Below are 277,149 nucleotides of genomic sequence, written 5' to 3' on the forward strand. Positions count from 1 at the left end.
AACCACAGATCTCGAAAATTTAAAAAGTCTTTAGAGCACTGAACAAATTAACCAAAAAAGTATTACTTTTCTTATAAGTTCGTAAATGTTTACTTGGTGCTTTTTTCGAACATCAAAAACAAATTGCTTAAACAAATAAGATAAATTAAAGAGTTCCCGTGCATTGAAAACTTCTTTTCACCAAATGATAGCTGTTTAAATTTTAAATAATTGTCAGGTATAAACTAAGTTGTGTTTTACACCAATTCTCGATTGATACTGAAACGTTTTTTGCTATAAACATTGAGCAAGATCAGAAAAAGAGAAGAGAATATTTATTGAGTTAGCTACGATCATATATATACGATTATATACTTGTGCACAGTGGGTTTGTAAAACAAGTCCCATGTTTACTTAGATGGGGATTGTTCTCTCAACAGTAGCTCCCCTGCTGAATAGTTCCGTGGAGAACCGGGTTCTTAAATAGCTGTTAGTTAGTTGAATGAATAAAAATAGTGCTTAGTCGAAGACTTGGCATTGCCGGGAAAAACCAGTGATCACTCAATGGCGTTGCTCCGCAATCTGGCGAGAGATCAGCTGTTCCATGGAGCGGGAGTGCATCGATATTCGCTTGTGGAATCCGATTTCGATCCCAGTTCTCGTTCAGTTCCATTCAGCATTGGTTGTTACAGGCGCAATGACAATCTTGTGGCTGACCTTGCTGGGCCTTTGTCTCAATCTGAAACTCGGGTCGGCGTTGCAGGTGCCGCAGCATAATTGTGAGAGGTATTTCTCCTACTACAAGGAGGCCAGTGGAGACTACATTGGCGTCTTCACGGCGCCACGTGCTGGTGTGAACAGCCTATCATGGGAGGTGGTCTTCACTGCTCACGGAACTGAACAGGTAAAACCCCAACAAATTTATAATATATTTCAACTATTACATTCTGATATCCCCCCATGCAGGCAAAAACTGTGGGCTCCCTCCTTCCGTATCCCAATAAGGAAAGGGCATTTGAAAAGATACACAGCGGAGAACGTGGCGAGGTGTTTGTGCGCTTCACGGATTTTGGAAACGAGCTGCCCAAACTTGTCCGGGCGGAATTCAACGACGAGGTTCTGTGTCAAAATGAGGAGTGTGAGTAATAATAAAACTAGATACAATATCTTTAATTGAATTACTTTGAAATAAGTATTTTTATCTCATATATTTTTTTTTACTTTGTGCAGATGGAGCCCCTTCGAGCACAATGACCCGACGCCAGTCCATGTCCACCGGAGCGACAATTAGTCAAAAGTCAGCACCAAGAGAAATAGTGAACCAGTGGCGGCGTCCGCCGCCGAGAACACCGAGCAGTGACCCTAATCCTTTCCTACCTCCAATCATGCCCAAAATAGATTCGGACTTTGAGGAATGCGGCGTGGAGGGCTTTTCGCCTCTTCAAATCGGAGGGGACCTGGTGACCCGGGGTCAGTATCCCTGGCTCGCGGCCCTTTACGAAGGTGCTGCCACAGCTACATACAAATGCGTGGTGTCGGTTATCTCCAAGCGGACTGTGATCACGGCAGCTCACTGCATTTATGGAAAGAGCGCCAGCCAGCTGTGGGTCTATTTGGGCAGGCATGATCGCAACGAGAATCCTGAGAATGGAGCCTCCCTGGTTAGCGTGACCAGCGTTCTGACTCCGTCCGCCTACGAGGGCAATCCAATTCCTGATGTCGACGTGGGCCTGCTGGTGCTGACCTATCCGATGGTGTACACCAAGTACATTCGACCCCTCTGCCTATGGGGCTCCAATATGGGCTTGCCAGCGAATGAGGGCGATACTGGAGCAGTGGCCGGTTGGGGCTACGACAGGAGTGCCCAGAAGACGCGGTTTCCCAAGACAGTGAGTGTTCGATTGGTGCCCCGGGATCAGTGTCTCAAGGAGATGAAGCGGGCGGAGGACTTCATTACGCGGCGCACCGTCTGTGCCGGCAATTCAGAATCACATGGTCCCTGCTTCGGGGACTCGGGATCTGCTCTGATCGTCCTGCGTAACAATCGATGGTACGTTCGGGGTGTGGTCTCCTTATCGCCTCGCCAGGGAGAGATTTGCGACCTTAGCAAGTATGTTATCTATTGCGATGTTGCAAGGCACATTGACTGGGTACGTCAAAATATGGTCATGTGAGGCGGTGAAATGATTATAATGTGACAAAACAGGAAAACGCGGAAATTGATGTACAAAATTCTCAATAAATCTTTAAGTTATATAATAGATTACCTTTTCCAAGCCCGTGGATTTCCCAAGCATGCTTTGGTGTCATCAATCTATTATGTATATACTTAGCGTTAAAATAAAAACCCTTGCCTTAAACCTATGACTTAAAGTGCAGATGCTTGCAATCATTGATTACAAATTTTCTAAAGAGAGGAATAGATTATTAGTGCTTTTGGAATTCCATTTAATCAAGTGAGAGCTCATCAGAGAGTAATAATAACAACAACTATGAACAAATAACGTTTTATGTCAGATCTCTTGTTAATAATACTTTTGACTCAAGAGCAAGAAAAACTGTTGAGAGCAACATCAGGCTTTTAACTCACTAGCTGAAATGTCTCCTTATCAGTAAAGATAAATATCATATTCTATTTCTTTAGTCTTATTATCACATTATCGATTTGCACTTTCGGTTGGTGTTAGCCCATCAATGTTGAGAATAGTAATTCGATCTATGATCATTGGCTTTAAATTAAATTGATGATAAATTGTAATCTCTTTGAACTGAAGCTTTTGTTTTGTTTATACGAATTAGCCAAAGTTTGCTATGCGAGGGGATTTCTGCTCAAAACACAGACGGCAGATGGCTTCTAGGCATTTGATGACGAGGTACCAAGGGTATATCCATTTAAACAATGATTTTATGCGGTATTATAGACAATTGCTTGTAGAGGCTGCTAAAACCTATAAAAACATAAAACATTTACTCAACTAAATCTATCCGATTAAACTACACTGGTTACTTTGGCCATGGTAAAACTATGATTTTGTTAAGAACAAAGTATCAAAGAGTCGGCAGATTAGTTCTTAAATGTTTTGATGGAAGCTGCGCCTTATTGGCTCAGCACGATGCGGAATTTCCAGTTTTGCTCAACACCGATACTCAGAGTGACTCAACAACCCGTCGAGATTTGTAAGCGATACTCGATGCTCGGCAATCAGTTTTATTTGCCCACCGTAGGTTGTCGCGTGCAGAACCGAGAGCTTCTTTTCTAATCCAAGATTCCGGAAAGGTATGGGTCTGGAATTGATCGTAGTTGTGTCGCTAATCGCCTTGGCCGGCGCCCAGCTTGTTTCGGAGAACCCGTGTCCGGACTACTTCCGCTATGTCAACGATGCCTTCCAGGGTGTGCAGGGCGAGATTACGCTGCCCAGCTTGATGCGGGGTCGTAATCGCATAGATATACGTTTCTCGCAACGGGGTGAACAAGATGTATGAGCTGGCCAGCAATCATCGCGCTGGATTGACAACCCATCTGACCACTTTGTCCCCTCGCATTTTGTAGGCCTCTGCCGTGGGTGCCCTGATCCCGTATCCGGATGAGAATGCGGTACGACAGCTTACAGGATCGGCCAAATTTCGGATAGCCGTCAGACCAAATTCAAGCAACGGATTGCCAAAAGTAACGCGTCTCTCCTACAACGAACAGATCTTGTGCTCGGCCAGCGAATGTGAGTAGCTTGTGTCAGGTTCTAGGAATAGGTATTGTCTTATAGAATTCTGAAGTCCCTCATAGTTAATGTGCATATTTCTTGCTGAATTCTTTTGAGCCCTGTTCCAGACAGACCGCCCAACAGCTTCTTTAATCGCTTCTACGAGCTCGAGATCAGTGGTTCGCTGGCTTCGTTTCCTTCCTCCGTATTCAATCCCTTCACCCGAGATGGCTTCGATGTGAATGTTCAGACAGTATTCTATCCTACCTCATCCCGTGGCAATACACAGCCCTGGACGACTGTGTCCAACAGAAGCCCAGCAGTGGTAACTCCAGCACCCACTCCAACTGAGATTTTCTGGGATCAACCAATACCAAGTGTTCCAATCGCTTTTCCGCCACCTGTACCAACTATTACGAGCACTCCCGCACCACCACCACCACCACCACTTCCAACTCGATCACCAGTTGTAACCGTTCCTCCAGCTACTCCACCACCTCAACGCTTTGATCCGCGATCCCAAATATCATCAGTAGTTTGCGGTCGAGAGGGCAGCACAACTCCGTTTATTGTACGTGGAAACGAATTCCCTCGAGGACAGTATCCCTGGCTATCGGCCGTCTATCACAAGGAGGTTCGAGCTCTTGCCTTTAAGTGCGGAGGATCCCTGATCTCGTCCAGTATTGTAATTAGTGCCGCTCACTGTGTGTATCGGATGACGGAGGACCGCGTGGTCGTCGGACTCGGGCGCTATGATCTGGATGACTACGGAGAGGATGGAGCCGAGATGCGCAATGTAATGCGATTGCTTTGGCATCCGGAGTACAATACTCGGTCGTATTCGGATGCGGATATTGCTTTGATCACCATTGAGCGGCCTGTGACGTGAGTATTTAAATAATTATTAGTAATTTAATTTTTCACAAAAAGATACAAAAGGTATAATATATATCTTTTTACAATGGGCATTCCCGTTCAAATATTATATTTGCTATGTGATAGCACAATATGTGCATCTTACAGAAGGTGATAATTTATTACTCATAACCTGCGATCCAATACGAAATCTCTTTTATAAAGTTCATATTTTAAGGACTATCATGTTTTCTTTCAGGTTTAACGACATTATTGCACCCATTTGCATGTGGTCGGTGGAGGCTAGCAGAACGGTGTCCACCACTGGCTTTATAGCGGGTTGGGGGAGAGATGAGAAGGACAGTTCCAGGACGCAGTATCCACGCGTGGTGGAGGCGGAGATCGCCAGTCCGACGGTCTGCGCCAGCACCTGGAGGGGCACCATGGTGACGGAGCGGAGTCTGTGCGCGGGAAACCGCGATGGATCTGGACCCTGTGTCGGGGATTCCGGCGGTGGACTAATGGTCAAGCAGGGCGATCGATGGCTGCTCCGGGGTATTGTGTCTACAGGGGAACGCGGACCTGCCGGCACCTGCCAGCTTAATCAGTATGTACTGTACTGCGATCTTTCCAAGCACATCAACTGGATAAGCGAAAACATTCGCTGAGCATCCGGATTTGCTTTGTGGACAATCAAATTAAAAACTTTAATGCCAAAACATATTTAGATGTTTCACTGTCTGGTGATTTTCGGCAAAACGAGTTTGCGCCTCCCATCTTTCAATTATTTTATTGGCAATGATGGATGAGGCAAAAAAGTATAGATTTTTAGGTTGCTACGGGCTGGCAAAAAAATGTTTGTAAAAAAAATTAAAATGTTATTGGTGGGATGTACTTCATAGTTCATCTAGTTTAGGATTTGACAGAAGCCACTAGTATAGTATTAATTGTTCTGGTTCAACGACTCAACTGACTTTTTCGCTAACTTTCTTAAGCTAATATCTTACAAATAAATGGCCATTTGTATTGCATGTATACAGCAATATGACATAAAAGTAAACATATATGCCCACGTGTTGACTGCTAAATGATTGGCATCGGCTGAGCAAATGTTTGGGAAGCGTGCTGCACATTTAAGTACCCAATGAATTGGCTATAAAAGGCCAGTAAAGACCTTAGGGGGCTGGTAAAAAGATGAAGTGCACCGGCTTTCTAATCCTCCTGGTGGTACAGTTTGCCTGGAATGACCGCGTTCTGGCAATAGAAACTGCCTTTGATATCTGGAGTAAATTTGGAGATGGTGGAGCTCTGCCCAATGATCCAGAAAGGCTAAACGAAAAAGGTATTTCGGTTCTGAATCCAACTAACGACCTGCAAAACAAGAATGAAGGAACGATAATGCAATTGAGAAATCTTCTTGACAATTATGTGACGAAATTATTATCCGATTTACCCAATACTCGGAAAAAGAAAAGGAGACAAGGCCTGCAGGAATCAATGCAAGCTCTAACTGGTTTAAGTTTGAGCATATCGCCATTGCTAAAGATCCTGACGAACATCAAGAACCAGGAGGAGCAACTTGTCTCGAAACTTAATGTCCAGGAGGAATGGAAGTTCTGGGCTGCCGCAAAGGTTTCGAGAGTTCAGGAGTCGACTAAAGGTCTTAGAACCGCTGAGGCTGTTTCCATCACTGAAAACATAAACAGTCGTTACGGCCTTCGATTGCGTAGTTGTGTTGGTCTGTTTATCTGGAATCAGATTCGGTTTAACTTGGACTTGGAAAGTTCCCTAAATGGCCTGCAAAATCCAACGGGGCAGTTGATCGATGTCACTGAGGGCTGTTCCAGAGTCAAGCCAAGAACATGCCGCCGGGACGTCAGAAGAGCTATCAATGGCATCCAGAATGCTCCACAGAATCTGCAGAACTTGCGGACTAAAGGCAATCTGTTGGAGGAAATCCAAAGGCAAAGTAATCAGTGTGTCGATAAAACTGTTAAGGAATACACTGAGGAGCGCGTCGAAGTAGAACGACAGCTGGAGGATATAATTGAGGATTATCGTGAGAGTGAAACATTAACCAAATAGGTCAGGAAATATACATTTTAAATCAAATATTATTTCATTAATCACTGGCGAACATATTCTATGTGCTATATGTGCTATATAGCAGGAACCCTTCGCACCAATTATTATAAAAACAATTAAATAAATATTAAATCCATTAAATATCTTTCTTTGCTTACAAAGTTTTTATTAACGATAAGCTAAAATAAAAAGATGACTATGCATCGTAATATTAATGCATTTTTTGGCTTAATAAAGCTTAGCATGTGGAAGCGCAATTTAGACTCGAGAATATAGCTCCAAAAACTGAATACTAAATTACCCACAAAGTGGGGAGAGCCACTGACTATCGAGAGACTTAGATCGGGTAAATCATTACTCATTGAGTGAGTCTTTTGAGGTTTAGTGCGAGTAATTAAGTTCTCTATAAAATAGACTGGAAAAGCTCAGCTCATACGCAGTTGCAATGAGTACGCATCAGCTGGTGACCGTTCTCCTCCTGGTTTCCCTGATTAACTTGGTTCTTGGCCAGTTGCCCCGGAATGGCTGCTCTGGGCGATTCCAGTACCAGGGCTACCAGGGGCAGTACATTGGCTTGGTGGAAGTTCCTCATCCAGTGGCCAATAACCAGACACTCATCCTTCAATTCTCCCAGCAGGGATACCACGATTTCGAAGTAAGATTCAGCATTATTAACTTGAAAATTCTCAACTCAAAATAAGTTGCTTCTGTTATCACTTTGCTTGTTTGCGGTTGTGCTATTTCCCGTGCGGCAATGACAATTGACTTTGCAAAAATATATAAACAAGCCTAATAGAATGGTAGAATGATATATTATTATCTATTAATTTTTGATATTTCATTTTTTAAGGACTACGTGGGCAGTATCTCTCTGGTGGATAATGATGAAGTGACCCAGGAAAATCTGCGTCAGGGCTTGCCGATTAGATACCGTGTTGATTTTCCTATTCCAACAATACCGCCCAAGATCATTAGCATGCAATTGAATGGCGTACAACTTTGCAGTGGCGGTGTATGTAAGTTATAATTGTTCCATATAGTTTAGATGCAATTTATGGAAGTTTCTGCAATCTATGGAATTTCTAGATCCTAAGCCAAGAACCGGCATTACGCTGCGAATCACTTGGACGCCCTCCTACATATCGGTTTTCGGTGTTAATCCCCAACCTGTGCCAACCAGACCTCGACCCGCTTGGCAAGATGAAAGTCCACAGATTGACTACAGGGAAACCAGACCCAGTCAACCCAGACTCGAGGAAAACGGAGAGTTGTTTGGAAGCACTAATGAGTCACTGCCAGCCTTCCAAAATCCCGGATGGGGTACCGCCCCTCAGCAGGCAAATACGAATAGAGGTATTACCTTTCAGCCGGAGATACCAAGTCCCGTCCCACAGCGACCGACACCAAACCCTAGTCGATCTAATGCCCCTCAGCAGGCGGCTAGAAGCCCTGCGGATCTTGTTCCCCAACAGAACCCTTCATCCAATTGGATTCCCTGCGGTCGGGAGAGAGCTAGTACCACCCCATTGATCTTCCAAGGAAAAAGTCTTCAGCGAGGTCAGCTCCCATGGTTGGTTGCGATTTTCGAACGAAGGGAGAGCAACGGACCCGCCTTCATCTGCGGAGGAACCCTGATCTCCACATCCTCGGTACTGTCGGCTGCCCACTGTTTTCGTGCTCCTGGAAGGGATTTGCCCGCCTCTCGACTGGCCGTCTCCTTGGGACGGAACACTCTGGCCATTCACTCCGATGGAGAATTTCGCGGCGTATCCCAGCTGATTATCCACGAAAACTTCCAATTCAAACAGTTCACGGAGGCCGATTTGGCGCTGGTCCGTTTGGACGAACCTGTGAGGTGAGTCTATAAATTAAATATAATAAATATACAAAACTACTGCTTATGATAAGGTATACGGACTACATAGTACCTATTTGCCTCTGGAGCGCCAGCAATCGCATGGAATTGGCCCAGGGGCTCAAGAGCTATGTTGCCGGCTGGGGACCTGATGAGACCGGCACCGGCAACACTGAAGTATCCAAGGTTACTGACCTAAATATAGTCAGCGAAGCGAACTGCGCCCTGGAGCTGCCACATGTTCTGGTCCAGCCGAGCTCCCTGTGTGCCAAGAAAACGGGAGCGGGTCCTTGCGCCAGCGATGGCGGTGGACCATTGATGCTGAGGGAACAGGACGTTTGGGTGCTGCGGGGAGTTATCTCCGGAGGTGTGATCAACGAAAAGGAAAACACCTGTGAGCTATCCAAGCCATCAGTGTTCACTGATGTGGCCAAACATATTGAATGGGTTCGCCGAAACATGTGGAATTGAACACAAAATGAAGATTGCCAACATGAAAAGCATGTCTCCTTCTTGAAGAGATTCCCATTAATGAATGTACTTCAAATCACGTAATCGGAAGATCCATGTATTACTGCCTACTATTGCGTTATGGGTAATTCTAAGTGGATCCATTAATCATTGAAAAATAAAACAAAGCGGCGCATCTTGAATACACTGAAAGTTATTTTGTATCTTTTGTTTCCATTAACTTTTTTTTTTGGTCCCTTTGGTGTATAAAATCCCAATTCATGCCCTTAAAAATGTCCTAAAAAAATAATTCTAAGTCAAATCTAGTATTGGTATCCCAAAACCTTTTTTGAAGAGTATAACCACGTCACTAACTCTGATCAGGTTGGGAGAGCCAAGCAGCTTTGTTTTGAATCGGACTATTCAGCTAGATCGGAAACTAATGCGAATCGGCTGAGCTTATACCAATCATTCATCGCTCGACTCTCAATGAGTGCGGTTTAACCTCTGATTCTCGATTGGATTAAATTCGCGCTTTGCGCTTGCATTCGCATTTGTTTTTCATAAATATTTACTGTTCCGGAAAGGGTTTGTGTTCGCCATGCGCCAACTGCAGCTGCTTGGTTTCCTGATCGCCATACTGCAAATCAGCTATATAAGTGCCCAAAACCTGCCATATATCCGGTGTCCGATGATATTTCGGTACCTGGAGTACGAGAATCAGTTCATTGGACACTTGCAGCTAATCCTGGATAGTACAAATACGGACAACGTGGTGCGCGTTGAACTTTCCCAGCCCGGCAGAACCACCCCGGTAAGTTTTCCCAATTGTCAACTCTTTTATAAAGTATAGTCTTTGGTTACTATAGTGTTATCAAGCATTGACCTCGCTCTCAGATTGGATGTCCGATTTTCCGCAATCGATCTGGGCGAGCTCAGTGGTCAAGTTGATTTTCAGGGGAATTGCATGGCTGATAAGACAAGTCGCGTCTGGGAAAACCCCCCTACCACAAAGCTCACCAGCTCGATTCTCTACCGCTTTCCTTAAAGTTGCGGAACAGGTTTGCCATTTGCCGAGAGATTAGCCGCCTCAGCTCAGCTACTCATATTGTTATTGTTCTGCCAAAGCATCGGTTTTGCCAGTTCAGCTAGGTTTACATAGGTAAAGAAATCCCCCCTCCCAAGTGACGAATGAATTGGAGTTTATAATTATCCTATAGTGACGCGGACTGATTTGCACTCTCTATTCTCGTTCCAGTCGACTCCGGGCACTCTTAACTTCTTGGAGGATGAGGATTCGCTGAGGCATCGCTTGACTAACAATGAGCCCATCAACTACAGAATTGACTTTCCCACGCCGGGCGTGGTGCCCAAACTCACAAAGGTTACGGTGAATGGAAAAGTTGCATGCGAGGCTGCGCCCTGTAAGTAAAATGAAAACCAATTTTAAATGATATATCCAAGACTCAAACGAGTCATACCAGCGTGCAAAAAATTAGATTGCAAGCAAAATTTAATAGCAGAAAAGATGCCAAGTTGTTTTATGAATGCATGAAATTTGAATAATTTACTCAACTGATTTTTTCTTTTATTAACATAACTCTTGCAGTTAGAGCTCCTAGCACAAGGCTAACTTTGTCGCGAACTCTGCGAACTTCTGTGCCTTTGGCAGCTATACCGCCGTCTCAGCGGACTGATCACCAATGGCCCCAGGCTCCTCAGACAAACTACACTGTGTATGAGGAGGAGGAGGAGGAGCCTGTTCAAAGACGCCGCCCACAACAGAGTCCTCCGAGGCCACGTCCACAACAGCCGCAGTCAAGACCACGCCCGCAACCCGTACCTCAATTGCCACAAGAACCAGAGTTCCAGACCTCAGCCAGCCCTTCAGTTCTTCCGTCGAATCCGCCCGCGCAAGTATCCAAGTCCTATCCCCAGACAATTGGTCAGCTGAGCGGAATCTGTGGGCGTGAAAAGGTCATCCAGACACCCTTTATCCACAACGGAATTGAAGTGGAGAGGGGTCAGCTGCCCTGGATGGCCGCTCTTTTCGAGCACGTGGGCAGGGACTATAACTTTTTGTGCGGCGGAACGCTGATCTCGGCCAGAACAGTGATCTCGGCTGCCCACTGCTTTCGCTTTGGCAGCCGAAATTTGCCGGGCGAGCGGACTATTGTTTCGCTGGGGCGGAACTCATTGGATCTTTTCTCGTCGGGAGCTACAGTAGGTGTAGCGCGACTATTAATCCACGAACAGTACAATCCCAATGTATACACCGATGCGGATTTAGCACTGCTCCAGTTGGCTAATCACGTTGAGTAAGTATTTATTTATTGATTAATTAGTTTTGTCAAATTGATTAACTTTAAATCGTAACTACACCTAGTATTGGCGATTACATCAAGCCCATCTGTTTGTGGAACGAGAACTTTTTGCTCGAACTGCCCTCGGGTCACAAGTCCTATGTGGCTGGTTGGGGTGAGGATGAAAAAGGGAACCGAAACACGCGACTGGCCAAGATGACAGACACGGACATCATCACCCAGTGGGAATGTCGTGGAAATCTGTCCGAGGAGAACGCCAAGTTCATCACCTCGCACACGATTTGCGCCAGCAATGCCCAGGCATCCGGCCCCTGCAGCGGAGATTCCGGCGGTGGACTGATGCTCCAAGAGCAAGACATCTGGATGCTGCGCGGAGTCGTCTCAGCCGGACAGCGAATGACCAACAGATGCAATCTGACATTGCCTGTCATCTATACGGATGTGGCAAAGCACATCGAGTGGCTTGTCAGTAGCATGTGGTTTTGAGAGGTTATACAAGAGATTAGTTGAATTGAGTGCCAAAATAAATGATAATATAGTTTTAAAAAAAAGTGACAGCATTACCTCTAACACATAAATAAAGAGGTGTAAGAGTAAGAAGTCGGTCCCGAAGTCGGTCCCGAAGTCGGTCCCGTACCAAGTCCCGTACTCGGTCCCGTACCAAGTCCCGTACTCGGTCCCGTACCAGGTCCCGTACTCGGTCCCGTACCAAGTCCCGTACTCGGTCCCGTACTCGGTCCCGTACTCGCTCCCGTACTCGGTCCCGTACTCGGTCCCGTACAGTTGATTTAAATGGTATTTATATGGAGCTGTGGAGGTTTTTATCACTAAAGTAAGGAATTACCCAGACCAACATTTTGAATGCCTATATTTGATCAATTTCGGAATTAGCCATATAGAAAATATCAGTATATCGGATGTACAAAAAAATAAAGAAACCTGTGTTCCCCACTTTATGTAAGGGTATCTCAATTGAAAGATTGCATCGGCCAGCAGATCTGCCAGCGGCGATTTGTCAAAGCCAGCAATTGCATTCCATTTGCATGCAGTTGAGGCATTCACTCAGCCCAAATGACATCGCAACGTTGTTCCCTGTCTCGTAATGAGAACAAATGGAGGTGGCGGCCAAAGTCGCGTCGGAGTCGCTAGTGAAACGCTGGGAAAACGCGTCGGTGGAACAACAGGTGCTTTCCCTCATTTCAGATAACTCTTATGCTCTTTCGCTCCAAGTCTCTCTCTCTGCGCAGCGCACATATTCCGCCTTGTGAGCGGCATATCCTGTTGAATGGACTTCGCGGCTCCGGCGGAACTCGAAAGTTGTTGCATACTCTACGGCATTGGTCGTTCTCCGCCGTACTGATACCGTTAGTCGTGCGTATCCGGACAGTCGACGTTCAGCCTTCAGTTCGCACGGTTCGGCAAGCGGTGTCAAGCTGGAAAGATAGCGCCAGATAACACCAACCAACCAATATAATCGGACATAATCCCGAGTGCCGATCGAGAATTCTTGACGGGCGTACGTGTGTGTGTGTGTGTGTGCGAGTGTGTGTGTCAGTCAAGTGTGTGCTTACCACAAGCATATATGTATATATATATGGCATATGTATCAATCATTTAAGCAGTGACTTTAATGCTGTAATTTCGCCTGATTGATGGCTGGACATGACTCTGGGTCGCGTTTTCCGCGATGCCTGAATCTGAAATCCAGCGAGTTCCTCAGTCCGTATGAACATGCTTAAATTGCCGCATTTAATATCGAAGAAGTGTATTAGCAGAATGCTGCATTGCCGTAGTCGGGCAATTTATTGCCGTACCAGCAACTAAGAATCTTTCGCTGAAAAGAGGAAGCAACCATCCACCAACCATTCATTCACCTACACACCACACCCATTTGGTTTCCTAATCATCCTCGTTCCAATGACAAATGCAATGCGGGCGATTGCTGCAATCGCAGCAGGAGTGGGTTCAGTGGCCGCCACGGTCGCAACCAGCACCACCAGTTCCATCAGCAGTAGCGCCACCATCATCAACACCAGTAGCGCCACCACCATCGGCGGGAATCACACCAGTGGGAGCACCGGATTCTCCACAAATTCCACGCTGCTGGACGCCGATCATCTGCCGCTGCAGCTCACGACCGCCAAGGTGGACCTGGACATTGAAATCGACATCCAACTGCTGACAAATGGCTACGATGGCACAACGGTGAGTTGCGGAGGAGGACCGAAGTGGCAGGGACTCCGGGCGGAAACGAGGCCCGGAGTGGGTCGATTGTATTTATGTGGCTGCCAACGAGGCATTCATTGGACTTTGGCTTTGGATGCGGCCTTAGCTTTGGCTTTATGTCCAATGTTCAGCTCGTAAAATGCGCAGAACACGGGAAAAAATTATTAGTTTAGCAACAGATTTATTAGAATTGTGCTTGGTTATTAAAAACCTGCAATCCATAATGTTATGTCCTATACAAAAAAATATATTGCAATAACCATAAAATTACAGGTCAAGGGATCATATATTTGTGGAATAATAGGAATAAATAATAGGTGTTAAAAAATAGGTGTTACAGCGACTGTATAAATAGGAGCATCCCGAAATTATTTTCAGTGTAGTTTCAGGTATCCGTCGCCACTATAATTTACAATGTCTTTGTCTCCGATCGGGTGATGTAGGATATTGGCCTTCATGAGCTTTTCAGTTTTATTACGTGCTGGCATATTTCCCGAACATTGTAGTAGAGTTTTCTGGGTGGTTCGGTGGTTTATGGGGCGTATACGCAATCCGCGCGCAAATTGCTTAATAATTTGTCAAGACAAAAGGGGTGCAAGAAGTTATCAAATGAGGGAAGGATGGGTGATTATCACCCGATTATCACACACATCCCACACGCGTTCATAATATTTAATACAAAGTTTAAATTATAACAAAAGGTTGGCAGTTAGCAAAAGTTTGTTCCGTTCGCATTCCTTTTAATTTATATCACTTCTAGCCAACCAGCTGGTAAATGAAAATGAATGTGAGCCTCATTAGCAGCCAGCACATGGAGAAACTTTTGCTAGGATGCGAGTACACACCTCCATCGATGCATAATACGGTTTTCAAAGGAACTCCGCCAAGGATGTATACCAAAACCAAAGTTTATCCCTTTTTTCACTCGTGTGTATTTTATTTTTCCTCCTCCTCTTTTTTTTTTTGTTTTCTTGCTTTTTTTTGGGAGAACGAGCAATTTACGTGCTTGGTGTGGCAGCAGTAAAGGATATGAGGCAACGCACGCAGACGAGGATGACATAGATATAGATCTAAATACTTGTTGTGTGGAACGGCAAAGTTGTGCTCATCTGTTCGCACGTTTAACTTTCAATCGAATGTAAATAATGAGTATCACGTAAGTTGGGTGTAGCAAGGACATTTATCGCCGCATCACGTTGTCATCATGTTCATGTGCCGCACATTTTCCACGTAAATAGATTTTGAACTAATTTACAAACTGTTGAGGGCGTATTTACTACCCTGATTTACCGAACGCTAACTGGGTCAATTTAAGCTAATTGCCTGATGAAAAGTTCACATTTTTCCATTTACATTATGCATTTATAGCGAGTGCACTTGGTTTTTTATATACCAGACAACTTGAGACCAGTCTCAATTGATGTGAGCTAACCACAGGTTGACACTGACATTTGTGCCCATCATCTGTCAGCAGAAAATTGTCTTTTGGGGCGTAGTTTTTCCGCCCGCTTTTCTTTTCTCTGGCATTTGCATAATGCATCACGCATACGCCGCGTTGTGCATTCTAATTGAATTATTAATTTGCACTCGACGAATCTTGCCTGCATGCATAAAAAGCGGGCTTATGCTCGTACTTTTCATGAAAAGTCCCCAATCCCCATCCGCCGCATCACCTCCTTTAATCCATTGTGATTTCGCGTTCTTGGATGGGATTCCGCATTTTCTAGTCGCAAGTAAAAAACTTTGGCTTGCCATTGTTCGCAGGCTTTCCAGAGCAATAATACTAAAATATTAATAGACTTATTTGTTATTGCCGCTGCCATGTGGATTGCGCTTTCCATTCAGCAAATCGCCTCCTTTGTTATCCAAACGCAAATATATTCTTATATATATATATCCGAATCGAACCAGAGGCTCTGGAATTTGCGCAAATTTCCGCCGGCAATTTATCCAAATCAGTGGGCAGCAAGTGGGAGGGGGCGTGGCCGGATTGCTATCGATAGGCTGGCCAATTGAAATCAAGCTTATTTGGTATAGCTGTAATTGTTTGCTTTTGGCAACTCAACAATTTATTGGAGTGAAATTGTACGCTGTTTTTCAGTTGCCTAAAGCCTAATTGCAACATTTTCTTTTGTGGTTAATTTGAGTAGTATTAGACCGAATTCGACACCAAAATAATCTTATTAAGCCAAAAATAATGAATATAGTTTTCGCAATAAAAAGTAACCGTTCCAACAATTTTGCTTGATTTATAATTATATATTAATTGTAATTTTTAAAGCATAAACCGTTTTATAAATAACATTTTTATATGGCTTTGCATAGGCATTATGGAAGTCGTATACATTTAAAGTTTTCTTAGAAACTTTGTTGCCAAAGTATTAAAGTTTGAAACTACAGTTGTCTGTTTACTGTCTTCGATTTAATTAAGATGATTTCCTTCTAACATAGATGTTTGAGGCATTCGGAACATGGATCTCTAACAAATATTCCATTATTCTGGTAACTTTATTTTAAGCGTGCATCTTAATTTGATGCTTTCTCGCGCGGTCATTTTCAATTAGATCATGGCCACATAAAACAAGGAGTCTGAGAAGTGGTGGTGTATAAATTTCACCAATTTCGCCTAATTAAATGTGTGTGACAGCTGGCTGCCATAATCACGGGGCTAGCCGCAATATAAATGAGCTGAATGCTGGCATTTCCCCCAGAATAGGGTCACGGCATATATGTGTATAGGGTACATACCTATATGAAAACCGCATGGGACACACACAGTACCCCACCGAATGTAGGTGCATCCCGATCCCGATTCGGAAGTCACCATCACGACCATTCCACATTAATCTTTGCCACAAGAGCCACAATGTGTTTGTCTAGGTGTTCCCATTTAATTGCACCCCCCACTCTTTGCCACAGTGACTTACATTTTTTGCCCTGTTCGCTGGCGGGTTTGGGAAAAGAAAAAGCAAACGAAAATAGCGAGTTATTCGTGATTTTTATGTTGTCTGCATTTCGTTTACCTCTTTCATTTTAGGGCCAGGTGAATGGGGCTAAGGATTCACGATGAGCAGTCAGTGGGATTCAGAATTCAGTAAGCCCAAAAAGGTTCGCTGCTGATTGACCATAAACCCAGTTTATATATGCTGCTGCTAGTCCATGTGTGTGTGTTTGGGTCCCTTTTATTTGTATGTTGCCCTTATGCAGCCATTTTTATGGAGCTCTCCTCCTCGAGTTGAGCCCCTGGTATCAGTGGTTCGCCAATGACACAAAAGTGCAGAACGATTACTCGTGACAAGTCAATTTAATGGGGACACGACCATATAAAATTCCTAGGGTCATGTCAATCATCCGCGCCGGGTGTTCAAGTTTGCCAGCCATTGCCAAAACACAATCAAGATAATCGACTACATTTTTATTGCTGAGAAATCTGAGTTTTCTAACTGGGAGAATATTCTTAAGCACTGAGAATAACTATTGGTAACTTATAGATAACTACAAGTAAGAAATTACAAAAGTATTATCATATATGTTCAATATATAAGGGCAATATACTCATTTATTTTTTGCTTAAGATATAAATAAGGAAAGTTGTTTATTCTGCAACTCGATAGTTTAAAATAGTAGTTTAATGTTTTTTTTTGCCTGTTTTTGCTTTAGAAAAGAACGAGTAATTGAATTTTTTCGATAGCGATGGATAAAATGAGACCATCTGCCATTGAGACCACTGTGCAAGTGTGTGGGAACTTGACACTTGGCTAAGAGAAATCCGTGAGATATGGTACTCTCTCAGCCATTCTAGTCGCCATTTTTTCTCCGTTCAATTGAAACAAGTGCAGTTGCATTGATGTATCTGTATTCACACTCCAGTGACGTGTGAGTGTGTGTGTGCAGTGGTGTTTGTGTGCAGACGACACTTGTGCGAGTTAACGGGATGTTTGAGTTAAGCACACAACTGAACGCCACTGACTGACATCGTTCACTTGCCAAGTTTTTCACTTGGCTTCGATGGGAGATCGCAAAAGGAAAAAGATATGGAAAAAGTATAAAATCGATGCTCTTACAGAAATAGGAGATGCGGATGGAAATGGCATGCCGAAGATTAAGTTGGATAGGTTGAGCGATGGTAGCTGCAGATACTGCACATACAATCAGCTTAAGAGCATCCTACATTTTCCCCTTTCAACCACCCGGCGGCGTCATCTCCTGTTGCAGCTAATTATCCCGAAGTTGACAATACGCCCCGGGCAAATCAACATGGCAATCTGCTGAATAGCTGCCAAAACAAACAATCGCCGGTCCTCCGAAAATTGGCAGGCAATAGAGCAGCGATAAGGCAAACAATGCTGCAGCATTTGATTTACCTTCCAAGTGCCCAGGAACACACAATGTCCAATCGGAGCACAACAATCGGGTTTTGGTAATTATCATTGCTGTCGAGTGTATTTGGTGGGGGGACTAAATTTCTTAGTCTATTAAAGAGCGCACTTGAGTCTCGCAAACAAAACTTAAACTTTATTGGAAAATTAATGGAAAGATTAAAAATTTTGATTGCAAATCCGTAAGAGGTTTTCTGCTAGAAGCAATTTAATTGATGTTTGAAAGTTTCGAGCCGTAAAAGTTTATTTAAATTAGTAAAATTGAAACTAAAATTTATATATGAAATTCCAAGCTCTGGTCAGCTCATCGTCCTGCGGTAATTAACGGGAATACGATCTCGAAAAAGCAATCAACTAAGAGTATTTTCCCAGGATGTTTCGCATGCCCCAAATAAAATGAATTTTTAATAACAACTTGCCACAGCCGGGGGCAGAATGGGATGTGGTGTACCAGCTTCATGTCCATCTTGGGGTTATTTTAATTATTTATCCGTCGGCAAGTTCGACAGGAGCGTGTCGGTGTCTGCCTTGTGGTTAAAGGTTGTGTCTTTAGCACGTCCGAAAAATGCTAGCCAAACACTTGGTACAAGTGTGAAAACGCCGCTCGAGGGAGAATAAACTTGTTATCCATCATCGACAGACGGGGGAATCTAATTAGTTCATTTATAATTGAGGACGCTGCTCATCTTGGCAGGCGCTCAACCGGAGGAGGAAAATCCCTACTTAATGTCACACACTTTTCCGCGCCATCAGGCGCTCATTTGCATTTAATGGCCATGCATACATAGATAGATGCTGAGGGCCTCAATTACGACAGTTTTGACAGCCAGACACATGTGTCTGCGAGAGTTTCCCCCCTTTCTTTACTTTCTGCTTCGTTTAATTAAGCCGAAATTTCAACAAAGAACCCGAAGACTTACGCACATCAGCATTCCTGTTGACAGCTGTCTGCAGTAGCAACTTCCCCAACTTCTTTGCTGCACGGAGGTCCTTGAAATCGTCGACGGGCATTGACAGTCCAGACAATGGCTAACAGATGAGAGATATCCGAGTCTCGCAATTGTCACTGCAGTTAGCATTTGCTCGAGTGTTCCTTGGCCACATCACCATCACCTCCACCATTTTCACATTGCATAGCGAGGCAGCAAGTGTGTTTAGCTGAAGCAAAACTTAAAGTTCTCGAAGAAAGATTGCGAAAGCAAAGAACAAATATTTGTTGGGCGCATAAATCAGCTGTCTAGGCTCTAGAATTATCGTTTCTACGTGAGATTCCCATCCTTTTGTGTAAGGATTTCTTCCTACGACCTGCCGAGAGACGCCCACAGCATTTCTTGTTTATTGTAAGAATTTAAATATATGCTAAACAGCACGAAGCAGCGAATTTACTGGCTTTTGGCAACCCAACCAAATGGGGTTCAATGCGCCGCAAAAACCGTGGGCTTGCTAAGTTCAAAGTGCCGGGAAATTGAAAATTTATCATGGCACTAAACGAAAAAGGGAGGGAATCAACAAATATTTCCCTATAAGTATTAACCACTCATCAAAATATACTACATTTTCACTTTCTTCAACAATTTTTTTCAATGTAAATTGCAAATTTTCTATATATTCGACAGGAAAATCTCATTATACGTACAGAAATGCTCGTCGAACTGAATAGGAAACTGAGGCATAGCAGCTATGTTTTCCCCAGGTCCTTCAACATTGTTAAGGAGTTTTCGGTCTAGTAATTGTACAGAGCACTTAATTAACAACTATGCTGTGCCCTGGGTCATGTGGCACTGGCTCTGATGTTTGTTATCCTTGCAACTCTTGTTGCCGTAGGCGGAAGTGCTCAAATGACACTGTAAAGTGTGGAATACTCGGCGAGTCCTTTGGTACCATTCGCTTATTATTCAGCCTGTCGGCTCGTCCTTTTCCACTTGTAAATCACACTACTTCCGCCTACCTAGACGGCCAGACAAAGAACAGACAGTCGGATGGTTGGCAAAAATGCCACCTTTCCCTTGTTGTCCTGCCAACAGGTTTTGTGCCTTATTATTGTATGTCCTCCAGGTGTTCTCCGTGAGTGTGCGTGTGTGTGTGTGTGTGTGTGGGTCTGTGTATGTGTGTTGACGTTTAATCAACGCATTGTGCCATTTAACTCTGCAAACAAAGCCAAAGCACCCAAGTGCGACTCTAGCTGGTCTGGTATTTCTCACGTCCCACCACTTTTATTGCCAATTAAATGCAGTAACTGGTGTCACAGTTGTTCCTTCTGTTTTCCTATCCTTTCCCATTCCCCAACTGTTTAAATTTCTTTTTGCCCACACTTGGCAGATGCTGTGTTTATGCTTTCACTTTGCCCGCTGCTCGGTGAAAGCATCTAAATTAAAGCTTATAGCTCTTAGAATGAAACAATGGGACTTAAATGGAAGGTGCTTTAAGTAACTTTTCTAAATTGTGTAAACAGTCTTCAAAATCCATTAAAAGTCGGAATGTTACATGGAACAATAGGCTTTTCCTAATTAAAATACTCTCAATATGAAAATCTCATTCCCAAAATGCATGCTAAATATACAAGAATAAAATTACTGCAATAAAATGTAGCATGAATTTTTCGGGTTCATAGGTTTTTTGTTTATATACATTAGATCTGTTTTTTATACAATTTCATTTCAATCATTGGGCCACTTTCAATTTTTAAATGAAAGATGTTGGCAAACTCTACCTTAAATTAAGTGGAAACCGGCATTTTTTTATGGTCCTGGCCATCTCCGATGGTGGATATCGCAGAGTCACGCTTCCACTTCCGGACTGTTAACTGCTTTTTAATGATGCCTCTGCCGCCAAAGAATCAGCGACATGAACATAAACATCAACATCAGTGTAATGTTCGTCCGCATTACTGAATCTGGGCAGCAGCTGATGGTGAGTTTAATGAAAATTCACTTGACATGAGATGGCATTTCGTGTAAGTTTTATAATCTTAAGTGTTTTTTATTGTCCGGAGCAATTCGCTCGTGATGTTAAGCATCAATTAATTTTGTTTACTGTTTACTTATGGTGCATTTCACGTGACAATCCCTTTGGTAACCCCATCCTTGTGTACTTAAGCGAATCAATATAGTTTATGAATAAGTAATCGCATTTCAGTGCATTTATATTGCCGCTTGGAGTGCTTGTTGTATTCGTCCAGTTAAATATTTACGCAATTTGAGTTATGTACGAAGTGCCTATGGTAACCTTAATCTAAGCATGAATAAATTAACTTTTGTATAATGGATATACACGATATTGCGCATACGTCCCGTTGCTTAGCCCGTAAGTATGCTATATTTGTGGCATTATACGACCACATTTGAGCCGATTAAACTAAAGTTTCCATTTCAAACAATTAACAATTTTAAAGTTATTAAGCAGCTTACGCACAACACACACACGTAAGGCAAGAACAAATTTAATTAAACAAAAAGTTCCAGGTCCAAGCTGCAAAAGTCTGAATACCAACGGGGAAAATATTTATATGGCGTCGGCAGTTTTATGTTTGAATTAATTAATTGCATTTGTCAGCGGTTTCGGGTCTGCTTTTGAGCATTTTATTATGGCCTTCATTATGGTTATTTATTCCCGTGGCAATAACGCGCAAAGGATACCAAGCTGCAGGCACTTCGTATCCTTTGAATTCTGCGAATCCTTTCCTTCTGCCAGAGTAATTGCACTGGGGTCGCCGTGATGTACCTTTTCGTATTAATTAACAAATTAATTTACAGAACTCAATTGTTCAATCGTGTAAATAGTTGGAGCCAACCAAAGGCAAAGGCAACCGCCGGAATTCCAACATGTCTGGTTGCCCAAAAGCAAAAGAAACCACAAGACAAATTCCAACTCAAAGTTGCCACAAACAGACGGATACATAGACGCACACATGCATGAGTATATATTTTTTGGGCAAAATATGGTGAGCTGGGAAGGCGCTTAGTGAAACAAATTAATTTCATTACAGCCCTGGCAATTTTCTCGAAATTTTGTCAATTTTAATTATGAATAATGCCATGCCGCTTGGTGGGCTTCTTGAAGAGGATTGCCGCTTGCGGTCCTGCCACAGATGCCACAAATGATTGATAGTTTTTTGTATGGCCAAGACGTGCGTGCCACAAACAGCCAGGATGACAAAGGCGAAGGAAAATGAATGGGGCAAAGTTCAGGGAAAACTAAAGCAGATGCCAGCTAATTAAACTCGAAAAATATTTCACAAATTTAATTAGTTTGCGAGAGGAGAACAAAGACATGTGGGAAAGCAGCAATTCAGCTAGTTAATCAGTGATTGTTATAAATAGTTTTTTAGTTAATTATGGAATATTAAAGAAAGTTCTTCTTAAAAATTCAATTGTAACCCGCACTTTACGATCTTAAGCTCGAGCAACATATTTTCTACCATTTAACAACCCATTCGAATTGCAGTTGACATCGTTCTACAATGAGAGCAGCTGGACAAATGCGTCTGAAATGGATACAATAGTTGGTGAGGAACCGGAGCCGCTGTCACTTGTGTCAATTGTAGTTGTTGGTAAAGTAAATGTCGTTGAATGTACAGCAAGAGCCACCCACCATCTCCACCACCCAACCAACACTCGACCACTTTCACCGCTCTCACGGACACGGACACGACAATTATCTGTAAAATTGCATGTTGCATGTGACACAAACACAAATATTACGCACACGCACACCCCCTCACGCACACCCATCCCTCGATGTTCACCCGCCCACATAAGTATGCCATATCATATAGTTCGCCTGAGCAACGATTATGGGTGTGATATTTGACTTGGACTCACCGCAGGCATCTTCCTATCGGTGCTGATATTCCTTTCGGTGGCCGGAAACATCCTGGTGTGCCTGGCCATCTACACGGAGCGCAGCCTGCGCCGGATCGGCAATCTGTTCCTGGCCTCGTTAGCGATTGCGGATCTCTTCGTGGCCTCGCTGGTGATGACCTTCGCCGGTGTCAACGATTTGCTGGGTGAGTAGCGTATCCCTAATGCCATGCGGTAGCTTCTCAGTCAGCGTAATGGAATATTGCAATTGAAATTCGCGTTAGCCCAGCAATGAAATTTATGGAAAATGCTGCAGGCGGTTCCATGGAAATGGAAATATGCGAATATGGGTATATGGGCACCGACGAGGGTGTTGCTCCACTCAACCATCCGCGCACCACTCGAGCCCATTTGACATGCCTGGCAGCGCTTAAAGCCGGATTTTATGTGGCTTTGTCAATGCCTTTTAAAGTGTCAGCTGCACAAGTCGACGCACGAGTTCCCCCGACTTTTCCGAGTTTTCCGAGTTTTCCGACCGAGCGTCCATTGTGATTGCACAAGATTTCCTCCTTTGCTCCTATGCCATATACTAAAAACGAGGGCTGCCTTTGCATTTTTAAGCAAATAAACACTTGGCTTATGTCGGACTCCAAGCTCCAATAAGCCATGCTTCATTTGAAATCCTTTGAAATATCTGAGACAGAGACGTTCAAAAGTACAGCTTAAGTGTTTCAATTAAAGTACTCATATTGGAGTAACCTTTTATGTTAAAAAAAACTTGATAACCGAAGTAAATATTTTAATTTTGAGTGGTGACCAGTTTTCAAGGCCTTTAAAATGTTGCTTTAAGTCAGTTGATTTTCGTTAGTGTTACTATTACAATTTCTATAAATCTATTTATTCAAACTCTACTACTGACCCTCGACACCTCATCGTTGGACGAATGGTTGGAGTCAGCCAAACAGGAATTTCATTTTAAACCAGTTGTACATCTGGTGCCATGGCTAACATGCAGATGCCGAGTGCAACCACACATTCTGATTATTTTCCATTAGCCATTCCCGACTGCAGCCATGGCAGTCATTCCTTGAGTTATTCTGCCGGGGGATACTTCTCCATTCCGATACATTTCCCGCCATTGAGGCTGACAAAGTTTCGCCTAGTTGCAAGTCTGGAATATGAAATGCCCCTGTATATGTACATATGTGCCCCAGTTTCTTACCCAAACCAATTTGAGTGCCGTTTATGGGTGCATTTTATTAATTCGAGCGACAACGGAGATGCGAAACTCGAGATGGGAACTTGTCGGGCCAACATTGGCTAAGTAAATAAGAGGAAAATTAGGCGAGAGCCGTGCAAAACTTTTCAGCTGGCACATGGGTAATTGGGGGTTCGAGGAGCCGGGCTAACAACGTGTTCCGGTTCAGGAAACATGCAGCTGACATCAATGTGTAAGGACTCGCTGGCACACGCGGCAAAAAAGTGGAAAATCATAAACAGCAAACAAAAGAAGAAAACTGCGAGCTTGTCATATGAGTCTGAAAATGTGAGAGGAATCCAGAGCGATGCGGTGAAGTGAAGTTGGGAAAAAATGGGGGATGAGTTGAGGTGACATGTGTCAGAATTGCCAAGGTGTGTTTGATAAAAGGGGTCTTTAGGCTGCAGGATATTCAAAATATGGGCAAATTGCATATAAGTCTAACTAGAATTTTTAAATGGCGATGACGAAACTTTTAAATATTGGAAATATTAGTTTAAAAAAGATATTTAGCAGTTTCAAACATTTTTTTTAAATTAAGTGCCCCAAAAATTCTTCCAGTTCTTAAGCCCCCTCGAGAAACTCCCCCCATGAGCCACTGCAACCACCCACTTACCCTCGCGGGTGTGTGAAAATAATAAACGACTTTGGCACTCTGAGGAGACGAGTGCCGCGTAAGCGAGAGTGTGAAAAAATAAATAAAAACGCTCAGCTGCTCAAGACAAACAGATGCCTGGGGTCCTGCGACACCCACACTTATGCAAACACACACCCACACACACAAGGTGGCACACATGGAGGCAAATTATTTTCGCCAAGGCAACATTTAGCACGCTCGAAGACAGGCAAATCAGCAAATAAACATGGTACGCAATTGGACAAATTCAAACAACAGACCGGGCGAAATCCAACAGATGCTGCCAGCCCGAGGAATCGGAAAAACATATAGCATACGGAATACTTTTTGGCCAAGAGCCATTCATATGCGTATGTATGTGTATGTATATTGAAAGCGGCATAAATTATTTGCTAGCTTGAGTACAAGCTTCTACTCTTCTTCGTACTGCCAGTATTTTCCCACCTAATATAGGTTTTTTTTTCGATGCCATGGGCATTTTGGAAATGCTGAAGCTTGCTTAATTTGACGACAAGGGAAGTTGGAATATGAATCACTCCAAGGCTCAGGAGTCTGGAGTGCAAATGTGGTATTTTCAAAGTGTAATCAAATCCTGGAACAAAGCTCTTAAAAGAATAAGATTTTAAAGAGATCAACGGTTTCAAATGATGCTTACCAAAATGGTATATGGCTTATAGTGGCATTATGACATTTTTTTCAAAGGATACTTGGTACATTGCAGTAGACTTTCCCATAATTACCCCAATTGAAATCACTCAATTTAAAGTCATTTCTGCTGACTGGCTTGACCAACTTTGATATTCTGATAGCCTTGTCTTTTGATATCCCGATGATTGAAGGCTGAGCTGGGTCGCTTTGCTTTGACCAGTTGCGTCGGCACTTCCTGTGGCATTTAAGAGCCATATCCTGCCGCACGCTTGATTAACTGGCATGAAAGCTGTAACGAGCATGATATGCATATTCTTATCGACCCAAATCATGAGTTGAATGCCACAGCACGAATAAATACCCTTTTTATGCGGCAAATCTGTTATTGAATTTATGTGTACAGCGGTGATGTTTTTCACCATACCGCCTACCACTTTCCCAGGACTCAAAGGACATCCGTTTCTGGTCACGCACGGAACATCAATCGAGTAGGACGTAATTGCAACGCACTTATGAAATTGGCAAGCGCCCGAAAAAATAAATTATTTGTTTTCACTTTTGGCCGGGGCGAAATGAATTTTAAATACCGAACGGCCCAAAAAGGAGACTCTCGTGAGTGTGTGTGAGTGCTTGTGTTTGTGTATGTGTGCGGAAAAGGGAAGCACAGGAAACGGAAATGAATTTATGAAATCATTTAAACTCAATTTACGTCGTGAATAAATAAAACAAGAACATGGCGACACTGGTTGCCTTTGCACTCTCTGTTGCTTTTCCGCTTTTCCCGCCTGCATTTGTTTCTACCGCCGTGCAAATGAAACAACTTTTTTGTCCCCGTCCGGCCGCAACATGGCAATTTCCGCCACGTCCAGACAGAAAGTACTTATTAAGCATTTTAAACAAGCAATCAAACACTCGTTCAACACGCTTCTCCACTTTTTTCCTTGCAGGATATTGGATCTTTGGAGCGCAATTTTGTGATACTTGGGTGGCCTTTGATGTCATGTGCTCGACGGCGTCAATTCTGAACCTGTGCGCCATCTCGATGGACCGCTACATTCACATCAAGGATCCGCTCAGGTGAGTGATTGTCATGATTGTGTCAAAAAAATAAAATATCCAATCCATAACTAATTGTCCGGGCTGTCGGAGTTTGACGATGATGTGACTGCGGAGCTTCGTCCTCGAATCGATTCATTAATGTCAGGCCATTGCAGGTGCTTTGTATGCACGTTACTCATACGCCGCGTTGTCATGCCAGTCACGTTTTTGCTCTACTGCTGCGAGTCCTTCTCATTACGAGGACTCGAGTTCTTTACGGCGAAAGGGGCTCATTAAACGACGCTCATAATTGTTTCATTAGTAACAGATTTATGGCGCATTACGAGAGTTTTTGCACTTCTCCGAAGACTTCATCTTCAAGTTCTTGGTTAAGCACTTTTGAATCAGCGTTTCAGCTGTGGTTTTGTGGTAGCCAACAAAGTTCAGCCAAGTCATGCTCTTTGGGTCTCTGGGTCAGACCAACGAAGAGTAACAAAGGAAGTGTCATTACCAACTGGTGAAAGTGGTGAAGTGGCATTTTGGGTGGCTCTATTCAGATTGTGGGGGTTGCGCACCAATAATGTTGTTGTATAAAGTAGTAAGAACTATTGGACTGAAATAGAATATGAATTCTAGGAGCAGACCAAACTGAAATTATGAAATTAATATATTAATATATTGTTGCGCGCTTTTAGTTTTTAATACAGTTCAAGATAACAATATGATATACTTACTAGTATTTTAACCTTTGACCAGCTGTCTTAGATATCGCTTTATCACACCCTCTGCAGATGACTTCATCTGTCAGCGCGCCGAAGGCTGTCCAAATGCTCCATTATCGCAGTTCAATCTACCTTGTATATCCGGCACGTTGCTCCAGCTGCGCTATCCCGGCAGGAAGCTCCAGAGACAATCAAATTCTGCTGCCTCAGGTGCTGTGTGTCCTTGTGTACGCTCTATGTGGGTCTGTGTGTGTACTGGGTGTCCGGTGGGGGGTGGATGTGGGTATCTGTACGCTCCCTCGACTGCGACAATGACAATGAGCTTGTCCTGCTGTCGTCGTGGCCTAAAACGGTGCCAGTCAGCCATGTTAGTCTGCTTTGTAGTCAGCAGTTGAAATTGATTTCTAGTGGCGAGCAATTCTCACAAAAGCAGTCAGTCGAAAGTCAGCTCGGTAAACTTGAAACTAGTTTATCAAGCCATCCACCAACCCCAGAACACCCACTCCCCCACCTTTTTCCGGCTGGACCACAACAATTGTGTGTTAATTAAATTTTCAACAATGCCTCGGTCCCCAGAAGTGCAATCCTACAAATGTTTTTTGGCTTACGAATATTACATTTGTGGCCAAGAACAAACGCACAAATTTATTATGTGACAGTAGCCACAACTGAATTCCTTCATATTTGGCTTTTTGAGTGTGCAAACCATTGTCTGCACGTTATTCTATTTTATTTTTTCACGTGTTCACTGCGAAAAAATGACTAGACTATTTTTTCACGTGGTCACTGCGAAAAAATGACTAGAGTTTAAGTTTCATCGAAATATTGAAATGCGAATAGCAATCGCAATTTCAGAGCCTTAAAATTAGCTTTTTTTATAAGGTAATATAAAAATAAATGATATTATATATTATATTTGAAATAACATTTCTTTTGTCAATGCATACGAGTTGTGTTAAAAATGACGTTGGTCAAGTCGCTGACCGTCGCAAAACGGGGAGTTGGCTTAGAGCTGGAGTCCCGACGAAATAATTGCAGAATGGATCCCTATTGGGGAAAAGGGTATTGTTGGGCAGGGAAAAACGGACAACAGGGGGCAACTATGGCAAATCGAGACAGTTGCCAGCCCTAACCCATAGCGCCATGTCATGAAAGAACCATAATAAATCCTTTGATGCTATTTTCAGCCAAAAGCCAAAAGTAGAAAAATATATTTTCCACACCGCCCCGTTGGCTGTAGCTCTTCCTCTAGCTGTTGCTCTTGCTGTTCTGCTTGCCACCTGGGGTAAGCTTATTCGCTTATGGAAAACGACACGACATTTGTGTGGGTGGGTGTGGGGCAGCCGCTGGCCCCACCTGCTGAATTTTCCACCCAGCTTTCCCATCTATCTGTGCATCTTTTGTGTAGCCGAGTTCACGTAACGAGTTGGCGAGCATATAACGCTTCATTGATGTGGCAAGTTGATGTCGTGGCGACCTGAAAATTCAGATTGCAAATTTTGTATGGCACGGCAAAAGGATTTAAATGAGCACGGGCACGGGGGAGCCGAGTGGGATGGATTTTGGTGGGGTTAGTCTAGCAAATGACAGTTTTCATGGAATATTTTTCCTGATTCTGAATTCCGTTTGTCCTTTGGGGGAGCGGGTAAGGAAATGCAGATAGATAGATGGAATTGAAAGTGAAATTAAGCACGGCGAGCAGATAGATTTTTCACAGGAGGAGAAAACTTCATGCTCGACATCGGATGGTTGATGAAGGGTGAACAACACAGAACGCTCGATTGATCTTGATGTATTGGGATTTGCTTACATTGCAAAATCAAGCAGCTGCAAATAGTCAAGCAAAAAGTCTTAATTCTCTTAATTTTATGCAAATATTTATTGAATTAAATCATGATATTAAGAATAGCTTATCTGTAAATCAAAAAGTTCTCAACTAATTGTCGCCATCATCCGTTTTCCTCAAGTAATTTAATGAATGAATTTCACTGATACATTTTAAAGCCCAACCAAATTCAATTACCATATACCCAGACTCACTGATAAATGTGTTCTGCAATCTAAATGGTGCCCTTCAATCGCTGACTTACGCCGCCTAATGCTGTCCGATATTAATTCAAGCCCTTGGGTTAATGACATTTGCATAGCCCCTCAGACCTTGTGCCCTCTGGCCATTGCCTGGAAATTGACTTTAGCCACCTGGACTCGTTTCCATTCGCACCTGAGGCAAATGGGCGGGATCAGCAGTTTGCACCGCCACCTAAACTATTCAGGTGCCTGAGACATTTTACACTTCAAATGTCAAGACATCGCTCATACCCAGCAGTCTCTTTGTGAACCTGAGTCTGAATCTGAATCTCAAGGAGCTGAAGTGAGGGCAGGGAAAATTGCACGGAAAACTCAGCGCAGCGCACAGTTGCCAGCTTTTGTGTCTTGTGAGAAATGGTAACTGGGTTCCTTGCGATGTGCCTAGCCCATACATATATATATATGGCTATGCCGGGTCCAACTCCAATTCTAGAGCTCCCTCTTTATGTAAATCTGATTTATTTGCATGTCAAAGTGGAGGCAGCAGCGCATTTCTTTTTGCACCGCTCAACAAGGGGCAAAGTTCACGCGTAGGCGTCTCATTAGGAGTCGAGAGCCACCAGCCCCATGGCAAGCAAGCAGCTCCATCATCCAACACCCAAGAAAGGACCATTCATCTAGGACCTGTCGCTCGACGGAAGAAGACAGAAGAAATCGCTGATTCAGCGTGTTTTCTTAGCGTTTTAGAATAATTGCAGGCGTTTAATTTAATTGCGCGCGACTAGATTTTCCGAGCCGGGAAATTGGCAAAAACAATTTGGATAAAAAGCGCGTGCAAATTTAATTAGTAGAGAACAGACAAAGTGAAGATGAAGCGGCAACCCAAATATAACGTAAATGAGAAATTTTCTTATTTTATGTGACAAGTTGATGCCGTTTCGCCTCTTTTCGTATTTTGGCCGGCTTTTTGTTGGCACTGCCGTTGACTTTGGCGCCTGTCATCATCGTAACTGTCAGGCGCATATGTGAAATTCATTTTAAACTGCAATAAAAACTGAAAGAACAATGAAACCTTGCCGCAGGCAAGGAGGAGCTTTCAAGGGAGGCATTCGGTTTGGTAGGATGAGTTTTGAATGCTATAAGGGTTCTTTTTTTGCCCAACAACCGAAGGTACAACACTTAAAAGCACACTGAAAAACCTGTTCCAGCAACAATGACGCATCTGGGAACTTTTTGTAATTGTGTTTTTTCACTTGTTCTGGTCGTGGTTGAGGAAATGTAATACCGAACTATGGGGTTGGAACCAACATAAAAAGAATTGAGAAATCATTGGGGACTCCTAGGGCGCTTTTATTGTAGAAGATTGAAAATTGATGGTGGGGGTTGATAAATCAATGATGTACAACAAGCAGAGGTTCATTTTATTCTGTAAGGGAAGCCCTTCGAATTTCCTTAAACTCAATGAGAAGATGTGTTACAAGTTTTTTCTTAGAAATGTGACAATGTGGTTAAAGTGTTGGCAAACTAATAATTGGCCTAATTTGGTTCTGATTTATGATAGTAACTTAGGTAGAATAGTTTATACTTATATTGTTTAAAATTACTCTCTGGCCATTTAATTATTTTTAAATCTTCGCTTTCATTTTGAACGTCTTAAGTATATTTATTTTGTATACCCGAAGTTACAAAAAATCTAGCCACTTTCTCAACTTTTTGACCCACAGTGCGATGAGCACGTGCTAGCAATGACAGTTACAAAAACGCTCATAAAGAGCCATCAAATTTCCCATGCCGAAACAAAAGCGGCCAAGCTGGCATGGCAGGAGGTCAAAAACGAAGAGTGGGAGCGACTCAAACTATGCAAATGACGGCACAAAAAGCGGAGGGTGGAGAGGATCCTTGCGGAAGGATCGTCGTGCGTGCCTTGCGGTAATTTCTTGAGTGCATGTGGGACAAACACAAAAGCCACCGCATGCCACGCAGCCAGTCAAGCCGGCAGCTTCGATGAGAGCGTTAAATGCAAATGTCCTTCGCCTGGAGCGACCTGCTCCTGGCACCCACCCACATCCTCATCCTCATCCACACCCGCTGCCATACCCACACATACAAATATTCAGCCTGGAACACTCTCACACACGATTTCAATTAGCCTGGCCCATCGATGGCTGATTGGCTCCTCCACTTACCAACACAAGGCCAGAGCAAATCGTGTGTCACCTAATGGCTGCAGGTCTTTGTGCATACATCAAAGCGTATACCTCAGCCACTCAAAGACACTGAATTAGTGCAGGTAAAAGGAAGAACGCCAGGCTGGGGAAAAGAGGGTAAGCTGGTGGAATAAGTCCACGAATCTATAAATATTTTTTAAGATAAAATCCATATGAGAAATATTTATGTAACGTTTAAGATTCAATTATAAGTGGGGTAGTTTTTAAATGATATTTAACCCAAATGAAAATTTTAGTTTTGTATATATAAGTAGCTGGATCATTCAGCAGGATTATTATTTACATTTATAATTTACCTTTGTTAGGTAAATAATAGTTGTACCTATTATTTTCACCACGACTGTTCACAGGTGAGTGGATCTGCGGTGCGGGAACTCAAGCTGCGGGCTTTCGTCACATGGAAATCAATTTTCGTGCCGAAAACGAAATTGAATTTGTATGTGAATACAATTACATAAACTTCCGTTTCCGCTCCGTCATCATCCTTGAGCATGAGTGTGTGTGTGTGTGTGTGTAAGTGCGTCCTTGTATTGAAATCGAATTATTCTGTTTGATTTCCTGCACAAGCCAAAACGATGCGGCATATGGCAACAGAAGCGGGGATCCGAAACCCACACCACTCCTTTGCCTTGTAAATTTTTGGCTGGGGGATTGGGTTTTCGGGTTTTGGTTTTTGCGTTCACTGCAGACTGCTCATTTCCTGCTGTAAAAGCAAAATCGAAGTCAGGAATCGAGGATGATTTGCATATGCCACTCTCCGCAATGCGTGTGCGGCTTGTCTTTGGGTTTTCGGCCGATTTGTCGCCCCGACCAGGGCGAGTAATTAATGACATGCGGACTGACCCTGAGCACCTGATCCGGTATCCTTGATCCCTGAATCCCAGTTCAAGCCTGGGAATCCCACTTTCTGGTGGGCCGGCCCAACACTTGTCGCGCACACCCGAAAATGATGTTGCCTAATGGCTGCTGGGCACTGAGGGATTGCCAGGGACATGCAAAGCCACAATCAGGACATCGCTACGTGGTCCATGCTCTTGTTGTCCGCTCCCCTAATTCCGCATATCCAACGTGTTGCTCCAGCTTATGTACACTTAACCAATTTTAGAGAGGGCGTAGAGCTGAAATATGAAAACATTAAATGGGTTGTTTAGATGCTAACTATAAAATTATTAGAGTTCCTTGCTATAATTTATATAGTAATTAACAATTTCATAAATATATTAAATGTATAAACAAGTTCTTGAACTAAAATTCTAGAATTACATAAAACCTTTTTAGGTAATGTTTTATACCAACTCTTATCTTTTAATACATTTTTTAAATTTGAATAACAGCGGCTTCGTTAGAAAAACATTTACTCCGTAATAGAGTTACTTTTACGCAGCGGCTTTCAATTTGCAAACAGTATTGTATGAAATGGGGCTTAGTAGAGAAACTTTTCGAATAATTAAGCACGAGCTTTAAATCGTCGAACTTTAAGCAAAACTTTTCCCGAGTGTGTCTGGTGGCGGTGTATGTTTACCCTTTGCCGCTGTTACCACAAGGGCAAAAGGACAAAAAGGGATACGCCAGGAGCAGTTTGGGAACATATCAGCGAGCAGGAAGTTGGGATGGGAATAAGGCTGGAAGAGGCGGAGGAACAGCAGGCATGGCGCGTGTATTTCCGCTTCCTTTGCCGCAAATTGATGCAACCCTTTGCTCCTCTCTTGCAGATACGGCCGCTGGGTGACACGACGCGTGGCTGTCATCACCATCGCCGCCATTTGGCTGCTGGCCGCGTTCGTCTCCTTTGTGCCCATCTCGTTGGGCATCCATAGGCCCGACCAGCCGCTGATTTTCGAGGACAATGGCAAAAAGTATCCAACATGCGCCCTGGACCTCACGCCCACCTACGCCGTCGTGTCCAGCTGTATCAGTTTCTACTTCCCCTGCGTGGTCATGATTGGCATCTACTGTCGGTAAGTCAAAAAGGCACAATAACCCCCTGAAATGGCCGGTTCCGCTGGCCAGATTGCGGCAAAAGTTGTCCGTTTCGTTGTGCGTGCATAAAACATGAAATGCATAAAGTAAGATATTTCCAGACGCCTTCAGCTGCAATTATGTAGATACAAATAGCCCTGGGCTTTCGCAGAACAACACAGAAACTTCCGCAGGCACACAAAAGTTTTGCCAAAATCTCTCTCCAAATGAAAACAAAGCGAGAACTCAAATATTTTTATGAGCAAAAATAAAAGTTGCGACATGAATGCATGCCTTCTTATTCCAAGCCAAGTTTATATACTCTTTTGAAAGGACACATGATAAAACAATAGCCTTGTTTACCCATTTAAGCATGAACAATTTCTATAAACAACTTTATTTAAGTTTTCTGAGATCAATTCGTTAGCGTAAAAAATATTATTAGTGAATATTATTGTTATTTTGGTAGTAGAATTCTTATATAAACATAGACAACTATTTGTTTTAGAACCTGATATATATATTACGTTGAATACCCTCCGCGCGGGCAAATAAAATTGGCCAGCAGAGCAAAAAGGAAGTCGTGGCAGAAGTAGTAAAAAGTAAATAATAAAATGTTGTAAAAACTGACGAAGTTGGCTGCTATCGCACTGCTGAATATATCAGAAAAATGCCGCAAGGACCTGCGCCCCTGATGGCCTCCAGGCACGAGAGCGAACTGCGGAGGCGGAAACTGATTGTGGGCAAGGGGTTTTGGGTTGAACAAATAAGCGCACGCATTAGTGTCCGTCTAAGTAATCCCCAGGAGCTGGCAAAAGACTGGGGCGTGTGCGAAAGGACTATGCAAGGACACACTCACACAACATCAACGGTATAGCGATAGCTGCTCATCAACGTTTCGGCCAGCGGCACGTTGCCATTTTAGCTTAACGAGATTTGCAGCCATTGGCCAGGACCTTGTCTCCCGCATCCCAAATCCCTGTATCCTCTCATCAAATGGATCCCCTGTTGGTTGGCATTGGAATTTTCTATCAAATTTCGGTTAAATTGCAGAATAAATATACTTTTATCGTCATAATTTGTGCCCCTGACATAGCCTGCTCTTGTCCTGTTATCCTTTTTATGCGACCAACGAGTAAACACTCACAGGAACAGGCACATATGCTTGTTTATTTGTGTATGCGGCATATGAGGAGAAAGTGGAGTGGGCGCGATACAGCTTAGAGAGCGACTCAAGTGGAAGATTGGATATGATAGTCAGACATTGCGTATACGCAATGTGTTTCCTTTGGTTATTGATGTGGACAGAGCCATTGTTGTCGGCATCCATTTAATTGACATGCCAAGCGGCCCAAGTGAATAATTATCATATCAATTACCAGCAGTAACCAGTAACTACATAGTCCGTAACCAGTGGCAAAATAAGCAGAAATCGTGTCGTGGCAACAATCGAGAGCAGTCATTCATTAGGTGATAAATAATTGATAATATCATGCTTTCGCAAGAAACATCAATAAACACTAAAGTGTAATGTTATGCTGTCATTATGAAACTTTTCGATGACACTGATTTTACATTTACCTTTGTACAAAATGACTTGGCATCTTTCATTGTTTCTTAGCCAAATGATTTAATTTAATTGTATATTGACATGAATATATCAGCAATTATTTTGTATAACTCTTTAATCCTTCCTTTATTTGCATGCTTCCCAGGCTATACTGCTATGCCCAGAAGCACGTGAAGTCCATCAAGGCGGTAACTCGACCAGGTGAGGTGGCCGAGAAGCAGCGGTACAAGAGCATCCGGCGCCCGAAGAACCAGCCCAAAAAGTTCAAGGTGCGCAACCTGCACACCCACAGTTCACCGTATCACGTATCCGACCACAAGGCGGCCGTCACGGTGGGCGTGATCATGGGCGTGTTCCTCATCTGCTGGGTGCCCTTCTTCTGCGTCAACATCACGGCCGCCTTCTGCAAGACCTGCATCGGCGGACAGACCTTCAAGATCCTCACCTGGCTGGGCTACTCGAACTCGGCCTTCAATCCGATCATCTACTCGATCTTCAACAAGGAGTTCCGCGACGCCTTCAAACGCATCCTGACCATGCGCAATCCGTGGTGCTGTGCCCAGGATGTGGGCAACATTCATCCGCGGAACAGCGATCGCTTCATCACGGACTATGCCGCCAAGAATGTGGTGGTGATGAACTCGGGCCGCTCGAGCGCCGAACTGGAGCAGGTGTCTGCGATTTGACCAAAAGGCTGTCTGAATCTCACTGGCGGCGGAGCCACCTGGCTGCCCTGCGGATGCGGCGGTCTGCGCGTAGACGACGATGACGATGGAGCGCTGACCACGCGGTATGTTCCATGAGATTCGGTCACGGCGGCCACCGCCACCATTGTGGAGACCGTGGAGGCCGCGCAGATGGAGACGGAGCTGCTCTAGGCCGGCAAATGGGTTCCTAAAACCAACTCCATGTCTCACAGTTTAAATCGTAAGCAATCCCAGCCCTCTACCCTACTGATCCAGTGGATATGGAAACCTGTAAGTATTATCAGCGCGTCCCCGAGACTAAGCAATCAACTATGCGTATACTTAATCGCACTAGTATCTAGCTGTAAGTCCCACTAGCAAAAAGAATAAGAATCGGAAAAACAAAATCGAAACCCAACCCGAAACGTGATTAGGTCTAAGATCTTCAACCCGGCACCTAAGAGAGCTTCTAGTTAAGTTTCTGTTTGGATATTCATGGCGGTTTGTCTCCATGCAAATGCGATTATTATGGAGTGACACATGTCACTTGCCACATTTCTCACTCACTCACCCATCCAAACAAACAAGCAAACACACACGCACACAACAACAAACCACTCAGATACATGGGAAAAAAGAAAGAAAACGCTGCATACATCGCGGCGCCCTCATATTCGAACAGCTCTACATTTGATTTATTGATGAGAATTTATGGCCATTGAACGAATAGGGCTGCCAGCTGCACTCGTAAATCATGCAAAATGATTATTGTTGTTATTATTATTACGGGCAGAGAGCAAAAGCTTTAAAATCCCCAGCCCTTCGACCCAATGTACTATAAATGTTATGTTTAGTTCGAGTGCCACGATGATAGCGCGACTTTTTACGACCAAACTTTGCAGACTGATTTGAATTTATGCGTTGAAATCTGTTCCACAATGTTAATTAAGCCAACTGTGATTGACACCGGCAAACAAAAACATTCGAGACGTTAACCCGAGAAGCCTTTTTGGCTACCGCAACCTGATCCTCCGATTACCGGATGATTTAATGAGCGGCACCTGCGAAAACACAGCTATCAGTCGGCGGAATAATGAACATGTTGCCCCTGGCCCAATTTCGGTTCCCCCAGCCGACAAGTATCTTGTCTTCTGGCCCAGATTCGGGAAAACAAATGTAAACAGTTTGCTCTTCATGCCACGATTAAAAATTATGCCAGCACGGGGAAAAATTATGCTATTTATAACGTTTGGCCAAGGAAATAAATCAATCGATTACCAAGAAATGAACTTACTTCTTTATGAGCGAAGGGTAATTAAAAAGTATTTTAAAGAAATTTTTAATATTGATTTTTGTAATTAATTTCTTAAAATGCTTGACCTTTATTTATTCGTCTTAGTATTGTTAAAATATTAATACTATTTTTTAACAGAATAGATAGACAAAATAGAAGGGAGGGTTAAGAAATTTAAAACTTTAGTGTTTTAAATAAAAATTTAAAAGTAATTTATTTATATTTTAAAACGTGTTGCCAGTACGAAATTTAGGTTTCTTTCGGTGTAATTCTGTTTCTTAGTTACTCTTACCCCTTTGCCACTCGAGTTTCAATTCTGGTTATTTGCGGATGCCGCAACTCTTGCCAGTGCCATTCCCATCCGCTTTTGTTATTAATACAAAGTACTTATGCTGTCTGCCCCACCGGCTTTCCCCCTCGGATTCAAGGCAATCCGCTTACAACTTTTCCAGTCTTTGTTTATTCGATTCCCTTTCGCGCTTTCCTTTTCGTGTTTATTTTGGCAGTTTATTAAAACTTTGGTGCTGCTTTCGTCATTTTAATTACAATACACCGAACAAAAGCGAAGCGGCATTTGATATCGAAAGCCACGCCCCTCTTGGACCGCCCACTGGCTCGAAAAGTCGTCATTGCCACAACTGGCACGCAATCAATTCAACTTCAACTCCATCAACGATTTCGCACGTGTCGCAGGCTCGCAGTTGAGTAACGGCTTGAAATTCGGTCTCTGAGTGCTTTATGGCACACACGAAATGGCTCCATGCCCCGAAGCCCCTTCATCATCACCCACGCAGCTTACCGAAAGGGGGGCCTGACCCACTTCCCACATTCCATTTGGGTTTATTTGGGGCGCAACCATTGACTTTGACTTTGGAATTTGTCGTGGCCTAAAACCCTCAAAAAAAATGGCATGATAAATGTGCGTGGCGCGGCCAAAAGCCTTAACCCATTACGTTTCAAATTTGCCTATATTCCATATTGATTGAATACATTTTCAATGCCTGTGCAGAAGAACGAAAAGTCTTAAAGGGATTCGATGAAAGAGATATTGCACTTGGTCTGAAACAAGCCAAAATTCAAGGTAGTTAATCTTTAAAAACACTTACTTTTGTCAGCTTAAGTTCATTAGCCACTTTAGGCATACGCCCATGGGTTAAGACTTTGGCCATAACTCTTTCGATACGGCTTTGCATAATTAAGATAATGCCCGGAAGCTTTGCTTCTCGTTGTATAACTTCCCGCTTGTGCCACTTTGTTGCTTCACTTACTTTATTCCACTTTCCTTCGCATTCTTTCACTCTTTCTCTCATCTTTGATTCGCTGGAAGCAATTTAGTGATTGTGACTACTGCTGCGCTTGAATCCTTTTGTCCCCTGTCATTGAAATCCTGTTTCAAAGGATATGACTTTTTTAGGGTCTCGGTTTTCGCGAGCTTTAATTGAAACATTTGACATCCTGAAGCTCGGCTTTCCCCCTAGTTTTTCCTCCGTTTTTCCAGCCTCTGGCTGTCTGCTTCTAATTGTATTAGCCAGATTCATGTTAGGAGCCTACGTGACCAGCATGGAGAAGTGGCGTCGTGATTCTTGGAAAAGAAGATCCCTGCCAGCCAAGCTGAACATGTCCTTTCATTAGCATAATCGCTATAAAAAAAAACTCTGCACTAGTTGCAGAAAACCCTATTTGCTTGAAAGTCTCGACTGCGTTTGTTGTCCATTTGCTGCTTAAACAAATAGATTTCTCGTAATTGCTTTCGCAATTCAACAAAAACGGGAAAAACCGCACATACCGAGAAAGTACAAATTTCTGTCAATAACAGCAACAAACAATTAAATTTTTTACGCAAACAATCGCAATGAAAACCTTACTGTAACGATGGCGTTGAATTTAAAAATAATATAATATACATGATGAAAATATATGGCCACAATCGAATGTTTAAGTAAAGCATTGCAATTATAATGGGGAAAATTCTTTGACTTTAAGCCAGATTACCAAATTAAATGGCCACAAATATCAGTTTACTTTGTTTTCCCCCCTCCTGCAAGATTCCCAACCCTCTTCAATATTTTAAGTCGACTGTCTGCCCTTGGAAAATCATTGCTGGCTCCAATCCTTCGGGCTAATCCAATGTATACATAATGTATGTCATATATATTCAATTGGCAATCCTTTAAGCCCCGCTTTAAAATCTGTTTGTAAATCTGTTTGGGATTCCCCGAGTGTTTAACTTGATTCTGAAGCCGAAAAAGTCAAACGATGAATGTCAACATTTCGCATAAATTGCATGTCGATTGCCAAAGGGAGCCCGAAATGGTCGCTTGCCATTAAGGAAAAGGCCATTGATGTTGACTGGTTTAGGCCCGCTCACTCCCTGATTGATTGATTGATGGATGGATGGATGGATGGCTGAATAGCTGGATAGACGGCTAAAACGAATTTTGCCGCATCGCTTCTCATCTTTTTTTTTGTTTGGTTTTTACATTGCCACGCCCTCTAAGCACTGCCAACTATCAACAGTTGGCCGCCAAAAGTTTTCGCAGCTACCTTGTCCTTCTCGCTCGGCTTAACTTTGGCTATATTTTGGCATTTTTATAACTTTTACGCCTGCCAGTGTTTATTTTGCTTTACGACTTTCCACAAATTCCCACAGTCTCAGCTTACACACTGTCTTCCTTCTGTCTTCCTTCTGTATTTCTTCACTTTTCCTTCTGCCCACCCAACTATTCCAATCTAAATCTTTTCCTGGCGCGTGTCATTTTGTAGCCTACTTTCTGGCTGAGCTCGCATTCCTACGCCGCATTGTGTATACGCAACGTATGCCCGCGAAAACGTTTTATGGCCGACATAGCCTGGCGTGCTAATTTATACGTTAGAACCGGATGGGCCCTCATTTGATACCACCAGCGGCCCCAGTCACGCCCCAATGGATCATAAAAACACAGTTTTAATCACATTTTTTTTTTGGCGCTTACTCCCTGGGATTTTCGTCTAGGCAAATTAGCAAAGACATTTCGATAAATGCAAGGAAGTGCGTGCATAAAAATTTCAGTGTTATTATTCGCACTCAGAATATTTTGGGAAACGTGCTTTAATGTACATTTAAATATAGACAAATAAATATAGAGTCTAACTATTGCATATAACAAAATTGTTCTCAAGCTATCTAATACGATTAATAACATTTTCCTTCATTTGTGGCTGAACTTGACATTTAACGAATATTGTACAGCTGACAACGTTGCGTATACGCAATCTTTGACATTTGGCAACTTAAAGTGCTTTAAGCTGCCACTAAGTCGTTGGCCAGCAACTTTCATTTGATTTTCAGCTTCTTGCCGCAGCCCGTAGAAAGTTTTTCCCCCTTCGAGCGTCTTTTTGTCGTTGTGGGTGGAAAAAAACGGGTGGGCGGTAAACTTTGGGGCACGGGAAAAGTTTGCCAAGCACTGCAACAATAACAAATGCAGGCAAAGTTTAGATAGATTTCCAACCCTTCGCGACTGCACCTGCCTCTCACAGCATGCAATTAAAATTATGTGCCCCAAATGCAAAAGAGTTGGCTGCCACAGCCTCGAAATCATTTCGTAATGCACTAGGATCCAGGCTTAATGCCAGTTGGTAATTTAATCGGAAGGCGAATTCAATTTAAAGCAAAAGTTTCTGAATAAATGAAATGATGGCTGTCGGGGAGTATCGAGTGAACTGGGACCATTTTCCAATCGCCACTTACAATGACAGTTATTTAATCCTCTCCGGGACGTGGCTGACGCTGCTTATCCTTATCCCTTTTTGCCTGATTCCTGCCGACAAGTATCAAGCGATTTAAGCTGCACTCAATCGATTTTATAACCCGGCCCTCACATGCTATGCATTTTAATTAAGAAGGAAGCCCCAGAGTCCTCCGGAGGCGGACCGTTACATCCTCCAGCCTACACCTTTTTATCAAGGTCCTGTCGCCTTGACATGCCACGCCTCGATGTCCTTCAGCCTCTTTCTCAGCCTCCTCAGCCTCGCAGCTCCTTCTGCAGCTTGCAATTTTAAACCCAAATTGAATTACTTCTCCATAGCCGGCATCGTTGGCGGTCTGTTGGGTGGGCCGTCTCCTTGATGTTCCCCGGGGGAAAGGACTGCCTGACAACCCGCATATTTGATGAGGCTTTAAGAATGTCGCCTTTTCAGCCGGCAAGGAACAGGTAAAATAGAAGGCAGGAATGTCGAGCCGACGGTGTTAATTGGTCTGGGAAACTCTAGGCATTTCAGCCACGTCTAAATTGTGCTAGGTTGTCAAAGTAAATAGTAGTGGTACTTAGACAAATTCCTAAAAATCCTGCCTTCTTTAAATTTACTTTTTAATAGAGAAAACAACTAACCATTGAATTAGAAACAAATACTCATTAAATAGTTATAGCCTCTAAAGTATTTGTTAGCTCTAAAGCAACGTTAAATATAAATAAATTAATATCAGTTTATATTATTAATAGATAATATAATTGTCATAAATTAATGGTTGTGCCATAAATTTTATTTAATTATTTAATGTGTCAAATAAACAAAATCATATACATTGGCATTTAGGTTATTTATGATTTTGATTTATGAAAAATTTTATATTATTCCCAATCTGCATTCAACTGAGAAAAGTTCAAGAGGCATAACTTTTTAATTCGTGCATTTTATTCCGCAAAGAGCAATTAGGCTAGCATTCCGGATAATTCATTTTATTCAGCCATAGAAATACAGCCGACCACAAATGAGAAAATCTAATAAAATGTTATGAGTGGAAAAATTTAATATAAATGTGAATTCTATTTAATTACGTCAAAACGAGGTGTTCAAGTGACGCTGAATTTCACAAATAATTCATTGGGCTTTTGAAACCTTACCCACAGCACCCAACCATCGTTTTTTTTGGCTTTTAATTAATTGACAAATATTTGGACAAAGGCAGCAACTGGCTGGACCAAGGCTGGCCGCAAATTGAACAATAACACAACGAGCACTTCAAACGAAATTTATTTGATAAAATATTATTTCTTCTCCCACCACGGCAGCTTGATTTTCCAATTAAAGCACCAGTTCGGAATGGGCTGAAACTAAAAAATCGGGCCAAAATCAAACCAAGCCAAAAGCAAACCAGACCAAAAGCAAACGAGACCATGCCTTACCGAAACGAACGCAAGCTCTGTCCATCGGTTAACCGTGTTCTGTGCTCCTGACAGCTGCCGCCCGAGGGGCCAGGATCAGGGAAAGTGTCCTGGTGGAGCTGCGAGGCAACAATGCAGGCGTGAACATAAATTTCAAGCTCCAGTGAGCCACCCAGAGCCCTTCAGTTCAGAATTCCACCCCTCTTTGGTCAGGGCTAAAAGTGCCAAAGTTTATTATTAAATTATGTTGGCAAATAAAACTGTTGAACGTAAAATCAATTTCGGAACTTCTCTCTGCTCCTGACAATGCCCACTGAGAAGTGTCCTTTGTTTCTGGGCCAAGTCCTCTCTCTTCATTCTCTTATTTTTCTTTTTGGCATTCTGTGACCGACTGAACCCAACTAATCAAATTAGGCTTAATTTAAAAAAAAAAAGAAATCAACTCGCCCAAAAAACAATTCTTCATCCCGGGGGAACCCTTTTCGATGCTGGTAATCGAATATGCCCCGCTCATCAATATCGCTAACGGCTCTTCAACTCGCTGGTCGAGACCGCAAATAGCCATTGGATGCCCGAAAATCGATTCTCGATATATGGCGTGTTATATATAGAGAGACCTCTCCACATGCGAATGGATTTTTCGAGGACCTGAAATAGCGCAAGTTCCGTTTAGCAGCTGAAAACTGAAATACTCATATTGAATAGGCAAATTCCCAGGTCAGGGCGGCCAGCAAGGAGACAAGGAGCAAAAGAGATGGGCAATGGAGAGCGAAAGAGAGAGGCTGACAGCTTTCTTTATAGAATTACTTCTGGCGCAATAACTTTTCCAACTGAACGAACCGTTGATGGAGCACACTCGCTCTCTGCGACCGCTTTTCCACCCGGCTCTTCCTCCCGCTTTTCATCCTCTTTCCATGCCATTCTATTCATTGATTTGCCTTTTGCCATGGCCAACTACTGCAGGACACGGACATGCGACGTGGCCCAGAGAGAGGAGCAGACATGGGCCATTTCCTCTTGGCTCAATCCTCTTAACACTCCAGCGGCCGAGCGTCCACAAATGAGCCCGGTATAAAAATAGTTTGCGGTGAACTCCATTCTGTGCCTGGTTGGCCCCCGTCCGTAAACACTTAATATTATTTATTAAACTGTGTGTTCCTCCCAATTTGCCTAAATCTCAATTTTTAATTTCCTACCACATTTCCCTTAACCCTCCGGCAGTCCAGTGTCCGTAAATAATAGGCTGACAATATGGGTTTGTGGGAAAATTAACTTTTAGCCTGGTCAGCTTTATTAAATTGAAGACAACAGCCAATAATATAAAGTATGTGTGTGAGTTTGCTTTAAAGAACGGCAATAGTTTCAATAGTTTTTTGCTTGTTAAGCTCGATAAATAAAATCCAATCGCAAAAAGCCGTTTAGTTTCGGTTTATTTTACCTTTAATCCGATATTTGCCAAACAAATTAGTTCACCAATCCTCGATGCTCTGTTTTAATTAGTTGGCTTTATGCAATAGTTCTATGCAAATAAAAATTAACTCTGCATCCGTTAAAATTTCAGTATTTTCGATTGCATACAAAAGCGTTTGCACAAACGATGTAAAACTGTTTGCTAACGGTTCGTTAAAAGGTAAACTGTGCATGTTACCTATTCAAACATGTATATATTATTTAAAACATATAAATGCATTTACATAAACATTTATGGACATTCAAATATTTGTTTGAAACTATGCGCAACATCTATGAAATCACAATCTACAGGAAGTTGAGCAATGCTGCCCCAAAAATGAGCATTCATAATATCAATTATAGTAATAATTAATATTTTACTTAGAATTTCAATTAGACATTGCAAATAAATTCCAAAGTAAATTGATAGTGATGGTTTATTATTTCGAGTTATTTTAATATATTTCGTTATTCTAAGAAGCCGAAGAATTTTCCCCTAAACCTAATTCTCGATTTCAGTAATGACAATTCCGTTCCCACGAATTTCGTTTTATAATATTGGTGCCATTTTCAAAGAGCTCTTCTGTAAGAATACCAAGGTGTTAAAAGTAAGTCACCTGATCTGGACAATAATTCCTGTTGCTGTTGTCCTTGCTGCTTCCTTTGCTGTTCTATGCGGGTGTTTCAGCTGCTCCTTTTCCCATTGTTGCTAAGTGGCCATGCGGCTAACCAATCACTCGAGTGTCCTGTTCCCGGAACTCTTTGCTCCTGGTTCCTTTGGGGAAGTGAGTGAGGATAAGACAACGGCCAAACAAATGGCGGCAGGTCCGCATCTGGCTGCTGGCCTCCTCCTCAATTGGCCCAGATCCTTGCACGATGATGTCGATGCCGGCGGGCCACTCAGCAATGATTAATTACACTTAATTGTAATTTATGCGCCACTCGAGCAGCAGCTCTCATTCTTCTCCATTAGTCGTAGGAGGACTCAGTGTCGGGAAATCTACTTTATTGAAATCTAGGCCTCTGGGCTCCCGCTCCTATCCTGTCTACTGTCCCCATCTGTCTCCAGCTGCCGGAAAATGTCCCTTTTGTTTCGCTAATTGGCCATTAAGCTGCCAAGATTTTTAAAGCGTTTAACGTTGACTCTCGTTTTCGTTTTCATTAGCTCGGGTTTAGGAGCAAAGTCCGTTTGACTTTTGTGCCGCTCCTGCTGCTGGTCAGCAAAGTGGCCATCAGTCCACAGCTCCATCCAACAATTCTCCAATAAATCAAGCCGTTTCCTTGACTTTTCTTGTGGCTGTTTGCCACCGAAAGCATCGCTCATTAATCAGGACGACCTCGGTCAATGGGTAATGTTCATTTGATGGCAGCTTGTTGCAGCTCAAATATATCGGAGTTCATTTCTTTTTCGTGATGATGCAGACAAAACAATTTGTTTTTCTCTAGCCAAGGTGAACTGGTGAAGGTACATTTTGTGGGCGAACTTGGAATGTAATTCATATTAAATAAGTCAGATGTTGCAACTTTTGACAAGAGCTGAAAAAAAATAATACCTTTATTTTTCAATTAAATACATAAATAATACATTTAAAATCAATTCAATTCTTGGATCCTTTGACCAGCAAATAAATTAAACTCTTCTTTTCATGATATTAAATTATTTACCGCCAAGCAAAAACTAAAATGAAACTTTATGAACTCGACCCCACAATGTCTGTCCCCGAATCAATAATCATTATCGAAAAGTTTTCTTTGCCAGCTTTCATCGAACCGTGTCCTTTTCAATTCTGTAGCCTAATTAGATCACTTTGATGCAACTGTGAAGTGGCCGAAACTGCCAACGAAGTTCTCTGGAGTTTTTCGTGGAAATTCAACACTCGACTGTAATTTGAGCAGTTTTCCCGGGCATAAAAATTACGGGGCCCTGTGCTTTTTACGAGCTGCGTCAGCGGCGAACTGCTGACATAGATTCCGTTCAAATATTTCGCACTACTTTTCATTTTACGATGGCACGCAATGAAAAGTGAAAAGCTGAAAGCCTTTTCTTCCCGCCCTCTTTAGCGCTCGTCTTTTGTTTGCTTAATATTTGCGCCGCCCTGTTTTGCTGGCACTTTTTTTGTGATTTCCTCCTGATTCTGTTGTTGCAGCGAAAATAAAAGCGGAGCAGTGCAAACAATGCTCCAGAGTGATTGCCGTGAAACATGCTGCGATTTTCCCCGGCCGACACGCCCACCAGTTGCCAACCCGCCCATCCATCAGGCCATCCAACCATCCATCCATCCGTGTGTAGTTGCAGGCATTTTCAACACTTTTGTTTGCATGCTTAAATAAATTCTGGAAAAGTGGTAAAAAATTCGCATGAATAAACTGCGAAAATCAAAGAAGAAAACGAATGTATTTGGTATTTAAGCAACCGCAGATGGACGCCATCGAAAGTTGTTTCGCAACAGCTTTTGTGAATTTAAATCAAATGTTTCGAGTGCTCACTTCACTGTAGTTCGTCGAGGCAATCGAAAATTGCAATAAGGATAAGTGTCCCGGCCTGGAGTGGCATCAACAAATTATCTAATCGACCTTTTTTGCCACACGTTGAACCCTTCACCTCCCACTTTGTCCTTTTCATCCCGGTCAGCAAAGTGAATTGCAGTCACTTGGTCCTCCGATTCCATTGCAACTGACAGCTGGCTTTGCAGCATTAAGTGCTGAAACTACTGAGTCTTGGGGAATTTGCCACTTCCGAGGAATCCAGCATTGACGGCTTACAACATCTCTATTTTCGGTGGGAATATAACTTTGCCCCTGGCACGACAGAGATAACACTGCCAAATGTCTAAAAATGCCTCGACATGTTCGAATATTAAATCTGAGCAGTGGAGATTAAGGGCAGCTTCAATTTAAAGGCTACGTAATACACCGGTAGAAGCAATACATAAGTCTAAATTTATGTTAATTGAAAATTATGTTAATTTATTTGTAATAATGGTACTAATTTATACACATTTTTATTCTATTGTGCTAAATATCATATTATCCTAAACACGACGCACTTGTATCCCATGATAATAAAGGGTTTTCATAGGGGACTGACCTAGAAACTAACTAATTGGGCTAGAGTTTTCTTAAATAAAACTGTGTTTATCATCGCAGAGTTATAGCGATTGCTATTTTTTTAGTGCCCAGAAGAGTGGCAGTGCTGATGCTGCGTCATAGTTTAATGGCCCCACAATTGGCACAGAAGTTGACACATTCTCTCAACTGAGCTGCACTGAGCCGCCCTGAGCTGCGTCGAGTTGGGTGGTTGCTTGGTTGGTCGGTTGGGGTAGGTCGGTCGGAAATAACGGGGCATTAGTGGCTATATCCCGTCCCTCAGGGAACGTCGGCTGAGCTGCATTTTCGCATCAAATGTCGGGCAAAACTGCAGTTTTATGACAAGTTGTGCCGTGTGGAAATCGTGGGAGGATAGGCCAACTACCCGCAGTTGAACCACCCACGTTCTGTGGTGGTTTCAACCACAGTTTAGAGTCTCTCTCGAACATATCAGAAAAGTTCTGAATTATTAATTACTAAATGTCGAGGGCTATTTGCCCCGAACATCAACTACATATCACGAACACACACACACAAAACACACACACACATACTCAGCCATGGGAATTCTGTACCTTTACTTTACTCTTTTGTACCTTAAGGTGATTGCGTTGTGTAAACTGTACCCTAGGAAAGGAAAAGTTAGTGACTAAGGACGAGTAATCTCGAATTGAAATTATGTAAATAAACAGCAAATATATCTATACTGTACTACTACCTAAGCGACATGAAGTTTAAGCGGAAACGGAAACAGAAACTACCAAGTTTTCAGACGTAAGCCAAATGGCAAAGTCATTAATCGACGTCACACTCTATGTAAGGCTCTTTTGTACCTCTTGCTCTCCCACTTTCGAATTTACTAAGGAACCCTTGAAAGCGCTAAGTGAAACTTAAACGTTTGTCTAGCTCTAAGTAAATTAAATTTAATTAAATATAATAAAGCTAAAATAAAAATAAAGGCGCAATGCATGGATAGCGAAACGAAGTGGTCAATGGATCATTAGCCACAATTCAACAATTATGCTGAAAGCATTTAATAGTCTAAACATGAGCAACCTAATCCGCATAGAGGCAAATTAACGTGTAAATTATTGAATCTCAAACAGCATACATAAGTCAAGCAAATCCGTAGTGGAAAAATATAGTTCATTGTTGCTGTCTATTACGCCTAGAGAATGGATAAATAAACTATGAAACTATGCATTAACACAATATCAGTACTAGTTAAATGTGTGTGCGTTTGTCATTGCATATGTAGCCGAGAGTCGCCCTATTAAAGGTTTAGCTGTAATTGTATTTTTGTGTATATCTGTATATGTCTCTGTATATGCTTAGATCAATAATTCCACATCACCTCTGGCCTTAAGTTCATATCCCACTTTCCCTGTTCTCCCAGCATAGTTTCCCTATTATGTATAAATTGAAAATCTCTCAACTAAGTTTACTCAAAAAGAAAACTACTAAAGCAAAGTGAGAAATACTTAAATAAATACTGAAGCATATTGATAAGCAGAAGCTTGTGTTTTTGGCTTTCAGTTAATTGCATTTTCAGCAGAATTCAGCCCAGATTGCTTTCGATAGCAAAAAAGGCTTTTATCATTGACAGACTACAGAAACGTATTACGTTGAATTTGATTCAATTATTGCAGTGCCAGTGGCTTTAAAAAGGTAAGTGTTAGTTTTTTTTTTTTTTTGTGAAATGTATTTTCCCACAAATATATATCGGCACGTCACTGCCGATTGTTTCACTTTTTTGAGGCTGTGAGTGGGTGGTTTTGGGTGGTGTACTGTGAGAAAATGGCAGTGGCCTTGCTGGCTTCGCATGTGCCTGGAATTTCGAGTTCATTAAAAATTGTGCAGGAATTCAAATCAATGTTGAGCACCGCAAACGAGTGTTTGTCTGGTGTTTTGTTCGCTGGCCTGAAATGCACTAAATGGAAAATAGAATAGAGGAATCATATCTATACAGGAAATTAGGGTGGCCTTTTCGGTAGCGAGGGCTTCTATGTCTACTAAATAACATAACACAACAATAACTAACCTACAACAGATATCTGAATGGTAAACTTTTTATGGACATTTGGTGCAAAAAAAAACATTTGCTCTCTTAAAATTCTACCGACACACTAGTCGTATGAGTAATATTTTCTTATTAAATTAAAGCAAAACCAACGGATAAGTTTTACTTGATAGATAGCCTTTTTAAATAAACAGAGATTTCATATGGTTTTCCATTTTCAAAGAGGTCCACCTAAAAAACATCCAAGACTCACACACTTGCTCCTTTTTTGAGTGAAGTTTTAATTTCCGGTTTGAGGTTGCCAGCTGAAAGTCCGAAGCCCACGCCAAGAATTGCTCTCCTCGGATTCGCGGCTTGCTGATGTTATTATCGCACAATGTAGGTGTAATGTGCAATATTATGTCAGACAGTGGATGAAATTTAAAAAAAAACGTAAAAAGGTGTCTCCCAACAATGGATTTTTGCTGAAAAGCGAAGCTAAGCAGCAAAATGAAGTTCAGAAATCGAATAAATATTCAATTATTTACTTGACTGGGAGTTTCTTTGAGCTTCGGACTTCTTTACAATGGAAAGGGACACAAACACGCGAGGAAGTCAATATTGAAATTTTCCTTGAGCATAATGCGGGTTATAGCCATTTACATGAACGTATATATATATATATATAAATGATATTGAAGCATCTGGCTGAAGGCAAATAAAAAATAGATGAACTCACTTTCCCTTATGCGCACACATGTGTGCCCCGAATTGTGGAACGAAGGAGAAGGTCCTGACAAACAACTCAAGGCAGCCAGGACATTAAAATGAGCAAAATGTGTAATAAAAATCCAACCTGATCCCGTTCCCAAATATTTGCTTAAATGCAAAAGCCAGAAAAATACCCTAAATTGAAGTCACTTCTAATCAAGCAGATATTTGACAGCCAAAAGAAACGAATTCTATATGGCATGTTCTGGTGCCAAAAGGATACTTTAAAGCTATTTGGCCAGCAAATACGGATTGATTGAAGGTAATTGAGAGGTGAATCTAAAATAAAACATTGAACATTGTGATTTAGGGTAATTTGAGCTAGGTCATATATAAATTGTACATATTCCTTGGCAGAACCAATTAGGCTTTCAATTTTGTATATAAACGATACCTTCTTTGTAAGAGATGAAAGGGTATTATCTGGTAAGTGTGGTATTAAATGAAACTTGTACTAGATGCATGGTTATGAACCTTAAATTAATCTATTTTCGACTAGAACTCGATTGAATACTGTAGTCCTTCTGTTTTCTCGCCTCGATTTCCAGAGCATCTCGACAGGGATCGCAGCAGCTGGTATTGGCCTGCGATTTGCCGACCACAAATACTATGTCCTTTGGGCTAAGGTTCCTGTCCAAATTGGGGCAAGTTTCGCCCTCCCTGAAAAAAATCAAGTGGTCTTAATTACTAAGCACTCTGTACGGTAATCCCAGCTCACCTGGCATAATCGCCACATCTGATAAATAGCTTGCAAAGGAACTCTAATGCGCCAACTGGTTTCCCCTCCATTTCCAGGGGACAAGTGCTCGTGTAGGAGAATGCCTTCATGTCCAGCTTTATCCTTGAGCTTAATCTTTTGGGCAGGCTCAGATTACCCAAGCCAACAACTTGCTCATCGTACACCACCTCAAAGACTATGCCATTTTCTTCGACATTCTGGGCAAGATTCGGTGGCTCCGCCTGAAAGGTGTGACTGGCATTCGGCTTGAACTCGCTCACATTGGTCCTACTAGCCGTAAGACTTAGATTGTTGCCCCCAAATTTGACCTTCACCCGCAGTTTTCTGGCGTCGGCCAGGACCACACCCTTTACCTCCAGTCGGGTGATAACAAGATCGAAGGAGAAGACGGGCAAATTTCTATCGAACACTGGTTCAGGCGGTGCTGTGGGCACTATGGTAGACTTGGCTCTGAAAACACTTTTCTTCCCTTTCTTCCCCTTGTCTTTTCCTTTCTTCGGCATTTTTCAGAATGGACGAGGTCCAATGGGACTGCAGTACTCTGGAAACGGGCTTTGGTTGCAGGTTCTAGTCAAACATTATTCCGGCTACATAATTTTTAGCATATATATTGGGAAACTCAAATACACTCCTACTAGGATGCTATCATTTCAGAACAAACAAGCTCTCAAAGGTCTCTCCAATTAAGGTAAAGGGTTTTCTCCTCAAATTCTAACTGGCCGAAGATCTTCTTCAATAAGTAAATTCCTACTGTAAACTTATTCAATGCATTAAATAACCCAAAGAGCTTCGAATTAAATACGATTTAACACTTTGGACCCCGGAGAACAAGCTGCGTTCCGGGTGCAGAATTCGCAGATTTATTGGCATGAATAGCTCCACACTGCCACTTCCCATTCCTTGGATGCTCCTGCTCCTGCTCCGGTTGTGAACGATTCGCCAGCATATTTCAGAAGCGTTTAATGGTGGCGCTCATTTGTCTGCCAGCAGGAACAGTGCTCCAAGCCGCATCAGCAATGCTCCAGCCAAGTGTCAGTGTGGCAGTGTGAAAGTGGGTTGGATGCAGCAGCCGCAACCGCCAACGAGCTGGGTATTAGGTGCCTGGCATTAGGTACTTGTGGCGTATACGTAACGTGCCAAAACCAAGAGTGTTCGCTCGAGCAAAACAAGAGGCAAAAACCAAAAACACTCGCTTCAACCAATTACTTGTGGGAGTATGTGGATGGATGCCAGCAGAGAATGGGAATTAGTTTTGCCATCTGCTGGCGAGGAATATCTTTTGTTTTATGGTTTATCCAAAAGGATTTATTATACTCTATGTATGTGCCATTTCACCCAGTCAGTCAGACGTTCAGGGCTATGGTCAAGCATATTCACATTCGGACATTCTAATTGGTGGCTTTTTCTAGCTAAGGCAGAGTGCTTTGCATTTAAAGGAGAGACATTAATTTGGCAAGCAATTAAAATGCAAGAGAACAAATATGCAAATAAATGTGGCCAAAATGGTTCGGCTTTAGCTATTTGAGTCGTCGTCCATCAAAACCGATTCAGCACATAAATTATGCAATCGAAGGAATTCGTGCATTTCGACACAACTCAACCAATGACAATTGCTGGTGAAATTGTTTTCCAATTGCTTTACTCGACAAAATGGCCAACTAATTAACAAGTTATTAATGCCAGGTTTCGGCCAGAGAAGCCAATTTGGCCACACGAAATTGTTGTCCAGCATTCACTCCTCGATTTTCACACGTTCTGTGGCCGGAAATATTTGTGCAAACTCGGCCCAAATTGCGGAGCCATCAATTGAAAAGTTATTAGACATAAACTAAATACTCTTATAAAAGTGGGTTAGGAGACGTCAATTTCCATTAGGTTGTCTGATGGGTTTGTAAGCATAACGAAAAGGAAATATGTTCTTCAATAAGTTCCTAGGAAGATTGAAATGTATTTCAGATTTCATATATTTGCTGCATTTATTATTAAACTATTTCCCAAGAAAGCTGCTTGCATTTCTCTTGCCAGAATTATATAAAATGGAATTGAAACTGTTTTAAAATTTCAGTATTTATTTTAGCAATTTATCTAGAATTTATGTTTTAAGCACCCTTTTACATATGAGGGATGCACTAGGTTAGTTTAAAAGAAAATTCCTCGGCTATGGACTTTTTCCTAGAGTAAATCGGAATGTACACGTGCGTTGTATAATTTATGCATGGCCAGCAGCATCGCGTCCAGGAAGGTCAGAAAATAGCACCGAATTTAGTCGCACCCGGGGACCCAATTTGTTATTGTTTGGCTATTGGCGTGGATGGCAGCCTGACCCTAGGGTTTGTCCCACCTTCCCACCCACGAAACCCAGTGAACATTTGGCTGCACCAATTTGTATCCAATTAAATCGGCTGGGTTAGTCAGGCGGTCTTCTCGATAAAACGTTTCCATTTTGCGGCTCAGCATTTTTCGACAATTTCCCCAATGTTCGTCGCAAATGCGCTTAAAAACTAGTTTTTGGGTGTGGACTGGAGCGCCTGAAACAGCAAGGATAACCGATTTTCGCGTCAACGTAATGCGCAAAATTTAATTAAAATTGAACTTAATTTAGATAAGCATGTGAGCTGATTTGATAAATGGAGCAGCCCGCCTCGGGGGGCGTGTGAGATTTCCCAGGAATCGCGTGTTAAGCGGCTTACGGAAAGTGTAGCGATAAATGGGAGCGGGATTTTCCACGAGGGGCAGGGATTTTCCCCGACCATTGCACCACGTGCAGCAACAGGCGAATTTGTGACTGGGGAGCGGCCGGGGTAATTAGAAATCCATTTGGCTCCTTTTCACTGGCCCAGTCAGGTTCGAAATCCCGCAGGAACCTTTGGTCAGACAGGAGGTCACTAGAGTTCACAGTAGGAAAACACTTGTGGACAGCTGCTCCCAAGAGTTTTTTGAAACTAATGACTTGGTTGATTTTAATTAATTTCCAGGCAAAGTTGTATATATAATTGAGGCATTTAATAAAATCAAGACATTATTTAAAGCTTTAGTCGGTAATATATTTTAATGTAAAAAATATTCTAAAAATCATATTTTTCAGAGTACTGCTTTGACTTTAAGGTCTATACGTTCAATGTGCACTTATCACTTAAACAATTCACACACACACTTTTCAATTTTACACACATTTTGTTAGATTTTATACGACTGTAAGCCACGTTAAAGAATATTGCGAGCTTAAAATGGATAGTGGCCAACAGGATGACGAAACTGATTTCCTGTTCGATATTGTGGTCACTAGCTTGGACTTGGAAAAGCCAGTCAAGGAAACCGAACTATTGGAAGCGCAAGTTAAATTCGGTGGTGTCAATATTAAAATCACAAACAGTCGAATAAATGTCCAGGATTTCGTAAACAACAGAGTGACCCAGTTCACCACTAGTCCATCTGCATTGCGACAGTCCCTGGAAGATCAAGGAATGCAGATATCCGCCCGTTACGCAGGCTCATCCTTGGGAAGTAATGTGCTGCTCTTTCCGGACACCTTTATCGATAAAATAAGCTCCCAAATGAATGACCTTTTCTTCGAGGCCACAATAAATCTAATGCGCCGAGCTGACTGCATTGGCACCATTACCATTCGCTTAGTATTGATCATTAAGTGCATAGATACTGACATCATTAAGGAACCGCGAAGATCCAGTTCCCCTCGAATGTCCCGAAAATCCATTGCTGAGGATATACTTCCCAAAAAAGGGCTGAAAAAAGAAAGTTGCCAAGGATTGGGACCGACATTAAACCCCCAGGACGTGATGTTTGTCATTGGTGATCCCGATCCTCTGCTAAAGATTCCATCAGAGCCGTGCTCGGAACTTCTGTTTGAGGATGGGGATGTGCGATTGGATCTGGACTTACGGCGCTATAGGAGCTTGGAAAATCGTCGCTTAGTTTTACCAGATGACGATCCCTGTCTCAAGGAGAAACCCTCAATTAGTCAACTAAGGCAACTGACACATCATTACTCAAGGATCATTGGAATGGTATCAGATAAAATTAAGCAAATGCATCTGCCTTCTAGCTCGGCGGATCCCCTATCAGAAAAGACTGCTCCTATTTCAAGCACACCCCAGGAACCAATGGAAGATCGCATAATACCAGTTCCTATAAAAGATGATACTGACAACGATATAAATCCCATTCGGTTTTGCCCTTTTTGCTTGTATTCCATGTCCTGGCTACCGAAGTATGCCAAATGCCCCAGATGCAATGCTATAGCTCTTCCTGAGCTCGAAGAACACCACAGTCGTCAAATAACAGCGGATGAAATTGTAGAAGAGCAGCTGGTAAAACCAAAATATGAAGAACCCAAAGAGGATCCATGCCAAGGCCCTATTAAACATACCAAGCCATTAAAGAAAAAGAATAAACCTGTTTTGGGTGAACCACTTCAAATTTCTTCTGAAACTGAGTCTGAAGAGGAGTGTCCTCCATGTCGCTGTACTTGTTCCGCCGATAGGACTTGCGCCCATTGCCGTATTCGCAGGATGTGCGAGGACGTCTTTAGCAGCGAGAAAGGAAAACCGCAAGAGCAGGAGCATGTAAAGGTTCCAAGCCCCCGCGAAGGAGAGGATTTCTGTGTGGTAACACACCCCAGTAACGATCGCACTTACCTCTCCAGAGTTTTAAACGAGCTTAAGTATCTGTATCACAAGCACGATACCAAGAAGCTCTTAGAAATGCAGAAGCGATGCGAATCCCAAACTCTACTGCCAATTGGAAGTAGATCTTCCATAACGCTTATGCGCCCCCCCAGTGCCTTCGATCCTCACGTTCCCGGTACTTTTAAACGACAGACGGCGGGTCACAGAACCTGCTTGCCGGACCTACACCTTGTTCCTCGTCACCACGGTTGGAACTGGCCAAGATCATGGCTGGCCAAAAAGTACGGCTGGAGGCCTGGGGCCATCCTACGAGCAGCTAGTCAAGTGATGCGCTTCTTCCTAATGGGCAAAAAGGATCGTAGCATCTGCAAAAAGATATCCGACGAACAAGATGAGCGAGAACGGAGAAGCCTGCCAATACTTAATATTTGCAAAAAGGACGGAGTGATATTTGTTACCCTTCGCGCCCTGCCCACTTTGGATATGAAACAGAGACCCATAACCTTCCGGATTGTGAAGAGCGAACTGGCGGTGGCACTGCGTCAAATCAAGCGCGCTTTAAAGGATCAGGGTTTTAGGAAGTGCACGTGCCACAAGTCCCTTATGCTGTGCACCTGTCGCGATGCCTTGGAGAAGTTCGAGCTCAACAAAGCCCTCAAAGAGGAATGCCAGCGACGAATCATGGAACCCTGTCCCGAGCACTTGGTGCTCACCGATACAAGCATCAGTGACCTTGAGTTTAACCTGGATGTCACACCGCCAGCGGGAACACGTTGGCCGAAGGCTAAAGCCCTCCAGAACATGGTGAACCATGGAACACAGACTCAGAAGAAAGGCATACAATCTATAGAGCCCAAGTACCCTGTTTCCGACAGTCCCTATTGGAGGGCCTTCGATTGCGCAGCGGGAGATCGCTATATGGGCACCGCCTTCGGGGACAATGTGGAGACGGTGTTCGAGGATGGCATATTTGGGTATAGAGGAGGAGGTCAGCATGGAAAGGCTCCCTGTCCGCGAGATCCAAGGATTTGGGGAATGCGTACAGGTGCACCAATGCCAATTGGCACTGGTCAAGATGCCATCGATCCATATAGGTTCACCAGGACCGTTTGGAAGACACTTCCAAAAAATATTATTCGCCAAATGCACACAAATCGCCAATTGTAGGACTCTACTGTTCATAATAAATGTTAGTGTGTGTCCTAAATATCTTTTGTAATCTGCATTTGACAATTGCCTACGGACTAATCTTATGCGATCCCAGAACAACTTTTCTGCTTTGAATTTAGCTTTGAGTTTATTGTTAAACATTCAGTACACTTTATTCCAACTCCTGTAAACCTAATACACACACAACTTCCGTTTCCAGTTCATATTTCTTTTTTAATCACCGATTTTAATAGATGATACCGCAGAAGGACTGACATAGGGAATACAAATTCTAAAATACACCAAATAAGCAACCACGAAATGACGGAATCGGCTAACTTTCTATTCGACTTGGTCATCACCAATCTGAATCTTTTTGGCGTGACGATTGACGAACCCGCCAAACTCCTGGTGGAAACCAAGGTTGCCGGAAAATCAGTGAAGGTAACGTCCAGCCGAATCAATGTAGACCAGTTTGTGTCCGGCAGAGAGATGGAGCTCCCTATGGAAGCATCGACATTGCGTCAAAGTCTGGAGGAGAAGGGCTTGACTTTGGCGGGCATTTACCAGGGATCAACTGTTGGCAAGGCCACTGCGAACTTCCCTGTGGATTTTCTTGACAAGATCAGCCCCATGATGAACGATCTGGTGCACGAAGATACACTCGATTTGGTTCGTCGAGTTGACGTAGTTGGAAGGGTGAGCGTTCTAATACGCTTGACCGTAAAGTGCGAGGAGCACCCAGAGCAGAAGCCTTTAAGGCAAAGTCTTTCCCGCACCAGCAAATTATCGGTGATACTACCGAAGAAGGAGAAAAGCGGACGAGTCAGCTGTGCTAGCCAGGGCCCGACCTTCAATCCTCAGGATGTGATGTTTCTCATTGGCGATCCTGATCCTTTACTCAAAATTCCCTCGGAGCCGTGTTCTGAACTTCTATCCGAAATAGGGGATGAGCGCCTGAATCTGGACTTGCAGCGCTACAAAAGCTTGGAAAATCGTCGAGCAATCTTTCCTGATGATGACCGCTGTCCCAAGCAGAAACCCTCATTTATTCAGCTTAAAAAGCTCACCGAGGAGTACTCTAATATCATCGACTCTGTGGCCAAGAAGGTCAAAGAAATGGAACCGCCCTCGAGCTCGATGGTTCCTACAGAGCCACCTTCCGATGCGAATGTCATAACTCCATTTTACACACCGAGGTCTCTCAGTCTTGCTCGCGTGAAATCTAGCATCCCTGTTCCCCTTAGATCCGACTTAGTACATGGCGTGAAACCTATACGGTTCTGTCCTGTCTGCTTGTGCTCGATGTCCTGGTTGCCAAAATATGCACCATGCCCTCAATGCAATACTAAAGCAGTTCCCATACTCCAAGGACATCCGATCAAGAATATTACGGCCGAAGAAATTGTGGCAGAACAACTGGTAAAACCAAAAGCTCCGCCCGGGGTCGAGGACTTTTGTGAGCCACCCTGCGAGAAGGTGCGCCGGAAGATCTGGAACGACAACGAGTGCCCACCATGCCGTTGTACATGCTCTAAGGGTAGAACGTGCGCCCACTGCCGAATCCGCAAGATGTGCGATGACATTTTTACCGCTCAGAGTCCACCAAAACCTCCTCGTCGAACTCCAAAGCCCCGTTCAAGCGAGGATTTCTGTGTGGTCATGGAATCTGAGGGGGAAGATGATCTTCCCTACCTGGCGAAGGTATTTTCCGAGCTAAAGAATCTGTACCATATCCACGACACCAAGAAGCTTTCGGCTATTAAGGAACGCTGCGCATCTCAGTCCTTATTCACTATCCGCAGCAGGCGATCCATCAAGGAGCTGACGGAATCGCTATACCCAGGAGACAAAATACTTGACGGGAGAAGCCATCATCCAAAGGCTGGCCACAAAAACTGCCTATCATCCTCAAGCATTGTGTCCCGTCGCCATGGTTGGAACTGGACAAAAAGCTGCGAGGCACGGAAGAATGGCTGGCGGCCAGGAGCCATCCTACGATCCTCCGGCCATGTGATGCGTCACTTCCTGATGCGAAGTAGAGATCCGAATATGTGCGGCAAGGTAACAGCTGACTACGAGGAACAGAAGCGGTTTGGTCCTCCAGTGCTCAACATTTCCAAGCGAAATGGTGATATATTCGTGACCCTTCGTCCACTGCCCACTTTGGATATGAAACAGAGACCCATAACCTTCCGGATCGTGAAGAGCGATATGGCGGTGGCACTGCGCCAGATCAAGCGCGCTCTAAAAGATCAGGGCTTCGAGAAGTGCACATGCCACCAGTCCCTGATGATGTGCACCTGTCGCGATGTCTTGGATAAGTTTCACCTGAATAAGGCCCTCAAGAAAGAGTGCCAGAAGCGTTTTATAGAGCCGTGTCCCGACCACTTAGTTCTTACCGACACGAGTGTGAGCGACTTGGAGTTTGATCTGGATGTGACTCCGCCGGCGGGAACTCGTAGACCGAAGCGGAAGGCCCTAAGAAACGTGGTGAATCATAGCACCCAGACTGGAAGAAAGGAGCCACCCGTTATACCGCCTCCATATCCAGTATCCCACAATCCCTTCTATAGGGCCTACGATTGCGCAGCAGGAGATCGGTATATGGGCACAGCTTTCGGCGACAATATAGAGACCGTTTTCGAGGATGGAGTCTTTGGATACCGAGGTGGTGGCCAGCATGGAAAACCCGTAGTCTGGAGACACCCGAAGGTGTGGGGCAAGAAGGCCCAGGCACCAGTCCCGATTGGAACCGCTAGGAACGCCATGGATCCTTACCGGTACACGAAAACTGTTTGGAAAGAACTGCCGCGAAAAATTATACAAAAAATGAGAGCAAAATCAAGGAAATAATTGTATTATTTTATTAAAAGTCAAAATGGTATAAGCGTGTTTTATTTCTCTTAAGCGACAATGGCAGTCGTTTTGAATTGTAGGTATTAGTATATTAGTATTATGTACAATTTTATGTATTTTGTAATAACAAGGTATCAAATTTTTGTGAGTGTTAATGTGACGCAATTCAACTTGTTTTCAAAATATTGCTGAAATTCTATTAATACGAGCGTACGAATTTGATTAAATATGCTAATTATATAGCACAATTAAAATATTAATTATAAACTGGTCCAAATCAACTGCAAACGGTAGTATAAAAGCACCATGCCAACTGTTAGACTGCATTCATTAAAGTTACGAAAATGAAGGTGAAGATCTGCGCACTGTTCTTCTTTTTGCTCTCCATCCTGGCTGCCATCCAGGCCAACAGTTCTCCGGAGACCAGTGCAATCACTGACGAGAACCTTAAGAAGGCTGCAGGATAATTTATAATTTGATGAAAGCTAATTGAATACTGGAATAAATCGATGTTGAATAAATATTCTATTTAGCAGCACAACTTATTGTATTTATTTGTCTGCCATTGCAGAGGGTATAATGATTTCAGGCAGAGGTTTGCAGTTATTAATTTATATAATGTTATAAATTTACCTAGATTCCTTTTGATCATTAATCGTTGTACACCAGTTTTCTGACCAAATATAATTTCGGATTTAATTTCATTAAAACCGGTCTTTATCATATAGCTTTCATGGAATCCGACGAAACATTATTGTCTTTAGGCACAAAAATATCTCTGTTTTTTAATTATATACATTATCATATATCATATATTATATCCATTTTCTAATTTTATTATCCTAAGACAGTATTGGAAAATATTCTATTTCTAAAGAAATGAAATTAAAGTTATGGTTATGATAGTTACTAAACATGATAGAATGATTTATCGTTTTTAAGAAATAGATTCCATTTAACGTTGACTCTTCTGTCATACTGTACTAAAATTTACGATTAAGGTAATTAAATTAAGCATTAACAGTTACTTGAAAGTTCTGTTCCCCGGGACAATACAGTATGCTGGATATTGTGCAAGAACCAGTACAACAGTATGGAAATCGGAGCCACCAGGCAGAGTGTATTCCCCTGGGAAGATATCCAGCTTACGGATCGGAAATCGAACGGGATGATCCGGACAAGGGCCTGGGATTCTGCAGCGCCAGCATCCGGCGGGGATTCATCCGCAAGGTGTACCTAATCCTGTTGGCGCAACTGATCACTTCCCTGGTGGTTATAGTTTCGCTTACTGCTGATAACCGGGTGCGTCTGATGGTGGCAGACAGCACCTGGATATTTTTGGTGGCCATCCTAATAGTGGTCTTCTCACTGGTGGCTCTGGGCTGCAATGAGGATCTGCGTCGTCAGACCCCAGCCAACTTCATCTTTCTATCTGCCTTCACGATAGCCGAGTCCTTTTTACTGGGCGTGGCAGCCTGCCGATATGCCCCAATGGAGATTTTCATGGCCGTGCTAATCACGGCGTCAGTTTGCCTTGGACTCACCCTGTTTGCCCTGCAGACGCGTTACGACTTTACCGTCATGGGTGGCCTCCTGGTTAGCTGCCTGATAATACTGCTCTTCTTTGGAATCGTGACCATCTTCGTGGGCGGACATATGGTCACCACCATATATGCCTCATTGAGCGCTCTGCTCTTCTCCGTTTATTTGGTTTACGATACACAATTGATGATGGGAGGCAAGCATAGGTACTCCATTAGTCCCGAGGAGTACATATTCGCCGCCCTAAATATTTACATGGATGTGATGAACATATTCCTGGACGTTTTGCAATTAATCGGAGGATCAGATTAGTTGCATGAAATTCCACAAATACACAGATTATTTTACACCACCAATTCGACGACGAGCATTAATAAAACAAATTCTGCAGCAAACCTATTTTACATTTACTTAAAAGCCTAAATATAGGCTTCAAAACTTGGATATTTTTTATACAAAGAACAGTTGCCATAAATAATATGATTAAGCTTGTTTGCACAAACAAATGCAGAAATAACAAGAGTGACCGGTATTCAATGATCGCACCTGTTCATAATCGCTAATTAACGGGCAACCTATATCTTGAAATACATTTCGTATAATTTAGTGTTCCGTGACCCAAAAAATAATGAAAAAAAATATATATACGATATTAGGTATATAAGATCTTCCAGCAGCTCAAAGTGTATCAAATTTTGAAACGATGAAGTTCTTTGCTCTGTGTGCCTTCCTCCTCATTGCCCTGGCTACCGTCCTGGCAACTCCCGGTGAGCTTGGCCATCTTCCTGTAGTACACGGACCTGTGGGACACGCTGGACCTGTAGGACACGGTGGACCTGTAGGACACGGTGGACATGTAGGACACGGTCCAGTTGTAGGACATGGTCCAGTTGTAGGACATGGTGTTCATGGTCATTCTGGCTAAAAACTTATCTGAATCCTTCAAGGAGCCCAATGCAGACCTTGATGGAAAGAAACGAAGTGTTTGTTCAACACCTTCAGTGCAGCATATCCTAATAAAATATTCGATTTATCGAAAACCTATTGTGATTTTAAGATTTGGGGAAACAAAGAAAGCAAATAAGCAAATGGAATCGAATAACTGGAAGTACTAATTATGAATTTCAAACGAAAACGAAACATGCCTTGATCTCTGTCATAAGTGTTTGGTAGTCATTTTGCATTTGAAACTGGTCAGAGTTGGGCTTGTTTTTATATTCAGAACACTGTGTCGACTGTCCACCTCAGTTTTATTGTAAAGTTTAGTGTAGTAAGTCGTAAAATACTATTTCAAAAATCTAAAGTAAAAAAATTCATTATAATTGGAACTTTAATGACTCAGACTTGTTCCTCCATAAAAGAAAGCCCAGACAGACAGTAGAAATTTAACATATCGAAATGGGACCCAAAAAGAAGTCCGTAGCTGTAGCTATTGCAGACCCTAAACCAGAAGATCAAGCACCTGAAAAGAAGGAGAAGCCAAAGAAAGAGCCCCTCCCCGTCTTCGTATTCGATGTTATAGTCAACCATTTGGAGGCCGCAAATACCGAGTTCACCAATCCATCGAAGCTAGAAGTCACAGCAAACTTCTTCAAAACTCCACTTATTCTCACCAATAGTCAGATAAATGTTAGCGATTTCAAGGCTAACGCCGGTCTCTCCCTTCAAAAGGACCCAAAGGAAATTCGTAAGATGGTTAACGATTGTGGGATATCCTTCAGCGTGGTGTACAGCAAGAAGATGATTGGCTCTGGACAGGCATCGTTCCCCCCCAGCGTAGTGGACTCCATCGAAAAGGACATGACCGATATCCTTCACTCGGACGTCATTGACTTGGCTGCCGGCGGCGAGGTGACCGGCAAACTGGAGTTCTCTTGCCGGTTGGTCGTCATGTGCATTGCTGAGTAAGTAATTCAAAATATTCACTTGCATACATGTTTTTTGCTAAGTATTCCACTTAATTTTATATTTGCTTACCCTTTCAGTGAGCCTGAGCTCGAGTGCGCCCGTAACATGGACAGGAGCATCAATGCACAGGATATTATGTTCGTAATGGGCGAATCGCAGGTGTGTCCTAGTGCCTGTGAACCATGTCAAAATGATTTGGAGGCGGAGGAAGGCGACGAGCGGCTCAGACTGGACCTGGATCGATATCGCAGCCAGGGTGGTGGTATAAAGCCATACAATATGATGACGGACAACGCATCTGGGATACCAGCGTGTTGCGAACTTAAGGTAACTAAAAATATATATTTTTTTATTTTCTACATTCAATTCGAATGATTTGTTTACAGAAAATGGCAATCGAGTACGAGCGGATGATCGATTCCATTACCAAACAGACCGGCATGCCGCCTCCCAAGCCTCCGTGTCGTAGTCCCGGCGAGGCGAACAACTTTGGCATGAACCCCTGTTGGTGCCAACCTGAACTTCCTCAATTTCTTGAGCTGCCCGAGAAACCGGACAAGCCATGCTTCGTTTACCTGCCCGCCACCCAAGATCACGAGCCGGACTTCTGCGAGAAGAACCTAATGCCGGTTCCCATTGCCGACTGCGATGGACAGAAGCCGGACATCAAGCCCATCCGCTTTTGTCCGGTCTGCCTGACCAATATGTCGTGGCTGCCTAAGTTTGCAGCGTGCCCGAAGTGTGGAATCAAACCCATGCCCGTGGTGGAGGATAGGCACAAGGAGAAGAAGGTGTCGGCCGACCAGATCCTGCTCGAGTACTTGGGCAAGGGACCATCCACCGTGGATGACTACTGCACGGATCCTTGTGAAAAGGCCAAAAAAGATAGAGCCGACGATGATGAGTGTCCACCATGCCGTTGCAGCTGCAAGTTCGGCAAAATGTGTGCCCACTGTCGCATTCGAAAGATGTGCGCCGATATATTTAAGAGCGATCAGGTGGCTCCCAAGTGTCCAAAAGTGGAGCCGAAGGAATCGGAGGACTACTGTGTGGTAAACAAGAGCTCCGAGGACTGTCGACCCTATTTGGCCAAAGTTTTCTCCGAGTTGCGCGATCTCTACGATATCAAGGACACCAAGAAGTTATCCGAACTGGACGAGAACTGCGATCGAGCGGTGCCCAAAACGGAGAAGCCTGAGAAACAAGAATCCAAAAAGGAGAACCAAGCGCCCAAGAAACCACCTTATATTCCACCTAACAACAAGGGTCATATTTCCGGCAGACACAAGCGATGTGTCCTTCAATCGGGATTTGTGTCGCGACGACATGGTTGGGCCTGGAGCAAAAGCTGGGAGGCCAAAAAGCTGGGCTGGCGTCCGGGTGCCATTCGTAAGCCCATCAAGAAGCTGATGAAGTTCTTCCTGGAGCAACCTGCCAGAGAGAATGCGTTCGCCAAATGCAAGGATACGGAGACTTTGGAGCGGGAAAAGGAGCTTGCCTCACCGGTGTTGAATATCTGCAAGAAGAACGGCGAGATCTTCATCACCCTGCGTCCTCTTGCTCCCTTGGGTATGCGGCAGAAACCCATCACTTTCCGGATTGTGAAGAGCGAAATGGCAGTAGCCCTGCGTGAGATCAAGAGAAAATTGAAGGACAAGGGATTCCGCAAGTGCACCTGTCACCAAACATTGATGATGTGCCGTTGCAGGGATCCCACCGAAAAGGTTCATCTGCAAAGGGCTTTGAACAGGGAGTGCCGACGCCATTGCATTCCACCAGCTGGCGACCATCTGGTGCTCACGGATACCAGCGAAAGCGACATGGAGTTTGACTTTGATGTCACTCCGCCAGCAGGAACGGAGCAACCATGCCAGCCGCCTTTGCCGGATACCGTTAACCATGGCACCCAGACATCCAAGAAAGACCAGATGCCACTACCTCCAAAGTATCCCATCCGAATTCCTCCCTATTACAGAGGCTTCGACTGCGCCGTGGGCGATCGCTACATGGGTACGGCATTCGGATGGCCGGGAGAAATGGTCTTCGAGGATGGCGTCTTTGGGATGATGGGTGGCGGACCACATGGCCCCAATCCAATGCCCTGCGGCAGACCTCGGGTGCCAGGAGCTTGGGGTGTTGGCGCAGGAGGGGATGGTGGAGGAATCGGAGGAGGCGGGGGCGCTCGAGGTGTCTTAGGTGGCGGAAGGTCAGCCAGAGGCGGAGGAGCTGGCGGCGGCCCGGGTGGCCTTGGAGGCCCCGGCGGACCTGGCGGTGGTGCCTGGAAGGGCTTTCCTAGCGCAGCCGTCGGAAAAGCCCAAGGACAAGGCAAAGGAAAAGGAGAAAAATCCGAGCCTATACCAGTACGCTATCCGAAGAGATTCCTCAAGCCAGCCGAGGAGGCAGCCAAGGCCGCCAAGCAGGCGGAGAAGGACGCTGTGGATGCGAAGAAGAAGGGCATTAATATGATCAAGTATCTGCAGAAGAAGGGTACACTGGTCCGTCCCTGGAATCCGCAGGAGGGCAAGGACAAAAGACCTAGACCACCCAAAGGTGGCTTTGTCGGAGACGATGGTCTAAAGGAGAGCGAAAGGAAGCGCAAAATGCTCCTGGCCGTACCACCAATACCAATCACTGAGATGCCCCGGCGAGGAAAAGCACCCAATCCCTGTGATCCCTATCGCATGGATATAATCTACTGAATGGTCTTCATTGTCTGCATTCATTCCAATATCGCTAAAAATTTAAATGTGATATGTCTCGCAAATTTTTTATAGTACGACTAACCAGTTTTTATTTGAACGTTTTTCTTTTGCGCTGGGTAATGGCACTTCAATTTTAAGCCATTCAAATACAAATAATGCATGCTTTTCGAGTGTTTTTCCAGAACGATGCTAAGATCATCTTTGTCTGCATGATTTTTTCCGTAAATAATGTGCCATTTAATATCGAAATGCAGGAGACGACGACACTCGCCTGCTAATGCTGTGAAAATCCGAATGGCATTATCAAATTTTATGTTATGGCATAAGATGCCATAAAGCCGAGCTCTCGTATATTATACATGAAATATGGCAATTTCAATTAGTTTTTAGTGCCGCCGACATACAGACACAGACTGGGGATTACATTTTGTGAGCCCAACAGCTTGTTTGCGTTATTATAACAGCATTTCGGACTGCCATTCCCACTCGAAATGACATCGCAATCGGGTTGCGTTTGTGGAGTCGAGTGGAGCAGAGATTGAAAATGTTGTCTGTGCAGTTAATTAAATGGCAGGCACGCACAGGGGGGTTATGGGCCAATTTTAGGGGAGGGCGATACTACTCCATTGCGATTCCAGATTTGAGCCAAAGCCCACCACACATACACACACGCACACGAAATAGTAAATTAATGGGAAATGCTAATATATGCTAAATACGTAAGCTGATTAGCAGGAAACTCAGCATATCCATACATCGGATGGAACAGACAAGCTTACATATTGAGCCAATAAGTAGCCATGTCAACCTATCTTAAATGCCAAATGGATTTTAGAAATTATTTCATATTTTACTCTCTTATTTCTTTCAGTGCTATTACTGAAACCATTACTATATTTTCCCTCTGGGATACCGAATCTCTTGGCTGAAATATTCACCCGCCGAGCCAAGGGATTCAAATTGAGCCAATTTATTAGGCCTTTCGCAAAGGTTTCAAATTTACACAAGAAGTACACGAAAATTTATAATTATACATACAAATTAGGCCAATTAAGTGGGGAAAGCAAAAATGCGAAAAGTTCATTTTCAGCCTGAAATATTTTAGCACGTAAATTAGGCAAAGAAAAAGATATCTTACCTTGGCAAAAGGGAACAAATAATTGTAAGAGAAAGTGTAAGAAAGGGTTTTAATTGCATTAGCCTCAACTGGGGAATACTTGTGTATTAATGCACAATAAAACCAGGTTTAAACTAAAACAAAAAAACTACGTAACAAAGAAAGCTTCACTATAAGTCAAAAATCTCTTGAGCGAAGGAAGCGCTTTATAATTTTCAGCTAAAATTCTAAAAATTCAAGAAATTTAAGGTAGCCAGTTTAATTGCAACAATGTTTCTTGGTAAACATAAAACCACATAAAAATCCTAATAAATCTCGCCACAAAATTCTGATTTGTCCCGGTTTTTAGCCATGGAAATATTTCATAGGCCACTTAGCAGGTGGCGGGACCGCATTTATTTTTGCCACTGCAGATAGGCAGGAAAATATTCCGAAATTGTGACACTTCGGCAGCGAAATATGTGGGCGATGGGAGGATGGTTAGATGATTATAATATTCGCAATTATGTTTTGAGAGGGGCAGAGAGTCCTGCATAATTCAGTGGACCAGAAGGGTCGATATTTTCGGGGCAAAACCCTTGTTGAATATTTCATATAATGGGATTTTTAATTCGACGCTTTAAAGTCAACATGGAGATGGAGCGCAAAGGTAAACGCATTTTGGCACTCCATAAATCAAAAAATTCAAGTGCCGCTCGGCTGGCGAACAGTTGATACCCTGGCTGCGGGCCAAAATGCGCACAAATATTTATTCAGCCCGTTGCTGGCCAGGTTGTTGTAGTACTGCCACTCCTCGGCGGATTCCAGGACATCCAGGACCACCCACCCTGGTTGTAACGTCATGTCGGTGGCCATTCAGTGTGGCAGTTTACATCCGTTTCCGTCAGCACAAATAAAGCTTTTATCAGACGTGGAAAACTGCGTCCAAGGAATTCCCTCGGACTCGGCCAGCCACGTTAAGAAAATATTGTGCCATAAAAGGGACCAAAGTACTGCCAAGTTGAAGACCGAAGGCCTCTTTTTTTGGAGGCGCTGTCCGAGACACTTTATCATCATTTGTCAATTAGTTGCACTACCTTTGTCAGGGGAAAAGGAAGTCTGCGGATGTCTGGCCGCTGGGCAAGTCCATTAACAGAGCCAAGTTATTTGCTGCATAATTCATAATAATTATGCCGGCAGATTTGTGATGCCCCCAAAAACTTTTCAGCTGTTCAAATTAAGCAGCGTCTTTTTGTGAATACTCGTAACATTTTTGCCGCTTAAGTTTCTCGCATTTTGCGAAACTTCCACTTTGCTCCTGGCGCTTTTTGCAATTTTTCGACCATCTGTGCGAATTTTAGATTCGTTTCCAGCAAAAGGCTGCTGTCAAAGGAAGTTGGTACAGAGGCGAGGACGGTGATGGTGGCCCACCGGCTGCTCCTTCAGTTGACCTGCCATAAGCTGCCATAATGCCAAAATACCAGATGTGCGCCTCCACTGCAAATTGGGTTTTAATGAATATTCGAATGCAGCCATTTAATTGCCACATGGAGAAGTCAAGTCGCGCGACTCGACACGCTTGCATGCAACCAGGCACGCGATTCCACATTTGCCACTCGCTGTTCGTTCCGCTGCCGCGCAACCGTTGCTCTAATTAATGCAGAAATCCGCCCTGCGACAACGCTGCGTATGAGCAACAAACAGCCAAACGGCGACTTGACGGCGTAATCGGAGTACTCCGTGCGTTTCCAGTGTGGGTGTTGCTTGGTGTGGGCTGGGTGTTCATCCGACTGCACCACAGCAAGAAAAATTAATTCAAGTTTTGAAATGAAAATTTTGTTTAATCTAAACACTTTATTTAGTTCTACCAAACGCTTCAGCTCGCTTTTTGCCACAAAACTTTCGCTCTACATATTAATTAAAGCTTAAATATTTAATTAATAATAACAACTATGTTTTTAAAATATTATTTTATATAGCTGTAATTGCTACAACTTTTACATGATTAATTATGTAATTTCTGAGTAACACTCGCACTCGCACTAGCAATGATTTTCTGCAGTGTGGCCTAAATTGGGTGAACTTGCTGCCAGACTGCCAAAACAAAAAAAAACAAAAAGAAAAAAACTGAAACAAACATTTTGTTACCAGCAGCTTTACGATTCCATTAAAGGCTAAAAGGAAATGTCAGCCAGAAAAGGGCATCAACTTCTAAAGTTCTGGGATATTTTGGTCAGCACTCCCGCATTTGGGATTTTTGTGTGGCTTAGTTTGCCACAAAACTTCGTGCAACAAACGGCAAATTCATAAGCAAAAAGAGAGGAATTTTATTAAAGCAGGAAAAGTATTCTTTGTTCAATGAAATTCTCCTTCGCTGTCTACATTTCGGTTTGAATATCAACGGTTACTTTGGTTTAGAGTATACTACAATCCAGTTTGTCAACAGCTTGTGTGTCCCGATAATAATCCTAAAAACAAAACTTTCTTGTTATGAGCTTTCCCCGACGCAATCCAAAAAGTACGAGGATCCAACGACCCCCAAGTGCAATAAAATATTTATTCATGCATGCATGTGAACCTATGCGAGGAAATTTCACTTGTTTTTATGCAGCTCAAAAACACAAATAAAGTAAAAATAAAAATAAATCCCAAAAGCAATTGCTTTGCACTGCTGTATTCGGAATTTTGCGCAAGTTTGACAGAATTCCCTAAGAAGGTGATGGCAAATAACATAGAATTCACTACAAAGTATTCACGCCAACTAAAATAATAATTTATGGTACATATGTACATATATATTCAATATATTTGGAAAGCTAGTAAAGTTAAACACTTAAGCGTTTAGTAATCGATTGGTTTTTTTCTCTGCCTGCCATATAATCCCCTTTGGAAGAATGAAAACCAATTTATTTAAAGTAATAAACTAAATAATCCCTGAAAGCTTTTTTCGCACAAAACAATAAACAACAAATAATTTCGCATCAGTGTGAAGTGGAGTGTGCAATGTGTTGTTGATTGATTTACAATTTGCCCCATCTATTTCCGTTTCCTTTATACGGCCCCAAGGGATCAGCATTTGTCATCAGTTTGTAGCAATAAAGGATTAAGTGAATAGTAAAATGAACCACCAAAAAACACAAAAAGCAAAACCAGCGAGCAACGCAATGCCATTTGGTCGGATTTTTGTGGGCATTTATAGCTGTAATCGTTATGCCACAGAGCAATTAAAAAAATAGGAGATATATTCAACAGAGAACGCCAGAAGGCAGCTGCAAAATGAATTTCAATTAAACGGAAACATGCCCTGGCCAAAAAATAGCCAAAGAAAGCTAAAATTCAATTAAACGATAGTTTGGCTCAAACATAAATTCCCAAATTCCTTTCACTTATGTGAGGCTTAGAGAGTGTGGCTAACTTGGCCCAAACTGCATAAGGACAACCGAACAGATAAGGAGCAGCTGTTCGTCCTGTCACTGACTGATTGTCCTTCGTCTCCGGGAGTCGGGATATTGCTGATGAGCCATTGGCCATGAAACTTATGGACATTTTGCGGTTAAACTTCGCCACTTTCACCTACGTCCCGGCTTTTGGACCCCCCTCCTCTGTGTGCTTGTGTTTATTGGCAAATATTTTTGCTAGCTGGTGTCGGGCGCTCCAGTTCGAGCAGCAGTCTAGCTGAAAATTGTGAACTGCAAGCAGCCGCCGGCGAGCAGAATGTGCAGCATATTAAGCACTTTAACCACACGCACACATACACACATCCAAACAGCCACACACACACTTTGCCAGTTGATTCTGGATGGAGTCATTGAACCGAAGAGGGCATTAAGCTGCCCATTTGCATCACACAAGTCCCGACGACCGAGGAGCCATGAGAATGCAATATGCAAATGGGTGGCAGCCACACAAAAATATCCTGTATCAGCTTGCTTGAAAGGTGTCGGGCTGCTTAAAATGTACAAAGGATTCACTGGCTCCAAAATGGAGTTTGCAAATAGCAAAGTACAGTTCTCGAAAACCAACAGCAAGCTGGTTGAAGCTTAAAACAGAAATATTACAAAAAAATTCTTCAGTAAGAAAGCAGTCTTGTTAAAATGTAATAAATGGAATAGGTTTTATAAAAACATTAAATGCAAATAATATTTTAATAATTCCCACGTTTAGAAGTGCAGTAATCCTTTCCTGCTATATTAACATACTTAGCTGTTTCCAAGATAATTAAGTTTCCAAAGTCAAGCTGCTGTTTGAAAACCCGCCCAGACTTTTAAGAACAACTTTCGAGTAACTTCCAGCACTTAACGAACCCGACAGCAACTCAACCACGAATGTTTTCCAAAATATAAATTAATTGTAGCCCCAAGAAGAACGCCAGCTGACTGCATCTGAAATAAGGCCAACGAATTCTCCGGTGCAGTGAAGTTTCTTGCCCTTGGCGAATTGTAAATTTTAATGACCCCGTTAAAGGGTTGAGTGGGTTAAGGAGGCACAGTGGGCAGGCACAGTGGGTGGAGGTGTAGGTGGCTACCCCGCAGCCAAGCACAAAAATAACTCAACAATGACAAACAAGGAGAAAATAAAAATGGCATAAAAATAAAAAATTCCGTAATAATGCATAAAATAAAGGAAATGGGGCTCTGCTCGAGAAGAATTGAGTTCTCTGGGCACGAAATTTCACACGAAGCGTTGGGTATTGTACCATATAAAAATAGATGTGCTGGTGTTGGTGTGAATCTGTGTGTCAGGACACACTCACACACATAGACATACAGAGACTCAGTGGGAGCACTTCTTGTCCTGTTTTCGTTGAGGGTTTTTTTTTTGTCAGCCGTCCCAACCTCATCATCAAACGGACTGGCTGCAACACACTTTTATCAACTTTAAATCCGCAAAATGAGATTTCTTGTGGATTTGCATAGATTAAACTGCAATGTCCCTCCTCTAAATAAGTAAATTCCGTATATATGGCATAATATTTTGTTGCTGGTCAGTGCTTTTTCGCAGCTCGTTGTTGGTTTTTCATGGGTTGTTTGGCATTTGTTGAGCCAGAATCACTGGCTCGTGGTCCATTTCATTTTGCTTCTTTTTCTGGGCTATTCCCGTACTTTCGTTTATCGTTTAGCTCTTGGTCTTTTATCATCGATTTTGCGGTTCAAATACGCTTTTTGTTCAGTCTGTGTCCACGCAGAAGAAAATCAGTGTGTTATTCGCAAATGTAGGATCCCAAATAGCTTTTTAAATAAATGTTACATATTTTTGAACTAAATAACTAAAGAGTGATTATACTTTAAAGCATGAAAAATCCATGAAAAAACCAGAACAATAGATAATATTTTTTCAAGAGAAACAGCAGACAAAAAACAAAAGTTGTCACGCCTTTTTTTCCTGTAAATTGCCTCCTTTAGTTAGCTTTTCTATATTTTTTTCTGAGTGGTTTTTCGTGCCCCACCAGGAAAAGTTTGTGTCGCTCGAAAACTCATTTAAAGTTTTAAAAGTGTTGATAGATGTCTGCCAGCCACGCCCAGTCTTGAAAGTGGCTACCGCCCTTTTTTGCCCTTTGTTCTGGTTGCTATTTCGGCAGTGGCTGTTTTCATTAGCCAGGCTAGTTCAAGGAAAAATCTGGCGACACGTGAAGCACTTCAGCTTTTGGGCTTAACTTCCCCAGCCACCTGCAAAGAAGTGAAAATATAAAAAAAAGCAACAAACAAACAAAACAAGCAAACTTGTTGATAGTTGCTCGACACAAGCTTAGGGCTTCAAAAAAAGGAGGAAGAGCGGTGCTCAACTTTAAAACGCAACACGTGTCGTGCTCACGGCGAAATCCAAGTCGCATAGACTGGCCCACAGGATCTGTTGGCATGGCCAGGACTAAATGGCATTTTGATTGATGTGTGCCACAAAACTGCTCCGTATTTGGGGCCAATTGACAGAGCCCACATACGTGTGCACAGGTGTACTCTCATATAGCCCCACTTTGGCCGAATGTCAAGTTAATTTCTGCCAAGGATTTGCCTAATTTGGTCCCCCTTAAATATTCAACGAAACCGGCAAGTTGGCTGTATAAAAGGCTTTTTATGTTCATCATTTCGAATCGAGCTGGGTACGATAGCCGAGAAAAAAACCCGGCTTTAATTGCCACAGAGCACTACGAACTACGTCAAAATGGCGGGGCAAGGTAATCAGAAAATGCCAAGTGCAGTCCCCACTCGGTTTTCATTTCGGCCACTCCAGCTCACAAAGGAGCCGAAAGTACTGAGCGCAACTTTTCGCTTTCATCCAATCTGGGATGGGGGCAGGAAAAAAACTCAACCCACGAAAGGCTCTCCAATTTTGCTGAATTCTCATCGCATTCAGGGCGCAGAAGCGAGAGAGGGATGGGTGAGGAGTAAGAGAGAGCGAGAGGGGCAACATTTGGGGGCGATGAGGCACCACCTGTTGTTGTAGTTGTTGCCGCCTAATCCACAGACCAGGCAAGATCAAGCTATAAACTGTTGACCCACCCAAAGGCAAGTGGTTTAAAGTCCGCAGTCAGTGGTTATAGTTGCTTGAAGTTTAGTTCGTATATATATATATTGGCATTTTCTTAAGCACTCATATTGCTATCGTTTTAGCCAATTGTATTAGTATTTGGGAGATAGATTAGGCACATGAAGACCCACAGATAGACGGACTTTCATGGGATTATTCACTTCACTTATTCAACGTCGAGAATTGATAAATCAAATTGTGCAGCATCGATTGAGCCGATTATTTGTGTTTCAGTTCATAAATTACGAACATTGCGACACAACAGGTGCCGAGCACACACACACACCACCCACCAACTCCACCGACTGCGAATTGTCAATTAAGTTATTAGTTGGAGCAATAAAACTGTCAGGGCCGTAACAACATTAACATAAAGCTCACACAAATTAGATGCTGTCGTGGCAAACTTTTGCAATAAATGTATCTGCAGAATTGTGTGCACAACTGACAGAAGTTCCGGTCCCAAAAGTCAGACGATATACATATATATATATATATGTGTGTGTATAGATATATTTATTATATATATGCGGGTCAAACAAATCAAGTGAACTCGGAGCAGCTGCCTTTTGCCAGTGGTATACATTTAATTAACAATTGACAGTCGCTTGACAGTTGGCCGGGCACACAAAACCAGCAGGAGGAACACAATTCTCACCGCAGACACGGCTGCAGGACTCAGATCCTGATAAGGATAACATTAGTGCTGTGCGGTTCCTGCATTCAAGCTGACTCATTCGGAACGACCGAAGACTCGATTGACCGAAAGTAAATGCTTAATTGGAGCTGAGATTCAATCGGTTAAGTGTATGTGTAAAGTAGCCCTATTAAAGCGGCAAACAAATGATACTAAAATAATAGAATAACTGAGAATTATTAGAATTATTATTATTAGATAGTTACACCAAACGATTTAAATTAAAGCAAGGGGCATTCAGATTTAAATTAGCTTGTGATAACACTTAAACTAATATTACCCCTTTATTGACCATTTTCTAAGTAGAATATACAAACATTTTATAATTTATTAGCTTGTTCAAGCTGTAGTCCACTTTCCTGGCTCGAGAACCACTTGAGCAACTAGTTCGACAAAGGGACAACTCTGTAAAGGTCATGGTACGCTCCAAGAGATTTGACCCCCAAACTTTGCGGTCGGCCATCAATAAAAGTTGGCATTCACATCCACATGAGAATCCCTATCCGAATGCGAAGCCGAATCGAATCCAAGGGTCCTTATCTTATCTTAAGTTCGGGCGACCGTGACCATGATCCTTGGCTAGAGAAAAGAGAAAAGTTTACTTTGGCAGCGTTTTATTCGCATGGCTTTGCATTTGTTTTTCGTGTTGCAGCTGTATTTGTGCTTGTGTTGCTGTTGTGTGGACAGTTTTGTTTCCTGTCAATGCTTTTGTCACTTCGCACAGGACACTCGCACACATTCATAGAGGAGCAGAAGGGCACCCGCAGCTTTGTCGTCACGTCTGTGGTTTATGTACATACATACACATACACGGACACATTTCCCGCTCTCCGGCATGAAAAGTGGAAAAGCATCCCAAAAACTAACTGTGATTCATGTAAAACATGTGGCTCCTGCAAATACAGTCGCTCATGTGTAATGCCAAAATGGGGAGTCATGAGGATTTTCCGCCCCACCCACCAACGTGCCCCATTCTCTGAGGCAACTTGCATAAAGGCAACACTCGCCGAAAAGTTAACGCTTATGAGCAACGTACACAGGGTTTTATTTCCACTTTTGATTCACTTTTTATACCTCGTAAAAGGCCAGGGTATATGGTATCGTCAAAATGTTCGAAACAGCCACTATAAAAAAAATGTCCCATACTCGTACATTTCATGTTTGAAATCATAGTCAACAAAAATACATAGTTTGAACTCAGCTCTGACTTTACCTATTTAAATAAATATAATAATATTTAATTTAATACTTATTTAAGGGTATCCAACTTATTGGTAGTATCACCCTGCCATATTTTTTAAAGCTCTCGCCAACTTTTGTACATATGCTAAGCCAAAGAGACGTGAGGGAAAATGGAGAAACTATTATGAGTATTAAATTTAGGAAATGTTGCAAGTGCGTTAATGAGTTTTTTGTTCTCGTTTCGTTTGTCAGACGGTCGGAATGTAATTAGACGCCCATAGAAAAGGCACCCCCATTTCGTTGCCATTAATCACATAACTTACCATCGGACAGACAGGCGGTCAGAAGGACAAAACGACCACAGGACCAACGGACAGTTGGACAAAATGACAGCAAAACAGGCTACGTCCAACTTGACAGAGATTAACATGGAAAGGATTAACAATATACAGCTGTTTCGTCTAACTGGTATGTTTAATTCCAATTAAAGCTGATGAGGGATATTTAGGATTATAATTTTACACGAGTTAAGTAAAGTTCAGTTGGCTATTGTTATGGTCATGTTAGTGATTAAATTACCTAACTTTTGGCAGAAACACTAGCACTATCACTACCAATTAGATGCACGAATCAAATGAAATGCAACTATCTGCCAGCCAGTTAAACCATTTGGATGCAAATATCACTCATCCGTAGTGTGTGTAGGAGTACAACTTTGAAAAGTGAAATAATCCTGGCATAAGATGAAATTCAGTTCCCTGCTCCCTCTGCATTCTCTTTGAAATTTGACAGAATTTCCTTTTACTGCCGGCTGCTGATGTCCGAAATCAATTCAAACGGGGACTCAATCAAACATTTCCCATTCGCATTCCGGTTCGGTGCTCTGCACTCTCTTCCTTGAGCATTTCGCCTGTGTGTCCTGGGCCCTGCCAAAAATGCCAATGCCAATGCCATTTTCCATTCGCCAATCACCAAGCCTTTTTCTTTTTTGACCATTTCTGTCCGCTTTTCTAGTTGGCTGCTGTGTGCAGTTTATTTTGCAATCAAATTGTTTTTATCACATCCGCACAACTAAACTGTAAACATTTGCAAGCAACACTTTTGCCAGTTCCGGCTACCAAAAAAAAAGTGCTCTACCCTCTAAATCTGGAAAAATGAGAAAATATGGGGGAATGCAAATCGTATGTGATGATGGAAATCAGGGACGGATTAGGTTTATTAAAAGGATTATGATTTGGACCCTTATTAAACAACAAACTTCTATCAATATACAAGTACATGCAAAAATATTTATTTAAATTACCAGTGCTTTAACAAATTTAAGCACCTTATGAGTTATAAATTAATAAGATTTATTGAAACTATAATTGTATATTCATTAAAATTTAATAAAGAATTGTTTTGCAGCTTGTATTTTCATTCAAAACTCCCAAATTTCCACCAAATCCCCCTCTGAACATGCAAAGCAGAGAAGCAAGGAAAAATGGAAAAGTATGCTATCGAAAAAAAAGAATAAACAAGCGAAACTGCAGCGGAAAATTAGAAAAAAGTCGAAATTCGAGGCTCCAGCTGTTTGTGGATTTTGTGGGGGAATAGAGCTGAAAAATGTTTCGGAGAAGGAAAAAGAAATTTGCAATCAAAGTTGAGAGATTTTGCTTCGATTTTGTGTTTGGCCTTATTGACCGTTGTTTGGCTGCTGCTGCTGTTGCTGGTTTTTAGCCACATTTAACTTGGGCTTAGGGGAAACTCGTCGGAAAATTGAAAATCAAACTGACGGCGAAAATCAATTAATGTCCAGCTGAAAAGCACACGACAACAAACTGTTCCTCAGTACGGCTAATTGTTGGCTAAAAGTTTTTTGTAAAGGAAAGAAAATCGCATTTATTGTACGATACTTTTCATTACTCCAATGTACGGAAATTCATGAAAATTTCAATCCCCCTCCATTTGGCGGTAAGCTGCTTAAATGCGCCTTTGATCAAATGGGAACCAACGACTGGGAGCCCAAATCTCGAAACCCTGACCCCAACCCATCGGGGTCCCCATTCCAATTCGCGCTGGCTTTGTGGCTCAACTGTAGGCAATTTTTGGACGGCCACGTGATGAGCATCGAAAGCATATTCAAATCCAGTGACAAACTGGCCGAGAATCTCCGTGGAGCGGGATTTTCGAGGCAGTCATGCAGACTGGTCTCTGGCTGTGGTGGAGTTGGTGAAGCATGGACAATTTAACAAACCTATTTATTTATGAAAGCCAAAGTGCATTTCGATTGTCAGACATGGGCAAGATGTGACCGAAATTCAATTGAAATTCTCAAATAAGCCATTTGCTGGAGCAGTCACGTGAATTCCAGGCCTCGACCTGAGTCAACAACAATGGCATTAAGTCAAACAAATTGCCAAACTGTCGAGAAAATTACTAGGCAGTGCGGGGAAAATAAGAGACAACCACTTTTAATGCCAGACATTGCTTTATTTCGGAGCAAAAATGCTCTCAGTTTACGACTAATTTTTGTTAAATATTTGGATAGCAACAGTATTCATTTGAGCACTAGTATCTCTGTGTTATTTGAGCATTAAGGTGAAAATGTAGTTTTCAGAATGTAATGGCATTAGATATGTGTACCTAGATAGAATAATAAAAAAATATTTTAGTTTGGTGCTTAATGAAGCTTTAGAAAAGATGAAGAACAAGAAACTCGAATCATTTTTTTATGTAAACTGGATTCTGCTTTATACTTCGAGAATTACAAACTATTATTTCTTTCATTTAAAATGCATGTGGTTTCTCAACCGAATTTCCCGTAAATTTACGAAGACTTAAGGGTTCAGCAATTTTTCAATTAGTTCCAGCCCGCCCAAATCCAGTTGTGATTTTTAGCTTTGATTCGCAAACTGTGTCAGCCACGCCCCCAAGGAGGATGCCACGCCCAGGCGGCAAAAATATGAATGCAACATGGGTGAAAAGGAAAAGTATATAGCAGGTAACAGGTAACAGGCAGGTAGGTTAATAACCGGCATGCCACGAAAAATTAATGGCAAACCATTTAGCCAAGTTTTTTTTTGTTTGTATGCCGCCACGCGACCGCCAAAGGGGAAGTTCCGGCCCAAAGAAGCTTGGGGTGCAAATTATGCAACAGACAGGAGACAGCAGTGGAAAAGGGGGCATGGAGCACGGGGCAGGGACAGGGGAAACTCTGTAAATGCGAGTGAAAAACTTTAACTTAATTTGCGGCCGGGAAAAAGGTGGAAAAGTATCCACAGGCAATGGGGGGAGGGGGCAGTGGCAAAATACCGGAGACTGGCAATTTAATTAACGGAGCCAGTTAAACATTCAAACACTGACACTAAGCCCGCCTCTCACTGTCTCCTCACCCACCCACGTTCAAGGTCCTTGGCCCCGGCACACACCGAATGCGACCCACGAGGACCTCTGGCAACCCTTGTTCGAATAAAAGTGCTCCGCTCAAGTGGCGCACGCAAAATAACTTAAAAGCCGCAAAGTGGCTGGCAAAAACTATTTAAGTTTATGCGATAACAACAATAAAGGGACAGACCCCATTCCACCCAGCAGTTCTGCACGATTCAGTGCTGTCTGTTTGGATAGGAAACCTTAGCTACTTGTTTATAAAAAATATTAAATGAAGATATAAACGCATAATAGGATTCCTATATTGAAATTTACATTCTTAGTTTTAAGCACTGTTTTATATTGTTTATTGAATTATTTTAAGAATAGGAGCTGTAAAAAATATTAGCTCTTTCTAGTCAGCACTAGATTCCCCCGCTGGTTACTCCTTAATGTCCTAGGTGAATGTGCGGCATACTTTCAGGCGCGGGCCATATTTGTATGTGTGCGTAGGTGCGTGCGTGTGAGCCGCTCGCAGTGTGGCTGTAGTTATGTAATTATGGTAATTAAAAACGCGCTGCAAACGCCGTTTGTCTTGTCATCGTATTTCATAGTAAAGCACCTTTTGGCTTTTGGTATCTGCACAAAGCCAAAGACAGAACTGGCTCATTTACATGAATAATAATGCCAACACACTCGCAGGCATCCTTGATTCCCCCACCGAATTATGATTATTTCGTTATAAACTGTATTTCGCCCTTCCAAAACCGAAAACCCCCCTCCAACTCTTATCAATTAACAATGCTAATGAGGCCCGAATGGGGCTTGAAATTGTGCGAAAAAGCGAACAATCCAATGGCAAAAGGTGTTGAATGTGAAATATCCGCTTAAATCTGGCCACTGGGATTACCAGGCAGCGCTTTAACGCAAATCAAAATAATTCACAAGAAAAAAACAGACGCTATATGAAAAAAGCCATATGGATTATTTATTTTCAGCGGAATATTTAACGTAACACGGGGTTTAATGGCTGGCAGTGAATAATGTTGAGGCGATTAATATTCAAGATGCAGTTTATTGAGATTTAATGAGGACAAGCCGCAAAACAAAATTGTACTCTCGTTAGAGTAAAAAAAAATCATAGTTAGATCAAAAAGCCTTAAATTTTTTTAAATAGTGCGTTGAAATGCGGCAATAAATTGGATTTATGTATTTAAAACCATACAGCTTGCTCCACATTTTTGTAACTTCTTTTGTTACATTTTATTTTCATCGGCAATGTGATATAATCGCCACCACTAACAACAATATATTGCATAATAGATTGGCGAAAAAAAATCAAATGAGGGGAGATGGGAAATATAGCAAAAATATTGAATAATTCCATAACCTTTGCTGCTTCCCTATTCGCAGCTTTGAATTATATAATACGTTGCAAAAATATGCAATTAAATAAAAATAATAAAAAGACCAAATGTACGAGTAACAATAAACAATCATAGAACAAAATCGTATTAAAATATTAGCAAAAACAGGCCAGATTCAGCCGTATTGTGTGGATTTTATTCAATCAACTTTTTGCCAACTTTTAAATAAAACGAAGAACATTTTCAATGGTCTATTCATTCGCTTTATTCCCATTTGTATGCAGTGTGGCGAATTAAATTGCTTTCATTGTTTGTAGTTACAGATTAACCTTTGTAAATACTAACTAGGGAGCAGCCATATGATACCTGTTACTCCCACAACGCCCATGGCTTTTGGCCAGACCCATAAACCACAATTTGTGGCTAACGCCGCAAAAAACATCTATGCCGACACCTTCGAAATCGAAAAGCTTTCCCTTTTTTTATTCACCAGCTTGCGCAAACAGTAGCGCGATGATAAAAAAAAAAAAAACAAAAAACACCCAATAGATTGAGCTGCCCAACATAAGTACGTACATAAGTATATATTTCACCTTTCACACGACTCCAGCTGAGCATGCGAATGGGCTCATTAAAGGCAGACGGCAGACGCTTCTTGGCCAACGAGAATCGGGCCGAAAGCGAAAACAAGTCCGAAACGAAAGCCCCCCAAAATCGAATATGCAAAGTGCGGAAAAGGGGGCTAGAGATGCGATGCAATTAATCAGTCACGTTTCTCGATTAGAGTTCCAGCGAAATCGGACGACAACTGTTTTGATTTACCAAACAATACATATGCTATAAAGCATGTAATTATTTGCGCTTCACTTGGCGCTTATTTGTTTTCTTTCCGTTACCATTTTTTTTTGGCCATAATTTCACATTTAAAGCGATTAAATTTCGCTTTTGGCCTTGTGCTGCGCTAGCCCTCGACTCAATTACGTCTGCTTATTTATTTAACTCTATTTCTGCATCGGACTGTAATTGATTTTCAAGCGCGGGTCCACGGTGCGTATGATTGATATGCCAGCAATCAATGCTGAAGAACCCTCGACAAACATGTATTTAACTAGAAATTTCTATTATTATTGTTAGCCTCAACTGCAAATAGACAGAAGATAAACACTCGGCAAATCATCCCGCAAGTGTGCAAAACTCTTTACTAAACTCAAGCCAGCGCAAATATTTATTCGCTAATTAAGCATTTCTACGTGTCTAAATTTATTTCTGCCGTTTGGGTGATTTTTTCCATTTACCTTCCCATTCCAGCGACTGGCATAATAATAAATTTGACATCACAACTGGCGGCAAGCATAAAATTACCACCAGATAAACACAAATGTAAGCAGCTGGAAATTAGTCTTGAGCTCATCATCAAGCACAGGTGATTGATCCGCGATCGCATGCTGATAACATTGACCCTCTTGACACTCCGATCTAGTGATCAATTAATAGCACAAATAATGAATGATCCGCCCACGGACCTTCTTCATCTATTAACCCATTGATGATCTATGGGCGGGAAACTAAATGAGTATGTGATCATCTAAAGAGACTATGTGCCATGAAGGATTGGAACTGATAATAGTTTCTACAAACAATAAATATTATTTTAAATATATAAATATGAAGCTAATGATATAATTTTAGTTCTAATTAAAATGTATTAAATATTATAAGAATATTTAAAACTATTTTCTTTTTTGCAGAATCCAACTAGGACTAGGACTAAAAAGGCCTTACTACGTTATGAAAAATACTACTAATATTATGTTAAAATGTTTTTCTATATTCTTTCCTTTTAGCTCCCATTAAAATGACATAATAAATGTGATTTTAATCTTTTAATGCTTCTTGATTTAGTAGATGTTCTTGCTGCAGTTAATGAGTGTTAAGCCAGACATCTGTTTTTATTTGCCCACCGTTTGCAATTTGTTGACAGCTGGAAGCTGCGCGGCTTCTGCTGCTTTTTCTTCATCCAGCTCGGGCCTTCTTTTTTTTTATTTTGTATATTTTTTATATTTTTTTACTGCGCTTCAGCTTCTGCCGGCGGCTCCGTCGGGCGGTAAATGAAGTTAACTTGGCCTTGTCGCACGCCAGTCTGCTTCTGACATTCGCGCGCCGCGCTCGATCGCCGCTTTTAACGTCTGTGATACTCCGTTGCTGTTGGCCAAAAAGGGCCAAAGTGCCGACAAGCGAAGCAAAGCGGCTTAGGTTCAAAAATAAATATATATTTACTTAAATATATATACCTATATATATTTCTTCGATTTTCGTGGAGCGAACTTGAACTGGGATTTTAGCAAACGCAATGAAAACGGTAATTCAAACACAAGAACCGACTCAAAAGTATAAAGTCACTTTGGCAGCTTTTGAACAAATATTAAATGGTGTTTTGACTGAACCCAATTCTGGTTGGTCACAATGCTCAATTAATTTTCCGATTTTTGTAGACCGATTAAGTATGCAAATAGCCATGATAAAACAAATCTGTCAATGCAATAAATCATTTACAGTCGTAGCGAAAAGTGGTTGTGTTAAATTAAATGGTGAACAAGATTTTCAGATTATCAGATAAATTTTGTGATTTTCCCAATTATCATATCTTGGATTGGTCTTCTAATTAATCAAATCAAAATCAATGTGATAAATCAGAAGCATAAAATGCAGGGAATCTTAAACTGTTTGTTAGCATATATGTACATATATTTAAAATATTAGCAAGATATATGGCTACTTAATTAATAAATTGCTTCTCCTTGCAGCTGGTCGAGCTATGATTTATTTGATATATTAATTGAGCTTTCCTTAAAATGTTCAAAAATAAAGCCATAAATTCTTCGCAGGAAAAGCACCGCAAAGACCCATAAATTTAAACTAATTGCCAAGAACGTGTTTATTATTTAATAAAGGCCAATATATATAAAACTCATTTAAGCCTCGTTGCCATACATTTAAAAAGAACCGATTCAATTTAAAAATATTTTATAATTAATAACTCATTTAAAAATAATCAAATTTACTCCTATTCAGATAAACCACACAATCGGCTTCCTACTGCTGGCAGCTTGCCTTCCCTGCATGTCCTGGGCAGCTCCTGCCCTGCACTTCCGTGACCCAGAGCCCGATGAACTGGAGGCCTATCCCACGTCGCCCAGCCAGGTGTTGCCCATACAACCCGTGTTGATTTACCCCAAGCCACGTGAGAATCTCTACCAGGCGCGAACTTTAGCAGGACGAAATGACGACCAGGACATCATCTTCGTGAAGCTGCTGCAGGATAAATCGCATGGCTATCGGCCCAAGCAGCAACGTCTCGTCATGGAGGAGACGAAGTCCTCGCAGCGCAAGAATCTCGGCCTAAAGGACATATTCTATGTGAAGGCGCTCACCAATGGACGATTTAGCCATGAGCGACTGAAGGTTTACCGGGTGCCCGAGTTCTACGCCATCAGTGTTTTTAGCAACGGTGATAAATGAGCAGAGACACCGGTTGTTGGCGATAAAAAAGGAGTAAAATAAGTTATTTTTAAGATGCTATAAATAAATACCTCAGGAGTGCCCAAAGTGGAGTGTTTCATTCCGCTTTTTTTGTTGCTCTGAACTGAACTCTCTTATCGCGGCGCCAGTTCGCGTTCGCGGATTTACACGCAATTTCAATTACTCATAAGCCGGGCTCAGGCGGGCTGACTGATGGGTGTCAGCAATGTCTTGGCCATCAGCCCCAACATTGGTATCAGCATTGGCAGCGACACGAGTTCGTTTGGGCCGATGCTGCTCGTTCCGTCGGAGCCACGTCAAGTGGCAATTAATAACTGTCAGTCGATTGGCGGCTGTGGCTACAGCTCCACCACCTTCTCCACCGCACACAATCCACATCCGACAACAAAGAACTAATCCCTTTTGTCACTGGGCGTCACAGACCGCGGGCCAAAGCATTACGTCAAAATCAAAGAAGGCAACAAAAGCTTGCCAAAAAAATAAATGCGAATGGAAAGGCTTTCTATGTTAAAAGCCGAATTTAGGATACGCTTAGGGCGAAGGTATTTAGCTGGATAATGGACTTTGTTAGGGGATTACCAAAGAAAAATTGGAGCAAATAAAGAGTCAGTACCCAGAACGCAGATTATTTGATGTCCTAAAACGAATAGGGATTGCCAACTAAGTGAATACTCATTACACGAAAATTTAATCACAAATAATACCAAAACCTTGCAATGTCCTATATACCCTCTCAAGAAATGTTTGTGAGCAAAATAACTTATTACAAATAAGCAAATAAATCACATTCCACTAACAGCTCTTGAACCCGTGCAGACTTTCGCCCAAATACGCTTGTGGCACGTTCGCGTCTTTAAAAATGCTCGGCAGGTATTCGCTCCAGTTCCGGGAATAATAGAAAATGCCACACAAAGCACCTAATTGAGTTGTCACAATTATGGTAATTTAATAATTAACTGCTAGCATTTAGCTTAGGGCTATTATGTGGTCTGGACGCGGATTACGGTCTGATTAGGTGACCATCAGGCGCGGCGCAATGTTCATTGACATCAGCTCCTGGAAGAGAAGCTTGGCCGCATATGGGAGTCGCACCTGGGAAATCTGCGTCTTGTTCTTGCAGCCCTTGCACTCGAAAGTATTATTGCGCAGATTGGCGATGGCAATCAGGCCACAAAAGTTGCAGATGTGCACGCGGTACGGATCGGAGACCTCAAATAGACGTTCTCGCAGAAACTGAGCGGCGCCGTGGGAGATCTGGCAATCACGCTCCATCTCACCGAAACGCAAGCCACCATCACGAGCACGACCCTCCATAGGCTGACGCACAAGGATCTGGACGGGGCCACGAGCTCGAGAGTGAATCTTATCGTCCACCATGTGCTTAAGACGCTGATAGTAGGTGGGCCCCAGGAAAACCTATAGTAAAGGGACTTATTAGTTTAAGATTATTGCAAGTTGAAAGTGAAGCAATTTACCTGAGCATTAATCTTTCGTCCGGTGTGGCCATTGTACATGACCTCATTGCCTCGAAGATGATAGCCGTACTCCTGAAGGAAGGTGGAGATCTTTTGCACGTTGACGGCATCGTTGAAGGGTGTAGCATCACCGATCTCTCCCTTGTTGGATCCCAGTTTGCCCTGCAGGCACTCGATCAAGTGACCAATTGTCATACGAGATGGGATAGCGTGGGGGTTGATGATGATATCGGGTGCCAAGCCCTCGCAGGTGAAGGCCATATCTTCTTGACGATACTGAATTCCGCACGTTCCCTTTTGTCCGTGACGAGAAGCGAACTTGTCGCCGATCTGGGGAATACGCACAGAGCGCACTCGAATCTTGCAGAACTTGTAGCCCTCGCTGTTAAGCGTGAGCATCACCTGGTCCACAATACCCGTCTCAGAGTTTCGCAGGAATGTGGAGGCATCTCGTTTGGAGAAACGCTTTGTGTTGCTGTCCAGTTCGTCGTCGTTTTCAGGAAGAGTAATGGTCTTGCCAATAACCACATCATCGCCGGACACACGAATTCCCGGTGCGATAATTCCATCATCGTCTAACTTGTCGTAGTGAGCGTTTCTCATTCCCTGGCAGGTGCCGCGATGAGGCTTCTCGAAGTTCTCTTCCTGATCACCGACACGCTTGTTCTCCGAATCCTTGTATGATCGGTAGAACACAGAGCGGAAGAATCCACGCTCCACAGCGGAAGCATTCAGGATGACAGAATCCTCCTGGTTGTAGCCAGTGTAGCAGAGAATGGCCACGATTGAATTGATGCCAGCTGGTAGTTCTCGGAAACGCAGGTACTCCATGGAACGTGTGGTCACAAGTGGCTTCATAGGATAGTAAAGTACGTGGGCTAGGGTGTCCATGCGCACATGGAAATTGGTAATATACACGCCCATAGCTTGCTTACCTATTAAAGATGACAAGAAAGTTTTAAATACATAAGTATTTCAAGTAAAACAGTAATGAATACTCATAAACTTACCCATAGCGCTTTGATAGGTGTTACGCGGACTCTGATTGTGATCGGGGAAGGGAATAATGGACGCGCACACGCCCAGGATCATGGCTGGATGGATCTCGCAATGTGTGTATGTGGTACAATACGCATAATCCTTGTCTTGCTTTAGATCGTAGGGAGACATAGCGATCATGACCGTTTCCTCCTCAAGGGTATCAATGTACTCCACCACTCCAGAGGCCACCAGGACTTGCCAACTGTAGTTATTGTAGTCTCTCTCCTTTAACATCTCAACGTGAGTCTTTTTAAGCAGCAGCGATCCGTTTTCCACAATGAGAAGTGGCCGACAAATGCGACCAGCATCTGTATAGATTCGGATCTCACGATCTCGAATGTCTCGAATCATAGACACCTCCGACACGATGATGTCCATCTGGCGACGCAGCTTACGAAGCGTTGCCATCAGCTGCTCAGGATCACGATGTATGCCCACCCAGCAGCCGTTCACAAAGATCTTTGTGGCATCAGCGATGGCAGAGGGAGCAATTTCCTCCAGGTTTTCCATAGACCACTCCTCCAAGAACTCCAGAATGGGAGAAGGTTGGGATCCGACAGAAATGTAGGCCATGAGCGCCAGGTTCTTCACCAGACCGACAGCTGCTCCCTCAGGAGTTTCAGCGGGACACAGCATACCCCAAAGAGTATTGTGCAACTGACGAGGTTTGGCCAGTTTACCATCTCTGCCAATTGGCGAATTGACACGCCGCAAATGGGAAAGAGTAGAGGCGAAGGTCAAGCGATTCAACACCTGGGAGACACCGGCTCTCGCCTGATGCGCCTTCTTCTGGTCGCCCCAATTGCCAGTGGCCAAGGAATACCTTAGGCCATCAGTAATGATGTTAGTCTTGATGGCGAGTTCAAGGTTAAAGTCCTTTCCGCGATCGATGAACTTCTGTGTGTACATGCGCACCTCTTTCATCAGGTTTTTGAACAGCCCACGGAAGAGGAAGGCTAGGAGGGGTCCAGCGAGATCAAGTCGCTTGTTTCCATAGTGATCTCGATCATCGAGTTCTCTCCTGCCCAAAGAGGCTAAGAGCAGGCGGTGAACCATGTAGCCCAAGAAGTATGCCTTCTTAGTCTCGCAGAAATCGGATACTCCAACGTGGGGCAGCATTTCCTTTTGCAGAATTTCCTTAGCGTACTTTATACGCTTGTCTTTTGTGACTCCGGGACGTGCTCCTCTAGCTCCAATAAAGTTCAAGGCAACGTTTTGCTCTTGGACCACGAAAGCCTCGTCCAGAGAAGGTTTAACCATTTCCATCATCTCGGGATCGTCAAAGTCGTAGATAATATGCTCCAGAATATCGCGATCGGCCACGAAACCCAAAGCTCGAAACACAATCATAATGGGTATCTCCTGTTTGATGTACGGTAAGATGGCAATAATCCTCTGACCAATGGCTGACTTTTTGATGTTTTGCGATCCCCTTGCCATCATGTTTACCCACAGAGTAGACGTGGGTCGGGAACTGTGCTCCAAACACGACCGAATCTCAGTCTTAAAGGCATACTTGCCATCCTTCATGCTGAACACGTACACTGTGTTGGTGGCCATTTTCTCTTGGGCAATTAGCACCTTCTCAGAGCCGTTGATGATGAAGTAGCCGCCGGGATCCAACGGGCACTCGTTCAGCTCCGTAAGATCACGATCAGTAAGCTGTGATAGCAAACAATACGTTGATCTCAACATGATGGGAATCTTGCCTATGAAAGTCTTTTGATGTTGTGTTTCCACGGGATCCAGGCCCTCGACATTCTTGGTTTTCGTAATATCCACGTAGAGAGGAGCGGAGTAAGTAAGATTTCGCAGGCGGGCCTCGTTCGGCATCATAGGACTGGGCGAACCATCCTTTTCCCAATGTGTTGGCTTGGAAAGATAGATTTGCTCGAATTTTAGAGAGAATCTGGGCGGAGTTTCCACCTCTCCGGATGTGTGCTGTGCCTCCGCCTGCAGCTCAATGGCGGGGGAATCCTCCACAATGCGCTGCACCGACATCTGGATGAACTCATCGAAACTGTCCAGCTGCTGCCGCACCAAACCCTTCTCGTCGAAGTAGGCGTTTATCACGATCCAGCAGGCCTCCTGCCACAGCTCGTGGGAGATCTCCTCGGCATTCTCCTCCTCGTATAGCTCTGCAAGATATTATTTGGCCATTGAATTTCATTGCTAATAATGCGGAGGAGCCCTAGCGCTCCAGCCGCCATGTTAATTTTGGTACACGCCAACGTGCATGCACACATTTCGCAATTCATTTTACTCACCTTCCTCGTTGTCGTACATCATGATTTCAGTTTTCCAAAGTGCAGAAGCACTTTATGCGATCAAGTAAATAACAATAAATTGGATTTGTTATGAATTAAATTGTAAAAACGTAGAAAATTTCACAACAAATGTTTGCTGACAACGCGTTTGGCGGCGTTGTGTTGTGTTGGTAAACGTCAAAAGCTAAACGTAAGGTGCAGTACATAAAGTACATAAGTACATAAATGCCATAAAATTGTTTTTGGCAACAAAATAAATTTAAAAGTGTAAAGGATAAAAAAACTGTATGAAAACCTAAATGTGTATGTAACTTAAGTTATAATAAGAATAAAATTTTATTATTAACAAACGCATTGCAATTGGAAACAACTAAAACGAGAGTTAGGCAACACCAATGACATGCACACTTTCCAGCACTAACAGACCGGCAAACAGCTGAGTTTGTTGTTCTAGTTTTACTTTGTTATTTAACACGCTTAAAAAATGAATTTTATGTGGAAAGGACGCCGGTTTCTGATCGCAGGCATCCTGCCAACTTTCCAAGGCGCCGCAGATGAAATAGTCGATAAGGAAAATAAAACCTACAAGGCATTTCTGGACAGTAAACTACCAGAAGAAACGGGACTGGAGCGCCTCAAACAAATGTTTTCAATCGAGTAAGAAACTAATAATTGCATTTATACTAAGATCTACTGATGAACCAAAACATTTAAATAGCGAGTTTGGCAGCATATCCTCCGAGCTTAACTCTGTTTATCAGGCCGGCTTCCTGGGATTCCTCATTGGAGCAATTTACGGCGGAGTTACACAATCGCGCGTGGCCTACATGAATTTCATGGAGAACAACCAGGCCACAGCCTTCAAATCGCACTTTGATGCCAAGGTAGGTATCTACTTATTACCATTTAAATATGTTATAATCAAATTCCTTACTATAATTACAGAAAAAGCTGCAAGATCAATTCACAGTCAACTTCGCCAAAGGCGGCTTCAAATGGGGCTGGCGAGTGGGACTTTTTACCACATCCTACTTGTAAGTTCAGCAATACGAAGTCAAATCTGTATCTGTGTGATACTAAAATGTGTTCCTTACAGCGGCATCATCACCTGCATGTCGGTGTACCGTGGAAAATCCTCAATATACGAATACTTGGCCGCTGGCTCCGTCACCGGCTCGCTGTACAAAGTGAATCTGGGTCTGCGGGGCATGGCGGCAGGTGGAATCATTGGAGGTTTCTTGGGCGGCGTGGCTGGTGTGACGTCGCTGCTGCTGATGAAGGCATCCGGGACCTCGATGGAGGAGGTTCGCTACTGGCAGTACAAATGGCGACTCGATCGCGACGAAAACATTCAACAGGCGTTCAAAAAACTGACAGAGGACCAAAACCCAGAGCTTTTCAAGGCCCACGACGAGAAAACATCCGAACAGGTATCGCTGGACACGATCAAGTGAGTCGCGAAGGCTTAAAGAAGACGCCAGTGTAAACTTAGTTGTTTTTATGTTAAATAAATTGCATATATGTCCATCTAAAGTTACATAGACAAGAATACATTTAAGGAAGCCCACTTTGGCAGCTGCTATGCGATGTTTCAGTTGATGCCTAGTGCTTCTAAAGATATCGACTGGCGTACGGACAAATATAGACACGGGAAGACAGATAGACACAACACAAAAGAAATGAACGTTTGGATACAATAAATTAAATGCTCTGCTAGGAAACAGTACGTAGAAGGGGGATAAATAGAATTGACTCGGTGGGATCGGGATTCAGACTTAGTCCTCGGCGGTGGGACGCGTGAGGCGCTTGGCGCCTCGGTTTGGTGGCCCCTTGGGCTTGGCAAAAGCCGGTCGGTGTAGAATCTTCTTTGGGTGCAGCTCGTCCTGCAGGAAGGCTTCGGTCAGCTCGCTGCCGCTGTCGATTTCAAGCTGAAATGTAAAACGTTGTTAGCAAACATGAATCAGATTTAGTATGATTTTAAATTACTTATCATTTATGATTTGCACAATGTAATGATTTACTTTTCAAGTAAAAAGTGAGACATATGACCTAATTATGATTCAAAATATTTCTAGAGATCGTGAATCAAAAGTATAATGAATTTGGAGATTTGAAAGCAATAAATAAATCACATACAATATACACACTGTGTTTGCTTTTTATAGCCCTAATCTTTAGAGCAGCTACACCCACTGGCATTCATATCAACGCACCTTCTTAACAACCTCCACGCCAAGGGCCGCCAGCTCGTCGAGGAAAGGAGCCTTACAGCTTGAGTACATCATGCGCTCGCGCACGGAGCAGGAATATCCAGGCATGGAGTAGACGAACACGTACGACTCGAAGTAGTCACCCTCGTGCGTGTGCCGAAACAGAAAGAGGTGGTATCGTGCATGATCCTCGGGCACTTGCTTGGGCAGATCGGCGAGCTCCACGTTGGCCGCACGCGAAACGTGGATCTGTTCCTCCTCCAGATCGATGCGGAACTGAAGGTAGTCGTGCTTGCCGCGCACCATTTCCTGAACGGCAGCCACGGTCGCCTCGCTTAGCGGGCAATTGATACCACCCAGAGTTTGGTGCCGCGTGTTCGTATTGATCTCGGTGTGAACCTCTGTCTTTCGCAGCTCCTTCAGCTCCTCCTCCCTGCTGGTCAATGGAGCTGGGGCTGCGAAATCCTGCTTGTGCCGGCGGTAGCCCTCCAGCGTGCACTCATCCAGAGTGGTGGCATGCAGCTCCTCTGTGATGTATGCTGATCCGAACTCCGTCTTCAACGTGGCCTTCGTGGAGGCATATACCATCTTCTGTCGGATGCTGGCCGTGTCCGGCGTCCAGCTGATCAGCAGCCAACTGTAGCCCAGCGGGATCTTGGCGTCCAGTCGGTAGAGAATATAGCAGGGCACATCCTTCTCCAGCAGGGGACCTATCAGTTTGTCGTAGTCGCGCTCCCAGTCCTTTTTCGTCTCCGCCGTAGCTCCGCAACTGAGCTGCTCTGTAATTTAGGGAGGGGTGAAAGCGGATGCGGGTTCGTTATCAAATCGTATGCCTAGTATATATCGTGTGTATATACGTTTCTGGAGCAAATCCACTCACCATTCTCGATCGAAACTTTTATCACGCGAAATTTTCCATTCTTCGCTTTGCCAAACACCTTGGCCAGCTGCTCGTTGGCTGAAAAGACAAAGGGTGTTCTAGTTATGCGGATTAGGTGGTTCCCAAAGATAACAAACCTCGGATACCCGTTTGGTGAGACATTTGGACAACAGCTAAAATTAATATTGCCGAAAAAATATATTACTCACAACCAGTGTGACCGCAATGCGCGAGTAGGGAAATACTGAACAATCATATGTACCGATTCTGATTGGCAATCACTTAAAAGCTGCTATAAATGAATTATTAATTGAAAAGAAACTGTAATAAAGTAATGCTATTTATAATAATTAAATTTTTGAAAACTTGAAACTCTGTTTTTGTGGAACATAAATTTCGAAAATAATACCAAATGTGTCTGCACTGATACAGTGTTGAGAAATCCTTCAAGCGCCAGTACTTTGCAGCACCGACCAGAGTTCTTTCTTTTTTCACGGAAAATGTAATGAAAAACTGCATTTAACTGCATTTAAAACGTAGCAACCAGCCCGGAAAAGCATCTGTTGTGCAATCGCATAGTCAATAAAGTGAGTGCACGCGAGATTCGTCCGATTAAACCGCTCCAGCGATCAACTGGAGCAGCTGGGCGTCGACGTCGGCAGAGGCCAGCCCACGCCCCAAATGTTTACGGGCGTGAAAAGTGCGGAAAAGCGGGGAATTTAATTGGGTTTTCGTTTTCCGTTCGCCTGCAGCATCCACACCCATGTTGACCGAAACCCCCATGGCCAGCGAGAACATCATGGACGAACTAGCCTCTCTGATACGCACCGAGATCCCCGATGGCCGCCAGAGTCTGCGGGACAGCTACACGAACCTGGAGCGGGTGGCCGACTACTGCGAGGACACCTACTACCGCGCGGACAACAAGAAGGCGGCCCTGGAGGCCACCAAGAACTATACCACCCAGTCGCTGGCCAGCGTGGCCTACCAGATCAACACGCTCGCCTACAGCTATATGCAGCTCCTCGAGCTCCAGGCCCAGCAGCTCGGCGAGATGGAGTCCCAGATGAACCACATCGCCCAGACGGTGCACATCCACAAGGAGAAGGTGGCCAGGAGGTAAGAACAACCAATTGCTTAATTGAAACAGCAGTAAACCAGAATAGGAAAAGGGGATGTGCATATTATACAGAATGAAAATTTATGTCTGTAAGTACGAATCATCGGTGATAAAAGCTTCATAAAGAAAATACATACATGCATCAGACGTGCTGATAAGACTGAATGTCTCTTTCTTCATTCTTATCGTATATAACTATTTAGTTTTTTCGATTCACTTTATTTGTATTAATTATTTTTGATTGTCTTAATTTTCATCGCTCAGAGAGATTGGCGTGCTTACGGCTAACAAGGTGAGCTCGCGCCAGTTTAAGATCGTGGCGCCCATCAATCCGGAGAAGCCCATCAAGTATGTGCGCAAGCCCATCGACTACTCGATGTTGGACGAGATTGGCCACGGCATTAACTCGGCCCAGCACTCGCAGGTGCGACAGAAACATCGAGGCTCCAGCCATGGGTCCGTGCAATCCCTATTGCCACCGTCGGTGGGACCTCCGCCAACCACAAAGCCCCCAACTCCGCCGCAGATGTCGCGGGCTGGGAACACTGGCACCCTGGGCAAGTCGGTCAGCAATACCGGGACACTAGGCAAAAGCTCGCGGGAGTACCGCACTCCGCCTGTGGTCAATCCACCACAGGTGCCATCGCATTACGCTCCAAACTATCCTATTGGACATCCAAAGCGAATGTCGACGGCTTCTTCAACGATGACGACCACCACCACAGGCGGCGGAGCGGCGGGCAATGAGCGAGCTGCTGGCTACAGTGCACTCCCGATGCCACCAAGCCAGCAGATAGCCACCCATGTTAACCTGCCCTCCGCGGGCATGATGCAATCGCTGCCACCGCCGCCGCCCACTACATACGACGATCGGAGCAGCATGCCACGTGAGTTAAATTGATTATTCTGAAATAGCTCAATACTAATAATGCGGTTTGCAATTCGTAGCAGCTCCTCCTTCGCCACTAACGGTGTCGCAGCACGAGATGACCGAGCAGAGTCACATTGGCATGCACACTTTGGGACGCAATATCAACAGGTAAGTTTCCGACAAAATGCATTCCCTTCTTTGTGTAAATATAACCTATTTATTGTTCTCTGTGCAAATCCAGGAATCCAAATAGGTAAATTGCATGTTTCTCTGTTAATTGAGGGTTATACTCAGCTAAACTAAGTTATACTAGGTTTTCGTGATTGTACTGCGTATAACCACATGATACACATGTTATCTTGTATATTAACCGAATATTTTTCCAAAGGAATCACTTCAGCTTGAATTTCGCTCGTCCCGGCTCACAGTCGCCTCCCTTGCCACCTCCGCCACCGCCGGAGGATGAGCATCAGGACTTCGGACGACCACGCACATCGACGGGACCGCAGCTGGCGCCCATAGTGCCCGAGGATCAGAACCTACCCGGTTGGGTGCCCAAGAACTTCATTGAGAAGGGTAGGCCAACTCGAGCAACTAACAATATAACTTACTAATTCTTACAAACATTCCAGTGGTAGCAATCTACGACTATTATGCCGACAAGGACGACGAGCTGAGCTTCCAAGAAAGCTCAGTGCTGTACGTGCTCAAGAAAAACGACGACGGCTGGTGGGAGGGCGTCATGGATGGAGTTACCGGTCTGTTTCCGGGCAACTACGTAGAACCGTGTGTCTAAGCCTCGCATCGATATTCTAAACATGCCAACCATTACAATAATCTGCATTATCTGGTCTGTTCCAGTCCTCTGTTGCTTCTCAAGAGCTTCCAAGATTTTTGAGGACAACTGAGGACCGCAACAGACTCAGCTGACAATGACGATAAGATTTTGAGCATATTGATAAGGACAATTATACAATTACACACATACACAAGCACAGCAGGCCAGAGAAAGCGAATTCCATTAGCATCAGTCAAACGCATTTAGCCTAATATAAACGAGCACACACACACAGGATCCAGGGGCTAGGGATACCGCTTGCTGCCCAACTAAAACTATTTACACTTTAGTGAATAATTTATGCGATATTCCAAAACTGTTCCACAACCGTAGACGAATTCAGTCCTGCTCCTGCCGCCAATCCAAATACTTTAAATATTTGCTCACAGTTTTATCAAGCGATTTCTGTTTGCCTTGCGCTTTGATATGCCCGGCTATTAACACCAATACTACCCGAACCCAAGACCCCAGCAATACTGTAGGTTATATAAATTTCAGTTAGCATTTAATACATAAGTATTGGCCAGTTGGATCTTTTGTTTATACTTTTACGAACCGCAACGATGTCTTTTTTTGCGAACGTTTAGTTAAAATGGAATTGCCAGCAAAGGAATCAAATTAAATTAAACAATACAAGTACACATACGCTCTATACGGTAAAAATAATAGCTAATAAAAATTTCAATTACTAAACCGCAAGCCCTTGTTCTATGACCGTGTAATTTGCGCTGACCTTCTCGTGAGCCCGAGCCCCGGATGTTAGTAAAAATCCGTAATTGGGGCTAATCTTAAATGCAAATTTCCAGTCGTGTGATGGAAGGCTTGAAATATTTGCAAATGCCAACACTCATTGGGGTCATTCAGTCAGTCAATCAATCCATTAAAATCGACACTTTGCTCCACAAGCCGATTTCAATTCAATGTCTCGTCCCGGAAAACTTTTCCATAACTCGGCTCTGGGTAAATTAATGCTTTCGTGGTGATATGTGGAAGGTTTTTTACCCATTTGCTACATTTATTATCAGACTTCAAGGAGTTGACGTGGCGGAAATGCAAAAAAAAAGTGCTGGAGTGCTGGCATGATTTGCATAAAATGTGCTAAATCGTTGCCCACTTTTTGGGGTCCTCAACTATACATACATAAATATGGAAATACCTTTATTTGTGAACAATTATTGGAGTGGACCTGAACAGCTTGGAGACGGACTCTTTGGCCGACTACTTAACCCACAACTGGCCAGCGGCAGGTGGAACTCGCCAGGAATGTATGCAAAATGGCGCATTAGCATTTGAACAATGCCGTAGTAAAAACGTGGCAACAACAAAAGTTGTTTGATTGTGCCGTGCCAGGAGTCGGAACACCGCCCACCCAGCAGGCACCCAACCTGGAACCCATTCCACCCCCTGGACATGCCTATAATTTCGTTATTTTCTGACCAGGCCGAGTCGGACGCTTCAGTTGAGTTTGGTACGTCGACGCGAATGGTTCCACAAGCCGCTTTCATTTCGGATACTCCACGACGTTCTTGGCGACCCAGTGTTTCCGGTGTGTTTTTGACTTTAAGCCTTTTTTTCGGCGAGTGGCGTGTCCGGAATAGTTTTCCGAGCGGATAAAGTGCAATACAAAACTATTTGTAAGTGAACCGCGCTGCAGAGGTGCTTTAAAAGTTTTTATCAATTGTGTGTTTTATATAATCGAAATGTAAGCCGAGATTGGGGTGGCTCCTCTCTGCGGGCACCGCATTTAATTGACCTACTTGGTGCCGGATTTACTTGCTGGCCAAGTGTAAAATATTACATTATTCCATGTCAGGATTGGGGCCACTGGCCACTTTGTTTACGGCGAAAAGAATTCGCTTGCCTCGTCAATGCGGACAAGTTGGCCCACTTAATGTCGAAATTCTCAAAGTTTCGTGACACGCACAACTTTCTCGTAACTCGAAACGCGCTAATTTGGAAAACCCCGTGAAGGTTAAAAGTTTTGCACTTGCATTCAAAGTCCACTTCAAAAATGACGTCACCTTGGATGCATGTTGGGGGCTGGTCACTCAGCTTGATGGGCCACTAAAAATAAACCCGGCAAGTGTGTGCCAAGGGAAATGGCTTTGGGTAATTAAGTCGTCCCCAGGTCACAAGAGCCATCAATCACCACCACTGCGTATACGCAATGCTCCTGGTGGGTAATTACAGTCTGGCATTATGGTGTTTGCCTTTCTAGGGCTTGTTAGCTTTGCAGGATTTAATGGGGAAATACTCATAATTTTTGCTTATCTAATGGGACTCTTTCTTATTTGTTTTAGAATTCAGAATTCCATTTAATATGAACTTAAGCCTGTTATCCTACGAGTTTTTATTGAGACTTCAAAAAATATTGCTAATACAAAATAGCATTGCTCTGCAATGGATTTTTCCAATTATAAAGATTATAAATACCATAGCCATATTGAATTATAATACATCAAGCACTTGAATAACAACTTTAATAAGCAGTGGTACTATTTAATGACCTCGTTTGCATATCGAACGTATACAAAATAACTAAAACCATTTGTCAAAGCTTACGGGTCTTTTGTTTTATTCAGATCCCCATCGATGGGTATGTTTATTTGGATTCCTTTTGGTCGATGGCCATTGCCATGAGTGTGAGTTATGAGTTAAAAGGTATGTGTTCTTTCTCACTCACTAGACTATCCTGGATCGAAAAGCAAACTCATTAGCCATAAAGAGTCTGTCACACGTGTTATTACTTAGCCGTGCTTGGAGTTATAGGACTTTTCCAGCTACCCTTTCCCACCGAAACGGGACACTTTCCCTCGAAAAACGCCTTTCAAAGCTCCAATTCATATGCACCACTCCATTACTCCCGACCCAAATGCTCCAATTCTCCCCCTGAGCACCACTAATGAGCTCTAAGCAGACCACCATGCGTTGGCCACACAATGCCACACCGCCGCGTGGCCCCAACTCCCCCATGGGGTTCACTAGCCGGCAAATCAAAACATGGAACACCAAAGCATTAAAAACATTAACAGTCGACGTGCGACAACAACCGAAGACAAAGTCACTGAGCCACCGAACCACTGCACCACACAACCACCCAGTTGAATGGCCCACACCCAACCATTCGGAATACCACCCACATGCCGCCCCACATCCAGTTGATTCAGAAGTCCTGTCCACTTGCCTTCGTGTCGTGTCTGCCGGCAATTTACACAAATTCAATAAACGACCAAAGCCCGTCGTAGTGGAATTCAAAACAAGAACTGGTGGTGGTTTAAATCGGACTCAAGTGGGTGGTGCATTAATGGGCGCTCATTAAAGTGCTCAAATCGATTTTCGGCATTATCAAATTAACTGCCTTCAAAATAGGCAACGAATTATCATAACTTATAAATTATATATTTCATTCGGAATTAAGTTTATCTATAATACATTAAGACTATAATCAGTTTATATAGAAAATAGAAATATATGTAAGTAGTATGATGATGTCAATGGCGCCAAAGGAAAATTAATATAATATATGTAAGTGCATGTTTTCGCAAGGAGTTCCTTTAACATCTTACAACATATATATATTTTTCAAGCGATCGCTATTATAATTTTTCCCAGTGTATCGAATGACACCCCATCACTCAATTCGAACGCCCATCTTTGTTGACATTCAAGGCCTGTAATTTGTGTACATATTTGAGGAGCAAGTGCCGCGGAAGCTTGGTCTTTTTGTTATGGGCTGTTCCATCACAAATGCATGGCACCTGAATGGGAACATGGAATTAAAATGAATAATCAAACCCGTTGGCACTCAATAAGTCCCACGTTTTATAATTGAGCACCTCTTAGGCAAATGAAATTAATTATGGCTTTGGGGAAGCGACAGTTGGCTGCGGGGCTATGGAAGTTTTCCTTTATACGAGTGACAGGTGTTGGGTGTTTGGGGTCAGAAGTCACAACATGTTAGGCACACGGACACTGATTATGGATTAGCGTGAATGGATTGACACTTCTATTTCCGGCAACACTTTCATTTAATTTGAATTTTATGCACTTCTATTTAATCATACGAATAAGGAAAAATTGGTAGTTCCTGAATTCAAGAATCCATATATGATTTGAAATATATGATTAGAAATATTGAAGCTGTTGTAATATGGATATCATTGTGTAAAATATTATTTTACAACATTATTTTTTTCGAGATCCATCAACTTTTTATTGGAATTTTGATCCATAACTTGAACCTTTGAAGGTTAATAGACTCTTAAGGATTTCGGGGTTCCCAGTTGAGGTACAGTTCCCTCTTGATGACCATCGAACTGCTCCATTTGATTTGCATGCGGAGACACGCAGGCACTTTTTGGGTGTTCAAGTTCACGGCTTGATTTATGGCCCACGCCAGCTCCTTTAGCTCCTTGAGTTCTTTGGGCCACAGGTAAACAAGAGCCATGGGACTCCAAGGACCCTCCTCCACAGAGAAATTCCCTGTAAAGAGGCGAGACCTTGGCGCGCAAATTCACAAGTCCATTAGGAGTTCGTTGGGTGTTTCCCGCGCTGATGGCAGTTTTACGATTGTTGACAACAAGTTGACACGATTTGTAATGGTCCTGTCCAGGTCAGGTCATCAACCAGACCAGGCGGCACGTGGCTGCACAAGGACTACCCACCCACATATCCATTGCTATTTGCCATTTATCTGAAGGATCGCAGTGATGGCGGCCAGTGCTGGAGCGAGCAGCTGGTCGGGCAGCAGTGGGGGCAGCAACTCCTCCCAAGGACGATCCATTGCTACAGCTCAACCGGCGCAGGAGGAGAGATTAGTGGTGAGTATATATTCTATGGAGACGATACTATTTCAAAAACAATTACTTAAATTTAGAATTTGTTATTACAATTGAAGAGATAATGTGATAAGAAGTTCTTTCCGTCTAATCAATTGTTTTAGTACGTGATAATAACTACCCAATCTTCTCCAGGTGGCAGTTCGGGTTCGACCCAGTATGGAGGCCACGGAACGCTGCATCGAAGTCGTCTCCGGCGGATCACTTCTGTACGATGATGGCGGAAAGAGTCGTCCACGGCAGTATTCGTACGATCATGTATTCCGCGAGAACGATAGCCAGGAGCAGGTTTACAAAACGACTACGGCTCCCTTGGTCAGGGATGTCCTGAACGGTCTGAATGCGGCCGTTTTCGCCTATGGAGCCACGGGATCCGGAAAGACGCACACCATGCTGGGACCTGTGCCGCGCAAGAAACCGCAGACCAGCGATCGCGCCCCACCCACCGCATCCTGTGATTCCACAGACGTAAGCAGCCAGGACATCGGGCTAATGGTGCGCGCCATAGAAGATATATTCAGTCACATCGAGTCAGCGGAGGCGGATTCGTGTCGCGTTTCCATATCCTACCTGGAGATATACAACGAGCTTATAAGGGACCTCCTTAATCCTGGAGGACCCTTGGAGCTGCGAGAGGATCATCGTGGCCAGCGTATCACCGTGGCTGGTCTCTCGGAGATTACCACTTCCAGCAGAAAGGAGGTTGTGAGTCTGTTGCTCAAGGGAAACAAGGCCAGGACCATGGAGCCGACGGCCGCGAATCAAACCTCCTCACGCAGTCACGCCCTTCTGAGTATTATGGTTCAGGCAAGGACGCCTCTGGGCACCAAGCAAGGACGACTCTTTCTCACCGATCTGGCTGGATCGGAGCGGGCTAAGAAAACAAAGAATAGGGGTAAACGACTGCAGGAAGGTGCCCACATAAACCGAAGCTTGCTGGCGCTGGGCAACGTTATCAATGGACTATCCGGCGGAGCTAGGTATGTCAACTACCGCGACTCCAAGCTAACCAGGCTGCTCAAGGAGGCGCTGAGTGGTCGCTGCAAGACCGTAATGATTGCCCATGTTGCACCGGAAAGTAAGCACCGCGATGAGACCAAGAACACTCTGGTTTACGCCGATCGAGCTAATAGCATCACCACCAAGCTCCAGAACTCCGTGTACATCGATGAGTTCAAGGACTTTCCCACCAAACACTACCAAAGTCTCGTTTCGGAGCTGCGCGAAGAAGTATCACGTCTGCGAACCAAGATGCTAACCGAAAGGCCTCGGAGTGGAGCAGCTGCAGCAGCGGCAGCCGCAGCAGCTTCTGGCTCTGCTGGAGCCGCCGGATCTGGAGCTGGATCGGAAGCTGTACAGGAACAGGACGAACAGCGCAAGACGGAACTCCGTTACCTGCGCGAACAGATCGTTCTCACCTTTAAGCAGCAGATGAAACTGCGCAGGAAACTCCTCGAGGCCGAGAGCCATCTACTGGGCTTGGAACTGGACGCTGAGCGGCAGCATTTGATTATCTCCCACTGGCAAGGACGCATTGGGAAACTATATGACGCAATAGGCGATGACGGTGGGTGCTCCCACATATTACTGATCACGAAATACTCATATTTGGTTTGTTTTTCGGCAGACATTGAATCAGAGGGATCGGTGGCTTTGAAAAATGCCTGGGGAGAACTGGCGGCCATAGAGAAGGAAACTCGCCGCTACAAGGAAATCCGCGAGAGGACGGAGCACGAACTGGAGCAATGCCGCCAGAAGGGAGTCAAACTGGAGGATGTGAGTCTTAGTGGGGTGCATTTATTCATTTGTGGGCAATATTATCTTCCTTTCCGAACAGGAACTTCCGGAGCGCATTAGCAGTGATGAGGAACGCGAACTGCTAGCCCTGCTCTGCCGCGTCCACGAGTTGGAGGCGGACAAGGTATCCCTGCAGGCGGAGCGGCTGGCTCGCCAAGCGGAGCTGCGCAGGCGTGACCTTCAACTGCTTAGGGCAGAAAGACAGCGACGCCTCTGCGAGGACATCATAAGCTCCCAGAGGAGGCTCATCGAAGAGGGCAACGTGGATCTGCCGGATGAGTTGCGGGAGCTTTATGGGCTGTACCAGCAGGAGATACATGCTGGCGTGGTCACACCCAGCACCAGCAACAACGAACGGAAACTACCTCCCATCTATACTGCGGGGTAAGGATTCATATATATTTATCCGAAAAGAAGTTATTAAATGGTCACATTTGCCCAAAGATCTGACTCACCCGGCTCCAGTTCCAGTTCAGAGTGGTCGCCGGCCTCGCCCCTGCCTCAAATCGACAACCAGATGGATCCTGTCGACCGAGTCATGGGCCCACCCGTCAATCCGCGTCTGCCCCGGCTTTCCGCAGCCACAAGTGCGAATATTCTAGCCGGAGGACCACGGCGCCCTTCGTTAAGGGTGGCCAGGAATCCACATCCACATCCGTAGGATTAACGGTCACTAGTGGAAAGGAAGGTGCTCAGGAATAGTTGTAACTAAGGCGTAGGATTCTTAGTAAGGGGACTCGAATGTCTGCTCAAATTTACTTATTGTGTTATATCTTTCCATCCCAGGCACTTAAATATGTTATGCATGTATCCAATAAAAATGTAAGCTTTAAGGATTTAACAAATTTTTAAAATATAAATATTGATTCAGCTTGGAATTAGCTGAAAAACTACAACATTTATGTTCTGAAGAATGAGAGTATAGTTATTTAATGGTTAAATGCATTATTACCATTGAATTTCGAGATTGGCCAACACTGGGTTAACCTCAAACTTTTGAAATCGAACGCGATGTGCGAATCGAAATTGTGCGAAACGAATGGCAGCTCTGGTAATAATCGATATCGAAACTTATTGCCTTTGCAACTTGACGGAACTGTACAATTCGGCGGAATTAAAAAGAAATCGCTATGTCGAACATAATTTTAAACCACGGTGTTACACTCGATCGGAAATGCAACTGCAGGGGAACAGGAAACGACTTACAACTGCTGAATACGGATAAGGTGACCAATTACGGATTGATGAGGACAGGCAAATGCAAGGGAAAAGCCAATCCGCTAACTCTAAAGCTAAAAACCTTTATCAACCACGGAACTTTGGTGCTCCACAAATGCCATTGCAACGCGCAACTCCTTCATATCATCGATTTGATCAACTACGGAACCGTGATCAACTGCATGACCACCTGCAAGTTGAGCAAAGAAAATGAACTGAAGGAACACGTGGGTACGTTTTATACAATACCAATGAAAGACATGATTTACCACTTGTGCTGAATTTAGAATCCAAGGAATCGAATGCGCCTGACCAGGAATCACTAGAAACACCATTGGACCTGAGTGCTTCAAGTAGCTCAGTTTTATGCCCTGAGGAAATTACGAAATTCGCAGACTTGCCAAAGAAGTGCAACGAATCACGTGATGTTTCATCAAAGGGATGTACAGTTTCACCAAACAAAACACTGAAACGTTCTGTGGAATCCGGAGAACCCACCGGCAACCCACCAAAACAGCTCGCGTTGAACACAGTATTAAAATCGATCTACAAATCTTCGCAACAGAATATGGGATCATCTAAGGAGTGTGCCATTCCTGTGCAGTACCCAAATGTATTACAGATGTGTCCTAGTTGTATCATATCTTTTCAAAATGAGATAAATCATCCGAAAAACGTTTCATTCATACCAAAAATTAGGAAATATAAGTGCCCTTACTGCCTAAACAGTAAGGCCAACCAGATCGAGTACAAGGCTCACACGGCCATCTGTCAGCAGGAACCGAAGCCTTACAAGTGCCCGGGATGCCCCTACAAGTCCACAAAATCATCAAGTGTTAATGGACACTCTGCCACTTGTTTCTTTCTGCTTGTCCTCAGAAAGCATCATTACAAATGCGTTTCTTTAAAACATTGCAGCAACTAAGGAACACCAGTTTTTCTCTATTTTAAATTAATTACTTTTTTTTGATATCATGAGCATTTTTTAAGCTACGGCGTATTTAAGTTCGTAGTTTACTTTGTTTTCTACTTTACGGAATCGTAAGTCAACAACGTTTAAAACAAGTTACATATAAACTTTTTAAGCCTAAAGTATGTAAGTCATACCACATACTGTTAACAAATAAAGGCAAGCAGAAAACAAAGAAAAGGTCAATTCTTTTAGTGAGATTTAAGGAAAGTGAAGAGTCTATAAGCCAGCTGCATTATCTGTAAGTCAAAACTTGTACCATTAGATATATTTATTCCGTTCTAATTTGACTTACTTCGGTGAAGTGCACCATATTGACTTGGATTAGCCCAAAGGCGCCCAGTTTCTGTGTTCGCTGGCAATATTGTGTCCAGAGCAAATAGAACTTCCTGTACCGCCTGCTTCCCAAATACCATTCCTGGCTTCGCAACGACGATTCCAGCCCCTCCGACTGTAAATTAGTAATGTTGCATAATTTGTGATTTTACTGTGGACTTATCCAAAAGAACTCACCGCCGCCTCCAGTTGGGTTCCCCGTAGACAAATCTCAAATGTGAAGCCCACCAGGACCAAAGTGGGTAATATGTACTGGGCAATGATAAGGACATCTGATGTCTCCGAGAGCATAAAGAGGTAGAAGCAGAGGGAACCGGCGCCTACAAAGTTGCTCACCAGGAAGGCCACTTTAAATATGTCGTTGTATCTTCGATATTGGTAAATATAATATAATTACAATAAGTTCAATGAATAATTTTCATTATTTACTTTCTGCACAAACCATTAAGAAGCTGCTGCCTCTGAACTAATAACCTAAGATCCGCAAAGAATCGCTTCTCATCGGTCAAACTCTGGCGAGGATCGATGGACGAAAACTGGCGAGCAAGATGGCCCAAATGCATGACCAAATGTCCCTGCATCACATTGAACAGGTTGTCGAAGGTGATGAAAAAGGAGACGCCGCAAGTGGTGCACATCAGGTCGATGAACCAGACTAAAAGGTAGAAATTTGGGTCTTTTCGCACACCGAATGGCAGCCATCCTCCAAGGAGCTGTTCGTGCTGAGCGACAGGAGTATCTTTACCCTCGTGGGTCAGGAGGAATAGGGCTAATGGCACTACGCAGAACATCGGACCACCCACATGGGAGTAGATACGGATAAAACGATAGCGCTGCCAAAAGTTTCGGTACGTCTCATCCATTTGCATGCCCAACTGGCTGACCAAGTCACGCGGGCACTCCCGATCCAAGTCGTTCACAAACTCAACGATTTCCTTTCGTTTCAGGAATAGCATCAATCCCCTGATCGAGAAGTAAATGGTGATGCTAAGCACCGGCGGATTCTGGTTGGCAGGACGTCCCAGGCAAAGATGTCCTATGATGTCCCAACCATTGCAGCCGAAAAACAGGACATTGAGTAACGCCGACAAGCAGAAGGGCACCATGGATGCGTTCACCATGCTATTGTCCACCGGGTTCCTCCGCCACTGGAAATGAACCATCTGAGCCACCTCCTGGAACATCTGCGGACGCAGAAACTCCTCCATTCGATAGGGTTTTTGGATTTCCGTTGGCTTCATGGTATGCTCAACTCACTAAACTTTTCTGTATGGTTTCTAGTATCTGTACACATTCTTATATATATTCCAATAATTACCAATATTCCTTAATAATTACGAGTCTAATTGTTAAGGTCCTGCAAGATTGGATTCTAAATTGCACGTTTCATGATCGCAGTAAATTAGCTACAGGCAATTAACTAGTTAGAAGAAAGTAAGCTAGAGATGTCTAGATGCTAGATGTCTTTAAGAAATTCTTATTTAAGAACTCTTTTTTGCATAATGCATTTCATTCTTTTTAAATATGTTTGCTTAATATTTATTTTATAAAAATATGTACCTTGTAGTTTATTAGGTCTGACAACACTTAAATACTTATTTAAATTTCACTGTCGCGATCTATTATTATTTTATAATTGCTTCATTTTCTCACCATCTTGTCGGAATTATAGGTTTGCTGTTGCTAATACTAATTGCTACTTAGGTTAATTGCTCAGCTAGTGTTGATTTAATTGCAGATTTTTAACAGTCGACAAGTTTAGTTGAACTCATTTCAGCATAAATTAGATAATGAAAAGAAAAAATGTTTCTTTAAAACTCTAAAAAATATAATTAAATGTATTAAAAACGTAATATTTTAGTTAAAAGGGGAAGCATAAGATGAATGTAGCATAAATAATATATATGTTGGTATGGTTTTAGTTCACGTTGGCGAGGCTTGACTGTACATGAAATTGTGCAATTAGTGGTGCGTAGTGGGTGCCCCTGGTGCATTTCGTAATATTGTCCGAGGCATGCACTGCTCAAAACGGGGGTAAGTTTACGCTAACACTTAACGCTCACCGCTCTCTAGCTATCTTATTGTCCGAATGCAAGCACCCTCCCCTCTTTACACTCACACCAAAATCAAGGCCGCCCCTTATCTACCGTTTTTTTTTGCTTCTTTCTTTATGTGGGTCACACAAACGGCGGCAAACATAAACAAATCGAGAGAGATAGGGCTCTCCCGAGAGAAAAAAAATCGAGAGAGAGAGCATGCGTGTTAAATACGCAGAAGTATCTGCGTGTGAAAAGTATCTGGAAATTTATCTGCGGCCCTTGACGAGCGGTTTTCGTCATTAAATACAGATACACAGCTGTGAGAAGTTTGTTTTCCGTTCGCATTTGGATTTTGTAACCCGACCAACGGCGGCAGCAGGTTGCTGTCGAATTGGAAAAGAAAATCGCTGAAATGAATTGAAAATTTGTTTATATTATTCACAATTACCGAGAGTGTTAGTGGGCAGCTGAGGCCAAAGGAAATTCAATCGTGCAATCGCACAAATACTCAAATCAAGGCAATAAAACGCAGTTCTGCAACGCATACAACATTTAATAGGAATAGGAAAACAACGGGATAAATTGTAGCAAACAGTGATGAAATGTGTTTACAGACAATAAATACTAAACCGCTTAAAGTTTGAAATAATTACACAATATGTAATTCGAGCCAGAATAATAGCGCAATCACGTATAGACAGCACAAATTATGTTGAAACAAGTTCCCAATACATATGTAAGCAATTAATAACATTTTTGACAATCCATGGCAAGGTTGTAACCAAAACTCTGAAAGAAAATACTCAACAAAATTCAGTGACTTCATCGAACAGAAGGTTGAGATTGAATTGAGTTGCTGCATGGGGAATAATCTGATAACGAGTGGAAAACCGAGTCAGCGCCGTGAAAAGAGGCTTTTCGAGAGGCTGAGCTGCAGCTACGCTCAGGTGAGTTGTTTGTGTACACATTTCGGAAAATTCTGAAAGGGGGTGGCTGAGAGAAGAAGGTGGAAAAACGCACTTAACCTTGGCAACCAAACTCAGCCGGTCCCAGAACAGGTGGTCAGGTGCATCGAACCTTTACGAGGGAGGATCGCTTGAGAAAACTTATCCGTTATTACCATGGTTAAGTGAAAATTCCAATTATTTTTCGATTTAAAGCCAGATCTAGGAGTATTGCCAAATAAAAATATTTATTCATACGCGTTAAAACTTAAAATATTCCTTCTAACTCCGTTTAATATAATTTAAATATTATTTGACGAAATCCCATTTTCCTTAATAGGCCCCCAACAGAATGGAGTTGAACTTGAATCCTCTGCTGGCGATCGCCCGTTCCATTGCGGCGCCACCGACACCGCCCCCAACCCCGGAAAAGTTGGACTCGGATAAGGATAAGGAGTGTTCCTCCAAAGCTGCCATCGAACTGCTGCCCAACGAGATGTGGCTGGAGGTCATGTCCTACCTTTCGTACAACGACCTGCAGCAATTGCGCATGGTGTCCTGGCGGTGCCGTGATCTGGTTCATCGTCGCCGATTCATGGAGAAGGGCAAGGTGATAGTGACGCAACACAACCTGGAGGCGATCCACAAGCATGCGAAGGGCGGAAACTGCTATTTGAGCTTCGAGCGGATTGAACTAAGGAATCTACGTCAGTGCCGCCAGTTGGAGAACTTTCTGCGTCTCGTGGGCCACGAAGTGAAGCATCTGCAAGTGCGCCATGCTCCAGTTTTTCGGAATCTGGATGGCAAGTTACCAAACCTTAAGGTTCTGACCATTGCCACGACCAGTTCCATGGATGACCAGCATCTAAAGGAGATGGATGACCTGGACATGAAGCAGTTTTCCCACCTTGTGGGATTCGAATGCGATGGCGTGAGTTTGGACTCGGTGCTTAAAATGCGCTGGTTGTTGCAGCTGCGACGAAGGGAGAACAAGGTGCAACTGCGACACCTGCAATTCGAATTCCGGCGGAACAACGAAAACGCTCTACTTGATGTCCTACAGGATCATGCGGACACCTTGGTGTGCGTGGACTTATTCTTCAGCTGCTCGCCGGGCATCGATACAGTTCAATGGTGCCACGCGTTCGAAAACATGCACAATCTGCGCACTCTCAAGCTTTCGGGAAATTGTCATCTGGTCCTGTTGGAAGCTGTCCTAAGAGCCGTTCCGGAGTCAGCACCAATCCGTCAACTGGACTTGACCGGAATGTTATCGCTCACCAACGAATTACTGCTCTATATAGCTGGCAAGTGGCAGAGCACTCTGAAGGTGCTGGACCTAATGTTTTGTGTCCAACTCAACGCCAATTGCATTGATGCACTGCGCCAGCTGAGTGGTCGGCTGGAGGCACTGACCATGGCTTATTGCAGAGAGCTGACTGGAATGGGTTTGCTTCAAGGGCTGGCCGGCGAAATTAACTACAGCCTGCAGGAGCTGCATCTGGAGGAAACCATATTCTTGGACGAGAGCTCCATGTGCCAGCTGCTGGAGCGACTGCCCAATCTTCGACGCCTCAGTTTGGATAACTGCCGCCAAGCGGTGACGGATCGCACAATGGCCACCATTTGCCAGTGAGTATTCTAAGTTTTAAAATAATCTTGTTCTGAGGGAGACAAATACTATTTACACCCATTTATTATCATTTGCAGATACCAGACAAGACTGCGAAATCTTAACATCGATTACTGTATGAAGATTACGGATCAAGGCCTGATGGGATATGGAGACACTCCCTATCCTATAAGTCGACTACGCGGGTTGAAGGAACTTAACCTTAGGGGCTGTCGCAATGTCACGGATAGTTCTCTAAAGGTTGGACTGAAGTTACCAGAGCTGCGAGCCCTATCCCTGGGCTACTGCAACCGTCTCACTTCAGAGGGATTCGAGGCATTGACCCAAAACTGTCCATCCCTGGAGGCACTTTGTGTGTCCAGTTGCATGGCAGTGGATGATGAGACTGTACTGAATATTGTAAGCAATCTAAAGCGTTTGCGAATTCTCAACCTGAGCAACTGCGTCAAGTTGAGCCTGCAATCGATCCACCACATCCTGGCCCATGGACACAATCTAGTCGAGCTGATCGCCTGCTCCATAGACGGCATGGATCATGAGCAGGCCCAGCGCATTCTGGAGGCGCAGCGACCACAAATGAAGCAGGTGCTTCTATAGCAGGAGAGGTACATCCACTGACGGAGCCGAAACACTCCCCAACACAACGATTGGGGGAGCCACGAGGATGATGAGTTCGACGACGATGAGACCGAGATAATCGAGATCGTAGTTTAGTCGCTCGTAAGACGATTAGATTAAGAGGCAGCTGAGCGTGAAACGTACATTGATTTATCCGTTAGGAAATTATTCTAGACCCTAAACACTTTGGGAAAAAAAACTTTAGAGGTGATACTTAGATTTTTTAAAGCCCCATCCGATTACTATTTTAAGATCAGCCACAACAGAAGCCAAATAAGAAAGTACAAGTATTCATCCCACCCAAAAACCAACTTAAACATTTCAGATTTATTTTTAAACAATCTTGAAACTCCACGCAATTTCCATCAATAGCGATATAACGATTTATCAGCAGAGTTTTTAATTTCAAAGAATCGAGCAATACCAACCAAGTAAAGACTTTATCCTAAACTTTACTTATACGTAATCTAAGGCCATATTGAAAGCCCAAGGAGCTTGCATTTCTATACACCTATTAATCGGGTTAATCAACGAAACAATACATCTACAAATAATACTTTGAGTGTTGTTCAAGTCAATATATTAATCAGAGTGTGTCTACAATTTTTATATCTTACGTAGCATAACTATACGGTTGATAAACATTTTCAAGGAACGAGTTGCGAAAAGAGGCTGTTAGAATAAGTGGATGTTCAAATCTATCCAACCCATATATGATATATTTTAATTCATAGATGTAAGAAGTTTTCAGAAAAGTTTTTAAAGAAATCGTTGGATTTAGGTATATGGGAAGCAAGACTCTCCCGATAAGAAAGAACGGAACTTTTGGAATATATATTATTTTGAAGAAATTTACTTAACTTAATCAACTTAAAACATTTATTAAATGTTTGCGTGTGTTATAAGCTAATCGAAACGAAGGTAGAGGACTTAACATAAGATGTGTGCTACGTTTAAAAGATATTCAGCTTCTTTTGAAGAAAATTAATAAATACTAAATAAATGGAAAACATTTTCAATTGTTTTTCTGTAGATTTTTTTTTTTTTTTGATTAAATATAGTGCCCTACCTAACTTTGCAGTTCACAACTTCCGTGGCGGTGCAGCACATAAGCTTTCATCCTTCACCCGAAATCACCCTCCGACGTTGACTGATGGGCTTTTCATTGCTGTTCACCCGCTTTTCATTTCCCCCAGTTCGGCAAACAGTGGGTGGAAAGCTTTGCAGCTCCCCGCTGCACATGAAAAGCTTTCCGAGCGGGGAAAACCATTCGACTCGTGCCAAATTCCAGAGGCATTGCACGCACTTTGACACCCATCAAGAGGCGTGTGCCGGGTTTTGGCCGATAACTGGGCAGGAGGGCGGCTATATCTGGCCATATCCAGGTGGGGGGGTCGGCACACTTAGCGTTTGCCGAGACGAGACGAAACAAATGAATGAAAATATTATGTGGCCATAGAAAATGTCACTCGTCGACGGCGTGAAGCAGCTAAAAAGCCCGAACTGTCTTGAGAATCGCGAGGCGCATTCGGCCAAGTTAGTGGTTCTACCATGGCCTGTTGTGTTGTTGTTGGCGCACAGTGGCTAATGTCCCGAGCCAACGTTGCTGCTCCATAGACACTATGAAATATTGTTGCCAAAATACACACACGAATGCGGCCCGAGACGGACCCGTAAATAAGACTGGAAGGTGCGCGAAATTCCAGATGGTGGTGTCACTAAGTTGGGCTAAGTAGACACCACATCACATGCTTACACAAAATATATTTTAATTAATATAAACTTCATTAAAAGTATATATATTATTTTTTGTTTAAGATAGAATTTACTTTCCCAATAAACAAAGAACAATATTCTTACTTATAAGCTACCAAGTAAGCTTGCTGAACATTACTCATACGCACGGTTGCCTTCGGTCAGCTGGTATTTTATTGCATCGTCTAATATTATTGCATCTTATTTTGTCTTTTAATTCCAAGATGTGTTGTTTACATTATCGAGGTTTATTTAGGATTATGTGCATCACAAAGTCAAAATTCCCAACTAAGTGTTTTATAAATGGGCCAAAGCAAACATTATTACAAGTTTTTGTTAATTAGCCTTTTTAATTACCCAAAAATTGCGTTGTATTCGGAGCCATTCTGTTTAGTCTCTAACATAGGCTAGTCCCATCAAGATTTCGACGCTTTTCAAGATTTAATTGAGCCGGCACGTTCGCTGGACGCTCGGTCATTACAGCCATGTCGTTCACCTTCCGCGTTCATGTGAGGGAAAAACAGCGACGCTTCGTCGCTGGCTTTCAGATACAGATACAAATCTGAATGAAATGTCGCCGCGGCTTATCAGATAAGTTTGGAGTGCGCTGGAGTGCGGTTGCAGCTGCTCTCGGGAATCAGAATTCGAATCGGAATCAAATTAACTCGATAAGTTATTGAAGAGAAGTCGGGCCCCCTAGAACAACGGCCGGGAATACGGAATACTGAATACGGTATACGGATCTCGACCTCGTCGGTAATTTGGTGCGTTTGCGTGCCAGTCGAGTATCTGAATCTTAGAATCGAGTATCTAGCATTGCGAAGCGCGAGTCCAGACCTGTCCCTCCTCCGCCCGGTCGCCTCCAATAAATTATTATAATTAGCATAGTTGAGGGGACATCGAGTCGCAGCCGGAGCCGCAGCAGTTAAACGGCTGTGGAATTTAGCGCTGTTAGTGGAAATTTTGTGAAAACAAAAGGGGAAAAATTCCAGGCCGCCGGCGCCATGTCCGTTGGCAATATGAGCCATGATCTTGGACCGCCTCGCGATCCGCTGGCCATCGTGATACCCGTAACGGTGGTCTACTCCCTGATTTTCATCACCGGTGTGGTTGGCAACATAAGTACCTGCATTGTGATTAAGAAGAACCGTTCGATGCACACGGCCACGAATTACTACCTCTTCTCGCTGGCCATCTCGGATTTCCTGCTCCTGCTGTCGGGCGTTCCGCAGGAGGTGTCCTACATCTGGTCCAAGTACCCGTACGTGTTTGGGGAGTACATCTGCATCGGACGCGGTCTGTTGGCGGAGACATCGGCGAATGCCACGGTGCTAACGATTACGGCCTTCACGGTGGAGCGGTATATTGCCATTTGCCATCCGTTTCTGGGCCAGGCCATGAGTAAACTCAGCCGCGCCATTCGCATCATTGTCCTGGTGTGGATTATGGCCATAGTTACGGCCATTCCGCAGGCTGCTCAATTTGGAATCGAGCACTATTCGGGAGTGGAGCAATGCGGCATAGTGCGGGTCATAGTGAAGCACTCATTCCAGCTGTCCACGTTCATATTCTTCCTGGCTCCGATGTCCATTATTCTAGTGTTGTACATGCTCATCGGTGTGCACCTGTATAGATCCACTTTGGTGGAGGGTCCTGCCTCGGTGGCCAGACGGCAGCAGCTGAAGAATGTGCCCAGTGATACGATCCTTTACCGCTATGGTGGATCCGGTACCGCTATGAGTTTCAACGGAGGGGGAAGTACAGCAGGGACAGCGGGATTGATGGGCGGCTCGGGGGCTCAACTCAGCTCGGTGAGAGGTCGGCTCAATCACTATGGCACCCGGCGAGTACTCAGGATGCTAGGTAATTATAGCACGATACACAAGTAGATAGAGTACACTGCGGAAAAACACCATCAATAATGCGGGAGTCACAAATTAAATGACAGATCTTAAAACCGCTAAGTAGTATATAAACATGTATAAAAACAAGTAGTATGCCATATATATAGTATATAAACAAACTTAATAGTAATCAGGTGACTAAATTAGTAAGAAATTTTGACAAAAACAAAAGTAGAACCCTCCGGATTTAATAGGGCTTCGTCTTCTTACAAAAGTAAAGTCTTGCAAATTAAAAATTCTGTTAAATGATTTCGGAATTACATATTTTTATTTATTTATTATACTCGTAATGAAGAAGAGTTTTAAAAGCTGTACTTTGATTTTTGCTCAGTGTATGCCAACTGTTTAACCATATGCCCTAAGCTGGGCTAATCAACCCGTCTGCAGCCAATTTACTGCGTTTGTCATTTTGGCACTCTCCATTTATGATGACAATTGCGATTACCAAAAAATATAATCGTTGACTCTTTATCTGTGCCTCTCACTGTGTCTTCCCCATTACCATTGCCATTCCATTTTCATCCCCACGTCACTGACTTTTCCCGCCCCTCCCCCTTTAGTGGCCGTTGTGGTGTGCTTCTTCCTCTGCTGGGCCCCCTTCCACGCCCAGCGACTGATTGCCATCTACGCCCCTGCACGGGGGGCCAAACTGCGGGATCAGCACGAGTTTGTCTACACGGTGATGACCTACGTCTCCGGAGTCCTCTACTACTTGTCCACCTGCATCAACCCGCTGTTATATAACATCATGAGCCACAAGTTCCGAGAGGCCTTCAAGGTGAGTAAAACGGAAGTGGGGGTTGTTATACACAATAGTATATTTCAAATTTATGTGTATTATAAATATAATGTTATTTTCCAGAGATAGCGCTTAAGTCAAACCTCGACTATAAGATACTCATTGGAGATGAAGATATATTATTTAATAATTCGAATTTCTTAATTTTTCTATTTAACTAATTACCTTACGGATTTCCCGCTCTTTCAGGCCGTGCTGTTTGGCAAGAAGGTATCGAAGGGTTCGCTGAACTCGCGAAACAACATCGAATCGCGCCGCCTGCGCAGGGCACTAACCAATTCCAGTCAAACGCAGCGCTTCTCCATTGAGTCGGCGGAGCAGCCGAAACCGTCGATAATGCAGGCAAGTGCCCCCTATAATCAGTGGATAGTCCGATAATAACTGGCTCTCTCGCTCTATGTGTACTCCACATCCAGAATCCGACGAACAAACCGCCAGTCGCCGCTCAGTACGCCATGATCGGTGCCCAAGTCAACTAACTGATAAACTCGAACTCACTCTCTCGTGCGGCTTCCTGATGCTAATTTATTTGAATACTGTTTAAGCGAGTTATTTGTCGTCTATTGCTATTGCTGCTGCTACCAAAGCGTTTTGTTTAAACTGCTTTTGCATTGATTTGCATTTGGCAATTAAAAGTTAATCACAGTCGAGGGCACTCTCTCCCTGAAGCATTAAGTTTTTCATTCATTCAGCTGCGGACATCGGCTGGAAAAACTCCTAAACTAGTCTTTCAAGTATTCAGAATTATTCAGTCTAAGAATATTCGATCTTTTGACTCATAAAATTCAGCATACTGGCGCTCTTAAAATTAAACTTTGGCCAGAGCTCGGGTATTTACTCTTAAACAAGCCTGAGGCGGATATAACTTAATAACAATATCGATAATGATAAGCATAAATCAATCACTAGTGAACGCCCACCACTTAAATATAGGAATGTAATTTAAAAACTGCTCTTTAAATTGCGCAGATTTACTTTTTAGTTAACCAAATGTTTCACATGCATACCAAAGTGTAACACAGATGTGCTTTTAAAGTGTTTAGTTAAGAAAATGTAAAAAAAAAAAATATTGCGATCTTAAACTTAGTAGATTCTGTATATTGTATCGAATCGCCTTTAAAATAAGATTTCAAAAATGTAGCATTCAACTCAATGGAAATGACGGACAAAGTTCGCTTACTAACCAGAAACTTAGTATATATCCTAGAGATACCTTAAAGGATGAATTTGCTGTATTAAGATTATTCCCATGGCTGCAAATAAAGCTTAGCATATTCCGCGCCCGCTTATTTTCCGCATCTTTCTATGGATTCACTCTGGTAAAAATGTAATTTGGCCATAAAATACATTTGGGTTTTTATCGATTGTGGCCCTGTCGTCTGCGCCTTGCTGACTACAAATGAAATTCTAATGAGGTGGCGACTGGTTCAAGGTCATGCAAATGCAGGGACGACGTGGCGCATTAGTAATCCTCCAAATTGTTATGAAAATGCAATCAGCCAAATGGAAACCCCAGCCAAATTCACAGAAAGTGCAAGTACTAGTAAGGATTGGCTGCAATGAGGAACCAGACCCGCATTAAAGCGACGCAAATGCGTCAAAGTCCAAAGCGCAGCGGGCCATAAAGGAGCAAACAAGTCAGATGGCTAAAACAAAAACGATTTGTTCTGCCAACGTCACGTAAGGCCAAAAAAGAATTGGCTCAATACAACCGGCAAGAGGAGCAAAAGCCACGTACACACCCATACGCACACATGCCCGCAAAGTGACGTAGAAATTATGAAGTTTGTGATTTACGAGCAAATCGGGCGAGAAATAGCAGCAGGAAGGTGAAGCGGAAAAAATGGCAAATGGGTGAGCTAAATTACTATCCAAACTTGGGATACCTTGTGATAAAGTAAGTTTTAAATCACTAAATTCAATAAAAAGAAAATATACCTATACATATTTCTTATAAAGTGCTACACATTCGTAGAAATTATTTATAACAATTTTACCTTATTATATTTATGTTATTTCAATATAATTTAATTTTAAGTTTTTATCATGTCACTTAAAAATAAGTTAAAAATGTTGAAGTATTTAAATAAGCGACATTTTGACACACAATATTTAAACTTTTCCCAATCATTTCATTTGCGATGTTTTTAAAATATTCATTATTTTATAAACATTTAATGCTTTTAAAAAACATTTTTAATTACTAACCATCTATATCAGGAGTTCAGGCGCATCAGCCTGCTTCTATTACAGGGTATATTAAAACAATACACTGGATAGGTAAAGCCACACAAAACAGCGTTTAATGTGCCAAAAGTTTAGACAAACACCCACCCACGCACACCAATAGACAAGCACGTACGCACAAGGAAGGAAGCCACACATACAGAGGGAACGAATCAGAGAGAGAAAGGGAGAAAATGGGAGACGGAAGCCCCCTCCCACACTTTTTAGTGAGTCAAGCTGCCAACAGGTGGCGTTGACTGCAGTGTGGGAAACTAATCAGAGCAGCACGAAAGAAGCAAAGCAAAACGACGCTAGAGTGGACCATGTTTTTCGCACCCTTTCGAACTTTTTATAAACTCTGATGCTGCAGTGACTTTGATTGTGCGGTTTTCGTTTTGTTCTTAATTAGCGGAATTTCAATTGACGGTCACGACTCGTGATTCACGTGCTGAGGTTAATTTAAGCCGGCTAGACGAGAAAAATAAGCATACGCAGTGCTGTCGTCAACCTGTGAAGATATATGCGTTTGCTTGGCAAACATTTGTTATATTCACGAAAGACTGCTGTTTTCATTTAATTAGAACATTTAATTATTGCTCATAAATATTCATGTTTTTTATTATGTAAATAATAGGATTTATAATAATTTTTTGTATTAAAAAAATAGATTACATTATTTGAATTATTTTTAAATTATCAATATAAACTTCACAATTTATTTAGAGGTTACGATAATGTTTAATGAAACATTTTTATGACCCACAAGTGAGATCTTAGTTGGCTGATGAATAAACAAATTCTAGGTCATATCACTATAGCCTTGACTTTTGCTTTTCGTCGTATTAGGTTTGACTCGACCTGATATTCGTCAGTCTACAGCTAGGAAGTATAGGAACAACATCGTTCTTCCAAAATTAAAAAAAAATATTTATAATATTTATAAAAAGTGAAAAACATAGTAAACAAGGTAACAAAAAGTGAAAGCATAAAGTGAATAGTCTCAATACTGTTTGTATGTTACATTTTCTCTGCTTCCTTAAGGAACGATGTCCAACGTTATTAAGAAGGTGATTCCCATGCTGGACCGCATTCTAATCCAGCGTTTCGAGGTGAAGACCACCACCGCGGGCGGCATCCTGCTTCCCGAGGAGTCGGTGCCCAAGGAGATGCAGGGCGTTGTGGTTGCCGTCGGACCCGGAGCCCGCAATCCTGCTGGAGCTGGACACTTGTCCGTTGGCGTCAAGGAGGGCGATCGCGTGCTGCTGCCCAAATACGGTGGCACCAAGGTCGATATGGACGACAAGCGCGAGTATGTCCTGTTCCGCGAGAGCGACATCCTTGCTAAACTGGAATAGATCTGCATGAACTTCTCAAACACCAAAACCGATATACATATAATGCTGAAACCACTACTCATCCTCCTAATTGCGTTCGAAACTAAATGATTATAATGAAATGTTATATTTGGTAGATGGCCAAACTACACACTCCACACACTTCATCCGACTATGAAACATGTCGCGCCTGCTCTTATAGCTACCACTCACACTCCCAAATCGTGTAAGGACAGGCCAAATAAACCACTGTAAAGGTGCCTTTTGTGTTTTATCAAAATATCAAAATTATTTTTCTGTCTGCTATGAAATGAGACCATAAATGATGGGCACCCAAGGGAGGACATGTTTTGTACCTTGACCTTCGCTCTGATTCAGAGGCGTAGTAAAGGAGATATTTTACGATGAAGGCACTTTTCAATATTGCTCCAAAAAGTGTGCTATGGTATAAACTTTAAGATGGAGCTATTCTATGGGATTCCCCTTACTATGCAACTGTTACTCCCACACTACTGCCCACCCACTGTGCCCTAGTCCACTCTGAACCACCAAACACCACCCACTCGGCAGCCTGTTGCGTGGGCTCCTCCGTCTAACAGCTCATTGGCAGATGGATGGCTTCGGTTCCGTTCGGATTTCTTCGTGCTGGAGGCTCTGCAGTCGGCAGTACCGTTCGTATTGGCTGACCCGTTATCTCTGCGGCGGACTAACGGTGAATGTGCGGTGCGTACCGTTCTTCTAAGCTATAAAAGCCGTTGGCCGACCGCACTTTGTTGGCAATTCGAAGAGCGTTGGCACCTGACTCTGATCAACAAGTGGCAAGTGGAAAGTAGAAAGTCCTAGTACGCGGTGAAGTGTTCGGTTTCTGAAAAGTTCACTAAAAGTTACCAAAAGAAAATTTCGAAAGAAAATTATAACTGACGTCGGACAATTTGCGTGCAGCTTGCGAAATAATATTTATTGAAAAATGTGGTACAGCAAGTGCAGTTGGACATTGGTAGTGTTGGTGGCGCTCTTTGCTCTCGTCACAGGTAAAATAATAATTTTAAAAATGTTTAAATGCTTTGTTATCTGAAACCTGTTTTTACACTTAAGCTCTAATCGAAAGTAACTCAGGATTATATTTAGATCGTGTTGAAGTAGAGCGTTATTTTAATGTCTGATATACATATGTACAATCATATATTTTTAATCTTTGAGATTCACTTTGAGATTACTTTCTTACTTGTTTAAAAAATGATTTTCTCAATTAAAACAGAAAATTGTTGTTCACACGTGAAATTGATTTAAAAAGGATTCCAATCATTATTTGTGGTTTTCTTATAAAAACATGCCAATTCTTGACATAATATGATAATCAGGATAAATAGGATTATACAGGAAAACTGGTGAAATTTGAGTTCTCATTGTCTATCATTTTTAATGTTTTTAAAAAAATTGAAAAATGGTGAGAAATAATTATCACAATAATTTAAACATAATTTTGTCTTAATCTAAAACATATATTTCAACAAAATTCCAGTAACACAAATTACCCCACCGAGTTGAATACTTTTGGGCGGAGGTGTTGATGAAATTAAATGTTTTGCTTAGTCACCTAGTTCGAAGAATTCAGGTGACTATCTAGACCATAAAAATACCAAACTACTAGCTGATTAACTAACTGGTAATACGTGTTATGAATATCATGGTCATCCGGGTAAACTCCAGCTCCCATTTTCCGATCACACCCCCCCTCCCTTTTCCATTTACGCCTCTAATCCGCTTTATCAGTTGGAGTTTTATGCACATTTTCCTGTTGATACGCCTTTGTTTGCTTGCCTGCCCGGCGGCTTCCCTTTTTGGGGTTTTTCTACGTACTTTCCTTACTCACTGCGAATGCAGACTACCAGGCGGAAACCCGGGGATCGGGGAAATCGGGCTTTCCACTGCTGGCTGGAGAGATCAGGGGCTCGATTTCACCATCGGAACGGACACATTCCCCTGCCAACACGCTTTTAACGCTTTCAATTGCCATCGTAAATTAATCCGAACTGCGTGGCAAACATCATCACACGGATAAAAAATATTTAGCAAGATCTTAATGGTTAAAGAATAAAGGATTTAAACACATTCCCTACTTTAAGTAAAAGGTTTTTATATATAAAAAAGTAGATCATATTTGTATGATCTGATATAACTTAATAAGTTCTTAAATTTTTTTTGAAATACATAAAAGAACACTCAAGGTAAAAATATATAAATAATGTTTTTAGCTGAAATAGAAACGAATGATTCCATCACATATTTTTCTCTGTGCATCCGTGACACTTTGGTAATGGAAATTCACGTAGTTTGGAAACCCACGGAGTTGCGTAAAGAGCGTCAGCAAGAATGGAAAAATAAAAGCCCAAGCCCATCCCGAACGTGTGAACGCGTCAAGCTGTGCCGCCTGCAGGCGTTGCAATTGTGGGTTTCGCCTCCGGTTAGATAGATACATATATACTGCCCCTCACTCCGCGATTCCCATGCAGATTGGCCATGGCCGAAAGAACTGCCTTCCTGCCGCGGAAAAATGCGAATTGGGTTAGGTTCAGGTCGAATGGCAATGGGCGAATTTGCCAAATTATTTTGTGAGTGTAGACGACAAGTTTATCTTGACAAATGACTATTTGGGTTTTCATGGTTTCAATTCATAACATCTGATCTGCCCTTCAATCAGTGAGCGAAATGCTGATAAGGCAAATAATTAATGCGTTCGTATAGAAATCGTGGATATATTAAATTTATATCAATAAATGCCTTTTCTCTCTAGCATAAATTTTGTTGATATCTCAGAATGTCATGACAAAATTATAATTAACAGCTCACTATTAAGCATTTAAAAAAAATTAAATCGGGGATTCCCCGAAAAAAATTAGACGACTCTTAGATAGCCGCAGTGCGTTATTAAGCCACTGCTGCTAAAATTCCCCATTAAATGGGGTTTTCTGTTAAATTGCGTCGCACTTTCAGGTCATAAAAATAGACATTATTCAGAAGTGGAGACGCCAACGCTGGCCAAGATCAAGGATATGGCTATTAAAATGCGCTGGTCAAGTTAATTAGGTATCTCTGCTGCTGACTGGGAAGGTCCATGGCATGGGTGTGGAATTCCATTGAAGAGGGCCATTAAAATGGGGGCTGGGAACTCGTTTAATGACAGCCCTTCGATGCGTCGACCCCAAAAAGGATTCGATGTCGGCAATCGCTATCTCTGATGGCCGCCATGGCTGTCAACAAGTGTGGGTTCCATATGCACGGCTACGCAGGGGCTGCCCGGCAACAATTAATCCACGGTTTAAGTAATTGACAAATGATTACGGGTTTGATATATGGCCAGGGTAGCAACAGCCGCACCAGGCATGATGGAAATCGTCTGGCCAGGCGGGCGTGTATACTATATGTATATTTATCTCGGCTTATGCAAACGCCAATTCCTCCGCCCCTCCTCCTGACCTTTTTGGGCCATCTGCGTCATGGAACTTGTTGCTATTTGGCGTAACTCCTGCTCTTTGTTGCAGATCCGCCTTCCAGGCGACTGACAGTTGCGCAAAGCGTATTCACATGCCTCACCAAGTGTCCTATGTCAACAGCTGAGTCCTCCTCCTTATTTCATGCTGATGCGTTGCCGTCCATTTGTATGATTAGTTCTGTGCCGCCACCTCTTCCACGTTCTTTTTTTGGCACACAATGCACGAGTGGCATCAAGGACATTGTGTAAGCCAGGACGTTATGAACAGCCACAGGTTGGACCTGCACGAGGATGAGCAGGTCAACTGGGTTGCTGGGAAATCTGAACTTGGGGGCAGAAGATTAGGCAGCGAGCAAGCGTTTGTAATATTTTTGGCAACAGTTATGCAATAATAAAATGTGGGGGTTACTTTAAATAAAAAAATTTTGATAAAGGCTTGTCATGCTTAATAAGAACATTTTTTATTTGTTAAAGTTCCTAAGAGATAATCAGATAGGAATTATATTATTGTATTTTGTGGTGTATCTTCCCACAGTGTTGTTGAATTTTTAAACTGCTGGGATGCAGGACTGCTACACCTTGAAGTGCCCAAGCCGAGTGCATTACTCAACCCACTCCGACTTGGCATATGAGTTCCATAATGGTCGCATTTATCATGGGTCGCGACATTAGCAGCCAAGCGCACACAATAAACTTGTGCTTTTTACACGGCAAGTAGCAGCCGAAGTAGCAGCAGCATCAATGGGATGCTGGTGAAAGTAGCTTTTACTATAGAACCGTAAAAAAAGTGAAAGTTTTAAAGCCCAGGCTTAGGCTCGCTGTGTGGTCGAAGCTACGCTGCTGTGCTGTGTAGGTTTTCAAACACCTGGCTGCGTTTCTAGCAAATTTACTCGCGCACAAAGTCTTAGAGCTGCGGCAACTGATGATGATTTATACTAAATTGGAAAAAATGTTGCATACTTTCAGGTTCCTGCCTGGAATACGGACATTCCTGTTGGGGAGGTAAGTGGTTCGCCGGCTAAGCTCTGACGCGAGCAGTTCATCACAACTGGTCCAGGAGTCGTGACTCATGTTTATGTATTCCACAGCTCATGGCAAGCGGTCCGGCGGGAAGGCGGTCATAGATGCCAAACAGGTAAGAGGGGAAAGGACATGAGAACGACCTTTGAGTATAGAAGGAATTAATTAGCTGAGAACTTACTCCTGCCTTCATTTTAATATAAACTTTGTTTTACCTTTTAACAGCATCCCTTGCCAAATTCATATGGCTTGGATAGCGTGGTGAAGCAACTGTACAACAACCAGAACAACCAGGACGAGGACAACAACGATGAGGACAGCAACAGCAACGCGAATGCGAATAGTGCCAACAACATACCACTGGCAGCTCCAGCCATTATAAGTCGTCGAGAGTCGGAGGATCGGCGAATCGGTGGCCTAAAGTGGGCGCAGCTGATGCGACAGTACCGCTACCAATTGCGCCAGTTGCAGGATCAGCAGCAGCAGGGGCGTGGCAGGGGCGGGCAGTACGATGCGGCAGCCGAGAGTTGGAGGAAACTGCAGCAGGCTCTGCAGGCTCAAATCGATGCCGACAATGAGAACAACTCGGGCTACGAGCTCACGAAGTGAACATTCCGAGGCCAGTTGCCAAATTGAAATTATGCAGATAACACGCTAGCTAAGCCAGAAGAACAAAGGGAAAAGCGAAATGAAAAGATATTTATCACACGCGAGATCATTGCATGCCGGGCATCAATTAACAAAAAAATCAATTTAAATCAATTAACGCAGTCGGAAGAAGAGATCGGAGCAGGCGCACTTAACACGTAAAATTCGTTGTGGTTTTTTATTATTAGACTTACTGAGCCGATCAGTGGAATCCTTTGGCCATATTGCGTCACTGGCTGGATGCCGCAATAATGGCCTGCTTCGTTTTCGTTCACTTAACCGTACTTAATCCCTAACTAAGCATATGCAGATACGCAGATACGATCTTAAGAATTACCACTAATAAAAGCTAACATTGAGTGCACTCGTCTGTATTTGTATTTTAAGCCTTGATTTTGGCGGGTATCTGGAAGCAGGCCGCATCCCCATGCTTATCGCCCAATCCCCAGTGGATCTCCAAGCTGACGGTTGGGTAGACGGGCAGGATCTTGAAGCTGTTCTTGTAGGTGTACACCTGGCCGGCCTTCAGGGGGCAGCCCACCTTCTTCTCGCCAGCCTCGTCGTAGATGTGCGGACAGGCGCTGGTGCCGTAGTATCCTGGAAACGGCAGCGGTACGTCCAGGATAATGCCCTGGATGTCGGAGGTCAGCTCCTGGAAGTCGCGCTCCGGCCGAATCTTCATCTGAATGCTGGCCTCCGTGTTGCGCTTCAGGATGCACTTGCTCTTGGGGCAATTGGAAATGGAGACGTCACCGGCAGCAAGGGCCTTGGATTTGGCTGGGCAGAAGAAGATTTATAGGTTTTATACAAAATAAATCAACAATAAAGAACACAAAAATCTGGAGTTGTTTCGACTAAAAACAACACTGCGTATGAGTTATCTTTAAAATTAAACCAAAACGTCTTAACAGTGGAATTTGTACTTTTGTTTTGTTAATATGTATATTTTGAGTTTTATAAAGCCTCTAAATCAAATTAACATAAAGTTATAAATGATACCTAGTTAAGTGTTAATTGGATTCCCAAGAAATATAATAAAAATTGATTATTCCCTTAATTAAGCCAGTATTCACTTTTAAAGCTTCAAGTTAAGGCAAAAGTGTGGCCTATTTTATTATAGTTCATCGACTTGTTAATTGTGCTGTTGGCTTTTAATTTTAAATTTATCTAGTTTTTACTTACATTTGGGGCACTGACTAACATCTGTGGACGACGTGAAGCCGATCAAAGCGGCAAAGATCAGAAATAATCCTGAGCTCAGCTTCATTCTGATGATGATGTTGTTGTGGCTAATTGTAAGAAAAGTAAGACGTAAATTAAAAGTAAATTGCTGGTCAACTAAATTGGACCCGGGCCGGCCGAGTTCGAGAGCTTTGGCCTGTTTGATAACACACTCGAGTGGTAATGGCCAAAAACCGGTTGCAGTTGGGCCAGTTGGAGCAAAAAATAAAATACGAAAGATCGACCTTGACTGCAAATCATCTCACGAAAATCACAAAAAAAAAAAAAAGTCGGCAATTACAACTTCGACAGCACAAGGCGACTTTTGTACGAGATACAAATCTTACAGTTCGATGGCAACTAGCTGGCACATACAAGTATAATAGATTTAAAATTTATAGATGCACTTAATTTGGTTTTGACTGCGAGAAGTTCTGTTTGCTCCCCTATTAGAGTCAATCATAGTGGAAAAGCCCTAGATGTATGCCAATTTACCACTTTTCCTGGCAATTGCTGTCAATTTCAGGTGGTTAGCTTGCAGGCTTTCAACGCGGAGCTCTCGGGAGCTAGTACTTTAAGCTACGAACGACGATCAGCAACTGAGCCACCGATCTCATCGCATGCTCATTTTATATATATAAAATCAACGCCGACTGCTGATTCACGGGCCTAATTGAGTACTGCCCATTTTCTTCGCCTGTCCGGCGTGCTAAGCGCTTAATTACATTAAGAAATGAAGACTATTAACGTTTATAGGCCATATCCATTTACTGTTTACATGTCAATGTTTTTGTTTATTAAGCCTAAACCTTAGAAGATAAGTAAAACCTGCTATATACTCTCTGTAATGAGAGGTCTATTAAAAGAACCTGAATTGAAAGAAAAACTTGATTTTTATGAATCTAACCAAATCATTTGATCATTACAATATTTTCTAAGAAAAATACTAGACACTTAGTCTCAGCAGTATAATCACTCATTTCTCACACAATTTCGACCTTAGATTTGACCATTTTTAGCCAGAGGCCAACAAAGGTGCGAATTGACTGCCTGCTTTAGGCCAAATGATCAAGTAACCGCGAAGTCTGGAGCCCATAAAAAGTTTAGCAAATCATTTTTGTGTGGCCCAAACAAACAAGAGTGCTTAAAATGCAAATTGCATTCAAATGAACACACATATAGACAACCAGATGCCATATAACATACGTATACAGTCTGAGATCGACTTGTGATATGATATCGTAGTCTTTAAGCCCTGTCAAGAGATCGCCAAACCGAAAATGTTGTCTCATTTGATATGCAAGGCAGCTCACTTACGTCTTCTGAGCAAACGCTTCAGTTTAGTTAAACTGTTTAAGAATTATCAACGCGATACCCTTTGTTCATGCTATCCAGGAAGTTGATGACTTGTTGAGTGTGACGCGCCCACTTTTAAGTTCATTCCAATTAGCATTTAGAAAGTCGAGCTTCCAACGAAACCGAGAACACAACAAAACGAATTGAAACCGAAATCGAAATCCAGTACTTTACGGAAATGAGACTACACACTCTCATATAAATAAGTATTGAGAGTTTAGAACACACAAACAAATAAATGTTAATAGTTGCCCTTTGCTGAATGCATATGATATAAAGGTGCTCTTTTACAAAAAAAAAACAGATTTGATATGCAAAAAGTTACGTCTTTTTGAGATTTTTAGTATATTCATACACTGTATGAAAATTAGAAATGCCACGCACGAATTACAGATTATATTTTAACCCGTTCTTACTTTAAAACTTTTTTGTTTTATTTTGAATAGGTGTGTTAACGCGCAACTGCAACGTTTGGAGCTTGAAATGCAACTGACAGATATTGAAACCGAAAGCTACGCCCAAATAGATAAAAATCCCACTGAACTGGCCGGTTTGTCTGGCCTGAAAAACTTTACACAATGCTGCAGAATTGAAAGTTTCCGGCCTTTTGTGGAGTAGGTATAGAGCTGTAGTGTTTCGAGCGGTCAACGTTCAATCAGTTGCTGCTCTCAGCTGAAATCGAGAGGAAAGTGAAGGAAACTCGTACTATTAGTTAGGAAATACTAACTGCGCTTTGCGTCTTTGTTGACACTTCGCATACGGAACGAGCTGGAAGTGGCAAATATTGGGGAAGTGTCAATGAATCGTCAGACTCGAAAGTCAAAACTATAACGATTATTTCCTATTGAAAAGTTACAATTATTTTGGTTTTAATGGTTCGAAACATACAAACTCATAAACAAATGTTAAAAAACGAATTTTCTTTCATTTCTTGTATATAGAGTTATTTTTCAGTGCATTCAAAGATGTTGCATGTATTCACCGCTAGGTGGCGCCAATTTTCATTTACATGCTACATTCTTTATACATCTTACACCACGTATACGCCGCTAGGTGTCGCCCCGCAAAATTTGACGTGTAAAAATATTGTGTAAGAACTTAAGCTTGTAAGGAAACAAATATAAATAAATATATATATATATAAAGTCTTTAAAATATTAGTTATTAAATATAAAGGTAAACTTACCTAAAAATAAACTTAGTGCGGAGCAAAAGAAAATTCATCTTTGATAATGATAATCACTGCGCTCGATATTAATCAAGCATCACAATCGATACGGACACAGCAATTTCGATATGATGACGAGGCTGTGGATTCGATTGGATTTGAGTACTTTGCGGTTGTGACTCATTTTCAATATCCGTGGGCTCAATGGTGGATCATAATCATTATCATTCCACATCCATGGGTTCTACAACAAGTTCGGCTTCGTAAAGGAGGAGGAGATCGCTTGAGTCGCTGCTTACTTGGTAGTAAGCTTTTGAGCTTGGTTCGCAGAGTTGATTTAACCTTCATATTGAAGGAAAATAATGAGTGAGTGTGAGCTAAATGCGCCTATTTAAGCGTCCTGCAGCAGAAAATGCACTTGGGAATTATAATCATTTCCAATTGGTACACTCAAAGTAAGTGAGCGAGATGCACTTGCTATCTCGCTCTCGCATTCTTCGTTCTTCCCATCCACATTCTTCTGCACACGCGCCACATCCGGTTTAACTAAGGAACTTTACGCGCGGGGGTCTTCCTTTGTTGTGGATCAACTGGCTAAACCGCGGCTTTATTAGAAAGCTTAACGGGCCAGAGGATGTGAGCTCGAATCCTACAAAGGACGAGCGTTTTTTTTTTCTTCTTTCAACAGCCCGTTCAAGCCCTGATTCAAAGATTAAGTTCTTCATTCTTATATTGAATCATCAGTTTATTCATCTTCACTCCGTTTTTGCATTTTAAATAGTATGAACTACATTTGAATTGTACAATCTAGTTAATAATTAACATTTAGCCCATAATAGTACACAATGATGCGCATGTATTTGCTTATTACTTTATTCTTTTCTTCTGCTGGGTTTTTGAGTTTTGTGGGTATTCTGTTATAATTTTGTATTTCTCTTTTGCCTATCAACATTTACATTTACTAATATATGAAATTAATTGTATTACACTCAAATCTTTGTTATAAGTCTACGATCTACATATGGATGTTGGAATATTTATGTAACAAAGGGTTTTATTTTCAAAGCCGAGCTGATCTGATGTGTGCTAACTAATCGGAGAATTTATTACGTATATCATTGCGAATCTTAAGCATAATTTTTACACAAGTTGTATTCTTCTTTAAGGGTTTTCTTTGCTCTTTATAGAAAAAAATATACAATTACAATTAGACCTTCAATTAAATACATTAATTAAGCATTAATTATTACATAGTTGTGCTAATTTCTTTTGTTTTTATTTTATATTTTTTGTTGCCGATTTCTTGTTTCTATTTTCCTCGATGACTGCTGGCTTGCAAATATTTTTCCATTTAGTTATCGAACATTTAGTTTACGTTTTACGCTGTTTCTTGTTGCTTATTATCAGTAGAAGTATTATTATTTGTGGGTTTCATTACGTCAAGGTTATTAAAATTAATATGTACAAAGTTGAACCTAATAACTAAACCGTGTTTTCAATTCAATTCAAATTTCCCTTCATTGGTGGCCAAAGATGTTTTCTCAACTTTCTGCCACTCAGAGAACTTCACAAATTGTAGCATCTAATTATTGGTGATTAATTGGTATTATTTGTATGCTTCGTTTCTATGTGTAATGCATAACTATATATTTGTAGTTATATATCTATGTATATGTATTGTATGTATGTTAGATTAGAAGCGACCAGATTTATCCTGAAACGAGACAAGAAATAGCTAAAGTTTAGTAAGTCACTTTATAATGCGAAATCTGGCAGTTAGCATTCCCATCTTGGGTAAATCAGCCCCAGATCAACACTTCATGAAAGGACAATCAGCTTGTTCCGAAATTGACCAAGACAGCCTCCCTCCCTAGTGGCTAATTTATGCAGGGATTTTTTTCGGGGCTCTAATAGCTTTTGACACTTGACAGAAATATTCATAAGCTGGCTGATGAGGGGGAGATAGAGCACTCGACACTTGCCCCTTCTGCGAATCTGGCAATTTTTATGCAAATTTCCACAAAGGACAAACTACAAACGGCCAGAATTATGCCATAAAAACGACGGCGCTAAACATTTAAAATAAGATCTTAGCCTCCTCAGCCCTCCGCAATAAATTCTCTCTTTTGCTGGCAAATTGTTGGCGCTCGAAGGACACATAAAAATCAAAGCTTCTCGCTTATCGCTGACAATTTTATTAGTTACAGCTTTAAATTATATTGTGTATGTAGATCACGCGCAGTTTTTATGGCCTGCAATTGAATTTTATGCGACACCCCGAGGACCAGAAATGGCGCGAAGGGAGTGTGAAGCCTACTTATGAGTGCTTTATGGCCGCCACTCCTTGGAGGCATTAAATTTTTTTTTTTTGTGTGTGACTGTGGCTGAGTGTGTGATTGACTGACTGTATGCCAAGGCGCTGATTAGATGTGCCACCGCGCCTCATCCCGCGGCATATTTACAGTGCCTTTCACGGACGGATTGGCAGGACGGACGGGAAGCCACCAGGTGTCCTTGTCGCCTCTGCCCTTTTCCGATTACTCCGACCATTTCTTCCGGCTGTCTTGCAGTTTATTACAAAACGCGCTGCCTGTTTGCTTTATAACTTACACAGAAAGAATAATGTGAGATACAATTTTTCATAGAATATCATTGTGTATTAATTTTGTAATTTTAATTGTGTGTTGGTAAGTCAAATTGGGTTGTAAAACAAATTTTGAAACTAATATCAAAAACAATTATAGTTAACATTTGTTTGCCAAATATGTCTCTCTGTGCAACGTAAGGTAACTGAGTTTGTGGTTGCTGCTGAAGGAGTGCTAGCTCCTGTCACGTCATTATCCTTTGTCCATGCAACAAGTGTTTAAATCGCTCGCAGAGCTTTATTTGTTTGAGCGTGCGTGCCAGTGTGTGTTTGTGTGTGTGTGGGTCCTTAAGGACCTTAAGCAGCTTGTACACAAGCCCTTTTCTCGCTTCCTGGCAATTGTTTTCCCTTCTCTGGGTCGGGGTGAAAAGCCATGGAAAGCGACCTCCGCATCGTGTTGAGTTAAGTGAGTGTAAATGCGGTTTGTTGCCACAAGGACCTTTCCGAACAGGTCCTTGCGTGCGTGTGTGTGTGTGCGAGAGAGTCGGAAAGTGTGTGTCTGGCCTCGCTTATCATTGTGGCCGCTGTTGGCAGCTTAAATGTTATTAAATTGCTGACAATTTGTATTATGAAGTGCCGCGTACATTTCCCCATGCTGACAAATTGATTTCCCGCTGCCGCCAGGATAATGAAATTTTCATTTGAATGCCGATGCAAGGGCGAAATTTAACTTCTGCCTTTTTCCGGCACTTGGACAATTAGTTCTGACACTTCTGCGGGAGCCGTCCAAACCTGTCCAAAGTTTGCCAAACAATCTGCGGGGATTAGCTCCCGCCGGACAAATCCTGTCGCTAATTCAATTTATTCAAACCTCCCTTCTTCGCGGCCACCCGCAGGGAATTTATTAATGATGCACTGGCATTAAAATTTAATCAAATGTGAGACGGAAAAAAGTTTTCGCTCTCTGAATAATTCAGCGAGTTGCGGACAAGTTTCAACACCTAAGCGAAAGTTCTGGTCCTCTTGAAGGTCCTGTGGCTGTCGGCTCTCGAATCCTGTTGCCACGGCATTTGACATAGGCCGCGGCAACGAAGCCGCACATTTTTCCCCATTTTTCTGCTCCTTTGGTTTTTTTTTCGTGTTTCCTTCTTTTTGTCAACTAATAAATTGCCTGAAAATGCCTTTGTGTTTCACGCGCGGTTTCACCAGGGCAACCAACCTGCACCCCCGTTAAATATGCACTGGAAGAAATCTAAATTGAGATTTCTCTTCAAATTCAAATACAAAATATAGTATTATTAAAAAAAAATTAATAATTAGAAACAATAATGAAAGGATTGAAAGATTTTGAAAACTGATATACCTAAAATATGTTTTAATATTACCAAACAATTTGTTCTTAGTTCTGATTTTGCAATTTGTAAGAGTGCATACCAAGAATAGAAGGTGGGGGGCATGCCCCACGGTGGCACAACCATCTGCAGCCATAATTTGAGTGTGACTTTATTATGTGTCAAGTCAGTCAATCTGCGGACGATGATGTGATTTCCCCCCGTCTCTCAAATTCCCCATCTCATTTTACAACATTTCAGCGTTTTATAGGCGAACTCCTGGGCAGATGTTGCGGCAAGTTATTGAGTGGCATGTGTCGTTGCTGGCTAATAAGACCGGAGAGCGCAGAAGCAGCCGCCGCTTAAAGTTATATTATTATTATATTTGAAGAATATATAATTCATTTAATGAAATATGAAATCAGCCTACGAACGCACACCGCTTGCAGGCAACTTTAAGATATTAGCATAATCAGAAAAGAACTTCTAGCGGCTGTCAGTTGGGTGAATTATGAAAAGTGAAAGAAATGGAAATCCGCTGCTGATGCTGATGCAATTCAAATTATTCACTCAAATGAAGCGGAGGCGGCGAAGAAAAAACCCCCGGCAAACACAAAAGTTTGCACTTGGCATAAATTTCTAAATCATTTCTTCCTCCTTTTTTTTTCTCTTCGAACCCCAATCCAAGTTGGCAATTTTATTTTATTAGCACGTCATGCGATTGGCGCCAAAACTTGACAAAGTTACAACTTGGTCCTTTAGCAAGTTGGTCCTTCCTTCGTTTGGCATTTCTTTTTCTGGTCGCTTTGCTGTTTTCTAATTGTTGGCTTACAGCACAACTTAGTGTGGAATTCAATTTGTGTGTGGCTAGGACAAAGGTTTTTTCCAAGGACCTTTTCTTTTTTTTTGCTCGATAAACTTCGGCACAAAGCAAAAATGCGCGGTGACAGTCGCCAGTTGTGACATTGAAATAGAATGGAACAAAAAAAGGAGAGAAACTCAAAGAATGTTAAGTAGTATCACAAATTACTGGATCAGATATGAGAGTAATTGAGATACCAGATAAAGTCCTTTGAGGATGTGGGGACTCAAAAGTGTAGACAAATCACATCAAATATTTAAGCTAAATATCTAACATTGAGAACGTTTTGTATGAAAATATATACTACCAATTAATATTATAAAAAATGTTTAATAAGAAATTCAATTGTTCAAGAAGGGATGTTCTTTAGCATTATTTAAAATTAATTCAAATGAGTGCGAACATATTCAAAGCCATGTATTCATTATTTGTAACTTCAAAAGCACATTTTTGGCATCGAACCCTGTCGAATCTCAGTTTTAAATCCCCGTCATTAAACAAACCCACCTCACCCATCTCAAAGTACCAGCTGTCAAGTCATCGTAATTTTTCAATATTAGCAGCGTTTAACACGCTTGATTTGAGCCGCACCCACACTGCCCACCTGGCCACTTGGCTCCCAGGTGGGTTGAGTGGGGAAATCGAGGGACTCGGGAGTTGGGTCAGATATCAGTGGCATGCATAAGTCAGCCTAAGGACGTAATTAATTTTTCAGCATTTGCTTTCGGACGCTAGTCCTGGCCCCTGGTCCCAAAAAGGACATCGCAGCAAATCGGGGGAGTTGCCTTGACGAATTTGCGCCGCGGTTTGCATGTGCTGAGATGCCTTCAGGCCATTTTCCCTTGGCTTCGCCATGCTTGGCCAGTCAAATTAGCGCGGAAACGGGGAAAAGGACACTTGGAGGCACGTATTCTTCGTCCTGGCCTGCCAAGGTAGCAGAGTGGCTCTTACATATTTTATGGCTTAGGTAAATTGACTTAATTTGCCATAATTTGAGTGAGCTCCGCGCGCGCCAACCTCTCACTTTAAAAGCACCCAAATTGAAAAGGACTTAAAGCAATTCCTCTTCACTCGATTTTACATTTTGTTTGTTGCTCTCCTGACAATGTATTATGATAATTGAACGAGTGTAATTGCCCTCAAGTAGCGAGCGAAATAAAAATCGAGCGGACACATAATAAGTACAAATTCCACGGCAGCGGAAAAGCAATACACCAAGTGAATGAAGTGAGTGTCCATAAAAGATTCATGGATGGAAGTGAAGTCAAGTGAAGACGATTTGTATATAAACAGGACACGAAATCGCTGCTTAAAAAGAAAAAGACCAGAAAGAAAAGCAACTGAAAATGGGGGAGTGGTTCCGGTCTGAGCCACTTTTTCACATTTTACATATTCATAAAATGTACGCCGTGAAATGACATTATTAACATAATTTATGCTGTCACATTGAATGCCTTTTAAGGACGATGAAGTTAATTGAAACCGAACGGTGCGGTGAACAGGATAACTTAAGTTTCTAAGCTTTAAGTTAAACTGATATTAAACTAATAATTAAAACCACTATCGTTTTAAGAAATCCTAGTATCCTTTATCCCTCATATGATGCATATTGTATTTAATATATTATTGCTTATATGCTGCAAACTTACTTTGTAAACTTTTTAGTGGCGGTCCAGCTGCGGCTCCTGCTTTCTGCTCACTGATCCTGCAGCTGCTGCATACCCGATAAAGACACCGACTCCGTATCCTCATCCTCGTTTCCAGTTTCCCAACCATCTGCGGTTGCTTACAACTCTTTACACTACGGTTCTTAGAATTAGCGTTTAAAGCGTTCCAATGGCGACACAAACAACACACACGCACGCACACAACAACGACGACTACCACCGGCTAACGATCGTCCTTGGGATTGGGATTACGATCGACCACCCGGTGCATCTAGTGCACCCAGGATGGTGGCGAGGTCACCACGCTGGGCTGCGAGTACTGCACCCGGGCATTCAGATTTGTGCTAACCGTTTGTGTTGCCAATTCCAGGCTGCTGCTGCCGTTGTTGTTATTATTTAGCAGCAACTGTTGCTGGTGCTGCTGATGCTGCTGTTGTTGCTGCTGCGCCTGCTGCTGTTGCTGTTGCTGCGCCTGCTGCTGCTGCTGTTGCAGCTGAGCCTGCAGCTGATTCAGACTGAGACTGCTGCCGGAATTGCTGCTTATGTTGCTGAGGTTGCTAATGTTGCTGATGCTCAGGGGCCCACTGCTGCTGTTGACCACGTTCGTGTTGACCGTGGCCAGCGGTATATTGATGTCCAGCAGGCCGCCGTAGCTCATCTCCTGCTGCAGCAGCTGTGGCAATGATTTATACACATTAGAGTATTTGAATGGATGATTTGGGTTCTCTAACCACTTACCTCCTCGACATTGCACTCGAGATTGCCCACGGGAAAGTTCTCCAGATTAAATTCGTCTATCGGCTGCGCCTCGTTGTTGAGCACCTCCAGGCATTGTCCTATCAAAGTAGAGGCGCAGTTATTATCTAGCATATCGCATCGATACAGGTGGAGTTTCATACACGGCAGACGGTTAGAGGGAAGATAAGCAGGATAGTGGCACAGATAAGAAGTGTGAAAATATAGCTGGGGCAGTCATAATTACCTTCCAAGCTGGTGGACATTTGTTGCTGCTGTTGCTGCTGCTGCTGCTGCACCATCAGAGCGGCAGTGTCCGCCGGACCATCGAGCACCACGTTGCTGTACGTGTTCAGGGAGTCCGAGGAGGGCTCGCTGTTTGGATAGGCGGGCGACATTGTTGTGGTTACTGAGTTCGGCGAGAGACCCTGAGAAATAGAGTATAATATTCGTTTAAACTGTTCAAAATGTATCTTTAAGATGTCGTTTTCTTTGAAGTGGAAATTTGGAGTAACCTTCTATTTCCGATCCTTTAAGGACCTAGTTTCTAGCTACTACTCACATCTCTTGCATTGTGCATGCAGCTGCAGTTGAGGGACCGGTGCAGCAGGCACTGCGATTGCGGCTGCAGCGTATTGTAGCCGGGGGCGGGGCCGTTGAGGGCGTAGGGCGACTGCTGCTGCTGCTGCCCCTGCTGATGCTGCGGCGGCTGATAGGGCGGGTGCGGGGGCTGCGAGGGGAGTCCCGAGGCGGCACTGAACCTGCTCCAACCGTACGATCGTTGGGTGGCAAGAACGAGAAGAGAAGGTGACTTTATAGATCGGTTTTATATTACGCGAAAAATATCTGAGGTCAGTCAACGTGCAAAGCTCGAGCTAGTTTGATTTTCTATACGGCATGCAATAAATTATATGAAACAACAAAAGGTTTGGTGGGACCGGGACATATTGTGTGACATATATGGGCACTTAAACAAACTGAGGTAAACAGCCATCGAGAACTGACCCTTGCTGCTGCTGGGTGCACAGCGTCAGCTCATCCGCCATGGTGCCCGTCAGCTCCTCGAGCGCCTGGGCGTGGGCCTGCGTCATCGTTGTGTTCTGGTAGTCGACGGGGAAACCCCAGTCGGGCTCGAGATCCAGCGCCCTAATGGGGCTCAGGCGTCCGCAGGAACTGGCATTGGATGAGGCGCGTTGCCGGAAATCGGGCGACAACTGGAAGCCACCGCCACTTTGTCATCGCAGGTAAAAATAAAAAAGAAAAAACAAGAGGAAAACAAATAAATAAAAATGTAATAAAAACGCATGTAAATTAAATTAAATAATCGTAGAACAAACTTATAGACAAGACTATAGAGTCGGCACAAGTGAAATGGGATCAAGAAGACTGTGAAACTTAAGCATATAATATCTATAATATCTATAAAAAAAGTATCTGGAGATCATGCTCTACAAGCGCTAGTTAGGCAACTAAACTAGATAATTATTATTAAATTAATTTTAAAAATCTTAAGCTCCTATCACCTCTAAAAACTAAAAATAAAACATGCTAGAGTTTTTAACAAAGAAAGTTAATTAAAGGACTTTCAAAAAGCTTTCTATATTTATAAGGTAATGCCTAAGATCCAGATTTTATATTTCGTTCTTGTTTTATGAAAAAATAATTAAGAAATATCTAAGAAGATATAATAGCAAGGAGTATCTATACAAGTTAGATTATGTGTAAATAACGCACTAAGAATCAAGAAATGCTAAGCAATTAACTAGTTCTATGATTTAATATACTCTACTATTTACTCATCGCATTTGATAGTTACCTGTGAAGCGGACTCTCGGGGAAGTGGTCCAGCCCCTCGCTGACGCTGCTGCTGGGCGAGGGCGTGGCATCGTTGAGGCCCACCACGCCCGCCTGACGCAGTGCCTCCACCCGCTTCTTGGCCCTGCCGCGCCGCTTCTCGTACCGGGACGTCTCCATGGAAGCGGCACGACGGCGCACAGACTTGCCGGGCTTGGCCTCCGGATTCAGCATCCACCAGGAGGACTTGCCGGTGCCCTCGTTTTGGACCCTCATAAAGCGGTTGTGCAGCGACAGATTGTGACGTATGGAGTTCTGTAACGAGATAAGAGAGAAACATATATATATTTTGCAAAAACCAAAAAAAAAAAATGAAAATATTGAATGTAAAAGAATTGCAAAATTTGCAAATCCTTGGGACTCATTGCGCTGATGTAACGATTTGTAAGCAATTGCTTCTTGGGTGGAAGGACAAGGCACTGCGCTTCCTTTTCGCCGCGCTTGTGTGCCATTCAATTGTCTGTCGACATTTTTATGGCTCGCAGTAGCAGAACGAACGTATATCCTCCACTCTCTAATTGGAAGATGTCTTCACCAGACCTCGTCGCCTGTCGCCGTCGTCGCTGTCAATTCATATTTTCCAACAATTGTCATAAATAACCGCGTGTAAGCAGCGTAATGACAGCGAATCGACATCGTCTACACAACCCAATCCCCCCTATCCGTCTCCTCAAATAACTCCCAATCCCGTCTAGGTGGAAAAAAGGACAATTACATGTCATGGCAGTGCTTAAAAAAAAGGAGAAGAAACAAATAGAATCAAACACGTTTAGTGTGGATTTGTCATCAGCTGTACTTTCCTTCTTTTTTTTTGTGCGGGAGCACACATACATAGGTATCGGGATGTCAAAAATTAGGATGGGACCACTGGCAGCCAGGCTAAATGGAGCATTACAAACTAAACTAACTGGTAAAGGCAACTTGCCGCAGATTCCACTTAACCATAAGTTCGCAGGGCACACACAGCGAAAATGTTTGAAATAAATCGTACAAAATTCATATCTTGTGGTATATTCAAACTATATTAAACATAAATCAAAATTGTAACTAATTAATACTTGTACCCACATTTTCCTGTAACCACTTTTAAAGGGAAGTATAATACTTTAATAATTTTTCTGGGTGGATCCAGCCCGCTTATCCCTTCAAAAAGACACCGAAAAAGCGATTGCGACGCGTCGCGACTCCAGGCGGCACATTGGCGCCATTTATCACCGTTGCCAGGACATGTGAGTGGGCGGTGGAGAATTAGAGGGCGGATGGGGGAGTGTGGGGTTTGGGGTTTCTGTCAGACGCCCGCCTGACGACGAAACCTGTTCGCAGACAGGAGCAACAGCCCCCAACTCCATGGACTTTCTAATACTTTGCGGGATTTGCTTTACCATTTTCACAGATTTTTTCCCTTTATTTGCGAAAACTTTTACTTGGCGTCAGTGGATGCTGCTTCTCTGTTGCGTCCGTCGTCCTGTAAGTCCTGTAATGACATTTTTGGTTTCGCTTTTGGCCCCCACATCTAATTTTACCCCCTTCGCATAAAGTTATCATTTTTATTTAAATGTTTAAGTGCGCCGCCAGCGGAGGCGTCTTTGCCATTTCCCATTTCATATTTCCCTCGCTCACAGTTGGCGTGTTCAAACATTTTCTTTTTCTTGGCAAACGTTCTGATTATGCTAATGGCCAGATTGCGGAATTATCCAACCAACTTCCGCCCAGGAACAGGATGTCCTCGGTTTGTGTGGGTGGGTGGTGAGTAATGAGAAATTATTTCTGGTATGGAAAGCGTGGAGGTATTTATTTGGATTTGAGTGGAAGGTGGAACATGGTCATCTAATCAAACTTTTATTTATCCGATTCTAAAATTGAAACTTTCTTTTTAAACTATTGCTTGAGGAATTTTCAAAAGTAATCACTTAGTTGTTACAGAAATGACAAACCTTAAAGACAAGTTCAAAGAGGGTTGTGCTTTAGGCATTCCAACTCAAGGCCATTAAATCAAGGCGAAATGCAAACAAATGGCATTCATAATTTATGGAACACACTTCATTGAATATTCATAAACTTAAATCTCGGCCAGAGAAAAAAGCCTAAAGAACGAGAGAGCATTCAGAACATTCACAACACATCTAACTAATTGGGCCTATTAAATCGAGAGAGAGATATATACGCAGCTCGGCGACAGCGACCACATGCCGACCAGATATACAGACTATATAGTAGTGGCAGTGATTACCAAGGAGCTGCATCATGTGCTGGAAAAATACACTCAGAAAAATAGGGGTCTCAAAAGGTTCAGTGCTTCAAACCTTGCTTAGAAAGTGCAGTTTAAAGCTTAAAGATTTTCCAGATTAACAGATTTATATAACTTTTGAACTATATTTAATTGGTCTCCCCGTTTTTGTCAGTGCATTTACACACATGTATGTAGGTCACCACATCGCCCCACTCTACAACATTCGCATCCATGGCAAACGCAGGAAAAGCAATCGGGGCAAAACTGGGCTTCCATTGAATTCACTTGGAGCGCCAAATGAGCAAAAACCCAGAAATGGAAATTTCATACATTTCTGGGGGAGAGTGGCTATATCGTAGTCAAGGATATGCGGATCCTTATTGTGTACAATTAATGTGCATCGAGCGTGAATCACAAGGAACTAAACCAAATTGAGTTGCCAGAGGAATTCACTAGTGACCCAAAATCGATGGGTGGAAATCGTAGTTAAAGTTTCCCGTTTGACCAATTACAATTATTACAGCAAAACTTTTATTTATGGGCGTGGAATCCAGCTCCCTGATTCATTTCTTTATAATTTATATGAGTAATTGGAGTGTGGAAGGGCGGGTCGCATCAGCAGCGGGGGGTAGCACTAAAATATATTAAATCTGCCAGCTCGTTTCATTTCAGTTTTTCCTATATACGTCGAGCAATCCCATTTTTTTTTCTCCTCCGGGGTGACTTGAGACTTTATCAGTCTCTGCTCTTGCCTTCCCCTTCCCCGCCATGAAGGCAACCCCTCACCATTGCTGCCCATGATACGCTGTCATCTCGTATCAAATATGCATATTTCATTGGGCCATTTGAGCGGCTTATTGGGGAAACGGAATCGCGACATGTGGCGCTAACTGGGTCGCCTCCAATGATCCATGTCTTCGAACAAGTGGCTTTCGAGGAGGTTTGAGTACCTTGTAGGCAAAGACCTTTAACCTAAGATCAAAATGTCACCGCTATGTCTTAATTCTTCTAATTAAACTTAAAAGAGCTTATAATATACTGTTTTCATGTACTTATAGCATATATTCAACGGTTTAAACTCTATTTGTGTGCTTAACTCATCATTTAATCCAAGTTTTTTGTTTGTTCCATTGCAGCGCGAATGTTCTGTGACCAAAAATATCAAACAAAACGCGAAAAAAAGCCAGATCTATATCAGTTTAGGGTAAACGGTTAACCTCTGAAAAGCGGGGAGAAGGTTTGGGGGGTTTGGGGCGGAGTTCCAGCGCCCCAATGCCAAACAGCTGCAGCTTTTCTCACACACAAATCAAATGAACCCACAGCACTCAATGGCAACACACACACACACATAGAGGCATAGAAAAAAAAAAAGATTATTCGCATTTAGATGTGAAATTGAGATATCAATTTTTGAAACGACACTCTTTCTAGCTGAATGTTCAGTGCCCTGCAAACAGGTTACTACTTCGCCAACCCCCCGATTCATTCGGCTAATTGCTGCCGACCAGGTTGAGCAGTTAAAATTTAATACCAAAAAAAAAAAAGATAAAAAACCAGTGAGAACAATAAATGGTTTGTAGTGACAACGTAAAGATACCCTCAGTAAAATAATCAATTTATTAAATTCTTTGATTAATTTACCCGTTCCGAGAAATCCAAAAATCGATTGTTATCCAATAAAAATTCTAAATTCAAAATACTTCGAAACCATTTAGATTTTATTGGTTTTTGAAGGTGTTGATCTGCAGCAATCACTTTTAATGCAGTAAATCGGATGATTAAGTTTAAAATTACATCCGTGAAGCAACAAATCATTCAAAATTATTAACCCATAATTTAGCTAATCCACATTTGCATTAAAAGTTTACCCTTGAACTCTCGAATAACCGCTTTAAAAAAAAAAAAACAGACCAGTAAGTTTGGTTTCCGATTTTTTTGCTGCCTCAATTGTTTGAACAAAACATTTTGTTCGACTGGCCAATTTGTAAACACTTGATCCCCGAGTGAACCAAAGACTAAAGACTAAACAAATCGGCCAGATACAATTTATGATGATGGCGATCTGGTTGAGGCTCTTGTCTCCCGGCTCTCAGGAGTATCTGCAGTCTGTTTACCCAAGACTAATTAATTGTTTAAACAATTTCAGCATTAGCAAGATGGCAGCAGACGATATTCGAGCAATTGTTTACCCCGAAAGATCATTGACAGTTGCCATTAAATGGCAAGCGATTTAGAAATCCATTTGGAATCGTATCACGATCGACGTACCCATTGGATACCGAGTGATTTCTGGCGCGTGTGCAACGAATTTAATGTGCCCAGATGCGAAGCCAATCAACACAATCGATAGAGCCTAATGCCCAATGGCACCTGTAATTGATTAGATAATGACCCAGTAATGACCTAGACCAAGTGAACACACAAAGTTCTGAATCGCGACCAATCGATCGGATATAGAAAGTAGCGCACTGTTTCGTCCATCGATCAAGTTAAGCCCTAAGCTGAAACAAAATGGCACTTTTAGCCCTACGTAAAGCTGGGCTAATTTAAAAGGGAAAATGGCTGAGAACTAGAAAAAACAGAAGTGTAAAAGTTGCTTCCTTTAAAGCCAGACCAAAATCAATATTTGAACAATTTCTATATCAAAAACACATTTGCAAGGCAACAAACAAAGCAAACAAATGCGAAATTCAAACTCTGGCAAACTAAATAAAAGAGCAATAGACATAGGACAAACACTGGGCCCTAGCAACTGATATAGACCAGCACGCTCCCTTCTTCTCCATATACTATATTGTAAAGATATGTGAGCACATAAAACACGCAGCATTATCATCGCAATGATGATGTGATGATATGATATGGAATGGCAAAAGTTTTCTCTTTCTACGGCTCAGTTTTGTCTGTTTCGATTTGGGGAGTTTACTTTCTCGCTTTTCTTTTTTTTTTTTTGGCAAACTTTTATGAATGCCAGTGGCATTGGTATAGAAAAGGATTCTGCAACAAAGCCGCCAAAGACGATTAATCGCAGGACACGTTGGCGCCTGCGTGCCAAACGGAAACGGAAATCAAATGACAAAAAATATACACACGGCCTTCCTGTCGCGATTCGATTGAATTTCACCTGGGCAACTTAAAGCAGGAAGACCCTTGCGGAAAAGGACTCACTCCAAAGGACTCAAAGCCAAAGTGAGTGGTGTCTGTCTGCCATTGAAGAGCGTTTTATAAGCAGTCCATAAGTGTCGCGTTTTATGAGCGACTACAAAGAATAGCAACGAAATGAATTCAGGAAAAGAAATGTTAAAAGAAACTGACTAACATATACACTTCTATTAGAAAAATAAGTTACAAGTAAGGTTTTGTATTGAAAGTATTATAAATCTAAAACATATCAGATGCATTGCTTTCTAAAATTCCAGCAAATACATTCGAAATGATAAAATTTTTAAATATATTTTGCAATAAAATAGAAACTCCCCTTCTTGCACAGAATACTTTCAAGTAGTGGCAATTGAGCTCTAAGCGAAGCTGAAAACCAACAAAAGGCCAACTCGAACTTTGGCAATTGCACTCCGCCAACGAAATCGGGCCAAATGATGTGCAATTTCTATATGACTATATATGTGCAAATATGGCAGTGAGTTTGGTTACTTAGTGCGGGCGAGGACATTGCCCCAAAAATTGCATGCAACAAAAATTGAAGCCAAGTTCATAAATGTGTTTGTGTCTGCTGCTTGGACATTTTGCGTCAAACTTTATGAAGCTCACTGGCACTCATTAGTTTTGGGGGGAAGGGAAAAAAAGGAGTGCGACATGGAAAGCCCTTGTGGCTGGTTGATAATACTCGGTATCCTGATTGATTATGTGTGCGGATTTTGGGGCAGGCGAGGCTTAAAGAGTCGCGCAACAAATTAAGTAACGATTGCCACTACGCTCCGCTTTAAGCGAGTTCTTTCTCCTTGCCACAAGGGGCGGCAGGCAAACAATTTGCACCAAACTTTATTTACGATCCAGTGTGGCCGCCCCATTAGTTTGCTTCCTTCCTTCCGATGCTACTCCCCGCCCACATTTTGGCCATTAACTGGACATGAATGACCTGCCTCATCCCCCAATCGAGTGATAAATGTGGGCGGAACTTGAGCAAGTGGTCTTTGAGCGACAATCAATGGGATTTGGAGTTGTCATCGTGGGTTTCTTGGTCGTGGCCACGCCCACCAGCCTGACGCCTTCGTGGGCAGGAAGTTTTAAAGTAGGAAAATAGATTATGATTTTATTAGCTGGCTGGTTATATATGAAGTTTCCTTGAATGTTCTACACAGTAAAAAGCGGAATCTCTATCTATCTTGGAATGCCTCCGTTCGTTCATTAAAAATACAACAATTAGTTATAGTAATGCAAAACTACTTATTTTTTAATGCAAATTATGTTTGCTTCCTTATTGTTTAGCTATTATTTTCATTTAATTTCCAGGGCATTACTCATTCGATCAAGTTGCAGTAGCCAGCACATTCTTAGATCTACTTTTTTAGCCTTTTGTTTCACTTTTATCGCTTTTGGTCATTACAAGAGATGAGAAGTTTGGTTGGCTTTATCGCTTATTTCTTATGATTATTGCATATTTATTGAGGTACAGCGACTTGACTTCGGCTTCTGCGTTGACAAAGTAAGACAAGCTTTTTTTTATGGCACCCAGCCCCCATATGAGATAATTTCTCAATAAATAATTTGCAATTTGGTTTTTTTTTCTAATTTTTTGCAAGCAAACCAGTTTGATTTGCGCTGCCTTGATTGGCAGCAGTTTTGATTTTAAATATATATATATTTATTAGAAAGCGGGCAAACAAAGAAGTTGATTAGAATGCCGAGAACGTTCATAACATATCAATAAGGCTTTTGTATATGAACAGCCTGGTTCTCGAAAGTCATAATTTGCAGGCAGAGGCTACAAAAAAAAAGAAGATGATGCATTTTCAGCTTCTGGAACGGGGTAAGTGGGGCGTTTTATGGTCCCCCGAGGATCGGGATCGGAATTGGGATTGGGGTGCACCACACAGATCCCAGGGCCAGACACCTTGCAATGCCATACTTTGTCTACGGCCATGCTCGACTGCCACTTGCATTCCGACTGGTTCGTGCTCAACTCGTAAAATTCTAAGCAAAAAGCATAAAATTCGCCCGTAGAGATATACATACGAACTATTTGCATGTGGCTTTGTGGCTATGCGAGTTTCACAAAATTTACAACCCGGAGGCGAATTTCGCTGCGACTGTGCTGGTGTTAATTAGTAGAACAGCGCAGTAAAAATGCACACTAACCTCACACAACTAAAAACCGAGTGTGCATTGCAAAGTGCAACATAATTAATAGCACCACAATTACGATCTAGACGGGCTAGACATCCATACATACACGTGATTGACTGATGATTTGCGACCATGCGTTTTTTTTATGACGTGGTCGTGGTGTTTTATGGCCTCATATCTCAGGAACTTTATTGGCAACATCGGAAATATTTGGTATGCCCTGAGATAAATCACTAAAGGTGCCAAAGAGATCATGACAAACATCAGGAATATGCCAGATAAATCGTTATAGATGATATAGCGAATTCTTAGAACTTATATGGGCTCTTTATAAACAACGAATGTACTAAAATATTAAGTGGGCGCAATGAAATATTTCGTATTATTATTACGCAGTAAGTCAGCCAGTTATTCAAGTATACAAATTCTCGACTTCAGCGATATCGCCCTGATCCATTAAGATGTTATATAAAAATCGTTAAATCGACTAATATATTGGGTGATAAATTGAATGAATCCACTTCAAAATGCTGACTACTGGGTATCGCAGCTAGAAGGGTTTACGCGTTCGAGCCCCCTTTGCACAAAATAATTGTTTACTAACATTTAGTAAAAAAGAATAAAAAAAAAAAAGGAACAGAATCGAGGGCGCGGCTGCTTCCGTGTCGCCTCTGTCTCTGCTATCAGTGGGCTAAAAAAAAAAAAAATACATCAAAAATGGGGGGGAAACAACGAAACGGAAAACACTGAAAAAAGGGGGCGTGTGTTGGCCGGCAAGGCAAAAGTGAATAATACTACGCAGTTGTACGCCGGTACACAGTAAGTGGGGCCACACCGACTGAGAGTTGCATGCAAATATAATAGAATATAAATAATAGAATCAAATACGCCAAATAGCTCGGCATGGTCTGGTGCGAGCAAGGTTAATGCTTATTTATAAAACGAACGAATATTATGTGTGTGTGGCCGGCAATCTTAGAGTGCTGATCTCGTTCTTGTTCTCGTATTTGTTCGCATTCTCGATTGGCAAAGCCATTTCGTTTCTTTTTTCTCTATTTCTTAAGTTTTTTTTTACTGAATTTGATTATTTCCAGTATTTGCACGTTTCATTTCAACGCCCATGCCAAATCAAACTCAAAATAATCATTATCGAGACCATAATGAGAAAACACTTGAATTTTGAAATGCACTTTACACCACATAGAATGCGCAAATCAGCGAACAAACCAAATAAAACACAAGGCGGACAACAGTGCGTATACTTAATGCGCAGCTAAACAAGCGTGAAGATCTAGAGGGAAAAAAATATGGCAGAAATACGAATAGTAAGTAATAGTAAATGGATCTCAGATCTGAGAGAAAAGTGCACTGTCAAGTGTCAAATTGATTACGCAAGATACATTGCCTATATGCCTATAGTCGTATCGTTAATGAATGCCTTTATTTCCCCCAGTTTATTGCATATTTATATTAGTGCAGCCTATTTGAAGAGCTGCACTGGTCAATTGACTGACTGCACTGAGTAATGCGCATTTCACCGACCGACTTTTGAGTTCCTCTAGCTTCTGGTGCATTACTGGCAAGGCCATTGCCTTGATAAGGCCCATATTGATAAGGCCAAAGTTAACAAAGATTACCACGCAGAGTGCTGGGCAAACTGCATTCTTTTACTCTTTAAGCCTTGTTGCATTCATTGTTCACGTATTATTCAATGTGCTTGTGTTATCTCTGCGATTACAAACCATCGAGCTAGATCGGGAACTTTCTATCTTAGAGTGTCGCAACAATTTCAGCTAGGTCTAGATAAAGATTCAGATCTATCTATTTCCAAATTTCAATTGAATTCTCTGATCTTTTATCCCGTGTAGTGCTATTCTGAGCAGAAAATGGTTCCGCTCACCTTCTACCATGATAAAATCAGAGATCGTAAATAGTGGCATGCCACCTAAGAAGGCGTCATAAATTACAGAAATTTCCAAACATAATTGCCAAAGCGCGACGAGTTCAGGGCGAATAAAACCACGAAAATGTTGGGCCAAAAAAATATTTATAACACGCTGCGGTTCGCTGCCAATTAAAAGAAGCAAATATAACACACATACGAAAAAAAAAAAGAAAACCAACTGAGTAAAAAAATGAAAATAAAAATAACATTTCGTGCACACGAAAATAAATTGATAAAAAGAGCAACAGAAGAAAATACTTGGCACCGGTTCAATGGCCAAATCGCCCGACTGCGAGGATGAGTTCTCGATGATGAAGACACGAGCCACCGAGCCAGCAAACCACCGATCCGCCAAACCACCGAACCACCGAACCACCACCAACACCAACCGGCGGAGGAAGAAGCCTTTGCAATGCAGCCGTCGAGTGGCAAATTTAAAATTCCACAAATGTCATTTGAGTGTTTCGCTCGTTTCGTTCTTTATTATTATGACGACTATTCGAGGAGGAAGCTATGGCGAAAAAAAAATGAGATAATATATACGCGAGGACTGGGATAAAAGGAAGCAAGTGTCAGGTGGAACGCGGCAACGTGTTGCATAAATTAGCAAATGTCATAAAATTTTATAAAGGAATGTGCGGCACAGGAACTCTTGCTTTCAATGCGGCAAAGAAAAAAATCTAAAAATATGTTAAGTCCACATTTGCGTGGGAGTTTATCACTTTGATAAAAAAAAAGCGAAAGTAGCCTCTTTATTCCTTAGAATATTAATGCTATAAACATATAAACTCTGTCCACATTGAGTATGCAGTTTGATAAAATAAATAATATATTAAATTCCTAAAAAAGTTGAAACAATGCAAAATAGTTCGATTATCCATAGACAAACTATAGAGCAATAAATATTGTTTACCGTTTTGCGGCAAAAAGAAAATAACAAACCCTTTGTCACCTTTAATCCCCTTAAAAACTGCTTTGATTGCACTTTTGTTTACGCTCTCTAAATTTCGAAGGAACATTATCTAGACTGAAACAACGTTTTCTACGACGCGCGAATAAATTTCTTTATCACACTGACTGTAATTTCCACTCGTAATCGCAAAAAAACCCAAAGCAGTGGCAAAAATTAAAGGCGACAAGCCGACTACTTCCGTGAAGCCAGCTAAGAAAAAAACAACAGCAATTATAAACAACACCATTAATATAAATAATACCAATATTAGTTCACAGCCCTAGGAAATGTGTACTCGAAACAAAAACAAACTGAAATTCGCTGGAAGCGCGCTGTCTGCGAAATAATAAAGTTTCGGGTATCAAGTGGAAGAGTCGTCTTCGATTTCTTCGTAGCCAGCGCAGCGAATTCTTCAACAGCCGTTGGACTTTTATCACAGCCAGAGGTGCTAGAAAACCAACAAAAATCCACGCAGAGAGTGCTGAAGTATCAGCGAAAATGATAAAGAAAACAATCACGTGAATGACGCACTGCATTGTCCAAGAAATATGAGTAGATCGAATGATTTATGGGGCGGATCACGCATACGCAGGCGATCACGAAAGGAGCAAGTTCTATGAAGTGCAATCAGCGAAATTCCATCCCATATGACTTACAACATAACATATGGTACTTCTAGTAAATATGACTAAAAACCAAATCACAAGTGCCTATTTCCTTCGCCACCCCAAAAAGTGAATACGCATTTGAGGTTAATGTCAATGAACTCTGGCGATTATTGATAGCTTGCAAAAAAAGATCGTATAGTATAAGTACACGAATAAGTGAATATGTTATCAGTGCATAAATAACGAAAACAAGGGGAAAACATGAAAATAAGCAAAAGTAAAACCAATCTATAAGTTCCATAATCTTCGTTAGCCCACTCAATTAAGGTAATTAAAAGGTGGGTTAGCAAGCATCGGTTGAAAAGGGGCAACCGGTATCTGAATGTGAATGAAAATGATTCATGATTTACGCATGTGCACATGCATGTGAATGTGCACGCGTCTTTTTATTTACGTATGCTGCGATGTAAACAAAACGAAAAACGATCCGAAGATAAAAAGCGCATTAATTGCAAAACTCTGCGCAAAGAAAAAAGAGAAATATGGAAATCCAGCAAAGTCGGGGGGAGAAATGTGATGCCAGGCACTATGACAAACATTTCACACACTCACCACCAAATAAGCTGAAAACAAAAACCACTGCAAATGGCAATAAAAACAAAAACAAAAAAAAAAAAAAAATACCACTGATTGCATAATAGTAGCGAAAAGCGACCACAAAATATGAAAGCCAAACAACACAAGCTCCACTTTATCTTCACTCTCACTCCATTTGACTGACTTGGCCATGAACTTGACCGTTTGCTCTGCGAATTGTGAATGAAATGGCTATTTTTCGAGACCAGCGAGAAGCATGGTGCAAAAAAAGGTCGAAATAAACATTAACAATAAGAAAACATAGTGCATTTTTGGGGCTTTCATTATGAAGATTAAGTTTAAGCTTAGTAATTATAAAAAGTTAAAGTAACGAGCTGGGAAATATGAATAACCCATTTAAACTGAATGAATCAATGAATAACTCACCTTCCATCCAGCACTGCTATTCGAATCGCCCTTGTCCTTGAAATATGGCACATTCTGGACCATCCACTCGTAAATCTGGCTAAGAGTCAGTCGTTTGTCGGCGGCCGATCCAATGGCATGCGTGATGAGATCCGCATAGGATAGATTTCCCCATGCATTGCGACGCGATGAGTTCTTCTTGGCTGCATTCGCATTCTGTATAGCCTGCTGTGAGTCTATTCGATAAGATATTTAAATATGATATTAATTATATGAATATAAATCTATATAATATTCTGTAAGTACCAACCTCCTGGGGCCAACTGCTGATTGCTGGCCTTTGTACTGTCCAACTCGTCGGTGGGCTCCACAAAGTTCTCGGGACGCGGACATGGCCATGTGTTGGATCTGGCCCGGGTCTGTGGCTCGAAGCCCACGTCCAGGGGCAGATCCCCGCCCAGCTGGTCCATGGCCAGGCCGTTGTCTGTGTGGGTCAGCCGGGGCCATTCCTGCGCGTAGCCGTCCATCATGGGGTAGAAAAGGTCGTTGTGCAGTTGCAGCTTTGCGGCTCTTCAAGCAATCCTCGCCAGCCCAAAAGATATCGAAGCGAATGAAGGAGCTTCGTGATCAATCTTTTATCTAAAAGAAAGCCAAATGAAATATATCTTATATTAGTAATTTAAATACAAATCTCAGCAAGCTACTAAAGAATAATTTATAATTACTTTGATCATTTAAATATGTACATGACTGTATATCTCATTTATATATGCCTAATTTGAACCTTGAATTGAAATTACTATAGCATTTTTGTGTAATTGTGCCAAGTCATCTCGTCTCTCTATCAAACGTCTCGCTCAAAATTATATTTTGATTGTTTTCGTGCTTCGAAATGTGGAAAAGAATTTCCGAATGATCTTGGTTCGTTCAACAAATTGACAAATCGATTTTTCAGTAGATGATTAAATGAATCATTACCTTGATTTTTGGAGAGAGCTTACACACTTAACTATTACGTTTCCTGATGAAAATTATATTTTGCTCAAGGTTAACAATTTCTTATACATCTTTTATGATCTACTTATTTATTTAAATAGATTGTGCTTGATTTATAGTACCCCTATACCATTGATTATGTGAACTTAATGCGAAAAACTTCGCTTATAGCGGAAGCAATTTAAATTATAATCGTAGAAAATTTAGTTTGATTATTTTTTTCAATGGAAATCGAAGAAATCGAAAAAAATTCTTATTTTTAGTAAGTGTTGAAAAAAATTGCTCTTAAATGAAAGTAAGAGAGCGTTATCAGCAGACCCAATACAAATAAGAGAGGAAACTAAGACAATCACAATAGCGGTACGATAATGTAGGTTATGATCTTGTTTAAATGCCTCGCACATTTTCTTTTGCCTTTCAGTGCTCTACAGTTTTATTCTTTTATTTTTTTCGCCTGAGAATGAAAATCAATTAGTTTGAATAAAATCTATAAATGCCTTTATGACTAAATTTAGCTCACAGCTGGAATACGAGCTGTAGTATATAATATAATATATATATGATTTCAATTAGCACGGCGGCGACCGAAGTTATACATATATTTTTAAATAATTGGTGATACTACAAGTTTTGATAATCAAAAGTTTGACAAGTCTCTCTCTGTGGGTTCCTATATATATGTACCTATGTGGGTTAATCTACTCCAATATATAGGTCTATTGACTCTGTCTGGAATGAGAGGACTGATAAGTCATTGAAGCTCAACGAGCATCGCACTTTGATAAAAATTGTATGGTGCAATTTTAACCCAAACACTGGATTTTTAAGTATGGGAAACCTTATCGATGAACTTCTTGGAACTTAAGTCATTTATCTGAGGTATTATCAAGTATAAATTGGTCTGCGAATGTCAAGAGTCACTTTATATTTAAGGAATACATTTCATAGAATTATTGCCACCTGATAATGACAAAAGTCTGATGAAATTTAAATTTATTTGAATTCATAAGGTAGCCAAATGTTATCATCAAGCTAATATATTGAAATGCACTTCAGGTACTCAAATATAAAATAAATAGACAAAATTAATTATAATAAAAGATTCATTAATCATAAAACAAGAAACCCAATGAGTAGAAGTGATTCCAAACTATTAATCACTTGTAAACGATGACTACAAAAAATAACTTTCTTAGATATTACTAAAAGTTCTCATTAAAAATTCATAAAATTATATATATTTGAACAAATTTGCTTCTACAACTTGTCAAAAAAATGTCGAAATGTTTGTCAGCTTATAATGCCCACTTAAGAGCGCAAAAAGCTTTTCTTCTCTTCAACTTGAAATTGTAAACAAATAGAAAACTCACGCACACACAGCAACGACCGCGAGTATCTGTGTGCGGATCGTTCGAGGCACACTTTTATTCGGCGTTTTATAATAATTTATCTTGGCCAAAAAGACAGACTGCGAGAGAGCGGAAAAGCAGGGGAAATGAAGAGAATCCCGCATCGACGGCGAAGAATTACCTTGAGAACGCGGAAGTTCATTCATTGGCTACCTAAACATTTGTCTACCTGAGAGCAATCCAAACGTCACCTCATTATTTCCTTCTCGGAATTTTTTCGAAAACTGCTCATAACTTTCGTGCTGCGTTTTTATTTGTTGTGTGTTTAAATAACGAAATAATTTAGATAGGGTCGCGCGTCGTCGCTTGTCATTGCATAATATCTGCCGGGCGAAGGGTTTACGGCCGCAAATAATCGCAATGCGAATGCCAATGAGTCGCACTCAAGTGCCCCCCGTCAAAGGAGAAAAGAAATAGAAGAAAAACCCAGTACAGACGCAAAACAAAAACTTACCGAAACATTCCAACCTGACCTAAGCCACTAGCAACAACAAAATTCACAAAAAAATCAAAGCAAATACACTGGGGGCTGTCAAAAAAGAAACCCAGAAATACACTCGCACTAAACTACCAGTAACTCTAAGCTCGCCAATGATCGACTCAGATATTCCCTGTGTATCTGCATCTGGAATTTTCGGGGCACTCATTTACCGAAAGTTCATTGATTTGCTTTTGGGGTCAAAACTCATCGCTTTCTCTTTGCTCCAACTCCTCTTCTCAGTTTCAACGTTTTTATTTTAAACTGATTTTAATACATATTTTTTCTGCTCCATGAACATGGAAACGATACAAAAGAAATGTTTATAGTAAGTGTGGTTGGCTTATCATAATTTATTCTTTTGAATATATTTTTAGAAAAAGTATCTTTAAAATGTATGATTATATCTGCAGGCCTTAAAATATACTCAACATTTTTAGAAAGCCTCAAATTAGTTTAACCATTATATAAATTATGGTTGTTTTAGAGAAAACAGCATAATATTTTTAGGCACTGAGTATCAGTATAGTCTATACCGCAATGCCCATTAAAATAGTGTAAAATTCTAATTGCCAACGGGCAACTATTTTGAGTAAATGAGCACTTGCTATTTGCATTTCGCACTTAAATTTAATCTATTTTTTTTTTTGTACTTTCACGAAGAGAAATTGCGTCGCGAGTCGTGAGTTAAACATTAAATAATATGCAATAACATTTGATAATATTAAGAACGTCATTATTTGAAAATAACCAGGGGCAAAAAGCAAAACAAAAATACAAAAAAATTGGAAAGCATAGGTAGAAAAAATGTAAACAATAACAAGACAGATGAAAAAGTATTGGAATGGGAATGGGATTAACTCAATATATATAGTCCGATGCGAAATACTTTTGATCTACTGCGTCACAGCTTACTTCAAAGTCGTTTGATTGGTGAGGTTTTTAAGACAGGTTCTTGACAAACATATTTTTCTTACATTAGATTATCCAGTGACGCATATAAGACGTAGGTGTTTCGCTTTGATCGCTCGATATTAAAGGGGAGATCAATGGATCGACTGAAACCTGCTAGATTATGTTAATACGATACTAGCGATAATATCAGATAATGTTCTAATGCAAATGCAAACAGCGCAAAAGTCTGAGTATCACAGCGAAATTCATAGCGTGATTCAGAATCGCGTTGGTTTTGGCTCTTTCCTCAAACTGGGCAGATAAAGCATAAATCAGCTTTAAAGAGCACGTCGGCGTGGGATGTGGAAATGGGCTACGAAAATAATCGGTGTATTTTCAAAACTTACACAATGATTTCAGGAAATTTGGGGGATGGTACCCAAAAAAGAAATTAGCACTGCATTCCACGTACTACGTATGTATTTCAATGTCACGAACAAGCAAAGTCAAAATTTCCGCTCGGTACAAATCTTCAGGTGGTCCAATTTTTCAAGCGTTGTGACGACGCGCAACAAGTTGAGAAATACTATAACTAGATATACGCCGATAAACGTGGGGGTTCTCAAAAATATATTTATACATATAGATTAAAAGATAGAGCCAAAAGCCGAACGAAAGCAAGTGCAAAAAAAAAAACAAAAAGCCCAAGCAAAAACAGATCTTAAATAATAATAAAAAAAGAAACAAAACAAAGGTAGGGAAAACTAAGCAAAGATGGCAATAAAAAGATTTTATAAAAATTAAAACAGAATCAGTGGGAAGAAATGGGAAGAACGAGGAGCAAAACGAAATAAAGAAAGATCAACTGAGCGAACAAAACAAAAATAAACCCACACTTCTTACGTAACGCCTTTCAATAGTGCGCTCTCCGACTTTTCTCATGAGTTCCGCCGTATAATTCTACTCGTACATATAGGCGTATGAGTATTATTCCCCAATTCAGCGAGCGCACAGAAAATAGTTGGGCTATCAGCTAGTTAGTGCCACTCGTTGGCGCCCTACTGAAAATCCTAGCTAGTCCGCCATTGAGCAGCTGTTCCGGATTGACTTGTCCTCGCCAATCAGATGATAAGCCAAGATAGTCGACGATTCAGGGGCGTCGACTTTACATGGTTCAGGGGGAATCAGAAAGTCGACGTTTAGGTAAAGTGGATTATAACTAAATTCAAAATAGTTATAAAACCAAAAGGATTCATTGCTGATATATTACAAAACTCACTCTTCTAAACTTCAAAACTCTTCTATTAATTATTTTTACAGTTCCAAACTTTTCATAGAGAGTCCTACTTTTGCCCACGTCCCTGCTAATTCAGTGCTTATGAGACGAAGCTTCGCTCCCAAGATCACTTGGCCAACGAGAAAGGTGTCCGCCAGATGCTCCGTGATTGCAAGAACCCTCGACTTCGGCGAACAAACCATGTGATTTCTTGTGCCTTGAGACTGGACCATCTCGTGGTGCCCCTGAATCTCAGGTATGGCCCTTCCTCGCCTCCCCTGCTGCTGCTCACCGCTGTACCTGCCCCCCTCATCACACATGACCGGGTTCAGCAATGTGGAAGTAAAAGAGATCTACACCCCAGCAGCACAACCCGTCAAACAGGATTATAAAGCAAAGTAAGTCAATGCAAGAAAAGCCCGCTGCTCGGCCAAAAAAAAAAAGAAAAAATCGAAAAACGAAAAGAAAAAAACCCAAAACAGAGAAAATAAAAAGCAAGACTGACAGCTGGTCGTCGGTGAGGAGGTATTCGAGGAGCACAGCAACTGGTATGGTCTGAACCAATCTGGTCCGGTCTACCCTGCCTAATGAGCCGACTTCGAGATGAAGACGACGACGACAACGGCGACGGTATCAATCCCAAAGCCCAGGTTCGGTTCCAGGCCCATGATCTCAAGTACCTCGCGACCCCATCATGATCATAATAATGACGATGGCGCGGTGACGATGACGAGGCCACATCGAACTCACTTGTCGGCTACTCCGGTGTGCCGGGGGTCTCAAAATGTGTGTGCTGTGCTGTGTCACCCTCCATAAAACCGAACGACCTTTGCTTCGAAAGTGCATTATGCCCAGCAATATCAACTCGTCATGGACTAACCTGCTGATAAAGCAATACAGCGCGAGAGCGGCGAGTTCGGCTTGTTAAGGGACTCGTTATAAGTTCAGATTAAAACGGTACATGGGCTAACTTCCGGTTAAGCGAAAGTGTTAGTAAATATTAAATATATAATATTAAAAATCTACATAAAATTATATTGGTCCAGTAATAGGAAACTATTATTATTAAACTTTAAACCCCTTGTTTTTGGATTAAGTTATGGTACCTTTTTTATTAAATACAAAATACAATTGGTTCACTTGTCTAATTTCACTTTAAAGGTTTTCAGATTCGCATTGCCAATCAAGCAGTGAACTCCCTGTAATACCCAATAATTCCCCGTCGACACTCTGTGCTGTCGCTTTTTTCCGAGTGCGTTCTTATCACGCAACCCCAAAGATAAAGGAGCGATAAAGAGCTGAAGCGAAAGCAATGCACATCATATTTATGCACTCCCCGCCAGCCAGCAACTGTTGCCATGTGGAGCAGCCCCACTCGCCGGCACTCGTCTCTATCTGTTTGTCTCCCTCTCCCTCTGTGGCGACCAGCTTATCGCAGTGGGCACCCTCCAAGCCTCTGACCCCAAGCAACGCCACAATAACCCCTTCGCAATGCCAAACATAAACCTTGGACAACAAATCTTTTTTGTGGCACTTTCAATCTGCGCTCTTTTCCACATTATTTGTACTGCGCTTTACTTGTTGTTTTTTTTTACCACTGCACTTTTGCTTGCTAATAAAGTTAGTTTTGGAAAATTAATAACAATAATTGAAGCCCGATAATGAATAATAATAAAGTGAGTAAGACTCAGGAATCTGATCATGCAGTGATTGAGAATGATATATTAAGACATTTTTGTAAGCTTAACCGGGCCCCAATGCACTTTCCAGCTATTTTGCATGATTTTCCTATTAACTTGGCATTAGAAAATCCACAAGGAGATGCCATGTCAGTCATTGCATTCTGGTTTTTTCTACGCTGTTAATATTTAATAATTTATTAAGTCAATTATCGCGGAAGCTTATTTAAATAAAAGCTTATTGAAAATGCAGTTATCTGGCGGCACGTGGATCTGCGAGAGAATCACGCGCTTCTAGAGCAACTCAGAGAAATAGGGAAATACATATATATAAATGAATACATATGTAGAATTCTATATATTTATATATGTATATATACATCGCTATATAGAGAAGGAGAGGCCCGACCAGGCAATGTGCAATGGTTCAGAATGCAGCGAGTGCGAATGCAAATGCAAATGAACGGCAAAGGCCCGTGCAATGTTTATTGAATTCATTACAATAATTAAAGAGCAAACGAACGATTCGATTCCACTCGACCGATGGCGAAGTCACCCAGGAACGTAGAGCCCCCAAACGGCGATCTTCGATTGACAGCTGGGACAACTGACGCATGGAAATCTTGGATGCGATCATCTGACTTCGCAAACGCAATCGATTTGCATTACTAACGTTTTTGGGTCAGCGCGAAAATCTAAGTAAATTAAGCAAAAAGAAGCGTTCGAAAAAAAGTTCTAAACATCTAAGTAGAATTTAAAAAAATCACAAAATACTACTAAGAAATAACTTCTGGTATTCAGACTATATCTTTCTAAACAAAACAATTATTAGTTAGCTCTTAGCTCTTATTTAATGATCATTAAATTTCCATTACTAACGTTTTTGGTTTATCGAAAAAATTGACATTATCGATATAACTTGAATTGAAACCACCTATCGTTGCAAGACCAGGTTTTAACCATATCATTCTCGAACGAACTGATTAGTATGAACTTTACTAATTCATGAAGAATACTATATACTGTACTTACTGTACTTATATACAGTCTTTCCGTTTAATGTTGACTCTCAAAATTAATTACCTTCCCGGTTTTCCTGCTTCAATTACAGCTTTTTCGACAAACTTTCGCACACTTTCTTGTTATCAACTGGCACGTTCCACCAATGTGGCTAGCAAACACTCAAGATATGATAAAAGTCACAATCACAAACACATAGGACTATACAGATGTGTGTGTTTAGGCTTATGTGTACACTTTTTGGGCCCTCAGCTGCTGCTGTACCTTGGCACATTGCGAATAGATAAAAGCCTTATCTGTGAATGGGGAATAAAAAAGTCTCTTTCGACAGCTAACCGAGTGGCGAATCAACCCATTTATGAAAATTAAACCTAATCACATTTCAATGTCAATACAGATGTCAAAGAAATATTCAAAATCATTTGAAAACGGTGCGTATACGAAATCGCTAGCAATATGGCAACAAAATCGACCTTAGTGGATCCCATACGAAAATCGGGGGAGCAAACACAGAAAGAAAGAATGGAGCTCCGAGCAAACGACACACGCTTTAAGCTCTGCTATCAGTGTGGCGCTGGGTTCTCTATTTTTAGAGCCATTATCAGCGGTGCTCTAATTAAGATCTCCCCTGCCCACTCCTCCCATGACAAGTAACACACCAAAACGGACTAATCAAAACCCACACGAACTGAAAGATCATCTATTGGAGCGGCATTGCAGCGCCGAACGTGACCGACTTTATGGTTCTAGTCGTTTTGATCTTGAAAGTGAAACTAGGAATTACTTGAACTAGGTTATAAATCACATTTCCTATCGGTTGTATTAAAATTTGGTTCGTAAATTCAATGGATGGGACTATTTTAACACAACAAAAAGTCCAGCTTTCCTATCTAAAATATAAACAACAATAAAAATATAAGATCCTAACTCTATTAAACCTCTTAACTTTTATCAAAGCTTTTTTTTATAAATATAGCAATAGCACATTATATTTTAAACATTTCACGGAAGAATGAATATTTAATTGTAGCGACTAAAAATATTGTTGTAACCAACATAAACTACCTTTTAATTTAATTGATGTGTAGCAAAGCATCGCTTCAATTACTTTTTTAATCGCGTGACGAAAAAATATTTTACTTTAAGAATATTTCAATGAATTGCCGATTAGATTAGAATCGAATTTAGGAACTTAAAAACATGACATTTTTCATTTAATCAAGTACACCTATTCGTAATTGTTATTAATATTTACCAGTTCGCAATGGGAAATCGCTGGCTAATTTGTTGCTCCTTGTTGACTGCGATTTAGAAAATTGTTGATTTTGCCGGTGGGATTTGTTGATCGCCGTTTGCTGTTGTTAACTGGCACTGTTTTACTTTATTTTCCTGGTTGCTTTGCACTTTTTTATGGGTTTGTTTGTTTTATGGGTAGTATATATGATTGTGTTGTTGTTTTGAGCGAAACTTGTGCGGATTTCTTGATTTTTAGTGGTTATTTAAATATATACATATATTTTTTTTAGAATTCTGTTGGCATAATTTTCTGCTCACACACACACACTCATTAATTGGTTTTCTTGTTGTTGCTGGGCGGCGGTTTTGCTTAAGCTAAAGACGATTGTAAAAACGGTAAATTACAATATATATAACAACAATCAAAATAAACAAATAAAAATAGCGTGAAGAGAGCGGCGCGATTAAAGAGCGCAGTGTGTATGTGTGTGTGTCGAAGAAAGAGAGGGAGAGAGCGAAGAGAGCGATCACGTCACGTCATCAATTCATGCCAATTGGACGCACACACAACACTTAATTGGAATTCGTATGAGAATTCAATGAAAACCGAGCGGCGCAGTCGAAAAGTTGTTTAAAGTTCAAATGGGTAAAAAATTTTAATATAAACACGTTTCGGAGCTTACTCCAATTCGCTTTTTATTCGCCACTAGTGTGCGTAACGTATTTTATGTGCCATATAGTAGGTACATATGTATTTGTATGTACAACGTGACTGCTACAAAGATCATCCAAGCATCGCTATTTAATACGTTTTGGAGCTTTTCTCTTATTTTATTCGATTGTCGTATGTAAAAAACGAACGCGTTCCTTCTACGTTTCAGTTTTGAGTTCGGCACATTCACATGTTTTGATAGCGCAACTTTTTTATTTTCCACTTTCTTGATTTGTTTCTACATTTGCGTTTTAGAATCAACTTTGATCGGCCTCAACGATTTTGGGCCTCAAAAGATCACTAAGTTTCTTGTATTGGTTTATATTTGCTTTGCTTGAAGCTGAAAAGGAAAACGATGAACGACCTCGTGGCTTTTAACCGCAAGCGAAAAAACACAGACTACTCGTTAACTGCTTTCTAGTTGGATGCGAACTGACAACTGAAACTGATTCGCCGTCGCCTTCGTAAAAGTGTTCGTTTCGGAGGCGCAAAAAGGCGGTCTGTGCGTGTGTGTGTGCGAGCTATGTCCGCGTGTGTGAGAGCTTGCTCTTAGCATCCACTCACGTTCCACAACCGCTCACTTCACCGCTTTTTTATGTTTGCGCCGCACTTCGTCTCACACACTCTCACACACTTGGGGCCAAAAAATTAGTGGGTATGCCAAATCAATATGTTTTATTTGAGTTTTTTTATATGTGAAAAAAGAAAAGTTATAGCTACCTATGAAATGCAAAAGACATTTTAAATGTTGGTAATCTGCAGTGAAACATTTAAGAAGTCATTGTATATTTATAACTTTTTGAAAATTATTCATTATAAAAAACATGTGATTCCCTATTGAGGTGGCCGCCTTTGTGTCCCCTCAATATTAATAAATAAAAGCCATAGTTTACCTATTTTATACATTTGGAATTTAAATTGTTTCTTTTCACTTCGGTCACGCTGCTCTGAACTCGAAATTCTCGATGATGGAAGAAGGGGACGGCGGCGGTGGGTGGTGGTTGGGCGTTTTGGGTGGGGTGATGGGGCGGTCGGCATTGCTGATAAGGCAGCCGTTATCTCGCGATTGTCGCTCGCTCGTTCACTCACGCTCTCTCTCTCTCCCTCTCTCTTCGAGGCTCCATCTCTCTCTTACGTTCATTGTCTCGTGATGCGATGGAAAATTTCCCGAAATTGCATTCTACTGATAATGCCAGCAATGCACATTTGTGCATATGAATATGGGACTCAGAAGTGTGCCCCGCATCTCTTGCAGTGTGCGAGCTTTTTGGGAGCTTGTATTTTATGGTCAAAGTCCCCCGCATCCCCAAACCCAAAAATAAGCCCCTCCCGGTGCCAGTTTATTTTTTTTTTTTTCATTTTTCGCCTAGGCCCGATATCTCTATACTTGTACACACGTTCGCGTCCATGAGAGTGTGTATCGGTGTTATTTTAATGTGCCTGCCACATAAATTCCGCAACATTACACGGCTAATGAAGTCTAGACGCTGAGGCCGGGAACGAACAGTTTATGGATCATCCAAACTTTAAGACCGATCCGATGCGATCTTCTCGAGGAGGTTGGGGGGATTAGAAACGAGCCGAGGAGTTGAGTTTAGGATATAAAGGTGCATCTGGGCAAGTCTCGGATCTTAAAGATATAAAATTTGCAGGCTTCATTGGGTCATTCTTTGTTAAAGGTTTTATTTGTTTATCAGAATATTTTACCTACTACTTTATAGGGTATAGCTCTATTAAATAGGCTTCAAAGTCTGCAATGTCCCGAGTTATGACAATAAAAGTTTGTGTGTACATAGAGATTTTGGAATGCGAGAACAACAAGAAGATAAGTTACGGCACAAGATATATTTTAGAATGCTATTAAGTTGGCTTAAGCACGATAAGTAACACGTTGGTATAGGTAAGTTCCATCTGGAAGTGGGCTTATAAATCACTCCCATTTAAATGAGCATGTAAATAGCGTGTTAACTGGAGTATCAAATGAATTGAAGTTCTCCAGACTAATTTATGCGTTTGAGTGATCAGATAAAAGTCGAGCAGTGTATCTATAAGCCGCCCACTTCCCACGAATTCCATTGGAATTACACAAACGTTTCAGCTATCGCCAGCCAATACTTGATCATAATTGTCAGCGGCAAAAAAAAATAAAAATAAAAAATATACAAAAATGTGTATAGAGCGTTCCATTTGCGTTGGCGCGTGGCGAATGGCTAACTGTCGTCGCCGTCTCGGTCTCCGTCTCGTAATCACATCCAAATTTGACAAACTGGACACGCAAGGCACTAACTCAGGTTTCAAAATGCGCGCCAAATCGCGACAGGAGCTTTTCTGGGCGCCAGAGTGCCGAAAACGAAAGGGGTTCTTTCTACAACCGACCATTCTGGTCTTTCGACTCTCAAGTTTCAAAGGTCTCGAGCTGGCAAAACGCTTAGCAAACTCTCTAGAACTGGAAAATGTAGACTTTTTAAAGACCATTTAACTATAACTTACAAAAAAGAACATTGATCAAAGAACTTTATAATTTCATTGCTACAAATGATAATCAGATAAATGCTCTGTAAATTACGTATACGCCCAGTTGTACAAGAAGCAATCGTGGTTATTAATATTTAATAAGTAATGCAGTATATCAGATCTAAAGAGCACTTAGTAAGTAGTGTACCAGCCTCTAGCAGGGCATTAGCATCAGATGCTCGAGCTAATTCAATCCAAACTAAAGCCAGGCGATCCAAATCAAGTGGAGCCGATACGGAGTGGCTCTACTCACGCTCGGCCTTCAAAAAATTATAATTTCTGTTTTAATGTCTCGACTGTGTTGGCATCTGGTCGATAGATCGAAGGGGTTAATGGCAGGGGTGGTGGTATATTGCTATATTGGCATATTATAGCGGTCTCAAACTTGGACTCCAGTTGACTCGCCCGACGTTTGTTTACCAGCCCAGGCTGAGGCAGTGTGTGTCTGTTTCATATGGAAATTTGAGCACTGTTACTAACAATTTGTTAACTCAACCATTTATAGGCATCCCTGCAAGTGTGAGATGGAGCGAGGGAGTACGAAACACGATTGTTTTCCTAACTCGTTGGCAGCGATAGTAGAAATTGGGATTCCTAATTGATTTGGAAGTGGTTTATGCGCCCAAGAATACTAGATAATATTTACTCAAATTCGCATTTGGCTAACAACATTCTTTATCACCACGACGTATAACTCGCTATTAAAGCATTTCGCAATGGTGACCTAATACCGAACACCTCCCAATAATCGCTTGATCAACTGTGGCCGAAACGGTATTTGCTGTGCTACTGCCACTTTGGCTAAAACGAGATTTTGTGACGTTGGTGTCGCTGTCGAAGTCGCATGCTGATGTTGATGGGCGCTATCAAGACTCTAAAAGACTCTCCACCACCACCAGCTACTCTCGCTGGCAGGCGGAATTATGCTTATATGCTTATGTGCGCATGTGTTTGTCAAAAGCGAGCCCCCCTAATGTGGCCACATGGAATTCTGCGAGCAGTGGCGTACTCAGAAAGGGGCTTATTGGAAGTATACTAAAAAGTTTGTTTCAGAGTAATAGTTGATTCAATTATTAGTACTTTAATATTAATACTTATAAAAATACTTTAAGCAACAACCCCCCATTTCGCCGCCCCTGCAACAGGCGATGTGAAGGCTTTCGGGATGTCGCAGTACTGGACCCATTTCCAATAACTGTACCGGTTCGACTTCTCCAGCCTCACCTCCCCCCCTCCCCCCACGGTAGCGTGTGGCATTTAAAATGCAAAAATATCGCTTAAGCGTTATCTCTAATTTATTGAGATTAAGGAATACTGATTAATTTAACGACGTAATTGATGCAGCCGCGAAAGCGCACGACTTTCGATCGGCAAGCCGACACAACACAGATACAGATACAAATACCCATACAAATGCGCAACGTACCTGCCCACAGCCCTCTTTTCAGATCTTTTCAGTGATTTCCACAGAGCATTCCTGTTGGAAGCTGAAGTGCGACTTAGATTGACGGAAACTGAAGCGAGTGCACGCAAAGAAAATTAGTAAAATATAAGCTTTAATACGACTATTAGATCTTACTAAAGATGTGAAATGGAATATAATATTAAAGTTTAAGTCCTAATTTAAACGTACCCTTAGTCTTTTGTAGCAAAAGTATAAAATTTCTTTCTAATATCAACTTAAAATGTTAAAAAAATCATTAGGTATAGTCACAGATATTTTCAAAATTATTGTATCTATGTACATAGTTCGCAAAGAAACGTAACTCAACTTGATGATCATATCATGCCTTAAGAATCTGTTAATGCCAGGGGGCGGAATCGGTGGCGCAAAGAAAGGGGCGTGTGTAAAATTGCAAATATGTTGGAGAGCGAGAGAGAGTTTGAGAGGGAGAGGGAGAGAGGGAGAACGGCGCACATGTAAATGCGATGGAGCACTTCCTGAAGCCAGATACCACATACAAGATATCTGTAAGATACGAGAATGCGATCCACACTCGCTTGGCGTCCACATCAGCACACCACGTGGTCCCTCAAGTTCAGAAGAACGGAACGAAACGGAACGTAGCGAATCTCATAGAATAGGCATAGAGGATAATAAATAGGCAAAAAAGTACAAACCAAACGCCAAAGAAACAAATAGAGAGCTCGGCGCACAAATAAACCAGGGACGACCGCAAAAAGAGATACTGCACTTGGCGAAATTGACAGATCACATATTATCTTTCAATGGCTTGGATGCAATACTCATAAGATTGAATAATAATTGAATAATTCATATGAATGTACATACATAAAAGAGGTAGCAACAAATTGTAGTACGAATTAAATGGGATTACTATAATTTAAGACTGTTTGCATCCCCCACACTTTTCCTAGGGAAAACGTTTACCAGTGTAGCCATGAAAAGAATTGAGGAAAACCACATGGTGCGCGAAAATAGTTAGAAAGAGGCGGGAAAAAAAAAGCTCGTGGTTTATGTAAACAAAACCGATTGAAGATTTTGGGGGCGGAGATGGGTGGGTTGTGGAGAGCGCGAAAAGCAAAGGCGAAAACTGGAGTAAAATGGGATGTTGGAGAATCCCCAAAGAATAACGATCCAGTGGAGCACAAACAGAAAATCGGCAGAATTCACAGAAAGGCAAAACCAGAAAAAATGTTGTGGCAGAAGTAGAAAAACGAAAACAGAATTAAAAACCTAACCTTACCTAATGTGGGCTATAAGCCGCCACCAATACACACGTACGCGGAATGCCCCCGCCCCCAAAAACACACACACTCGCACACGTTCTCATCTACACAAATCGCCCCATTCACACACACAAAAACGCACACAATCAGCGAAAAACGTGGTGCGCTATTGCGTCGTTCACAAATTCTTATAATAAAAATAAAAGAAGCAAGAAAAAAACAGCTACTACAATAAACTATAAAAGAAACAAAATAAAAGAGAGCACAGAACAAACTCAAAAGCAAGACGAACGTGAAACCGCGTGTTTGAAAGTAGAAAATCATACAGCTATTTGAGCTGTTTTCAGTTTTGAAAAGTTAAGAGTACTACTAAAGAGTAGACTCACCTGACTAAAAAAAAGAGACGAGTGGGGGCGAACGCAAAAAGAGAAAAATTTTTAGTAGCTTTTGTTTGAAATCTATAACTCAGTAAATAAAACCCCAATGGGAAATTCCACATTAAAAGCGCTTTCAGTTTTTCAGTAGTAATATATTAAAATGTTAATTAGTTGATAATATTTAAAAGAAGTGTTGAATAATAAATAATATAAATAAGTTTCTACTTAAATGACCTCCAACGTTTTGTTCTGATCTTACATGCATTCCACTTGTTTGCCATTTGAAACCACTCAATCCAAAGTTCGTATATCCTTACTCACATCCTTGTTGGCCACTTGTTGAATTTGCACTACAGCGGAAATTGCGTTCCACATTGCGCTCTCCTGCTCTCCTTCACACTCACACTATTGCAATTCCTCTCTTCACTTCGTGAACAAACTTTCTCTCGCTACCAGTCCTTCGTCTTACGTTAGGCGACAAACGTTTCAAACTTCGGCATTTCTTGACTTTTCTTTTGGGTTTGCTGACTCAACCCCCAATTCAAACACTTGCTGTCCCGCTTGCACTCGCTGGGAAAGAAAGGGACAGCACTGGTGGAAGGACACGCTTCGGGCAGGTAACGGCAAAGCGCTTTTCCTTTGACACACTTTTCCGCTGGAGAGGATGTGGAATTCCTCGTTGCAACGTTAACGCTTCTGGTTAATGTGGAACTCCTCCCCGCCCACCCAACTATCCAAGTGGGTGTGGCCGTTGGATAGCAGCACTTGCGGATTCTGCGCAGGATGTGCTCAGCTCCAATAGGTCGTCAGTCGCTTGGGTTAGTTGGCCGCTTAATTGCCGACTGGTTGGGGAGCTCGAGACGAGCCTCCTGGTTGGATGGTCGCCTAGTTGGGAACCCATCCTTGGCATCCCCCCTTTCCCCCAATCGTGGTGGTCCTCGTCCTCCGTCGGCTTTTCCGGCTGCTCCCTAGATTTATTTACCGTCGGGCTTTTTGTTCGGTGGTTGTTAGGATCCGCGTCCTTGGCGGTACATATCGAAATACCCAAATGGAGGCGGTGGGCGGGCGTAAGTGGGTGACAAACGGTAATGGCCCATTGCCATATTGTACGCATACATTACACGTGTACATAATAAAAAAGGTAGTTATGAGAATACGTAGTATGTATGTATGTTGAAACCCACGCACAATAGCCTCTTATTTGTAGGCCCATTGTAATCGGGGTCACCATTTAAGCCTGAGCTCATCTGACACTTCCTTTGGCGTTCTTTCTTCACTGCATGGTTATGGTCGTTAATTACAGCATACGTATTTACTGATGGCACATACAGGTAAAAGTAGTAGGGTGGCTCGATCGAAGTTCATCGAGGAAGAAGTAAACGTCTTAAGTGGGTTCTGATTTAATAATACTCATATGATAATTATAGCAAATGTACACATAATTACTTCATGAGTCCAGTGAATAGCGGGCAAATGTACCCGTATTATGTAACCCGCATTGATAACTATCAGTATGTCAACAAGTTGACGGACCCCTCGAAACCACAACATTATTAAACATATCCTTAGCATCATCATCATTGTGTCCGTTTCCATTAAGTAAATTACGCTCATAATTGTGCGAAAAGTTGACCCACTTAGGTCATTATAAAACCTGTTAATTAAACACTTTGTTCTGTGGTCTGCGTCTTTCCGCAAAAACCATTTTGCCCTACAACTAAGGCAAATTACGGGGTGCTGACATTATATTTGCTCATGCCTCAGCTGTTTGCATTGTGTAATTGCTATAACAAAGGAGGCAGACATGTCAAAGAACTGTCGGCATGAAGAAAGGACCTTCCAATGGGGGTATTATTTCGAAAAGTTGCGATATGCACCATACTTGGCTATCTATCACGTTGCCTCAAAAGCATAAATATATTTATATAAATTAAATAAAACACTGTAAAAGTGGTTTATTATAGTATCTTTAATATCTAGAGTTCTGCTCTGAAACTCCCCAATGAAGTTAAAGGGACTTCCCCCTCCATAAGCAAATTCAAGTAATGAGGGGCAGACAATCGACGTCATCAGAAACTGTGACATGGCCCAGAAGTCAAGAGGGTGGCAAGAGAGTCCAGGCTTTTATTTCCGAAAGCACAAGCCACACACACACACACACACGCACACACACGAGTACAAATGAGCAATATGATAAGATTTGCTCCTGCTACCTTATCGTCGCTATCAACTTATTGGCCAGACAGTGGAAACTGCCTAAGTTGGGTGATAACACAGCTAATACTTTCGAGTTATTTTTAATGTCGTTAAATTGATAATGAACGAAAGCTTGTGCAGATTAATGGTCTTGTAGGCAGATTAAAAAAAAAAGAAAACTTTTTGACATAAAAAAGTAATATTAGTTATTCAAAGAATTATAATTTTAGCATTTTTGCTTGTAATTAATATATAAGCAGCTTTCTAATACTTAAATTTGATTACCAGATCTTCGATCTACAATTATTAGTACCCACTGTACAAACAGTTGTTTGCACTTTTGATGGCTTCATTGAACCATCTCTCTTTGAATCGGCTGCCTTGGAAAATTCCTTGTTTCACTTCGCATTTGCATTATCATCACTTGGCCACAGATAGAAAAGTCCGTATATAGGAGGGGAAAAATAGAAGGTGGAGCACGAAAGTGGCGGATGGAGATGTGGGTGAGAAGTTTGTGATGATGATGCGACCTTGCTGATTGCGTACCTATATTTGTGGACACGATTATGTGGGGCTGTGCGGTGTTTGTGTAGGTTTTCCGCCCATTTGCTTGTTGCCGGGCAATATGGAATTGCATTGCAATTGCAACCGCAATTGCAACTTGGCGGTGCACGGGCATGCGGAAATGTGAATTGTTTCTTGGGTTTGATCAGCTCTCGAGTTCTCAACCCAGCTCGGCTCAGCTCAGCTCTGCTCAGCTCCTTTGTTCCAATTATAGATGCGAGTTCTGGGCATATCGCCTATATATATATGACCATATATATGTTACATTCGTATACATATACGTATGTGCCGGTTTGTGTCTGGCGCTCTACTGATATCGCAGCCAGACGGTTGGAATGAATGATCACTCGCTGGCTGAGGTAAGTCCAGTACTAACTAAGTACATATGCATAAGTGCGAGTTACGAGTCTGGGGCACTTCTTGATTGGATTGAAAGTGCATAAATCATGTCATGAATGAAGTTGAATGCACTGCAACAACATTCTGCGATATCCACAGGCGGGCATTCTTGAATCTTGAATTGCCTTCGTATCTGAAGTAGAGCCAAAGCGATATGTGAATGACTTTGAGTGAGGCAAACGAAAGGAATTTCTGCGAGATTACTTCTCATTACTTGCTCTAGATATGACTTAGTAATAATATTTTAACCACAAGCTCTAGGTTTAGGAATTTCCTTCTATCAAGATTATTTATTTTGTGAATTTATAGATAAGCTGGGTGGCTAATTTTCTGCCCAAGTTTTCTCACGTAAATGTAAGCGTAGCATATTTTATAAATAACTATGATTAGGTCATAGTTTCAAAGATTTGTGCTCACAGAACCCCAGTAAGATGGTAATCTTCTTAGTTGCGAAACGTAGATGTAAGATATTCAGGAAGACATTAATATTGATTAGTTGAACCATAAATTGAAAGTAGTCATTCCATAAACATAATTTATGGGCACATCCCGGAACCTATACCCGTATAATCAAGCGATTAAAATGTAAAGCATTTACATATGAAACGATGACCCAAAGAAACATCGTAAAAGTGATGAATGAATGGGAGGAAGAGACATCCAACTATTTAAATTCGATTGCCCTTTGCCAAGATTTTGCCAACACAGCTGTCGATGGATATTCCCCTCAGCCATTTTCCCACCTCCACCCCCTCATCTCTTTTGGGGTACTGGCTCCAACGACCCAAAGCCCTAGGACAATTGCCAAGGCAACCAATAGCCACTAAAAGGCTTAGATAATCCATTAGTGCCAAAGGCCAGGCCAAAAGGTATAAAACGTACCGAGGAACACAGACATCGTCGTTGACTGACGACGATTAAATACCCTTTCCTCATAGTCATAGATTTACAAAAAAAAATGAAAAGAATATAGTTTGCATGTTCTGAGTAATGAGCTTAGGGATAAAAGTTTTGAGCAACTAAGATAAATTACTTGTAAATTAATTTGAATGAAATGCAAAATGAATAACTCAACGGATTATCAAATTTTAAGCATTCTTTAAAATATGGTTACATTGAAGTAAATGTCTAATACACTGAATAATATTAATAAAAAATTGTGAAAAAAAATGAAAAATGAATAAATTAAATGAATTTAAATTCATTTTATAATTTATAATCATAATATAACTCATAATATAGTTTTAGTAAAGTTCTTGAAGTATGAATTGTACCCAAAGGGTAAAAGGGTACTTTTAAAAAAGGGGACATTGCCAGGACAACGAGAAGAACGAGGATATCACCCCAATATCCTGTGCGTGCGGGTGCGTCGGTGAGAATGTGTGTGTGTGTATGTGTGCTTATATATGAATGTATGTATATGTGCCGGTCGACACAGCAATTTGTACAAGTCAATCCCGTTGGCGCCAAAAGTCTACGGTGCTGCCAATGGCAAAAGGAATAACCCGAGAGCAAAAGATGAAAATCAGCTTAAAAAAAAGCGCCCAGCAGTATGCCAAAGGTGCTCCATGGTGTCCCCTTTTCCCTAGAAACTCCAGCTCGCCCCCCAGTTCACCGTATTCCTCCCTCGAGAGGATAATTTATAACCCGACAAACTTTGCGTACAAAAGTTTTCGCTCTTTGCCGAGTTCTTTTTATATATTTTTTTTCGATTTTTTCGTAGTGCTGCGTTGCGATGAAAAGTTTTGTACGTTGCGCGGCGTTGGCGATTTTTAATTCCTTCGCTAAATTGTTTAAAAATGTTCGAGAAGAATTCTGCAGAGCATGGAACTTTGCCACCCGCGCGATTGGCAAAGGGATAAGTAACAAAAAAGTTTGTGGCATGTTGACCACTTTGTCGTCGGCCTTTGGCTAGTTTTAATACCGTGGGTTGGGTATGGCATTTTAGGGTATTATGTTTTCCTGGACAGCAGCTGCTAACTCATCTATCCTTCACCTGTCTAGATCTCAGGATCTGCAACACCTATAGATATGAATTTTGGGATGTAGGTTTTATGTAGTGCCTTTATTTGTTGTAGATCATTAAATTGATTTGCACTTTGTGGTTTACCTTATAAAATATTGTTTATTCCATATACAAAAGAGAAACCATCGTATTAGGAAATTAAAAGTATTTAAGGCATGTTCTTAAGAAATTCGGAAGTATGGAAATTGTTCAAATAGACTAGGTATCTCCCAGTACATACAGTCTATTTGAACTACCCCTTCTTTTTTTCGCTTTTCTGTGCAATTTCCGCTTCAGTGTCGATGCAATTTGTATTAGGAAAGTTTTGCGAATTCAAAAGAGGCGGGTGGCGCGAAAGAATTTCAGAGTGCGCAAAGTATCTGAAGGCAATAAATTCCGAGTAACGAACATTTTCAGCATCTCTGATTTATGCTCAATTAGCAACTGGCAGTGCCCCCTGTTCTTCCAGATCCAGATACGTAATCCATAAACCTGACAACGGCTTCACACGACATCCATCAAAAATCTTTTTGGCGCTTCTGCTGACTTTTATGGCAGAGAGCCCCCTGTTCAGTCCTTTTTTTGGGGTCGTAAAACCATTTAAGTCGCTGCCGCCGACGCCTTTCGAAGATTTTATGCTCAGTTAACCCGATAGTGGGGAGTGGGGCGAGAACGACCCCCCTGGCAATGATCGTAAAACTATACACGCGCCTCCCTCCGTCATAAATGCGTCAAAGTCAATTTGGTTTATCCTTTTCCTTGGTCCTGGTCCCATGTATCTGCACGCTCCTCGCACTCATCACGCAATATTTTTTATGACTTAATACGAATTTACCAAGTTGCTGGTTGGTTGGGGAGAGAAAGGTGCTGGGGATGGCGGACTTTTCGAGTTTACCGCTCGTAAAAATTAATTTAAATTGATTCCACTGATGAGTTGAAGCTGTGGTTGCCTTTTGGCAGCGGTTCAAGAAACCTTTTAAAGGAAGAGCTTTGGCCTTAGGTGATTGGAAAGAGTTATATGGCCTTTTAAATACTTGTAAGCTAACTACAAATTCAGCTAATGAATAAATGTTTAAATATTTTTGAAAGATTAACGATAATATTCTATAAGGCTGTATTATCTTATCTTGGCTCCTAAAACAATTTGAAAAATATATAATAAATTGTCAGAATTATGAATAAAATTTGCTAAATGCCTTTCTTGCTGAATCTTCAGCGACCTTTGTTGGCACCTAATTTATTCATTATCTAACCATAAATTAAATAAGGCCTAAGCAAACGCAGCTGGAGTGAAGCATTCACTCAAGTTTCGAGCTGAAACCAGTTATCATCTGAGCGAAATCTACGACTCAGACGCAGATACCAAATTAGATAAGAAAATGTCCGCTTATAACTTTTATTCGCGCTAACATCTTTAGATACTCTCATAGATAGGTAAAGGTAAAGCGAAGAAAGTGGTAGTACGGAGTGTACAAAATGGTCTTCGATTTCGCGGAGAAGAAAGTGACGAGGTGGCCGAGAGGTTAAGGCGTTGGACTGCTAATCCAATGTGCTCTGCACGCGTGGGTTCGAATCCCATCCTCGTCGAATGGAATTTTTTTTGTCTCCATCAAGCAATTTGTTTTTCGATTAGAATATTAATGACAAGCAATGTGTGAATTACTTTATGGAATATTTTAACTTGAATTTAACTTTCATTTTATATATCTATTTAAACTGGTTGGCGTTCATTTAAGATGGGAACTAATTAGGTTTCTTGATGAAGAAACTGCTTTTAAATAAAACATTTTATCACTGTGATAATTATAACAATTTTAATTTAATTATACAACCATTTACAGATAGAATATGCATTATATAAAAATGGTATTGATGTACCATAGAAAGATGTATTTCAGTTCTAACCCATTTTGTTGACCCTACAAGGCAACCATTGCATTTTTGGCAGCATTCATCTCTAAGCCCTTTTTTTAGTTTTCGTACCTTTTGGTTTCCTGGCTGTAGTCATACATCAATATATTTTGGCTGCCTGATGTGCGGCTAGGCATATATATTTTCCTCGGACCAATTTCCTAACCCAATTGGCCATAAAGCCAACGGCCAGAAACGCCGAGGCAACTTCACTTGGTCCTGATGAAAGTGGCGCGGCTGGGGGAATGGAAACCAAATGCTTGCACAATTGCTAACCCTCCGCACTTGTGGCCAAAAATCAAAATCTTAAAAAAAGCAAGCCGCCTGCGAGATGGAAAGCCGAGCGAAATGAATTGGATTGAATTGGAATGGTAGGCGATAAAAATAAATCTTTGCGAGTGCGCAGCGCGGCGCCATCAAACAGCTGACGTGCTGCAAGGATATGGGCAGCGAGGGAGGTTGGGGGCATAGGATGTGGGTTGGCAGGGCAGACTGGTAATGATGAAATTGAATTGTCCTGGCTGCACTCGAAGGGATGCGGGTAACTGCCGCCAGCGCCATAAGTCATACATGGAGCGTTATCCTTGAGGATTTTGCATTCTCCACCATTGGAATATTGCGAGTGCTACACTGGGCGAAATAATCCATGCCTTATGCGTAGGATAAAGGATTCTCAAAACACTATTTTCTTAAAAAATCTCTTCAGATAAAAAAAAAAAATCTCATCAGCAAGGGTGCCATTCTTGTACTCTTTAAGATCATAGATCAAATAAATATATTTCTAAATATTTATATAATATTGACCCAGATTTCTAACAGTGCCTAGTTGAGGTTAAGGGTTGTGGGGTATGTTAAGTCACTATCTCTTTGCCCCTTCCCCGTCTTCAATGTATCTTCGACATCGAGCGATTTGAGTCGCCTTGCGCGAACTCAGTTCAAGTCACTTCAATATGCAAATGCTGCTCAATTGAGCTTGTCTTTCATTTTTATGTCCCGAGCAGCTCTAACCCTTTCTCTTTTCGCCTTTAAAGCCCTCTTGGCCGGTCTGAAACATTTTCGCCGAATTTTCCATCTTCGCATCAACTTTCCCATAGACGCCATCAAATTTGATGCCTTTTCTATCGCTGGCCATTTTGCAGCGGGTTCATAAAAAGGCAACACACAAACTTAACGATATGAGCGAGAATGTTTATTGAAGAAGCTGCCATAAATGGATCAGTTCGGTTAGATGGGCAGCTTCTGGTGTCCACCAAAGTGTGGCATTCGGCCATTTGGAAGGGGTAACCCCGCAGACATCCTTTTTCCTTTGCCATGAAGGAGTCGTAGTGGAGAATAATGAGTTTTTGATTATGTTTAGTGTCGATTGTTTATGGTCAAATGGGAATTTGCTTAAGAGCACACAACAGCTAAGGCGTTGAAAAATGGGAAAAAAATCATATGACTTGTGTTTGATGTCACAGGACTATTTGCTGATTTCAAGTGCCAAATATATTAAACTTGCGACCAAATCGATCATTTCAGAAAATAAAGACATCGGTTATAATAAAATCCTTTGCACATAATATTACTTTTTAGTAGGAGCCTCGCCAGTTTTATTAAAATCATTAGTTCCTTATTTACAAATCAATATATAAACTAGTTCCAGAAATGAGGTATTAAATGTTAAGTACCTATACATAAATATTTTACTTATCATCTCTCACATTTCAAGCCCCAAAAACAAGTTATGTAATCTCTTTTGTAGGGCTACAAATTCACCTGTGCGTCACTTTCAAGGTCGCAACCCATAAAAAACCTACCAATTCACAAGGCCCGGGGCAAAATCCAAGACCAGACACGAGTTACACGACTTTCACCCACGGCAGAGCTAACAAAAGGCATCCAAAAATCGGGGGAAAGGAGTAGGTATCGCATCCACTTGGTCATCTTGGTGGATTGGGTCAAACGGACGACTCACTGCGATGGTCGATGGTGAGCTGATTGAATAATCGCACCGCCATGTGGAGGACAGTGGAACAAATCGGGTCTAATAGACTGATTAATATACAAGATTTCCAGTTTGGCCCAAGTCAACTCCACCACCCACTCCCCCCCGAAATTCCCAGCAAATCGCGCAGCCCCTGCCCCGCCCCTTTTTTTTAGCATGTAACACGATTCGTGTGGATTAACTGCGCACAAGTTGATTGATTGTTTAAATGATGTATAGACATTTGATGGTTTTTTTTTCGTCTGCTCGTGTTCGCCTTCTTGCCTTTGGCTTCTCTAAGTACACTCAGCGAAATATATACTATTTTTGATTTATGTATTATATGTGGGCTTAATTTCCAGTTTAAAATCTATTTTTTATATAAATTTGTAGAAGAAAATACGTAAAAAATTTAAATTAACTTTTATCCTTTACCTTTACAGAAAACTCAAAATTCTATACATATATTTTTTTTCAGTGTATTCACAGCTCACACCTCTCTTGTATTTTCAGCAAAAGTCTGGCTACCGCTCTTCTAATTAGTAACATTCAGGCGAGAAATTAACTTTTGAAGAATTCTGGCTTTTTTTCGCTTTTGATTTTGGCAAACATTTTTCGGAATGGTGAGCACATCAAATTGATTGAGTGGAGCAAAGGAACAAGTTTCTTCTTTTTTCTCCCAAAAGGAAGTGGCATAATAATGAAAGAACCCTTTGGTAAGTTTTGAAGAAGGAAATAAAGAATAATTTGTATGGAAATTATAAATAATGTTATATACTAGGCGGATGTCCGGATGTGTTCATTGATTTACACACTGTGCAAATACCTCGCAATCATTCGTATACAAAGTATGCCCAACTGAAGTGAAAGTAAAAATATTTAAGATAATGTCAATATGCTAATAAGGGATAATCATGTTTCTATAATATATTTAAAACTTAGCAAGGACATGTGCATATATAGTATAGCTTATAAGATTAAACAATAGGTATCAATAGTGCATCAAAGCGTTTTCTTCACCTAAAGTTATGCTGTTCCGCTGTAAAGTATGCAGTGCCATTTACCCTTTATTATCCTGGCCACCCAACGAAAGGATATATGCATATATGTACGCTTAGTGCCCTCTCACTCTGCCCCGCTCTAACCCCATCTCGCTCCCACTTGGTACACCTTAAGTGCGCGGTGGCTGAAAGCGGATGCGGATGCGTAGTTTTGGTTATAAAAAAGAAATATTACGCATTATGCCAAATTGGCGGAGACTGTCGGGCGGCAATAATAACGTTTAGGGTTAAATGCATGACACAATGGCAGACAGTTTTAGTGTTCGCCGGTTATAAAGTCAACGAAAATACGCACTCCCCTCGAAAGTAAGGGTTATGTTATAACCCTATTGATAAGAAGAGAGCCTCGAATGTTTATGCACTTTTCGGTCTGCAAAAGTTACTCACTCTTATCGCAACTTTTCCACTGACTTTTTGCATACTTGCATTCTGATGCTTTTCGCTGGGTTTTTTTCTTTTTTGCCAGAAGGTGAGATTAGGATGTGGATGGAAAAGTGCATAAAATAACAAAGTAACGTATTGAATGGGAAGAACTTTAACTTCAAAGTTACGTTGCACTTAAAAATCATATTCAAAATAATATTTATTGAAGACAACGAGTGTCCTAATGTAATATACATATAATATATATAAATATAGAAATAATATATATATATAATAATATATATATATATATATATATATATATATATAATATATAGAAATATTTATAATTACACATTTTCCTAACCTGTAAAACAAGATCTCAACAGTATTATCTGAGATATCCTGAGATAATTTACTTTTTCGATATAAATTTATTAGTAACGAATTCCTCTTAGTTTCCTTACCATTTCCGATTCTATTTGTCCCAGTCCTTAGGCCATTAATCTTCTAGGCGGTCAATTGTCTACCTCTAGGTTAAGTACCTTTCAGCGAATCCGTGTAGGTAACTTATGTAAATGTTAACAGGCACTAAAAATGAAACAATGCCGGCAAACTAACCTACTGCCAAATACAAATTTATTGAGGCAACACCAAGAACCCAAAACCAAACCAAAAAAAAAAAAACAGAAAAAAAACCCGCCAGTTCATAGGTATGTTGCAAAGGATGTTCGGAGTCGTTTCGCCTAACGACACTAATAAAATATTGAACAGGCCATCGATAACCGAAAGGAGTTACTGTCAACGAACCCTTGAGACGGTGGGAGTTGGAAAATGCTTGTGGGTGGGGCTGGGAAAGCGCTTACGTCGATGGCAAAGATGACGATTAAAACAAATTTCCACGACAACCTGGCGCCGTTTAGCCAGCGGAAGGAAGCGAAATTGTTAAACGCAAAAGTTGCAAAATGTCAGGGATACATTATGGCCCAGGGGGGGAGGGGGGCGGTGGAAAAGTGGGCGTAAGATGGGACTTTACGACAGACAAACTCGAGGGTTTGCACCTTCTTTCTGCGGAGCCGCAGGGGCATGGAGCAACTTGGCAACTTGCAGACAAGTTTTAAATGAATGAGCAGCGGCTTCCGTTCGATGCGTTCCAAACTGGCCAATGCCCAGAACTAGAAAGTACACTCGAAGAAAGGGAAAGATTTTACAAAAGATGCAGATACTTTGTACAAAGAATTGGGTTACCAACGCAGTCAATTCTGCTTATAAAAGCACTACCAATAAAAATGCTTTCATTTCTTTATTCCAAACATTTTTAATAGTAGAAATAGTAAAACATTGATTTTTTAGCATATTTATCTGAAGTAAACGTAATTGTTTTAAGTGTAACGTTTGTGCGTGTGTGCCGCTGAATCGCTGGCTGTGTGTCCATCCTGTGAAGCATGACAATGGCCAAAAGGATGCTTCTTCGAGTGGCGACCACTTGCCAATTGCGATTATGGTTTATGTACACCCCGATAAAGGTCGTCAATAGGTCGCCTTCGCCACACAAGCTCAGCTACCTCAAGGATAGCCCCAAACCCAATCCCAATCCCCATCCCAATCCCCGCCAGCTGAAAGTATCCTTGCAAGGAGCAACTTTTCGTACTTCGCTATCTGTTACAGTTGGAACTTTTGCTGACCATTGGAGCGCCTTCAATGGCTCAATTATTTGCCCCAATCCTCGTTTTTTCTCCAGTTGAGTTGGTTTGATTTCGGTTTTGGTCTTGTTCTTGGTTGCTACAAGGATAATTCCTCGTGGCGTCAGTCAAGCGCTCACCCATAGACATAAATATTTAAGGAAACACACTGGATTTGAGCCGCGCTTTCGAGTGTTATTAGCGTAATTGAGTTTGCTAGCCAATTATGCATGCAATGAGCCAGAAACGCCAACGTTCGCCGCCTTCAAAAACTGAACCAAAAATTTAAAGACCGTCCTTGAATCGCCCATTTGAATGGAATATTCGTGGCTGGGTTGCAGGAGCCGGACGCGTCGTCTGTGCAACAGTTCTTGAAAATTGCATTTTCTTAATTTATTTGCTATGCTAATTTATTTATTGACTGGCCACGAATGCCACAGCCCAATGTCATTTGGCACAGACGACACGGCCTATGGCATCCTGAAAATCACGCAGACAAGTGCATATTAAACAGCAGGGGTCACACTTTTGGGTTCCAAAATGTATTGAAACAAAGGAAACTTAAATAAATATAAATGCGCAAAAATTGTATATGTATATTTATCATTATTAATTACTCTTTTAATATAATTTGTCTATAATACAATTTTATTTTTCAGAAAAGTTTATAATTCTTTAGCAATACTCATTGCTAGTATTGTGAACTCGACTGTATGTGCAGCCAATTGCATTCTGCATTCAGTTCGTGAAGGGAATGCCCCAAAATGAAGCAGGAAGTGTGCTTTCATTCAGCCAGCAGAAATGCTGATTTTTGGTGGAGGTGTGGCAAATTGAACACATGTTCATTGCCAAATTCTTGAATTAAATTGGCTATGGGCATCAGCAATATCATGCAGGTTTCACAATTGATAATCACAAAATTTACATTCAGGTGTTAGTAATTAAAATATGGAAACCAAGAGAGCAGAAAGTTTTAAATATAACAGAAAAGATGCAAATAAATTAAAGTTTGTACTCCTTAAAGTATCTACACATATCTACATTCCTTTAAACATATATCATCATTTCTTGCGCCTTAAATTATTACACAATCCTGATAACTCATTTATGGCGTGTCGTCTGTGCTATCTTTGTATCTATTTCGCACACTTAAAAAGTTGGCATAAAAAGAACAGAAACCACAACCGCACCAAAAAAAGAGACAATAAAACCGAGTGTAAAACGCAAAAAGTAACCACCAGAAGGGAAACAACAAAATCGACAAAATGTTTGCCCTTCGCGAAGACAATGCAAGTTAAATTACGTCATGCAGGCGAATTTAACCCCGAAAAAGTGGCAAAAAAGATACTGTGTGAATTTTTGGGTGCCAGCACCAACACACACGCATGCACACACACACACACACACACACTCACAGGAGCAGGATGCCCCTGTGGATATGCAACGCTCAATTTGCCATTGCCAACCACAATGGCAACCGAAATTGGCAACTTAATTTATGTGCTGCGCTAATTAGCACCATAATTTAATTTCCAACTGGCAAACGGAAAACGGAAAAAATGGGGGAAGCGAGTGTTGAAAAACGGGGAAAATGGAAAATGGCGGAAGCTTGGGTGGCGAAAACGAGAACTGGGCTAACAATGCATTGCCTGTTGCTGCCAATCACATATGCTTCGTTTAAGCTGAGATTTCGCGGGAAAAGAAAATGCATTTTGCCCTTTTGAGTACTCTTCATTAAATGGAAATTAGTTGATATATGAAATATTATTTTTGATTTGTTTTTAATTATTATTAGTCATACAATCTGGTGTGACTGAGTTACTTTAGATATGAAAGTTCCCACAATTCACATTTCTTATTTATTTTCCGATCACTTGCGCGCCGCATGCGAAATTCCGAGGAAAAACCCGGAGCTGCCGAAATAAAATCGAATTAAATGCAGTGCACATATGTCGCCACCCCGTGGATCCCCTTTTCTTTCTCTTTTTGCGACCATCCTTTCGACCCCATCGAACCCCCCCTGTGCGCACACGCCCCCTAACAAATGATGTTGACCGCCCATGGTCATGGATGCTAATTAATCTTGATTTTCAGACCGGGCAAAGCACGCAAGCAGGAGGAACTGTGAGTGTCCTTACGTCAAAGTGACAATTAAATTAATCATGATGGCAAACGATTATGTCAACAGGACACAGTGACACACACATGGACTAGAGGAGCGCCGGCGGGGGAGCTGGACTAAAAAAGGATGTCCCACATGTCCATGGGAGCAGCGAAGTATTCATGTCTCTGCTGCTTCAAAATCTAATTATAGCCGGGCATCAAACTTATAATTAACATTTCGACCGCAGCACAAAAATTGGAATGTGCGAAAGAAGCGAGCAAAGCGCCAAAAGCAGTTACTTACGTTGCATGTGCTAGACATTTTTAATTAGTTTTGCGGTTGACACATAAACTCTAGCATTGACTTTAAATTTAAAGATGTTCCGTTGCCAAATGTTTTATTTAAAACTGGTGTGGAAAACTTTTCACTGTTCTCCCTTTCCTCTTTTTGTCAAAATCAACTCCGTTTAGTTTTTTGTTTAACAATATGACACTATTTCTCAGCGTTCTGATGATTTTACTGTTTCTCTGGTTGGAAGTGTACAATTGTTGAAGTACAATTTTCAAACTACGCGCCTTTGAAACAGGGCTGTCGTGTTCGATCAAAAGCAGCCAGGTGGCAACGCTGCCACTCAGCATAAATGCAATCAATTTACGAAAGCACTAAGAACATAAAGAAAAAAGGCAACTTCCAAATTCGAAATCACATAAGAAACTTCAAAAACTTATAAAATTAAAAACCAAACACTCATAGTTTAATAGTTAAATTCTGTCGATTGTGTTATCGCTAGTAGTCCATCTCTAATCGCACGAGGTGAAGAAATCGCAAAAAAAATTCGGAACGTTTATTGAATTAAACATACAAAACAATTGAAAATGACGGAAGCAGCGGAAATCAACGGCAGAGAAGAAGTGGAGGATGACGAGCAGGATCAAAAGCAAAAGAAATCCGACGTGAAACGACATGACGACGGCGCCGCAGGTAAATATTCCACATGCGCCCCCCTTCCCCAACAATCAACCCATCGTTCCACTAAAAAATTACACAAAAAAAAAAAAAAAATGGCATCTATGAAATATCATGTATTGAAGTGCACACAAAATTTTGGCGCTTAAAAGTGGGAATGAGTAACACCAATCCTAAATAAATTAGGAGCATTTATACTGAAACTTCCATCTTGCTTTTAGATCTGGAACGTGTGACGGATTACGCCGAGGAAAAGGAGATCTCTGCGGACAATATATCCAGCGTAAGTATATTTATAAACAATATAATACTCGTATTAATAATATACTCTTTGTATTATTTACAGGCCGTGGAACAGTTTGGCAACCAGCGTAACAAGGAGAACGAACTGCGAGTAGCCAAAGAAAAGGAGCTCCAGAAGGTCCAAGTCAAGAAGGAGGACATTGAACTGATTGTACGTATGCGAAACTACTAGGAAATACTTTAATTGTAGAGATAGTTCCTTGTAAATCCCTAAGATTTACGAGTATCATGTGTTCCTCCTTTAGTTTCCCATAGATAACTTCCCGCTGATCTCCCTTAGTAATGGGTTTCCTCTGCCATTTCAGATGAACGAGCTGCTGGTTAGCAAGGCGCATGCCGAGAAAGTGCTCCGCGAGCAGAGCGGCGACGTGGTGGCCGCCTTGGAGGCCATCATCAGCAACTGAAGTGCTCGGGTTATCCGGAGTAATCGCCGTCTTTTATGTAGCGTAACACTGCTTTATTTGTACATTTATAAACTCTAGCGAAGAAAACAATACAAAACAAGATTTTTAAGCCCACAAGTTAGAGAAAGAGTGGCTAAACGAATTCATTTTGGATTTATAATAACTTGCAATTTTATTCAGAGTATCGCCACTGCCCATGCGTTCGTGTCCTTAAGAAAAAACCGTTGACAATTTGACTATCAATATGTGATGATGCGTATCCGTGTATAATTTATGTTTATAGTTATCCGATTGCTAAATGAAAAAACAAGAGTCCTTCGTCTCAGCCGCCCACTTATACTCGTAAATATGACTTTTTGGCAGTTGCGTTTGCTCGCTTTCACATATTGCCGATTGCTTTCTATGGAAATGAAAATGCCGATCGATGGATCGTGCTACCAAACGTTATTAGGGAAAATCTGATGTCTCATAGCAGCTCTATGCGTATCCGTTTCCGTTTCGTTTTGGGTGGGGGAGAGAGGGTAGGTATTTAAATAGACATATAAATTATGAAACAAAATAGACAATGAAATTCATTTATAACAACTAAAGCAAAGTATGTAGTAACTACAACCCAGTTAAGGTTTAAAATGGTGGATTTGAGAATTAGCTTTTCGTGTGATAGCATTAACTAATTTATGTGATTAAATACTTTTGCAGATTATCGCACGACGGCGTGTTGATGTTCTGCGCCTTTCTGTACAGGTCCCGATCGCCAAAGGTACGCGCCTTGGCCAGCATTGAGTCGCCTGTAGACCGTTTATGTTAATATCAGTTTAGTATAGTTGCTCTGCCTAACTTACGATAATTCCGCTCTCGACTGCAGGAGTGTTTTAGATGATTCACAAAGTCCTCTTCCACGGATTCCTCTAATCGGGCTACGGATCCCTGGTATTCTGAGTAGAAGTTGTCCTTTACGTAGTATGGTACCTTCAGGGAGTTTGTCTGACGCGTCACCGAATATTTACTGCGAGTTAAGAAAGAAGCCAGATTAGTGCTTAGCCAAGGAAGGACTTTTTTAAGGATTTGCTTACTGAGAGGGCGTCAAGCTGTACATTGGGTCCGAGATGAAGAAGGACGACATCATGGAGAGTCCAATGAGCAGCAAGATGGGCAGCAAGTTGACCAAGGCCGAAGAGTTGTTACCCTTGATAAGGAAAAAAATGGTAATCGTTTAAGGTGCACAAATGGTTTCGACTCGGAACACTTACTTCTCGATCCTCGCGAGCCTGCTGACGACGTCGCTGCTGCCGCATGTAGACATTCTGCTGTGGGAATCCGCCGTTGAAGAACATATTGAACAGCTCCTCGGCACTGATGTCAGCCTGGAATCCGCGCGAATATCCATACTCGTTGTTGTAGTACTGACCGTGTCCATGGTGTCCGCCACCATTGTTTCCGTGACCATTGTGCGACTCATTGATGCCATACAGGTCGTAGTTCTTGCGCTTTTCGGCATCCGTAAGTACGCCAGCAGCATTGCCGAGAGCTTTGAAAGCCTCCACCGACCCAGGAGCCTTATTCTTGTCGGGATGCAATTGCAGAGCCAGCTTCTTGTAGGCCTTTTTGATCTCCGAGTCAGTGGCCGTCTTGCTCACGCCCAGCACTTCGTAGTAGTCCTTACAGCTAATGAATACCAAATGCAATTAGTAATGTGAAAGGTTATATAGAGTGGTACCTACGTTTTGATCTTTCGCACAGCCTCCAACTGATCATTGGTGTAATCTGGGGCACTGGAGCGGGAATCAGAGTTCACACGTTTCCTCGGCCCGCTGTCCTTCTCATCGCTGGCAGCCGCTGTACGGGATTTGCCATTGCTTCCGTTGCTCGAAGTGCTCTTCACCTGGGCAAGCAGCCCTAAAAGATGGGGAAGAAACACGTCAGCGGGTTAAAGGTCTTTATAATAAAGATTTCGCAGGTGCTGCAAAGATGTTCTTTTAAAAATAGTGAATGTAGTGTATATCCTGTATTGTGTAATGACTATTGCTTCACTGCTTTCCATCTTTAAAATATCGTTGAACTGTTTGTCAATAGCTAATTCGATAAAGATCGTACCACTCTACTTGGCTAACCCACGACAGGTGCGACATAACAAACATAACTTTGTTGTTTCTACTGATAAGAACAAACCCGTAGATAACCGCGTTTAAAAGGCAAGGAAAGCATGCTTGCCAAGTGAAATCGGATCGATTGATATGGGAATGTGGACGTAGTGGATCAGTGGATCTAGTTATTTTGTTATCCTTACTTTTGGCATTCTCCGTGGGAAAGAGCCTCTCCGCCTTGAGGAGGAACTTCTCGGCCTTTTCGATTTTGCCCGCGGTGAGCGCTTGGACCGCGAGGTCGATGCACCGCTGGGCCTCGTCCTTGTTTCCGTCCATGGCGCCTTAGTGCGTAATCACTAGTATTAGCTAGTTAACTACGTGGTGATCAAAGTAAATAGTGAGGCTCCGCTCTCTTTATTTGTGTGCGTGAGCGTGTGACGTCTATGGGCTACGCACCAACACACACACGTACGCCTGCTGGGTTCTGGGCTCGAAAAGCCTTGTAAAGCACGGCTTTTTTAGCCTGACACCTTGATCCTTTTTCACTGTGAATTTGCTTTCCACGACACTTTCAATTTAATTGATTTATTTCGGTCAAATTTTTCGTCAGCCGAGAAAAACAAGGGAGTTGCCACACAGTCTAGAAAAAAACACCAACAGGGATGCTTTTCTATGCAGGCGGTGCCATTATATAGCTAGGTTTTTTTTTGCTATAAGCCAGTCACTTAATATAATAAGATATAATAATGTGTAAGGATTCCAATATTTATTTTAAAACAAATTTTCAACATATTTGAAACAATTGTTAAAAACTTTAAATTTCTAGAAATAATTTTATTATTTTATTATTATTAAACTAGAGCACAATTTACATAGTTACCCAATATGTTCAAAAAAAACGATTTAAGCAACTAGCTAAAAAATAGTTGGCTGGTAAACAGCCAAAATTAGCCAAGTGGCCAGGCAGAGTTGCATTGCCGCAGCGTTGCCGGACCGCCGGCGACAAACATATGTATGCGTTCGTGTGGGTGGTAGCGTGTGAGTGTGTGCCGCAGCATGGGAAGCGAGTGATTCGCTGATTCGCCAAATTCGTCGTATTTACTTGGAAATTTGCAAACTAATAGCCAAGGGTCGCCGCCGAACGAGTGCAATCGAATTGGATGCAAAATCCGTTAATTAGGTGCATTGCGGCCGAAAACGTCATCGCCGCGAGTGCGACAGTGTGCGTGTCCCCAGTGCGTGCGCGCCCGTGAGTGTGTGTGTGTGCGTGTGTGTGGCGCAGTTCACACAACTTGGCCTGGAAAAAGTGAAAGAGTATTTTTTCGACCATATTGTGTTGTCATAGCTGGAAAAAGTGCATTTCCCGGCCATATGGAGATTCAGATCATAGGCGAAAAAGTATTCGCTAAGCGAAAGTTTACTCAGAATCCCCCCAATGTCGAGTAAATAGGGCGACTTATGTAAAGCGGAGAACGAGAAACTATTTACATTTACAAAGGTGCGTACGCGCGTGTGTCTGTGTGTGTGCGTGTGACTGTGTGAGGGAGAAGTGCATCCAATTGAAATGTTTGTTCATATTTTCATTACAAATTGCACGTTTATTATAAGGTTTACATGGTTTAATTGCAAGACTTAGAAACTACTTTTTGAGAGACATACGAACGGGAACACCTGATTTGGGCATCAGCGGTACTCCGTGCACGCCGAACTCAATCTCACACTTTTCCTTCCGGATCTCCAGATCGAAGTTCGACAAAACCTTGGCAATCGCTATCTTCACATTCACCTTTCCCATGCGGGCGCCTGGAAAATAGAGGGAAATTTCTTAGTTTCCATGGGAAATTGGAAAGAGATCAGAGGGGTATAGTGGAGTTCAGTAGTACTATCTGCAGTATTCAAACTCCCATTTCACGCTGTTTGAGTAGAACCTGTCTTACCGATACACATCCTGGGTCCCTCGCCGAATGGCAAATAGGCCGCCTGGGTGTAGTCTTTGCCATTCTCCAGATACCGTTCCGGTTTGTAGGCCAGCGGATCGGGGAAGTACTCCTCATCCCGGTGCATTCCGATAAGGGAGATTATGATGGGAGTGCCCTTCTTGATCACAAGTTTGCTATCGGGCACAGGATAGTCCTTGGTGCAGATTCTATTCAGCAGTGGCAGAGCGGGATATTTGCGGGCAGTCTCTGTAAGAAAGTATACAATATTATACCATTTATAAAACAATGTGTAAAGTAGATATGAAACACTGTATAAAACTGCGATTTATAAGACTAAAAAGGCCATATTCCTATCAAAACCTACCGAGTACACAGGCCTCCAGATACTTCATGTCCGAGATGGCGTCGTATGTCAGCTTTCCGCCGTGCTTTTCAATGGCACTGCGAACATCCTGCTTAGCCTTTTCCATCACTTCGGGATTTTGGGTTAGCTCGTATAGGGTAAAGGATGCTGTAGAGGCTGTCGTCTCATAGCCGGCAACGTAGAAGAGGAATAGCTGGCCGGCAATCAAGTCCTTAGACATGGACTTAACTCCATTCTTAGTGCTTTCCGCCGACCATATATTATCGTCAGTGTTGACCTTTCCCTGATTCCGCAGCTGCAGAAGAAGTTGCAGCAGATCCTTGCGAACTATATTGTTCTGCTCTCGAAGATCGACGGTTCGGTTGGACAACTCGCGCATCCTTTCATTGGCCTCCTGTTTCCAGCCGATTTGCACAAAGAATTTCTCCAGCCTGAAAAGGTTGAAAGATATAGGTTTTATGTTTAATAATGAATTCCACCTTCAACTTACCCGGGATACAGGAAACTAGATGCTCCACGAACAATATCTTCAAAGTTCTTACGGTTCACTTTTCTGCTAATAACCTGGAATTCGTTGTTGGGGTCCGCAAAGCTATCTACATCTAGTCCAAAAATAGTCGTGGCAATAATGTCGATGGCGTATCTAACAAAAGAAATAAATAGTGTACTTCATTAGCATTAGGTTATCAGATAAGGGGTATCTGTTTAAATACATTTAGCAACGGCCATAAATTTCGAATGCGTTACGTTATGTTACTTAGTAAGTTCATGTTTCATAGGAGAACAAAACTATTGCAAGTTCTCAGTTCGCGTGAAATAAGATGATTTATAATCCCATCGCAGTCTGAAACTGTGAATAGGTTGTACAAATAATAAGTGTAATTTAGTATTTGTAAAAGTCAAATAATAAGCTACATCTTTGTAACGCAATTGACATTTGCTAATCTAATCGCCACAACTTACGTAGCCATTAGCTTCTTGAGTTCCAGCTCTTTGGCGCCGGTCTCAGGCAGTTGCTTCCTAATGCTGTCCACCAACTTGTCTCCAACGGAATCTGAGGTCTCGAACATGGCCTTCAGTTTTCCGGACGTGAAAGAGGGCGTCAGCTTGGTGCGCAAGGCCCTCCAGCTGGCTCCTTCCATTTGGAACAAACTCGCGGACATGGGATCGTTCTTCTCATCCACATACACGCCACGATCGTGGAAACTGGCAAAGTCCTTGACCAACACATCGTGGGCCAGTTGGGCATCTCGGACCAGAAGAGCCGGTCTCAATGTGAGATACAAACCGATCACCGGTTCCTTTGTCGACTTGTACATGTCGTAGATGGCCATTCCGAAGGATCGCTTTCCCTTCGTCACGGATTCCAGCGCACCGAACGGTATGCTCGCTCCCGTCGATGGGAATCCCTTGCGATCCCAGTAGCTAAATGTCCACTTGAGATAGACATATAGCAGCGTGACTGCAGCGATTAGCAAATATATACCAATCATATTGAATCTATTCTGTTTACTATGTCCGCACTTCTAGCGGTCTACAACGCAACTGACCGGTTGTAGTCGTTAGGCTGGCAAACAATTTCGCCATATGGCTGGGGTGATTACCTTATCTTTGGGTTCGGACGTAAACAAATCCACTCGAGGCGAGCGATTCCCTTAGAGGTAGGTGGCTCAGTCTGCCTGTTTGCTCTTGCCTGGAGGATCGGATCCCTCGCAATGAGTACATCGTATAGTGCTTTCTCAGTGTGACACGACAACTTTGAAATTCTCAGCGGGCGGCAAAAAAGTGCCGACGAATCGTTATTATATTGGTAGGTAGCATTTTTTTTGACCCACCTAGCCAACCCTGCACTGGTGATACGGGAAATCGTTCCGAGATAATGATGGAGCACTTGTCTTTATATATTCTTGAGGGCGTATCGGAATTGAGGAGCTTGGTTTATATGCATTGATCAACACTGATCGCATCTTGGGAATTTATAATGGCACTTGTGCCAATCACTTATATACGCCTGTGATTGATCGTACACATAACTTTTATACATCTCAACAACTGTTATACAACTATATGAAGGCACGAGAAGCTGGCTAATGATGTATATAGTATAGTATATACGATAGAATTTATAACACTTAGTCATAGTAAAGGTGTTATTTTTATCTGGGTTTTGTTTTAATTTGTTGATTTTACACATATGTAAAGGAACATTCTATTCATATCCGCGTTAGTAATTATGTATAACTAGTTTGTTGTATACACATAATCATTACAAATATACACCACTAACAATTAGGAAGCTATTTATAAACCGAGAAAACAGTTTAATAACTTATGTATGGAATAACTTATAACATACCTTTATAGTAAAAGTTTAAAATTTATCTGGGACCACCAAACTGATTTTGTTGTACTATTGCTAGTTAATTAAAAGAGATATACATAGATATTATATTATTATCTTATCATTTAAATTTGATTAAACTTTTGCAATTGCTATCTTCACATTTACTTTTCCTTAGCTAGAAAATACGCAGTATTTTATCTTTCAGATAATTTTAGATCTGTATCTTGTAATGGTTTCTTAACGATGCATTTTCTAGCAGTTAGATTGTTATTTTTGCCATATTTCAGGTAGTGCTTTGGCTGATAGCTTATAGGATTGTAGAAATTCTCGGAATTAAGGTGGCTACCTAAAAGATAGATTACAATGGTAATTTTATTTTTTCAGCATAATTTTGCTTAGTACAGATTCGGCTTAGGATTGCAAGAACTGGGAAATTGCAGATCCTGAAAGATTTATATGAGTAGTTAAACTCGTAGGTAGATTGAGAACTGCACTTTTTAACAAACTGCACAAGGTACAGTTCTTCAGGAACTTCATGTTATTCGTGTCTTTTGATTGTTTTATAATTCATATCAAAATTCGTTCCTACTTATATATGTTGCTTAAACCAGTCTAATCACAGTCAAGTACTTGAAAGATGTGCTTAATTTAAATGAAGCAGATAACTGGTTACCATATCAAAGTGATATAGTTTGCGGGTTGCGCCGAATCGGATTGACCTAGGCCCAGGGGCTATCCCCAATGCTCTGAAGAACCTGTGACTTGCACATATGTATCCCTACAAGCAGACCAACTCTCTCCGCCGCACAAAACTTTCCGCTTGCCTGGTACCGCCTGTTTTGACCCGCTTTGTTGACTTTGACGTTTATGGTAGCGCTCTTCGATGTTCAGGTTGTTCACTTGAGAACTTTGTGCTGTCAAAGTAATTTGTTGTTGCTCTCCGCCACGTTGTTGCCGTTGTTGTTTTTGTGCAGCGAGTGGCAACGACTTTGGTTAAGTATGTAAGCAGTACCCGCACAATGGAAACAACAATAAAAACAACAATGATATAAAGACAACAACAACAGCATGCGGCATACGAAGTCGAAGACGTTGAACCGATTCGAGTATTTCGATTCTTATATATGGGGTTTTTGTCTGAAGTTCGTTGAGTGTATGCAAATAATTTTAAAAATACAATTACAGCCGCGCTAAAAAATGAATGTTTTCGGTCTAATTTTGTCATTTTTGGTAGGAAAATGGGGTTCTAAAATGACTAGCCTACAAAATTATTCAGTTTATTTTAATACAAATTGAATGTTTACGTTTTTTGTTGTATGTATGTATGTGAATCAAAATGTTGTTCTTATAAAACCATTTGATTCTATTGTCTTGCTCTCAGCTGTTACCAACCAAACAAAACCAGATTGAAACAAGTTCGTTTTATTTGTTGCACGAAATTTATTAACATCATTAAATTAATTAGTATATAATTGTCAACAGTAATGCATTCCTCGCCTTTTCCAGACATCTTGACTCGCTTGGCTTCGGCTTGTAAATTACAGGAAGGAACAGCAGTAATAACTTAAACAAGGTGAGTTTCTTTACAAGATCTCTGCAATTAAATCGGGATTACTGGTGCGGTCAGTGGTTAGCAATGTTTTCAATTGAACACTGCCATCGGCAATTATTAAGTCATTAATTCCGGGGGATTAGCTTTCTCTCTCTCTATCGCTCTTATCTTTTAAGCTGCCGACTTGCTCACCCTTAAATAGCCTTGTTCTGCAGAGAGTTGTTGACTTGGGCTTTTACTAGCTAAATCCTAGCACTTGTATGATTTTAGTTCAAAAAGTTTATAAACAACAAAGTTTTTAAACAACAAATTTTACTGTAATGAAAATCAAAACAAACAGTATAAATTTTCTAATTGGATTTAATTGTTACTGCAATCCAATTTGAAATCTGTTATCTTGCTGCCCAAATGTATGCAACTTTTGACATTTTGTATCTTAAAACAAGTGAAATCCTATTAGATATCCTTTTCTTAGACGCCTAAAAGAGCGCAATATAATTGTTACTAGATCTAATAGGTTAATTTATAATAAATATCGAAACTAAAAACCAATTAAGTAAGAATGAGCCCCAGGAACATTTTTGTTTGTAATTGAGGTAGGTAGAGTGGTTTGCATAAAACTTCTACTATATTTGTATCTTATCTTTTTCTACCAAATTCCTTTATCAGATGTAGCTACTTCTTGAGAACTTCTCATTTGTAGTTCGAACTGTGGTTCTTCGCTCTCAAAAAATGCTGGATTCCAAAGCTCCGTTTCGTGCTCTCCGAAGCTTTTCGGCAAAAGCAAAACAAACACACAATGGAAGCAAAACAAAAAAATATATATTAAGAAAAAAGCTCTTCAGTCGTCAGCTGCTGCGCGTAGCGAGTAGTAGTTTGTGTGTGCTTTCCTCGGAAAAATAATTCACATCTGTGTTGCTAACCGATTTTCCGCTTTAACACCCACAATTCGCAACGGTAAATGGTCAGGCGTAAGCAAGAGAGTGTCGAGAATTTTTAAGTTGACGAAAAACGGCAGTTTTCTCGAGTATCGTGCAGCTTAAACGAGTGACCTTAATCCAAAAGCCGTAAACCTTAAAATGTATTAACATTTTTCGGAGTTCAAAAACACGCGCAATTAAACACACAAAGTGAATGACAAACGAGCTTTGGCAAACTCAACAAGATAACAACGACAGGCCTTAACAACTTCCTCAATCTAACGCCCTTCGAAATGTTTTAGGCTATGTATATACACAGCTATATGGAAATAGACCCAGCCTCAAGCTCGAAACTCGAGAATAAAGCGAGCAAAGAAGCTGAAAAGCAAGGCAACTTTTTCTATATAATTGAGTAGAGTCGGCTTTTTAACACCCGGCACGGGCTATTGCTTTCTCGTTCTTGTTCTACCACACCCCCTTCTCTTTCACACCACCCCTAAGTAGCCCACTCTCTCTTTCTTTTGATTGTGACGCAAATCACATGTTTATAATGCCGAAATCGAATTTGATTAAATTTTTATTAACAGGTATATGTTTAAAAAACAAAGCTTTCCGAGCGGCAGCGTTGCCAGATGGGTAGGAAAAGTCGAAACAAAAAAATATTACCGAAATAGCATTGATATTTTCAAAGCAGCGAGAAAGAGAGGCCTAGGGTGTACTACACATGTTTGAACGTGCATAAGCTTTTCCGTTCGTGCAGTTCAATTAAAAACATGTGCTGCCCCCTGTCCAATATTTTTGTTTATTGTTTATAAATGAGAGAACTTTGTTCGCCCTCTCCCCTTCCCTCTCGCTCTTCTCTAGCAGCCATCTCGCTTGCTCTTGCGGTAAATAAGCAGCTGAGGTCAGCGAGCAAACGCCGGCGCAGCTTTTTTGTGACTTTGCAAACACAAAATGGTAGCTTTTTCACTTGCGCAGGTTGTGAGCTTTTTGGTTTTTTTTTCTTTTTTTTTTCTATATGGTTTTTTGTATGTATAAAAGTGGAATCGAGCGATATAGGAAGAACCTTGTATGCTCATGACTAAGGAATGGAATTTAGTGTGTGGTTTTTGTTTTATTTAATTTAGTTTCTCCATCCATCATGCTTGCTCTCATACCGCCGTCTTTCTCGCTGTAGTTTTTGGAGAGCGCCCCTTCTTACAGCAGAAGAAGAATCTTCTGCCGAGGGTCTCTTCTTCTACCAGCGACTTGGGGCGTCAGTGGTGACCTCCAAAGCTGCTTTTGCACTGATTTATTTTGCCGGCCAGCTGCGGAAGCGTTGCTCTTCTTCTTTTCGTAGTTCTTCGTAGTTTTGTATTTTTTCGTATTTATTGATTTCATTACTATTTGGCCGAGGCTGAGCGTTTTTTAATGCCGGCAAGCCATGTGCAAATGCCACGAAAGAGACAAACGCATAGCGGGAGAAAGAGGCAGAGCTATCTCCATACAATAGTCTTTGTTTAATTTAGCTTATCGCACGAAATTCTGCTGATAAGTTGAATCAGTTTTTTTTTATTTTGATGTTGTTTCAGTATCTTTTGTTGCTGGCTTTATTTTTATTTTGATTTGGCATTGAACATGGTACGCTGGTTTTTTCACCCTTCTCTTTCGGTGAGTCGGTGCGAGTGAGAGGGATGCGATTATATTTGTGAGCTGTTTGACTTTTTTGATAATTTCGCGTGCAAATATCACGTATACGACGGGTTGTACCGATCTTGGTCATTATATGGTCGCACACGTTCGCCTCGCAATTGAATGTGATAAAATTGATGTGCCATTTCTTGGTATTCTTTGTTGTCAGAGATGTTCGATAAAAAACAGAGCATATTTCAAGGCGTGCTGTCGTTGTTATTGAAACTCCAAACTCAAAGTGTTATACTTTCTATTTAAGGTTTAATTACAATTTATTTTTTACCTTTAAATTACCCAGATTAAAAGCAAGATGACGTTGATGTGCTAACAATTACTAAAAGATCTTTGAAAAGTGCCAAAAACAAGAATTACCTATAATTTAGTAAATCAATAAAACAAAATCATCGTCAACTTGGAAAACTCAAAGAAAACGTTTTGATTTTCCATTTGAGTTCCGTGTGGGAAGTTGTAGAAGAAAAACCTTCAAAGTGGATACCCTGGCGCTGCCTCTCGGAGGGCTATCTCATGTTAGAATGGCTCTAGCCAGGTAACAACTACCATTCGATAACTGCACTTAGATTATATTTTATTGAAATCATGTTAGGGGTATTCATTAAATTCATTTAAACCGTAAATCTCTAAAACCTTACAGCAGTTTTATGGATAAAGAACTCCGTAACTCTCGAAGATATTATTTTGATATATTTTAATGTGGGATTCTATAGATACATATATAAACAAACACAGTTGCGTAGTCATAGAATTGCCCAGGAAATGTCAAAACATCCATAGGATTCGATGATCTTTACGGACCAATTAGTGATGCCCACGCTAGTAACGAAAATTCAATGTCGTCGCAAATGGTGATTACCGTTAAGCTATGAAAAACACATCCACAATAACAAAATGCAAGGCGAGTGCGCGAAATCGAGGAAACAATCAAACGAAATGTGCAACATTTGATGCGCTCGTGTGTGTGCATTGCATTAAAATTCAGGGGCAATGCCGTGCCTAGATGTAATTACCGTTATAGTCAAGTGCAAACCATATGGCAGATAAATATCGCCTGACCCCTCGCTTTTCAAAAGTGTAATGAAATACGAGGAAAATAATGGAAATGCATTCAGAGTATGAACAAATTTTACATACAGACGCACAGAAAGTAAAAAATATTGGAAAGGGATATAACTGTTCAATAAAGTTAAAAAGGGCTAATACCTTTATCTTCTGTGTAGAAGCTGGCGTAATTGTAATGTGTAACCCTTTTATCAGAGAGAGAGAGAGAGAGTACGAGGTAGATATATTACTGTTAAAGGGCTGTGGGAGGTAAATTGAGTGAGAGGCAAAATTGGCCCTTGTGCGCTTTACTTTCACGGATTCGAATTTCCGAATGTTTATAGCATTGAATTCCCTATTTTCACTATTTATAGAGAGAAAGTGAGCAATGGATTTGAGTGATCTTTTGCTCTGAGAAAGAGAGGGGGAGCGGAAAAATGGGCGTGAGAGCGAGTGAGCATGTAAGCCTCCTGCTAATTCATTCTAATTCATTTGACCGAAGGTGAATTTGCTGCGGGTGGGAGCGAGAGCGCGAGAGGAAGAAGAAGCAGGGCGCACATGTGCACTATAGTAATCCCTCTCTCACTTTGTTTATGTTTTGTTTTTGTAACGGGTTATTTCAATTGTTGTAGCTGAAGCTATTTTTTTCTAATTGTCTATGAGGAAGTGTGTGCAAGCTCTTTCTAGTTGTTTTGTACTTAGGTTTTTTTTCTCTATTTTTCTATTTTGTGCGAAGGTGTTTCCATTTGTAATTACAATTACATGCCTCTGCCTTCGAGTGTGTTTGTATGTGTGCCCGTTTGTTTGATGTAATCATGGGTTACAAAAGCGTTTTGCTATTGCTATTGCTGTTTCAATTTGTGCGATAAGGTCGTTTTGCTCTATGATTTTGCGTAATTACATTTGATAATGTTTCAATGTGAAAACCTTTGCGGGACCAGGCATATGAGGGCAATTTAAGTTGACTCTGTAGTTACTGTAGTAATGTATCTATATTCATAATCAAGTGGAAGTTCTTTGCAGTTGCTAGCACAGTAAACAAATTATACCTTATTAGTATGCATAATGCAATTAAAATTTTTAATTCTTATGCCATTGATTAGCTTATGATTTCCTAATGATATGTTTATATATTTTAAATACGAAAGAGTTCTGATTATAATACGCATATACTCTTTGAATTTCAACAACATCCTTGATAGTCTAACCAATTTCTATATCTTAACTTCAAGTTACCCAACAATTGGCTTAGCTCAGGAATTTCACCGACAAAAAGATGATATTTTCCAAATATTGCCTAATATCTTTTCCTGACACATTCAATATGCCGTTCGGCATTCAAGGTTCTTTGAGTTTGTCGCATTTGTGACACTGAGATTGACAGACAGACAGACTGTGTGAGTTGATGGCGAACCTGTTGAAGAGCTTTTAAGGTCCCAGGGTTTTATCAGATCGACTGGGGAGGGGGGAAATCAATGTGGTCACTGAGAGTGAAGGTTTTCCCCTAATGGGCCAATCCATAATTTTCATTCGGGCCGAGACCCTCAAGCTCTGTCGTTTCCGATTGATAAAGGGTAGAGAGCGTGGTGAAAAGAGACCGAAACATTCGCGTTCTATATTTATATCGATGACATGATTTCATTTCAATGTTCATGCCACAAAACTCACGATTCCGCGCCCGATAACAATGACACAATTCAAGTGTAACTGTGTGGGTGTTGTCGCCTCTGAGCGCGTGTGTGTGTGCGTGTATGCGTGTAAATAAGGTTGTTGTGGCTGTTGTTGTCAGCCACCCGCAACGAAGCTACAATCATTGACCCTCATGCCTTCACAACTGGCTAACACTCACATGGACTCGAAGCGGAGAGGTGTGTGTGTGCTTTTGTGGGTGGAAGGGAAGCTAACTAACTTATTGATTCAAAATTTGTTGGCCATATACATATGAACATACTTTGTAGGCCTATCAACTGGCAGCCTAATTGGTTAACCGTACCAAGGGTATTATGATGTGATATGGGTCGAGGCGAAATTAATGGATTCTCATGCAGAAGCAGATACAGATACATTTACAGCTCTCAACCCAATTTTGTCAAGAACATCAAAACAGAGCTATCATAACATTACATTAGAGTACATTTCAATTAGAGTTTTGCATTGGGGCTTATGTTGCCTTTAATCAGAAATCGACAATGAAATACACAATTTTATAGCTGGCTGTTGTTTGAATCTTTGGTAGAACCAAATTTAAATGACCCTGATATTTATTGGCATTTGAAGGCTGACAAAATGAGATATAGTGATGCTTTCGTTTCAAAGTTGAATGGACTTTTGAAAGAATGTGTATTTTAACTTTCTTATAGCTTTCTAGTATTCAAGCTAGAAAGCAATGGATGAAAATAAATGAAATGAAAATGATAAAGATATTTTATTTGTATAAAACCATTTGTAGTAGGTCGATTATTAGTCGCCTTCATTTAGCCTTTAATTTGGATTTGCCTAAGCGCCCCAATCGCCACCAATCTCAATTACAGCACTTCATTCTCGCCCGCAATTCGCAATCCGCAATCGCATTCAAACATTCGAATGCGAAACAACAAACAGAAATGTTTACAACAAAACGCGACGAAACAATGCACACAGTCGAAAGGAGGTGGAGGCTAAAAGCAAAAAAGCAAAACAACGCATCCGAGCAGAGCGTCGGCAGAGCTGCAGCAGAGCCACGGCAGCGCTGCTCAGCGACAAAAATGCAGCTAAAAAAAAAAAGAAAAAAGCTAAAAAGCGTTGGCGGCGTGCTCGATACCAAAGCGTTGCAGTCGCTGTCGACGTCGCTGCCCGGCCTCTGCTACGATTTAGCCTCGTTACAAGCACAAGCGGTCGGTCGGTTGCTTTGGAGGTGTCAGCTGAGGTGCCAATCTTTTCGTTACAAAATAATGACTGAATCAGGCCTATAAAATGTAATGGAATAGAAATGCCCAAGAATAATACAAAAATGTAGTTCGAACAAAATACATACAATAACAAACAATAAAAAAAAATAATATAAATAAATAAAAATAATAAATAAATCAGGTTTTATAAACAGCTTTATTGTAGATATTAAAAACCTTATTATGTATAGCTCAAAGAAGCTGGGTTCGGAAAAATCGAATTTTTGAAATTTAAAAGCTGGAATCGTTTGCCCATTTTTTGCCCATGTTTGCCCACCAATTAGTTTTTTTTGCCCACGTGCAGTTTTTGAGATATGAATTTTCGAAAAAGTTCGAAAATTTTCGAAGATCAAAAATTTCACTTTTTTCAAATTTTTTTTTTTTTATCGCAATAACATCGTTTGTATGTCTCCATAGCTTACCTTAATTCAAATATTACCGTTTGATTCTCTTTCTTTTAATCTGTAAAAGATCTCTAGGTATTTTAGTTGGGCATCCTTTTTTTCTGCAGTGCACCTTGGCCGCGCCCTCGCAACGCTGGCTGCGCAGTCGCCCTCGCATGTGGCCACAGAAATCGAAATCTTAGCCCCGAATTCGTCACCAACTTTGGATTTGGACACTACTTACATGCCGCCGACGCGGACAGCGACGCCGACGTCGCTGCCAGCAGCGTGTACTACTTTTGTTTTCATTGAAAACGTTTGCTGTAATGTTTGTGGTATGCTACGCTCTCGCTCTCTCCCTTGCTCTCCTGCTGCTGGTTCTCTCTCGCTCTCGCTCCCTCTTTCTCTCTCTCTGCTTCTCTGCTGCACCAGGCTCTGCCGACGTCGCTGCCTGGCGTTGCCTCGCTCATTTGTTTTGGGTCGTATTGACCTTCTTAAAAAGTAGGTAACCTCATTTCTCATTTATCGTGTACAACTTACATGCTGTTGCTCTGCCGACGCCTCTGTCACTCTGCTCCCACCTCTGCCGGCGTCGCTGCCGAGGGTGGGGGGCTTGTCTCCTCTGCGGCCAAAATATATATGTACATAAACAACAACAAAAATCAAAAACTCGCGCGCCAAAGAAACATCGCACGCATTTCGCCACCAAATGCAACGCCTTCAATTGCTTGGCCAAGATTCTTTTATTGGTTGAAATCTTCTCGCACTTGAGGAAAAAATTTCATTATTTTAGAGGCCGACATCTGAGTGATTCCCTTTCTCAAAATGGTCAAATAACTGTCAAATAAGTGGAAAATATATATATTAAAATTAAAGAAATGTTAAATATTTCTGACTTCAAATCAGTTTAATAACTTGATTACTCTGAAACAAAATGTTTTAAATTCTTATATCAATAAACTTGATAAGTATTTATATTTTTTTCTAAGAAGGCCAAATCCCTTTAGAATTTTGGCATAAATTTAATTTAGAGGGCATCTCAGAAAAGATAGACCCGTGCACATTGGAAGGGCATTTTGCTACTGCAAATGCCCCATTAGCTTTGTCTCTCTATTTCCCCATTCTATTTGCCCATTTCGAAGCTACATACATAAGTGAATCGCCAAGTGATCGCTTCCTAGTGCCCCAATGCGCTTACGTCACACTGCGGCGACACTGACAGAAATAATTGCTACGAAGTTTGTAAGAGCGGGGGTGTGGGGCAAGGTTTCCGTTTCGGCGCTAGATTATGTTTCAGACTTTTCCGAAGGTGAGGCATAATAATTTGAAAAGTGTGTAATGTGTTTTCCTACGCTGATTGCACTTGGAATTTATGCTGCGGCGGCGGCTCCCTTGGTTTACTTATGTCTATAAATTTGAGTGTGCGTGCATAAACATTGAACAGTTTTTTGTAATTTTTTTTGTGTTTTGCTCGCTGAACTATAGCAAACCCAAACTGAACTGAACTCAACTCAACTAAGCAGAGCAGCGCTGAGCGGAGCAGCGAGTCGTCGTCGCAGTCTCGTTTACTATTGACACCATTAATGTTGCCCCAATGTAGGTCAATTGCGCGCTAATTGCCCCGCCACTCGCCTTCTGCTGGGGGTCGTTTCGCCTCCTCTCAATGCTGAAAACTGCCACTGCCACTGCCTCTGTGCGCTGCCTCAGCTGCCGCTGATTGAAGCTTTGCTAGCTAGCTGACCTTTTAGGCCGCGGGAGCAGTGCGAGCAAGTTGGCCAAAATGTGACACTTTGGGCATGTTTTAAATGTCGAGTAATAGGTCCTGTATTTCGAGTAGAGCCTGGGGATGGTTGTTCAAAGATGTTGACTTCTTCATAACATTCAGATTCTCAAGGTTGCCGCATAACGGAATGTCCGTGAAGATCAGGGTATAATCAAGCTTATATTGCTCAAATAATTGATTATCGTTAATATCAATATGCAACTTAAGTATTAGCCAAGTTAGTGTTTGGTAATTCTTAAGAATAATTCTCAAACCTGTGATGTTAAGATACAATATTATGATGTACGGATTCTTCACTTATTAAATATAAAATAAAAAAAAAATAAAAACTATAATAATAATAATAATACAAATAAAAAAAAATAATAATAAAAATAAAAAATAATAAAAATAAAAAAAAATAATAAAAAAATAAATAAAAAATAAATATTAAGAAAGTATTAGCCAAGCTCATTTGAACAAAGATGGCTTGAACATTTGGTTTACCTAAGTTAATATATTCTCGGAAGGTCTAAAAATAGCACATCTTATTTTAAAGATTGCTGGTTTCACTTGCGCATTTGTAATCTGCCATACGCAACAGCGTTACGCCGAAATTGCTCATATTACGCATACGCCGTGTGAGACAAGCTTGGTAACCACAAAATAACTCTCAACGCACTGGAATCGCTGCTGCTGTCTTTTTGTTGTTGGGCTCTCTTTTTTTTTTGGGGCAACCAGCCCCAAACTCTGACCTAGTTTCCGCCTTTTTGGGCACCGAAAAAAAAACTTTTGTTGTACATTTATTTCTCTGGCTTTGTATTTTTGCATATTTTATGATTTAATCAAAGGAAATTATACACGCATGCAGAGCATCCCAGGGTGTGTGCCCTGGGGAACGAATCAGACGAATCAGCGTAGTGAAGTTAAGTTAAGTTCCCTCCACCGCACACACACACACACACACACACACAACCACGGGCTGGGGCAATAAAACCGAAACTTGACCTAATTCTGAAAACTGAAAACTGAATTCTGATGCCTTTTTGTCTCCACTTTCGGGCCTGCTAGAAGTGGTTGTTTTCGTCTCTGTACACAACATTCATCTTGCGTAGCTGCGAGTATTTTAATTATGGCATTTCCAATAAACAATTGTAGGCAGGGGAAAATATACAAAAATCGATCTATGAGCTGAGTGAACCACTTGGGAAATCGAATTGCGCTGCTTATGGAAATCATTCGATAAGCAATGAAAACAAGGCAATTGGGTAATGCCACAAAATGTGTTGAGTACGATATGTAATATTATTAAACGAAATGTTACCATACGCGCTTGTACTGCAGTTTTGAAACAAAGCAGATCTGTAAGATTTATGTGCATTTGGGGTTATTTAATCAAGTTTCAAAACTAATATTCACATCTTAAGTGCAATGAGGAAAAATGTGCTGATCAAAGAAATCAAATTACATATTTCTGTAAAGATTTAATGGATTTTAATGATATATGCGATCCAATGCCACATGGTCTAATTTCAGTTCCACATAAAAGCTGTTTATTTAATAGATTATGAACCGAATAAATGGTTTTCAATCGTGTGCAACTTAAGGAAGTTTCGCTTATAAACACTTTTATGTGGCCACACGAATCCACAAGTTCTGCTTTACAAAGAGTGAAACGATTGATAATAATTTCTTGTTGATTTTTTGTTCGTATTTTTCTTAGAGTATATCAATCTTTAGATGTTGAAACGCCCAAATGATGTTGTTTCCTTCTTCGTTCCGCCTTTTTACCTCCCACTTTTGTCTTGTTTGGCTTCTTTATAATTTCCATTCGCAAAATACAATTATTTGATTCACTTGAATCGCACCAGATGGGTTATATATGTATGTAGAGGCTTCTCCCCTTTGATTAATACAATCGTTCCTCTGGCGGGACACCCTTTGCCCCCCGCCAAGTACAGCCCTGCCCACAGTTGCGCTTCTATTTCATTACTACTATTATTACGCTCAGTTTTTGTTGTTGTCGACTGCCTGTTGCTAGCCAATGTCTTTCTTTCCCTCTCTCTTGCTGGCCTCCCTGTCTCGCTCAGTGTAATTTACGCGGTCCAATACTTTTTGCGCTCAACTTATGAAGGGCATGTGTCCTATAAAGTTCAGAGTTTACAAAGTATTTGGATATTTTCATGGTTTTGAGAAACAAATATGTTTTTTGAATAAACTTAATTTCAAGGTTAACTATTTTTATTTAAATAAATCAGTACGATATGTGTACAGGATAGAAAGAATATCAAGTATACGTCTTAAATAAAAAAAATATATTAAATTTCAGTATTTTTATATATTCACCATAAGTGAATACACATAAATAAAGATTATTAATTTTAAATGAAAAAATATACTAAATTTCAGTATTTTTTTTTTTATATCCTCTATAATATGTATTAATATTAATAAAGAATATTGTTTTATATTCGATCAATATTATGATTTTTAGCGCACCTTTAAAGGATCTTCTTTTCCAACTGAACACTGATTTTGATAGGGTATGGGATATTCGACTCGTGTATCCACCGCCGTTGTCATCTGTTTCATTTTTTAATTCGCTTATTCCCTTGGTCTGTCTCGGGTTGGCCGTAGGTATTTCATTTCATTGGCCACCGGGCGATGGGAACAGTAAAACCCAGGCCAACTGAACTGAACTGAGACTGAGTCGAGCAACGTTCTAACCTTGTAATATCCGACGCAGTGGTAGTAATTTTGATGGTTGCTTTTGTTGTTGTTGCTGTTATTATTGTTGTTGTTGGTACCTTTAACCTTTGCTTGGTTAATACGAGCGGCAGCAGCGGCAACAACAAGAACAACAACCTTCTCTGACGTCGTTTTGTCGTATCCTTGAAAGTGTCTATCTGAGGTCATCAACTACAATTTTCGTCGAGCTGTTTGTTGTTACTGTTGGTTGGGGCTCGTTTATCATTGGGCTTTTCATGGTCGACGCTCCGAACGAAAAGGGGAAAATATACAGAAAACATATATATATACATATATATTTACATTCCAGCAACAGCGGTACAAATATTATAAAAAAAGGAGATGCAGGATTTGACCAGGATCTCAAAAACCATAGGGTTGTGTCACGTTGGCCGGCTGTCATATGGTGTATGTGAGTGCGCCACGTGCATTTCATAGTAATTATATGCGAGCGAACACAAACCGATATAGCCCCCACCATATCACCACCCATTATCTGTAATTGCCTTTGTTCAAATATCGATTTTGATAGCAAAGCGTTTTTCCCTGTAAATCGTTCGTGGATTTCCTGTGTTCCATAATCGATGTGGCTAGTAAATCCAAAAATAGGGAGTATGTAGATCATATAAACAAAAGAGAGGGGCCCCATAAACTAAAAATAAGGCAGAGCTAGTACAGTTTTTTAATATTGCATAAAGTTTTCTGAATATTATTTTAGAGATTCGAATTAGGGAAGTTGGACTGCAAATAGACGACAGTTACGTGCGAGACACACGCACATTAGAGTCCATACAGTGGACTAAGCTAAAGTAAACAGAAAAAAAATATCGTTTCAGGTCAGGGTTTCCAAAAGTACACACACGCACACCCGCCCCAGTGATAATTATCTGACAATGAGATTGCGGACCGCCAAGCCAAGCCAACCTCAAAAAGTGAGCTAAAAGGCCGAAAAGAGAGCAGCGTACATATTTACGTATACGTGGCGGAGGGGTTTAAGTAAACTGCATTAATGAATCTGGGTTATAATTGAAATCAATGGACAACGGACAGAGCTCACCAGACATAGCCATGCTGTGGATTTCAACATAAACAATGCATAAATCCGAAAGATACTTACGAGAGCCCTACAAGAGTCAGCGGTAACAACATAAGCAGGCGATTTATGAGTGCCTCGGTGAAAACTGACGCCGTCTGTGCGAACAGTGGTCCAAGGGCTAATAAAACTGGTCCATAATGTAATGGGTGCCGGGGAAAACAAGTTAGTTTTATATCCCTACACTTAAGCATTACATTTTATTTGAAGCCGATTAGCATAATTATTACTCAGTACAAAATTTTAGTACTGAGCCACCCATTTTGTTCCACTGTGCCCTCACTTAAGTGTTCCATTCCATTTCGTTTCGTTCCGGCATGCTTAAACGCTTAACAAATTGAATTCGAGTAGCAGGCGGCATGCGAAGCAACAAAGGGAAACAAAGAAGCAAAGCAGCTGTAGAAAATGAAGAAGCTGAAGACACGGCAGAAGAGGAGTCTTTATCGACAGATGACAGCAGAGCCGACAGCGCAGAGAAAAGCCTTCAAACGGCGATGTGCGTGACAAAAATGATGACAGACCCCAGAGACGGAGACCCTTCTTTCTTTCACGGTTCCCCCAACTTTGGGGGACATAAAGCGGTACTGTTTCCATTCGCACGTTTCCACTTCCTCGACATTTGCATAAATTGTTCGTTCCACTGTCGCTGCGTTTCATCCGGTGGCCGTGAAACGATGTGGAATGGAACGCCGCGGAGACATGGTCTTTAGCTCTTTTAATCATTTTCATGCTACTACCTCCGTATATCGGCGTTGTTTATTTATTGCTCTTGCTGTGTTGCCGGGGCCTCAATCTCAATGTCTACCGCTTGTAATTTGTATCTTTAAGATACGCGGTCCCGACTGCCGGTCTCCATTAGTTATTGTTGCTGTTGCTGCTGGAGCTCTGTCGCCTGTCTTTTTTGTGGTTGCATCTCTCTGCACATCTTCACATTAAAAATTTATGATGTAGCCAAAGAGTTAAGTCGCTCAAAGGCGTGCCTTCTGTTTCTGTCCGTTTGTCCGTATGACAGAGCTGACAATATGGCTATTTTCTAGCTGCTGATGAACTTTGATAACTTTTCTATGCATTCAGGCATCTTGAAGTGCATTATTTACTTTCGATGTTGAAGTAGAGTATTTTTAGGCTGTTTTGAATATTTTGTTGTTCGTCTGTAAAATATTTATATTATTAACTTGATAGCTGAAGTAACCTCTTCTATTTTATAGCTGTCAGCACTGGCGTTGTCCGTTTGTCTTGCTGTCCGATCCTCGTTGATCGACCCTCGATTCTTTGAGGTGGCTTGGCTGTGTTTCCGCTTCGTGTCCAAAAGTATCTCAAGAGCCGCGCTGCGGTTTGGAGTGTGTATCTTGTAGCTACTTAATGTCGTCTCAACTTATATGGCCGCTTCCAGATCTCTTCCAGCTCGCTTTTTAATATGTGTAATCTGAGACCGGGCTTGGCCCGGCACATCAACTGCTTTTTATTGTTGCTAATCGCTTCCATTATATCTTGGGCTCGCTTCGGTACTATTTATCTATCCACTTTGATCTTGTGTTCATAATTTTCTATCGTCCCTTCTGCCATATCCCCTCATTTGCATGACACGGCGCAAAGTTCTCACTAATTACTAAAGGTTTTTCCTGCCTCTTTGTGGTCGCTTTTTTAATTTGTATAATAAATCAGTTCTCAGTTTTCAGCTTCCACTTGCTAGCTGCTTTGGCAGGTCTAAAGGGAAGCTCTTCTCTTTTAGCGGAAAAGCGTGAAAATTATGCCATCTAATCTTTGGCGCTTTCACCTCGTAGAGCGAGATGGAGAATTCTTGTTAACCGCGCCTATCGCTTCACCTGCATCGCTTGTCGAGAATTTAACACTTTGCCGGCCTTTGAAATTTGATAGTTGTTAGAAAGTATTTACTTAGCTTGTAAGCGGCAGATGGAGCTGATTATGCCATCTCAGGTGAAAATCTGAGAAACTGAATGAGTTACTGGGAAAGAGTAGTAAAAGCTGGGAAATTGTCATAGTTTGGATATATTTAAAGTACATGCATAACACATTATTAAAATTATTTATTACAAGCCATGATATTAAATACATCATAAGCTGCCACATTAAAATTGTCTGCTTATTAAATCCGAAATCGCAATACATTTTGTACACAAACGTGCCATTTAATTTGCCAACTTTTCCTCATTCATTCACTCAACTCAACTCACAATGAAGCTATTAAATCGAGCCTTTCTCCCAACGTTTTTCGGCCAAAACGCCCACCCGTGAATAGGCAAAAAAAAGAAGAAAAACCCATTGGAAAATGCAATTTGAAAAACAGCGCTAATCTGCACGGAGAAAATGAAACCGTATTGCAAGTAAAAGTTAAGTTCACTTCTCTCTCGAGGAAAACTAAAATGAAATACAACAAACAGCGGCATCCACGGCCAATGGAACTCACTTCCTGTTTATCTATAAGATACTTTTACAAATGAGCGGCAAGCAAATGCAGCTGCCAGATAGCCATGCATATATAATTAACTTCACAGCTTCACAGTGGATATATACATATGCATTCGTAAAAACAGTATATATGTATGTATATGTTTGAAAGCAAGCCGATGTGAAATTGAAATTGGTCCTTTTCACTAAAAATGAAAACGTCCAGCGGCGCAATGAGCACTCTTCCAATTCGCAGAGAGCCTAAAAAAGAAAGAGTGGGAGCCGCGTCTTCGAGTATCTTTCACTCAAATGAAAGTAAAGGAAAGTATCTGCGACGGGGGGAGTCGATGTTGATGGCCTGTTGTGGCAGCCGGCGAAATGAAATCAAATGAAGAAGTGAAATAAACTGAAATGAAATTTGCTTTCAAACAGCACACACATGGCAAAGGCAAAATAGCGGAGCCAAAACAAAATAAAACATAAACCATTGGTGAATGATTCACTTTTATTTGGGATGACAGCGTGACACGCAGCGTAGACGATATAGTTTCAAATGTATTGTATCTAGCTTTAATTTCTAATATTACGCATACGACATGTGAGCCAAGAAATTTAAATACGAATGATATGGCTGACAATTTGCTTTTTCTAAATAGTATTTATCTACAATTTGATAAGAAACAAACCTAAGTTGTGAATGTGTTTTACCGTGCACGGACTCACTCTTTCTCCCTCTGACTTTGGTTAAATGAAAGCTTGACGCTGTTGCGACGACAGCTGCTGCAAAAGCAGCAGCAGCAGCAGCAGCAGCTATAAAAATAAAAAACACCAACGGCAGCCGTTTTCAAGGTGGCAACTGTCATTCACTTGGCGGCCAGCAACTGGCGAAGCCTCAACTCAAAACTGAAAACGGAAAACAGAAAACCCAAAACCCAATCCCAAAACGAAACTCCAACTTCTGCTTCATCTTGAGCCTCGGATACCGATACCGATTCCGATTCGGATTCAGCTGCGTCCTCAGCTCTCGGTCGCTTTGGCATTGACTTGACACCTTGCCGGCTAAATTTATGAAGTGAGAGCGCCCCAGAGTCCCCAAGTCCAAGTCACAGTCGAATTCAGAGACTGAAACGATGTTGAAGCCGCTGCAGTGCATTACTTTCTCTTCCTGTTTGCCGCTAAATGAATGGAAATCATAAAGTCCGACGGCAACGAAATCAGTTTCAAAACTATTGAGCCCGCTAATGTGGGTGCTGCTAGAATGCACTTGGAGAAATATCATGGCGAAACTGACAAGAAACTAGATGCATACAACATTGTCAAACTTGACTTAAAAAAGATTACCTACTAATCTTAGATCTTAAAAGTATTTTACTACAATTTTTATGACAGCTTCTTTCGCTTCTAGATTTGATGTCTTTGGCCATTATTTCTCCCAGTGCATTGCCAGCAATAAAAACTGCAATCTGGAGTGGAGTAAAGTGAAGTGTGCAGCAGACTAACAAAGTGACGGACAAAGACAATAACAAATGACAGTTGTTTCTGCTGTTGCCGCTGTCTTGTCAACCAGTTCTCATCTCAATTGCCTCAGACTCGGATTCCGATTGGGAGTCTTGTCTTTATCTTTTGTGGCTGTTGCAGCGTGCTGCTGATTTCATTTGTTTAAAATTCCATTTGAAAAGTTCAAACTGACACCCACTCGCCCATGAAAATGGATTAACGATCGCAGGCGTCTGGTCTGGCCAGACTTTTTCTTGTCGAAAAATAAAAGGGACAAAGACCAGACAAATGGATGTGGCACATTTTCCGACAACGTCTTTTATCAACAAACTGGGAAAAACAGATAAAGAAAAAAGGAGTATTTGATATATATATAAATATTTATGATTTCTATACAATTATAGCACTTATTTCCCTTAAAACATTCCAAAGTTTGGTTCACTGAACTTCTTCTGACTCACGCAATATTGCGTTCGTTTTTCCAGACTTCTTTGCATTCAACATTTTTTGTGTGTTGCGCTTTTGCCTAAAAAAATTTGCATTTTCCACAATTATTTGTCGTTGTTAGTTTATTGCACAATTGGACAAGTCGAATGAGTTTGACGATAAAGTGTTGGTTGTTTTGGACTTATGTGTGCTTGCAACACCGACAGTCGAACAGTGGCTCTAAACACTGAATAAATATTAAAATCTGGAAAAATAAGTTCACCAATTTTATGGCTTTGAGTAAGAGAAAGGAGTTATTTAAATTGTTATGCCTACATTGAGTTACTTTAAATGGCTAGGGTATTTGAATGCCTAGTTTCCTGATTTTAATAAAGGAAATCAATGCTCCACAAACAGTTCATAGCTCATTCTTTTTAGATCTTTATATCTTTATATCTTTTTTAGATTTTGAAAAAATGCTAAAACATTACCCATTTAAGCCCATCGATAAATTTGCGATTGCCACTGTGCAATATTTTAAAGTTTGTGCCCCCCTTTGCGGAGTTTTAACTGCGGTTCGTTTCGTTTTCGACTGGAGTCTTGGAGTCTTTCCCCTGCAGCTTGGCATTCTTGATAAGTTAAGCTTTATGGTTGCGCTAGTTCATTAAATTTATTTAACAGACACACAGCAACAATGTCTGTGCAGGCACACCCCCTCACAGCCGCACCCCCCTCCCAATTTACCGCACCCAAAGTCTCAACTTTAGTTGCAAAACTTGCGGAGCGAATGCCTTAATACACTGTACGAATTTCTCTCTTATTATATACATATAAAATATTACAAGATATATATCAAATGAAACTGGATGCTTAGGATATGTTTCAAATTATTTATTAAGCTCATACATTTTTCTAGAAATTTCTTACATATTTTTACTTTTTGCTTATATAGATCATAAGCTTGTTTTTTATTGTGTACTGGTGTGAATGAGAAGGGAAGTGGAACAAGCAGAACCACCGCCAAACACAAATCCTGTTCTCCAGCTCCCTCTATTTGTGCTGCCCTCTCTTTCTGGCGCTGTTGTGCCGTCTCTTTCCTTTGGCAGACACATCTCCTTGCAGCAGTAGTCTCTGTGCGGCATGTAGTGTGGCAAAGAAGTAAATTTAATGTCAGTTGCATTTAAATTGAAACTCGAGCTGCAGCAGCCGGGAATCTCCTTCTGTCGGGAACCCCCCTTTCAACCATTATTTTTTCGACTCTTTATCCATCCACCTCTCTCTCTCCACCCTTGACCAAATGCTTCGTTTTGCGGGGAACGTTACGCCCTTTCCACACATTACTTAGCATGTACAGTGCGGATCATAGGTATAGGGAAGTATTTAAAATTGTTATTTTGTATAGGAATGCTGCTGCTGACAAAACTCCTATAACTAAATACTTCCAATTTAAAATGCACAAACTATCTATAATCTATTTAAAATGTAAACCTCCGCTAAGCCCATTTCCGCGACAATCAATTATTTAATGATGCATACACAACATTCCGTTACATATTGAATTAGTTAAATCCCATCACTAGTTCCGCTTTGGTTCAATTTGAACTTTCAACTTTCCTAAAGTTGCGCAACGCGCCGTCTGAGCGGACGTCTCTTTGTATCTGAGTATCTTGTCTCTGAGCGCTTGGCAGACATCCCCAACCGATGGAAACGAGCTGGTGACTCCAAAAAGGAGGGAAGTTCAGAGGGGACTTTTGCAAACTCAGGGTTGCACCCCCTCATCGATGTGGAAGCCCCATCCCAATCCCTTTTCATGGTTTTTCACCGTCTGTCCTCTCGCAAAAATTTAATGTTGAGCAACGAGTAAAAGTTGGACCCTTGACTCCGTTTTCATTATTGTATGTATGTGAGTGTGTGTGTTTTTTTTTTCATTTTTTTTTTCATTTTTTTTTTCTGCCGTATGACTTTAATGCGCTCCACTGAAAGATACAAATTGTTATGCAAAATGGTGAAAAGTTTCATTCGGCATCAGCAGAGCAAGCAACTGACTTCTTGTATGTTTTATTTTTCAAGCATTCCCGTTGTTTTCATGCAAAAAGAAAAAAAAACTGAACGTTTTTTGATTTATTTTCTTTTTATGTTGATCTGCTTTTTGCAGCCGTCGCCGATGTCTGCGCTTTTATTTAATTTCGCTTCCTGCGCAGTTGCCATTGTGTGCGAGCAACTTCAATTGACTTCACGGTGGTTATGGTGGTGCATGTCATCCAGGGATCTTCTCTCTTTTATGTACACAAAGTAAAAAAACAAAAAAACAGTATCCAAAACAACAAAAAAAGCAAAACAATGCAATGCACAATGCTGCGATCTTTATCAAGCAAAGGCTGCAAAACTGTTGAGTCTCATTGTACAATATGTTATTTATGTTGTTTAATATTCCCTTACATGTCGCGATTTCCCCCTCCCCCTTGTGACCCTTTATTAATCGGTTGTAAACCTTTAACTCTTGTCGTTCCAGGTATGTTTATCATCCGATGACATTTATGTTGACAATTGACTTTGCCCGCGTCGGCGTGAGTAAATGGGGTTAAGCAGATGATTTGATCTACGGCTGTTGGGGTTTTATATACAAAAAAAGGGTAAATGTTTGGCAAGCATGGGAAGAAAATACATGCCTATGATAATAGAAAGTTAATACTTTTCTTATCTAGCGCACCTACTTGTCATTATTTATGTCTCAGGAAAGATACAAATGGACTAACTTTTGCTTATTCGAATTTAAGCCAACACTTAGGCTCAATTATGCAAATTTCGACAAGTTAAAATCCCCCGCAAAAAAAGTAAAATTCTGGTCCCTTTCCTTTCGTTCGGCAATTTCGAACTTATTCAAATTTAATGGCCATCAAAGGCAATCTTTTTTCTTTATTTTATTTTGGCCTGCAGCGAAACAAAAAAAGTCAGAGAGAGAGAGAAAAAAGCCACCTCTACTAAGCCTCGGGGCCATTGGAATACTAACGCCCTAAACCTTGAGAAAAAACCGACTCGATGGCACGTTTAATGCCCCGGACAAGTCAGACACCTAAATATGCGACTTCTAACGTCTATAATTACTAAGCAAATACACGCACCGCCGACACAGAGATACAGATACACTGAGATACTCGCGGATACAGATACAGATACAGATACAGTCACGAAACGTTGGCGCTCGGTCAATAGCCACAGAGAGCCTGTTAATTATGCCGTCTAACCAAGCAACGAAATTATGACAAATTTATATGCCCAAGAATACGTTTTGAAGTATAACTGGGCATCGTACAAAAGAAGATGGAGTGAAAACGAAGTCAAATAAGTTCAAATAGTCCGCCCATTTAAATAAACAAGCCAAATAAAGTGAAGGAACGAGGCTCGGTAATACGAAGAGGAGCCACAGCCCCGAAACACATTCTATCGCAAACATTGCCCCAAAATCGCAGAAGGAAAAAAATAATAAAATCGTGAGCCATTTGAAACTTATGATGGGTTCATGGTCAAAACAACCTGAGTTCGTTAAAACAATCAAAAAAAAAAAAAGGGGGGAAAAAATGCGAAAAAAAGCACATAGCCGAAAAGGCAGCAGAACGCGAAAAATAGACATTTGTGTACTCGCAAAAATAAAGCAAAAACCATTTGAGAAAATAGTGGAGAAACTAAAAGGGGAATATCTGAGTAAAGAAATGCTCTAGCTACGTTATTAACAAAGGTGGAAGCACACAAAATAGGATTCAGATACTTTCATTTCGTCAATAATTTGTATCTTTTAGCTTTTAGGTATAATTAAATAAACGTTAAAAACGCACGGCTTGATAATAGTTACTAATAACTTTTTATCGCTATTTGCTGAGCAACAAATGTGAGAATATAAAATTATATTGCAGAACAAATTGACTTTTCACAGCAAGCCATAAATCTAAAAACTCTTTTGTTCAGGGTGAATGAATATTAGTACGGACAAACCAAGAGATAGCTGCCAATATTTATGAACAACTAATAGCTGGCAGCTCTTTGTGATGTAGTGTAAAGAGTTGAGTATCTTGGGAGAATTTTCGCAGGTATCCGCAAAGGTATCTCCCTTATTTCTGCACAAAACTCAGCTCGTGTCTGGCCATAAATTATGGGATGTAGGGGCTGAATCTGTCCCATCTTGTTGGTTTATTCGATGTATACACACATATATACGCATATATATCTCTGTGTTTGAACAACTTCTAGTTTGGTTTTGTTGTCAGCGCCGAGTTACCTCCACCTCTTCCGTTTGAAGCGTGTGCACACCTTGAAAATAACTTCCAAGGTTGCCAGCGACTCGCTCTTTATGCCGACCATATCTTTTTGCACGTTTTTGTTAGGGCTTTGTGCCCCGTGCCGACCAATGTGACTTCCTCGGATTCCACAACCCCGGGATACTAACCATTTGTAGAGTATGTTTGTGCCTATATATATATATATATACTGTATTTCCCTTCGCAGATGGGCAACTTGTAGTAGTCAAAGTTATATCCCGTACTTGTCTTGCCCAACTTGTTCTCTCCCAACCCAAACCAAACCAATCCAATCCAACCCGTTCCCCCATCATCCGTGTGTTAAGTTGATTCTATTCGGATATTCCCTGCTTACTTTTTGTTCTCTTTTGTTTTTAGCCGGTTGTTTGCGAATGACGTCAGAAATGCCTGTTCCGGCTTTTTCTTGGCTGCCAATGTAAATGCAAATTGGAAAAAAAGACCCTTCCTGAGATTAGAATAATAATCACATACATAGCACAGAATCTCCGTTGAATTTTAATTGGTTTCTATTAATTAATTTACATATTTAAATTGAAAACGTTTAACGTAAAGTATTTTATGAGCAATAGATAAGATTTGAATTGTTAAAATGTGCTTCAAGATTCAGATAAACTTAATCATAATTTTACTCAAAGATTGTTAAAAAGTGAAACCGCTTAAACATGATTCACATCAAAATGAAGTGCGATATTTTCGATCTGGTGATTACGTTATTGATGACTCCACCAAGGACCTCCGTCCGAAACCAATAAAATCATAATAGTTTTGGCAAGGCCCCCAATTTGCAAATTTCTGGCTAAGAAGTATAATTAAAAATCCCTCAACCCTTTCGCCTATATTATATGTATGTATGTATGTGTGAATCCTTGGATATGGCCCAGTCATTCCGATGCTCGATCCACTTTTGGCAGCTGCCGTCGCCATGGTTTATGCTCTCGAGGGCAACTTTTGGCTTAAACATTCCTCATGAGCCGGGTTTGCAGCACGCAAAAGAAGAAGAAGAAGAAGAAGAAGAAGTACCGAAAATTATGCCAGACATTAATGAACGTTAAATTACCGCCGCCGCCGCTCTCTTTATTATGTGACTATGGTCGTTTTGTGAAGCCTCGCCGTCTGCGACTCCGATCCCAATTCAGTTTTGTATCTGTATCTTTGAACCACTTCGGGCAGTTGTAAAAATTCAATAACAGAAACGGAAAATTAACTAAAAAACGGCACTCGAAAGCTAAAAAATGAAACACTGATAAGACACCGGGAAAAGAAGCAGCGCTGAAACCAAGGCTGTGCAGCTCGGCACACGATTTCTACTCTACACAGCTGCAAACGAAACTTATTTCGCGGCTCTTGGCTGGTTTTCTTTTTGGGTTGCCCTTCGACTGCAACACACAGCCGAAATCCAAGGAGGAGTCACCCCAAGTACCCCTTCCGAGTGCAGCACACACACCTTGCACCCATTTCCATGCCATTTCCATTTACGTGGCCGGCAAACCGAAACGTGAGTGGAGCGCCAAAAAAGAGCGTTGACAGCCAGTCGAAGCGACCGGGATCGGATTGGATTTGGTCTGGATCTTGGTCGTGGACTCTGCCCTGCACGGAAGAAAATTCCGAAATCGCCAGCGGTTCAGAAAAAATAATTTTCTAAAAAGATTTGCTTATTTCTATAGCCGAATTTTTTTGAACTACCACAGTTTTCAAAAAAAGTTTAACATGCAATCTACAGATTCAGTAGAGATTAATTTAAAAACAAATGAGATCAAAAAACAACGGGTTAATACTTCAAACACTTATGTCAAATTTAATAACTTCAATAAAATCCAAATTCTTTACTTAAATATAATTCTGGTAGCAATAATTCTGGGATGCATATTTTATAGTAGAATGCTTTATTTTGGTAAACTCACAGACTACATTTTTCTCAGTGTATCTTTTCATTTTTTGGGTTTCTCTGCAAAGGGGTATCTAGAGGGTAAACTCTGCTGAGCTCCAATGTGCGTGCGTACGTGATGCAATCAAAATGTTATTAATAACGCAATAAAGTAACCATAATTTGGATCATTAAAATGCACACATTTCGCGCTACGTGAGACAACCGAAAGCCAAAAAATCTACAGAGCCAAACAAACTTGAAAAAAGTCTGCAAGAAAATAAAAAGGGCTAAATGAAAAACCTATGTTAACACATGCCGCAGGTACTAAATACTTGGTTGGTGAGCACGTGTGTATGCCAAAGTTGAGATACACTTTTTCCGTTAAATGAATACTAAAAGATATATATTGCCATTGCTGTAGATAAAAAAATATCTTTAAAATATATGTAGTCAATTAGATAGCTACTTTCTTGTTATTAGCTCTAAGAAGTCATAAAACAAGAGAAATCTTCCTACATTTAGTAGTGATTTAAAACATCACCATGAAGTTTAAATACCTCACGATGAAGAGTAAAACCTTTTGGCAGTCATGTTCAAGTTTACGACTTTGACTTGGCGCCATCGTTTTTACAGTAGTTCAACTCGCTGAACTAAGCCCATTGGCCACGCCCACCGCCGCCCACTTATATGAAAGTTTTGCCTGTTAACTGCCTACTCAAACTACTCAAAAACCCGAACTAATCTGTATGTGTGTGTGTGTTGAGTGTTGCAAGCGATTTTGTACGGCTAAACCAGAGATTAGGGCCAGGTATTCAATTTGGCCAAAGGCGATACGCCACCTAATTCAAGCAACTTGACCGATGGTCTGGGGAAAATTGATTGAGCTGCTTAATAAATGATTGATTGATTTTGTGGGTTTGGTAGTCTAGATGGGATCTCTAATTGAATTGTAATGATGGGGAGTGTGCCATAATACGCAGAAATGTAGGCATAATTGAAATTATTTAAGTAGATATTGCTAAAAGTCTTTTGGTCAGAGATTCTCGTTTTTGGGAAAAACACTGTAGTGATGGGAAAATGCCTAACTTTGCGTGTTCCTTGTTCTGCCCACCATGCCATTTAACGACCTGTTTTCCTGCTTCTCTCTTGCTCATCAATTACGATCACATTCTCTGCTGCTCGGCCACTTTTGGCCAATTCAAATGCAACTTTCCCATAAGCCAAATGGATGCTCCACAAAATTTCACCCAACTTAGACACACACACACAGAAATGCACGAGGGAAAAGCGGCGGAAAATGTTGCGAAACTAAAAGTAACATCTTCCCATAACCGCTATATGCTATCCTTTTTCTTTCGATTTTGGCCATTTTTGGCTGCTGCGCTGCTTGGGGAAGAAAACCAAATCAATATTGATTCTGAGCCCAAAGGACTTTGCCAGTTTTCCAAAATTGTCCGAGAGCAAAGAACGTTAAGCTGACACAATAACAAAACTTGGTTGCTGCAGGAAAACGGTTTTAGCTTCTGGCCATGGTCAAAATCGGATGGTTTTTTTTGCTAAAAGGGGTCTTTATTGGCGTATGATAAATTAAATTAATTCGTTTCGTTCATTTTAAAATGTAAGCTATTTAATGAAAATAATAGTTGCAGATATGTATGTTTTCTTAATTATGTAAATTAAGTCTGTAGATTTGTACAATGAAAACTAAATTGATTAATATATATATTTTTTAAATATTCAATAATATATATATAATATAAATATAACTTTTATCCCTTTAATTTTCCAAACCCCAAACATATTTGCCCATTGTGCGCCCCATTTTGCGAGAACCCTGCACACATTCAATTTAGTGTCGGAAAAGCTCTTGCCAATACCTTGCAAATCCCCTTCGGGAAATGACAACAACAACCACAATTGCACACATGTGCGGATGCTTCGTTGGTGTATCTATGAGATACTTTTTTCTGCTTCTTCGGGGAAGTTTTTTTTTTTTTTTTTTTGGTGCGAAGAAAGCGCCAGGCTGATAGGCAGCCAGCGGCGCATTGTTTCAGCTCATAAACTATTACATAAAAAATTGAAAGCAGGCAAAAAGCGAGAGAAAGAGAGCCCAGGTGTAGTAAGGTAACAAGAAATTTGTTCGAAGGAGAAATCATTAAAGACTATGTTGCAGATAGAGAAGGCGCTATGTGTTTTTGTTTCTTTCATTTTCCTATGCAGCGGAACAAAAGCAACAAATGCAAAGTTGCCGATAGGAAAATGGGTGGGAAAAGGAGACAAAAGCCAAGTGAATGGTTTAGTGCAGTACACTGGGAGAAAACGGGAATATTTTGGTCCTTGGCTTGAACTTTCAAAGCTTTCTTTCGCAGGATTCTTTGCATTCTTTGGAAGACAATTGTTACAGAATGGTTTTGCTTAATGGTATTTCATATCGCCATCATGATTGTTTGCAGTGTAATTGGAGTTTGGGAAATCGTTATGCGGTGATATGCTCAGGCGATATCACCAAACCAAGACGCTGGCCAACTCCAACAACAACAACAACAACACCAACAACAATGCTAAATTGAGCCCGAGTTATGTTTATGACAGTTGTCAGTTATAGTTGTTGCTGCAGTTTTCGCCGCTGATTTCCATTTTGGCTGCCTTCATGTTATTCGCATGTATTCGAATGTTTGAGTGTGTTTGAATGTTTGAATGTGTTTGAAGCGAATGCAAATTTGTGCAGCGATGCGTTTTGCCAGTGTTTAAAGTCGCGCGTGAAAGTCGCGCCAGATCCGAAATCCGAGTTTAATAATAGTTAGCTGCTATCCTGTCATTCGAAATTTGATATTGTTAATGATCGAAATGGTGGAATAAAAGTAAATATTATATAAATATAAATATATTATTATTAAATAGTAAAGGTATAATACTTAAATGCCTTATTGGAATGTGAATAAGTTTACTTGGAATTATTCGCAATTCCTACTTTATAATTTCTAAACTATTCAATGCGCTCATTTCGCATGCTCTCCAAGTTGATTAGATTTGAATGCCAATTAGAGCTACATTTACCAAATCTGTGTCCAATTTCGGCCGTCAATACAATTTTCCCAAGTTTTTCGTCACACTTTGTTTCGAAACAGTTTTCACTCGGCAATCGCCGATGCTGCTAATGTTTTGCTGCTGCGGTTGAAATTGTTTTTAGCCATGGCTTTTGCAATTGTTGCCAAGCAGAAATCATTTCCAAAGGCCATTCAACGGATCGCCGGCAACGCCGAGTGCTGTGTGCTGTTGTTGTCCATTGGCGTGAAATTTGTGTGAATAACTCAACATCGCAGCTGCTTTTCACTGTGCGATCCAAACTATGCCTATGAACGGGGTCTGGGTCCGGTCTCTGGCCGTGAAACTGCCGCCAGTTAGCCAGTTAGTCAGTTAGCCAGTTGGCCATTTAGCCAGTTAGCCAGTTTCTCAATTCGTCATTTTCCCAAGTCAGTTAGCCAAGCAGAAGCATCAGCGGCACATGGGCTTTTCGCCTTCAAATTGGGCCCAGACCGTCCTCCATTTGGAGATTATGCGTGACTATTTATTGTTTCTGCTCGAATTGTTTGGCTGCTTTTGCAGCAAGCCGCTAAAGCTGAAAAATAACCCAAGGAATTAACGCCAGTTAGATACTCTAACGTGGATTGTAGAGATGTAAGCGGAAAAACTGGTAAAATTCGTTAAAGGTTAAATATGAATTTTATTCATATGTTCAAAAATATTTTGCATATTTATTAATAATCATAAAATAACATTTCTAATAATATTGTAAATAATTAAATCATCACAAGTTTCTTATTAAACTTAGGTAGTCACTAAGTACTACAAATGTAAATGGTGCAATTGAACGGGGAAGTCAGTTAACAAGTCCTACCTTCTCATCTTAACACTTCATTTAGCCGGAGTTTTCTTTTTTTTTTTCTTTCTTAATAGGGCATAACAATATGAGGGCCTAACAAGCCATGGGCCAAGTGACACGAAGCGGTTTAAGCCGAGATGAGATCCCCAGACCCCCAATATGGCCAAAGTAAACTCAACTTTCGATGGCATTTTGGGCTAAGCAAAGTGGGGGCAAAACACACTGGTGTGTGTGCAAGAGGGTCGGTCTCATCGGCCGATCAGATGGAAGCCATAACCGGGCATGATGCCCTAAAAGTCGCACATGACAAAAGCCACAGGGCCGAGACGAAGATAGGGAACAAATGGACAGCTATGGGCCAACGCCTAGGTCCAAATGACAAACAGCCCAGCTCCCTTACCCATATTCCGATATCTATATCTGGTCGTCTATAGCGAGGGCAGCCTGTCAACTTTGACGGGTGTTGTGCGATGTCTGGTCGGTCGGTCGGTTGCCATTGATTTATGGCGGGATTAATATCACAGGTCGAATGTATCTCTCTTTTTTACCCCTGTACCTTTTGCCTTTACCTTTTTACACACGCATTTGAGTTCATGTAGATCTCTAAATGGATTTCAACTTTGGACTAATTTCACTTTGGCATGTCGTCGTCATCATCATCGTCACAAAAGTGATTTCATATTATTTTTTTTTACGATATATTGATCCACCAAAGCGTTTCGTTCGTTTCAATTTGATTCGGTTCGGTTCGATTGTTAATGGATACTTTACTTTGTTAAAATTTTCAGAGATTCTCCGTTTTTAAAGTCTTTTGATGTTTCTGAGCGTAGATTCTGGGAATTCGATTTGGGTTATGAATCATTTTCGGTTCTTAAGACATTTATTATCTTAGCTAATTTTGATGGGGTTCTTAAAGCAGTACTTTAATGCTTAGATCATAAATCTTTGAGTCCCGAATGAAGTGAGTTTTGATGCTTTTCGGCTTGACATAAAGTTCTGACTTAAAATGGGTATAATTTGTTGTTTAAATAGAGTGCTATAATAATTTATAACATACTTAACTTTGTATGTAATCCCTGAACAATTTTAATCAGATTATTTTTGCTTATCTTATCGTTACAGGTATGTAATTGGATTTCCTTAAAGGTGTTAACTTAAGCAGCCATTTCGGCATTTTTGAGTCAAGGATACATTTAATAAAAAAACACACGTTCTCCATTCCGCGTGAGTAATTATAATTTATTTAAATCGATTACGCTGCATTGCGAGACAAAAGGGAAACTCAACTCGATCGATACGATTCGAATCGATCCGATCCGATCTCGTCTCGGGTGACCCATTTTGGAGACCCAGGCGCAATTATTCATTTATAACGACTCTAAAAAAAATGTCCGAAAATTCGAGCGATAAGCAAACCAGTTGCGTGCCCCAAATATCTGGAGTTATAATGATCTGCAATGGAGGAAAAGGGTTTTAAGGGCGAAGTTCTTAAAAATAAATTAAAAATCACACAATTAACAACGGCTATGTTTTTGGGCAACAAAACTGTTTTGATAGTTCATTTAACCTTGTATTTCAATCCAATAATATCGATACATTAGAATAAAGATCATAAAAATATGAATTTTTGATTATATCATCTATGTTATCAAAGTCTCAGTGGTTTTTGGCCGGCATATTTACATTTTCCCATCAATATTCAATGCATACTGTAGCGAATTTCACAGATATTGACTGAGAGATAAAAAAGGCTTAAGCCTTGAGATATACTTTAGGTAAAAAGATATAAAAAAAAGAAACACAAGGGCGCATCCGACTGAGTTGCTTCTCCTGGCGGCATTAGGTAATCGCATTTCGGCCGAAAACCCAACGAAATTGGGTCAAAAATTTTCACTCGAAAACTTGTGCCTCTAATTTGACAGACGAGCGACCGCATTTTGGTGGCATTTTTCTGAAAACCCAACCATTTTTTATGCTGTTCCCCCTCCCGCTGCTTGTTTCTTCTACCACTTTTGTAAACTCTCGCGTTTACAATTTTAATTGCGGATGCGCACACTTTCGTTTTCGTTTCATTGTTGTTTTTGCTACTACTAGTGGTAATGCTGTTGTTGTTGTTGTTGCTGTCTTTTTGGCCCCCAATGTTGCTTGTTGTTATTGTTGCTGGTTGTCCCCACGCATTAAAAGAGAGGCCTACGGATAGTCCGGCGCTCTTTTTCTTCAACTTTGGCGGCGGCGGCTGTGCGACTTCAGTTTTACTTTACCTTTTTGCGGCTTTCCAAAAATAAAAAAAAACACAAACTGATGGAAAAGAAATATATGTGTGTATATATGTCCACAGCTTACAGTTTCACTTGAGGGAAATCGCACCTCTCCCGCCCCTCCGCCGCCCCCCTTTTCGCCGACTTACCTCACCTCTGTGTTATGACATAACCGAACTTTGCCGCTGCGCGCTGCTGCTGCGACTGTGGAAAGTTAAACAAATTTCGTTTGTCGTCCGCTTTGAAAATTTTGCAACTTGGAAAGTTTTATTTCCGAACACCAAAAGAAATATCACCAAAATTGGTCACGAATTGGCATGGTTTTCGAAATGGAATATGCCTTATATAGGGTTTTTAGTAAGACCATAAGCACCTTATGGGTAAATATTGAAATGACACAAATGTGGGCACACAGTCACACTGGTGGTGTGCAATGATGAATTTAAAAATCTGTATTTAAATCATTTTCCTAGTAACGAGTTCAAAACGTTTGATTTTCCCAGTGCATCTGTCGTTGTTTCTGGGGCAGCAAATTGAATTTCACATGAGTTGCAGTTGCAATTACCGCGCCGAAAAATCGAGAGCTGGAAAAGGCGAAGAAAAATTGTGCAACGCGGTCGCACATTTAGAAAGTATCACATGGAGATCGATGTGGGCGCCGATTTACTACTCAAAACTCCACCTCCCCGCCCCCTTCAACTTTCATTTGAATAAGCCGCTAACAGAAAGCACACACAACAAATTGATCTCAATTTATACATACATTTTCAGAAATGTATCTCCGGCTAATAATAATAATAATCACTTAATCTGAACGCTAATTTGTGACTGCTGCTCTACGACAGCAGCTTCTTCGCTACTCTTCCATTCACTTAATGACTTTCTTTCTGAAAACGATCGGAGATCAGCGGCCATGAAAGGTGAACTGATTTTTTTTTTTTTTTGTTGGTTTCCTTTTGGGCAGAGCTGGCTTTTCCTCCCAGGGAAATTATGCAAAAAACAATGGCCAGTCCGAAGAAAAGTTGAATGCAAATCGTCGCTGTTCATTTGAACAGTTTCATTTGGGTTTTGAAAGTTCAACCAGGGAAATTTATGTGTTGGCCAGACAAAAACTAAGAAAAAGTTCCCGGGGCTCTTGTAACAATGCGGGCAGTTCGTTTATTATACACTATATTTTTCTTCGCAGGGGGGGAGGGAGAGTTTGGGTTATTAGGGGGCGTGGGTTAGGCAAAAGTGGGTGCCCAGTGTGGTGGAGAGGGGCGGAAAAGGGTCCATGACATTTCGACACGAACATTCGTGTCTCTGAACTATTGTTCACCATTCGATTTGTGGTAATAGTAAGTGTTATATTAAGATGCATATTTGTGAGCGGGAGCATCACTTTAAAAGTGTTTTCACCTTTCGAATGAATATGTCGTTAGATCATTGCCGATCAATGTCAGTTGATAGGTCATCAGTCGTATAACAGTTGTATAACACACAGGTTTGATAGCTGGTATACCTTTCTTCAATCACATTTTTGTTGCGACGTGTTTATATAAAGGATAATCTACATGTCGGTATAACAGTATAACAAAATATATAACAGAATCTAATAAGAACTTCCTCATACGTATATATGTTGTTTGAGTCATTTTATTACCGTTGCTCACAATAGAACTTCCTTGTCCAACTGTTATATATGGTGTAACACTTCCGCGTGCAGGGTGTAAAAACACTTTTAGCATCTGGGTTTTTTATTATGCAATTTATGCAAATCCCGCTCCATTCACACCCTCTTAACAGTTTTCACCCGCTTATGTGTAACAATTAGCCAACAGAAATGTATCCGCAGCTGGGCGCCGAAATGCCGGAACTATCGGTGGCCTAAAAACAAATTCATGCACTTTTTCCCCCGCATCATCGTACTGCGATTTCACTCGGAATTCATAACACCCAAACCAAAAGCAGAAATTCGAAGAGAAAGACCGTAAATTTTATACATTTTAAAACCAAAAAAGACACATGGGGGAAACGAAACATATCGAAGCCACCCGCGATTCCAGTGTTGTATACCCAAAATGTACCCAAATCTCACCCGCTATCATCACAAACACACACGACGAACTTCGAAAAACTCTCTTTTCTCTGCTGCCCGATTATCTACACCTTTCACCTTTCACAGCCAGCGATGCTCAACCTTTGTTGTAGGACTTTTTGTTTTATTTCTTCGCTCAAATACCGCAGACATTAAATTCGCTCGGCTCGGCGCAGCCTTTCTAATTTCAATTGTCTTTTAGTTTCTGCGATTGTTGTGCAATCGATTTAATTGTGGAACCCTCTCATATATCCCTATCTCAGTTGCACACACATACTGAACTCTTCACTTTTTCCCATTCTAGGAGTGACATTTTACATCAGCGCCCAAAAAAAATACCAAAAAAAAAGCAAAAAGAAAATATACCCGCATTACATAATGCGACGGATTTCCACACCAAAAACAAAAATTAGTTTCACCTCTTTTTCATGGCTTGAGCTGTAAAAAGCGCAGCAAATTATAAAATAAGCACAGCACAGAAAAAAAGAGCAGCCAAAAATAAAAATGAAAACAACAGCAAAAAATTGGACAATTTTATCTTTCAATGCGCGAGAGTCGCCCACAGTTAGTTGAAGCTGCCGCTGGAAGTTGCAGTTGCAACTTAGCCGCCGCAGCTGCAGTTGCATTCGCTTTTTTGGCCTGCTCAATTTTTTTGGCAACTTCGAAAAATTGAAACTAAAATATACGATAAACAACAGCAACGAATGATAAACCAGAAGTAAAGGGTAGTGTTTGGATAGAGCGAAGCCGGAAATACTCTAACTCAAAGATTTTAGAATTGTATAATAGGAATCAAATTCTGTCGTAATATAGACTTTCAATATTCCAATTTTTCGAATATTCCAATACAACATGGTTCATTCATCATTTTAGACCTTACATATCTTGGTAAGATATTGGTTTTTTAAACGCTTTACTTTGAAGTTTGCACTTAATTCTAATTCTTATCAACTTGAAAAACCAACTTTAGTCATTTTTTTTTTATTTAAAACCCTAATATTTTGTATATTTCTTATTATCTAAGAGCACTCTTCGAATGGATTTCCAAATATAAACGATTTCCTGGGCATAAATTAATTAAATTTTCTTCTATTTATGGGCAAGTTGGGCGGTAAATAATACTACCCACTGTATGGGGTATCCAAAAAATAAACGGCGAAATGACAAAACGTAGCGACGCCGTTCGTTACCTATTACATAACAAGCACGACGCGTTTTTTGTGCAAGCCTCGTCGCCGGCGTCGCAGTCGGCGTCGCCATATGGCCCCAAAAAAGGGGGCACGACAGCAGCAGCAAAAGCAAAAAGCAAAAAAGCAGCAGCAACAAACGTAATAAGCGGCAAACACGAATCGGCCACAAAAAACGGCGGGGTGGGAGTAGGTGACCAAAAAAGAAAAAAAAAACAACAAAACTTGGCTTAGTTTGATCGAAGCCCAAGACTCTGAAATCCGAAGACTTGCAAGAGCGAAGATTGCCGAAGACTCTCTACAAAATGACTCTTTTTCCCGCGGCTTTCTTTTTCAAAAATTTTAACTTGTGCATTTCTTTTATTTTTTTTTCTTTTCGGAGGAGACTGTCCTAATTTCGCTTAATTACACATGCAACAACAACAGAAGCCAAACTTCGCATATTGTGCGTAACCCCCATTTTTTTTTTTATTATTATTATTTTATTTTTGCTCTTCTTCGGCCAGACTTTATTTTAATGGCCATCTATCTGGCGGGCTCTTCAAACCTTTTCTTACCTCTTTTTTATGTAACCCGCAGCTAAATGTTTGTCCGCACACAGTTTTCACTCTTTCGTTTCGAAACTTTACGTTTATTTACAATTTGTCTTCATTTAGGGCGCCAGACGCAGACGCCCAAAATTGTGTTTAATTTTTTATTTTTTCCTTACCACCACCGTCCATTGTAATGTTAACTCTCTTAACTGGGCCTTGACGATGGCGATCGCTTTTGGCGTTTCTTTTTCACAGTTTGCTTTTTGTCAGTACGTCTCTGGGTTTATTTGATCGATCAACAGCTGATTTGAAAGTTGGAGTTATAGAGTTATAGGACGTGATCAGAAAAATTTGATTAATATATGAAAATACTACATTTCTTTGCCATATTAATACAGTTTGATAGTTCAATGTGCTGCAACATTTGTTGCCTTGAGACTATCATTTGTCATTGCTAAACTGCTTATCAGTTTGCCAAAATCGACTTTTGATTACTTCAATGAAATTTCTAATCAGTTCTGTTTATAACGCAAACCTTCGATTATTTCGAAGACAGCCTTGAGCTGATAAGGCGTTGTCATTCCCAAATTAATGGGGGGATTTTCATTGGGGTGAGCCTTGTTTTCACTTCCAGTGTAAACCCTTTGAATCTTATGTACTTCCAGTCTAGCCAAGTGGCCATAAACAAACGGCCGCGTGTCGCCTTTCCAGCGAAAGCAAACAAAGTACAAGCCTTATTACCAAGAAGTCGCCAACCAAATTGATACCATCTCGAATTCACTTTACCCAGCTCCTCCGGACACACAAAACCACCCAAGAAGCCGGCAAACAAACAACGTCAACAACCTGTGGCTAATTCTACAAACTAATTACAAGCTAAATGCCCCATAATAAGAATGATAATAAAAAAAAGAGGAAAATTAACTACCCGCCGCCTTAATCGACGCCCGGGCAAAACATTCTAGTGTCAAAGGTCAGCTTCTTCGGCCTGGGAGGGGAGACTTTAAATGCCAGCAACAATAAAATGGAAAAGGGAAACCGAAGGAGGCCTTGGACTTGATCTGTTTGGCTTACGGGAATAATGAACCGAGAGGGCTCAGGAAAAACAATTAAAGCGGAATAGCAAGGGCCATAAAAACCATAAAAAGGCAAAACGGGAAGGGGGAGGGAGAGGTCATTGCGACAAACAAAACGATTCGACTTGTTGCATTTGTTTGGCTCTTAGTTTTAAGGCTTGTTCTTGGTTGGCTATCGTTGCTAACTGGTTTTTTCTTTAGCCAAATGGGGGAAGTGGTAACAATGAATAGGGGAAACACTTTGAATCCTAGCTATCTATTTCTTCAAATAAAATCAATCATATCTCCGCATGCACCAGCACCCATATTAATCTTCACCGCTAATTAGCTAATTTGAATGCTTGTCGTGTTCGCTTCCTGTAATCGTGAGCCCAGCAACGCAACAGTGTATCTGGTCAGGGGGTTCTGCGTTCGGCTTTTCTGGGATCTGGGATCTGGGATCTGTGCGGAACCGTCCGAGCGAGACGTCTGTGGTTCCAGGCCCCGGGTTTCGTTCGAGGGTTTGAGAGGCCACCAACGCCGCTTGATGATCGTGTGTGGCAAGAATCGTCAGCCGTCGCCGTTCCCGTTCCACGAGAGTCAAAAACTGAGACTGAGGCCGCCTCACATGTTTACTTTGTTTGCCTACCCTGTATCTTGTATCTGCTATACGAGTGAGTTTAGGCTCTGCGTCTGCGCTTAACGTACACACATACTCGCACTTCACTATAAGCCGTGTTTGCCCAGCTATAGCCCGAAACCACTTTGGTGGCATTTTTTATTTAAATTATTAAACAAAAATAAAAAGATCGAAAAAAAACACGAAATTTTTATGAGAGCCAGTCGGGAATTCTTGGTAAGGTTTTTTTTTTTGATGTTTATTAAGGCTCTCAGAAGTCGGCGTTTGACTTCAGTGCTCGATGGGTACAGTGGATGGTGGATAGATTTGCAGTTGGAATACATTTTAAATTACTAATACAAGCTATTAAGTTTATAAAAATATCTTTTTCACTTTACTTGATGGATTACTTTAACAGTATCAAAAATTTAAATGTGTATATTTATTTCTAATTGTGAAAACCCACACAAAAATGAACAATGAATCATTTCTTAGCCGCACACAAAGGAAATCCTTTAAGATTTCCCTGCTCACTTAATTGATTTCCCACCGAATGGGTATTCACTGTGGTCCCCGCTTGCTTCCCTGCTCTTTCCTGATCCCTAAGTCCTGAGGCCACACACGAAGTCCATGATGCACGCACTTCAAATTAGCCTAGCCGCAGATACACGGATACGGATTCAGATGGCCAGATACAGAGATACACAATCCACACCTGGCTAAAAGGTATTAAGACAATGTACAATGTGTGCGTGTGTTCTTTGCATTCTGCTCTGCTCTTTGGGAGCTATCCATCACACATCCATCAGACAAAAGAGCAATGCCAGCGGAAGATTGAATTATATGCCATTGAGGCGTAATTGTTAGAGAATTGTTTGCGGCGAAGAATGGAGGAGAAAAGGGTGGCGGTGGTGGTGGTGGTCTCCCTTTTCCGTCTCCGAGAAGACCACACACGAAGAGCGAAGATTCTTCTGATGCGGACTGGTGTGTACAGGTGCTAAGGCTTCGCGGCCGGAGGTCCGCAGGCCGTTTGCCTATTCGGGTGGCACCTTTTCAGGTTTAATGAGCGTAAACAAACGCCGTGGGATGCACATATCCAGATCCATGCCTCCTCCTCCTCCTCCTCCTCCGCCGGCTCATCATCCTCGCCACTTGTACGGCTTCTGGCCATTTTGCCATTCTTGCGGTTAGCAGCGGGATATATGTATGCAGCATTATATCGTCTGGATCCGTCAGTCAGGCAATGCCATTTTTAGCCCGGCCAAGAAGATGCCCAAACGACAGTTTCATAATTTACCTTCCACACAATTACCCAAAGGAGGTAATCGGATGGTCGGGGATGGGATGTTTTGACATTTGCGTTTGAGGTCCGAGATAAGATCTGACAAAATCCCATCCTGGGTGTTCTTCGTCGCGCTGTTAAAGATCGCTTTGTCTCCAGTTTGGATTACCTTCGACTTTGTTTATTTTTCATATTTTCTTTTTTTTTTCTCCTCTACCGATTGATGAATACATTGTGCGATGATCCCGAGTCTGGACGAAATGTGTGTGTGTCTGTGTGCCTTCGACTTTTTGCACATTTTACAACGTTGTGACATATTTGCAATTTGTCACCGGCTTTGTTTTCCCGAGAATCGTGTTTGTACCACTGGAAATTCAATCAGTATTTGGTTGCAACTACCTGAACTATTTTTACTCGGCATCTCGGAATTATTGTATAATCGAAACCACAAAGGCAATAAAAATTCGACCCAAGGCCAAGTGAATCTCACTGGCCGCCTGGCAACACTTTTCCTACCCCTTCCCATTAGTCGCCCATAAAAGCCGGGCCGAAATGGGTTTGGCTTTTGGTGGGTTACGAAAAAAAAAAGAGAAACAAACGCAAATACAAATGGAAACGGAGCGTACCCGAATTGTAAATCATTTTATGATTTATCACTGGACTAGATTTCGATAGGCGCGTGACAGGGAGATTGGGCCGGAAAAAAGCTGATCTCTGTTACCAAACATCGAAGCAATCAACCGAAAGCGATCAAATGGCACAGATTTCGCCCAATTTCGAATGCATTTACGTTTGGACATAAAACGGCCCCAATTAGTAGGGATTTATCCGAAGGAAATTGGGAATAAGTGGTGCAATGATTAATTTAAAACATATTAAGTTGGATTTAAAATTCTCTTATCGCTTTGGTAATTTCCCTTTTGCTGAGTAAATTTCTATTTCTGGAATAAAAGATTATTCCTATGTAGTTGACACATATTTCTGGAATGTAAGATTAGAGAGAAAAATTAAACTTAATAAGTTAAAGATTAAATACCCAAGCATTTGTATATTTATTGGTAAGCATTATAGCTCTCCGTTAAGGCTTCATACATTTTCCAGAAAATGTGAAAACTCCAAGCTAAGCATCTTCCTATTAATCTCACTTACCAAATTGGCCTCTTAACAGATTTTACCCAAACAATTAACTCCCAGAGCCGACGTCGTCGCAAAGAAAGCAGCAAAGGCGGTGAAAAAAGGCCAGCAAATCCGAAAAAAGCCAGGCCAAGACGACGACGATCAATGATGACGACAAAGCGCAGATTTATATGCTCGTCTGTGAGTGTGTGAAATGCGGAAAGCTGCTCCAATCACTCATTTGTTACATGAGCAGTGCAGGGGGAAAGGAAAAATATAAAAAGAAAAAAGTAAAGAGTAAAAAAAGATTGTGAAAATGTGAAATGTAAATTTCTCGTTGTGTTCAAACCGACAAAACCGAAACCGAACCAAAACGCCAATTGCTTCAAAGTGATTACGAAAAGTCGCTCTCGTCCCGTCTCTTTCCCTGCAGTCGCTTTCTCTCGCTCTCTGAAAAGTTTCACCCGCGGCACGAGTGCGGAAGTTATATCCCACGGCAGTTTTTTTTATTTTTTCGGATGCCGTATCTCAATATCTCTTCGCGCCAGCTTTACAACTCCATTTCACGTATCTAACGGATGCAACTCGACTTAGCCATCTCGTAACACGTTAATCGCTGGCTTGAATCTCTGGAGCCAAACGATTTCTGTCTGGGCTTCCCTAAGCCACCTAACTTCACTTCGAGGGCAATCGAATCAATTAACACTTTCGACAACGCACTAAAACGACCCACGCAATCGGACGAGAGAGCAGCCTACAGATTTGATTGCTTCGATTTCAATTTTGTCATCTGAGGTGATTACAATGTTGCACGGTGCTCAAACTGTGGCCATAAATGAGTAATCGCCCATGATCATCAAAACACTGTGTTAGATATTTTTTATGATTTTTTTACGACTTCATAAAAAGCTATACAGTTTATCAAAGTCCACAAAGTGATTCAAATCAATGCTAGAATTAATTCGGATATTTCGGCTTTATTTTGACTAAATGAATTCCTGAAATAGGACACCTTTTCAACAGCATGGTCACACACGTTAGCTGTGCTCCAATTAATGATTGCATGGCCACACTAAAAAGCTGTGCACTGTCTTAAACTTTATTCTAAACGGAAAAAGTATAAATCTTATTCCAAATTCGTTTAAGTATTGTAACCACTGTGCCGGGGGAACGACAACGCCTGCCTTGATTGAAAATTGGGTTATTGTCAGCGACCCATTGAAGCGGCAGGGGCGATGTTATTAAACTTTTGTTTTATTTATGGAAATTAGTGTCAAGTAAATCATGTGCATGAGCATTTTGCAATATCGCCATGTAGCCATATGTCTACTACACACGGAGGCAAGCAAACACACTCGAACACATTGGAAAGCATTAGGCGAAATTTCTATTTCTAAAACAACACCAAAATCCATTGAAAATCGATGGATGGCAGAGGAGAGAGCAGGGGTCAGCTGGGCAATGTGAAAGTCCCAATGAAATTGAGACTCATTGAAGATTCAATGACTAAGTGGAAAGGTGAACCAGTTGAGATTGTGTTTAATGTTTCCGCAAAAATCGAAAGGAAGTTGAACCGAACGCCTCCAGTTGGCTAGCTGCATGGCGGCGAATCGAAAATCACAAAAATGCCCAAAGGTCGCTGAACGTCCGTCTCCGCCGGCCTTTGATTTCAAAGATGAGCAAATCGCCATCAAATATACATTCAGGCATATCCCCCCCTTATATGGCCACTGTGGCATAATTAGCCGAGTGGGCGGTGATAACTTTGAAATTGATCGTGATGATCGAACAACTACATATACGCTAAATGGCGAATTATAATAAAACCGTTCAGAGTATTTTTCGTATGCGAGTTTGCCTTGGAATTTTTGTTGATTTAATGAATAGTCCATGAACCTTCTGACACCTTTGCTGCTAAATTCTTGCTTGGCAACACACATTTTTAGTGTAGTGGTTTAAAAATGAATGCCTTAACTAAGAAATAAATAAAAATGCACTTCCTGTTTGACTTTCTAGTGAATTAGATTTTTTCAAACAAAATCTTCAATGACATTTTTAAGCTGAATTCAGCCAGCATACATTTCCAAAGCGGAAATTTGTATATCTCAATTATCCAACCGATATCACAAGTTGTGCCCAACTCCGTTCACAATATGTAGTTGCTACTTTCAACACCTCCCAGCGTCGCAACATCAAAGGGTGGTCCTGTGTGCCCCACCCAGCAACGACAACAACAACAAGCAGGGCCGCATTACTGTCCAATTTTCACACATTCTGGCAATGTCAGAGGAACCCAGGCCATCTAACTAATGAGCAGGCAAGCACTCACTTACCGAGCCGCACACACACACACACACACACACACACACACACACACACACACACGTGATGTGCGAGGCGGACAGAAGCTGAAACTGATGCGATCCGGACACGGGTCTTGTGTTTCAGTTCTCTGTGTGGCATGACCACTGTGGCCACGTTGGACATCGTGGCCTAAAAGGACACACACGAAGCCCTTTTGGCCCTATGCTAATTTGCACGCCATAAATGAGACGAATGTGCCGAGTGGTGGCATGTGAAGTGTAGTTGCAGTTGCCGTCGTGCACTGAGAGAAACAAATGTTATCGGTCAATTCTATTTGTAATTTAATTTATGAAAAATGAAATCCATAATGACCTCCGTTGTAAATCTTTCTAAAGTTTCATTTAACTAGAATTTCATTATTATCGTTTAAGAATTAATTTTTAAATAGATTTTACTTTTTCTATAAATCTAAACAAATTTTCCCTGTGCATTTGAGTAGTGGTTGCTGTTGCAGTTGCAATTGTTGCAAGTGGATAACTGCTGCGGCCCGCCATGGATCGAGTGGAAAGAAGTGGGAAGTGGATGAAGTGGATTTGGAGTGGGGGCGTGGCTAGAAGAGGAAACGCCGGCTGAAAGAACAAATCTGCAGCTGGGTGGCCCCGCCAGAGTTCTGTGATGATGGGCGACTGCCAGCGACATGTGTTGCTGGTTCCTATATGCTCGTAGTTGGATGGCTAATGCCGCCGACAACGACAACGCCCCATTTGGATACACACACACACACACAGAGACATGTCGAGTACAAGTACAATGTGCCACCCAAAATTAAAAGAAAAAAAAACAATTTTCTGACAAAGGACGACAGCTTACGTTTCCCGGCAATGTGCGTCGATAGGACGTTCCAATGTCAACTGTTCCTGCGGGAACAACAGACAGGATGCACTGAGAAAAAGTTAATTAAGATTCAATATTTCTAAAAAAAAAAGCTCTCTAAAGTGATTAATATTATTCCTGTTTATTAAGACCAATAATTGAAAATGATTTGCATAAATATGTTTCCCAGAGAAACATTATTCATGTGTGCATGAATAATAGGAAGAAGCCCTTGAAGGACGCGCCAGAAGGCTAGCAAGGTGGTCAACGGGAAAGCGGGGGGTGGTGGGTGCACACCGGATCGGACCGCCTCTGTGAGCAAGTGATTACCGTTTATCGCCACGCCAAGGACCGCCGGCAAATGTAACCTCCGTCCTGCGACCACACGCGCACCCACACTCGAAAAACGCGTATACGCAATGTGTGCGGCACACACGCGCAACCATTTATCAGCTGGCCCTCAACGCTCGCTCTCTCACTCTTGCTCTCACTCTTTGCACTTGCGCACTTGGCCTCTCTCTCACTCTCTCTCTTTCTCACTTCCTCTTGTTACCCAGCAATCGTAGAATATAAAGGTATGCCCCTCACAATGGTTTATTCTTTGCGAAGCCTGGCATATGTGTCAATGGGTTTGAACTTGTTTTGAACTTGAACAATCAGAATTACCATATTATGTTGTGTAGATGAAGGAAATGTTGTATTATCAAGTTATGTATTTTCAACTTGGCAATGCAATTGAGTATAATTTAGGGTACCTCCTTATCGACTCCCTGCACCCATAGTTTTCCCCATATGTGCTCATCGACCTCACACAAAGCGAAACGAAAGTGTAGGTGTGCGTGTGTGTTACATGGTGAAACGCAGAGAGAGAAACGCTGCGAAACGAAGTGGGAACTGAAACGAGCAGCGCTGCCGGCGTCGCAATCGCAGTGGGCATCGCAGTCGGCGTCGCGAGCGAACGGCGGAAATTTCTGTATTTTCAAATTTCAGCTCATTTCAACGCGCACTTTCAAGCGGAGCGGTTCGTTCGTTTTGTGAGCGCTCGACCCGATTCGATTCGATTGGATTCGCCATTCGCCTGCTCTCTCGCTTCGTGTGTCGCCCCACCAAATATAACTATAACATACAAAAAAAAAAAAAGCAAAGAAAAAATCAAATCAAATACTACTACTCGAAACAACAAAATCGAGCACACACTCGAAAATTATATACAAATCGTAAGGCAACTAAAATATCAAGCAAACGGCATGTGGCAACAAAGAGATTTGTGCAAATGAAAAATTTATAAGCACCAAAAAAGTTGAGCAATTTTTTACGCAAGCCAGGAGGAATCCGTATATTTTATAATCAATTCAAATCAAATCAAAATACATAAAGGTGTGTAAGTGTTTCGAAGTGTTTGCTATCAAAGTTGTAAAATGTTTGAGCCATATGTGAAAATCAAGAAAAAGCGAAGTGTGCATGAAATCTATGAAAATGAGAATTTAGAGCAACAGCAACATCATCATCAGCAGCAGCAGCAGCAACAGCAGCAACCTGCTACCAGCGATAATTGTTGCTGCGAGAACGGTGAGCCTCAGAATGCGCCTGAAGTTGCAACTGCAACGGTAGCGGCAACATCTGTGGCAGCAACATCTGCGGCAGCAGCATCAGCAGCAACAGTGGCGACTGTTGCCACAGGAGCAGCGGCCAGCAGCAGCAGCAGCGGCAATTGCAGTCGCCTGCAGCAATTGATATCGACGCCACCAGTATTATTGCGCAGATCGTCGCTGCAACAGCAGCAGCACCAGCAACAGCAACACCACCCACACACGCCAGCAGCAACGGCAACACCACCGCAACAGCAACAGCAGCAAGCTGCGCCTTCGGTTTTGCAACAGCATTTGGGTCACCTGAATTACGAAAGTGGAGCAACTGCAGCGGCTGCAGCAGCAGTAGCAACCAGTAGAAGTAGCTCGGCAACACTGGCGCAGCATTTGGCAACACCCAGCAACATACTGCAGGCGGCATTCGGCAGCAGCAACTTGCAGCACATACTAACGCGGTCCGCCCCCTCGCCCTCGTCCAGTGCGATTTCCTCCAACAACTGCAGCAGCGCCTGTGCGGGCAATACGCACTACATCGGTGGTAACAGCAACAGTGGCAGTAGCAGCAGCAGCAGCAGCAGCAGCAACAGCAATCACCACAGCAACAGCATCATTGCCAGCCGCCTGTTCGGAGCCGCCTCCTCCTCCTCCTCGTCCTCCTCCTCGTCCTCCTCCTCCGCACCAGCGGCCTCCTCATCGGTGGGCGCCTCATCCTCCTCTTCGTCACACCATCTGCATAGCCATCATTCGGCGCTGACCAACTCCATAACGAATCGCATCAATCAGTCCATCAGGCGGCATCTGAACCAGCAGCAACATCACCATCCCCTCAGTGCATCCTCGTCCTCCGCAACGGCATCTCCATCTGCATCCACATCATCATCCTCCTCCTCCTATCAGCAATCGTCGGTACAACAGCAACATTATAATTGCGCCCATCCTGCACAGCAGCAGCACCACCACCATCACCACAGCAGCAGCAGCAGCAGCAGCAGCAGCAGCAACAATCAACAGCAACCACAACAATCTCCTCTGTGCCTAGTATTATTAGTTAAATGCCCCAATTCTAAGGAATTTTGTAACGCCGCCGCAAATTTCTGTGATAAAAGGTAAATATGCCACGCCCATTGGCCCATTTAAGCGCGATCTTTCCGCCCCCCTTTTCTGATCTCTTTGGCCAAGTAGTTAAATGAAAACAGAACACATCTCTGTAGGGCTACTAGACACATTTGCATAAATATTATTGCTGTTTAAATGCCAGCCATTGGCATTTGTGCACTTGAGCCATTAACACCTACTATAAAAAGCAGTGGCTATGGCAAATGCATACTATTTATATGCTAACTAGGTGGTCTTGAATGTGTGGCGATCGGTTAATGACAAAAGTTGAACTTTAAGGCATTATCTGAATTATCTGCGAAGTCAAAGAAGACCTTTCAAAACTAACCAGTATTGCATTTAAGCGCAAGAATTCATTATCATATGAACTTAAGATCCAAAACATCAAATTCTCACACAAAAAAAAAAACCATCCAATAAGCCAAACTGAGCTCAAATTGGCCAGCTTAGCAACAAGTAATTGGCAACACAAACGGACGCACATTAACCAGTGTCAACAATCGTTGGCCCTCCAATTGGAAACCGAAATCCACTTGAGATGAGTGTGGCCCAGAGTGTGCTGATGACCCAGTTTAGTTTCCAGGACCTTTTCCACCCCGAACCCCTTGCGTTCTTGGCCACGTTTCGAGTAACCATTGTCACATCCTTGGGTAACGGCCACAACAAACAAACAAAACCGCCGAACAAACAACAGTTTGTTTTGTAAAAGTTTCTCAGCCATTTTTTCGATGGCTATATGTGCATATATGTACGTATATATTTAATTTTGATGACTTGTACTTTTTCCGTATACGTTGGTTTCGGTTTTAGTTAGCAACCTCGGGGGTAACCTAAATGGTTTTTTGAGATGACCTTACTTGCGTAAGTAATTGGTTTCTTCGGTGTGAATGAAACTCAATGATTTGCTTACTAATTCCATTGATCACCCTGAAACACCCGAGTTTTGTACTACATTTCGCCCCATCGAGAACTGGAGAAATGTCGTAACTTTTCCCCGGGGCGAGTAAACACACAGAACTTAAGTAATTAAGTTCTCCCCTATATATCAGCCACCCTTAATAGCTGCCTCTCTTTCCACTGGCCGTAGGCTTTCTCTTTCGCTCCGGCATGCTCTCCTTTTCGCTCTCGTTGCTGCTGCTTTCACACGGTGACCCCAAAAGGCGTTCGCCTAACCTCAAAAAGATGAACAGAAAATATAACAATTTGGTAAACACAAATGCTGATGGTTGGCCCTCTCTACTTCTCTACGGCATTTTATTTTATTTATTCTCTTCTCTTAATTCTTTTTTTGTTTCTTGTGCTTGAGTGGCTCTCAATTTTCGGCTAATTAATGGGCGTGGGCGGCTTGCGTGCCAACCTTTGTCATTTGGGGTCAGCAAACAGCTGCAACAGCAGCAGCAACATCTACATACAAGCCGCAGCTGCTGCTTCGTCATTGAAGAAGAGAGCTGCAGAATCGAGACCATGGCTCGTGGTCGGTTTCTTTCTTAATGCTTTTGACCATGTGCCAGTAATTGTTAATGTTAATGTTATTGTTATTGTTTTTGCCGTACTTATTCACTTTTCACTAGGGCGCTGCGTTCTGAATTTCGTGCACTTGTTGCTCATTTTCTCTGGCCTTGCTTTGCTGCAAATTGCCCGATAATCCACAGCATTTCGAACAAAAAATGTTCTTTGTCCCAGACGCTGAAGCCGCCGACGTCGTCGCCGTCTGACGAATATGAGTCATGGGCCGCTGATTGCGGACTGTTCTTTATCAGCTGGCTTTCGACTGAAGTCTGCAGCCTTTCCTAAAAATGCCGACAAACATTATTATTAAAATAACTGCGGGCTTGTGGAGAAATCAATTCTGAGAATTAGTCTTTACGATCAAAATTGAATTGGAAAAGTTAATTCTATGAAATAATTGTGATATAATTCAGTTCCACACATCTATTTAAATTTAAATTTTCAGCATATGAACAATATCATTTCCAAGCCTTGACACCAATAGTCGAATTCAACTTTCATATTTCGCTTCACAGGGCATTTCCGTTTCGAGCTCCAAAGAAAAACCCTTACTGCGTTTCGAATACAGGGTGTATATGTATTATATGGCCTATAGTCTTCCCTTTGGTCTCGGTATGCGGTTTTTGTGTTTTATCTGCTCGAATGGGAAGAGACGGGAAGTTTGCTTCACTGATTTTCGCTGTGAAAGAGCTGGCGTTGCTGGTCATGTTGCTCCAACGCTTGGCAACATGTTGCTGCAACATTATGCAATGAACTTTTCGGTCATCCGTTTGCTGTGCTAATAAATCAATTCCTTTCCCCCAAAAATCCGAGTTCAACCAATTATTAACAAATCGTGTTGTGTTGCCAGTGCAACTTTCCAATTTTTGCTAGTTGTTGCCTGCTCGGTAAATTTTTCAGTTTTCATAAATTATTTAAAATGTAAAACTTTCATTAATATAGCCGCCGTTGAGCAAAAAACGAGTAAACATTTTTATATTTTTACTATAATTGAACTCGGCGCTGAGTTTTCACTTTGTTTAACACATTTCACCCAATGATCGTAAACCGAAAATCTCGCCCGGTCTTTCACTCAACCCACATTTTATTTAGAACAGATACAGATCTCTCGAAGAAATCAGGAAAGAATTTCTAAGCCAATAAAAAAGAAGATCTTTTAAGCCAACAAGATCACGACGCTTGCGCCTAAAGAAAAAGTAGTAGAAATCCCAAGCAAAACGCCACAAAACAAAAAAAAAAAAAAAAAAAAAAGAAATGAAATGAAATGAAAGAAAAGAAAAAAGAAAGCACGACAAAAACAAAATGTGAAAACTCATGAAAGCCAATTTCTTCTCTCTCGCTCACAATTTGTTTAGAAAGTGCAGAGAAAGAGGTAAAAGCGGCAAAATGCAAACAAGCTAAAAGTTTGGCCCAAAACGTTTCAACGTTGAAAATTGGGCACACAACATGTGGTTGGTTGGTTGATTGGCTGCTTGGTTTATTATTAATTTATTGATTTCATTTCTGATCCGCTCTGCCCGCAAAACTTGTTTGCAACTGAAAATTTATTATCCAACAAAAGCAGCTGGTAAAAGGTGATATTGCTGTCCATGTGTGTGTGTATGTTTTGAGACACGCGCTAAAACGACAACGTGCTTTCGGCAAAAGAGCGCAAAGAGAGAAACTAAGAGATAGAGAGAGAGATCTCTCAAGCTCGGCTTGCAGCTACGTCATCAAACAAGTTTTTACGATTACATAAAGTCGCGTTCCGCTGTCAGCAAACTTGCTCTCGTTTCGAACTTCGTGTTTCCACTTTTCGTTGTTGTAGCATCGGGTTTATTGTTTTTCTTCTTGTTTATTGCTTCGGTGAAACTCGCTGCCGACTGCGCTGCCGGCGTCGAAGCTGAGACGCCTACGCGCCTGCGCACCTAGAAAAATATGGATTTTTATTGCAACACCTAAGCAAGCAACATATTTAACTGGAAATCGATATTTAGAGCAAATCATCGATATTAAGTGATGGACTGGATTTCGATTTTCACCGATTTTTTTATCTTTTGAGAATGGTGCTTTTCTATAATCTACAATATCATATTAATTACATCTTTCGATAGTTAATGTTTATTCATATATGGCAATATTTAATGTGCTTTGAACTAAATATTTATCTAATATCTGCTAAGTACAAATAATTACACCTCATTTCCTTTTGCGTAGCATATTTTCGCTCATTTTAATTTGTTATTAGCACGAGCATAAACTTTCATTTGCATATGCTGCAATGCCCAAACAAAAAAAAGTGTCAAATAAATTTAGCAAAAATGGTTTTGGTTTGTGTCGGCCTAGTTTTTTGTTTTTCGGCTACACAAAAAGTGTGACACACGTTGATTAGCATTTGAAATCTGTAACGCAAGCAACGCAGCAGTTATGTAAAAATTAACAGCATTAAAGTTATGCGTTGAAAATGGGACGCGATTTTATGGATTTTCGAAATGAGATCAGAGCAAACAAACAACTACAGTTTCATAAAATAATACAAATAGAACGGTTAATCATAACCATCACTTTGGATTTCTCACTCCTGTTTCAAAGTTTATTGATCCATTAATTGGATTAATGAAAGCAATGCTGTGGAAAAGTCGAAACAGTTAAGGGTATAATTATGGAAGCATAATTTTCCACAACTTTCAATTGTTTTCATTAGTGCGAAAAACAATCGCATAGGCCAAACAAGGCAGTTAAAAAAATGAGCAGCAGGCAAATTTCACTCTACTTACATGATTTCGTACGCTTTATATAACAACAACAACAACAACTGCGAATCGACTTTCACGAAAAACTGCAAGCAAAACTGCAAATGCGAGCGTGAGTGCGAGTGCGACAGCAGCACGGCCAGAGCGGGACAGGGCGAGACGCCAAGCTTTCTCTCCCTCCGCAGAAATGCCGACTGCAAAGTAACTCCAAAGGCAGGCAAATGGACGACGCATCGAATCCGTCGACGGAGTCTTGAGTGAAAGACCCAAAACGAAACTCCCCCCACCAAAGCAAAAAAAAAAAGATCCGAAACCAAAACGAAGAAACCGAAAGAAATGTTGAGCGTGGGAGTTTTTAAAATGAATATGCGTCAAACTGTTGACACTCCGCAAGGAAATTGGGAGAAAGAGTTTTTCGGTTTGTCGTGTGAATGGCGGTTGGGCACACTCTAAAAAGTGGAGCTTAAGCGGATTTTATATAGTTACAAAATATACTTTAATTCATGATATAGCTCCCTGGTTTTTCTAACACATTTTTGAATATAGGTGAAATAATCTTTTAATTAAGAATATAATACCTATATTGAACTTACACATTACATATTAATATTCTATACTTTAAGGATTAAATTGCCATCTATCCTAGTTGATAGTTTTTCCCTTAACCCCTAACCGCCAATTAGTTGTTCCCTGTGCCCAAAGTTAACCCTTTTTCCTCGGTTGGGTGGGTGTCATCATTGTTGTTTTTCGTTGTTTAAGATGTTGTTTGTGTTGTTGTTTTGAACGTTTGTTGCCTCTGTTGCATTTGTAGCGGAAGTGAAGTTGTCGAGTTTGTTTTGGGAGTTGGACTGCGTCGAGTTTCTCTTTTGAAATCATTTTCATTGGCATGAAAGTTCACATTATTTAAATTAAATTGATGCCGCCGTGGCCGTCGCTGCTGCTTCTTCTTCTTCCCTCGGTCTGCTTGGCGACTGAAAAATGAAAATGAGGAGAAAAAAAATGTATCTTTGCATCTGTGTTTTTGCAACGACGGCGCCGCGTTTATGTAAAAAACCAAAAGAAAAGCGTTTCCTTTTGGCTCGAAAACAACGGCGACAACTGAAAAGCGTTTTTCACTCAACTCATTTGTTGTTGTTGTTGTTGTTGTTGTTGTTGTCGTTGTTGTAGTTTAGGCGGCGAGTGAAAGGAGCCTTTGTTGTTGGTGAAAACGCCAAGTGAAAAGCCATGCGATAATTTGTTGTAAAAAAAAAAAATGAAAAATTTTCACCATTTTCGGTGTCGCTTGTTGTTGTTCGTTTCGTTTATTATTGCCTTTTGTTGTTGCTGCCTTTATCAAATTTCATTTAAGTGCTAATGAAAAGTTGCCGGAAGTGTGGAAAGCGCCAAAGCGAGTCTCTGCCAAATTATATAACTTTTCCTTCATTTTTTTTTTTTTTTGCATTGAAAAGCCACAGTCTTTCTTTCATTTTTATCCCCCAATGAGCGAGCAGCTGGTCAAATGAAAAAGAAAAAAACCCGCTTTCCCGAACTAAACCGATTTATTAAATGTTTTAACGCGTGCTCCCCCTCCATTTGTCATAAATGCACATCCATGTTGATCGAGATCGAGGAGCCCACCACACAAATGGGCGATCCCCCGTGGAGATGAGTTCTACCTACCGATCCATGACCAACTGCATTCGTCGCATCCCAGCTGTTGTCGGCTGTTTGTCGATGCCTTTTGGTCCTGAGATCTTTCGGATCCTTTGGACCACACTCGCACACTATGTGGGTTTGTTCTGCAGCAGAACTAATGGTTTTCGCTAGCTAAGTAAGCAAATCGAATGGCGCATGACCACGGGAATCGGTGGGATTTGAGTCTAGGTGTGTGTTTGCCAAACAATTTCAATTTATTTACACTCAAACGGAGTAAATACTATAGTTTTCTATGGTCAGTGTATGTTGATGGAAATGAAGGAGAATAGAATGTTATTCAATATTCAACAGCTTAAATCCAATATATAAAATGTACTTTTTGTCTTCCATGAGTCATGCTTTTCACCTTTGCCCAGCTTTATTCGATTATCAGGTTCTTGACTACAACTTCTACTTTACTCTACCCCAAGTTCAACCTTCTTGTGCCCAGACTTCTGTGATTTTGTCATTCGCCTTGTGGCGCCAAACAAATGAATTTCAATGTCATAACAAAACAAAAATGTTTGGCTCCAAAGGCCCTTGGTTTGGGATGGGTGTATTTTGGATACGGTGGGAAACAGAGCGGGAGAGGGAGAGAGCGAGAGCGAGAGGGAGCTTGAGGCCCCAATGCCAAATCAATGTCATTAACATTAAGGCACACTCACTAAAAATTGAATAAAGCGGCTTTACTGAGTGCTAAAAACGCGGTCTACGGTTTGTTCACCTTGACGAGCTGCGTCAACCTTTTGATGGCTCACACTAACACTCGCACTCACACTGTTACACACACGAGACCCATTGAAGGTCCTTCAGCTGGATTTGATGATGGCCATCAAATCGCCAGCAGCCGCAGAAAACGGGCAGCACCTTGAAAATCTCAACCTTGTCGAGCTGAGCTGAGCTGTAAATCGCTCGTGTGCCGCAGCCTTGCACAGATTTTTCCGACATTTTCCACGCCTTGCATCTGCACAGGGAAAATTCTCAGATCGATGAATCCTAATTGATTGTCCTTAAAAGTCTCAGTCTTACTAATATACTAATATAGTTGGAATTTGTTGAATTATTCAATTAGTTTTGTAATATTTTTCTCTCTGTGTAAGAAAGCCGTTTCCTCTGCCATTTGCCGTCTTGCATCTGCATCTGCGCACACACACACACACATGTTATTGTTGCTTTTGTGTGTCAGCAGATCCTTCTGCACATCCTCCCCCACCTCCTCTCTCCTTCTCGCTCACACCATCTTGCACCTTTATAAGGTGAGTGAGTAGCTCACGTTCATGTTCACATTCACATTCACCTTCACCCTCCGCTCAGCGACTGGCTGACTGACCCATTGTTTGTCAATTTTCCACTCCTGGCCAGCATTTTCCTGGTCCATTGTTTGCTGTCATCTGCAGGGCTCTTAAATCCTCCTGCCTGCCGAGATTTTCCGGGTCCATCATTCAGTTTTCCACTGCTGCTCCTGCGCAACGGTTGTGCGTGTTTTCCTTGTGATATTTTAACGTTAACGTTTTATATATTATTTCTATTTTGTTGCGGCTGCACTTAACTTTTAACAATCGCTGAATGCAATCGGAAAGCTTCGAAAGCTCTATCTTCGTCATTATCTTTATCTGGATGGGATCTGCTCTCCGATTTCTGTGCGGAATAACGGACCTTGAGAACCATTGCTCTTCAGCCATTATGAACGCTCCACTTTTTGGCGCATTTCGTTTCGTCGTCTTGTCCATGCGTCTGTGTCTCGTCCATCGTTTTAATTAGCAAGAAAAATCACTAAATCCTGCAAAGGAAAAACTTCTGCGTGAATTAACTATATATATATTGTGTGACTCTGTGTGATATTCAACGGGCGGCAAGCTGGAGAACTCGCTGCTGTTGAAGCTGCTCAATCTTTTGGCCAGGAACTCGAATTCCGACAGTAATTTCGTCAAAGTTGAGTTCGAGCGCAGCATCATGGATCTCATACAAGAGCCAAGGTGACCCCCACTCCGCATTCTATACTCAGTAGTAGTAAACCCATCATAGTTAATATCAACTTAAGCGCTTTGATTAGCTGCAGCCTCTGCTATTCCGTACTAATCCCGATCATTTCCCCTTTACGAATTCCTTGCAGATTGCCGGTGAACGAATGTCAGGCAAGCCAAACAGCTAGAGTCACCTCGAACCTGCACGCATCCAGTAGCACGATGGCGGTCAGCCGTGTACCATCGCCGCCCTTGCCGGAAGTTAATACGCCAGTTGCCGAGAACTGGTGCTACACGCAGGTAAGTGCATCCAGACCCCATGAAAGGATTAGGTTTCCACATCCCTGTCTGTGGGTTTTCGGCATTCCTATGGATTTGCAAACATCTGAGCCAGCCAGCAGCCAACCGATCGGATTTCACAAATATTGTAAACCGAGAGTCCATATGGTTGTAAGTGCATTTCCGTTGCGAGTGCACAGGTACAGGTGTGTTGACTGGCTCAGGTGTAGGAAACCGGATAAGTTTGTGGCACTATTTACGTGGGAAATTATATATTAACCCCACTATTCGTTTCATTCGCAGGTCAAAGTGGTTAAATTTAGTTATATGTGGACCATAAATAACTTTAGTTTTTGTCGGGAAGAAATGGGTGAGGTACTCAAATCGTCCACATTCTCAGCCGGTGCTAATGACAAACTAAAATGGTGAGTATATAAATCACTAGCTCCACTGAACCACAAGATACTTATTCGTTTTTTTTTTGTGCCACACAGGTGTTTACGGGTTAACCCCAAGGGTCTCGACGAGGAGAGCAAGGATTACCTTTCTTTATATTTACTGTTAGTTTCGTGTAATAAATCAGAAGTCAGAGCCAAGTTCAAATTTTCCATACTGAATGCGAAGCGTGAGGAAACCAAAGCAATGGAATCCCAAAGGTATGTAGTGCAATCTGTAAACACAAACGATTGATCATCGACTAAAACACATATATTCCCCTCCCGCAGAGCTTATCGTTTTGTGCAGGGCAAAGATTGGGGCTTCAAGAAGTTCATCCGCCGCGACTTCCTGCTGGACGAGGCCAACGGCCTGCTGCCGGAGGACAAGCTGACCATCTTCTGCGAGGTCAGCGTCGTGGCGGACAGCGTGAACATCTCCGGACAATCCAATATCGTGCAGTTCAAAGTGCCCGAGTGCAAGCTGTCCGAGGATCTCGGCAATCTCTTTGACAACGAGAAGTTCAGCGACGTCACGCTCTCCGTGGGCGGTCGAGAGTTCCAGGCGCACAAGGCCATATTGGCAGGTAAGAGACCAGATCAACAGATCTCCAGATCACCAGATCTCAGCAGACCACACCTTATGTTTATTTGACCAGTGACGAACGAGTATTTGTCTTAAATAGTAATTATTATACATTTCATTACTTGCAGCGCGCAGCGATGTCTTTGCGGCCATGTTCGAGCATGAGATGGAGGAGCGAAAGCTGAATCGTGTCGCCATAACCGATGTGGATCATGAGGTTCTTAAAGAAATGCTGCGATTCATATACACGGGCAAGGCGCCCAATCTAGAAAAAATGGCTGATGATCTCCTAGCGGCTGCTGATAAGGTGAGTGTGCCCCCGAATCGCGCGCTCTTCCAGAAGGTTTACTAATCAAAGATCTTGTTTATATTGCAGTATGCACTCGAAAAGCTGAAAGTGATGTGCGAGGAGGCGCTGTGCGTCAATCTCTCTGTAGAAACAGCAGCCGAAACACTAATATTAGCTGATCTCCACAGTGCGGATCAATTGAAAGCACAAACGATAGATTTCATAAATACGTAAGTTGTTACATGGACTACTACCACCTCTGATCCAATCAGTTGGCTAACCGATGATTTTACTCGATTTACAGTCATGCCACCGATGTGATGGAAACCTCCGGCTGGCAAAATATGATCACAACACATTCACATTTGATAGCGGAGGCATTTCGTGCGCTCGCAACACAACAAATCCCACCAATTGGACCACCAAGGAAACGCGTGAAAATGAGCTGAAACAACAATGCAACAACCACAAACAACACACCAACAATAACAACAACAACTACAGCAACAACAGCAACTACAATAACAACAGCAGCAGCAATTCGTACACCAACTACAATCAACAATCAACAGCAAGAACAACCAGAACAACAAGTAACCCAAACTACAACAACCAACAATCGATTCAACAATCGCAACAGAAAGCAGAACTCCAGTCGTGTGAGAAATCTGATGGATCGATTGGCGGAAAACCTCAAGAATGCATACGGCAATACTACAAACGCAATAGATTATGTTAAACGCAGACAGATAATGCAAATGCAGGAGCAAAAGCAGAGCGAGCCGTACCGTTTATTGTTTCGATTTCAAGTAATTTAATTCACTTTGATAAACTTGATTTTAAATGTATTTTATTTGTTGATTTAATATTACCTTATGATTAATATGTTTACGAGTAATAATTATGAATTAATTTTAATCTTAAGTCAAAACACAACTTGAAACAAAAGCAGCAATTAAAGAAGAAACAACAACAAAAAAATACCTAAAAAATAATGCAAACAAAAAAAGAGCATAAAAAACAAAACGGAAAGTAAAATAAATTAAATTTAAAGTAAAGTAAAAACTAAAAGTAAAAATCGAAGGCATAAATACAAGCAGAAATAAAGAAATTCACTGAGAAAGCGTAACTATTATTATTATTATTATTACTATTATTACTATTATAATTACCGATTACTGCGTATAATTACAAAGCGTACACTTTGATTGTGATGTATATTCGATGAGTATGACTAATGAGTAATGATACGGATATGATAATGAAGTTGATTTATATATTGTGTATATGTAAACTCGGAAAAGTTTTCAGAGCATTCAAGGTTTAATTGCACCCACCACCCACCAAAATCGAAGAACTCCTTAAAACCGAGAGAATGTAAAAATGTATTGTTTACCAGAGTTCTAAACTTTAATTTACTTATCATCGCTGAATTCATGCCTGAACTTTTGTTTTTCGATTCCCCTCTTCTTTTCTTAAGTATCTAAATTGCAAAATCAGACGCCTGTTTCTCTTTGTTAAGCGCAAAATGTAATTAATTTGTTGTACAAAACTATGAAAACAAACAAACAAAGCATTGTCGAAATAAACGCAAGCAGTAGCAATTTGTGTATAGTAAGCCGATAAAAGTGAAAAACCAACACCACTCTTGCGTCGATTCATTTTGTAAAGGGGAGATTCTCTTGGGTGGTTTCTCTTCTGATTGATTCAGAACCATTCTACCATTCCCACAAACGAAGCTTAAAAATGTACGAGCGAAGTAAACGTGATAACAATTATCTAACTATTAAACAAAAGAAATGTGCGGCGCAGGAGATAAGGACATTTTTATATGCAAAAATGCTGATCGCAGACTCGGTGTGTACAATTCAGGTATTCAGGAAAAGGGGTAGAATTTTGCAATAAACTCTAAATAATATTAATGGGAGCCAGCCATGAACGATTCCCATTGTATGTGTACTTCCGATTGACTTCGCATGTGATTTGCTATCAAGAAAGTGTAAATAAACTAGCCTTAGTCGCAGCAATTACATTTCGTTTCGAGTGCACAATTAACTAGTTACAAGTCCAACGCTTTAATCTGTGTATGTGCGTGTCTGTATAGTAATAGGTAACCGATATTAGCCTTTGGAATGGATGAGGAGCACGGGATGGCCAGACGGTAGAGAGTCTTATAATTTTTGGCATGCTTAGCTATGTTTAGTTCGCCTCTTCTAATCCTTAAAATCGTATCCAAATGCGGTCATCCCCGCAGTCGTGGAGGAGCACTTGCAGTGCTATTTGAAGTTTAGTGTTGCTATATGCTCGCAACTGGAGCTGAGGAAAAAACTAGCTCTAGAATGTGTATCTTCTAGCGAAGCGACAACTTTTATGCATGCCAATCTAAATGTGTAGAAATTGACAAACAAAGAGCGAAAACAAACACTGCGCACTCATGGGCAATACAAGTGACATTAACACAACATTTTTAAAAAGCGAAATTGTAATTGTATTTAACAATATTAGATAATAAATTAATATGTTCTAAAATTACGCCGATTGGCCTATTTCTTCTCCTGCTCCTCGAGGAACTGCTGCAGCAGTGCGCCATCAATGGGAATGGTTAGCTGTTCGGAGCCATCAACGCTCCGTTTCGATTTGACCAGCTTGTGGTCGAGGAACTCGGTGAGCTGGGCACGCAGTGCCAGATCTGAGCTGACCAAAAAGGCTTCGCGACAACTCGAATAGAGATCCCTGAACGGCATGCCCTGGTACGTGGCGTTGCCCTTGTTCTTCAATTGATACTTGACAATCAGCATGTAAATGCCACGCGAATTGGTCGTTAGCGATGAGAAGACACTGCGCATCGAGGAGAGGGCCAATTCGCCGGAATTCTGCACCAGCAGCGAGTTCTCGAACGCAGTTTCGTTCGTATACGGCAGCATTGTTGTGCAGTCCCACCACGAGAAGTTGAAGCTGCTCAGCTTTCCCTGGTCCCACACTGCAAATTCGGTAACAATAATTAGTTTTGCTGTCGCAGTATACAGATCTCAAAGCATTGGAGCACTCACACAGTGGGGTATTTATGTGATCAATGGAGGCCAGTAGATGAATGTTCGGTACGCGCGCCAGGCGCGAAAGAATCGCCTGTGCCTTCACATTGCGAAGCATGGCTCCATCCAGATTATGGACGATTAAGAACAAATGAGTTTCTGGTATCAATGCGAACTCCTCCTCGATCATATCCACTGCTTCGTGTGGATTAGCCGGGCTAATGCCCGCATCCAATATGTCGCTTGTGATGCTATCCAGCATATCCTTGATGGTCAGACTGGGAAAGAAGCCATTCACCACCAGCACCGTTTGCTTTTGCAAAACTTCCCGATGGAATGACTGCAGGAGCTGGCGCTTAGAGCCCAATCCATATAGGAGTATATTGAAGCCCTCATTCAGAATGCACATCCACTTGGGAAAGTACGAACGATACTCCTCCATTATGGCATTAATTGAACTCTCATGCTCCGCCGATAGCTTGATTTCCGACAGCAAACTGAAAACACGATCGGCGGCCAGACGAGGATTCTTTAGGCGATCCAAGGTGTGATCCGAAGTGAGAATCTTGCTGCTGGCATGCGAGTGAAAGTAACCATCGCTCTCGGGCACAAACTCATTCGATTTTTTGGCCCTCGCCGATTGTCGCAGTCGGGCTGCCGATGGAGTTTTCGGCAGAACAGGAACTACAATGACACGGCGGGCTCTACTGGGTGTTTTGGGCTCATCATCGGCGGCGTCGTTGTCGGAAGAGTTGCCTGCATCGCTGCTACTGCTGCTGGAGGAGGATTCCTCGTCACTGGGCCGGAAGTCGCTTTCCTCTCCAGAAAAATCCTCATCTGAGTCGGCTACTATTTTGGCGATTTCTGAAAGTGATCATGAATTTATACATAATGGAAAAAGTCGTGAAATGACGCTGAAAAAGTCTACCCACGATTCTTGACGCGGGTGCGCACATGGGCGGGAGTCTTTGGCTGATCCGTGGACTTCTTGCGCTTCGTATCCGGCGTCTTGACACCCAAACGCGGCGTTTTCGGGGTCTTGGGCGTGCAGGGCGTGGCATTTAGGGCGGCTAGTGCCATGGCATCGCGTTTCTTGGGCGTATTGAAGCCAAACATGCTGGTGCCGGCCACATTGTACTCGGATTGGATGAGATGCAGGTCCTTGGCAGTGGGACGGGCAGCATTCTCCGACTCCTCGATGCTTTCTTCTTGTTCCTGATCCTCCGCATCGCTGCTCCGTTCATCGGACATTTCCACATAATTCACAACAATACGCTCCTCCTGGTCTTTTCCATTGGTTTCCTTCTGGTACGCCTGGTATTTCTTGGTGGGACTTGGACGTCGGGTGGAACGCCGACTGGTGACCTTGGGCTGAGATTCCACTGCATTGCCAACCATTGCCGTGTTCAAGTCCCCGGATTCCTCCTCTGAATTGGTCAGGTTCTCAATGGACATGAGGTTCTCCTTCCGCGGCGTCTTGTAACCGTCTTTGTTGCTGGAACTCATCTCGCTTGCCACTTCACTGGGGGCCCTGATTATCAAAATATTCAATTGGTAAACAAATAGTTTGCAAAATATACTCAATGCTCAGAAGTGGCGGGAATTATCGATAACTAATACACGTCAAGAGTGTGGCCAGCTCTCGACCTAAGAAGTAGCTAAGTTTCTAGCTAAAAAAAAAATAAAGGGGCGTGCCAATTAAAACACAAATATAGAAATGTATATATATTTATTAGTGTATTTTTTTTTTAGAAATATATACATTTTTCGAATCAGAATGGAACCAATGATAAAAACGTTAGATGCCCTCGCTATCGATAAGTTGAAATTACAATCTGGTCACTGACAAAAGCTGAAGTTTTTGTTGGCAAAACGTGCGTGAACAGCGGTTATTTTTTCAATGTCACAAATTCTTTACGGATTAACCACAAACTTCTCGACGAGAAGGAATGTGGACTAAATATACATTTTAAATTTACGTAAGATACATACGAATATTTATTTACAAAATCTTTGTGGCCATATTTTACCAGAAATTCAAGGGCAAAATAAGTTAAAATTAAAGCATTTAAAATCGTTAAGTTGAAGCAATACAATATTTTTAAATGGGAAAATTACACTAGGTTCTTATTCCGAATGGCGGTCGTCAATGGACTTGCGGTGCATTTTCAAATAATATTGGCAATATTGGAAAATTATTAACACAAACATGAATTGCGTTTTCAAATATGTTCAAAGAGAGTAGTCAACATCCACGAAATTTGCTTGGCAAAGTTGATTGTAACTGGAATATGTAGAATATGTAGCATATGTTGTGTCGTTTTAATTCATGTTTTAAAACATCGTAAGACTTATTCTTTACTTTCAATTGCCGATTAAGCTTACTTCCATCATGGCTGTAAATCGAGAAGGGATCGATATCGATATCGTCCTGTTCTCTTTCTTCCCACGTTCGTTCGCTGATCTGAAACGCGTGCCCGGCAAGCTTGGAATTTAAAGCGATTTCAGTGATCTTATCGCAAGTTTGTGAGTGAAGCACGTACTTTAATAAAAAGGATTCCTTCTTTTTCAAACCGAAAACATAGAAAGTCCGCTCGTCCAGCGTAAATAGATTTTCGCTTTGTACTTCATCGCGTGCTCCGTTCCGTTCCGTTATTTTTGCCATTTTTCTGCGTTTCTTTAACGCGCCATTCTTTCATTCACACGTTCTTGCGTAGTTCCTTGGAATTGAAGAAATGGAAAATAGTGAGGAAAAGCCGTGCGTCATCTGTGGCACACTGGCCAGATTGATGTGCCAGCGCTGTGGAGAACCGTACTGCAAGGAAGAGTGCCAGAGATATGATTGGCAGAGGCACAAGTACTTTTGCATCGTAATGCCGTGAGTTTAATTAGTAAATTCGTTGCGCAGCAGTGCATTTTTATACAATACAAATGCGTTTCCAGACCCTTGGTGGCGATCAGGCCTCTTCAAGCGGCGTTGAATCCAATCCAGAGCGAAGAGAACCATGTTGCTGTGGCTGAAACTCACACTAAATCGCCAATCCCATGTTTGGAGCCCACTGTTGCCGTGCCGAACAAGCAGGATCTCTCCAAAAACTGGCACGAGCATTTGCCGCCGTCTGGCACGGATTTTTTCGAGTGCCGCGTGACCTTCATCGAGAACGATGGAGCCATCTGGGTGGTGGACGTGGCGAACGTGGAGACCATTGAGCGCATGACGGCCAACATGCAGCGCTGCATGCAGAATAAGAACCTTATTCGTATGGAAAACGTGCAGGAGGACACCCTGGTGTCCATCAGTGTGGGCGACAAGGTACACCGCGGTCAGGTTTTGAAGGTCTGCCAACAGAAGCAAGTGGCCGATGTCCGGATGATTGACTACGGTCTAACAGTAGCTACACCGTTTCGGGATATCTACACCATTGTGCCCAAAATGGCCGAAAACCAGGCGTTCGCTTTCTGTGTTAAATTGCCCACGAACACTGGAGTTCATGTCAATAAGAACATGACGCTCCGTCTGTTGGGAACCAAAACCCGCGACGGCGTTTATCACGCCCACCTAAAGCCCAAGATGATAATACCACTAAGTTTGCCCTTGGAGATGCTGCAGCTTAATCCAGAAGTCAAGGTGATCCGGGTCTTTAAGGCAAATCCAAAGCATAACGAGCCGCATCTGGCGCTCCTCCAGATCAACGTGATGGGCTCTGTCAACGCAGAATTAAACTACAGCATGGCCGGGAAGCCGAAACAGGCATTTACGCTGCCTTACCCCGAGGAGAAATGCACCTTCTTTGCGGCCGCCCGCACTAAGGATGGTTATCGGCGAGCTTTCCTATTGGATCATATCGTAAAACCGACGCCCACCTTTTTGGTTTACGAAATGGACGAGGGTAGAGTGTCCATAACCACCGAACTGAGTCGTATTCCCAGCGAACTAATTGATCTGCCCATTCGAGTGTTTGCCGCTCAGCTGGAGGACTCCGTACCCGAGGAGCTTCAGACTCAAGGTGCAGAACTCACGGTCAAGTTTAAGCTGGATAATCCGCCGCCCAAGGAAAAGTTACGCTCGGCAAATGCCGCCTTGAATTCTAAGGGCGAGCAGATATGCATGGCCCGCCTGAGCACGTTCCTGGGTCAGATTTCCAATTTAGGCCACAAGTACTGGCGTGAACCCATCGTGCATGATTCCATCGTATTCATTTCCCACTTGGTCAGCTTTAAGGAGGTATACATCAGCACCCCAGATGCCAAGCAGTATGCGGAAATTTTCAAGCGCCTGGAGTACAAGTGCGCTCCCATTAACGAATCTAGTGACGTTTCCGTTGGCAGCATCGTGCTCGTTGTCTCCAAGCAGATGGGACACTTCCGGGGCGAGGTTTGTGGATATTTATGTTGCAGGGTTTTAGGGAAATCTAAAAACTTTTCGAATTTTACAGATATTGAGTAATGCTAGTGGATTGTTCGAAGTAAAGAACGTTGATACGGGTGCCACCCAAAAGGTGGAGTTGGCGGAAATACGCAGATCCTGTCGCTTCCTGGAGAATTTGCCCGTGTATCTGATGCGTGTACAGTTGCAGAATATGTGCAATATTCCGGATGCAGCTGTGCCAGTCAACAATGCGGCCATTCAAATGCTGCACAAGCTCTGCGCCCAAGAAGAGCTGCTAAAGCTCAACATGGTAGATGCAACTACATCGACCGCGGACCTGCTGTTCAGCTCCGGCGATTCGCGCTCCTTGACGGCACGATTGCTGCCTCTTATATTTACACCGATACAGGAAAAATCGGAAGTTGCACCACCGAAGGCTGCTCCTACTCCGAGTCCATTGCCTGTTGCATCTCGCAAAGAGCAGAAGGTGTCTCCACAGAATCTACTTCTGCTGGATGCAGTCTATGATCTGCCTTCACTGCCGCCCTCTCCGCCGGAGTCGCCTTCTCCTGCCGTTGTGCCAACTAATAAGTCTGCTTCCCACGTTCTGCCCATTAAACGCTTTCTTTTCAACGATTTGCCCAAGAATCTAGCTCCTTTAGCCGACAAGGTAAACCTAATCCTTATGAACGCTGATGGATTGCCGCAGACTGGCTACATCACCGCAGCCTACTTCAAGAACGGAAAGGCAGCCGAAGAATTCAATAAAATGCTTAGCTTGGCAGGCAGTCAGGGAGCATGTGACCACAATGCTATTCCGGGTTACGTACCAAAGTAATGTCCTTTCGATATTTGCTTGTCCTTTTCTTATCACACACTTTATCCCAAATTGCAGCGTTGGTGAACTGTGCCTGGCGCTCTTCAACGAAGATAAGAGCTGGTATCGCGGAGTCTGCCAAAAGGTAAAGGACAATATGGTCAAAATTCTATTCTGTGATTTCGGAAACACGGAATATGTGGCCGTGGAGCACCTGAAACCGATTTCTCACGATTTGATATGTGCCGTCAATGCCACGAAGTGCTATATAGATGGTATGCACATAATCCCATTCAATTTCTGCCCAGAGCATTAATAAAAATTCATTGCAGGCTTCGACAAATCAAAGAATTTTGCGGCTCTGGAGCAATTTCTCTTACGTAAGGCTAAATTCTCGTGTGGCGTTAAGATTGGCCCTGAACCCGATACTCGCCTCATTACAATTCCGGATATGGAGGCTATTCTAAACACACCAACTGCATAATTTTACTTAAGAACTAGCATTCCTTCATGACTAGCATTAGAAGTACATCAAAAGTGTATGTTCAAACATGATTTTGATATTCATTTTCAACGTTAATCGTATTGTACCATTAAGTGCAGACCACAGTCTATTTTCGAACATGGTTTTGACAATCATTCGTTTACATTTATTCCAGCACATAAGAGAGATTTGACTAAGAGTAAGATGTTGATCGTTCATTCAGAATTTCTTTAATTTTTTATCATTGACTGGAATTCATTGTTTGTACTACAAAGAAACTCCAATAAGTAGACTACACTTAAGAGAACAAATATCATCCATTATCGTTATTTTTTTTAGTTTTTATTATACGGGCAATACCAGCTAACCCCCCCTTATTTATAATGAATGTTTTACACGTTCGTCGATTTCATTTATTAGTTTCTATGCCTACGAACTCGACTGACTCGTAGTGTAATACATCAAATCAATTACAACAGCAATAATGGTATTACAACAAATAACAACAACACTCATTGCTCAGCCAGTTTGGCCAGCAGCTCGTCCACAACATCGACATTGCGCACGGAGATTATACCACCTGCATTTCGCTTCCAATCGGTATCGGCTTCAGCATCCTCAATCAGGTACTTCAATGGCACTGCCTTTTGCTCCGCCACACTGGCCGCATAGTCCAGCACATCTCCGCCGAGCGCACGGAGTATGGCTTGCGGAGCACACGTGTCCCACTTGAAGGTGGAGCCTTTGCTAAGCAGATACACATCCACCTCGTGGGTAATCACCTTCAAGGCCTTATGCCCAGCACCAGCGGAGAATGCAAACTCGTAGCCCAGATCGAGGAAACGCTGAAGGATATCGGACTGTTCCGAGCTGGAGAAGATGCCCAAACGGCGGTTCTCATCGCGCGCCTCGAAGTGGCAGTTGTGTGCCCTCACCGTCGGCAGGCAGACGCCCCAGAACATCGAGGAGCTGTACACGTTCTCCTCCAGCTTCTCCCCGAACGGCTGAGCCACCACTCCCATCACCGGCACTCCGGTGTCCCGTTCGTAGACGCCAATCAGCACGGTGACGCAGTCCAGGCCGGTGGACGTGATGCCGGGAAAGTCGGTGAACATGGTGTCACCCGAAATGTACTCGGCGGTAGCGTCTGCAAAGTATTTCGATATCGGGTGAGTCACAAAAATGTATACACAATTGAGATTCAAAAGTGAACTTAGTGTATTAGCTCGTCGGTTTGCGATTGCTTGAGATCGTGATATCATAATCAAGGCATACACACATAAATAAACAAAAACTAAAAGGAATTACTCATACGATGCATAAGTATAATAAATTAGAATCTTAAAGAGAAAACAAAGTGGGCAGATCCACTTTAGTGGATCATATTTAGATTCATAAGTAACAAATCCTTTAGGATCTTCTAAATAGTTGTGGGTGCTACGAACCAATGGGATCGATCCAGATGCCCAAATTGCCGTAATCCAGTTCGTCCGGCAGTTGGGCAATCTCGCCCAGCTTTTCGCTGCTAAAGCTGACATCCCGATGGACTTCGGTGGCCAGAGCGCTGGCCGCATCGTCGTGCCCGCTGAGTACAGCCTGCAGACAGGCGGCGGTGTCCTCCTCAGTGGCACCCACTGCAATGGTGACACTCTCGCCCAGTTGGTTGGTGAAATTGGGCGATTCCTCGCCCAGAATGGCATCCTGCATGGCGGGAAAGAGTGCACCCACCTCGTGCTTGATCGTCTCCTGGATGAGGACATCGGCCAGGGTCTTGAAGTCGTGCTCGAACCGCTCGTTGGCCTCGGATCCGCTCTTCTCCTGCACCAGCAATGCCAGGAGCTGCCCGTTGGAGCGACATGTCCTGGCTATGTTGGCCGCCTTCTCCGCACAGTTGATCAGTACGCGCAGCAGACTCGCCTGCTCGCCGCTCATCCTGTTCCACCAGTTGCCTTCTGTCGCCTATTTGAGCTCCATTTCCATACCCATTTCCGCACTTTTATGGCTTCTTATAATTTTATTCCTTCTTCGCCAGCTGTGAATTTTTTTTCGGTATGTTTTTCTCTGCGCCCACGAAAACGCCTCGCTGGAGGCACTGGAAGGCCGTTCAGCTGGTCACACTTGTGAAAATACTAAGCACTGGAAATGGAAATACTGAACTAAGGCGCGTAGTTCAAATATTTGAACTCTTATTAACTTATACCAAATTAATGCATTTTACAGTTTTGTAAGCATTTTTCATGTTTATAACAGTTGTGCTTAAGTAATAAGTTTAATTCGGAGCATCTCCCTAAATTACGTCCGAAGGACTTTTGGGGCAGCTTTCACATCTTCATTGGAGCAATTTTAATTGGCAATTAAAAATTACGCACTCGCCGCTCCTCGGGAATCATAATCATGGCCAGACTTTTCGAGCGCTTTGTTCCAGCTGCGACTGCCGCATAATTTGCACCCGATCTTATCAGCGAGCACTGCTAATGATTCGCATTAATGATGCTGGCCTACATGGCCCACTGCTGCTGCTCCCGATCCTCGCCAGACTCCAGACTCCAGACTCCAGACTCCATGCCTCATGCCCAGCCTTTGGCTGCTTGGCTCACGCACTTTGGCATCTTTTGAAATGGGACCATCAATCAGTTGGTGGTGCTCGCCGTTGCATCCCATACCATTCGCTCCTCATCTGCCCTGCGCGGCTGCATTTGCATATAAATTGCTGCTAATGTCGCGCTATCAAAGTGACTGCATCAATGTGGCATTCCTGCGATGCCTGGGCCATTCCCTGTTCCTTAACTCGGCCTTCCTGCACTCAGAAAAATTAGGTACTTCCTTTCAAATAAGTGAATATGAATCTGAATGCCTACTATATTAGATCTTTCTAGTTTTCAACTTAAAATTTATCCCATTATCAGTAGAGAGATCATTGTAAGTATGCGATACTTATATATCTTATTAAATAAGATATTATTGTTAAATTTCTTTTTTTATAGAGGAATTTCTAGAATGTGCATCCCCCCTTTTCCGTAGTGTGCGAATCCTCCCTCGGGCTGCAGGAGCTCCTCTTCGGTCCGTCGAAACGCTGGGCTTATGCTAATTTGTTCCCAGGCCTTGCAGGCCATTGATGTTTGGATAACGCTGACTTGATGACTTTGCATAATTTACGCTGCAGCCGCATTTCGGCTGCTTTGGGTTAATTTTTCACTTAACCACGTTTACCATTTTAATGTGTTAATATTCATGGAGAAACAGCACCACCAGTCGGCCAGCAATAACCAACTTGGCCACTTGCAACTGGTGACGTTTCAATTTGGCCGTTGCGTGATCTCTGGCCAAACGATTTTTCAAACAGCCCCTCGAACTGGGGGGCATTTATCAACAGCTCCACCAATGGCATTTGTCACCCCCCCTTTTAAAGTTGGGTACATCAGTATCATGTTGCCAAGTTTTGAGCAAAAGTTAAACAAAGAAAAATATACAAAAATATATATAAATTTCTATAGTTAGATATATTTACATATTTTACTTATTTACCAGCAATGTAAATTGAATCAAAAGATCTAAAAATGTGTGTGTCAAGTTTGTGGCTTGAGTCTTTTGATGGGCATTAGTTGAATTGCTTAAATCACCGGTTACTCTTTGTTTTCGCCCCTTTCACATTTAACAGCCTTTTAATTAATCGCCCGAGTTGAACAAATTCTTAATGAGTCTTTAATTAATCGCCACAGCGAAGTGTTCGACGCTCTCGAAACAAGGAGAATATTTACATATTATTGTGACTTGATTTCAGTGATGGCCCCACCAGATCAGTGCCTCTCCCTTCCACAAGGTGCGCCGTCTCCCTCGCACCGACGAAAGGCTCCACCCCTGAGGTGTTAAAAACAAGTTTTGAACGCTTCCAAAAAATTAGTTGGCTCTTTTGTCCGACGGACGGCTGATTGTTTTGGATGTTTTATTAATGCGAAATGCCACAACAAGCTCGACAAATGTCGAATGGCTGGTATTAAGTTATGCGTGTGCGCTTCATTAGTTAGTCTAGCGGTTTATACGATTTAATAGTGGGGGGAAATATAAAATAAAAAACAACTTATCCATTTATAAAGCCGTCGTTATGCCCAGTCGAGTGCAACGGGGCGTATACGCGTTGTTGGCTTTCAATTGGCTCAATTGGCAGCGCCCACTCTTTCGCGAATTCTGGCCATTCTAGCCACCACCTCGACTTTTGGCCATCTTCGGTGCGCCAGCCTGCAGCCACAAACTGGATTGGATCTGGAATACTAACACCGCAACTCCATCCGAGTTTTTCCGACCGGTCGATGCGGTTTAATTTATGCGCTTCAAGGTGTTTGCCTTTTTACACTCATTGGCAGCTCACTTCCTCGTTTTTTTCCTTGAGTAATTGGCTTGTGGGGGAAAATCTCATTCATATTTGCATTGGCCACTTAATTGTTTACATTTGGCAAAGCATGCGAAGGGAGTGGCTGCCAGATGACCAATTATACACCGTATCCCGCGGCCAAATATAGATCTATGCGAAAGCATTAATCTCCGGTAAGCCATTGTAAAAGTAATGGTGAAAGCATTTGAGCGGCGAAAAATTGCAAGAGATAATTAATTTGGAAAGCAACTTGCTAATGGGATAATGTGAAAAAAATATACACTTTTGCCAGTCAATCAATACTGTGGAATTTTTAAAGATTTTTATCATACCTAATGTACTTTTATTGAAATAGTTATTTAGGAAAAGGTTATGAATGCCATAACGTGTCAGGACGAGCATTCACCCAGCATTTGCGGATACCCATTTACCCAAGTTTCCCCCACAGAAGCTGATCCGCTGATCCACTGGCCAGCACAAGAGAATCGGCTCCTGCCACCGCATGTGGCAACCATTGTGATCGTGTTTGGTTTTTCGGTCCCACTTTTGACCGTCCCGATCCGTGCAAGAGCGGAAGCGTGAAATTCACAAAAAACATGGGCCAATAATACAGATACAGATACAATAACAAATACAAATCTGTTTTGCCATTGCCCGGGCCAGTTGGCTATAAATTTTATGCATTTTGCGCATAGTTTGCCATTTTGCCACTTTAACATTATTGTTATGATGATAAGCGAGCCACAGAGTCGGAGGCATGGGGCAGTAACCAAATAAAAAGAAGCAAAAAAAAGCAACGAATATGTAGCCTGGCCCAGGGAGAGCTGTCTTCAGAGCCTGGTCTTCTGGTCGAGAGTCCTCTGCAGCCTCAGTCCCGCCTCTTTTCGCGTCCAAGTGTCCAACTGTCTGGCCATAACGCATCCTGCCTTATGCACTCAGAATAAAGGTGGGGTTTTAGCAAACATTCAGTCAGCATTCTTAAAGAATTTGCCTAAATAAGGGAAATTTAAATTGAATGTAAAATATTGTATTTTCTGTAAGTTTGTGCTGCAAGTTAATGGAATCCTTAGTCAAAATACATAAACAGGCTGCTAATTTCTCCGAGTGTCTTGAGCTCTGTCTGTTGCTGTTTGCTGATCTCCAATGCGATCTCCGTCTTGTTTGGCTTTCCTCCGTATTTAAAACCATTTCATTTTCTGGGGGCCAAAGTGTGAATATAATTTAATGTGTACGAGTGAGTCGCAGTCCAGCAGTTTGACTGCCCGACTGGCCAACTGGCCAACTGGGTATCTTTTCTGGATGCGAGTCGATTTTCAATATCGCAGCTTGTCCCTGCTGCAGAGCGATTATTTATTGTGCTTGATTGGTTTTCAAGTGATCATAAAGTAAGTGATCGTTGGCGCTGTCCGCTGGCATTGAGTGGCCCCATCTCTGGCGTTAATATGTAGATTTGGAGGCGTAGATTTATGTCCCGCGGGGCGGAGTGGGAGACGGAGATGGACTTGCTCTTAAGATTAGCCCCTTCGAGTGGGCGATCGGAGTAATGAATTTTTTTGCCGGGCGACGGGGGACGTCTCCATTGGCTTGGAATCCAGGAACTCTAGCGGATCATCTGCATCCTGCTCGAACTCCCGCACAAGTGGCCTCCAAGATTTTAACATTTAATTGACATTGATGATTGCCCCACTGGACAACTACGGGGAACACGTTCTCTCCCCGGCTGAGTGTGCCCGGCATACGAAAACTGCCAGGGAATTATTAATTTTCATATCGCTGCTTAGCTGAGCTATTATTCGCATACGTCAGCTGTGCTCGCCATCAACTTGGACTCGACATGGACGTGAAGAAGACGTACGAAATAAATTCTGTGGCACTTGCAGACAGCCAGCAGACAAGGCCATGGATGTGCACAGCAGCGGACAAAATACTAGGACTATAGTTCATAGCCAAAGATTGCAACATCGAAAAAAAAACTAAAGTCAGCTTTATTGTCGCTTGTTTTGCTATCAGATACCCATTATATAGCTGGATAGCATGTAGTTATCCATTTGAGATAAGACATATTTAGGTATATTGTTTACAATATTCTTAAAAGTTCTTTTACCATTTCCACACCTTATAAGTACCTCAGCAAGTGCACTATTTAGCTGCTTAATATGTGTTTTGGGTTTAACTTCTTGCTGGGATTTCTCTTGCTTACAGCAAACTATTGCGTTGCTGGGCGCAATCATTCAAAGTTTCTCTATTGGGTTAAAAGAGTTAAGTGTCTGAATTCAACGCCAACTCATTGGCGCTGGCTTTCGGCTGGATTTGGTTTTGTTTTCCGCTCAGCTTGGCTTTCTTCGCACCGTTGTTCGTTGTGTGTTTTGTTTTCGCTTCTTTAAATGAACGTTATTAAGCAGATCTTTATCGCCGAGTGATTTATTCATTAAAAAAACATTTATTAGCTAGAAACAAGCCGCCGTGTGTGCGTGTATCCAGCCCAACCAAATCACACACGAATCGCCCATATTCACACTCACATCCACATTCACATTCACATTTGTCCATATGGCCTGGTTCGCCTCGCTGCCTCATTTGTGGCGCATTAAAATGCAAAAGCGTGTTTGTTCCTGGAAAAACTGCAAAGCCCCTCTGCGTTATTTTTTTTTTACTCTTTTCCATATCAAATTGCGGGTGTGGACTCAACTGCCAGCTGCTGAGGCGTGCGGCTTGTTTTATGAACTTGCATATTTTCACAATTTTCCGCGCTTCTGTTCCACGGCGTTTGTGCGTGCGTTTTAATCACTTAATTAGAGAGCCACTTAATTGACTGGGGCTCTCGCGAATTATGCAAACAATCGATGTGCGATGTGCGATGTGCGAGTGTTGCAGGAAATGGGCCTCGGGTGGTCGAGTTCGTGTCTTAAGTCTTTTGTTCAGCGGTGCCTGGCAAGGAAATTGAAAGGTGGAGTATTTCCAATACGCAAAGCGCATATTGATTAGAAACTAAATGAAATAACTTCAATATATATGGTTTATTACAAATAAAAAAATTATTTAAAAAGTTAATGGTTTTAAAACATTTAGTTGAGATAAAAACTACATGCTATTAAGATATAGGTTGTGTGTTTTATAGGTGTGATTTTATTTCCTAGTTAAGTTCATCTGGTTATCGCTTAACTGATTTTGATTGCCCTCCTATGTTCCCGTTTAACCCGTTCCTGTGGCGCACAATTAGCGAACGAAACCATTCATTAGCCCCAATGCCTTTCCTCCTGAAAAACCAGTTGATGAGCCGAACCTGATGGCATTGCCCGATTTCCCCAGTTTTGATTACATGTCCCCAGTTGCCATTTACAGAGCGACACACCCATCGAATCGACGTGGAGTGCTGTGGGAAATCGCCGCCACAATGCAGACATTTCAATTAGCATTTGGCTAAACATAAGGCAAACAGTCTGGCCAATTTCCATTCAATGAAGCCAATAAAATGGAACAAACCGATTCGCAGATGGCAGCATAAATACTTGTTAGTCGCCCATACTCGTCTTTTGTTAATCACTCTGTTCACTCCCAATGCTTTCTGGCCAACGGAAAAACCTGGCTAGGTGGCTTCTTCTTGGCCTTTTTGGTGTCATAAGGAAGCGTCCAAATGATTCATAATTTATGCCTGCCCGTCGTTTTCATGGCCATTGCCATTCCCCAATCCCCATCCTCGTGCCCATTCCTATTCCCAATCCTATTCGCTGCTTTCGTTACTTAATTTCTCCTACTTATCGCGTTGGCTTGTGCCCGTTGGCCCGGCTTTTCCATTCCCGCAATCACCTGTAATTGTAATGCATTTCGGGCTTGCACAGGAAAAAACAGACTTGGTTTAAGAAAATATGTATAATGAATGAAAAAGATCGCTATTTGAATTGGATCTTAACTATATAACATTTTTATCATTTTAAGATTTAAATTAGTACTTTTTGAATACTTTTCCTTCGACCAACTATTTTCTCTCTCTGTAAAAGTGCGTGGCCGTCGACGCAGTGGCTGTCGCTTGTCTGGTGCGTTGATAGTTGAAAAAATTACTTACAAATTACATGCGTAGCTTAAGCCCCCCCTTCGCCCCCCTGCGGCATTCGGCTGGCTTAATGTGCAGGAAAATGCAGGAAAACTCGGGGCGGGGCAATGGGCTGTGGGGTATTAGCGTTGTGGGTCTCGTGGCCCGATCGTAAATTGCATTTTCCAATTGAATTCTGAGCTCTGAGCACTGGTCAGTGCGACGAGGTCGTCGGAACAGCCGCGTAATACCCTAGAATAAAAATGGTTGTTCAGCAGAGAAGCAACCATTTCCCAGAACTTTGGCCTGGTTGATTTCCCATCGTTAGGGGCAAAGTGACGGGCTCATTAGCATATAAATATTGTTGTAATTACGCCTGGTAAATAATGCAATTTTGCCATTTTATAGACCCTGCTTGTGCTAAATTAAAATTATTATAATTGAGTTAAGCGAATGGAGTGGTAGGTAGGTGAGTGGTAGGGCTTAGTGGAATTTCGCATGGCTTAAAATGCAGCACGGAACATGGCCATAAAGTGTAGCTGCGTTTAGCTTAAACAAGTCGACAATTTAAAAAGCCAATTTGCGCATAATACGGCGAACGTGAGCGAAAATTCAAAACAGAACTGCACACGCACTCGCAAAGGCGCAGAATGAATAAGTTTTAAAATCCAAGTGCAGGTAGCGTGTTGTGCAAATTTCTACGCAAATGACCATTAATGCAAATGCTGTTTGCTCATTAAAGAAACATTGCCCGCCCACCAAAGTGACCCAAATTCACTTGCCATTCGGAATGGGTGGTTTGTTTGAATGTAATCAAACATGGATCAAAGTGGGGGTCACTTTTATGAGAATATATTTTTATTATATTTATTTGTTTTTTATTTTATATATTAAGCCCTATCAACTATCTTGCTTTGTGACATAAAAGTGGACTATTTAAATAAATTTTTATACAATCTTGATATGCATTTCAAAAAATATATCAACAGTTCCTTTTAAGAACAACAAATTTTATATTACTTTTTTAAATAAGTAAATCTGATGCTAAAAACTCATCAGCTTGCTTATATAAAATACACATATACCTTAAAATAGATATAAAGCCATAAAAATAAATAAAATATTTGAAAACACTGGCGTTAGTCAATACTGAAACGAACTTTCGTGCACAGCTTTGCGCTGATCTGGCAGCACTGTGTTACTTCCATGAAAACGATCTTCTTCTTCTTCGAGAACTTTAAAAAGAATCACTTGGTAAAACCGATTTTAGTCCAAAAATAAGCCAATTTGAGTGAAAAACATGGGACGTCGCCGTGCCAAGATGCCTAATTTCACCATTGGCGACTTTGTGTTTGCCAAGGTGCGCGGCTATCGCCCCTGGCCAGGCCGCATCCTGAAACGCATCGGTGCCACGGCATACAGTGTTTATTTCTATGGAACCTGCAACTACGCCAAAGTGGCTCGCAAAGAGGTCGTCGGCTTCGAGAAGAATCTGAATCGACTTGGAGTGGTCCAGCAGAAGGGACACGTCTGCAATCCAAGTTTCCGGGGCTCCATGCTGCAGGCACGCGAGGCATACGACAATCCGGATAAAGATTACGGCTACTACCAGCAGTTGGCTCTGGACAACGGCGATTGCATTAACGCCGAGGACCTGGGACTGGAGTACATGGTTACCGAAGATCTGGGCAACCTAATGGACGAGCAGGCTGCCACGGAACAGGAGGTGGCAGAGAAGGATGTCAACGAACAGGAGCAGAATGTGGAGCTAAATTCAGTGGGTCAGATCTTTAGCAACCAGCAGCATGAGGAGAATTCAGAGGAGTCTGCTTCGAATTGTCAGCTGGAGGAGCAGGAAGAATCAAATTCGGAGGTGGAGCAGGTCTCCGAACAGCATTACTCGATCGCTCAGATAGTTTCTCTGAAATCGAAGAAATTGATGGATACTCCAATTAACATGACCTGCCACCGGCGACGCTAGTCAAAATAAAAAAAAAAAAGAAACTAGGAGCTGGATTCTATAAACTATGACGAAATGATTTGTTTGCACACAACATACTCAAAAATTCATGCATTATGTAGCAATTTTATGAATTGTGTACTTTCATTCCTTGACATACAAACAAAATCGTAATTTTAATAAAATGCCAATCAAAATGTACTTAAACCTAACAAAACTAAACTCACTATTTTGTTCTCAATCAACATTATTATAAACATTAACTTGTGTTCTTTAAAGTAGACGAGTCAAATCAAAGTAATGGAAATTTAAGAACTCCCTTTTTAGGACACAGCATAATTTGACTGAACCAAAACGGATTTCGGGAATTGGCGGGCCATTAAGAAGACGTGGGCGTGCCTCTGGCCATAATGGCTGTTGCGTGATCCTCCACTGCTGACCTCCACACATCATCCAGGCAGGCTGGGCGCTAATCGAAGCTCGACTTGGGGCACGTTTCCGCATTAAATGCTGCACCATCAGCATGGGCAGGTCACCCATCAGCCATCATGGCAGCCACCCCCGGGATGAGTCTCCCCAGAGGCGTTTGCTGGATAGTTTAGCTAAATGCCGTCGTAAAAGAACGCCGGCCATTAAACCAACAAGCCGCGCAGCGGAATCAACATCGAAGATTCCCACCCTAGTTTCGGCTGATTTAATTGGACAATGCTGCAACTGGAGGAGGAGGAGGAGGAGCAGGAAGAGCAGGAGGAGGAGCAGGAAGAGCAGGAGGAGGATTACAAGAACTTTCTGGACGGAGTGCAAGCTGCGATGAGGATGCTTCGATTAACAAATTATCGCCACCGCAGCAAATTAATCGCAGCAGCAGCAGCAGCCTGGCATCTGTATAACAAAGTACGGGATTCCGAATCTGGGTTAACGAGAGGACGACCGATGACCGCAAATCAGATTCACTAAGCCGGCAATGAGATTTCCCGACCGCATCGATTTGTTTTAATGCCAGAAATGCATTTGCGCCGCTCCAACAGATTGCACCAGCTGGCAGAGCGAAACGCTAGGAGCTGCATCCGAAGCGGGAGGTGCACTAAGGAAAATCAGTAGGTGGATTCATTTATATATATTTATTCAATTATATATAACAACAAACATATTTACAGCATCATCGTTCGTTTGTGTATAGTACCGAATGCGAATTCCTCAGCAATCTTTTCCATGGTTGTGTGCTTCCTTCATAGACTGTGTTTTCAGTGTACCTCATACTTTTCCGAGTGACCGAGATGCTGCTGCAAGATCCCTTGGCGGCTCCAGCATCCTTGGCCATCTCGACAGCTGTCTGCTGGTGGGTTTAACGTTGTCCTGCGTTGCTCTGCGGTCTGGACCAGATTGTTAAGTTGTGCGATATGCATATGGATGGTTATATGGAATGGGGTACTCCTCGGCCTGAACATACCTCATTCCCGACGACGATCCCTGTCCTGGGCCGTAAAATGTCAAATTAATGTTACAACATATCCAGCGATTTCTGATGGCATTTGACAATGCCGAGTGGAAATTCCTGCAGGTGACGCAATTTCCCTGTAATTTGTTTGGCCGCACGTACCGTCGCCACGACATGGGGCATTGTCAGCTCGTTTGTGCCTGCCCAGCATAAACAAAACATCCAACCAAAACCGAACCAAGACGATCTGATCCCAAACGCGCCCAGGGACCTGCAGTCCTATTGGAGTATTGGAGTGTGGAGTGTGGGGTGTGTGGTTAGGTCGGTTATTGGATGGCCGGTACTTGATAGTTGGTTATTGGTAGGTGTCAATGTGTGGGCATGTCGCACACGTGTGCCGCTCCTGCCCTGGGGCCATAAATTCACTTAGTTTATTTGCTGCCTCGGCTTCTGTGTCCACTTGGCCAGACACTCCGCCGACACCCGACCGGCCATCCAGTCCACATCCAATCCACCACAGTCGAGTTCGGCGGAAATTTGTGAAGGAAATCAAATTAAAATTTCGCTAATTTATCAGCCGCTCGGAAATCGTGAGTCCACTTGGGTGCCAGGGGGCGCTAATTGGCAAGCCATTCGCATATCGGTGTTGCCGACTTGGCTTTAATGGTGGCTCAAAGTTGGCTTTATTTTGAAGTAAGGCAAATATAATTTACAAGCAGTTGAAATACACAAATTTCTAAATGAACTTCTAAGAGCTGTATTTTCTAAAATTTAAAATTTAGACTAAACATATATAGTTTCAGTTATTGGCAGCACTATTATTTTAAACCCACAAAATACAGAAACTGAGGGCCTGCCAAAGGAAATGGCGCGGGGTGGTGCTAAATTTTTGCATTTTATCGAAACGACTTCATCAGCCAGTCGGTCTGGAAAGGTTTGGGTCTGGCCTGGTCGGGAGATCGAGGTCCGAAACAAAGGCATTCTAATTAAAATTCCCATGTGTCAGAAATTTTATTTATTCCCTTGCCAGGCCAAGTGCATCAATCAAACTTTTGCACAACCAGCAATTAATTCTTCTTTTTTTTTCGGCAGCATTATATTTGGATGGTAAGGGTGTGAAGGGGGAAGGGATTGGGAGTCGATATTATTGGCAGATCCCTTAAAATCAAATTGCCTCATCGTTAACACCCGAAAGTGGTTGGGATTTGGAAATTGGGACGGGCTGGGAGGATTGGAATCGTTGGCTAATCGATGACTGATTGAGCATATGAAGGCTACACTCGACAACAAAACAGCGGTTCAAGTTGTAGTAACTTCATATCTCTTGAATACCCATATGAAATGACTAGCCTTTTGTTCGTCTAGTGTTCGCACTCTATTAAAACGATTATGATAGGCCGAATCAACCCCTGTTTTTTTGAATCGTTTTGGTTTTTGGTGTCCCCTGTTGAGCATTCAGGGAGCACATGTTATTATTTGTTTTTCATGAAGTGGTTGATTACAATCGATCCTCCCCAATCATTTTCATCCAACCCTGATTGTCCGCCAACTGTGGTTACAATTTGACTTGCAGTCAGAACTAAGCAGGAATTCGAGCCAAATGAACCAGGAGTAAAATGGATGACTTTGATTAAATAGGTTTCGGAGATGGGAAACCACTTTGAATAAATATTTAAATAATATTTAGTACATTAATTAACATTATTTTCTAATATAGTTGCAGTTCAGGAAACTTAAAAACACAAATACTAACAAAAATCTATAAACTATTTCTTGAAACTAAAAATGTCTATTAATTTAATTTTCTATATAATTCTATAATTTTTATTCAAAAATATTAATTTTTTAACTCAAATATCATTGGATATTGGAAAGGAAACAATAAACTTCCATTTTATTATCTGGAAAAATATAATTAAATTCCATTTAAGTTAAGATCATAAAAGTCAGCATTTTATGGCTTTTGGCTTGTGGGTCAGCAGGTGAAAATTGAAAATCGAGGTGGGTCACCACGCCACCCACACCTCGCATAATTGGCCCATGTCGAGCATTTGGTAATACGCGATGGAAGGGCTCCAAGTTGGCCAGATAGAAGACATCATTGACATCGATTCAGTATGCAAAGCATCGTCGCATTTTAATCGCCTCAGTGGGTGGCATTCTCATTGGGAACAACGACGAACACTAATGGAAACTTACGTCGCTTTTTAATTGATTTGTGCCAAAAGTTTTATAGGTTTTTAAAGCCGTCCAAAACAAATGGGCAGCGATTGTTGGCCGGGCCCAAACGCAATCGCAGATCGAACAAATTCGAAACGACCCCCCGCCGGAGGAGCGAACCTAATTATGGAACGCCAGAAATGGCAAATTAGCATAAAATTTAGCAACATTAAAAATTATAGTTTATTATGCTCGAGTGTCGCGTGTGTGTGCGTGTGCTCCTTTTTATTGTTGCTCTGTGACTAAATTGATTAATGAGCCCATTTAATAGCTGCGTCTGCTTATGGAGATATTTTTATGACACTTAAAGAAATTATGACGGGCATTTTTTCGCCTTTAATTTCAACTATTTTCGTTTACCGTTGGCCACAAGTTGCACAATTTTGGCCGCTCACAGTGAAAGTGCCTAAAGGGTGGAAAAGGGGGGCAGGGTGGGGAATCATTAAGTTTTGGCCATAAAAATAAATTTGGGGCTGGGCGGATTAAGCGAGTTATGGCCTGGTGTTAAGGTGTTGGCGGCACATTTCTTTCACGGCGATTTGAGTGGGGCGATTTTTTTGGTCGATTTTAATGGGTCCATTAAATGCAAAATTTTGATTTATCTGGCTTCGGCCATTCAGATGCTAATAATGGCGACAGAATGACGTAGTATTGTTCATCAATTTATGGTGGTAATACCCAATTTTTATAGATTTTTGTTTGTGATCAAATGTGGCGGAATTTCGGAATATTCGAATCTTTTCTTCATTTTACTCACTACTGATATCTTTTATATTTTACTGCATACTTTAAAATAATTTGAATATCCTTATTGAGGAAAATAAAGCTGCCAGATGGCCTTAATTTTTCTGTCAAATATTGTCCCATTGACGACAATCTGTCAGTACCGTCAAAACTAAAATATATTTGAGTGTTTTATATGCAGCTGTATAAACCTGAAAATGTCTTGGAATGCGAAACAAAAATTGCCCTTCCTGGAGGGAAAGGATAGCGACTATTTTCAATCCTATTCCCGCCTGGAGACCCACATGAACATGCTGAGGGACTCGGTGCGCATGGAGGCTTTTCGCGATGCCATCGTCCAGAATCGAGGGCTATTCCAGGACAAGGTCGTGCTGGATGTGGGCTGTGGCACTGGTATACTATCCCTCTTTGCCGCCGAGGCGGGAGCCAGTAAAGTTATAGCCGTGGAATGCACCGATATAGCGGATTTAGCCGAGGAGATAATAAGGGACAATCAGAAGGAGGATGTGGTGAAGGTGGTCAAGGGATTGGTGGAGCAGGTGGAGCTGCCCGACGGCATTGAGAAGGTGGACATCATAGTCTCCGAGTGGATGGGGTAAGCTATTTAACTGAAGTTATAAACTATTAAAATGACTTGCAATTTATATTATTAGAAATGCTCTGTATATGGAGGCCATGATAAACTCCGTGCTGTTTGCCCGGGATAAGTGGCTCACGCGTGGTGGGCGAATCCTGCCCAGCACTGGTAACCTCTGGTTAATGGGGGCCTATGATCCGCATCGGCGGACTAATCTTAACTTTTGGTGCAACGTGGAGGGCATCGACATGGGCTGTGTGAAAAAGCCATTCTCCCAGGAGCCCTTGGTGGAGTGTGTGCCCATCCAGCAGCTGCTCACCGACGAGTGCTTCATACACTCCACCAACCTGGCTGTGGCCCGCAACCAGCCGGTGCAGTTTCAATCGAACTTTCAATTAAAAGTGATGCGAACTGGAATTATCAATATGCTGGTCCTGTACTTCGATGTCTTGTTTCCGTCGGGAAAGTCGAACAAATCCGTAACCCTGTCCACCTCGCCGCATTCGCCATGGACCCACTGGGAGCAGACCGTGCTCCATCTGGACGAGCCACTGTATGTGAGGATCAGGGATCGGGTGCGCGGGGAGCTGGCCATGACGCCCACTGGACAAGATGGACGCGGCATGAACTTTGACCTGCACCTCAGCTTCCGTGGCGAAAGAACGCGAGTGGAGAGCTTCAAGAGCTTCTGCTCATCAAGTTGAACCTGGGAGTCCATTTGAAATCGAAAAACATAAGAATGTTGAACCGAATTGATAACTGCCATAAAATGGGTCGTTAATCTAGGGTCTCCAATTGCCCAAGGGTTGTGTTTTTTTTTTTTTTATATATTCAGTGGACAATCAATCCGCGGCGGGGCTTAGAAAGTGGACAGCCGAAATGTTAACGACTTTCCTAACAAATTAATTTCAAAGCCAGGTCATTGCCGAGGGGAGAATGTGAAAATGTGTCCCTCGCCGGCTCTAATTAATTGATGGGCCGTCGTATAAATTTGTGAAAGCCAACGCCGTGGGCTTACAATGAACGCCTTTTATGCGTTTATAACTCTATTTACTATTTTAGCCATTTTCATTGTCTCGCTTCTCGCATCTGGAGAGGTTGCCCAAAAAATCTCTTGTCAGCTCGTTTTGTGTTTGTGCATGGAGTGGTCTTTGTTAATGGCAGTTCTTAAAAGGCCATAAAGTTGCTTTATGCGCCCATGAAATTAATATGCACACCATTATTGGACATGATTATAAAATATAGGTAATCTAGCGCGCACAAAAGCGCCACAAATGAGCCAGCGATCTTTGATTTTCGGTCAACACTTGTTCGCATCCCGCGTCGGAGATTTCGGTGGACATCCCGCTGGGCGCATTAACAAAGTCCCAGACAAAAACAGCACCCAGATGGATCCGATCCCAGCCGATCTGATCCTCGACAGTAAGCCAACCAACCAACCAGCAAGTGTGGGCCCAGAAAACATTTCAATTTGTATAACCCCATGACCAAATCCTACTACTCCTCATTCCTGTTGTTTGGGTATCAAATTGCTGGCATTTGTCAACGGAGCGGGGACACTGCGCACCAAGTCGCCTATAAATTAGAGACTCGTTAGACAGCTTAGCCGCTTGCCCAGATTTGGAGCCCAGTGTATCCTGTCGCTGCTCCCGCTGATAAGAAGGTACGATCCCACAATTGGCTCATAACTAATTGGTGTCACTTGGATGGCGATAACGCATGGGAACTGTGAGAAATGCCGGACGATAATCTATTCGGAATTTATGGGGGTGACTGGGGCGTGAAATGTGAAACCAGGATAATATGGTACAATTTCCAAGTCGAATTCATTTAAAATTTACAACAATTTAATTTAACAAGTTAAGTTTAATATAAACATTCTAAATAAGTTATATTTTGAATATACCCATGTGTATTGAGTATACCAATTTAAGTAATCAGTTGAAGTTTATCAAAGTTTGACACATTGAATACCTTATAATATAAATCATGGATCTAGAGCAGAATCTGCTGAGAGAAATGGCGGACAGCATGTTAAACGATGTAATCTCTACCAGAGCGTACGAATGGGTATTCAAGCGCTATGAAAGACTTTTCAAGGATAAGGTCAAGATAAGTTAACTTTTCGAAATGTATCTTTTAATGATCGATTTTCAATAGATAGTCTTGGACGTGGGATGTCGCAGTGGATTGCTTAGTTTGATGAGCGTGGAAGCGGGTGCCGTCAAAGTCATGGCCCTGGGCAATAGGGAAAGTGCTGAATTTGTTAGCAAGGCTTTTATCGGCACTGAGAAGGAGGATATCTTCGAGTTTATCGAGGGCGATATCCATGAGATAGTTCTGCCCTGCGGTCTGAAGAAGGTGGACATAATAGTGTCCGAGTGGATAGGGTACGTAGTTTCAAGTTGCCACATTACAACCAACTAGATTTCAGTTACTTATTTCACAGTCACTCCGTTTTCGTGGATTCGCTTTTCAAGGAGGTGATCTTCGCCAGAGAAAAGTGGCTGGTTAAGAGTGGTTTCATCATACCCAATGTGGCTCAACTTTTTGTCTGCGGAATCGCGGATCATCCGCGTAAGACTGTCGAAGGGAATATTCTTCCCCAATCGGATTATCCTGGTAGTAGTTTTATGGCCAGAGAACCCGTTTCTCTGATAGAGGATTACGTATCCAAGGAGCAGATGATAACTGAAAAGTTCCTTCTGAAAACCATCGATCTCTGCACTGCCCATATAAGTGATGAGACCTTCAGGGTTCCCTTCAGGCTACGTGGCTTGAGGGACAGTCAACTTGGAGCCGTGGTGCTCTATTCAGATATTGGACTCTGCCGACCGAAGGGAAAGTTTAGACTCATGTTTTCCACAGGTCCCAAAAGACCTCGCACCTATGTGAGGCAAACCATATTGTTTATGGATAATCCCGTCGAGGTGGCCAAACGTGAGGTGGTAACCGGAGACCTTGGGATGTACTACAAGCCGGATGAGCATCGCGAAGTGGAGTACTCCTTCTCCTTAGGCAGTTCCACAGTCGCAAATCCATGATCGGAATAGGAAGAACACGATGGTGTTTCGGTACTATGCGAATGACTTAAATTTGAGCGAAATAAAAGGGGGCTCTTCTTGTTGATGTATTCATGGCAATCTTTGGACCCTCTGCCGCTGCAAGGGGAGCAGGCTGGGGATCGTTGGCCGATCGAAATTTATGGCCGTGCTGCATCAATTAGGGCGGCTGCTACCCAAAGACAATGGTTCTGGACAAGGGATCTGGCTGGGGATCGGCTCTGTGTCTGCCACCGATTCTGACTGACTTATTTTTTGTGTAAGCCCTCCTTTTTGACTGCTTTGGCTTCTTTGGCTGACCTGATCGGTGTTTAGCTTTGACGTTGCTACAACGATTTAAAATGATGTCGCGCATAATTCACCGACCATCGAACATCGACCATCCACCATCCGCAATCGTCTTGCCAGACTGTGCGTCGTGATTTGGCTCTGGGGCTTGGGTTTGTTCCAACGGCCTCGTTTGCAGTGAGAGCTCTTTTGTTCTGATCTCATAACCGATCTCTGATCCCAGAGCGCACTTGGTTAGCCCAGCGAAAGGAATCCGTTCGCGGATCTCGATTCCGATTCTCCCCGGCCATTCACATGGTTAAGTGACATTTCGTCTGCTGAATGTGCACTGCGGAAAAAAGGGTAGTTCACGTCAGAATTAAGTCCCTAAACTTCCTTTCAAAAATATATTTTCTTCAGAAGCCGTCTTTTATATCCTACTACAGCACGCTTAGTGACGAAACTTGATTATCTAAAAAAATATTATTTTTTATAGTGTAAATTACAAAGAATATATAGCTTTTCTTTACAATAATTTAGGTCTTTGGACTTTTTTAATTAATTACACATCTTTAATTGTGTTTTTCAGCTTTCCTAGGTAGTTTTTTTTTCAGTGTACTCTGCCTGTAAAGCCCGAGGCTTGATCTTGAGGGTTCGTGATGGATTAGCATCGTTTTGCCGTGAGGATAATGTGTCGTCCGCAATGATTTTGGTTGACAAGCGCGCGTTTTTTTTTTCGGCTCGTTGTCTTTTCTGCCTCGACCGTTTCTCGGAAATAATTATGCTACTTTTGTGCAAGAATAACAGCATTTTTGTACAAATTGCATAAAAATTTAAATTGCCCCGAGCGCTTGAGCGGATTTTTGGTTTTTGTGCTGTTTGCTTGCAAAATTGCTTAATAATGAAATGCCAATGGATTAAGCGCAATTTGTGCGGCATGTCCACTGATTGTCCCCGGGATTTTTATCTTTATCGCGTTCTTTTTCAGCTGCACAACCTGGCCGAAACAATTGGCCAGTCTTGGCCCAGATCCCCGGCAATCCTTGCCAGAGACCCATCATCACCAGTCCCATCATCACCATCAACCTGAACACGTTCGATTTGCTGGGATTTGCTTTGTTTTTTGCTTTTTTACACCTAACGAGGTTGGAGTCCAGATAAAAATGGGGAGGGGGAAAAAAAACCGAAAACCCTATAACTGCCTCTTTTTCTCGAGGCCTTGCAGCGTTTTCATTAAATTCGCTTAATAGCGCAATATAATTTAAACAAGTAGTAACATAAAATAAAACTCACAGCCACGCACTGAAAGGCATAAAGATGAAGCAAATTACTCCGGACCGAAACAGAGCAGTCCAGAATTCGAGCTCCTTGGGCCCGATGACGATTGTGGGGAGGGGATGTGAAGGGTTCTGGCCAAGAGTCTCAGTTGGCCAGTTATGGCGCATGGGCGAGACCTCTCCGTCGACCAGCAATGGCAATAAGTTCGCTTAACGAGGGTTTAATTTATGATTTGTTATGTTTCCGGTTCATGTTCTTGTTGCCAGCAAAATTATTGGCCATAAAGCCAAGGTGTGGATTATAGTGGCTGGCAGTGGTAGCTGGGCCAAGTCATTGGCAATCGAGCCATGGCGATTTGGGAACAAAAAAAAAACAACAAGAGGGGAAAATGATTGTTGGTAAATACATACGAGTGCCGGGCATTTCGATGAGGTCACCAGGGGGAGGCAAAGTTTAATGGGTCAGCATTATCCCATGATTCTCGAAAAGTTGGCTATCACATTTCCTTCTCACCGAAGTCAGTGATTAATGATGTTCTACTAAACTAAATAAGTATATAAAATAATTAAACTCGTTCGGTTATACATAAGTGCTCTAATCCATTTGGTAAGTAAATGACCAGTACAATTTGGTCTTGACCACTAATAGACCCTAATCCCTTCTTCACGCTCACCGTGAATTTGTGGCCAAGGAGTCCAGGATGATAAGGCCATCGAACGCATTGCGTTGAAAATCGATTTGTAGTTTTATTCCGTTCCATATTTTGCCCATGGCCCTTGGGTTGCGCCTGCGCAAACAACTCGCGATGCGGATAACAACGGATAAGAAAATAAGCAGAGACACCACGAAACGAAGGAGGTGGATCAGGAGGATCGGGAGGATCCCGGCCAAGCCGGCGAAGAGGAGCCCGAGGAGGAGCCGCATTGGTCCAGGCAACGCCAACGAGTATCTGGTGGAACATAAATTACGCGACTAACAAGCAGCGCCCCGTGCAGCTAAAAAAGATACAAAAAGCCCAGGGGGAGGCGGATGAAAAAACACTTCAAACTTGGGAACTGAATTGTACAGCGAAAAAAATCGATCATTACTCGCTTACTGCTAAATTTTGGATAGCAATTAAAGGGATTACACTAGGCAACAAAACGAAAGTGATTTAAATTATCTGAAAACTTTCAGTTCAGTAAACAACATAAGATTGATTGTTTAGTTCAGTATAGCTTGTTACATTATAAGAAATTATTAATATTTTTCTGTTGGCAATATTCCTTTCTTTCTATAATAATAAAATTTGTTATATATAAATGATTATTTTAAAAACTCACACCGTTTACTTGCAGTGCTCCTGAGCCTGGCCCTCTTAGTTCAGAGAGCTCTGGGCCAAAGTGAGTTGCACAAATTATAAATGAAAGCGGGTGTTGGAGTCGTCCTATCCAGGGGCCCTCATCCCGATTTCGGGATGACCCATCCCCACACTCACGATTAGGTGCAGCAATTTGGCCGTGGCTGTCTGTGATTGAGACCGAGGCAGTGCTCGAAACGAAGTTAAAAATCAAATTAGCGAATGTGTTGAAAATTAAAAACAAATTCACGGATAAATTGCATCTGCCAGATACGCAATTATTACGAGGGCCAAAGGACGTGGGGGCCCACTGACTTATGGACTCCGTCCAACCTGCGGTTCTCTGGAGCTGTTGTGGAGTGGCTGGAGTTCTGCGTTTCGGTTTCCCCATGATTCTTGTGTGCCTGCCTGTGTATGCCGTGTATCTGTATCTGCACCCCTGCATCTGTATCTGCCCGCGAGGTGTTGCAATTTTACGTTTTTTACGCGAGTTTTTATTCCATGAAATCCACATGAATTTCACATGGCAGTGCAAATACTCGGCCTAAATGGGTCCCGATGTCCCTGGTCCGTTTGGCGGAAAACATGTCGAATTAACACGCTCTAAGGGGCAGCTGGACGATTCAAGTCGAGCCGAGTTGAGTTCAGTTCAGTTGAGTTGAGGTTCCCTTTTTTGTATATTTAAATGTTGGCAAATTAGCTGAAATTTCTTCTCGCAATTCTCGTGTGTGTGTGTGTGCGTGTGTGAGACATATAATTACAGTGGAAATTTAGCCGGGCCTAAACTCCTGGCCAGCCGAAAAAATGTTGCTCAGCTGGCGCCGTGTCTGCGCAGAAGACGGCCAAATAAATCGCGCTGCTGTTGAAATTTTTATCTGCCTTTGCTGCGTGGAAAGGGGGAGGGCTGGTGGGGTTTGAGCCAGAATGGCACTGCTGCCAGATCTGCCAGAGATGGAAGTCGGCCACGCCTCCAGTGGTCCTGTTGGCCCGAACCTCTTTGCCTTCGTTGCCAACTTCTTCCGCCAGCCTTTTGGCCCTGAGCCTTCGCTCCTCTTCGGGGCCGTAAAAAAAGGGCGCAAATTTTATGAGCGCATCGTTTAACAAATGAATTTACAACCGTGCAACGCCCAAATGTCTGGCGTTCAAATTCAAATTCCTGGCCACGCAACCAGCGGAAATCTTGGCCCTGCTCCAGGATGACTTACGTGGCACACGGAGGCGGATACACAGGTACAGAGCGAGAAAAATTAACCTACAGATAATAGATACATTTACTTGATATTTATAACTGTTACTGCATAATTTTGGAATGAGGATATCCAATAAGGATATCCAGGATGAACACATTTTACAGCATACAAAAGTAGGAGCATATTAAATTGTTTTCCAACTTCGAGAGATTTCTTAAATACACTTACATTTTGAAACGTTGCTGAACAATAAATTTTTAAATCTCGATTATAAACACATAATTTATAAAATACATATGCGTGTCTAAAATGAATTTTTATTATTATTATTATGAACATAACCTTAATGAATCTTAAATATGTAGCACTACCCTGTGAAAAATTTAGATTATTCCTTGGTATGTTTATTCCTATATACTCTTTTTTCACCCTGTACTTCTCTTGTGCAGAACATGCATCCTCCCAGGGACAAACAAACCTATGAATAATACCTGGCTCGCATCCAGGTGACTCAAAGCAAATGCGATGCGCAGGCAAGCGCGGCCAGGAGATCCATGGCCACATCGTTCTGCATCATCATTATCGTTTGGTAAGAGGATCCATTCCGAGCTGGCCACTTTTACATTAACGCATTCATTAGCCCAGTTTTCGCCTCGCTGGCCGCCCTTTTATCGAGGCTCCACTTTGTCGCCCATAAATCGAGGCTCGTTAAGTGCGCTTTAATGAGAATCCGGTGCACCTTGTTCCCTGGATTCCAGCTTCTACGGCGTGCTCGCTCGAGGGCCTGGTCAGCGTTTACAATTTGGTAATTGTCCCTGGCCTGTCAATAAGTTTTTATGGCCCGTCCCATAAAGGGAAAGCTCAGATCTCGGATCTCAGGTCTCTGGTCTCAGGTCTCAGATCCCAGCCCCAGCATCAGTTTTAGTTTCGGTATCAGTGTGTGTCCCAGCTACTCGGCAATTACCGACACGATCGCAAATTGCGAGCACACGAGGCTGGTAATTTGCCGGGCTTAATGTCCGGTATGCAAATACATAACTTGGCCAACCGCCCGATCGACCGAGCGAGCATTGCAGGCCCCCATATATTTAGTGGTACAATGTATTTCCTGTTGCTCTCACACAAAACTTTGCACACTTTGCACTAAATTGAAAGTCAGCAGAGCTAAAAACAGCAGCTAAGGTAAAATACAAAAAAAAAATAATTCATTACTGTCTCTAATACATTCAAGTTACTTTGGGGATTTCTAAAATAAACGGGCAATTGTTGAGAACATTTTCTTACATTTTCATTATTTAATTAACCATTGAACCATTTTTTTGTATTCTAATGCCAAATCAATCACAGCCTTTGAAGTGTGAAACTGTAATTCCATAGACTCTAAGGTAAAACCCTAAGCCATTTTGCCGCAAGATCCCACTTCTTGGCACAAAAACGTTCAGTCAATTATTCGACAAACATCTTAGATGAATTGTGGCACACTTGAGACCTCAAAGAGAACAACTGAAGCCCCGAAAGAATTTTACACTTGGTCCTAAACCATATGTAAATAGCCGGCGGCACGTTGCGATCGCCCTATTCCCTGCCCATTGTCCTGTGAGCCTGCGATCCTGGCTCAGCTGTCGCACAAAGAGCCGTCAAGAGAGTGGCACTTAAGGCCCGGTTTTCCATCCATTGTTTGCCTTTTAAACGACTGGCCATTGTCGGTGGGTATATATATGTCAAAAGGTTGCTCGTTTTTGACACCCCAGTCAGCGGTCAAGCGGACACAAGGACACAACTGGCTCGAAAGGACAATGGACAACTCATGGCGAAATGGCCAATTTTTGCAAATGAACCAAGAGGCTAAAACATCTGTAATTTTACTGCTTGGAACATACTTGTTACGTGTTAAGTAAAATAGTAATATTAGAAAAGATCACTAGCCGCCGAGTCAAAAAGTATGGGCAATATAGAGTATAGACAGCCGGTACATACCGGACGGACACCACGGACTGAATGGACAACACGGACTGAACGGACAGCCCGGACAGCCATTACACCCCGAAAAACCCGTCACACGACGATCATTTATGTGTCATTAAGACATGTCCCGGGAGCAGGAGGATGGCCTAAACGATCGGGGAGTGCAGCAGCTGTCGGCTAGGAGCGCAGCTTGAGATCATTGGATGGCTAATGGAGCCAGGTCTCCGCCCATATAATGCTCATACCCATATTCCCGTCACATATTCCCTGGCCAACCTGATCGATCGAACCGGCCATGATGAAGTTGTAGCACTCTGATCGAGCTGGCCAATTTGTTTGCAACTTGCTGGACGCGTTTGTCAATTAAAATCAAATTCATTTCTGGCTAGAGTAAATGTTTGTGTGCAGATTGGTTATTCGTAGGGGTATCATTAACCACTTAGGCGCTATAGTGCAATAACTTTTAATCAACCAATAAATTTGGAGCGATTTATCAAACAACAAAAAGAAAATATAAAAAATCATAAAAGGATATATAAAAACGAGAGCGGTGCGGTGCAGAGAAAATGTTGCTGGCCAAATTGCCTCTAATAACCGCAATCGATCGTTATTTTTTGTGGTTATTAATACGGATGCGTGTCTGGGGTTTTGGGATCCGCTGCGATCTGCGATCTGCAACGGCTTCTCAGGTAGTTCACAAGTAACTGCAAATTGCTGCCGTCGATAAAGCTCAAATTGGCCGGACTGGAGCATCCGCGATCGTCTCGGTGGTGGTTCAGTGGCTCTCTGCTTCGGTGGTTTGCTGGCTTGGCGGTTCGCTGGTGCAGTGGGTGAGGTGGTGCCGTGGTGCAGTGGAGCAATGGAGCGGCAATCGATCGTTGAATTTGCCTAATGGCGACGGCCACTCAACACAAACACCGATCGTTCCATGGACCGCGATCTTTCCCCATCCGCATCTTTGCATCTTGGCATCTGTGTATCTCTGCATCGCAGCTCCACTGATTGACGATGACCGATCCTCGAATCGAAGATACGATCCTCGAGAGGCCCAAGCCCCTCGACGATCGCGATGTTTACGCGTGCATTTAGCATGTTGTAAAAGTCTGATGGCGTCCATTATAATCAATTGGCCGGGCTCGTAAAATTAAATGATCCCGCAGGAGAATTAAGCGCCAATTACGAGCAGCTCGAGAAAATAAGAGAAGACAACTACGCACAGTTGTGGCCAAAATAGTAGTAATAGTCCTAACGAAAGAAAAGTAATCGAAGTTATTTAACTATTTTAAAGACTTATTCAGTTTAACATGACATTACAGATCATGAAAGACCATTTTATACACAGCTGATTTGCACATGAATACTTAAGTTTTTTATTAAGATTCACCGTTTTTTAATCATGATAGTACTAATATAAATAATTTACTTGCTCCAAAAGTTTTTATATTTAAGAGCCCTATTAATTTGCTCCTAACTGTACAACCATAGGTACATATATATTCGTTGCCATTGGCGCTGAGGAGTCTCAAATTTGGGCCCCGATCGCGAGACCAGAAAGTGAACAACCCGAAGACGGTGAAGAAGATGATGGCGGGGAGGGGAAAAACAGGGGGAGGAAATCGCTGGTCCGACTTAATTGCAGCATTTAAGTTGTCTTATTGATCATAATAACTCCATAATGGCGGAACATGTGCGTACAATATAATAATCAGACGGGGATCGAGTGAAAATTGCGAACGGGAAATGCGTTCAGCCCAAGGACTCGCGATGGGCGTAGTGGTGAGGGGCAACAGGCAGGTGGCTATGGCCAGAAAGTGGAGCAGTCTCGCTGATCCCCCCGCCCGCTCACTCTGCCCCACCATTGATAGTGTGAAAGCAAACAAGCCGTAAAATTAAAAGGGATCGATTCTTCCCCTTGGCATTCCCTAGACTCCTCCCCTGCCCCCTCTCCATCCGTCCCTGCCCGCAGAAAACTGATCAACTTGTAATGGGAAATGAGCTCCGAATTTCAACTCAATCAGCTTAATGGCCTGACAACTTTGTAGCCTGCGTGGATCACTTTAAAGGGGGGAGGGGGCTTGTAAAGGGGGGGATCATGGGCGGAGATTCCCGGAAAGGGGATCACAGGGGCGGCCGGGGGGAACAGGGCAGCCACTGATCATTGGTTTGAGGACAGGCAGGTGCTTTTCCACCGGCAACACGATTACTATTAAATTACCAACTTTGTTATAAATGAAAGTTGGCTCAGGTTTAATGATGATCGGAAAGGTAAAGGAGGACTCCATACAAAATGCAAAACTTATACGGTGAGTTAAGATATTTTATGTTCATTAAACTTCTTGCTAAGATGTTGTAACTAAAATTAATTAAATTTGTTGAAAATATTTGCTAATTTTCCACGAGTTTTCATATGTAGAAGTGAAAATACATAGTGATAGTGCGTTTTATATTTCTGTACTCCGTTGTAACTTTCACTATCATGCCACCACCACCAAATAAGACGACGGCAAATTGCGGACTGTCATTTTCGAATTTACATACGGAATTAGCCTGCTCATAGAGACCTTTATGAGTAATGCGTACTCACACCCCTAATTCCTCATCGAGTTGGACCCCAACCCCTAGTTTGACACTTACACTCCGCAATGGAATTCCGTTTTTATTGCGAACGCATTGCACGCTTCCTCCACTTTTGGCAGTCCAACAAAACATTATAAATTAAGTCATTTAGCATAATTTCGCTACCAAGTCGAGAGGGGACGAGGGATCTGGATCTGGATCGCAATTGGCAACAGCAACAGCTGCCGAACGAGGGGACATGTGCCAAATGCAAAATGCGGATGCAGATACCAAGGATCGTGTGGGTGCGATCGGCAACTGCAGTGGAATCGGTGGAGGGAAGCTATATGCAGTAATATATATGTTTAATGCTATATATACTGGGGTAATTTACAGCCCGATGACGATCCGAAAGGAGGCCAACTGAATAGCGCAACTAATTTTGAAAAGGCTGGCGGACAAAGCGTGCAATAAACGATGTCCACTTAGGAGGACAAAGGATAAAGGATCACCAGGGGCACGGGTGTGTGGAGATTGAGATATCCCAGGGCCAATAAAACAGCCGGACGACGACTGCCTTTAATTAATGAAAATGCAATGACTCGGAGGAGGTGTCGCATCGCTATCCATGCTTGGGATCTTCAAGGAGTCGCCAGGATGGCAGCTGGGCGATGGTTGACAAATTTATAACAAATATTCACGCGTGCTTTGGCAGCCAGTCCTTTGTCCAATTATTGTCTTACAATTGCCACCGAAGGATCTGTTCGCGCCGCATTCAACTGATTTCGACCGATTTCGACTGAAGGAGGACGAACCACCACCACCTTTGTGCGGGATTCTCTGAAAAAATACAACACTCTATAGGATTGGCGGTTTAGCACATTTTGTGCCAAGTCAACAGGCAGACAATAAATGCCCAATAGGGCAGAAATATCGTATACAATGCAGCGAAAACACAAGGACAATTAAATCGAAATTTTCAAATTGAATTGCTTTTCCATTGTCATTTTATGAGGGTTTGTTTCCCGCCCGAGTTTGTTCTATGGAATTTAAAGCGTCAAATGCACTCGGTCATAACAAGCCAATAGAAAACCATTTTGAAAACAAAGGCATTTCACCGCAGAAGCGAACAACATTGTTACCAAAAAAATTGATTTGCACGCCCTGGCAGGCGAACAGAAAATAATGAAAAAGGAATGGCTAAGTAAGTGCGGCTAAAACCGCCGGCCGAAGCGTTAATTTCATTTGGCCAGGCCAACTGGTTTGCACTCCCCGCCATTCATTCCCCCTCCCCCCACGACTATCGAATGCGAATTTCAGCGAAATCTCGCGATAAAATGCATAACAACTTCATTCACAGCGGGCGATGCCATAAAAGTGTTTTAAATCGTGTTAATAATTTTGTGCAGCATTTGCCTTCAACTGCGAGCCCCGAATTGAGAAAAGTCCTGCTGTGCCAGGCACGTCATCCACATCCATTCAGCTGCCTATGTAGGTACACTCAGAAAAATCTAAGCTACATTGTTTCTAATTCTTATATGTAATTCTGGTAAAGAATGAATAGTAATGTGATTAGTAGTGATCGAATCCAGAAAACTATAGTCAGTATTCTTAAGAATATTTCAAAATACACATTATTGGCTTATTACTCTTACATTAATTCGACATCTTAATTTACATTTCTTTCAGTGCAGATACTGCTACAGCTTCTGCCGATCCTCCAATCCCATCCCGGTTTGCATGTCTGGGCATATTGCACTTTGGATTCCCAGATATTTGTGTGCAAATTTCTTTTTATTATTTTCTGACTCGAGGGCCAGAGTTTTGGTCCTTGGCGTGGCCTATTCACACCTGCAGCCCAAAAATAAATTGGGCCTGCTGAAATGTATCTGCAGGCTGCTCGATCTCCATCACGTGAGCGTTGCAATTAATTATAATTTGTCGTTAATAAACAGCTAAAAAAAAAGTTTCAATATGCAAAGTTTTTGAAGGCATTGCGTGATATCAGCCGTATATATAGCGTAGTATATACACTTTTTGGGACCTTATTAATTTGAGTTTTTGTGCTCGGGGTGCGGACATCTTGATGGACAATGATTTGATCTGTTAAGTGGATGCTTTTTAGGTTTCGGAATACATAAGAGTTGTGCATACGAAAACTGGATCCAGCCAGAAGATAAATTCTGCCCAATTGTTATTTGCTGCGGATCACCTTTCCCAAATTATAATCGAATCCCCATCGATTGATCTCTCTATTTATTCACAGTACTCCTGACCCAGCAATAAACCCATCTCCCCGCCAATTTGCGGTCATGCTGATCCATTCTCTCACCCACCCAGCCATTCATCTTGGCTTCTCGCCACCCCAACAATTTGCTTAAACTCCAGCTCCAACTCCAACTCCCCATCCCCATCCATGCTGCAATAAAAAGTGCAATAACTCGGTCTTTGGATGCCCCGGATGCCCCAATCCCCCCGCCGATCAGAATTGGGCAGTCCATGGATAAATATATTTCGCCATAATGAAGGCCTGGGACTGGAGCCTGCCTAGGAATATTTATGAGCACATAATGTGATAATAAGCATGCGCTGATATCCTGCGGAACTCTGGCCAAGTTCAAATGTTAAGGCGCTTTTCGTGTTCCAGCTCAATTGCTCAATTATTAGGTGAGGCGAACGGGAAAAAGTCGAAAATTATACACCCGGCACTGGGCGAGTGAAATAAAAGTCCATTACAAATGAAATCAACAACTCATTGCTCATCGGTTCTGGAAAAAAAAAGAAAAAAATAGGGTCCCAGTGGAAACAACACTATTATCAAGACCCCTCACTCCTGCGAGGAAAAAAACCTCCTAACTATGTATATCTGCCCGATAAGCGGCAATTTCTCGATGCTCGGTGCTCAATGCTCGATTCTTCGAGTGGAGCCCATTAAAATATGATAAATTGCGTCGATTCTGTGCAGTTGATTCTAACAAGACAATTTAACAAGCGTAATTTAATATTTGACAGAGTGAAGAGCGCCGCTGCCGTCCCGCTTTAACCGCAGCAGCAAAATGGAAAAACGACCATGAAAATGATGTAAAGTCGATGGGTTGTTTGGCTGGAAATCTATCTCACCCTGGGGAACACTTAATGCCAACCGAAAAATTGCCCGGGTCGGACTTCAAGTGAGGCGCTGACTTCATCCGTTAATCTCGGTGGTGGTTTTGGGCATGAGGTATGAGGTATGAGGTACATACATATACATGTATTTCAGGAATGGGAACCCGAATCCGAATCCGAATCCTAACCAGAAACAAAAACATAAACATCGACGGAACCGCAAGAACAAACACACTCGTTTCGGGGGGTTGATGTTAAACATTATAAATTAAATGGGTCGCCGGCGATAAGGTAATTGGGGTGAAATGTGAACATGGTACTCAGACAGTTGGACAGCCAGGATAAGAATGAGGTGGAGGATGAGGATGGGAATCTGAATCGTCGTGGATCGTGGCGATGACTCCCAGGCGATGCTCCCTAATCGAATGATTTATTCGCCCATCGCATGACTTTCGTTACCAACTCGCTTAACCAAATTAAGCAATTACCGCGCTCAATCTCCGGCTGGAAAAATCAAATGCCCATCAAATTGATTGTTTATTTTTAGAGTTAATTACAGTTTGAGTCGGCTAATTAACCTGATCCACATAAAGCCAAAAGTGCCGGCGGCATTGGGTAAAAAGTAGAGAAAAAACGGCCAAACGAAACCCAAGACTAATTGGCCACAAATCGAGATTGACTTTAATTAATTAAACCGCTCGAAGTTAGTCGCAGCATTTGATTGAGTTGAGTAAATAAATCTCGTTGGAAATTTGATAGGAGAGGCAAGGCTGAAGCTGAGATATATTTTGCGTACACTCGAAGAAAAAATTAATATTATCTAAATGTTAATATATAATATAATATAATAATATAATAAAATTGA

General features: G+C 42.0%; 38 protein-coding genes, 2 long non-coding RNA genes and 1 other non-coding gene across 53 annotated transcripts; 29 read left to right on the forward strand and 12 right to left on the reverse strand.

Moving 5' to 3' along the window:
* Positions 1-615: 615 nt before the first annotated feature.
* LOC6606422 (serine protease gd) lies at positions 616-2,352 on the forward strand. Its single transcript, XM_002031190.2, has 3 exons — positions 616-883; positions 946-1,117; positions 1,210-2,352. Exons 1-3 carry the CDS (start codon positions 677-679, stop codon positions 2,151-2,153), a joined length of 1,323 nt encoding a protein of 440 aa, XP_002031226.1. The 5' UTR covers positions 616-676; the 3' UTR covers positions 2,154-2,352.
* Positions 2,353-3,190: 838 nt separating this feature from the next.
* On the forward strand, positions 3,191-5,255 carry LOC6606423 (serine protease gd). Of its 2 annotated transcripts, none has more exons than XM_002031191.2 (4): positions 3,191-3,456; positions 3,530-3,695; positions 3,806-4,562; positions 4,792-5,255. In XM_002031191.2, exons 1-4 carry the CDS (start codon positions 3,259-3,261, stop codon positions 5,198-5,200), a joined length of 1,530 nt encoding a protein of 509 aa, XP_002031227.2. In that variant the 5' UTR covers positions 3,191-3,258; the 3' UTR covers positions 5,201-5,255. The 2 variants fall into 2 exon arrangements, with proteins under 2 accessions (XP_002031227.2, XP_032577798.1); XM_032721907.1 differs by having other exon boundaries at positions 3,203-3,256.
* Positions 5,256-5,704: 449 nt separating this feature from the next.
* LOC6606424 lies at positions 5,705-6,762 on the forward strand. Its single transcript, XM_002031192.2, has one exon. It carries the CDS (start codon positions 5,727-5,729, stop codon positions 6,615-6,617), a length of 891 nt encoding a protein of 296 aa, XP_002031228.1. The 5' UTR covers positions 5,705-5,726; the 3' UTR covers positions 6,618-6,762.
* Positions 6,763-7,047: 285 nt separating this feature from the next.
* On the forward strand, positions 7,048-9,139 carry LOC6606425 (serine protease gd). The gene is made up of 4 exons (XM_002031193.2): positions 7,048-7,272; positions 7,468-7,633; positions 7,704-8,472; positions 8,526-9,139. The coding sequence occupies exons 1-4, from the start codon at positions 7,063-7,065 to the stop codon at positions 8,941-8,943; spliced, it is 1,563 nt and encodes a 520-aa protein (XP_002031229.1). The 5' UTR covers positions 7,048-7,062; the 3' UTR covers positions 8,944-9,139.
* Positions 9,140-9,393: 254 nt separating this feature from the next.
* Positions 9,394-12,200, forward strand: LOC6606426 (serine protease gd). Its single transcript, XM_002031194.2, has 4 exons — positions 9,394-9,736; positions 10,181-10,346; positions 10,532-11,240; positions 11,309-12,200. The coding sequence occupies exons 1-4, from the start codon at positions 9,524-9,526 to the stop codon at positions 11,730-11,732; spliced, it is 1,512 nt and encodes a 503-aa protein (XP_002031230.1). The 5' UTR covers positions 9,394-9,523; the 3' UTR covers positions 11,733-12,200.
* Positions 12,201-12,406: 206 nt separating this feature from the next.
* On the forward strand, positions 12,407-35,504 carry LOC6606427 (dopamine receptor 1). The gene is made up of 6 exons (XM_032722769.1): positions 12,407-13,451; positions 22,295-22,355; positions 22,677-22,856; positions 26,141-26,270; positions 32,922-33,167; positions 34,884-35,504. The coding sequence occupies exons 1-6, from the start codon at positions 13,164-13,166 to the stop codon at positions 35,422-35,424; spliced, it is 1,446 nt and encodes a 481-aa protein (XP_032578660.1). The 5' UTR covers positions 12,407-13,163; the 3' UTR covers positions 35,425-35,504.
* Positions 35,505-49,629: 14,125 nt separating this feature from the next.
* Positions 49,630-50,536, reverse strand: LOC6606428. The gene is made up of 2 exons (XM_002031196.2): positions 49,887-50,536; positions 49,630-49,828 (listed from the first exon to the last, which is right to left on the reverse strand). The coding sequence occupies exons 1-2, from the start codon at positions 50,408-50,410 to the stop codon at positions 49,654-49,656; spliced, it is 699 nt and encodes a 232-aa protein (XP_002031232.1). The 5' UTR covers positions 50,411-50,536; the 3' UTR covers positions 49,630-49,653.
* A 2,502-nt stretch (positions 50,537-53,038) lies between these two features.
* LOC6606429 lies at positions 53,039-55,720 on the forward strand. Its single transcript, XM_002031197.2, has one exon. It carries the CDS (start codon positions 53,135-53,137, stop codon positions 55,718-55,720), a length of 2,586 nt encoding a protein of 861 aa, XP_002031233.2. The 5' UTR covers positions 53,039-53,134.
* Positions 55,721-55,848: 128 nt separating this feature from the next.
* On the forward strand, positions 55,849-58,582 carry LOC6606430. Its single transcript, XM_002031198.2, has one exon. The coding sequence runs from the start codon at positions 56,024-56,026 to the stop codon at positions 58,556-58,558; it is 2,535 nt and encodes an 844-aa protein (XP_002031234.1). The 5' UTR covers positions 55,849-56,023; the 3' UTR covers positions 58,559-58,582.
* Positions 58,583-58,888: 306 nt separating this feature from the next.
* Positions 58,889-59,102, forward strand: LOC116801661. The gene has a single exon (XM_032722557.1). The coding sequence runs from the start codon at positions 58,906-58,908 to the stop codon at positions 59,026-59,028; it is 123 nt and encodes a 40-aa protein (XP_032578448.1). The 5' UTR covers positions 58,889-58,905; the 3' UTR covers positions 59,029-59,102.
* A 430-nt stretch (positions 59,103-59,532) lies between these two features.
* LOC6606431 (protein lifeguard 1) lies at positions 59,533-60,488 on the forward strand. Its single transcript, XM_002031199.2, has one exon. The coding sequence runs from the start codon at positions 59,621-59,623 to the stop codon at positions 60,413-60,415; it is 795 nt and encodes a 264-aa protein (XP_002031235.1). The 5' UTR covers positions 59,533-59,620; the 3' UTR covers positions 60,416-60,488.
* A 301-nt stretch (positions 60,489-60,789) lies between these two features.
* LOC6606433 lies at positions 60,790-61,143 on the forward strand. Its single transcript, XM_002031201.2, has one exon. The coding sequence runs from the start codon at positions 60,807-60,809 to the stop codon at positions 61,026-61,028; it is 222 nt and encodes a 73-aa protein (XP_002031237.1). The 5' UTR covers positions 60,790-60,806; the 3' UTR covers positions 61,029-61,143.
* A 99-nt stretch (positions 61,144-61,242) lies between these two features.
* Positions 61,243-64,804, forward strand: LOC6606434. Its single transcript, XM_002031202.2, has 3 exons — positions 61,243-62,007; positions 62,089-62,338; positions 62,398-64,804. Exons 1-3 carry the CDS (start codon positions 61,502-61,504, stop codon positions 64,708-64,710), a joined length of 3,069 nt encoding a protein of 1,022 aa, XP_002031238.1. The 5' UTR covers positions 61,243-61,501; the 3' UTR covers positions 64,711-64,804.
* Positions 64,805-81,012: 16,208 nt separating this feature from the next.
* Positions 81,013-82,534, forward strand: LOC6606435. Its single transcript, XM_002031203.2, has 2 exons — positions 81,013-81,287; positions 82,001-82,534. Exons 1-2 carry the CDS (start codon positions 81,279-81,281, stop codon positions 82,445-82,447), a joined length of 456 nt encoding a protein of 151 aa, XP_002031239.1. The 5' UTR covers positions 81,013-81,278; the 3' UTR covers positions 82,448-82,534.
* Positions 82,535-83,389: 855 nt separating this feature from the next.
* LOC6606436 (DNA-directed RNA polymerase II subunit RPB2) lies at positions 83,390-87,416 on the reverse strand. Its single transcript, XM_002031204.2, has 4 exons — positions 87,252-87,416; positions 84,954-87,122; positions 83,944-84,878; positions 83,390-83,884 (listed from the first exon to the last, which is right to left on the reverse strand). Exons 1-4 carry the CDS (start codon positions 87,271-87,273, stop codon positions 83,480-83,482), a joined length of 3,531 nt encoding a protein of 1,176 aa, XP_002031240.1. The 5' UTR covers positions 87,274-87,416; the 3' UTR covers positions 83,390-83,479.
* Positions 87,417-87,665: 249 nt separating this feature from the next.
* LOC6606437 (RPII140-upstream gene protein) lies at positions 87,666-88,784 on the forward strand. Its single transcript, XM_002031205.2, has 4 exons — positions 87,666-87,908; positions 87,970-88,135; positions 88,197-88,285; positions 88,348-88,784. The coding sequence occupies exons 1-4, from the start codon at positions 87,736-87,738 to the stop codon at positions 88,703-88,705; spliced, it is 786 nt and encodes a 261-aa protein (XP_002031241.1). The 5' UTR covers positions 87,666-87,735; the 3' UTR covers positions 88,706-88,784.
* LOC6606438 (twinfilin) lies at positions 88,735-90,503 on the reverse strand. The gene is made up of 4 exons (XM_002031206.2): positions 90,479-90,503; positions 90,342-90,419; positions 89,465-90,240; positions 88,735-89,179 (listed from the first exon to the last, which is right to left on the reverse strand). The coding sequence occupies exons 1-4, from the start codon at positions 90,501-90,503 to the stop codon at positions 89,027-89,029; spliced, it is 1,032 nt and encodes a 343-aa protein (XP_002031242.1). The 3' UTR covers positions 88,735-89,026.
* Positions 90,504-90,792: 289 nt separating this feature from the next.
* Positions 90,793-93,865, forward strand: LOC6606439 (abl interactor 2). Of its 4 annotated transcripts, none has more exons than XM_032721841.1 (7): positions 90,793-90,928; positions 91,094-91,460; positions 91,726-92,348; positions 92,413-92,500; positions 92,574-92,585; positions 92,721-92,908; positions 92,965-93,865. In XM_032721841.1, the coding sequence occupies exons 2-7, from the start codon at positions 91,105-91,107 to the stop codon at positions 93,126-93,128; spliced, it is 1,431 nt and encodes a 476-aa protein (XP_032577732.1). In that variant the 5' UTR covers positions 90,793-90,928; positions 91,094-91,104; the 3' UTR covers positions 93,129-93,865. The 4 variants fall into 4 exon arrangements, with proteins under 4 accessions (XP_032577732.1, XP_032577731.1, XP_032577734.1 ...); XM_032721840.1 differs by having other exon boundaries at positions 90,794-90,928; positions 92,410-92,500; XM_032721843.1 differs by lacking the exon at positions 92,574-92,585 and having other exon boundaries at positions 90,794-90,928.
* Positions 93,866-94,622: 757 nt separating this feature from the next.
* On the forward strand, positions 94,623-100,698 carry LOC6606440 (kinesin-like protein KIF19). 2 transcript variants are annotated; one of them, XM_032721838.1, is made up of 6 exons: positions 94,623-94,804; positions 97,783-97,990; positions 98,144-99,575; positions 99,636-99,784; positions 99,846-100,189; positions 100,250-100,698. In XM_032721838.1, the coding sequence occupies exons 2-6, from the start codon at positions 97,880-97,882 to the stop codon at positions 100,464-100,466; spliced, it is 2,253 nt and encodes a 750-aa protein (XP_032577729.1). In that variant the 5' UTR covers positions 94,623-94,804; positions 97,783-97,879; the 3' UTR covers positions 100,467-100,698. The 2 variants fall into 2 exon arrangements, with proteins under 2 accessions (XP_032577729.1, XP_032577730.1); XM_032721839.1 differs by lacking the exon at positions 94,623-94,804 and having other exon boundaries at positions 95,881-97,990.
* Positions 100,699-100,800: 102 nt separating this feature from the next.
* LOC6606441 lies at positions 100,801-102,610 on the forward strand. The gene is made up of 2 exons (XM_032721844.1): positions 100,801-101,254; positions 101,311-102,610. The coding sequence occupies exons 1-2, from the start codon at positions 100,936-100,938 to the stop codon at positions 101,946-101,948; spliced, it is 957 nt and encodes a 318-aa protein (XP_032577735.1). The 5' UTR covers positions 100,801-100,935; the 3' UTR covers positions 101,949-102,610.
* Positions 102,185-103,450, reverse strand: LOC6606442 (odorant receptor 88a). Its single transcript, XM_002031210.2, has 4 exons — positions 102,759-103,450; positions 102,507-102,696; positions 102,289-102,444; positions 102,185-102,232 (listed from the first exon to the last, which is right to left on the reverse strand). The coding sequence occupies exons 1-4, from the start codon at positions 103,448-103,450 to the stop codon at positions 102,185-102,187; spliced, it is 1,086 nt and encodes a 361-aa protein (XP_002031246.2).
* Positions 103,292-108,575, forward strand: LOC6606443. Its single transcript, XM_002031211.2, has 4 exons — positions 103,292-103,571; positions 105,143-105,315; positions 105,653-106,944; positions 107,023-108,575. The coding sequence occupies exons 1-4, from the start codon at positions 103,484-103,486 to the stop codon at positions 107,540-107,542; spliced, it is 2,073 nt and encodes a 690-aa protein (XP_002031247.2). The 5' UTR covers positions 103,292-103,483; the 3' UTR covers positions 107,543-108,575.
* Positions 108,576-109,919: 1,344 nt separating this feature from the next.
* Positions 109,920-113,310, forward strand: LOC6606444 (pyrokinin-1 receptor). Its single transcript, XM_002031212.2, has 4 exons — positions 109,920-111,181; positions 111,783-112,000; positions 112,211-112,363; positions 112,438-113,310. Exons 1-4 carry the CDS (start codon positions 110,323-110,325, stop codon positions 112,498-112,500), a joined length of 1,293 nt encoding a protein of 430 aa, XP_002031248.1. The 5' UTR covers positions 109,920-110,322; the 3' UTR covers positions 112,501-113,310.
* Positions 113,311-115,077: 1,767 nt separating this feature from the next.
* On the forward strand, positions 115,078-115,861 carry LOC6606445 (10 kDa heat shock protein, mitochondrial). Its single transcript, XM_002031213.2, has 2 exons — positions 115,078-115,214; positions 115,289-115,861. The coding sequence occupies exon 2, from the start codon at positions 115,294-115,296 to the stop codon at positions 115,600-115,602; it is 309 nt and encodes a 102-aa protein (XP_002031249.1). The 5' UTR covers positions 115,078-115,214; positions 115,289-115,293; the 3' UTR covers positions 115,603-115,861.
* A 493-nt stretch (positions 115,862-116,354) lies between these two features.
* On the forward strand, positions 116,355-121,106 carry LOC6606446 (neuropeptide CCHamide-1). Its single transcript, XM_002031214.2, has 4 exons — positions 116,355-116,612; positions 120,041-120,076; positions 120,163-120,209; positions 120,320-121,106. The coding sequence occupies exons 1-4, from the start codon at positions 116,549-116,551 to the stop codon at positions 120,701-120,703; spliced, it is 531 nt and encodes a 176-aa protein (XP_002031250.1). The 5' UTR covers positions 116,355-116,548; the 3' UTR covers positions 120,704-121,106.
* On the reverse strand, positions 119,517-120,402 carry LOC116801541. Its single transcript, XR_004362079.1, has 2 exons — positions 120,310-120,402; positions 119,517-120,237 (listed from the first exon to the last, which is right to left on the reverse strand). It is a non-coding gene; the product is annotated as an uncharacterized LOC116801541 (long non-coding RNA).
* On the reverse strand, positions 120,902-123,812 carry LOC6606447 (ecdysteroid-regulated 16 kDa protein). 2 transcript variants are annotated; one of them, XM_032721845.1, is made up of 3 exons: positions 123,736-123,812; positions 121,925-122,031; positions 120,902-121,519 (listed from the first exon to the last, which is right to left on the reverse strand). In XM_032721845.1, exons 2-3 carry the CDS (start codon positions 122,007-122,009, stop codon positions 121,125-121,127), a joined length of 480 nt encoding a protein of 159 aa, XP_032577736.1. In that variant the 5' UTR covers positions 122,010-122,031; positions 123,736-123,812; the 3' UTR covers positions 120,902-121,124. The 2 variants fall into 2 exon arrangements, with proteins under 2 accessions (XP_032577736.1, XP_002031251.1); XM_002031215.2 differs by lacking the exon at positions 123,736-123,812 and adding an exon at positions 122,459-122,570.
* A 1,395-nt stretch (positions 123,813-125,207) lies between these two features.
* Positions 125,208-155,711, reverse strand: LOC6606448 (forkhead box protein O). Of its 3 annotated transcripts, none has more exons than XM_032720678.1 (11): positions 155,626-155,711; positions 154,569-154,924; positions 145,872-146,200; positions 145,583-145,797; positions 133,483-133,775; positions 132,672-132,896; positions 132,229-132,427; positions 131,914-132,094; positions 131,670-131,767; positions 130,914-131,604; positions 125,208-126,201 (listed from the first exon to the last, which is right to left on the reverse strand). In XM_032720678.1, the coding sequence occupies exons 3-10, from the start codon at positions 146,089-146,091 to the stop codon at positions 131,203-131,205; spliced, it is 1,833 nt and encodes a 610-aa protein (XP_032576569.1). In that variant the 5' UTR covers positions 146,092-146,200; positions 154,569-154,924; positions 155,626-155,711; the 3' UTR covers positions 125,208-126,201; positions 130,914-131,202. The 3 variants fall into 3 exon arrangements, with proteins under 3 accessions (XP_032576569.1, XP_032576567.1, XP_032576568.1); XM_032720676.1 differs by having other exon boundaries at positions 131,670-131,794; XM_032720677.1 differs by lacking the exon at positions 155,626-155,711 and having other exon boundaries at positions 131,670-131,794; positions 154,569-155,197.
* Positions 155,712-167,512: 11,801 nt separating this feature from the next.
* On the forward strand, positions 167,513-167,594 carry Trnas-gcu. The gene has a single exon. It is a non-coding gene; the product is annotated as a tRNA-Ser (tRNA).
* A 2,813-nt stretch (positions 167,595-170,407) lies between these two features.
* On the forward strand, positions 170,408-170,827 carry LOC116801700. Its single transcript, XR_004362176.1, has 3 exons — positions 170,408-170,507; positions 170,571-170,600; positions 170,666-170,827. It is a non-coding gene; the product is annotated as an uncharacterized LOC116801700 (long non-coding RNA).
* Positions 170,828-175,856: 5,029 nt separating this feature from the next.
* On the forward strand, positions 175,857-176,909 carry LOC6606450 (huntingtin-interacting protein K). The gene is made up of 4 exons (XM_002031217.2): positions 175,857-176,075; positions 176,282-176,343; positions 176,407-176,514; positions 176,669-176,909. The coding sequence occupies exons 1-4, from the start codon at positions 175,970-175,972 to the stop codon at positions 176,765-176,767; spliced, it is 375 nt and encodes a 124-aa protein (XP_002031253.1). The 5' UTR covers positions 175,857-175,969; the 3' UTR covers positions 176,768-176,909.
* Positions 176,910-177,313: 404 nt separating this feature from the next.
* LOC6606451 (dnaJ homolog subfamily B member 12) lies at positions 177,314-179,187 on the reverse strand. The gene is made up of 6 exons (XM_002031218.2): positions 179,055-179,187; positions 178,489-178,663; positions 178,018-178,432; positions 177,841-177,953; positions 177,610-177,773; positions 177,314-177,555 (listed from the first exon to the last, which is right to left on the reverse strand). Exons 1-6 carry the CDS (start codon positions 179,185-179,187, stop codon positions 177,443-177,445), a joined length of 1,113 nt encoding a protein of 370 aa, XP_002031254.1. The 3' UTR covers positions 177,314-177,442.
* Positions 179,188-179,903: 716 nt separating this feature from the next.
* LOC6606454 (protein roadkill) lies at positions 179,904-239,127 on the forward strand. 4 transcript variants are annotated; one of them, XM_032722453.1, is made up of 9 exons: positions 179,904-180,349; positions 185,006-185,072; positions 236,044-236,194; positions 236,477-236,598; positions 236,668-236,829; positions 236,899-237,194; positions 237,322-237,500; positions 237,570-237,712; positions 237,787-239,127. In XM_032722453.1, the coding sequence occupies exons 3-9, from the start codon at positions 236,117-236,119 to the stop codon at positions 237,929-237,931; spliced, it is 1,125 nt and encodes a 374-aa protein (XP_032578344.1). In that variant the 5' UTR covers positions 179,904-180,349; positions 185,006-185,072; positions 236,044-236,116; the 3' UTR covers positions 237,932-239,127. The 4 variants fall into 4 exon arrangements, with proteins under 4 accessions (XP_032578344.1, XP_032578343.1, XP_032578342.1 ...); XM_032722452.1 differs by lacking the exons at positions 179,904-180,349; positions 185,006-185,072 and adding exons at positions 185,916-186,008; positions 187,941-188,189; XM_032722451.1 differs by lacking the exons at positions 179,904-180,349; positions 185,006-185,072 and adding an exon at positions 226,315-228,005.
* Positions 180,427-182,718, reverse strand: LOC6606452 (probable cytochrome P450 6d5). Its single transcript, XM_002031219.2, has 5 exons — positions 182,119-182,718; positions 181,646-181,798; positions 181,156-181,586; positions 180,789-181,037; positions 180,427-180,654 (listed from the first exon to the last, which is right to left on the reverse strand). The coding sequence occupies exons 1-5, from the start codon at positions 182,646-182,648 to the stop codon at positions 180,491-180,493; spliced, it is 1,527 nt and encodes a 508-aa protein (XP_002031255.1). The 5' UTR covers positions 182,649-182,718; the 3' UTR covers positions 180,427-180,490.
* An 819-nt stretch (positions 239,128-239,946) lies between the features above and the next one.
* On the reverse strand, positions 239,947-242,113 carry LOC6606455 (origin recognition complex subunit 2). The gene is made up of 4 exons (XM_002031222.2): positions 242,095-242,113; positions 241,447-242,036; positions 240,533-241,378; positions 239,947-240,462 (listed from the first exon to the last, which is right to left on the reverse strand). The coding sequence occupies exons 2-4, from the start codon at positions 242,018-242,020 to the stop codon at positions 240,026-240,028; spliced, it is 1,857 nt and encodes a 618-aa protein (XP_002031258.1). The 5' UTR covers positions 242,021-242,036; positions 242,095-242,113; the 3' UTR covers positions 239,947-240,025.
* An 833-nt stretch (positions 242,114-242,946) lies between these two features.
* LOC6606456 lies at positions 242,947-246,513 on the forward strand. 2 transcript variants are annotated; one of them, XM_032721703.1, is made up of 6 exons: positions 242,947-243,040; positions 243,232-243,392; positions 243,458-244,889; positions 244,951-245,717; positions 245,779-245,975; positions 246,033-246,513. In XM_032721703.1, exons 2-6 carry the CDS (start codon positions 243,250-243,252, stop codon positions 246,182-246,184), a joined length of 2,691 nt encoding a protein of 896 aa, XP_032577594.1. In that variant the 5' UTR covers positions 242,947-243,040; positions 243,232-243,249; the 3' UTR covers positions 246,185-246,513. The 2 variants fall into 2 exon arrangements, with proteins under 2 accessions (XP_032577594.1, XP_002031259.1); XM_002031223.2 differs by having other exon boundaries at positions 242,947-243,392.
* Positions 246,514-246,574: 61 nt separating this feature from the next.
* On the reverse strand, positions 246,575-248,248 carry LOC6606457 (inositol polyphosphate 1-phosphatase). The gene is made up of 2 exons (XM_002031224.2): positions 247,630-248,248; positions 246,575-247,331 (listed from the first exon to the last, which is right to left on the reverse strand). The coding sequence occupies exons 1-2, from the start codon at positions 248,114-248,116 to the stop codon at positions 246,697-246,699; spliced, it is 1,122 nt and encodes a 373-aa protein (XP_002031260.1). The 5' UTR covers positions 248,117-248,248; the 3' UTR covers positions 246,575-246,696.
* A 7,550-nt stretch (positions 248,249-255,798) lies between these two features.
* LOC6606459 (hepatoma-derived growth factor-related protein 3) lies at positions 255,799-256,750 on the forward strand. The gene has a single exon (XM_002031226.2). The coding sequence runs from the start codon at positions 255,884-255,886 to the stop codon at positions 256,562-256,564; it is 681 nt and encodes a 226-aa protein (XP_002031262.1). The 5' UTR covers positions 255,799-255,883; the 3' UTR covers positions 256,565-256,750.
* A 1,138-nt stretch (positions 256,751-257,888) lies between these two features.
* On the reverse strand, positions 257,889-258,157 carry LOC6606461. Its single transcript, XM_002031228.1, has 2 exons — positions 257,994-258,157; positions 257,889-257,916 (listed from the first exon to the last, which is right to left on the reverse strand). The coding sequence occupies exons 1-2, from the start codon at positions 258,155-258,157 to the stop codon at positions 257,889-257,891; spliced, it is 192 nt and encodes a 63-aa protein (XP_002031264.1).
* A 2,920-nt stretch (positions 258,158-261,077) lies between these two features.
* LOC6606460 (protein arginine N-methyltransferase 1) lies at positions 261,078-262,764 on the forward strand. Its single transcript, XM_032721572.1, has 2 exons — positions 261,078-261,540; positions 261,599-262,764. Exons 1-2 carry the CDS (start codon positions 261,143-261,145, stop codon positions 262,224-262,226), a joined length of 1,026 nt encoding a protein of 341 aa, XP_032577463.1. The 5' UTR covers positions 261,078-261,142; the 3' UTR covers positions 262,227-262,764.
* A 716-nt stretch (positions 262,765-263,480) lies between these two features.
* Positions 263,481-264,628, forward strand: LOC6606462 (probable protein arginine N-methyltransferase 1.2). The gene is made up of 3 exons (XM_002031229.2): positions 263,481-263,628; positions 263,683-263,912; positions 263,972-264,628. Exons 1-3 carry the CDS (start codon positions 263,512-263,514, stop codon positions 264,564-264,566), a joined length of 942 nt encoding a protein of 313 aa, XP_002031265.1. The 5' UTR covers positions 263,481-263,511; the 3' UTR covers positions 264,567-264,628.
* Positions 264,629-277,149: the final 12,521 nt, after the last annotated feature.

The sequence above is a fragment of the Drosophila sechellia genome, chromosome 3R, assembly GCF_004382195.2.
Source record: "Drosophila sechellia strain sech25 chromosome 3R, ASM438219v1, whole genome shotgun sequence".
Lineage (NCBI taxonomy): Eukaryota > Metazoa > Arthropoda > Insecta > Diptera > Drosophilidae > Drosophila > Drosophila sechellia.

Excerpts from the sequence above, each read along its gene's own strand:
- LOC6606427 (XM_032722769.1), top strand. The coding sequence starts at position 13,164 with ATGACAAATGCAATGCGGGCGATTGCTGCAATCGCAGCAGGAGTGGGT. Across the intron at positions 22,857-26,140 it reads CGGTGTCAACGATTTGCTGG|GATATTGGATCTTTGGAGCG; the intron begins GTGAGTAGCGTA and ends TTTTCCTTGCAG. Across the intron at positions 33,168-34,883 it reads ATGATTGGCATCTACTGTCG|GCTATACTGCTATGCCCAGA; the intron begins GTAAGTCAAAAA and ends CATGCTTCCCAG.
- LOC6606448 (XM_032720676.1), bottom strand. The coding sequence starts at position 146,091 with ATGATGGACGGCTACGCGCAGGAATGGCCCCGGCTGACCCACACAGAC. Across the intron at positions 133,776-145,582 it reads ATAGCAGTGCTGGATGGAAG|AACTCCATACGTCACAATCT; the intron begins GTGAGTTATTCA and ends ATCTCGTTACAG. Across the intron at positions 132,428-132,671 it reads TGCACCCAGCAGCAGCAAGG|GTTCAGTGCCGCCTCGGGAC; the intron begins GTCAGTTCTCGA and ends CGGTTGGAGCAG.
- LOC6606424 (XM_002031192.2), top strand. The coding sequence starts at position 5,727 with ATGAAGTGCACCGGCTTTCTAATCCTCCTGGTGGTACAGTTTGCCTGG.
- LOC6606457 (XM_002031224.2), bottom strand. The coding sequence starts at position 248,116 with ATGAGCGGCGAGCAGGCGAGTCTGCTGCGCGTACTGATCAACTGTGCG. Across the intron at positions 247,332-247,629 it reads CATCTGGATCGATCCCATTG|ACGCTACCGCCGAGTACATT; the intron begins GTTCGTAGCACC and ends AATACTTTGCAG.
- LOC6606428 (XM_002031196.2), bottom strand. The coding sequence starts at position 50,410 with ATGCCGAAGAAAGGAAAAGACAAGGGGAAGAAAGGGAAGAAAAGTGTT. Across the intron at positions 49,829-49,886 it reads AGATGTGGCGATTATGCCAG|GGAGGGCGAAACTTGCCCCA; the intron begins GTGAGCTGGGAT and ends GATTTTTTTCAG.
- LOC6606445 (XM_002031213.2), top strand. The coding sequence starts at position 115,294 with ATGTCCAACGTTATTAAGAAGGTGATTCCCATGCTGGACCGCATTCTA.
- LOC6606423 (XM_002031191.2), top strand. The coding sequence starts at position 3,259 with ATGGGTCTGGAATTGATCGTAGTTGTGTCGCTAATCGCCTTGGCCGGC. Across the intron at positions 3,457-3,529 it reads CGCAACGGGGTGAACAAGAT|GCCTCTGCCGTGGGTGCCCT; the intron begins GTATGAGCTGGC and ends CGCATTTTGTAG. Across the intron at positions 4,563-4,791 it reads ACCATTGAGCGGCCTGTGAC|GTTTAACGACATTATTGCAC; the intron begins GTGAGTATTTAA and ends GTTTTCTTTCAG.
- LOC6606436 (XM_002031204.2), bottom strand. The coding sequence starts at position 87,273 with ATGATGTACGACAACGAGGAAG. Across the intron at positions 87,123-87,251 it reads GATGTACGACAACGAGGAAG|AGCTATACGAGGAGGAGAAT; the intron begins GTGAGTAAAATG and ends AATATCTTGCAG. Across the intron at positions 83,885-83,943 it reads GACGAAAGATTAATGCTCAG|GTTTTCCTGGGGCCCACCTA; the intron begins GTAAATTGCTTC and ends CCTTTACTATAG.
- LOC6606429 (XM_002031197.2), top strand. The coding sequence starts at position 53,135 with ATGGATAGTGGCCAACAGGATGACGAAACTGATTTCCTGTTCGATATT.
- LOC6606425 (XM_002031193.2), top strand. The coding sequence starts at position 7,063 with ATGAGTACGCATCAGCTGGTGACCGTTCTCCTCCTGGTTTCCCTGATT. Across the intron at positions 7,273-7,467 it reads AGGGATACCACGATTTCGAA|GACTACGTGGGCAGTATCTC; the intron begins GTAAGATTCAGC and ends TCATTTTTTAAG. Across the intron at positions 7,634-7,703 it reads ACTTTGCAGTGGCGGTGTAT|ATCCTAAGCCAAGAACCGGC; the intron begins GTAAGTTATAAT and ends TGGAATTTCTAG.
- LOC6606441 (XM_032721844.1), top strand. The coding sequence starts at position 100,936 with ATGTCGAACATAATTTTAAACCACGGTGTTACACTCGATCGGAAATGC. Across the intron at positions 101,255-101,310 it reads TGAACTGAAGGAACACGTGG|AATCCAAGGAATCGAATGCG; the intron begins GTACGTTTTATA and ends TGCTGAATTTAG.
- LOC6606450 (XM_002031217.2), top strand. The coding sequence starts at position 175,970 with ATGACGGAAGCAGCGGAAATCAACGGCAGAGAAGAAGTGGAGGATGAC. Across the intron at positions 176,076-176,281 it reads ACATGACGACGGCGCCGCAG|ATCTGGAACGTGTGACGGAT; the intron begins GTAAATATTCCA and ends TCTTGCTTTTAG. Across the intron at positions 176,515-176,668 it reads AGGAGGACATTGAACTGATT|ATGAACGAGCTGCTGGTTAG; the intron begins GTACGTATGCGA and ends CTGCCATTTCAG.
- LOC6606455 (XM_002031222.2), bottom strand. The coding sequence starts at position 242,020 with ATGAGTTCCAGCAACAAAGACGGTTACAAGACGCCGCGGAAGGAGAAC. Across the intron at positions 241,379-241,446 it reads GCGCACCCGCGTCAAGAATC|AAATCGCCAAAATAGTAGCC; the intron begins GTGGGTAGACTT and ends GATCACTTTCAG. Across the intron at positions 240,463-240,532 it reads TCACATAAATACCCCACTGT|TGTGGGACCAGGGAAAGCTG; the intron begins GTGAGTGCTCCA and ends CCGAATTTGCAG.
- LOC6606460 (XM_032721572.1), top strand. The coding sequence starts at position 261,143 with ATGTCTTGGAATGCGAAACAAAAATTGCCCTTCCTGGAGGGAAAGGAT. Across the intron at positions 261,541-261,598 it reads ATAGTCTCCGAGTGGATGGG|AAATGCTCTGTATATGGAGG; the intron begins GTAAGCTATTTA and ends TTATATTATTAG.
- LOC6606431 (XM_002031199.2), top strand. The coding sequence starts at position 59,621 with ATGCTGGATATTGTGCAAGAACCAGTACAACAGTATGGAAATCGGAGC.
- LOC6606447 (XM_032721845.1), bottom strand. The coding sequence starts at position 122,009 with ATGAAGCTGAGCTCAGGATTATTTCTGATCTTTGCCGCTTTGATCGGC. Across the intron at positions 121,520-121,924 it reads TGTTAGTCAGTGCCCCAAAT|CCAAATCCAAGGCCCTTGCT; the intron begins GTAAGTAAAAAC and ends TCTTCTGCCCAG.
- LOC6606451 (XM_002031218.2), bottom strand. The coding sequence starts at position 179,187 with ATGGACGGAAACAAGGACGAGGCCCAGCGGTGCATCGACCTCGCGGTC. Across the intron at positions 178,433-178,488 it reads GCTGTGCGAAAGATCAAAAC|CTGTAAGGACTACTACGAAG; the intron begins GTAGGTACCACT and ends GGTATTCATTAG. Across the intron at positions 177,556-177,609 it reads CAGTCGAGAGCGGAATTATC|GCGACTCAATGCTGGCCAAG; the intron begins GTAAGTTAGGCA and ends AACGGTCTACAG.
- LOC6606443 (XM_002031211.2), top strand. The coding sequence starts at position 103,484 with ATGAACCATCTGAGCCACCTCCTGGAACATCTGCGGACGCAGAAACTC. Across the intron at positions 105,316-105,652 it reads TGAGCTGCAGCTACGCTCAG|GCCCCCAACAGAATGGAGTT; the intron begins GTGAGTTGTTTG and ends TTTCCTTAATAG. Across the intron at positions 106,945-107,022 it reads ACAATGGCCACCATTTGCCA|ATACCAGACAAGACTGCGAA; the intron begins GTGAGTATTCTA and ends TATCATTTGCAG.
- LOC6606446 (XM_002031214.2), top strand. The coding sequence starts at position 116,549 with ATGTGGTACAGCAAGTGCAGTTGGACATTGGTAGTGTTGGTGGCGCTC. Across the intron at positions 116,613-120,040 it reads GCTCTTTGCTCTCGTCACAG|GTTCCTGCCTGGAATACGGA; the intron begins GTAAAATAATAA and ends GCATACTTTCAG. Across the intron at positions 120,210-120,319 it reads CGGTCATAGATGCCAAACAG|CATCCCTTGCCAAATTCATA; the intron begins GTAAGAGGGGAA and ends ACCTTTTAACAG.
- LOC6606433 (XM_002031201.2), top strand. The coding sequence starts at position 60,807 with ATGAAGTTCTTTGCTCTGTGTGCCTTCCTCCTCATTGCCCTGGCTACC.
- LOC6606434 (XM_002031202.2), top strand. The coding sequence starts at position 61,502 with ATGGGACCCAAAAAGAAGTCCGTAGCTGTAGCTATTGCAGACCCTAAA. Across the intron at positions 62,008-62,088 it reads GTCGTCATGTGCATTGCTGA|TGAGCCTGAGCTCGAGTGCG; the intron begins GTAAGTAATTCA and ends TTACCCTTTCAG. Across the intron at positions 62,339-62,397 it reads CAGCGTGTTGCGAACTTAAG|AAAATGGCAATCGAGTACGA; the intron begins GTAACTAAAAAT and ends ATTTGTTTACAG.
- LOC6606454 (XM_032722451.1), top strand. The coding sequence starts at position 226,729 with ATGTTTGAGCCATATGTGAAAATCAAGAAAAAGCGAAGTGTGCATGAA. Across the intron at positions 228,006-236,043 it reads GCAAATTTCTGTGATAAAAG|ATTGCCGGTGAACGAATGTC; the intron begins GTAAATATGCCA and ends AATTCCTTGCAG. Across the intron at positions 236,195-236,476 it reads AGAACTGGTGCTACACGCAG|GTCAAAGTGGTTAAATTTAG; the intron begins GTAAGTGCATCC and ends TTTCATTCGCAG.
- LOC6606442 (XM_002031210.2), bottom strand. The coding sequence starts at position 103,450 with ATGGTGAACGCATCCATGGTGCCCTTCTGCTTGTCGGCGTTACTCAAT. Across the intron at positions 102,445-102,506 it reads GAACCCAACTGGAGGCGGCG|TCGGAGGGGCTGGAATCGTC; the intron begins GTGAGTTCTTTT and ends ACTAATTTACAG. Across the intron at positions 102,233-102,288 it reads ATATGGTGCACTTCACCGAA|ATAATGCAGCTGGCTTATAG; the intron begins GTAAGTCAAATT and ends TTTGACTTACAG.
- LOC6606439 (XM_032721840.1), top strand. The coding sequence starts at position 91,105 with ATGTTGACCGAAACCCCCATGGCCAGCGAGAACATCATGGACGAACTA. Across the intron at positions 91,461-91,725 it reads AAGGAGAAGGTGGCCAGGAG|AGAGATTGGCGTGCTTACGG; the intron begins GTAAGAACAACC and ends TTCATCGCTCAG. Across the intron at positions 92,349-92,409 it reads CGATCGGAGCAGCATGCCAC|CAGCTCCTCCTTCGCCACTA; the intron begins GTGAGTTAAATT and ends TGCAATTCGTAG.
- LOC6606444 (XM_002031212.2), top strand. The coding sequence starts at position 110,323 with ATGTCCGTTGGCAATATGAGCCATGATCTTGGACCGCCTCGCGATCCG. Across the intron at positions 112,001-112,210 it reads AGTTCCGAGAGGCCTTCAAG|GCCGTGCTGTTTGGCAAGAA; the intron begins GTGAGTAAAACG and ends CCGCTCTTTCAG. Across the intron at positions 112,364-112,437 it reads CGAAACCGTCGATAATGCAG|AATCCGACGAACAAACCGCC; the intron begins GCAAGTGCCCCC and ends CTCCACATCCAG.
- LOC6606440 (XM_032721838.1), top strand. The coding sequence starts at position 97,880 with ATGGCGGCCAGTGCTGGAGCGAGCAGCTGGTCGGGCAGCAGTGGGGGC. Across the intron at positions 97,991-98,143 it reads CGCAGGAGGAGAGATTAGTG|GTGGCAGTTCGGGTTCGACC; the intron begins GTGAGTATATAT and ends AATCTTCTCCAG. Across the intron at positions 99,576-99,635 it reads TGACGCAATAGGCGATGACG|ACATTGAATCAGAGGGATCG; the intron begins GTGGGTGCTCCC and ends GTTTTTCGGCAG.
- LOC6606438 (XM_002031206.2), bottom strand. The coding sequence starts at position 90,503 with ATGTCTCACCAAACGGGTATCCGAG. Across the intron at positions 90,241-90,341 it reads AAAAGTTTCGATCGAGAATG|AGCAGCTCAGTTGCGGAGCT; the intron begins GTGAGTGGATTT and ends CCTAAATTACAG. Across the intron at positions 89,180-89,464 it reads GCGTGGAGGTTGTTAAGAAG|CTTGAAATCGACAGCGGCAG; the intron begins GTGCGTTGATAT and ends TTTACATTTCAG.
- LOC6606422 (XM_002031190.2), top strand. The coding sequence starts at position 677 with ATGACAATCTTGTGGCTGACCTTGCTGGGCCTTTGTCTCAATCTGAAA. Across the intron at positions 884-945 it reads CTGCTCACGGAACTGAACAG|GCAAAAACTGTGGGCTCCCT; the intron begins GTAAAACCCCAA and ends CCCCCCATGCAG. Across the intron at positions 1,118-1,209 it reads TCTGTGTCAAAATGAGGAGT|ATGGAGCCCCTTCGAGCACA; the intron begins GTGAGTAATAAT and ends TACTTTGTGCAG.
- LOC6606426 (XM_002031194.2), top strand. The coding sequence starts at position 9,524 with ATGCGCCAACTGCAGCTGCTTGGTTTCCTGATCGCCATACTGCAAATC. Across the intron at positions 9,737-10,180 it reads AGCCCGGCAGAACCACCCCG|TCGACTCCGGGCACTCTTAA; the intron begins GTAAGTTTTCCC and ends TTCTCGTTCCAG. Across the intron at positions 10,347-10,531 it reads TGCATGCGAGGCTGCGCCCT|TTAGAGCTCCTAGCACAAGG; the intron begins GTAAGTAAAATG and ends TAACTCTTGCAG.
- LOC6606459 (XM_002031226.2), top strand. The coding sequence starts at position 255,884 with ATGGGACGTCGCCGTGCCAAGATGCCTAATTTCACCATTGGCGACTTT.
- LOC6606452 (XM_002031219.2), bottom strand. The coding sequence starts at position 182,648 with ATGATTGGTATATATTTGCTAATCGCTGCAGTCACGCTGCTATATGTC. Across the intron at positions 181,587-181,645 it reads TCTAGTTTCCTGTATCCCGG|GCTGGAGAAATTCTTTGTGC; the intron begins GTAAGTTGAAGG and ends CAACCTTTTCAG. Across the intron at positions 180,655-180,788 it reads GGGACCCAGGATGTGTATCG|GCGCCCGCATGGGAAAGGTG; the intron begins GTAAGACAGGTT and ends TCTATTTTCCAG.
- LOC6606430 (XM_002031198.2), top strand. The coding sequence starts at position 56,024 with ATGACGGAATCGGCTAACTTTCTATTCGACTTGGTCATCACCAATCTG.
- LOC116801661 (XM_032722557.1), top strand. The coding sequence starts at position 58,906 with ATGAAGGTGAAGATCTGCGCACTGTTCTTCTTTTTGCTCTCCATCCTG.
- LOC6606461 (XM_002031228.1), bottom strand. The coding sequence starts at position 258,157 with ATGTCGTGGCGACGGTACGTGCGGCCAAACAAATTACAGGGAAATTGC. Across the intron at positions 257,917-257,993 it reads GGATCGTCGTCGGGAATGAG|ACCGCAGAGCAACGCAGGAC; the intron begins GTATGTTCAGGC and ends AATCTGGTCCAG.
- LOC6606456 (XM_002031223.2), top strand. The coding sequence starts at position 243,250 with ATGGAAAATAGTGAGGAAAAGCCGTGCGTCATCTGTGGCACACTGGCC. Across the intron at positions 243,393-243,457 it reads TACTTTTGCATCGTAATGCC|ACCCTTGGTGGCGATCAGGC; the intron begins GTGAGTTTAATT and ends ATGCGTTTCCAG. Across the intron at positions 245,976-246,032 it reads CACGAAGTGCTATATAGATG|GCTTCGACAAATCAAAGAAT; the intron begins GTATGCACATAA and ends AATTCATTGCAG.
- LOC6606462 (XM_002031229.2), top strand. The coding sequence starts at position 263,512 with ATGGATCTAGAGCAGAATCTGCTGAGAGAAATGGCGGACAGCATGTTA. Across the intron at positions 263,629-263,682 it reads AAAGACTTTTCAAGGATAAG|ATAGTCTTGGACGTGGGATG; the intron begins GTCAAGATAAGT and ends GATTTTCAATAG. Across the intron at positions 263,913-263,971 it reads ATAGTGTCCGAGTGGATAGG|TCACTCCGTTTTCGTGGATT; the intron begins GTACGTAGTTTC and ends CTTATTTCACAG.
- LOC6606437 (XM_002031205.2), top strand. The coding sequence starts at position 87,736 with ATGAATTTTATGTGGAAAGGACGCCGGTTTCTGATCGCAGGCATCCTG. Across the intron at positions 88,136-88,196 it reads AATCGCACTTTGATGCCAAG|AAAAAGCTGCAAGATCAATT; the intron begins GTAGGTATCTAC and ends CTATAATTACAG. Across the intron at positions 88,286-88,347 it reads CTTTTTACCACATCCTACTT|CGGCATCATCACCTGCATGT; the intron begins GTAAGTTCAGCA and ends TGTTCCTTACAG.